Below are 255,621 nucleotides of genomic sequence, written 5' to 3' on the forward strand. Positions count from 1 at the left end.
GTGCTTAGCGTGTATGAGGTCCTGGGTTCAATCCTCAGTACCTCTATTTTAAAAATCAAATAAATAAATAACCTAATTACCTCCATCCAAAAAATTTTAAGTATTACAATAAAAATATACAAATATAGAAAAAAACACAAGTCTTTTATTGGTGTTATACTTGAGTAGAAAATGACTTTCCAAGTATGCAAAAATCCCAAAAGTCCAAGGAAAATTACTGATTTTCTTGAGTATGTATAAATATTTTTTGAAAGACATGTATATGCAGGAAAACATTCAATAAATAAATCCACAGGAAAATAATAAAGTGGGACCATATTTTCAACACAAATGACAAAGAATTTCTTTTAAAAAATAGTTCACAGAAAACAAAATACAAAAAAAAAAACTAATAAACATCTGATGTTTGGCATCACTAGTACTTAAAAATGCAAATTGAAACAGCACAGTATTTTTTAACACATTATATTGGCAAAGATGAAAACATTTGATAACATCTAGTCTAGTATGAGTGTGGAAAAACAGGCATTTTTTTTAAACAAGGTTCTTGTAAACTGAAATAACATTTTGGGATGGAAAATTCACAGTATTTATGACATTTTAAATTAACATATATCTTTTACTCAGCAAATCCATTACTAGGTGTTTATCCTATAAATAGATTCACTCAAATATATGTGATAACGTCAAGAATTGTCACCTTGCATTATTTATTACAGCAAAGAACTGGAAATAACTTAGATGCTTGTCAGTAGAGTTCTGGTTAAATAATGTGACAATTGCTTAATATGATACAATGCAGCTATTAATAGAATGAAGCAGATTTGTATTAACAGAAATGGATAGTTGCTGTAAGTAAGAAAATAAAGAATAGCATATTTAGAATGAGTTATTTGTGTAAAAATGTATATATAAAAAGACGTATTCTAATTGTAATGAGGTATCACCTCACACCAGTCAGAATGGCCATCATTAAAAATCCACAAATGATAAATGCTGGAAAGGGTATGGAGAAAAGGAAACTCTCCTACACTGTTGGTGGGAATGTAGGTTGGTGCAGCCATTTAGGAAAACAGTATGGAAATTCCTTAAAAAACTAAAAATAGACTTACCATATGATCCAGCAATCCCACTGCTGGGCATATATCCAGAGGGAACCCTTAATTCGAAAAGATACATGCACCCCAATGTTCACAGCAGCACTATTTACAATAGCCAAGATGTGGAAACAACCCAAATGTCCATAGACAGATGACTGGATAAAGAAGCTGTGGTTTATTTATACAATGTGATATCACTCAGCCATAAAAAAAGAATAAAATAATGCCTTTGCAGCAGCAATATGGATGGACCTGAAGATTGTCATTCTAAGTGAAGTAAGTCAAAAAAGAAAGAAAAATACCATATGATATCACTTCTATGTGGAATCTAAAAAGAAAAGAAAAGAAAAGAAACAAATGAACTTATTTACAAAACAGAAACAGACTCAGAGACATAGAAAACAAACTTAATGATTACTAGGGGGGAAAGAGGATGGGAATGGATAAAATGGGAGTTTGAGATTTGCAAATACTATCTACTGTATACAAAATAGATAAACAACAAGTTTCTACTGTATAGCACAGGGAACTCTATTCAGTATCTTATAGTAACCTATAATGAAAAAGAATATGAAAGGGAACATATGTGTATATATGTATGACTGAAACATTATGCTGTACACCAGAAATTGACACAACATCCTAAACTGACTATATTCAATTTAAAAAAGAAGATATACATGAAACTGTTAATTTTTTACTTCTGGCAGGTAGAAATGGAGGCTAGAGGTTGGCCTGGAAACTTTCATCTTTTATACTCATTTGGATCATTTTGTTTTGGCCACAAGCATGGGTTTTTGTTAATAGAATATTTTTAGTAGATTTATTAAAGGATGTTCCAATCTGTTCTTTCACTTGTTTGCCTTTTTTCAAGATATCTTCCTAATAGGAGTGGATAGTTCTTGAATGGCTTCATTCAGACTGATCAAAGTGGAACATCAGGGAGAGGAGGAAGTACATCGGCCTCTTACTGGGTATGATATTCATTCTGTTTCCCTGCTTCCATGATTTTCTCTAAATTACGTGATTACAGAGGCCCTGCGTATATCCCCTAGCCTTAGTTCTGGATCGTGCTTCTTAAACTCATAAAAAACATGACTCTTCCAACCCCCACCACCTCTCCCTTCTCTTTGCTTTTTACTCGTCAGTAATCAAGTCACTGACAAGTGACCCTGGATCAGTGGGTGGTGCCATCTGTTGGTCAGAAACAGGAACTCAGTTAGACTACCTTAGGTTGTGTAAGTTTAATAAAAGGATGTGTATGGAAATTAGGGAGGCAAGAACCCCACAGGAACTCAGGAACAGCTGAATGGTTGAGAGGCAGTGAAACTGAACACCATCAGTTAGAATTATCCACAGAGTATTAGGGCTTATTTATTTGGTCATCTCATTAACTGAGCACATCCTTCTGGGGCGATTATGGAGTCTTATCTCAGCTGGTACCAGCCCCCAACCAGCTTGTTCGTCTCATTTGGAGCTTTTTCTTCATGTCTTCACCTCACTCGTGGCTCTCATGTCCCTGCCTCCATGCGGCCTCCTGGATATCTTCTCAGCTTTTGTTCCCACATGTTCTGCTCCTGCAGATTCTGTTTCCTAGGATAAGTTCAGGAGAAGGGATCTCACTGCCCTCATGAGTTACCCATGCTTGGAGATTTCCTAAGCCACTTTGGTTGGTTGCTTTTGAGACAGAAACCCACCTTGTGCACATAAAGGATTGGAGAATACAGAAATAACTTACCATAGGTTGGGGCCAATGTGTTAAAGGCATTTTAAGTTAAAGTAAGAGAATTATGCTGGATTCTTTGCCTAAATAACTTTAAAAGATCTCTGCAAGAAACTGTGGAATTTATATAACAATAAGAAAATGATACTTTCACTATTATTATTTAGACCTCTCTTTCAGCTGTATAATTAAGTAAAAGCAATGAAAAACTTATCTGATAAGAATATTGTATCTGATAAGAAGTTGGCCAAAAAACATTAGAAATTATCAAGTCTGGAAGAAATATTATGTAACTTATTCTTCTGATTTTCTGGTTTACATATATATTTTATAATGTATACAATATACTAATACTAATATATTATTAGATTGGTAATTATTAAGTAGACATTTAACTAGGGATATGTTTTAAAATCAACTGATAGTGTTTATATTCAAAAAGATTATAAGCTACTCACCTGACTGTTAACTTTATGAGGTCAGGCTGTTGAGAGCCTCAGGGACCAAAGCTGCCAGTGTCCCCCCATAGGACAGGCCACGGGGATCTAGATGGTACCCACTATGTGGCTGGTGCCAGTACTGACTCTGATGGCCCTGACCTTCTTCATTCCCAGCTTTCTCCAGATGTCTCAGCCAAGCCAGTCTCCCCAGCAATCCATTCTGTGTGGTTACTCTCCATTTCTTTTTTCTCCACTGTGTTGCTGTAGACTCTTAATTTAGCTCTTAAGCCCTCCCGGGGCTCTTTTTGTTCATGAATAGCAGTCTGTTTTGTACGGGAGGGTGAAAACTGGCATTTCCTACTCTGCCTTCTTGCTGAAGTCCTAGATCTGTCTTTTACTTATCACACAGAATATTTAAAAGACACGTACTTAAGGATCAGTATTTAATAAAATTAATTTTTACTGCTTCATGAGGAACATTCTGAAGTGAAACTGGCTTTTTCTTTCTTTCTCCTGCAAGTTTGTGGCAATAAAAATAAAATTACTAAAAATGGAGAACAGCAGGATGCCACTGAAGGTATTTTTGCTAAAGCACCAGCAGTTTTACCCATTAGTGCTTCTGCATCATCTATGCAAATGTCAACAAAGTAAGGAAAAAGCAAACAATGTCTAAGTGTTATTATGAAAAGCATTTTGACCTCATGGACCCCTGAAAGAGTATTGGGGAACCCAAGGCTCCACAGCACACTCTGTAGAACTGCTAATCAAATAGCAGTCCTTGTTGCTTAGTGGTGCTTCCACTAAAATATAAGCTTCCTAGAATCAGGTTTATTCTTGTCTTGTTTGTCCTTTTAACTTTTTAAAATTTTTTAGGGGGGTGAGTAATTAGGTTTAATTATTTATTTTTAGATGAGGTACTGGGGATTGAACCCCAGACCTTGTGCATGCTAAGCTCATGCTCTACCACTGAGCTATACCCTTCCCTTATTTGTCATTTTAGTTTTATAGCACAGAAAAGTGCTCGGCATAAAATAGTACAAAATAAATATACATACAAATATACATTTGTTAATGAATGAATTTAATATTAGTTGTATCTGAAGCCGGCAATTCACTGTTTTGCTTTCAGTGTTCCCCTAATAAATGTCTATCAGTTATTCCCCTGATAAATGTCTATCAGTTATTTTGGCTGATAAGGTAAAACAAACAAACAAACAAATAAACAAAAACCAGACTCTATAAAGCTGGTCTTTTAAAAGGCTTTCCCTGCATGTGACTATAGCCTAAAAATTACATAGTCAGAAGAGATTTTCTCTAATTCCTTAGAGCAACTTAGTCTTGTGCCTGAAAGCTAGAGAAGTCACCTCTGATGCATGCTCTGGTAACTTCCCATCACTGAGCCCTGCAATGGAAGGTCAGCTTTTCCATGGCAACCTCTGTAACAAATGGTGCAAAACACATTCTTTCCTTTTTTTTTTTTTTTTTCCTTCTCTTTCTTTTACAAAAGCTTCCTTTAAAAGGCAGTGGGGAGGGTAATTATAAAACATTTAATGTCCAATTGCCTTTTCAAGTACTTTTTTTTTAAAGCTGAAGTACCTGCTTCTTATTTCAATTACTAGTGGCTGTGAACAATAGAGTATTTCTCACCACAGCAACTCTAACTGTATTTGGTCTGTAGTGAACTTGTCTGATGGAGAGCATAACATCCCCATCAAAAGCCACGCTTGCAAGGGCAAGTGTCTCCCCACCTTTGCACCTGCTGTTTTCTCTGAAGAGAATGTTCTCTCCCCCTTTCCTGACAGGTAAAACATTACCCGTCATTCAAGCCTTAACTCCAGTCTCACCTCTTCTCTTTGTCTTCTCCATATGCAAGTTATTGATACATACCATACTGTAGCACTTATCACAATGAACTTTAGATCTTTACCAGCAGGGATGATGTAATTGTCAACTTGGGGTCCACAGGACCTGGTACAGTGCCTGGAACAGAACAGATGTTTAACAAATGGCCTTTGGGACTGTTGTTGTTGCTGTTGTTTTAAGTCAACATCATTATCCTGTTGAGAGAATCACAGCAAAGTTGTTTTATCATCTAATTATGATGCAGATACATCGGGATACACTCCAGTACAGCATTATCACCTAAGAGAAACTACATTTCACAAATGCACACAAAATCACTAGATTTCATAAATTTTACAAAATCACAGGATTTTTTTTATATAAATCCTGGCAATCCATGGCCCAGTCTTGCCATGAGTAAGTGCAAAGAAATAGTAAAGTAGCAAGAAAAATGAAAAAGGCAGTTCAGTTCTTCAGGGTTTCCCAGAAACTTCAAGGAAAGAATACATTCATAAAGAGAACAGTTCATCTCCTTGTCCTGCCGGCAAAGAGTGGTCCACAGGCCAGCAGCACTAGTTTCACTGGGAGTTTATTAGAAATGCCAAATCTCAGTTGTTAGCCCCCAAATATATATTTTAACAAAGTTCTCATGAGATTTGTATGCTTGTTAATGATTGAAAAGCACTGATCTAACTTCTCAAAAATCACCCTTATCCATTCCTCTCATTTTCTTTAGAGCAGCTACAATCCCAGATCTCTGATCTGGGACTGTTTTGTGATTCTAATTTCTGCCAGTGGGTAATAGAGATCTTTCTGGAAAGGAAAACAACCCCCCACGTCATCTCCATCCTTCCTCAGAGGAAGGAAGGACTGTGAAGGTAAGAAGAGAAGACTCCTGGGAAGGATGAGGAAGAGGTAAAGCAACACAGCAGAGGGAAGATGCTTGCAGTTGTGAGTGGTTTATTCCAAGACATCTAAGGTTTGTTGTATTGTCATGAAAAATAGAACAAATTTTATTTTTAGCTTTTTAAAAAGTGTATGCTCTTGAAGAAAACTGCTTGCCTATTAGAATTCAGATTACTCTGCTCAGATTCACTGATTTACTCTAATTGTTTTATTTCAGCTTATCTGTCTGTGATCTGTGATTTAGCAACTCAGAAGTGTATTCCAAAAACAAAAAAGTGTTTTTCCCTATGCTTATTGAACTGTTGACTTGCAGTTCTAACTCACTACACTTAGCAAAAATATGAACTTCAGTAAGAATCTGATACAGATGATCTAAGGAGCCTTAGATGTTGACTTTTCACAATGGAAGCTGTCTTTTTTTTTTTCATATATTCATAGCTTGTTACTTTATATTAAAGGAATTCAGAATAAACCACTGTGGCATAAAAATGATTTTGAGCTGAAGACATCTGAGTTCCTGAAATCCCTTATTTGCCTAAGAGTAGGGACTCCCCAAAGAACCCAATTATCACAAATCACATCCCCAGGAGCAACGCTAATCTCTTCTTGGAGACCAGAAGTCAGTAACACACCCAGACATTGCTACAAAACCATCCCAACTCCCATCTATTCTCCTAATGCCCATTTATCTTTCAAAAAGTTATTTGTTCTTCCATAAGTGGCCTTTTTAATTCCCTTCTAAGGGGTCATTTGTTCTCCCAAATGTGCCACTCTGCCCCTCCCCACCCCCTCTTAAGAGGGTATATAAGCCCCAAATTCAACTGCCTCCTTGAGTCACATTCCTTTGTGAACTCCCATGTGTACATATGTAATTAAATCTGTTTTTTTTTTTCTTGCTAATTTTTCACTTATCAAATTTGAGGCAATCTAAATTGGTATTAAAATGGTGGACATACTCAAACCAGACTTAGTATGATTTAACCATTATACACTTATTTATTGAATAAAAATTTTGGCAAATGTGAGGTGAATTCACTCTGCATAATCAGTAAAACCACAAGAAGCCTGAACTAGCATCAGGGACACTAGTTGTGCATTTACTTGACGCTGATTCTTTAACCATTCAGGGGTCACATGTTGGTGTTTTTCCTCAGCCCCATGGTATTATTAAAAGAAACAGTGAATTTGAATACGTTTAGGAGAGGCATTTTCTCTGGTTTCATATCATTCCCACTATGCTTCAGTGTCCTACGTGTTTACATCTTACCTCTTATTTTTAATAACTTTCCAGCCCATTGAAGACAGTTAAGCAAGAGTCTTCTGATTTTAATTAGATTGCTCAAGATAACTGTAAGATACCTGCTAAAGTCTGAGTAATATCATCCTAAACAGAGAGCTAGGTCTAAATCCATATCATTAAATTTCATTTCAGCAGATTTTTGTTATGACAACATTATACAAAACAGCACAATAGTACTCAAATTGATTTTCTATATTAATAATTCTAAAATTTTTGAGGGTAACACACTAATAAGTATGTGATAAAGGCCATATACCTTCTCTCTAGCAAAATGTGTTTGCTTCCCTTGTCCCCCAAATATTCCAAAGCAATTTCAAGTTGTTTACGGGCTTCCTAAAGCCCATTTGTAGATTCCTTTTTTATTAGGTACTTAATATGGTTAAAAACTAAGCAACTTGTAGTTAAAAAATTGAGCTTTTGAATAAGCTACTACATTAAATGTGTGTTAGTGTAATACTGAAATTATCATGGATCTTAGCACTTTTCCTTTTTGTGTGTTTTCTCAAATTGAATGTTTTAGACTATAAATTCTTAAGGAAAAGACTATATCTATTACATTTCTCTCCCAGTGCAAAGCATAATTCCACATCTGGTATTATTACTAATAATACTGCATTACTAATCTTCATTATTGATCAAGTATATCCAAAAGATGCAGACAGGTTGGAAAGCTGATGTATCAACATATTTGGAATGGCCAAAGCATAGATAAAGAAAATGTTAAGGAAAAAAACATAACAGAACAAAGGAACAAAATGGGCTAAAACACAAATATGAGGAAGCAAAAAGCATATATGGAAAATGGTAAGAATCAAGAAAGATCCTACAGGACAGCTGTTGTCCAACTGTGTTCCAGGAAGCCCTAAGGTTGAGTAGAAGTAAATTAAGTATCATGATAAAGGGGAGGGACGCTAAGTAATCGGATCTTCAGAGGGCCCTTCAACACCTGGAAAACTAGAGCACTATTATTTTTGTTTCTATACATTTTGGGTTCCATATGTAATTTATTTTGAAAGAAAAAGTTTCCCACTGTTGAAGCAAACAAAAAATAGTCAGTGTTTTAGGGTTGTTGTTGAAAAGTAAATTTATCCAGCTTAAGGAAGATAAAGATGATTTATTATAAAGAAATTAGGCATTTCTCAGAAATGAAGGACAAAACTGTGGGCAAGAATTGAGCCTGCTACTCCAAGGGTGAGAATTAATAAAGCCTCAGAGAGAAACCTGGAAATGGAAATTCAGGAAATGGAAAAAAATCAGTTCGGAAAGCATGCTTTCTCTGCTTCTCAGAGCTATTTTTCTCAGTGAACAGACTTCATTATTCTTTTTTTCTGCAAAGAAGTTTTATTTGCTTCTTTGTTAACATGGTTGGCAGAAGCAGCCAGATCAAAAAGCTACCAGGCATTTCCACGGTGGGCTGGCTGATGGAGCCATGATCACAGGTAAAAAGGTCATAAAGATTAAAGAGAAAAAAGATAAACAGAGAATCTGTGACTTGTGAGATGATACCAATTGGCAAAATTTATGTGATTGGTCTCCACTTCCACTGCCTCCTGGTGTATACACCCTGCATAATCCCCTCCCCTTGAGTGTGGATAGGACTGGTGCATGTGATGGGTTGGCACTCCAGCAATTACATTATGAATCAGTTGACTTTGAGTTAATAAACAATGGAGATTATCATTCCTAAATCTGATCTAAGGAAGATGAACTCTAAAAAGAGGTGGAGTCTAAGAGAGCCATTCTGCTGACCTTGAAGAATGAACCACCATGAGTTTTACAAGGAAATGAATTCCACCAACAGCCATATAAGCCTGAAAGAGAAGATTCCTGGACCTCAGATGAGACTCCAGCTCTGGCTGACACCTTGATTGCAGCTTTGCCGGCCTTGAGCAGAGAATACAGTAAGTGGTGACTGGACTTTGGACCTATAGAAACTGAGATAATAAATGGACGTTGTTCTAAGCCACTAAGTCTGTGGTAATATTACACAACAATAGAAAACTAATAAGCCTGTCTAGAGGAGGTGCTGGAGTTCCATTCTGGTAATTATGACATAAACTTTCTGAAAGCATTTATTTGATGCCAGTGCTACTGTTCCCTCTGAAGTGGTGAGAACTTCCCTCTCTACCCACAGTGCACACCTTGCACTAGTACAAACGAAACTGTCAAAAACCTAGTTGTGTGATAGCTTTTCCCTTCAGGTAAAAAGATATATGGGGTACATTTCTATGTGTTCTCTCTCCAACTAGATTATACATCCCATTTGATTCTGTTTAGGGGGAGCATGTGTTGTATAATTTTTGTAACTATTTAAAAAGTATGCTGCATATTGTTTAAAGTCTATTCAAGTGCATAATGGAAAAGCAAATGACATTTTGTTCATTGGTGAGTCTTTCACCAATTTCCCAAAGACGGTTAATATAATTTAGTTTAAAATATTCATTTTATTTCTAGGACTTTCAATTTCAAGATCCTGATTAATAGCCACTCAACTATAATGCCATTATCTTTTTTGACACTAAACACTATTTACTCACAAAAAGAATAATAAATGTCAATTACTTTTAGTCCAAGAATTATTTAGTATTTATAAAAGTTTTTAACAGCTACAACAGGTAGCATTAATACAATGCTTATAACACCCAGATAATTAATATTCACTTTATTATCATCAATTGATATATATACTTCATAGGAAAGAAAAGAATTTCTAACTTGACTAGATTTCTAAGGGAAAATATTTTCTCAAATCCAATTTTTCAAAAGTCAGATCTGCAAATTTTTTAACCTACATATTCAAATCAGTAAGATATTTTCAAACAAATATCCTCAGTACATGTAAATTTATTTATGTTATAAATAAAAATATTTCCATATCCTTACATTACAAAGGATGCAATAGAATTTTTTAAAAAATGAACTGAGGAAAAAAATGTTATTTTAATAATAAATTTAAAGAGAACAAAATACTTTTTCCTTAAAAATAAATAATATATTTATGTTATAGGGACAAAATTAATATTTCATATGTCTCATTATTTATAAAAATATTCTGGCCTAACACTTTATAGTATAGTGCAAGTATGAGTTTAAATTCAGTTTACTTAGATACTTGGGCTTCCTAGTCCATCTTAGCTGACAAAAAATGTTGCAGATCCAAATGGAAAAAACATGTCTGTTTTTTCTTTGCTTACTAAATCATCCCACTCATTTCCCTATGTAGTCCACTAAAAATTTTTGTTGAAATTCAAGCACATTTAATCTTCCCTTAAGTCCATTAGTTTTTCTTGTAAACTAATCAAGTGTTAATTATACCTTTAAATAATGGTTCAAAACCCACTGAAACTCTTTTGAAGATTTTTAATCAGGGTAGAAAATTTGTTTTCCATGTTCTTAAGTGTGCAGATTTTTAGCAACAAAATTATGTAATGATGGAAACATCCGTTTTCAAAATGCTCTTTCTGCAGCCTGCATTTATTTCAGAAAAGAGTTATTTTCTTTTTATTGAGCAACTTCTTGGATCTTAGTAAATTATTCCTCTTAATTAGGTTGGGAAACAGCTTGCATTAAGAATAGGAAATGTGTCAGCTAGGCCATTTTCAAGTGGCTCACTTGTGGTTGCATTATTTGCAATGTCTTCAATCAATCGCAATTCTTTTTAAGCCACTAGTCCATTTTCTGAAGGGTTAGGTCAGTGAAAACTAGAGGAAAAAATCCATATGTCCACCTAAATGAGTCCCAATGAATTGCTTTGTTGTAATAATACTTGAATGAAAATGTTGCCGTTGACCCTTCCTCCAGGTTAAAGATCCACCTTGCCTCCTACAGTAGGTGGCCCTTGACTGCCCCTAATGATGCGCTTATTCTGGGGGCCAGAGTATGAGTAAAGCCTAATGCCTTTCTTAGTTTTCAAATGAAATAAAATAATTCTGGTTTTTCTTCCCCTATTTTCAATAGATATCTTGAACAACTCACTTCGAAGACTGAAGTTTGTCTTCACCTTCACCAAAACCTAATGGTTCTTGATAAAATTTCAACTCCTGAGTCCCATCCAGACCTACAGAGATCATTTCGGGACAATGATCAGAGTTTTAAAACAAGCTTTACAGGTGATTACTATACACCGTAAAGCGACAACTTGTCTTGAATCAGTGATTCCCAAGCAAAGTAGAAAAACAGGCTTACATCAGAATTAACTTGGGATGCTTGTTAAAAATATCCAGACACTGGATTCCATCCAAGACCAACTAAAACCAAATCTCTATGGGGAGGACCTGGAATTTTAAAGTGATTTCTCATGCAGGACCCAGTATAGATAGAAACCACTGCAGTCTGTATCAGTGAAGTGAGCTTGTAATAAGAACTGATATTTTTCTTACTCCTCTGAATATTCTATTGCTAGCAAGCTTTTAGAGTTCTTTGAGGTTCTTGCTTTAGATCTGTGATTCTCAAAATGAGGGTCCTGGACCAGCAGCAACAGCATCACTTGGAAACTTTAAAAATATGAATTATCAGACCCCATCCTAACCCACTGAATCAAAAACTTTGGGTGAGGACCCAGCAACCTGTGTTTAAGGAGCCATAAATGTAATTCTGATGCACACTTAAGTTTGAGACTGCTGTTTGAGGTAAAATAATGAATATTACCTGTCCCATTTTTTAGGGGGAGAACTTTATAATAATTTTGTATATAAGAACTAATTTAATTTCTTAAAAGTTGCATTATTGACAATGATTAAAATCTCACGTTTTCTCTCTGTGTTTCCCTTTATGTTGTGTGCTGCAGATTTTGGCAAAAAGAGTACCATTTTAAATATTTGCATTGGGGGAGTCGGAGATCAGAATTGAGGAAATCTCTTAAGGTTAAATTCTCACAAATACTTCCTCCCAAAGACCTCACACCAGTCCGTGATTTCCCAGCAGATGTTTTCCATTATACTGTTACTGGGTCATGACAGCCTCTGCACGGTTTGCAATTGCTATGACAACCACATTTTTTGGTCTGCAGAGAATAGTACAGCTCAGAGGTGTACTTTTTTTTCTTAGTAATGGAAATGTTGATCCATCAAAGGGATTGATTCAGTTGACAACTGTACAGTTGATAAATCAGCAGTAAATTTGCAGGATTACATTTATTATACATGCTTTATCCAGGGAACAGTGTGCTGTTTCCACTAAATTTTCTAGACAAATAAAGATCCTGTGGTAAGCATATCAGTCTTTAAAAACTATAAAAAGCTGGGGGAAATGTTTTATTATTATTATAAACCATGTTTTTCATGTAGGAGAAAATGATTCTAGGGAAAAAAGCCACAAATTTTGGTGATTCATAGTTACTGTTTTACACTCATTTTGAACCTATTTTCCCCTTGGTCACTTTACAAAACGAAAGCAAGTATTAATTTGCAAAGCAATGATAATTTAATAATATTGTAGACTTGAAAGCAATACATGTAGCATCTAATTGTTGGTAATTTCATTTGGGAACTTGTTATTTAGGGTATCATTAGGTTTTACATACACAAAAATGCTATGGCAAAACATTTTCAGAATTAAGGTCCTTTGAAAAATGAACCAATTATCATTTTTAAATTAAATCAGGAGAAAGTTTTGTGGGTTTTTTCCCTCTAAAAGTGTATGTCTGGACATGATCATTTTTCTCTCAAGAATTATTCATAACGTACTGAAATCATCTTCTGGTGGGTTTATGACCTATATGAGAATGAAAATCTTTCAGAGGTATTTTAAATTATGGTAATTACTTTCAGTTGTAGGTCCCACGAAGTCAGGGTCAAAGTATGATGTTCTTCCAGTAAGCTGTGAAATCTAAGTGCATTTCTACTATAAACGTGATTGAGGATGGGCTCCATTTTCTGCTTGTTTTTGCAGTGTTTTAGTATTTTTTGCTTTGGAATAATTTTGATTAAAACAATCATATCTATGCATCACTTTGATAGGCAATTGTTCTGTTTTAATCAATTATTTTTTGAATTTGCATTCTTTGTTATAACTCAGTGAAAATTTGAAAATGTTTTCTCTTCTCTTTGTACTGGAAATTATAAAATTCTTTATATTGTTTCATTGGCAACTTTCTCTGAATTATAGACCTTGAAATGACTGTGTTTCGTATTTTTCTTTTACCAGTTGTACCTTATTGCCCTGTATCAATGGTGTATGTACTTGTATTATTTCCTCCTCGTACATTATGTGTTTCCTAAAGTTCAAATCTTTGGTTTGTCTTTGTATCCCTTGTAGTAACTAACACATACATAGGTGCTCAACAAATGCTTGTTATAATAAACTGAGATAAAATATTTTATGCCCCTGGAGATTTGAATTGAATTGTGTTAATTTGATATGGCTTTCTACATTTCTGAATTTTCCAGATTCTGAAAATCATGATTTTCAGAATCTAAAGGGAAACTAACCTACGTTTTAAAACAACAACAAAAATTAAATTCAGTAGCTACCTTTCTGCCTTGTTGTTTCTTTCAGTTCCACATCACCTGGTAAACAAGACAGTGGTGTTTGGATGTTTTTCTCACTCTCCACCCGCTCTGAAATTATGGAGAAAATTTTTGAAGTGATTGTTTATCCAAGGGAAATTATACACCCACACTCAATCAGAACGTGGAAGAAAAGAGTGCCCTTCTCTCCTCATCCTGTTCTTCTGCTTTCCACCCACTTCTTATCCTCTCCTGCTCTATGTCTTGGTGTTTTAGGAAAAGGAGACTCAGGATTTCAGAACTGGAAGGGACCTAAGAGACTATGAGACCACAGGTTGCAACCTCCGGGGCTCTGGGAGCCTGGCAACACTGCAGTGAGCGCAGTGGGCTTGCTGAGGACTGCGGTGTCCCCACGAACACGAGCTGCGTCTAAAGGTGACAAGGCGACGTGCAGGTTCGGCTCCAGGCAATTATTGCCAAGAAAGAATGCAGGCTGGTTCTGCCAGTTTCTTCAAGAAAATTCAAAAATTGATTTTTATGCAAACATCTCAATTTTAATATTTATTTTTAAACTTAAAAAATTAAAGTATAGTTGACTTACAATATTACATTAATTTCAGGTGTACAACATTCAATTTTTCTAGATTACATGTCATACAAAGTTATGAAATATTGACTATATTCCCTATACTGCACATTATGTCCCTTTCACTTATTTGTTTTATAACTGGCAGTTTGTACCTATTAATCCTGTTCACCTATTCCGTCCCTTCCCCCACACCTCTCCCCTGTGATAACCACCTCTTCTCTGTATCTGTGAGTCTGTTTCTGTTTTGTTATATTTGTTCTTTGTTTTTTTTTCAGATTCCACATATATGTGAAAACATACAGTATTTATCTTTCTCTGTCTGACTTATTTCACTCAGCATAATACCCTCCAGGTTCACCCCTGTTGTCACAAATGGCAAGATTTCATTTTTTTAAGGCTGAGCAATATTCCATTGTGTGTGTGCGTGTGTGTGTGTGTGTGTGTATTCCACATCTTCTTTATCCATTCATCTATTGATAGACACTTACGTTGCTTCCATATCTTAACTATTGTAAATAATGTTGCTATGAACATAGAGGTACTTATATCTTTTCAAGTTAGTGTCTTCATTTTCTTTGGAAAAATACCCAGGAGTGGAATTCTTTGATCCTATGGTAGGGCTATTTTTAGTTTTTTGAGGAACCTTCATATTGTTTTCCATGGTGGCTGCAACAATTTACATTCCCACTAACAGTATACTCAGGTTCCCTTTTCTCCACATCCTCACCAAGGCTTGTTATTTCTTGTCCTTTTGATGATAGCCTTTCTGACAGGTGTGAGGTAATAACTCATTGTGGTTTTGATTTGCATTTCCCTGATGATTAGTGATGTTAAGCATCTCTTCATGTCCCTGTTGGCCCTCGGATGTCTTCTTTGGAAAAATGCCTGTGCAGATCCTCTGCCCATTTTATAACTAGGTTCTTTGTTTTCCTGGTATTGAGTTGTATAAGAGTTTTTTTTTTTTAATATACCCCCTAGTTATCAGGCATATCATTTGTAAATAACTTCTCCCATTCAATAGGTTGCTTTTCCATTTTTTTGATGATTTCCTTCACTGTGCAAAAGCTTTGAAGTTTAATTAGGTCCCATTTGTTTATTTTTGATTTTCTTGCCCTTGCCTGAGGAGAAGATCCAAAAAAATATTGCTAAGATTGATGTCAAACAGTGTACTACTTATGTTTTCTTATAGGAGATTTATGTTTTCCGGTCTTACATTTAAGTGTTTAATCCATTTTCAGTTAATATTTGTATATAGTGTGAGAAAATTTCTAGTTTCATTCTTTTACATGTTGCTATTCAGTAGCATCACAATTTTCAAATGTTGGCAACTGATGGACATAAAAAAAAGCACTGTTTGTCAAATAAAACATATCCTCAGGCCAAAATTAGTCCATGAGCTACCAGTTCTCAAAATGTGGTTAGACCAAACTTTCATATCACAGCTGAGGAAACTCAAGTTCAGACTAATGTAAAAACTTGCCTAAGACCATCCTGGATCTTAGACAAAACTCCAGCTCTTCAACCATAGGTGCTGGTGACTTGATGTAGATATTTTCCTAAGACGTCAGGAATGAGGTTTACAAGCATGTTCTCTGTGGAGTTGGGGTGTCTGGAAACTGTTTTATATCTTTGATCATGGAAGCAGGAAGGCATCTGTTTTGTGGATTAGAAAGTGGCAACAAGGCTTTATTTGAGTAGGTGATGTGGTCCAACATCTGACAGGCAAGGTAGAGGAATAATGTTTTATTTATGTTCATTGCATTTCTTAATAACCCCAAGATCTTTTGTGCAGAATAACATAGCCACCTTTGAATTTCAGTTAAAATTTTGTTAATGCTAGGGAATTGATAAATATTATACTACTTCTATTAGATTATTATTTTGATGAATGCTTTAGGGATTATTTATAATTTAGAGAAAGAGAAAATTATCTACTAAAATTGCAAGAATAATCTCTCTCCTGCATTTATAATATTACATTGCATTTTGTTTTCTGCATTTAAAGTGTTTTTTCTCTAAAGGCTCAAGAAACTTCCAATAGATCACTGGTGAAATCAAGTAGAACTTTCTCATAAAAAGTAAGGTTTCTATTTCCTTAGATAAAATTTCCTGAGATAAAATCCACTGTAGGGATTTTATATCCAAATGGTCCAGCATGCTCTGTCCTTGTTTCACAAACTACCCAAGACTGGAAAAAGGATCAACCAAACCAGAAAGGGCTAAAATCTGAAGATGAGAGTATGACTCATACAAAGATTAAGGAAGGCCTAAATCACAAAACACATCCCAAGGCACTCTTCAAATGTTTAATAAAGATGACTATCAGTGGTCCTCAGCTCAGATTATCCAAGAAACTTAAAAACAAACAAACAAACAAAAAACAGTGCTCAACAAAGAATTCTGATTAAATTGATCTGGGAGGTGGGCACAAAGATATCTTATCCCAGTCCATCTCCACACAGTGGTGTTGGCACCTGGGGGAAACTGCAGTGGTTCCAGATGTAAGGTAAATTCTCTTCTAATGCTCACATCAATCCTTGTCATACACCCCAGGATGTTCAGTATCAGTAACTAAAGAGAAGTGAAAACCCATCTCAGTCCCATAGTGATGTGCTGGCTACAGAAGAGGAAACCTAGAGCCTTAGTTAATTGTATCCTAAGTACCAAAGCTGATTTCTGTTCAGGTGTCAATTTCCCTGGCCAGCCCAAGGGTTTCCAGACAAAGTGGCTTGTGTCTCTAAGACTAAAGTCCCTTCAATTCTGGGGACTCAGAGGTAAGCAGTAGAGGAGATTAGGATATTGACAGAACGAAGCACCACTTGCTGGACATGCTTAGGGACATGGTCACAGTAGGGTCCACCTAAGAGAAAAATATTAGAGCATTCCAGAGACAGCACCAGAATTCTAACATGGGAGGCTGAATTCTCATTCCTGGCTGGCAGGGATGAGAATAGCCCTTTGGCACCGGTCTTAAACTTATATTTGCATAACAAATCACTAATTTTCCCTAGAGGAGATGTTTATTTACCATACAAGAAGTTCTAGAGCCATGAAAGGCTGATGGCGATTATGGAATTAACCAAATACCTCAGCCAGCCATCTATGGATGGCTCTTGTGATGGTTAGTTTAAGGGCTGGCTGGGCTGCTCTAGCCCGCGGGGCTCCCCTCCCGTCCCCTCCCCTCCCCTCCCTTCCCTTCTTCACCCCTCCCCGCCCTTCCCTTCTTCACCCCTCCCCTCCCCTCCCTTCCCTTCCCTTCCCTTCCCTTCTTCTCCCCTCTCCTCCGCCCGCGCTAGGTGCGTCGCTCCGCGCTCTGTGTACGCCTTCTGTGCGCGTGCGCGCGCTGGCCAGCGGGCCCAGGAGCCTGGGCTTCCTGCGGTGAAAGGGGCCGCCCATAGAGAACCTGGCCTCGTCGCCGAGGCACAACGGTCCGGACTACACCTAGAATGAGCTGCAGCGGCGACTCGGCCTGGGCCCTGTTCATGCTCGGCTTCTGGTGCAACCAGTTTGTGCATCAGGAGAACGCCAAGAACAAGGAGATCCCGAAGGGCTTCAAGTCCGTCCCACTGATGGCAGGTTCGTGCCCAACTTCAAGCTCTTTGAGAAGTGCGACGTGAATGGCACCAAGGCGCACCCACTCTTCACCTTCCTTCGCGAGGCTCTGCTCACGCCCAGTGATGTCGCCACTACCCTCATGACCGAGCCCAAGTTCGTCTCCTGGTATCCGCAAGGACGTCGCTTGGAACTTCGAGAAGTTCCCGGGAGGCCTGGACGGCGTGCCCATGCGCAGGTACAGCTGAAGCTTTCTGACCATGGACCTTAAGCCTGACCTGGAAGCTTTCCTGGGGGCCCAGCTGGGCCTAGGGCGCCCCTCCTACCCTTGCTCATTAGCAGTGAAAGCGCTGCGTTCTGGGGATTTCATCCATGCAGGTGTTTCCTCTAAACCTGCAGGGAAGGAATGCCTGATGTCCGGGAATATCCCCCAGATATTCCTGTCCACCCCTGTCCTGTCCATCCTGCCTCCCCTTTCCCAGACCACAGCTCCTCACTTACACAGTGCTGAGTGTCAGCAGGAAAAAAAAAAAAAAGAAGGAAGGAAGGAAGAAAGGGAGGGAGGGTGGGTGGGAGAGACAGAAAGAAAGAGAGAGAAGAGAGCTGGCTGGTTGTCAAAGCAATTCTTGAACACAAAGTTCAGGCCCAGAGATGGAGGCTGAATGCTCTAGTATGGCCATTGTCACAGGCCTTAAAGTGATGGGTTTGGGGAAGAACATCAGTCCTCTGAATCACAGTCAGTAGTGAGAACTTGCTTCCTGACTGGACTTGACACCAGCTCTTAGTTTTCATTTAGTTAAATCCATCAGCACAGTCACCTCCTTGCATGCTGGGTCAGTGTTTCCGGTATGTGCCACTTTATGGACTCAGAATCTTCATCTTCTTCTTCCTCAGTGTCCACTCTGACAGCTAGTATTTGGGCCCTCAGAACATCAAAATTTTTATTATCCTTATCTATAGGAGAACTAGGACAAATTGCCATGAACTTGCTTCTTTAAGGGAGGGAGACCAACGTAAGGGATTCCTTGGTGTTTTTCTGTGCCAATATTTAAACAGTTGCCTTATCACCTTAAGGAAGAGAGAAAATATGTATATATACATTTATTTCCCTTTAAGCTCCGAGTAATTCTCTAATTTACATTTAATTCTCTGAGAGCCTACAGATAGAGGTTTATACAGTAGTGATAACCAACTTTCATAAATTTTAATATTTTAAATGTTAATACTTAACCTCAAAAGAATGTGTCTAGTGAACACAAAAGTTTAAATCACTTATTTTCCAGACTGTGTTCTGCAGACCTAGAGTTGTATGGTTTGTTAGCTGTTGCCCCATACACTCATGTGCTGGTGTAAACACACACAGAATGTACTGGATTGGGAAATGCTGTCTTAAGTAAATGTAAACTGGCATAATTACTCTAAAACTTCAAAAGTTTATGCCAGTTAACATTATAAAGATATATTTTAGCACATTTTAAGAATTACTCAACCAATCAATCCACCTTGGAGGATCATGTGATGAGACTGGTTTTTTTAAAAAGAATTTCAGAAAATGTGTTCAACATCATGTACTGAAGAGCCATGGATTTTGGACTCACAGACAGGATTCAAATTCCAGCTTTGTCACTTGTCCAGAAATGTGACCAAGGACAAGCAACTTGATTGATTTCTTGAGTTGAAATTGGATAAATAATATCTGTCTCCACGAGATTGATCAGAGATTAAATTAGTTAACATAGTCCACACAACTTACCAGGCCAGCTAGTATTCCGTGATATTAAACACGATTTCCTTAGACTATTACTTATTGTTGGACATTTGAATTATCTTCAGATTTTCCTTTTCAAAAAAAGCTTTGTATGAACAACTTGGAACAAATTACTTGTTTGCATTTAGATTATTTTCTAGGACTCTATTCCCCAAAGTGAAATTACTAGATCGAAGGAAAGAAATCATTGTATAGCTTTTGTCACAAATGGCTCTGCAGAAAATTTGAACCAGTTTATGTCACTTAAAATATATAAGCGGACCTTTTTACCCTAACCTGTCACCAGTGGATCTTTATTGTTTTGCTTGTTTAATGGGGATATACCTTAAATTTGCTCCAAGGCAATTTTGTTTCATCTCCAGAATACTGTGGATTTTTGAGTATGCTGGTTTACTGTCTTTATTTTTATGCAAGTGGGCAAGCTGTTTTTCTATTCCTTTGACGTTTATTGAGTAGGATCTGAATTTCCATGTTATAGGATCTTCAGCCAACCTTGTGTTTTAGAGCAGATATTGATAACACATGATAATGCTGCTTTAGGATGACTAACTAGAAAGCTTTGTCATGTGACTCCTACCCTTTGCTCTTCCACCACTTCCCATCCTCATCCTACTCTCTGAATTTTGTAGAATTTAGTGGATCTCAGGTTTTTTGGTTTTGTTTGTTTTTTTTTTTTTTTAGACAAGAGTGATACCACAGAATATCCAGTGTGCAGGTCCTGCTAGTCCAGTCTTGAACTTCAGTACTGTTAACTAACTTGTCTTGAACCCAGGGATTAAGGTACTTCCTTGTTTTGCCTCATGTCACTCCATGGGGATAGTTGTCTGTTCTTCAAAAATCAAGCTTTTTAGTTGGGGGGAGAGTTGGTCTGTGACCTGTTGATTGTAGGAGACACCTACTTCCTACCTGCAAATAAGGAGTCATCTTATTAAACTACTAACAGATGAAAAGCGAGATGAGTCATGATCCAAACTCTGAAGCTCTACCATTGTTTCCCACAGAAAGGAGTGTGTGTTATTTACGTAGCAAACGGAACAGCTCCCTCTTGCCAAGGTCCACAAAATGAGGCATCTCTGATACATATGTACATGACTCAGATATTTCCTTCTCTGTATTGGGGAAACACGCATGCTTTGTAAAAGAACAGATATTGAGGACTGTGTGCTGAAAAGAGGCAGGAGAGGGAGCCCTAGAGGAGGGAACCCAGCAATTGTCTGCAGAAATGGTTCACTAGATGTCACCCCACACTTGAGTCAGGATTAATGTCTTTTTTTAACAGAGCACACTTCACCTTCCTGGCCAAAAACTTTTATTTCTCCTCCAAACTAAATTGATGGAATAGCTCTGTGTTGAAAATGATTCCAAGTCATAAAGGAATTTTTGGCTTTAACCAAAGGATTTTTAATGTCCATGAAGTATTGACATTTGAGCAATGATGTACTATGCTAACCTATTATGTAATTGTATATAGTGTATTTAGTATATAGAAATTTTAAAACAGAAATAAGCAAAAGAAAGTGGGAAAAAACCCTACATGACATGATCTTGCCTCCAGAAATAAAATTATAAACATTTTGATGTATCTTTCTAAAGTTCTTTCTACACACACACTAAAAATTTGGCTTGTAAAGTACATATTATGAATTCTTTTCATGTCAATAAATAACTTTTTGCTGTGGATGTGTAATCACTTAAATGTCATAATAGTGTTCTATTATTTATTAACAAGTTTCATATAATTAAACATTGGTACTATATGCTTGAGATCCTAATACGTTGAGAAAAGATACGAGCTTTACTGTATTTTTCTCATGTTGTATATTAATGTGGATGACAGTACCAAATCATATCTTCCTTAAACCATTTTAACATTTCCCTTTGAAATAATTGTTCAAACATTAAAAAAATCTTAGAGCAAGCCACTTTTGTCTAAGTACTTGATATATATATGTTTACCATTAAGTTTTCAATTCTAAGGAAGAAAAATCATGACGACCTGGCTTGATATGAGTATTCACTCTAGGGAACCCCGAAATGGCACAGGTTTCTTATTACTCTGTGGGTGGGGCTGGAGGGATCTGTAGACACATTTTATGTTCAAAATATTGTGTGTATGTCATTTACTGGCAAGAGACTCTATAGATTTCAAGGTTTTCAAAGATGTTAGAGACATATTCTTGAGACCAGATGTTTCTGTGTTCTAATTCCTTACTAGGTTAGTGCATGCAATTTATTAACGTCTCTGATCTCATTTTTCCACCTGTAAATGGGAGGTCAGGATATCTACCTTACTGTGTCATTGGAATCAAATGAGATCATGCTTTTAAAACTCCTGGTTCATAAAAGCACCAGGAGTTTATTTTCTGTTTTATAAATGCAACTTTCTCATTTTCAGAAATATAATCCATGATTCTTCACATCAGTTGAGTGCACAAGTAAATAATATGTGTTTAACTCTGTAAAATGCTTTAACATATTTTATTGAACTGCACAATTATAAGTAAACCATGCTTACTGCTGTTATTTCCGTATGGCTTTTATCAATATGCTTTTGATCTGTTTATTTTTAGCATTATACATTTTTACAATTTTTGTCTTCCTCTGATTTTTTTCTCTCTCTTTTAATCCTTTCCTGCCTGAAAAACTACTGAAGTCGTTAAAGCCATCATGAAATAAGTCCTGTTGGCTTAGGAATATATGATTTCAGTTTCTGTTGATACTCACCATGTGCTTATGGAATACACTGTTCGGGTTTTGAAAGAGAATAATGATGTGATACTCTGACAGCTCATTCTCCACACCCTTTCCGTAATAGCTCAAGTAATAATTGGAAAGAGGCTGCTTTTCTTTGACAAAGCTGTTTAGAAAGTCTGGTCAAGTCTCACAGTTTTGTTTGCACCTACCCAGCAAGTGATGGAATAAAGCAAGAAAACTTCTGTCCCTCCTCACTGGTACACACACAACACACAACACACAACACACGCACACACGTGCACACACAAACACACACCCCCATTTAACAGTTTCCACAGGAGGATATTGTGTTTAAGGAATGCTATGTTGATCCGTTGCATTACCTTTATCAGAAATGGTTTCTTTCTCAGGATAGAAAACACCACTGATCTTGACTTAGCACTGAAACAGGTATGTGTGCTTGGTGTATTTGTGTACACAGACGTGATTTTGTACACATAAAATTCAGTTCTGTATTTCTTAAAATTTCTCCATCCTATAACAATAATAAAATACCCCCAGCTAGGTGGGAATTGGTTAATCTTTATTTGCAAGCCTTGCACTTCTAATGCCAGACATTCTCTTCTTTTTTCTTTTTTTTCCCTTTCTTTTTTTCCCTAGGTGGGCTTGTCTGAATATTTCCAGAAGAAGTTAGTAGGTGGCGACTTTTATCTACACTTTCTGTGGTAAACGTGTCTGCTCTTACCTTTGGTACTGTGCAAATTGTGTGCTCACGCTGTTTTACTATTTATGGTTGTACTTGCTCAAGCTGTGTTACTGTTCACTACTGCTGTAACATCAAGGCCCGAAAGAGAGGTCAAAATAAACACATCTGTTCCTTTCCTCCATGGGTATTTTTAGAGTGCTTACTGTGCACCAGATACTACTTGTGTTATTAAGTGTTCACTTCTGATATTAAATTCTTCCTACTAGGTGTATTTATTCTCAGTTCTAGAAAAAGAAAAATCTGTATTCAGACTACAGTATTACATTCAATATATACCTTACATTCAATTTGCTGCCCACTGTATCTGGTTCATGAGATTTACTGGTTTCTGCCTTTCTGTGAACTTTGACAGAAAAGAGTGTAAGCATTTAGACTCTGTTTCATCATTTCAGATTTTAGGAAGGATTTAAGTTCATTGAAGTAGTCAATGTAATAACCACTTTCACTGACCTACTCTTACTGAACAAATCCCCATTTCCTATAAATTGAGATAAACTGATAGAAAAAAACCTATACATTTGGTCTTGGACCCACATGTAAATTGACATGAAGTCATGTTATTTATTCAGTTACATTTTGGAACACCTTTTTACACATCTGGCACAGAACTTAATAGTGAAGACCTGATGATGAATAAAAATCTCAGCCCTCAAGAAGCTTTCAGGGCTAAGCTATAGGCTAACCTGTTTCTTTCCAACTGATGGAAGAACTATGGAAACTTCCATGGGCTCCCCTTTTATATACACCCAAGGGTTGGATTTCAGACTCAAAACTGAGTTACTAAGGGTTCCTGAAATTAAGTATTCCTAAACTAAAATCAGGACACTGATGATATGTACTGTGATATATGACTCTATCAATTTTTATTACCTATCCTTTCAGCGAATATTTATTTTTAAAATACTTGGCATATATTTACTATTATTAATATGCATTATACTAAATATACATCTGTATATATATTATAAGTATAAATATTATTTCTTTAACACAAAAAAACACAATTCTACAAAGAAGATATTGTTACTAATCCCATTATACAGAAGAAGAAACTAAGGCTTAGAGAGGTTTACATGATAGAAACAGAACTGGAATCAGGGTCCTGGTCTGGAGTCCACACTTTAATTACATTGTACCAGATTTTGGGGTCTGAGTGATGCATAAATCAGACACTTCCCCTGAACTCGTGGAGCTTAGGGAGACAGATATTAACTAAATCACACAAGTACATAAACACAGATAGTAATATGTACTTGGAGGTGCAGATACAGGATATTAGAACAAAACTACCATGGGCAACACGATACAATCTGACAGGGTAGGAAAAAATACCCCTGAAAAAGTTAGTTGCGCTGCTTTCTGAAGGATAAGCAAGCTTTAAATTAGTAAATGTAACAGAAAAGGACTTGGAGGTCAAATAAATAAAGCATCCGTAGACAGGACGAGGCTGTGAGGCAGGGAGTATGGTGGAATTTGAGGAAATGCAAAATGGCCGAGACACCTCTAGCAAGGAGAAACTGGCATGAAACCTGGGAAGTATTGGAGGCCAGATTGCGCCAGACCACAGGCAATGCTGGGAATGCTTGTCCTCTTCCTGGGCACTTTGAGAATCCATTCAGTGGTTTTATGTTTCTAAAGTTCTATTTACCTCAAAACCCTTGGCAAATTTTTCAAACCTACTGCACATAAACACAAGAACATAGTTGAAATGTCTTCAATTTTTGTGAAGAACATTTTGTTATAAGTATGTCTTCAGTTGTCTGGGGTTTTTATTTGAAGTTATTTATTGCTTTTAAATTTTAATTATTTTTAGCTTATCTTCATTGCATACTTAGTGGGTTGTAAAATTTTGGGTTAACCTCGTCCATCTGGAATGTCCAGTGTTTGCATCAGTAACATTTTTGGTCTATAATTTTTAAAATATTACCTCAAGATTAATACATGTTGTAGTATAAATTCTGTCTTAGTCCATTCAGGGTGGTATAACAGAATACTACAGACCAGGTGGCATAAACAAAAGAAATGTATTTCTCACGATTCTGCAGGCTTGGAAAGTCCAAGGTCAAGGTGTAAGCACACTCAGTGTCTGCTGAGAGCCTGCTTCCTGGTGGAAGCAATAGGAGAACTCGCTGGGGTCCCTTTGGTAAGGGCATGAATCCTATTCACGAGGGCTCCACCCTCATGACCGAATCACCTTCCAAATGCTACACTGGGGGTTAAAATTTCAACATATGAGTTTAGGGGAGACACAAAGTTTCTGTCCATAACAAATATGAGGATGCTATCCATATTTCTATAGAAAAAGTGTACATAATTCCACTCCCCAGGCTTTCTGAAGAGGAGACACTTTGTTGTTTATCTTCCACATTGGAATGTGGCCATAGCAGAATGTATGTTTTACTGAAAGTCTTTTTTTTCCCCCAGTGGGTCAAATTCAAAAAATATTTCAGAGCCATTGCATGAGTCAGACATGAAACAAACCATTACCACGCAACACATTTGTATGATGGAGATGAGGATGGGTAAAGAGACTGCCCACGTGCCACTGAAGGAAACAGAAAAGGCTGCAGACAAGGCAGGGTCTGGTCTGAGGCTGTGGCTGAGTAGAATTCTGCCAGGTTTTTCAGTGGAAGAGAGCAGAGCAAATAAAATGTATGAATGCATGGAGATGAGAGAATTTTGCATAATTACAAAGTTACGATGAACTTAGAATTCCAGAAAATAAGCAAAAGCCACAGCAAGTGATCAGCCAGGACAGGTATGTAGCTTGTGAGACATGGAGGGGGGAGTGTCTTGTTTGCCAACTTTTGAAAAGAAATCTCCTTTTCACAGAGGCTGATTTTAGGACCTATTACAACAAAGGACCCAAGACCAGCAGAGGAACTAGAGTCTGTGTTGAATCCAGAGACTATTTCTTGAGAATGGTGAGTTATTTGACTTTCATGTGAGAAATTACATAAAAATGTTGTGATGGATATTGCTAAAAGGGAATAAACATTGTTGAGACTCCTCAAACTTTCTATTTTTATGGAAATTAGTAGTTAGGAAAAACACACAGAAAGGAGATGATCAATATGTATGTTCATAGATTTGGCTCCTGACAAAACACCCATATGATAATGTCGGGTCGACTCAGCACATTAATGAAATTTGGCAAGAGTTATGAATTGTCTTAGCAACCTCCCCAGGAAGTGAAGTTTGGCTGATGCAATGCTATCTGAGGAAAGGCCAGATCTGCATATCATTAACATTTGTGTTGGTGGCTTCCCAAAAATGGAGGTAGTTTGACCCAAAATGAGTGTTATAATAAACGCCCCTGCTTGCTACAGGAGTGTGAAACCATCTGAGGGAAGCAAAAAACCCAGACATTTCTTCAAGCACAAATGGCTGGTGTCAAAGCTAGTTGCAGTCATGCTATGTTCAGCAGCTGCACCTGCGTGGTAACTGGGGAGCTATCTGGCCATGGATGTTTGTTTCACACATCAGAACTGAAAGTAGAGCATGGAATACACTGGGCAATGTCTCATGAAAATGGAGGTTTTTCCTCCCTCCATAATTTGGGCCTGAAGCCTTAAAACAGGAGTAAACCATGACATAACAGTGTTTTCAGCTGTAAAAAAATACATATTTTTCTACACTCGTAATGGCATTTAAAAGGGAAATGTGCCTATTTGGTCACTGGCCACTCTCACATTATAACTCTCTTGGAATTTCCTTTATAGGCAATCTTTCCTAGAGACCCAGGATTGGCCTGAGACCAATTTATTCGTTGCCAAAAGTTATTTCTCAGGCCCAATTATCTAGGAAGCCCATAAAATGTTAGCCTTGGCAGGCTGAAGAAAAAGATTGTTTTAATCGGGTTTTCCAGAGGAACTCTCAGCATTTCCAATCCAAGATCCTGTTTTGGTTGGAAGAAGGTGCACAGAAAGAAACATTAATGAAGAAAAATGAGAAGTATTATCTCTTATACAACTATAGGCAGATTTCTTGCATCAGGACCCTCCTGATGGAAGTGAAAGAAATAATAAACAGAAGGAGTCTAGAACTAAGGGTCTCCTAAAATGCCCATATTTAGCATGCACAGTCATTTAAGTAACCTTAAAGAAAGCCCTAGAAGTTAGAGACAGGATAAAGATCTCTTTTGGTAGTTATGTGAACCAGATGAGTATGCTAAATGCAAAGAGGACCAACAGGTTAGTGGGGATTCATTTCAGGTGGAGGGCTAGGAGACTGATAATGAGCTAGGACTTTACTTATTTATACCCTGTTGCCCAGTTGCAACACCAGCCGCATGGCTGGATCCAAAGAGGCTCCCAACACGCCTTCAGCTGTTCAGAAACTACCCTGAATCCCTTCACTTCTGCTCCCTTATTCCTATAGCCTAGGAAAAATTCCCTTCCACCCCAAACCCAAGATCTACTCTCTTCCATTTCTTCTCCCTCCTTCTTTAAGGAGAAAAACCCCAGTTTATGTAGAGGAGAATGGATTTTGATCTTTACATTTTTCCAAACGTATCTCCTGTCATTTCTTACAGTTAGCTTCTTCCAATTGCTGCCTTTGAACATACCTCCCAACCTCATCACAGAAACCAAAGGTATCCTCCATCACATTCTAGTTAAAATTCTAGCAGGTAGCTATTTTTTTTTCAGAAAAATATCCACGAAATACTAGATCTCATCATATATTATAAATTCTATATTAAAAAATCCTACATTTCATTTATCACTTGATTGACAAAAATTCAAAAGTTTGACAAAAACCTCTGTTGGCAAGGCTGTGGCAAAGCAAACACTCTAAACATGGCTTCTGGTGGTCACACAAGATGGCAGAACCTCCTAAAAACAGGAATTTGTTAATTCTGGCAAAATTGCCTTTTTATATCTTATTATTAACCTTTTATATCTTATTATTCTGAAAAGTGGTAAATAAAGGGAAAATAAGATTTATCCTGCCTTTCCTATATTCTCTTGACTAGAATAAAAGTTGAAGAAAGTTTTTCAATTCTAGTTAACAAATGTACAAGGATTAGATTTTCACCAATTTTCAGCTTCAAATAAAACAATGAACTTAAGTTATGGTTATGAACACTTAGTATCACCAAAAAGAGTCCACCTAACCTTATACTGATACAAGTACATAACCAACCTAGGAAGTAAAAGTCTGAAGGTGATCAGACCTCTAGGTCTGAATACCAGAGGCACATGTTAAATCACACCACGTAGATTGCAATCAGCAAAATTGGAAACTCTTACTGAGTATTCTCATTTTCACGGCAATATAGTTATTTGCATAAGTTTAATAAGAATCTATTTGCTTTGTAACAGGACACAATTGAAAATATTGGTTATGTTATCAAGGTTTTGACTGGAATGTCATATTTGAGAATGATGTACATAAAATCAGATATGACCAGACACCCTATAGGACTACGGTTGACATAGTAAAGCCCCTGTCGGCAGCCTTAAGTGAGTAGGCCGTGGGGCCCAGGCCAATGTTCACAATAGCTCACACCTGGTAAGAGGTAAATGTACGCGTGCGCTGGTAGCGTGAGTCCTCATTATGAACAATACGTATGCACCAGCTGAGTGAGTCCGCATTATGAATACTACGCATGCGCCACTAGCTTTCGAAAAGGACGAGCGCACCAGCTGGCGGCGCGCGGTCTTCTTGTACTAGGGTGAAGTGCAGTTTCGCTCCACGTGGGCCTCTTGCGCAATCTGTTTGGCGGCATGTCGGCTCCTCCTGCATTTTTCCAGTTGGGCAGCTCACCTCCTCTTATCCCTCTCCAGCCTCCCTCGGCTGACAACCCCCTTCAGGGTTTCTGACATCCTTTGAGGTGAGTGAGAAAGGTTAATTACTGGCAGGCCAGCAACCTCAGGATATTTTGGGGACTTCAGAATGATTGAGAAATTCACCCAAATCTCTATGTACTATAGGTGAAGTCTAATTGTGAGTTCTGGGCTTGGCATCTTACTTTGAAAGGCTTTTAAAAGCCCAATCTGAGATTTCTCATGAGAAGTTCCAGCAAAGCCAACTTAAAAAGGGCCTGTATGGTCATTGCTACCCTTGCTACACTTGTATAAACAATCAGGACACATTCAGTGAGACTGGAGTTGATTTGAAGCAAATTCGTCTCACTGTGATAGAAATGGCTGTGACTGCAGATAGAAAAATTGTTTTAATGGAAAACTATTGCACATCTTTGTGGGTATCAGGTTCTAGTCCTGCATATTGTCTTTGAGGTTTTGTTACCTACCTATAAGCTGGACTGGACCCTGAATTCTTTTAGTTTCCTCAAATACCTGGCAGTGACTCTCCAAACTAACATTTCCAGTTTTCTTCCACCCTTCTGACTTGGGATAACTAAGAACAAAAATTGCCCCTTTTTTTTTCAGTGCTCTGCAAGCTAAAGTTGGACAACTTGATATAAACTTAGGAGAAATCGCCACAACGGCGCATGTATGGACAACCCTCATGCCTCTTGCAGTAGGGGCCGATCAAAGTTCACGAGAATACCCCATGACATTGCCAGAGACATTCAAACTGCAAAACATGCTTTGAGCCCAGCATCTAGACATTTTCTCACCTGGCTGACCCCACTACCCCAGACTCACACTGGGTTTATAATCAGTTCCAATCACTAACTCTTATTTTTCTTTTGTTTCCATAGAAATGCTTCCTATTAAATACCTGATTGTACCATATAAGCCTAAATTTGGGAGTCCACTTGCTTCACCACCTCCTGACATGAAACACACATGCTTAACTGAACTGACCTATTCTCAAGACTAGGAGACTGGTTCATTGAGATGCAAAGCAATCTACCAACTCAACTTCTAAACTGAGAAACTTTTTGAGGTCAAAGGCAGAGAATGAGGGTAGCAGAGTATACCACCACAAAATATGCCTTCTTTGGGATAAAGACTTTTGGGCTGGTTATTTTGAGAAAAAACATACACTTCACAGAGAAGCTCTGAAAACAGTAGAAGTTACCCTTTTGTAAAGGAAATTTATACTTAAAAAGGCAATCTCCATTTGTAAGGGACTTCCTGCACCGAGGAGATGACTGAGTTACAAAAACCTCTTGTAAAGGGAAAACACATAGACTTTTTAAAATTTTTTTTGAGGGGGGAGGTAATTAGGTTTATTTATATATTTGTTTGTTTGTTTAAGTGGAGGTACTGGGGAACGTCGTGTTTGGGAAATACCCACTCTACCACTGAGCTATACCTTTCCTGCCCTCCAAAGGCATGGACTTAAGTTTGCAAAACAAACCTTACTTTTTCCTGGTAATCTCTCCATCACTGGTGTCCCTACACCTTACTTTCTTTTGTCTATAGCTAAAGAGGGTATTTGAGTCAGTGGCTTATGCCACTTGGGGTGTTATTCATTTTCCCTGGGTATCTCTCATGTATACATGAGGTATGCATGTTAATAAACTTGTTTTGTTTCTCTCTTGCTAATCTGTCTTTTGTTGCAAGGGTCTCAGCCAAAAACTCAGCCAAAACTTTCTCCAGTATTGTACTGTGAAAGGATTTCAATCTAAAAAGGAACCAGAGGATATGAAATGGAGATCTCACACATGAGTCCTCAGAAGAACAGAACTTAAGGGCTGAGAGACTAATTTCCTATAAATGCCTGATTTACAGAAAATGGAGAAAATGGAGACCCCTGATCAATGAACTCCTGACCAATGAACACCCTCCAAGAATCTCTGCCATCCTCAGGCCAATAAACATATTGCATACACTATAGTTAGACTCCCCCTCTTTGTACTTCTTGCCCATAAATACAGCTTACTCCAACCCCTCAGCTTTCTCTGTCTCTCTGTCTGTGTCTCTCTTTCTCCCTTTCCTTAAATCTCAAATTGCAATTCCTCTGCTATTCCTGAATAAAGTTAATTTTTGGTAATCCAAGCTTGCCTCAGTTTACTTCCTTACTTAGATTGACATTTTGCTTTAATATAATTAAGAAGTGGATAGTGTGAATGAAACAGTAATAGTCATGGGTTGTTTATTGTTGAAGCTGGGTAATGGATACATTGGAGTTACTTTATTCTTTCTAAAATTGTTTGAAATTATCTTTTAATAAGTTAAAGACTATAATGTACCTTACCTTATAAAAATACAGACTTCTTGGGCTGAAGACCCATGATTTTGATTCTGAAAATCTGAAATGAGAAATAGGAATTTGTTTTCTAGTTTGGGTCCCAAAAATTTCTCTTACAGGTTATGAAAAATATACACTTTTTTGTCTCCCTAGCACTTGAATTATAAGAGTATTTGGCACATAGATTTGCCATGATGTTAAGATGTCTTTTTATCATCACAACTAGACAACAGTTAATGTTATTCCTATTCCTATTTTGTCTATTTCTCTGGTATATTTAGTTCCTTTGTCTAAGAGACCTTCAAACATTTTAACTTCGGTTATTCCTCTTGATGAGAGTGTATGTGTTTTACTCCATAAGAATTTTTCCTGAAATCCACAAAAGTAGGATGATGAGACATTTTAAAGTTAATTATATATGCCTCTCAATGATCAACTGCTATTTGCTTTCAAACACTTAGGTGAGAAAAATATCCTAAAATTTACCCTATTCATTTTTGTCCTTTCATAAGCTTAAGTTTATTCTTAATCCTTTGCTTTAAATAAGATCACAACTGCAGACTGATTTTTATCAAAATAAGAACAACAATGATATGAATCCTGTTATAGGAGAAGAGGGCACGAGAGAATGGTCGTGCTCCAGATCTCGGGCCAGACGGGTGCCACGAGAAGGTCCCTGGCTTTGCGCAAGTGTACGCAAGTGTACTTAAAGAGATACACACTCCATAGGTAGAGTGTGGTCCCTTTCAGGTGAGAGCGGCCCGGCCCCGAGGTATGGGATGGTTAATTTTTATGGGGCTGCGTACTTTCATACGCTAAGGATGGGAGGGATATTCTAATTACTTTGGAGAACGGGCGGGGATTTCCGAGGATGGGCCAGCGCCCACTTTCCTGCCTTTCCGGGTCAGCGGGGGGACTGCCAGGGCGCCTGTGGGCGTGCCGCCCGGCATGCTAATGTATTACAATGAGCGCATAATGAGGCGCGAAGTCCACAGGAATGCAAGGCCCACGGGACGCGACCGCCGCCATCTTGGGCCTAGTCAGCTCGAAGCCGTTTTGGTTGTATCCTGTTTTTCTCAAGGACTGTGTCATTCTTTTAAAGACTGCCCTGCCCTCTTCTCTCCTGTCTCAAGGCTACAGCATCCTCTTTGGTAAGGTCAGAACTTAAAATCTTACTGTTGTTTTTGTTCTCAAAAGGGAGATAGGAAAAAACCTGGGAGGGTAAAAACACCTCAGAGTTCGGTTGTGTGTGTTTGTGTGAGTGGTAACAGAATGCGGTGATTTCAGCTGGACTGGTTTAAACTGGTTGAAAAAATTTTAAGTGGATGAAAAACATTGGCCCCGGCATTCCATTGCCCTACGGAGACGGTTTGGGGTCTACTGAGTGTCCGAGCTGCACGGTGAACCAGCTGCTGCTTTTCTTCACTTCAGGAGAGAGGAAAACCAAAAGTTATTCTTTGAGATTTAAGGAAACATAGAACTACCTTTGAACCAATCAAGAACACTTAAAAACAGTATTCGGATTTTAAGGCCATTTTGAGGAACAGAAAAGCCGCCTGAAAACTTGGACAGTTTAACTGTCTAAGTCTTCTCAGGGTACCTGCTGCCACCTCAGATATTTGAATTCCATGGGAAACTTCAGCCAAACCCCACATTGTCATATAACCATGGCAAGAGTTTTCTTGTTCTTTTTGCTATTTTGCAAATAAAACTGTTTGCAATGTGCAGCTGTAAGTACTATTTCTTTTCTTCCTGCCTGAGTAGGACAAAACAAAGTCTAAATCTTTCATTTAAAAAACATTATTATTTTGCTACTTGTTTTCTTTTGCTTCCCAGAAATTCATATTTAAATAATATTAAATTTTAAAGAAATCTTTAGAAGCAACGTGTTGGCCCTCATTTTTGTCTTTTATATAAATAACCCGGAATTGCTATGATTTCTTGCTATGCTCATGCCAGATTTGTAATAAATATATATGTACTGATAAGGAAAGAGTGCCTACCCACAGCACTATCTGGAAGAAATGCCTCCCTGGGGACTATGGCTGAGATGAACTTGGAGGTGATAAAATGACAAAGTATCTTTCATTTTCATCATTCCCTCTGCGATGACTTTAGAATAGGATGTATAGTCCTGTAGTACCCATCACTGAGATTTACAGCAATTGTTCCTTTCTTTCAGATTGCTGTTACTTTCCTCAGTGTTACATACTGTCATTAAATTCTCCACCCTCACTATTACAGCTTCCATTACCACCCACATGGCACTACGGCTTTATCCATGGGTGGCAGATGTTATCACCATATGTCATCCGATCAATTTTCCATTCAAGGGTAATGTAATGTTTGGGGGAAAGCCAACTCACTCTGTAGTAAAGGCTTTCTCCGTAGTCTTCACCAGCCGTAAATGCAAGCATCCTTTCAACTTCTTGGCTTTGATACCTAACCAAAAAATCAGCAGGGATCTTAGAGATGCATTGCATATTTCCATGTTAGTTGGGTGCTCTCTCACTATCACCTGCCAAGTTGTTTCCTATTAAGGAGTTTGGCACTATTTTGCTTTCCTCTACTTTTATTCTTATCAGAATATTCTGGACAGGGAATCATTAGCTAGATGAATACCAAAGGAGATAGTGGTATCAGATCTGGTTCAGGAGGATGTTACTTCTTGTTTATTTCTAGGATCTAGATCTCACCACCATGTTCCAGAGTTGGCATTGCTCAGAGAGCAATGCTTATTCCATGTAATTCTGAAGGGTAGCCAACATTAAGACAAGATCAGTTTATCATTATTCAGTGTGATTTGCACGTGCTCTCTCTTTCTCTCATTCCTTTTTGTTTTTTCTTTATTCTTCACTTTTTCTCCCAACTCCACTTCCTTTCCTTGTGACTTCATATCTCTCCATATTTATTGATACTTACCATTTTTTTTGCCAATCACTGTGCTATGCTCTGTATATTTAAATATTAAATAAAATATACTTCTTTCAAGTTTTTCAAGTCTAAAAGATCTCAGATTATTTTGAAACCAGTCCAATCTAAATCACTGAATTTCCCATGCATTTTGGGTAATAAAATGTGGATTGTCTGGGAGGAGAGGAAGCTTGTTTTTATTGATCATGAAATGATCTCCCTTTAGTGTGCTCAGACTGCCTTACAGTTTGGTGAAGGAATTTCTCTTTACATTATCCACAATCATCAATATTTTAAAGACTTGGGTTATATCCTTTTTCTATTTTTGTCTTATAGGTTGCAAGTTACCAAATCTCATGGTCAGACTCATTTGACACCTATTAATTCCAGTGATCCCTTGACTTGCCTTTCTCTAGACATTTTCTATTTATTTTCTGTCTTTCTTAATATGTGATAACTAGTAATGTGGCATTCAAGTGTAGAAAAACTGAAATTTTATATAAAATAAAAACATTTCTTTTAAAAATTTCTCATTTACTGTGCTTCTAGGAGACACGCAGTTTTGTGGGCACTTTTGGCAACATGAAATAATGTCTTTAGGAACCACAATGGTATCAGTCTCTTCCTGAGTTATAGCTGATGTTCAGACATTATCCAATTTTAAAGTTTAAATTACTTTTTCTTAAATTATAACTTTGTATCTACCCCAATGAAAACCACCTACTACTTTATTGTTCATTAATGCTGACCTGTAAAGTTCTTATAGTTTTATTTATTATGGAACTCTCTGGGAAATGTGTGTGGAATCAGAACACAACTTATTTTACTGTCCTTCAAGAACATTATATTAATATCACTTAGTTGTTGTAAAACTAACAACCCTATTTGGAATGGTTTTCAGTGTGTATCCCTGAGGAAAGCATGTTATCAATTTAATTTTTTTCCAGAGCATCTTAACACTAAGCAAATTCTTTATTTTTGATACATCACTTTCCACAACCTTCTCCTATATTTTGTGATAGTTTTGGAAACAATTTTTAAAAATTACCACTTACCCATATAAAAATTTAGGCTCTTGAAGCTCTTTAACAAAGAGATCACATGGCACATTTTTCCCTCACAAAAATATGTTGTCAGCTTTGCTCCCATAACTATTCCAGTTGTTGCTACAGTCCACAACCCTCCTCTCTGTTAGTGTCCTGCTGGGATGCTCTCAGGGCAGGGGATACATCTGCTGTTCAGTTTGGGTCTCTGCACGTTGCTAACTCAGCTCCAGTCCTCTGGTGCAGACCATGCATGTCTGTACATATAAGACATAGTTTGCCTCCACTGAGGGGGGCTCCACAGAGTCGGAAGCTTGGTCTTGTTTCCTGTAGTATTTTAATACCAAGAACAGTATTTTTCAGGCAGAACTGCTCAATAGATATTTGTGAATTCATGCTTTTAGAAGTACATTGTTAATTTTCCACAAGCAGCTAATGAATAGATTCTTATTAAGTTGTATTGGTCCTTATGATTTTATTAAATACCTTCGATCATCTCTTACTGTCCAATGATTATCGTGCTGTTCTCACAAGAGTAGAGGCCCCACTGATGGTCTCCTGGTCTTCTGGCACCTGGGTGATTTATAGCAACAGGCAAAATACTTGCCAGTTGCACCAAATTTTACCCTCGAGTTCTTACAAACATTTGGGTGATTGCCAGCAAGTTTTGCTGATCCATTCATTCCTGTGGACCAGCTAGCCCGAGAGTAGTCTTAGTACTCTTTATTACCTTTTGATTTGATGCTTCTGAATCTCAATTTCAAAAGGCAATTTAGGAATCCTTTAACGACTTCCTCGGTGAGGATCGGAATGAAGAAATGATTTTCTATATTTTTTTAAATCCCTTGTTCCGTTCATGAGAACAGAGACATGAAATAGCCCCACTGATCCTTCAGCTTACGTTAGGATATCTGGAAGTCTTTTATTTTGGACAGTCTGGCTCCTTGTATGGGGCTTCTTGCTTCTGAACTACATACTTGGATGCATCTGGACTACCACTCCTCCCAATTCACAGTCGTCCCTATTCCATTCACCTGGAAAGTCCTTGACTTGCAAAAATACAAGTTTTATAAAGATAGTCTCTAGCTAGCTAAGCAGACCTAATTTTCATTTAATCGTTTGGTCTGTGCTAAGCCTGTTTCCTTAGTGGTCATTTGTATTATCCTAAAACCTTATCCCTACAGCTCAAATGGGGGAACCTCTACTTAGTTAATACATAAATTATTGGAGTCCCTTCCTATTACAATCTGCTCTAATTTTGAGACTTCCACAAAGGTTGGCGATTCTCTTACTCTTTTGAGTTATCTTCATTTTCCAGCTCTCTAAGAATTCCTTAATTATTGAATAATGGTATTTAAATCTTTAGAGATTTTGTAATATTTCCTTGTCAGGAAAGATTTTTAAAGTCACTCAGACTACCCTCAGGTCTGTTATCTTTGCTTCTGGCAGCATGCAGCTGAGTTCCCATGGTGATCAAGGGTCCAGCAGTCACATTGCTTAGGAGAACATCTCCTCTGTCCCTACCAGCCTCTGCTGTTCCCATCACTTCTGTCAGAGGAGTGGTCTAGGTAGAGACCTGCAGTGCTGAGCAAGGAGCAAGGCCACCCAATGCCTCTGCTCATATTCAGCTCCTTTGAAATGAAGAGATAGCCTGGCAATCAGTGTGCTAGTAGATCCTTGTCCTGGTTGTATGTATATAACGCACAGAACTTGTTTCCATTTCTTTATCTCCCATTCATTCTTAGTCTGCCTCCTGCCACAACCACTCCACTGAAACTGCTTACTGTCAGTTCACCAAGAACTAAACATCAAATTCAATGGGCAACAGTGCTTCCAAAACTTAAGTCAGATAGAGAAAGACAAGTGCTGTATGATGTCACTTATAGGTAGAACTGTAAAAAGCCAAGCTGGTAAAAACAGAGACTGAAATTGTGGTTACCAGGGGATGGGGAGTGGAGGGACAGGACAGATGTCATTTAAGGTCCAAATCTATGAGTAAATAAGCCCTAGAGATAGATGCAATGCACAGTATGGTGAATATAAACAACAATATTGTATTATAAACATCAAACTTGCTAAAAGATTAGAACTTAATTCTTTCAACTCCTAAAAAGAAAGGATAATTATGTAACATGATAGAGGTGCTAATTACTATAATAGCAATCATATTATGATATATAAATGTAGCAAATTAACATGTTATACACCTTAAATTTACACAGTGTTATATGTCAAAAATATTTTCATGAAAGAAGTAAATAAACAAATAAGACTTAGGGGGAAGCTGTAGCTCAAGTGGTAGAGCTAATGCTTAGCATGCATGAGGTCCTGGGTTCAATCCTCAGTACCTCCTCTAAAAATAAATAAACCGAGTCACAACCCCCTACCCCTGCCAAAATAAAATAAATGATACAATAATAAATAAATAAAATACTAAAAAAAAATAAGACTTGAATGTGCATATGACTCACCTGGAGATCTTGTTAAAATGCAGACTGTGATTCACTTTACTGGGATGGAGTTGAGATTCTGCATCATGACGCTGTTCAGGGGCTGCCTGTTCTGCCCTCAGTGGACAGCACTATGTACAGTAAGACACCAGACTTGTCACAGCCTTTGATAGGACATCTTCTCAAGATTCTTTACGCCTTTGCCACAGAAGCTTTGCAAGCATCTTCCACATGAGAGGACCTGAAATGGGAATCAGGGATAGTTTAACCTTCTCCTTATCTCTGGCAGAGCCTCCCAGAGCTACCCGAATAACTGCACACACGCAGTAAAATCAGTGTACGTCTACGTAAAGTCAATTTCAGTTGACAGCCACACCCCTCAGCCAGATTGACCCCCCCTAAAACCTTTCCATAGTTATTCCTACACTACCAATAATTTGCCCTCACTCCAGTTATTCTTGGAGATAAAGAATACTTTCTTGCCACTTCTCTTTTTTCTCCATTTGGTCTTATTTCCATAAGGACACATTACTGATTTAAGAAACTGAATAGCAAAGCCTGTAAATATCTCATGTAGGCAGTATGTACCTCTAAGGTGGAGATAACATTCATTAATTTATATCTCCCCACAGAAACTTTTTCAGACTCTCACTAGTGAAAGCTCAGTTAATAGCACTTTTTATCATAGTGAGCCATAATTTGTATTATATTTTGTAAGAATTCAATCTGTATATAGTTTAAATTCTTTGTCAGTCTCAGATTAACTTCCTTTAAGCTGTGGACAAATGTGCTTTGTTCCTTTAAAGAAGTCTAATGATATTTTCCTCAATTGTTCTTTTATACATATTATGCCTGTTAGTTCAGAAGTGAAATGATTTTTGCCCAAGGTTATTAGAATAATATTGAAATTCAATTAGTCACTTTGAGACATGGCAACCAAATGGCTGATTCCTTTTTAATCTTTAACAAGTTCCATTATTCACCTAGAGAAATTGATGCCAGCATTTAAGGACTATGAAGTAATACAAACCACATAACTTTGAAATATTTAAATAGCCTAATTCTCTGGATGAATTATCTTTTTCATACTGACTAGGCTTGAACCTGGTTTTAACTGAAAACAGTGGCAAACAGTAGTTGAAATGCAAATAGTATTATATGTCAATGTAAAGGGTCTTGATTCATTTAATTTTATCTCTTTGCAAACTGAATGTGAATAATGTTATCTTGACATTCAGTCTCAACCTCCTCTATCTACATACCAAAATGTACAATGAGAAGATCATTTTTTTTCACTGAACAAAATCAGTGGGAACTGAAAAACAGGCAGAATAGACAGTGTACCTAAGTTTTACCACGAGTGTTTTGCTTTGATTTCATCTGGGTGAGGCATTGATTAACCCTGTTTCCCTAAATCCAAAGCAAGACACTTCAATTCAGCTGAGTTCACCTGCAGATATTTTCCATAGCTTGGATCTGTTCTTTGAAATATCTTTTCTCTCTTCATTCCTTTCCTCTCCATATTCCTTTTCTCCACTCCCTGCCCCTCTGCCAGCTGCAAGGATTTGTCCTCTAAAAGGGTGGGGGTGGGAGGGAACGAGGGATGAAAGCAGACAGGGAGCATGAGCCGGAGAATGCCAGGATCTGGCTTTTGTTATTGGTTGGCTGCTGCCTGATGGATAGACGAGGGAGGAGTGAACTCTTCAGTCTGTTCTGACGGAGCCGAAGTGCAGAAACCATATTTACAGGTAAGAGCAAAAGAGAAAGAAAAAATTATTTTCTTTAAAAGAGAATGCTTCTCAATTCCTATTAAGACAGTTTTAGGATACTGAAATTATTCCGAAGACACTTCCTGAAAGTGGATCCTTTTCATTACTTGAGGAAGCTTTGCTATGAGTTATTCTTTTCCCCTGCAGAATCCTTGACTGATAAAAACACCAGAGGCATGTCTTATCCTGGATAACTTTCTAGCAAGTGTTAGAGGAAAAATTAATAGATAAAATGAGCCATTGTGTCTTTTTTGTTTGTTTTTATTCAAGCTTATTTTATTGGAAATCAAAGGAAGGCTTAGGAAAGATTGGTAAATTCCACAGGTCCTGAGAAAATGGAGTTTTCTCTGAATATACAGTGTAAAATTTCATGTGGTGTTTTTAAAATATTTACAACACAGTAAATGATTTAGGAAAATAATTTTTGCAGGCTGTAGACTCTTAGCACTAAGTTAGCATGAATGATTTATACGCATTTACACCCTTTTAACTTACTTCTCTTGACAAAGCTTATGCTGTTGGGTAGTTGTATCATTTTATGTAGTAAATTGTAAGCTTATATGATAATTAAACAACTGTCTATCAACATGCATGGGGCCATTTTCCATTTTCAAAGCTCAGAAGCTTGTTTGTGAAGAATTAAACATTGCTATAAAAAATAGCATCTTATTAGGCAAGTTTTACTGGTAGTTTCATTTAACAATCAAATATACCTAGATAAGAATTCCATCACAGCATTTATATTGTGGTTATATCCCTAGGGCAATATTTTTTTAACAGCTCAAAAGTAAAGATTCTACTTTATTAGTTGTTTCTCTATCTTAATTTTTTCTTTTATTTACCCTTAGGGAAAACAGGGGAGAGTTCTAAATATATAGACTCAATGACACACAGTAAAGACATATGAAAAATAATTTTACTCTAAGTCCATTTAATTTCATAGTGATTTTAATTCATAAATATAGGTCAATTAAGGATGGGGAACCCACTAAAATAGAGATTCTTTTAAAAAAGGTTATTACTGACTTGAACACATTGGCCGTCAATTAATACTTGTTGACTATAATAATAAAAGTCTTTCAAAGATATAAATGATTCGTTCATCTATTTTAAAAATTCATCTTTTGAATGAGTCACAAACTAATAAGAATGAATATGCATAATTTCTAAGGATTGTTTTGATCTTGTGTTTACATTTTGTTTTTGTTTGAGAGATGGATTTTGTCTTTGAAGAGCAGACAAAAACACAACAGTTCTTGCAAAATTGAAAAAAGAACGGGAAAAAAACTACTGAATATTGGGTAAAGATTATCTAAATGAATGGAGAACTATCTTTAATTTCCTAAATGTACTAAACATAAATTAATAATATGTTTATACACGTAAAGTGTCACAGTGACCCAATCAAATATTCTTGCATGATTTATTTTGAACTGTTTCTGGATTTCAAAAATATTGTGATACCAAAAAATTGTCATGTTTCTGATTATTGATGGAGTCTTCTGATCTTGGTTTTTGAAACAAAATGATGGTAGAAATTAACTGACCCCTTAGACTGGAATTTAAGGTGGTATGTAAGAACAGACATTCACCTCCTGAAATGTGGTAGAGAAAATAAGTCAAGGCAGTTATATTTTTTGGAAATTATAAATTCCAAGTAAATCTACCTCCAGGAATGAAGGGGAATTGATGAAAATTAGAGAGCAGAGTTCCACATGGTTTTAAATTATTCTGTTTCCTTGGAAACCAGCTGCTGCAGATGCATTTTGCTTTCTTTGGCTAAAAATATCATCCTTTTAATAATTGCTAAGGGAAAGGTTTTGAATAAAACCAAAGTATATTGTTGCTGCTTTTTATAATTTCCTTAATAGCTCACATATTTTGGATGAAAAGTAGATAAACTCTTTCTCAATCAGCATTTCCTATCATCCACGGGCAGACGTCTGCATGAGATAACCATGGTAGCTTTTACTGCAGAGACTACAGGAAAAAGAGAGAGAGAGTGTGTGTGTGCGTGCAAGAGAGAGAGAAAAAAAAAGCATGAAAGAAAACAGTTAAGAGGTTCCCGTCCAAGTGAAGAATGAAAAAAGGCAAATGAAAACCATGTAAGGCTGCTCTGTGAGAGACACCAAAGCAAGACCATTTGTTTTTCCTTTAGTGCAAACATTAAGTTTCAAATACAGGTTTTTAATAGAGGCCACTACATCCAGCTTGTCTCCTGCTGCTGCACAATACTGTCTTTCCTTTTCCTCTTTATGTTTGTAGTGGTTAGCAGTATACTAAGACAATAAATCAAGAAACTTTATTTTAATATATTAGTCATTTTAATCATAAGAAAACCTTGACATTTATGTTCAAGCTATGGGTAATGAGGAAGATTAAATACATATTTTGACATATTAGATCAAAAATGTTTTTTAAGTTAATGTCCAGACCATGTTTTGTTAATGCAGTCATTTCCTTACCTTTGTAATCTAATATATAAAAATTGCATGTTGCAACAACCTAAAAACTGTTTTTTAAAATATTATTAATGTAATACATTTGAAATTTAATAGGAATTATTGTAAATACACATATATACTCTGTTTTATTTGAAAATTTTCACTTTTTTGGACAAAATTCATTTTATGTGGCTTTTCTTTTTAAGAAATAAAAATCACAATTATCATTGTATTTTGCCATAGGCAATTTCTTAAAGCATTTTCACTATTAACTTTTTTCTCTCAGCTATTTGGCAAGAGAGAAAATCAGCATAAAGCTGTTACATCTTTCCTATTTTATCATTCAAATGAGATTCCTACCTCTGTCTTCTCTTTTACCATTTGTTTAAACGCTTTTGACATGTAATACTTTGTTTTCATAATGTTAACCTTAGTCTATTAGATTTATTGTTGGCAATGTAGTAAATAAAGTACTACATGCTTAAGCCATGTTTTAATATATTTAATATCTGGGCAATACATTATTTAGAGTTAAATTAATTTGTTCTGTCTGTGTTATTTTTCAAGAGTTAAGATAATGGGAAATATTTAGCTTTTATCAATTAACAAGCACTTCAGTGGCAGTACTTTCAGCATAAACATGGATGGCATTGAAGAGCATGCTGACAACAAATCAGACTAGTATGTGGATTATGCAACCTGTGTGAATAACTCATTTCAGGCACAATCAGAATTATCAGGAATATTTCAATTTTCTGAAAATTCCATATTGCATGGAATTACTCTCTACTACAGGTAATTTTTAAATACATTTTGTTAGTAGCGTCTCTGCTGCTTCAGGCTTCTTTATTTGCTACAAGTAGCTTTCCAGATTCATTGATGAGTCTATGTGGGTCTCTTAAGTCTTACAACATGTGTTCTGGAAGAGGAAGTATTAATAGCTTCCCCTATAATACAGGTAGACAGCTCCGTATCTATAATGGAAATACGTTAGTTTGGCAAATTACCCTACAATGCTAGAAATGGAAGGATGGGATTTAAAAAAAATGGAAATCACACCAGGGTAAGAAAGCTCGGGTCAGATTTCACAGTGTTCAAACTGTGAAATGTACTTAGGGTGATTCAAGCAAATGGAAACTCTTGTTACTATTTGTACTATGGTAGACCATAACAAAAATTTTATTGATCAGAATTTATTTTTGACTTAGTATGTATCTAATACTTGATAGTATGACATAGGGCTTATATAGGTATAGGAAGGGAGTTGGTCCAAAGCAGCATTATTACTCTTTAATTGCCATTTTGTAAATCAAGGAGTAAGGAATGAACTTGCTTATCAAGCTGATAACCACATTTGGAAGTTTCACGTATCTCAGTGAATCAGTTGGGCAAATCGTTTGATTTCTCAGTCAACTGTTCAGCTCTCAGTTGTTGTAATAGACTAAATAATTTGACGTGAAAATTGTTGAATGTGCAAACGCAGAGAATACAGACTCGATGTAACTTTTCAAGCATTTAATTAAAGATTATGATTACCTCGATACATGTCAATGGTAATTCCAAGGATCACACATTAGCAAGAAAACTACTTGACACAAGGTCAACTTTGCTAACCATTCATTTTAGTCTAATGGCCCAAAAGGTAAATAGTAGCCATCTGATTTATTTCCAAAAAGTCTTTGTTCTTTAGTTAGATCAAGAACTTAACACATTATCTTCCAATACAACAAAGGGTGAGGCACACAGCACGTTTCTATCTCTCCTGACTCACATGCGCATTTGTAACTATTATTTTAAACAAAAACCACCAATCACCAGGTAAAAGTAGTTCTTATGTAAATTTTATATCTTTAAACAATATTGATTCTGAAGTTCTTTGGAAAATACTCATTTGGTTTTTATTATGCTCTTTGTGTGGGACTGACCTATAGAGAGAATTCTTTCCTGGAATGCTCATTTTGCCTCTGAAAAAAGTAAGGCACAAAGAAGAATTCCCACAGTGATTTTTTTAGTGGGAAATTGAACATCATGCAAAAAAACAATAGCCAAATACTATGAATTTGTATTAAATATTGTATATAGTGCATTAAATACTAGATGAAAGAAAAGCAGAGTTTAGGAGGACTTTGGAAGAAGGTGAAAAAGCACGTGGGGCCAGATGGTCCCCTATGGGTAACAACACAAGAATTTTAGAGTTTCACGGAACTCTCCATCTCAGACCTGCTTTCGGTTTCCCGTCAGCATGATCATTTTGACTTACGTCGTAATCTCCTTGACTTTAAATAAATTAGCTGTCAGGGTCAAAAATGCATTTCAGTTTTGTTTTCTAGTAAGTGTTGATACAGTTAGGTGCTGTCATGTTGTGGGTATATCACAATATATTTAATAGATGAAACAAGTAATTTCCTAAACAGGACTCCTGAATGTATTTACAAAGATTTTCACTTCCTTTTCTATCTCAGGGTTAGGCTAGCCATGGAAAATCAATATTTGTCATCAGTCATTACCCAAGTAATACTGGTTTTGATGCTGTCAGCATATTAAGGCAGAAAGATTCTGGGAAAGGTTTTCCGAAGTTATTTTAAAAATTCTTGCTTTGCTTTCTCAAATTCCTTTCGTGCAGCTCATAAAACTCATACATAAAACTTTAGATTGTTTGGCCATTGTGACATCTGAAACAGTAAGGGGCCCCAAGTGGACTCTCCCATCCTGCCCACTGAAATCCCCAGGGCTGAGGGTCAAATGGGAAACTGCGTTTGGGGTCTCTATTCCAAGCTTCCATATTCAGAGATCTTCACATACTATGTGAGCAGGGCCAAAGGGCACAGCCTCAGGGCCTCCACAGGCCTGTCCTGTGCTCCCTGCCATGGCTTCTTAGTGTGGTCCTTCCGGTCACTTCCTTGACTTCTCTCTAGTCTTTCATCAACCATCTCAATTATAATTCTGTGGCAAGGGGTTTCTTTGTCTTATATTGTCATCTACCATAATGCCTGATACCTTTTATGTGCCCCCAAATTGTTCTGCTAACTGCATAAATACATGAATAATCTCTTCAGGTAGTCACCTTATTTTTTTCTTGTACCTTCCCAGTGACAGCCGCTCGTCACATGCTAAGATAGTCCCTTTCTTTCATGTGCTTCTTTGTTAACACTTCAACGTGACAGTGTTTGTTTCACATAAATGTCATTAAGCCATGGAAAATTTGGATTGCAGACCTTTTTTTCCTTTTCTTTTATGAGGGAGAGGTAATTGGGTTTATTTATTTATATTTGGAGGTGGTTCATGGGGATTGAACCCAGGACCTCATGCAAAGCATGCACTCTACCGCTTGAGCTATACCCTCCACCTGGATTGCAGACTTTTTATCATATAAACTCCTTTCAAGCTCTCTGACTTTAACAGGGGATTTCATCTGTATGCAGTCCCCGTTTCATGACCCCCTGCTCTGTGCTGTTCCATTATACTACTCTTCTGTTCCTGATCTCACACACGTGCACACACACACACACCACCATCATCATCATCACATATTAAATCAATGGATTAATTGTAAATTAATGTAATTATGTTTATATTAACATGTAATATACATGATAAATACTGTTTCTGTAAGAAAATAGAGTAATATGTATTTTACCAATCTTTAAGTGCTCTTATACATATGCTCTTATTCAATGAACCCCCACTGTCTTGAGTCAAAGATGTTCAGCAATATTAGATTAAAGTTTAAATTGTTCAGCAATATTTCTCTTCTACTCTGAACCCACTTTCTCCCATTTATCCTGTGTTCTGGGGGAACAGTTTTAATTCATGCTTGGCAAGTGACAATGCTGAATCAGCTACAAAGAAACCAAGGGTGTGTGCTGAGAGTTAATATACCCATTTTACTGACGTTTAATATGTCTCAAGGTAAAGATAAGCAAATAATATGGGATGGGTGGAAGTCTCAGTCTATCATAGCAAGTAGAACTTACCAACACACACAAAAAAGAATGTCATGCCCTCATGTCTAGGGAGTCTGTAGAGGAAGAGTGACTGCTAATATACCTTTAAATATGCTGATGTATATGGGGACTGTACTGTGGTGTACATATATACCCCTTAAATGGATGATGCAGTCAGCCAGTCAGTACATCTGCTTCTAGAAATGCATACTCTGGTGCAAATTATGTATTGGTGGTAACTGGCTAACCTATTAGTTCTTTAGATAGTACAGCATAATGATTGATGGAATGCCTACTCTGCCATCTTACTGCCTGTGTAAATTTGGACAAGTTACTTCAGCTGAGCCTTGGCTTCCCTTTCTGTGAAATTCAGTTATCTACCTATGTGATATTGTAAAGATTGATAAATCCACGTAGAATGTTTTTTACCACAGAATTTGAGACATAGTCAGGAATTGTGTGCAATTTTAGTTGTTATTTCTAGTCATCCTTTTCTGTTAATAAACCGAGAATGGAAGGAGGAAAATAATCCCCAGGGTTTTTAATGGTGTCCTAAATGTTATTCCTCATTAGGGAGCTTAAAAATTCCTTTTCCCCTCAATTTTTCCATGTTAACTACAGTTAACTCATTGGATATCAGCTGGCTAAATTAGTATTGTATGAGATAATGAACTTGTGAAAACAATTGAAGCAGTGAGATACCATCAAGAGTCAAGGAAGTGTGTGATGATTAAAAGTATGATTTCAAGTGCCAAAATGCCTGGGTTGGAATGCTGCCTGTAAGATTAATTAGCTTTATGACCTTGGTAGATCGAACCTCTCTGTACTTCAGTTTTTAATCTGAAAATGGTATTAATAATAATGCCTACCTCATATGGGTACAGTGAATATTAAATAAGTTGATATATGTTTTACTTTCCTGTTTCTTTGCAACAATTATCACAAACTTAGCAATTTTTTCTGCCTTTATCTATTTATTTTTATAAATAATATTTATTAATAACATTTATAGAATGAAGAAGCTGGTGATTAGGGAGATTCCATGATTGTGCAGTTAGTTTGAGTTCGAGTCATTAACAGTATCTGGGTCTTTTTTAAACCTTTTTTTATTTAATTGAAGTATAGTTGATGTATTATAAACTTAGCAATTTAAAGCATACCCACTTATTAGCCTATGGTACTGTAGGTCAGAAGTCCTGCAGAGCATGGCTAAATTCTTAGCTTAGAGTCTCACAAGGCTGAAAACCGGGTCTGCTCAGCTGAATTCTTGTCTGGTCACTCTGGGGGAAAAATCTACTACTACTCACTCAGTTCCATGTGGTTCTGGGACTGCGGTCCTGTTTCCTCCTTGCTGAAGCCAGAGCCACTCTCAGCTCCTAGAGTCTGCATACTTCCTGGTCATCTTCAAAGTCAGCTACAGAGAATCTCTTGTGTTGAATCCTTCTCACCCTTAATTTCTGTCCTCTAGTTTAAAGTTTTTATGTGATTGGGTCAGGCCCATGGATAATCTACCAGGTCACTGACTTGGGACTTTAATTACATATACAAATTCCCTTTGCCATGTAATATGAACATACAAAGTGATATTTCACTGTATAATCCTGGGGTTATACAAAGAATGCACACAAGAGGATGGAGAATCCTGTATTCTACCTTAGAATCCAGCAGAATACCCATGTAAAATACCAGAACAGTGCCTGGTGCATAGTAAGCACGATTTATGTGTGTTAGCTCTGATTCTTACTGAGTATATGAAAAATTCACAGAACTAAAAAAAATAGCAATGTCACAGTAGTGACCAGACTATAGTGAAATGACATCCTAATGCACCCATTAAAGACATAACTTTCCACTAGGTGACTTGGCAGCGTGTACTGAGAACCTTGTAATTCCACTTCTAGGAATTCGTCCTAAAGATACAGTCAGAGATGTACACAAAAATATATGAAAGAAAATGTTAATTATATGGTGATTTATAAAAATTTAAAAAGAAACCAAGCATCTCCCTTTGAGCTTTAGTTAAATATTACTGTATGGCCATTCAATGAAATGTTATGTAGCCTAAAACACAAAGATAAAAATCAAATAAAAACAAGTGGTGTAGAGAATTATTTAATGAGAAGGGAACATGCTTATGTTAGTAAGTGGACAGATTATAGGTGGCAAAATTAAATGTATAGTGTTAATCAATCCACACTCCTTTCTGAAGTGTGAAATAGCCTTTTGGCAAGATGGTCCCTTGACAATGGAGGGAACTTACCCTGACACTATCTGTCTGGTCATGCTCATCCATCCAAAGAACAAGAGCACCTTCAAAAGGAGACTTTGTAGCATCTCCCCTAGTTTTCTGTTCTGTTGCCATCCATTTCATACCCCAGAGTGTAAATGGCATGCCCTGATCTCTCACTTCCAATTTATAGCACCCCTTCATACTGAACTGGCTAAACTATATTCTCAGCCAAGATTTTAGAGTATTGTTTTTGTTTCTTTTTAGTTCTAATGCAAAGCATCTGGAATTCATAATACGTACCAGTGGAGGGTGTAGAAGTTAACAGTTATTAGGAAAGTACCTGCAGTGCACATTCTAACACTATAAAACAGCTACCATTAACCCCATTTAATAGATGAGAAAATTTTGGCTCAGACAAATTGAGTAACTCGCTGAAGAACTTGCATTTAGGAAATAGTAAAACCAGGTTTTCAAGCAAGTGGCTTCACCCTTTTCACCATACCAGTGATTCCAGGTAGTTCCTGGGACTCTTTTATATTTTTTTAAATTTCTCCAGAAAATTTTAATGACTAGCCTGGTCTAGGACACATCACCACTTCCCTATACCTAGAGGCAAATTCATGGTAACAGCGCAGACTGCTTTTTACTCCTAAGCTTTTTCCAGCTCCGGGCTCTCAGATCCTGAATTTCAGATTAAAATGTGTTTTTAAATGGGGGATCCAGATACCACCATGAGTTCAGATTAAAGCAATTCTTCCCATTTCTCTCTCAACCCAAAAGGAGATGTACCAAACTCTGTAATCTTTGGAACTAGCATTTCTCCATAGACACTACAACCCAGGCTGATTTCTTCTACATCTTGCTCTTCTGCTACTAAATTCTTGATAACTATCAATGCCCAGATCTCTCAACTCACCAATTTTCCATTTCTTCTTTGGGGATTTTCCTCCATTCTTTACAAAGTCTTTCCTACTTTCCCTCCATATTCCCAGGACCATTCAACCTACTTTGACTTTTATTCACCTTTATTCTGCATCCATCTCTGAATCCAACAGTCTGTCCCCACTCTTGTTCTAGTCTTTGCCAGTTAACCTTGGTAACCAACCCAAGCCCATGATTGTACCCTAGTTTCACAGAAGTGTCCTTGTCATGGGGGAATAAAAGGAACTTAAAAATATATACATGGTGTTAGAGGTTTACTATTTAATATATTGGGCTTTCTGGTGTCATAGTTTCATAATAATAAAATCAACCATTGGGTATTTTATTCTGTAAAAATTGCCTAATGACAACAAATATTTAAGTTCTTGAGAGAGATGCATATAAGCTCTAAACTATTATTTTTAGAAAAATAATATTCATCTGTAAGAAGGGCAATGTATCCATCATTCATAGTAGTTCTGACCTCAAAATAGCAAATTATATTTTTAACTTTAGATTCACTTAGTGACCTGTCTTAATTCAGTTTTTTCTCATTGTGTCATAAATTGAACATAAAATAATTTATTTTCTTCCCCTACTCTTAAAATTTCTTCTGTCTTTTGAATGAATTTGTATAAAAGCACTCAACTATTATTTTGAATATTTTAATTCAAAATCTGACTCATCTATTTGGCTGATACAATTTATAATTTATAAAAGTTTTCATATTAGGAACAGCATTTAAAAATTATATTATTTTGTATCCTTATCAAAAAGAATTACTAGATATAGGATCAGTAAGAATATAGTATTCCTGTTAGATAGACTAAGAAAATCTAAGTAGATTCCATTTTTTTGGACGTAGGAAACACAGGACCTTTAGGAGGTCCATTAAGAGACCCTGAATTAGAATTCTAAAACTTTTGACTTTTAACAAATATCATACATTTTTAGGTGCTAAAAAAATATAAATCAAGTTATCCATACTTGCCTCTGTTTCCTAACAGTTTCTTCCAGCCATATACTCTCAAAACAGCATTCTGTGTTACAGGGTGACTGAATATTGTTTAGGATTGCTCTCACTGGACTATGTAGAGGGCGCAAACTCAGTCAAGGACATTCATAATAACTGTTCTCCCTTCCCACCTATTACTGCAGACATCTGAATGGGGGCAGTGTCTTAGTCTCTCTCACAATTTAACTTCTCCTGCAAGATCTCTCTGTCTGTTGTCATGGAAATAATTGTAACATTGCAATTTTAGCACTACAACCAGAGCACACCACAGTAGAATCAAATTGGCAAACACAAAGTAGGATGAATCTATTTCTCCTCTCTTTCTCTCTCTGTCTGTCTGTCTCCAAGCATTTCTTATGCTTTGGGACCTTTTTTCCCATCCTTTCTTTGTGTTTATTCAGAATCTAATTACACAGTTCAGTCTCTCTTTAAATGGCTGTGCAAGTTTCTTCGAGGCTACCAGAACTAAAAGTATAGATGTGAGCAAATCCACACAAATTATTTATTTGATTTCATACCTGTTAAGGAAAAATTTCCAAATAGTTTCCTATAAATAATAAAAAAGCTACATCAACATTTTAAAAAATCTATCAACAGCTCTCTTTTTTTAGGAGATTTTCTGCAATTTTTTAAAAACCTCCATAAGTCACTTGAAGATAAGAAAGATTCTTCAATGGATTTCAAGCAAGGTCAACTCTGAGAGCCAGAGTCCTATAATTCTTGCAGTAATAAGTTGCGGTTATGGATTTTACTTCTTAAAAATCTTGAATAAGTAACTTTTAGGGAGAGTGGTGGATAAAATAGTTATTAACTCTTAACCTCCATTTTCCCACTAATAAGTAAATCTTTGATAGTGATCACCATCCATATAATGCCTCTTCTCTACCAAATTAAAAGAAATATTCCTTTAGAATAATAAAGGAAAGCTTACTTTGTCATTGTTAATTTGCAAAAGCTGTACCAGAAAGTGGTACGATGTATCAGAATTGGTCCTATTTGAAATCTAGCAGGTAAGGTGGTCCCACCATCATCAAATATTTGGTAAATTTAGAGACCAGAGACGGTTGTAGGTAAAATTAAGGAACCACATTGCTTTGGGAAGCATTTTGACCCTCCCTCCCCTTCTAACATCTTTCTGAATTCTTTCCCCTCAAAAGGAACCTACCTCTTCAGCCTGGTCAGGTTCTGATTTTAACTGTTCATCTGAGCTGCAAGTTCCTCCTTAATTTCCTTTCTTCTGTCAAATCTACCTTCACCATAGGCCCTCTGGTTTTCGCTTTTTTTTTTTTTTAAATGAAATAACAGGCAAATGAGTAGTCCTTTGAAAGTATAAGTCAGATCTCATCACTCCACTACTTAAGCCCTGCAGAAACCTCCATCTCACATAGAGTAGTCTCCAAAGTCCTTACAGGTTCTACACAATGTAGCCCCAGATACCTGTTTAACCTCGTTGCCTACTGTGCCCAGCCCAGGACCTGGGCACATGCCATTCCTTCTGCCTGGCCTGCTCTTCCCCAGGTGTCAAAACTGCTGGCTCCCTTACCTTCCCCTCTGTGACATTAGCTTACCAACTAATTCAAAATGCAATGTTCTCTGTCAGCGAACCTAGTAGTCACTGTATCACTGGGCTACTTATCTTTCTTCATAGCATTTATCTCCGCATGACATACTATCTATTTAATCTACTTATCTGTTTATTATTCGTCTACCCCTTCCCTTCAACAACACCCAGTAAGTGAGCACCATTAGAGGAAGGAATTTTTTTCTGTGTTGTTACTTTATCATTCTCCAGCATCTAAAATAGTCACTGGGTCATGATAGATGCTCAGTAGATGTTTACTGAGTAAATAATAAATGGCCCTTTAACAAAGTACAGAAGACAAACAGATCTCTTTTCTACAGGATGGCATAAATATCTGAATGAGGACACACAGATTCCCTTACTCAACAATTTGAACTGAGATGTACTAAAAGAATGAGACAACTGGTGTTTACTGTTGAGGCTTTCAGGATACAATGAAGTAGAAGATGTTCTGTCAGAAGCCAAGCCATATGCCAGCTGGGGAGACTAAGAAGCAGAAAATACAGAAACCAAGGAAGCCAGTCAGCAGAAAGACTTGGAGCAGATATGCCTCATGGAAGTATAGCTACCAAAATTGAGAAAGACCATGAGGTCACTGAGAGGTACAAAGAAAGTGGCCAGTCTTTTTAAGAAAGTTAAAGTGACTTTAACTTTTTAAAGTGAGATTTGTTCCTTATTATGAGATAGGATTGCCATGCTGAGGTTTGATGGCTTAAGATGTCACCTCTCCTTGGTAACATGTATTGTGCAAACAGTCTTTTGTAAAATAAGTTTGTTCCCCCAACTTATGTATCTCTAGCAAAGGCATTTTAGATGTTGTGTTGGGCTAATAGCGGGAAGAATGTTTTGATTCCTTAGTCTGTTAACTCTTCCAAGTGTCAGATCTGAGCCATTCTTCATCTGTCTCGTAGAGTCAACCCAAATGGGGCTTTAAATTACAATGTAATTTAAAAACCACTCCTTTAATTTTATAAACAATATTAATAAGGAAAAGGAGAATGAGGAATGTGAAAGCTAACAGTGTCAAGGAGTGCTTATGAATGTGAGTGGGACATTGACCAGATTTTAGAGTGGATTAAATTGGGAAAGCATGAGCTGAATGAAAAGCTCTGAACCTGGGTAGTGGCTTCTACCTTTGACCTGGGTGTGCATCTCCAGTTTGCCACAGTTCCCACTGCTTACCACCCACTATCTCCTTGATTGTAAGACCACTTGTTATTGTTCCTAGGCTATCATTTTCCTTAGGGTAGAGAAGTATTTCTTGATATATTTGGTACAAATAACAGTAGGCAAAAGAGAAGACTGAGATGACTACATGATTTTATTTTATCTGACCCTCTTTATCCATTGAGGGTAACTGCCATTGCAAGAACTTGTTTTCGCAACTGCAGATCACCTTAAGAGTGACTTTATGGCTATGAAGAAATTATTACTCTCAGAGGTCTAATGACTCATCTAAATTGACATTAACAAATTTTAAAAAATGCATCAGGCTACCTCTGCTGGCTTTCATTACCTTGTTGATACAAGGAATGAAGAGACCTAAATTAATATTTTATCCAATCTAAAAAAAAAAGACACAAATGAACTTTTTTTACAAAACAGAACCAGACTCACAGACATAGAATACAAACTTATAGTTACTGTGGGGGAAGAGGGTGGGAAGGGATAAATTGGGAGTTTGAGATTTGCGAATACTAACTACTATATGTAAAATAGATAAATAATGTCCTACTGTATAGCACAGGGAACTATACTCAATATCTTGTAGTAACCTATAATGGATAAGAATATGAAAAGGAATGTATGTATGTATATGTATGACTGAAATACTATGCTGTACACAAGAAATTGACACAACATTGTAAACTGACTATATTTCAGCAAAAAAAAAGAAAAAGAAAAAATTTTATCCAGCAAAAGGCGTAGGGACTGGTTTACCCTGTATAAAATCTTTTCAGCAAACCTCCGTGACATAGGACTCAAGTATTCCCTGTAGCTTTGCTGAACTGACTGGAAACATGATAAGATAGCTAAATTCTGTAGGTATAGCCATTCTTAGCAACCAATTTGATTTTTGACGGACAAAGAGCCCCAGGAAAGTAGATGCCTTTGTACCTGAGAAAAAAGAAACCCCAGGCAGGATAGACATGCCCTAATCAGTATGCCCTGGATATGACAGCATGCAAGTGAGTGATCTGTTTCGTTCTGAACCCTGGCTCTGGCAATGACAGCACATGATTTACTAGAACAAATCAAATAAATGCATTTGACTCCTGTTTTGACGTTTCAGAACCCTGAAGTGTATTTCCTTATGCAGCCCTCTGATTTCATTCTTAATTTTGACTTTTTTTCTTATAAAATACTGCTGTCAGAATGAGAATGCAAATAGCAATGAATCAGGGTAGAACTGTTTTCAGTGCTTTCAAACGTGATGGAAAGAATGATTTCTGCATGGATATGATAATCTGGTAGAGATGGGTCAAAAAATTACAACCCCCCCAAATGATGTGGAGACCTTGACTATGCAGTCAGTGGTGAAATGTTTCAATGCTCTGTTGCTCCCACTCCTGTTACAGGTGCATGTGACAGTGCTGCAGCGATGAGTGGAATTTTAAAGGGGAAGTTGGAAGAAATTGACGACTCCTCACCCTGCTCCTCTTTGCGGGAATCCGATGATGAAGTTTTTAGCTGTGACAGTGCTGCCAGTGTTGATAGTGTCAGTCCGTCCACTTCTTATCATTTCACTGGTGAGTATCTGAGGCTGTATTTCAGGTTGTACTCTAAATTGTGTTGTATGGTCAATTCTTGGAGTTTTTATCTTTATCCACTGGCTTATATCTGCATCCAAGCTTTTTATCATAGCAGACTTAATTTGCAAAACATGATACGAATAACCATTCTGCTTATTTAAGTCTCAGTAGTGTACTTCTGTTTTTCTGTAAAGAGAGTATCGGATCGGAAATGAGTCCAGTTGCAGGTAAGCAAACAGCAATTGAAGAAAATTTTGTATGTGTCTTCAGCTTTCTGAAATAGATCCATCTTTTCGAAATCCAATCATTTGAGCTCTTCTGAAAGTCTAATACTGGTCAGTGAATCGTGGAATATGTGCAGTGCTGAGCACAACGCATTCACTTCCTACGTGAGAAAATGTTTGTTTTTAAAAAATGCCCTTCTAAAATAAAAGCCTTGAAAGCTTTGAGATTCTATAGTTGTTTGGACACCAGTAAACTGCAGACCCAAGGCCAGGTTCATGCACTACAGAAAATACAGCTTTCTACATGTATTTACTTCTCCTAAGCAGTTAATGTGAAGAACATTATTTAACTTAGTGTAATATGTTTAAACTTAAAATTGTAGCCATTTCAAATTGTGTTCCTTGTAACAGATGCACATATGAAGATTTTGAAATAGGTGAATCTTTTCCAACGTCTCCATGTCCATTCAACCCCAATCATTAGGGGAAGAGAGATTTTCAAATTATTTTTTTAGATGATTTAACATCATGCAAAGCAAAACCAAAGTCAATAAAAGCACTATAAATTCACCCTCCCCTCATAGGATGATGGGTATAAACTTCCTTTTAAAGGTGCATTCATTAAGTAAACATAAAAATTTTCCAATACAAAAAAGGTTGTGTTTTTTTTTTCCACAATAGTATTTCCTAGCATTATTTTTCTAGGGCGTTTGTGTTTGGGAATTTTTTAACTCACCAAAACAGCCTTTTAAAATTCACACTAAAGTTTATATAATGTGATGTGACCCCCTCTAATTCCATTTTTAACCCTCCTCTCTCCCACCTCCGAGAATTCAGAAGTTTGTTTAGTATTCATAAATTCTCCCTCGTCTTTTTCAGAAGCGTTTAGAAAATAAAAGTAGGTATGATTTTATAAGTTTTTAGCATCTGCATTATTTATCTCTTGACTAAAGTAAAATTTATTGTTTATGAACTTGTACAAAGTATAAAAAAGTAAGAAGGAAAAAAGGAGCATTGGGAGAAGGGAAAAAACAATAGCTGTTTTGAGAATAAGATTAGTTACATAGGAAGGTTGTTGTCAGTCAATCAGTGGATTGGGGGGATAAGTTTTGTTGAAAATTTTTTGCCTCTGCCTCTAAGTGACTGTAGCCTTGTGGCAGGCACAAGCCTTGCTGTCACCCATGGTGCCTGGAAAAGCACTGGTGACAGTGAGAGTGAATGACGCTTAGACTTCTTTATTGAGTGAACAGATGAATTTTTAGACAATTTTTACACTATTTTGACAAGTAAAAGTTGTATACATTTAAGGCACATGTGATGTTTTGATATACATGTGCATTGTGAAATGATTACCACATTCAAGCTAATTAACATTTCCATCATCTCAAAGTTGCCTTTTATTCTTTTCTCTTTTTTTCAAGTATGCAGTACTTTATTTTTAAAATTTCAGGAAATTTTTTTTAAAACTGGAGAGAATGAGTCTATTGGATGTGCTTATCCTTAGAAAAGCAACAGTACACATTTAAATTCAAGACCCCCAGGAACACTCTATTAAATACCTTTTCTGCATACCTTGAGAGTTCTTCTTCCCTAATCCCCCAGCACAGAAGGAGCTGCCTAGTATTTCTCAACTTGTTTCTTTTTTGCCACTCCTGAAAAACACCATCAATCTAGACCCTGTTTCTTTGTGATCCACCTCCTCTAGTGCAGGGCAGCATTTTCCACACACCTGTGATTCTTTTTTTTCAAACCTCTGGCATGCTTACAACCTCCCTGGTGTCTGTGCTTCTCCTAAAGTTATAAATTGACTCTCCTAAAAAAATCAATTGCAGGACTTCTCTATGCAAGATGCCTATTGATTTCTATAGCTTGTGAGTTCACGAAGTACCTATAATGGCCATTTAAACACCATCAGGTCTTGCAATTGTGGCTCAAGATACTTTGCAGCTGAAAGTTATGTTCTGGTGGTTTAGAGGGGTTTGAAAAATTATAGATCAGGCACTTTTTGTGAGTACCTGATCAGTTCCCTGGATGGGTAAAAGTTTGAGTGGAGAGTGGTTTTATTTTGATAAAATGAGCTATCTGATAACTTTTGCTATCTGGTTATAACTTTTCTGTTTCATCACCATGGCAAGAGTCTGTGAAGGTGGAGATATCTGCTGTGCACAGAGGGGTCAGGCCAGTGAAGAAAGCAGCAGCAAAGCTTGATTAACTTTTTCAGCACTTTTCATTGTGAGTTTTCAAGGGTTTTGAGGAAAACATTTACTGATACTCCTCTATAAGGAAATGGTGATATGCATCATTGAACAACTTGTAACAGAATGTGTGATCAAAACTATGATTTGGGATAAACAGTGGGGAGGAGGGGTAAAAAAGAACAGAAGGAAAATGTGACCTCTGGGGTATTCCGGTTACTGTGGGCTATTCTCAGCCTGATCTCCAGTACAAAACATTACTATTTTGTAACGTTGAACAAATTGAGGAAGAAAATATTTTTAGTTTTTTTGAGAGGATCTAACGATCTTATACTTCAGAGTAAGACCAAAAAACTATAGTAAAGAATCAACCCTCATTTTGAATTCAAAGAATGTTAGAACTAGCATGGCCTTTGAAAACATCTAGACTGCCTCCCTTATTTTACGGATATGGAGACCACAGCCTAGGGAGAGTGCCTTAACAACAATCCAGATGTGAGCTAGTGGCAGAGGACTTTATTGTAGATCCCTAGAGGACTGACCTTTACTCGACTGTGCTGCTCTCTGATGGGTCTGTTACATCACTGACTACCAAGCAGAGGGAACCAAATCATTAAGCGAAAGACATGGCTGTATCTTTTGTGCCAGCTTCTCTTAGAAACAGAATGAGTATTTTTTGGTGAAGGTAATTGGCATCTCATCTCCTGTTTGCCACCCCCCCCCCCTTTTCTTCGTTGGTTTCCAATGAAAGTTCAAATATCTCCTGGTATTATAATGCCAGTGATGAATTTATAAATAAATTCAATGAGCCTAGAGAAATAGTGGACCAAGAATTCAATTGAGTGTGAATGAACAATTTCTCCTTCTCTTTCTGTAAGTAAGTGACAGGGCAGACTGTTGAGTCTTTGCTTGTATGTCCCTGACATTGATGGAAATATCTTAACTGCAAACATGTTGTTTTACATTTACATGAAGGAAATTGGTTTGTCTTGGTGACATAATGCTTCTTGTGACTTAATGCTTCTTGTGATAATGTGAAAATGTTACGATGAAAAGTAGGTGAGATGCAGTATACACTGTGCATCACCAACGGCAGCTAACAAATAGAGAATTATTTCATTTACTTTAGAAGCAAAACCTTTGTACGTTCCACTTTTGCCAGAAGGGTGAAAGGGCATCCTGGATCCCCTGGAAAAAGAAAATGATAATGATATCTTTCCAACCCTTGAACTCCAGGACCCTACGTTACTTATTCAATAATTCAAGACTTCAGGAAACCCTCTTAACTTGTATTTCAATGAGACTCAGTCACAGCTTCTGACTGAATGCAGTAATTATATTCCATTTCACTGGCTAGGTACAGAATTAGCTTTTATGTTTGCTTGTTTGTTTTAAGCCCTGGAAAGCTTAACTTAAATTTTGACTTTAAATGTAAGAGCACAATCAGAATGAATTTCAAATAAAATTTTATATATTGGTATCATAATGAACCTAGAAAAACAGCACATCGCCTGTGGTTTAAACTCTTACTTAGCTACCACAAAAAATTATATACAAAGGTAGTTCTGGTGGTGTTCACGTTACTATTCCTTACATCATTCAAGGCCTAAGTCCCTATTAGCATGAGATCCAAAATACATCATAGGAAATCTTCCAGTTTCCCACATCTCTTATTAATTCAGAATGTCTATAGCTGGAGTTGTTATTGTAGTTATATTTCATAAAGTACAAGAATGAAAGTTTCTATTAGATATTAAAGATACCATCTTTATATCAGTGATCAGAATATTATCATCTGACAATGTAATTTTTTACAAACATTTCTTCTAGTCTCTGCATTTTATAAATTTCTTGGTAAGAATCATATCCGTACTTTGGGGTCATCTAGAAGTGTTCATGGACAATAAAGAGATGATTACCCAACTGCAAAATACTGTGACTCGAAAAACGGATCCAAATGAATTTAGGTGATTAAAATTCTGCTAACCCTTTTCAAAGTGCCATAACTTTTTGGCTTTGGTTTGAATACCAGAGGTTGACTGGCTTTATACTCGTTGTTTATGATGGTGATGATAAAATCATAGTGCCTGAAGCAAATGTCCTTGTGTTTCTCAGAAGATTTTAAAATTCATCATGCAAATAAGGCAATCTGATGCTCTCTGACAGCTCGAGGGAAGTATATTTGTGTGCATGTGAATGTAAAAAAAAATTAAACCTGGTTCGGCTGAAGAAAAAAAAAAAAGCCAGTTGGTGCTGTTTCTGAATTGGCTGCAATATTTAACCATTTCACTTTGGAAGGTATGTGTTTGTACTCTGAAAATGTTACTTCTTTTTTGTCTGAAGCATTTGGGAATAAACTGGGAATGTTTTAGGGCCACAGAATTGTACCATATGTTTTATACGTTCAGCTACAGTGATCTGGCATGAACTGGAATAGTTAAATGTCTCAAATTTACTGAATTCCACTGATAGTCAGATTAAGGTTTAAAGTACGCTTTTTAAATGTAATGAAGAAAGAGCAATTGTAATAAATATAACAAAACATAAATATTTGATTTTTAACCAAAGATCAACACATAAAAACTAGAAAGGTGTTTTCTTTTAATGATATTTAATTTTTAGGTAGGAAAGTATTTGTAGTGAGTTAAAATTAAAGTGGACACTCAATTTGTTGCATTTGGTTTTATCTTATCTCATAAATATAATAATGGAGCAGTAATAAAGATTGATTTATATAAATTATAGCTCTAGGAATTTGAATGAAGTATTATGAAACTTGATTTATATAATAAATTATTAAATCACTTGAAGATCCTAATGGATATGTGCAGTAATCTTAGCATGGCAAAAAACAAAAACAAAAAACTCAAACCAAATTCTATTAAAATGATTTCCAAAGCACTGTGAAAGCTGGTGAAGATTGCTGCACCAAGTGCTAAAAGCACTAGATATTTCTGGCTGAAATACATTAGTGTGTCCCATTAATTGTGCTGTTGTGGAGACTGAAATGCAATCAATGCTATATATTTTTACGCCATGATTGGATGATAGTGGTAATAAAAATATACATATTTTGGTTTTAAATCATATTAATGAAATTACTTTTAAATATTCACAATTAAGGATACTTTATATGTTTCATCTTTAAATGTGCTCTGATGCCTATAATTTCTACATTTAAAAAAGCGTGTATATTTTGAATCTTAACAATGCCAGAGTTTGGGGTATTTAATTCTGCCTTTGAGAAACCTGGCTTGGAAGAAATAAGGATTATTAATTTTAAACGTAGTTAATTTTTTTAACTTAGCCTGTTCTATTTCATAATTTCCCCAGAGGTGTTGTCCATTATCTTCTTGCTATGTCAGATCTGACTTTCTGCTGTTTGCTGTTTCTATGACAACCATCACCTTGGCTTGGAGAGAGTAGTACAAATTTCAGATATATATATATATACACATACAATTTCAGATATGCGTGCACACACACACACAAACACACACGCACTTTAATAACTTTTCATTTACCAAAAGAATTGATGATTAGGCTGACAGTTGTGGTGGTTATTAACCAGTACTAAAATTAAATGCTAAGCTAAGATCATGGCTACATAAGACATATATAATGTATGATATATACATTTGGCCTAGATTTCTTAAAAGAATCTGCATAAGCTAGAGGAGCCGCAAAAGAAAACCGAGGGAATAAACTTGACAAAATTTATGGACACTAATAAAGAAGCATATATTTTTAAAAAGACACCTCAACATGAGATAAACAAATGTTTTGATGAAAAATTAAAGAATGAATGAAATCCAGGAAATCTAGGTTAAAGAGCCTAAATAAGCACTGCTATTTTCAACAGAACAGCTCTTACTTTTTTAGCATTCACTAGGTTTGCAGCTAGAATATGAAAATGGCTAAAATTTATAATTACAATTATTTTAGTCTCCTTAATGGTAGGGAATGGGTCCTATATTTCCCTCACATTACTTAATGTTAATAATTGTAACAGCAAGCTTTTATTAAACATTTTATCATTTTTCAGGCATTGTGCTAGATGTTTTAAACAAATCATTTTATTTGATTCTTGTAACACTAAGTCCTAAATAAGTTTATTTTTGATTGGTGTGTTCATTACTTTTTTATGAAAAAGATATGTCTTAATTGATCAGATGATTTTTGTTATCTTAAACATGACATGAGTGAACTGAAATAGGCTAATTGTATAGAAATTAATTAAGATTGTTGGATACAATTAGGGTCTCCTTCAATAGGTACAGACCCATAAGAAAAATGTTTTCATGTCAGATGTTCATGAAATTTCCAACTTAAGCATATAATATTGCCAGTACAAATGAAATAACTTCCAGACTCCTAACATAGTTTTAAATTTATTAGTAAGTTAGAATTCGATGATCTAAAATTAGAACATTGAAATATTTTGAATCAATATATTTAACATTCATTTATTACTTTAAAAAAGCTTAAAAATTTAGCTTTAAAGATTATTTTGCAGCATTTTTTTCTTATGGTGAAAAGTTATACAGAACCTATATACTACGCAATTGGTTAAATAATCTATGGAAAGCCCGTACAATAGATTATCATGTAGCCATTAAAAACAGTTGAACAAATGTATCTATTGACATGAAAATATATTCGTATTAATAAATAATTCACATTAATTGTACAAGTTTGTATTAGTTTCATGCCATTTGTGAAATCTTACACATGAGGTATTAATGTAATAATATCCAGAAGCAAAAAGAGAAACACATATTTTTTATACAAACATAGAAATCCTTAAGAAAAGCTTTCTCTGAAAGTGGAATTATGGGTAAGTTTTATTATCTATAAATTTCTTAGTATTTCACAATATCTATATAGTCTCTATTTTCATATATTTCAGCCTAAGAAGACTTATTGTGTTCATTCATTTCAATAGTGTTCTAGAATTTTTCACTAGTATAATTGCTGCTGTTATAACACGCTTGTAGATCAATTTTTCCCTAAAGATGGAAATTATAGTTCGAACGGTATCATTTTAATTGCCCTCCAGAAAGCTTTACCGATTTATATTCTAGTAATTGAAGTAGTTGAGTGCCTATTTCCCCAGTGTCTTGCCAAACTAACTAGGTATTCTCTCTCTCTCTCTCTCTCTGTGTATGTGTGTGCATACCTGTATACATACATACATACATACGAATAGGCCTGGCCAATTTTGTAGGTAAAAACTGATACCCCTTTAGTGCTTTAACTTGAATTTCTCTGAATACTAGGAAGCTAATTATTTATGTATTTATTTATTTACCCTTTTTTTGTGTGTATAAACTGTCTATTGTGGTTCTTTTTTATTGTGATTTTCTCTTTCACTGTTTTATAATATTAAGGATTATTTAATTAACATGTATGCAATAATATTCTAACTTTTTTGTCATTTGTTTTTTAACTGTGTTTATGTTTGCCATAGAAATATGTTTATGTGGTCAAATATATCATGGAATTGGCCTTTAGAAAATGTTTAGGCAGACCTCTGCTCCCAAGATTAATTGCATACAAATAATCTCTTCTAGAACTTTCATAAATTTCTAATATATATTTAAATCTTGAGACCATTTGAAAATTACATTGGGATATTGTGTGAAAAAGGAAGATAATTGTCCAGTTTTCCTAAAATCATGTACTGAATAATACAATATTTGCTATTGATTTGAAATTCTTTTCTTATCTTGAACCAAATTCTCGTATACAATAAGATCAGCATCTGTGGTTTTCTTTCTATTTCATCATCTGGATGATTATTCCTAACCTAACAACGGTGTTATGTTATGACTTTCAAGTAAGTTTTATTATCTTACATAGGTGTTCTCAATTTGCCCTAACGCACTACTATAAACAGAAACACAATACACTACCATATTGTTTAAAGACTCTGTAAGTTATTCTCACATGATTGTTATTTGAATTTTAGAGGAGTATTGTCAAGCTACCAAACAAACCATTGCTATGCCATTGGAATTACATTAAATTTATGAGTTAATTTGGTCCATAAGGCAAACTGACATCTTTACAATTCCGTTCCAGGAATGCCAGATATCTTTCCACATTTAACTTTTATATTACCCACAGTAGAGTTTTGTGCTTTTCTTCTTGGCAGTGCATTTTTTCTTGCTGAGTCTCTAAGTTTTTAAAATACTTTTGTGCCTCTGACGAGTGAGACTTTTCTATATATGTTCTAATAGATTATTTCTAGTATTAGGAAAGGCATAGGCTTTTTTTTTCTTTAAATGAAAAAGCTTCCAGGGTTTCACCTTTAATTGACCATTGGATATCCTTTATACTAAGGAGGTACCCTTCTATTAAGAATTTTTAATTAATAATGAACATAAAGTAACATCCAATTCCTCACTGATATATATATATCAAGATAATCATATTTTTTCTTCAGATTCTTAATATGATGAACTGAAAAATATTTTTCCTAATATAAAACTATTATAGCCTTTGACTCTATTTTATCATTAAATAATTTCTTTAATCTCACATGAGGATCTAATTTAGTCTGGAAATTTGGTGCATTAAAAGATCCTTAAAAATGTTTAAAGTTATTTTAAAATCCACTTCAAAATATGTTTCATTGAGAGAGAACAAAACTGATGGCATCATTCTTCTGGATTTCAAATCATATTACAAAACTATGGTAATTAAAACAGTATTATAATGCATGAAAACAGACACATAGATCAATGGAACAGAATAAAGACCCCCAAAATAAACCCATGCATGTTTGGTCAACTAATATTTTATAAGAAAGCCAAAAACACTTGATGTAGAAAGGATAGTCTCTTCAACAAATGGTATTTGAAAAACTGTATATTCACATAAAAAATAGTTGAAACTGGACCCCATCTTAACACCATTCACAAAATTAACTTGAAATGGATTAAGGACTTAAATGTAAGGCCTAAAACCACAAAACTTCTTATGGAAAATATATGGGAAAACTCCTTGACATTGGTCTTGGCAAAGAGTTTTTGGGTACGACACCAGAAGTACAAGTAACAAAAGCAAAAATCATCAAACTAAAAAACTTCTGCACAGCAAATAAATAATCAACAAAATGAAAAAGCAGCCTATGGAATGGAGGAAGTATTTGCAAATAATATATAAAGGGTTAATATCCAAAATATATAAGGAACTCATGCAACTCAGTAATAAATAATCCATTAAAAAATGGGCAGAGCATCTGGGTAGAGTTCTTCCAAAGTAGACATACAAATGACCGACAAGTTCATGAAAAAGTGCTCAACATCACTAACCATCAGGGAAATGCAAATCAAAACAACAATGAGAAATCACCTCATGCTTGTTAGAATGGCTATTATCAAAAAGACAAGAGATAGAAAATGTTGGCAAGGATGTGGAGAAAAGGGAAGCCTTGTGCATCATTGGTGGGAATGTAAACTGGTACTGCCACTTTGGAGAAGATTACAGAGGTTCCTCAGAAATTTAAAACCAGCAACCCAGTGGAATCCAGCAATCCCATTTCTGGGAAATACCCAAAGGAAATAAAATCACTATCTCAAAGAAATATATGCACCTCCTATGTTCATTGCAACATTATTTACAATAGCCAACCTGTACCCATGGATGGATGAATGAATAAATTGTGGTATACATATGATGGAATATTATTCAGCCACAAAAAGAAGAAAATCCTGCCATTTGTGACAAAGTGGATGAAATTTGAGGACATTAATGCTAAATGAAATAAGTCAGGAAGAGAAAGACAAATACTGTGTGATCTCACATATATGTGAAATTAAAAAACATACAAACTCATAGAAACAGAATAGACTGATGGTTACCAGAGGTTGGAGAGTGGGAGAAATACGGAAACATTGGTCAAAGGCTACAAAAAAATAAATAAAATATAATATTTCAAAATACATTTCAAATTCATGTACACACACACACAAACAAACACAAATGACAAGAAAAAAATGGTGCAAAAAGCACTATACTGTTTCCACTTAATTGAGGAGTAGTAAAAAGATAAAGTGTAGATACTGCTTAATGTGAAAAAAGGAAAAGCTAGAAACAGTGTTAAATACAAATAAATAGATATAGTGGTTCATTGGGTCTCCTTTATTTTTCAGATGAGCTAAAGGATAAATCATCTACTTTATTAAAAAAAATTCTCTCTTCAGTGTTGAAGTAGGATAAAAGAGAATGAAACTGCTGTGTTTAGCATCCCACATCTTGTAACTCCAGATTAAATTTAAATACATTTTTGTTTCTTTGTGGCCAATTTTTGTTGTGATAGCCTCCATCTGGTGTTGATCTGCCTTCGTTTTGTAGTCTGATTACCAGGCATGAATCAAAGAAATCAACTGGTTTCTCTATCTTAAAAGACTGGGAGAAATTACCTTTTAAGATTTCTTTCCCTTTTTTTGCATTTAAATTCTCTATTTAAGATGAGAGAGAGAATTCATTCAGTATGATGGTCAACCAAGACCTGTCAACATAACCACCTTCACTAATTTCTCTTACTGGTAATAAGTAACTATATCCAGTTCTTTAATTGCATTTGTCCTTGCAGTTCTTTAAAATATTCAGACCAAATTTAACGGTCATGGTTATGTGAATCAAGACTTTTTATTGCAAGTGGAAATAACACACAATCCAGCTGGAACATAAAAAAAGATAACTTAGTTCATGTAACTGAGAAAGACATAGATGAAATCATATCAGGCAAAAAGTGGATCTGGGGCTCAGATGACAAACTCAGTGCTCCTCCACCCATGACTTGGCTCTGTTCTCACTTGGCCTCGTTTTCTCCCACTGCATATGGGATTGTGGGTTTCCCTTCAGATCTGTGGAAGGTATCTGCCACCAGCAATGTAGGAGGGTTCTCTTTTCTCCACACCCTCTCCATACATGTTTATTGTTTATGGACTTTTTAGTGATGGCCATTCTGAGTGGTGTGAGATGTTACCTCATTGTAGTTTTGATTTGCATTTCTCTGATAATTAGCAATATTGAGCATTTTTTCATGAACCTATTGGCCATTTGTACACGTAGACGTACACCTCTTCCTAGCGCTACATTCTTGAAGACAAGGAACAGTATCTTCCACCCTTGGCTCCAACATAGACGGTGAAATAACTCATGTCTCATTTCATGAGGAGTGTCTTAGTATGTCAACTGTATGCCCATTTGTATTCAGATCCAGTCTCTGCCCTTCCTCTGAAAATTGCTTTTCCTGACTGCCTTGCCTGTTGGCTTCCCTACAAAATGCAAAGTTGGCATTCATATGCCCACTTAACAGATGAAGAAACTGATGTTAAGTAATTTGCCCAAAGTCACAGAAGAAAGATGAAAACATCAGAAAGATGCCAACCTCTGTTTTTCAGTATTCCAGAGCCTAAACACTTTTTTATTGCATTATCATGCTACTAGTATTTTTCTCTTGAACTGCACTGAATCTTCATTTCTCTACTCATAGATTGAAAAATCTTCCCTTAGCGTTCATTTTTCACTTTATGGTAAAATCACTTTACTATTAAGTCATCTATTATGAAGTCTATCAACAGATAGACTTATGCAACAAAATTTCCTCATATAGTATCTAGAATAAATCCCTCTTTTTCTTTATCCACATGCTGTACTTGATACTAGCACAATGTGCTCCGTGGTGTAACGAGCAGACAGATTTGGGACCAGATTAATTGCATGAATATATAAACCCTATTTCTGACTGCCACTACATGCAATGTTTCTGAAATCTGGGGAAAATACATAAACACATTAGTTACTTACTAAGTGCTGGGCACTTTCTACAGAGAATATTGGTGAAACTTCTCAGATCTTACTGTGGCAGAGAAGATAAGGACATACTTTTATAAAACAGACTTAAGATTTGTTTCTCATTTTTTGAAGAGAATGAAAGTCGTCAGGGCAGCCCTAGCGACCCTTTAAGACTTTATTTGGCCATTCCTACCCTGCAGGATGATAACTGTGTGGTTTCCATGAGGGAGAATGCCTATGAAAACATTTTAGGTAGATACCGTAGGCTGCTTCATTAACTAAAAGTTGAGGGAACAAATGCTGTAAAGATCTTCCTCTTATTCCTGTCAGTGGATTTTGCTTTTTCTTTTTTTAGGTTTAATTTCTATTTTCTGCAGCTGAGCATGAAAGTACACTAACATAGTCTGTAATTTAGCTGTGTTCCTAGGACCATCTGTAAGAATTTATGCACTTCCTGGGAATCTGATCAATTCTAGCAGCGATTCTCTATTTTCTCTGTGAAATTAAGGAGCCCTGCAATCAATTTTATATTTAAAAGTTGCTTTCTGCTTGAAAAAAATGTGGGCCTAATGTCCAAAAACCACTCTGTGCTTCAAAATTGGTTTCCCTGAATAATTCTCTTTATGCAGACACACATGCATTTTTATGTGATGTCATAAATCTCATGTCATGGAATTTGTTTAATGCAAGGAAGATTTGTTCCTTATCTCCTATTTATTTATTCAGTCACTTATTTTTATCAGTATAGACTCGTACATATTCATTTTATTCTTTGGGTTATAATGTAATACTGTCATTATTTTTATTGCTTAAAGTATTCCAACTTTGACCATTGAGAATTCTTTTGGGTCAGTTCTTGTGTCCTTCTGACATGACTGTGCCTATTGTTTTTCTTTCCCTTCCTTATTTTTTGTCACTATACAATGCTTTTGGTTCATACTGCCCTAATCCTGGAATCACCCATTTCTCAAAGAGCTACGCTTTTTTCCCCCCCAGTTCATTGGCTCAGTGGAAAATAAACTTCATTTATTTTTGCATTTTCTTTATTTTACTTGAATTATAGTCAGTTACAATGTGTCAATTTTTCATATACAGCATAATATCTCAGTCATGCATTTATATATACATATATTTATTTTCATTATACATGTATTCTTTTTCATTAAAGATTATTACAAGATATTGAATATAGTTCCTTGTGCTATACAGAAGAATTTGTTTTATCTATTTTTATATATAGTGGCTAACATTTGCAAATTTTAAACTCCCAAATTTATCACTTCCCATCCCCTTTCCCCCAGTAATCATAAGATTGTTTACTGTGTCTGCAAGTCTGTTTCTGTTTTGTAGATGAGTTCATTAGTGTCCTCTTTTTCCTTTTTTCTTTTTTTAGATTCCACATATGAGTGATATCATGTGGTATTTTTCTTCCTCTTTCTGAATTACTTCTCTTAGAATGATGATCTCCAGGTCCATCCATGTTGCTGTAAATGGCTAAGTAGCATTCCATTGTATAAATATACCACAACTTCTTTATCCAGTCGTCAGTTGATGGGCATTTAGGTTGTTTCCATGTCTTGGCTATTGTAAATGTGCTGCTATGAACATTGGGGTGCATGTATCTTTTTGAATTATAGTTCCTTCTGGATATATGACCAGGAGTGGGATTGTTGGATCATATATTAAGTCTGTTTTTAGTTTTTTAGGGAATCTCCATACTGTTTTCCATAATGGTTGCTCCAAACTACATTCCCACCAGCAATGTAGGAGGATTCTCTTTTCTCCACACCCTCTCCATACATGTTTATCGTTTATGGACTTTTTAGTGATGGCCATTCTGAATGGTGTGAGATGATACCTCATTGTAGTTTTGATTTGCATTTCTCTGATAATTAGCAATATTGAGCATTTTTTCATGTACCTATTGGCCATTTGTATGTCTTCATTGGAGAATTGCTTGTTTAGGTCTTTTGCCAATTTTTGTATTGGGTTGTTTGGTTTTTTGTTATTAAGTTGTATGAGATGTTTATATATTCTGGAAATTAAACCTTTGTCAATTGCATCATTTGCAAATATTTTCTCCCATTCTGTAGGCTGTCATATTGTTTTGCTTATGATTGGTTTCCTTTGCTGTGCAAAAGAAGCTTAGAAGTTTAATTAGGTCCCAATTGTTTATTTTTACTTTTATTTCTATTGCCTGGGTAGACTGCCCCAGGAGAACATTGCTAAGATTTATGTCAGAGAATGTTTTGCCTATATTTTCTTCTAGGAGATTTATAGTGTCTTGTCTTATATTTGTCTTTAAGCCATTTTTAGTTTATTTTTGCATATGGTGTGAGAAAAGTGTTCTAACTTCATTGATTTACATGTGGCTGTCAAAGAGCTAGGCTCTTAACTTGAGTCATTGGGCAAACAGTGATGCCATTTAAATGGGAAAGACTGGAGTAAGAGAAGGAAGCCTGGAATATGTTATTTTCTTTCTTTCTTCTTTTCTCCCTTCCCTCCTCCTTCTTTCCTTCCTTTTATTTTATCATTATTATTTTTGGACATGTTAAGTTTGAAAAGCCTATTAGCCAATTATGCAAAGCTGTAGAGTAGAGTGGGCAGTGTGTATAAGACTCTAAATCTCAGAGAAGAGGCTCAGGCTACAGATCTAAATTTGAAATTCACAAATAAATGGTGGTATTTAAAAACATAGGACTGGGTCTGCTTTCCTAGGAAAGAGTCAGATAGAGAAGTCTCAGACTTCAAACCACAAATGGATTTAGAGGTTAGAGAAAATGGAAGAAATCAGGCAGGAGAAAAGCCTAAGCTGTGCATGGTATCTTACAAGCCAAGTAAAGAAATACTTCAGAACAGGAAGTGTGGCTATCTGAGTCAGACTGTCTTGAATTTTTAAGGAAGGGCTGAAAAGTTACCATTGGATTTGGTAATATTCAAGTTCACTAAGGACATTGATAAGTGCTATTTCAGTGGAGCTCTGAAAATGAAGCCTAATTTGGGGGAGTTCAATATAGAATTACTTTTGAGGAATGGAGAATATCTTATTTTGGGTAGTGGCTATAAAATGGAGTGAAGAAATATGGTGGTAGTGAGATTGGGAATTGCTGTAAGGGATTTTTTTAAAGTTGGGAGACACTACAATGTATTTGCCGGCAAGTGGGAATAATTGAGTAAAATGAAGGAGAAATGATGATGCAGGAGACAGAAGGAATCACTGAAGCAGCAAAGACTGAGAATTAGTGAGAGGACATAGATTCCAAAGCTTAAGAGAAGGAGTTGACCCTAGGTGGGAGAAAGAACAGTTTTTCCATTATAACAGGATTGAATGCTGACTATATGGGTGCAAATATCGAGAGTATACAGAATATAATGTTAAGAAGATGAAATTAAATCAGGATCCTTTCAATTTTCTTAGAAGCACTATCATAAAGTGAGAAGGAAAATATGGGAAGAAATGTTGGACAGTTGAAAAGAAGTAAAGGTGCCCCCTTTTTGTGGCATCATAGAACTGAAGGATGAATTAATAAGGGAAATGTGGTAAGACTGTCAGGCACTACTGGGGACCCATTTGAAGTTTGCAGTTATATAGAAATAATTATGCCAGTAATGTAATAACCTACATTTTTTCTAGCCATTATCTGTTCAGCTATTAAGGGCAGGTTCAAAGTGGGAAGAGAGCTGAATTTAACCAGGTGATTTTGTTTTGGTCACATTGACTTGGAAAAGAGAGAAAAAGTCATTCAAGGTGAGTGTTGTGCAAAGGAGAGACAACAATGGTGAATAATGACCCTAAATTCAGTCAGTGGGGAAGGGTGAACATGAGTGGGATGAGAGAAAATTGTGTAGAAGTCAAGAAGCTTTTTTGTTGGCAAAGTGTATGATCTATACAACTTGGAGACTTTTGTTGTAAAGGTTCATTAAGGCTTCCCTTTGCCATATTGATGCTGTTTGCTTTTGTGATGGTAGAACAAGAAACACCTTTTAAATCTCTTTTATGATAATTTGTCAAGTTTGCACCTCTTCTTGGGTCAGTTTTGCTAATTTACAATTTTTCTTGGAAATTAGCTACTTCTTTGGGTTTTTTAATTTTCACCTAAATTTCCACCTAGATTTTCTTATATTTCTTGCAAAATTCCCAATAGTTTTAATTATGTCTTTTCCCATGCCTTTAAATAGAGATTTATCTGAACCATTTTGAGAATTGTTTGCACACTTTAGAGCGCAGCTGATTGAGTGGAAGAATCCCATGGTGACGACTTGATATGTAAATAGCCTAACTAGGACTGATTTAATTTGTTTTGATAACTCTTGTCCACTCTACTGAAATAGAATGACTAAGTGGTACTATTATTTTAGAAACTTTTTGGTCATGTGATACTGTTTATTATAGTTCAACACATTTCAGGGAAAAAAAGGAAAATTCATTTTTTGTTTGTTAGAGTGAATTAAGGGCTGTATATATTTTGATAACTGCCCTTCAGCAGGTATGTGAAGTAAAAAAAAATTGGAATAGTATTGCTACTTAAGAAATAATTCTAAGTAGAATCAGTGTGACTGTCAGTGGTGTTTTATTCTCTTAAAAAAATAAGGGTAAACTTTCTATGGCAGATTTGTCTTCCCTGCTAGATTCCTTTGCCCTAGCCCTTTGCTTCTGTCAAGAAGCTGTCCTTCATAGTGAATGATGCTTTTGTGGGTTACAGGCATATTAATCATGCAATACTGTATTTTGAGATGCAATTGCAAATGCAATTAAACTATTGCACTGAACTTACAAGTCATATTATTACCTTAGAAACATGGAACAGCAATTTCACGTTTCTTCACTTGTGTTCATAGACTTTCCTTTTGACATCTGGGAACTGTGATATGAGCCAAGCTTCCAGACATGCAGAAGTTATCAGCTTGGGGGTCTCAAATTCTGTGATTCTTGGAGAAGCAAGTTTATCCTCAAAACCCCCACATTTGCAAGAAAGATTTTTTTTTAAAGATAGGAGCAAGTTAAGAGTTTTTTAAACAAGTTATATCTCATTATAGCTAATCATTGAATTGTCCATTAAAAATGGCACAAGCTGATCTTACAGCTCAGTCAAGGCTACCAGTGAAATGTGACCTTCAGTGACATCAGTGAAGTCTAGCACGGCTATTGATTAAAACATGCCAATGAGAGCTTTGTGCCTCACTGACCTGCTGAAGGAGCCCTTTGGAGAAAATGTTGACAAACATGGGAGAGTACTTTGACCCTCGCTTGCCACTCCGAATGGCTGCTAGGGTTTGTAGGGTGGTTTGCAGTAATGTGCATGGGCAACCAGGAAGCCATGGGGCCTGGAGCAAGAGAGGTAATTCCACCTTTCCCTCTAGCCCTGCAATTTTGCAAGAATTTCTAAAAGTGAAAACTAGTTCTCAGGGCATTTCTCAGTTGAACCCCAGATATCAGAAAAGACTAGATATAAGCTGCAAGTGCACATTTTAAAATGATAATATAGGTTTATGTCAATTTTGTTTTTTACTTTAGATGAGCACAGGGTATGTAAGAACAAAAGACGTTATGTTTATATTAGTATACATGTCCCAAGTCTTCTATAAATTTCACCCTCCTTAAATATTTTTCATAGTACCTGAGATAGTTATATTTATCCACAAATCAGTCCCAGGTGTCATTTGTCACTGCTAAGGCTACCCATGGGACTGCAATTCCACTCAAGTAGTGATGTAGCAGGCTATGCTGAGGGTAGCTTACTCAGGTCATGATTACCTCATAGACGTAAGATTCCAGGAAAATGGTAGTTCCCACCCATCTTGTGTAGACCACCACTGATGTGCCAGGGGGCTTGCAGAGGAAAACTAGCAGCCCCTAGATCTTCCTGAGGCACATTATCTAGGCATCATTTCTCTACACAGTTGCCTGGGTCTCAGAGTGAGTGCTATTGATCAACAGATCTTAGATCCACAACTCTCTCACATGTGCACACACACTTCCTTGCAGAGTCTCATACAGCCAGTGAGACCAAGTCACATCCACAGAGCCAAGGTGCTGAACCAGACTGGTGTCCAGCAATGCCCAGAACTGACATTGATCCTCACTCTTCAGTACTTGGAACTTTGCACTGAATGTGACTTGTTCTTCTAGGAATTATTCTTCCTTTGTGATGGACTCCCTCCCAAGGACTTAACAGACCTTAGCTAGGGCAAATCCTGTCCATCAAATATATTTTTATATCCTTGATCTTCAAACAGGTCAGAATTTGAGTCCTATTTTTTTCCCTTACTAAGGGTCCTTGGCCTTTGTCCAAATTACAGGTTAACTACAGGTATGTAAATTTTCATCACTACATTTCTCAATGCTTTTGCTTTTCTCAGTAGACTATCTTAAATGCCTAAAGAAAGTCTTTAATTTATTTGGTTGTAAAATGCAATTATGTTTTAAATTTCAGTGTTAACAGTTGGTAGTCAAAAGATAGTCTCTTCCTTTAGAGATAGCTACATGTCACAAATATATAGTAGTCAGTTTTCTTATTTGTAAAATAGAACGGAACTAGACAGCAGTTTCCCCACTTTATAAAAAGTGCTATAAAGCAGCAAAAACTTATTTTATTTTTAGGATAAAATCTTAAACGCTACCTCAATAGATAAAAATGACATTTAAATAATATGGGATTAATTTTCATTAACAAGAAAATTAGAGTTGAGATTATGAATGACATTTATAGACAGATTCAACTCAGCATCTAATTTATTTTTAGTATTTGGTTTTAATTGCAAAGAAGTTTTGAGTCTGTATTCACTGGATGCATTACAGGCAGATAGAGATCTGTTAGCATGTTTGTTGGTTTTTGCTTGCTTCACTTGCAGCCTCAGGATATGTATCATTAACAGAGAAGACAAAATATTTCTGAAATATTCCTTAAATTGAGAGTAATAGGTGATACAAGTTACTGCTTTAGCAGTCTTTAGTATGTCGTCATTTGAGTGCCCAATGTTCTCAACAGAATTTTAAGACATTTTAAATTATACTTAAAATTGAATTTTGAATCAAACTTTCCAAAATTTCTCAAGTTCTTCTGCTGAATCTGGGCTTCCCCGGAACCAAACTGGACCCAGTAACTTCTATTAGCTCTTTATTTCTAACCACAGTTTGATAACACTGCTACTGTTGTGAGTACTGCAGATATTCTAGTTTCTTCTAAGTCCATGTCCCCATGCACATTCATGCAGCTACCCATAAAGATTAAATGGAGAAAGAGGCTGGAGACACAGTTGTTCTAAGACAATTTTTTCTTAAAGATTTTTGATGTTTTAAGCTTATTTGAATGACAACATAAGTTGCTTGCTCAGTCTATTTCTTCATTCAAGTAACTCATTTGTAGTACTTCTACATTAGCTATTATTATTGGCTACAATCAGTGATAGTTCATTTCTGGCTATTGTGGAAACACAATAATGAACCACACTTCACAAGTTTCTCTACCTCCTTTTTAAGAAAAAATTTTATTTTTTTATATGGACATAAAGATTTATCTTAACTTTAGAATGGAAAGCTGATTAATTCTTTAGAAAAAGTGATTATATATATTTTAGTCTGGGAAAATAAAAGCATATAATTACTCCCAGGATTTTTATCTCTATAAATTATTGCACTAATCATTTTGAATTTTGGCACTGTAATTTTAAAAACAAGATTTTCCTTAAAGCATGTTTACTTTAGAGAATGTTTTGCTTAAATTAGTTTCTTAAAGCTTAGGTCATCTTAAAACCTGAATATATAAGTGTTTGTGTTAATTTTATAACCAGTTTCCTTTAAGCAAATCAAAAAACACAAAAATATTCATTGTGATTTTCAGCAACTATCTAGCTATGAGATTTTGGTTGATTTTCCTGGTTTTTTTGGGTGACTTGAAAATACGAATCTCCTGGAGACTAGAAAATTATTTAAATCTAGCATAATGCTGATTAATAAGATAAAATGTCTTTAACTTCTTGTCCATAGTAACAGTTGTTGATTGAATAACAGGTAAATAAATGAATGAAAGTGTATGAATAATTAGAAATTTACTACATTCTTCTAAGATAGATATTCTTTTTATATTAATTCATATACAGTACAATCATTCAGTTCTAAATTTAATGCCTTGTTTATATTCCAAGATTCCTATTGATTTTCCTCTGTGTCACATTATATTTACATCTTGTAGTCAGCTTTACAATTTGAAAATATAACCTTGTGTGACATATTGAAACATTTTCTTTTTTAAGGAAAAAATAAGGAGATATCAACAAACTGAAAAAATGTTTTCAGAGGCATAGTCTTCAGGAAGATACTGGAGTTCATGAGATCTCAAGGTTAGCATACTTTATTATTTTCATGCTTTTACACATCTGAGATATAACTGTGTCACTGTTCTGTGTTGGTATTGTTAGTGTTTAATTGGTTAATAAAGAAGATTGCTTTTATACAAAACACATATTTTTTACAATATCTTTCAAGATTTTTAGAAATTTGAGGGGGGAGGGTATAGCTCAGTGGTAGAGCGCATGCTTAGCATAAACGAAGTCCTGGGTTCAATCCCCAGTACCTCCTCATTTAAAAATAAATGAGTAAACCACAAAAAAAATGATTTTTACAAATTCATTTATTTATTTTGTTCAATTGGGTATGGTTACAAGAAAATATGGTTTCAGTAGAGAATCCATTGGTTATAACATTTTCTTCACTTTTTTAAGTTTAGTGCTGTTAGCATAAAATATATACATTAGGCAGTCTTATAAAATTTTATTTTTGATTTGTTAAGAAATGTACATCAGTTTAGCAAATCTTTAAATTTCTTTTGTATCTTTGGCTATAACATACATACATACATACATATATACACATAGTTTAGAGGGATAGCTGAGCAGCAATCCTGAAATTCTTTGATATCCATTCCCTGACTTTCTCTAGGTACAGTCAAAGAAATTGTATTTTTCCTGGAAAATGTGACCTCAGTAGAATGACAGTTGCTATGAATGAGCAAAAGGATATTTGAGAAACTTTTCTAAGTTGTTTAGGGTCATAAGTCTGGAAAAGAAAAGCAGAATAAGCCTATTATAATAAAGAGTTTAATACTACTCTTATTAAACTGTTTATTATAATATTGAACAAATGTAAAATACTCATTTGGAAGTCTGAGTTACAATGCGGGTTAACATGGTTCATTCTAATGGGATAGCTTGAGAAAGTGGATGATTTCAGACTACTTTATATTGTGGGACCCAATACCAAGTATTCATAGTTTCAAATGAAATTTATTAATGATCTGTTATTTATTTTTGTGTTTGTGTTTATTTATTTATTTATCTTTATTGAGGTAACATTGGTTTATAGTATTATACAAGTTGCATGTATACAACATTATATTTCTACTTCTGTATACACTATAGTGTGCTCACCATTAAAACTTTAGTTTCCATCTGTCACCATACAGTTGACCCTCCTTCACATCCCCCACCGCCACACTGCGTCCCAATCCCTTCCTCTCTGATAACCACTACTCTGTAATGATCTTTTATTTTGATTACCTTGGTCAGGCTTGTCTTCAGTGTCTACTTTTCCTCACTCATCATATCATATCAAGGATACAGTCATTCAAAATTTATTTATGACTTACCATACGCAAGACAATGGGCTGAGTGCTGCTTTGGTTGTTTCAAAATGAGTAAGATCTGGTTCCTGTTCTCAAGAATTGCCCAACCAATATGTTACTCAGAAATTACTTTTATTATTAATGCAAGCAACACATAATTAAAAAGACAGGCTAGGTTTAAAAGGGCATGTAATGAATTCTAAAGTGCAATGGGAATTATTTGGGGATTGTTTGTATTTTCACATTATGGCTTTTATTAGCCTACAATACTGAGAGTTTATACCAATGGGAGTGATGCTCCATTACAACCCACACCCAAATGACCTTTTATTAAAGTAGCACTTCAAGTACGACATAAGTAAGTAATATGAGATTCTAAGAAAGAAAAATCTCTTTTCTGCCACAACTGCAAATTTAATGTTGTAGAAATAGTTAGGCAAACACCTATGAAAAGAACAAAGGTGAGCATTGCCTACTTGGTATTTTTTTATTTCTGTACATGCAATTTCTTTATTAAGCTCACCAGAGAATTAAGTCATTTCCTCAATGACCTGGAAAGGCATGTAGGTTTGCAATGCTTGTAAGGTAGGTTTGAGTGCTATAAACCCCTAAGGAATCCATATGCAAATTGAAGCTGGATGAGTAAAGAGATTTGTAATGGAGTGGGAGTACAAACTCCACTTGAAATGGAATTGCACAGTGCTGTGCTTCTCAGATAAAGCTTTTAAAAAGGTGGTATCTTAAGACGTTAAAGCAAGTCAAGTAAATAAAAATAGTAAACATCTTTTTGAAAAGTCAGTGAAGACACCCCTTGCTTAATTGTTCCATGAGACAAGTGGTTAAATTAATTTATATAACAACCACTATCATTCAGCAAATATTAAGTGCATACTATGTGCATCGGGGCAATAGCAGTGAATAAAATACACCAATAGCCTTGCCTTAGTGGAAATTACATTTTAAAGGGTAGAAATATATAATCAATAAAAAGCGAAGTAATTTTTATGTTACATTGGATGGTGTTAGTAGTGCTATGAAGAAAAAGAAAACAGGTAAAGGAATACAGAATGTAAGGAGGGGTGGAATTTTTTAAAAGCCTAATGACCTAGTACTGTATAATTTATTCAAAAGAAGTAAGTATCACTTTTGCCCACATAGTGCCAACTAAAAACAGGTATAGTGAAATATAACATCTGATGGTAAATTTTCTATTCATCATTAGTTAAGGTAAATGTCATTAATGTATGTAAAATAACTAGTATGTATCTCAGTTTTACCAGAAAGGCGTTTTTAAATAATACATTTACTACATGTACATGAAATATTGTCAAAATGTTTTCAATAAAGAAATACACAATTGAACATGGATTAGTCCATTCACTTCCTAAAGAGTAAAGACTGTAGGTATTCATCGGTGTGTGGGATAAAAGTAGTCCATTTTCAGGAATTAAATAAATTTCATAAACCTAATAGTGAAAGCTCTCTATAACCACACATATAGATGATACATGGTGATAGAAGGGCTGTATATAATTTTCACCTTGTTGTTTTGTCGTCAGTCTTATTATCATTTTAGGAGAGTACTGAGTACTAGAATTGAAGACAAAGGGAATTATTTTAACAGTATCTCATTCACATAGTAGACTAATTTTTTAAAGGACATATGTCTTTCTTTGTACATTTATGAGAAGCAATATGGACATTTGGCTATATCGCTATTTGTGATTATCAACAAATGAGTCATCAGGTTTCTTTTGAAGGTAATTTGGTTAAATTTTTTTCTGTGAAATACTAGGTTCTGAGCACAAGATTCTGAAGTTGTTTACAGCCTAGATAATCCTGCCTGTTTTTTGCAATCTGCACTATAGATGAACCCATCACATAAATTGACATTATCTAAATGTCATTTAGTCTTGACTTACTGGATAAAACTGAAAATTTCAGCTAATGTGGTATGAGAAAAGTAGTTAAATCAATTTTTTCATTGTTAATAAGTTAATGTGAGAGGAATATTTAGCCATCCAAATAAAATTTAGATTAAAAGGTTTCAAAACCTATTAAACATTGCAAGCCTTTCAACCTTCCAAAAGATAAGTATTATAGATAGTGTATCATCTGAAGGAAATAAATTTCCGGTATTGAAGTAGCAAAAGAAGTACAAAGTTAAGGTCACAATTGTTTAGAGGGTATATCTTAATTAACCCCAAACAAAGAGTATATATTACATGTTGTATTGTAGACAGAAGAGATGGTCAGCTCTGTGAGACTGACCAAAATGAGGCAATCAGTACAACATTGTTGCCTGTTTTGGGAAAACTGAAAGAAAAAGAAAAACAGAGGCAGAGGGCTAGTGGAAGATTATGGGGGAAAACAAAGAGTTCTCTTGTAATGTCACTGTGTCAGAGATGGATTCCTTCCAAACCAACATTAACCTTTGTTTCATTCATCTGGAAACTTTGAAGGGAAGACTAGAAACTTTTGTTTCATCTCCCATATATTTATAAAATCTAAGCCCAGTAATATTTTGCAGATTTGTACCACAAATCCAGTACCCCAGGGACTCTTCCAAATAATGACTCTTCCATCCTCTCACAAACCACCATATACAAATATACATCTTTGAATCTCACATCACCTGGCATGCCCATGCTCTAGGTGACTCCTCCTTCTTCACTTGTCCCCAATGGTTCTCTAGATGATCATCTACTATTCTTGTTTTTCCATCCTCCTTATAAATAGTTGATCTAATACAGGTTTCTCAACCTCAGCACTACTGATACTTTGATAGGATAATTTTTTGTTGTGGGGGCTGTTCTGTGCATTGGGGGATGTTTAGCAGCATCCCTGGCACTAGTCATTGGTAATATTCCACCTGCCAAGTTTTGAAAACCAGAAGTGTCTCCAGACATTGCCCAATGTCCCTTTGGGATAAAATTATCCCAAGATGAGAAGCACTGATCCTCCAAAACCTCAGTAAATATCCACTGCTTGTCAACCACAAAACCTCCCAACCACCTCTTGTTCTCAGTTAAAATTCAACTAGGGCACTTTAAATTCCAGCTTCTCTTGTTATTGTGAAACTCACTTCTGACCATTTGTATGTTTTAAGCTTCTTTTTATTGGCTTACACCTGACCTTGGATCTAAAATGTCTAACAAAATAATGAGTGAATATAAAATAAATGAAAGAATTAGGGAAAAGGAAAAGGAAGGTAAAAACATAAGATTAAGTCAGGAGTTATGTTAGGTTTTAGGTTACAGATGAATAAACCCTTTACCCCTCACTTTTTTTTTCTTTGAATTCATGAATCTATCCATGTTCTTCAGGCCTGGCTTGAAATTTGGCTTGGACACCAGCAGTTCACCCTCCATATTTCTACAGCCTGTCCTTTTAATACCGTACATGCAAACCTGAATCTGTATAGGAAACCTCTTTTCTTATATGCAGGCATATGAGTGCCACAGGAGAAAATTATACCACTCTGCAGATGGATGGTTTTCTAATCTGAGTTAGCTTTCAGTAGCATTTACTAATCCTTTCACTCTGACCATGGTCAGCCACCATTTCAAAAGTTTGTCACCCCACTCAAGCCATACAGTCTCTCCCCTCACTATCCATGCACCTGCTATTTTGACAAGAAAATTGAGGTCATTGTGTGGAAACTACTTGTGCATCCTTGCAATTCCCTCCAGCATCAAAGAGCAACATCTATCAACATTCTTTCTTTCCTCCAGTCTTAAGGGATCAGGAGTCCTTCCTGCTGCCCAAGGCAAAGCCTGTGTTTGATTTTATTCCCTAACATTGAGGCCAAGGCTTTTGACATTAGTTATTCCCTTTATGTCCTTTATCTTCAACTTTTTCTTCTCTGCTGGCCACTTTTCTTCAAGCTGTACATGCTTTTCAAACTTCTATCCAAAAAGAGGAAACCAACAAACAAAAGCAAACTGACCTCTCTCTCCACTGGATTTCACCACCACCACCATCCAATTTCTCTGCTCCCCAATTCATTCAGACTCTCCAAAGCAGCCGTCTACATTCATTATCTCCAACTTCCAAGATCCAGTCATGCCTCAGCACAGTGTGATCTGATTTCTAACCCCATTTAACAGAGCATGCTCTCTCTAAAGGCTCCAATGACCTGCAGTCCTTATCTTGACTGGCTCTCTCAGGAGTATTTGATACTGTTAACTTCATTTTTCTTTTCTTCACTCCCTGGGCTGTGTGACACCCCTCCCTCTTGGTTCGCCTCATACCTTGTATACCTCTTCTGTCTCTTCTTTCACAGATTCAGGAATCAAAACTCAAATACTGATGGGTGGCAATAGGTAATACAAATGAGTGAAATTAGCTAATTGAAAACAATGAACACTGCAGAGGCCAAACAACATGCCCACAAAAGTTCTTGATAGTTTACTCTTGCTTAGATGATAGCACTCCCTAGAGACCCACACTCAGCTGACTGCTCAGCTCTCCTCTGCTTTCCCTGATCAGACAAAGCCACTTTTGTGACTTTCTTAATGACATAGATGGCAGTGACTCCAATCCTGTCCTTTGATTAAACTGCATAATTGCATATTATACACACATGTGTACAGGATATCAATGCCTAGTAGGGACAGACACAAAAACAAATCAAAGAAATGGACCACAAAGTCCAAAAATAGACATATGTAAATGTGATCATGTAATGCAACAAAGAAATAATCATACGTTAGTGGGGAGGCCTTCTAGTGAAAGGCTATTAACAACCCCAAGTACACACAATCAGTGTCTGATAAAGAAGATATTTTAAATTAGGAGAAAAAGGGAAGGACAATGGCTCACTATGTAGAAGGTACTAGAACAATTCTTTAACTACTTGGAGAAAAACAAGATGTGAGCTATACATCATACTATATTGAAGTAAATTGCAGATAAAGATTTATAATATATTTTAAAAGATTTAAAATTACTTTAAATATTTTTTTAAAATTTTAATTATTATTGAACATTTAGTAAATTCAGTAACTTAATAGGTATTTATGTGCCTTTGGTTTAGGTAAGACTTTAAGCAATGCAGGAAAGGAAAGAAAAATGAAAAATCATTTATTCCTTTTTATATTTGTGAAAAGTAAAACTCTCTCTTCTTAGTATACAGTTTGGTGAGATTTGACAATTGCATAGAATCATGTAACCTTCACTACAATCAAGATACAGAACAGTTCCAACACCCTCAAAATTCCCCTGAGATGCCCCTTTGTCAGTTTCCCCAACTCCAGTCCCTGGCAGCTGATCTGCTCTGGATCACTAAAGTTTTGCCTTGTTCAGAATTGCATATCAATGGAAACATATTTTGGAATATGGAAGAATTTTGCATCTGGCCTTTAATTATAATGTATTTGAGATAGGTTTAAGCTGTTGCACATTTCAATAGTTTGTTCCTTATTACTAGGTACTATTCCATCGTGTAGATGTATCAGTTTGTTAATCCATTCACCCATTAAAGGATATTTGCGTTGTATAGTTCTTGATATTTTGAATAAAGCTGCTATAAGGATCCAAGTAGAAATTTTTTGTGAGAAACTAAGTTTTCATTTATAATGGGTAAATGCCTGGGTGGGATATTGTGTCACATGTTAAGTACATGTTTATAACTTTCTAAGATACTGTAAAAATATATTCCAAAATGGCTTATACCATCTTGCATTTCCATCAACAATGTATGAGCATTCACATTACTCCACACCTTCACCAGTATTTGGTATTGTCAGTTTTTATTTTATTTTATTTTAGCTATTCTAATTATCCTTGTGGTTTTTAATTTACATGTCCTTAATAAATAATAATATTGAGCATTTTTACTTGTGCTTATTCACCATCTACAAATATACTTTTGTGAAATGTTTGTTCAAATATTTTGTGCAATTTAAAAAAAAAAAGACTTATTTAGAGCAGTTTTAGGATCACAGCAAAACAGAGAGGAAAGTACGAGATTTCCCAAATATCCCCCACCGTTTACACATGCATAGCTTCCCCCATTATCAACATCCGTCACCAGAGTGCTATCTTTGTTATAACTGATAAACCTACATTGACACATCATTATCACCCAAAGTCTGTAGTTTTCATTATGTTTCATTCTTGGTGTCGTACGTTCTGTGGGTCTGGATAAATGTATAATGACATGTATCCATCATTATAGTATTAAGCAAAGTATTTTCACTACCCTAAAAATCCTTTGTGCTACACCTGTTCATCTTTCCCACCACTGATCTTTTTACTATCTCCGTAGTTTTGCCTTTTCCAGAATGTCATATAGTTGGAATCGTAGTATATAGTCTTCTCAGATAGGCTTCTTTCACTTAGTAATATGCATTTACATTTCCTCCATATCATTCTGTGACTTGAAAAGCCACATTTCTTTTTAGCACTAAAAAATATTCCATTGTCTGGATGTACCACACTTTATTTAATCCATTCACCTACTGAAGGACATCTTAGTTGCTTCTAAGTTTTGGTAATTATGAATAAAGCTTGTAGAAACATTCAGGTGCATATTTTTGCATGGACATAAGTTCCCAACTCTTTGAGTAAATATCAGAAAGTGTAATTTTTAAGTCATATGGTAAGAGTATATTTGATTTTTTAAGAAATCACCAAGTTGTCTTCCAAAATGCCTGTACCATTCTGCATTCCCAGCCACAATGAAGAGTTCTTGTTGCTCCACATCCTATCCAGCATTTGGTGTTGTCAGTGTTTTAGATTTTGGCCATTCTAATAGGTGTATAGTGGTATCTCATTTTTTAAATTTGCATTCCTCTGATGACATATGATGTGGAACACCTTTTCATATGCTGTTTGCCATCTGTATATCTTTGGTGAGGTGTCTGTTCAGGTCTTTGGCCCATTTTTTAATCTTTTTCTCATTGTTGAGTTTTAAGAATTCTTGTATATGTATAGAGATTTTTGCCTAATTTTTTATTGAGCTGTTTTCTGTTGTTTAGTTTTGTGAGTTCTTTATAAATATTCTGGATAAAAACCCTTTGGGAGATGTGCAGTTTACAAGCATTTTCCCTTTCTGTTGCTTGTTTTTTGTATTCTTAACTTTTTTCCCCCACAGCATATGAGTGGTTTTGATTTCGATGAAGTCATATTTATCAATTTTTAAAATGAATTACAGTTTTGGGTTGTATCTAAGAGCTCTTTGCCTATCCCAAGGTCACAAAGATTTTTACCTATTTTTCTTCTAAATGTTTTATAATGTTGTGTTTTACATTTAGGCATGTGATCAATTTTGAGTAAATTTTTGTACAAGGTAAGGAATTGGGTGAGGTTTCATATTTTGCATACAGCTATCCAACTGTTTCAACATTATTTTTTTTAAACACTCTTTTCTCCATTAAATTGCCTCTGCATCTTTGTTAAAAGTCAATCATATTTGTGTGGGTCTATTTCTGGCCTCTTTATTCTGTCCCACTGATACACGTATTTGTAATTTTTCCCATTATCACAGTCTTGATTTCTATAGCTCTGTAGTAAGTCTTGAGATCAGATAGTGTATGTCCTCTTCTTTCTCAATATTGCTCTTCTCTGTAGATTTTAGTCAGCTTGTTGATATGTATAAAAATTCCTGCTGGGATTTTGATTGGAAATTCATTGATATATATTTTAAAAATGCTAAATTCAACTTAAATAAGAAAAACTACTTGAAAAAATATTCACTGTGTATATAAGGTACAGTCAATATTATTAAAATATAGAGAGTTAATAAATATTTCTAAGAAAATATAAACCTTGTTAAGATAATTGGCAAGACCTTGTGGGAACTTTTTACAAAAGATGTTCTGGTGACCTCTAAACCTAAAAAAGAAATGTTTAACATAACTAAGTAATCAAAGACATTTGATGTGTGATTATCATATAAACATATACAACTCTGGGAAATAATGTAACATACTGACAGAGAGCATCATTTTTAAAGTCAGACTGAACTTTGAATTCATTCTCTACTTATCTGTGAGGATTTAGCAAATCTTAAATTTTCTAATGTTCAGATATTCTATCAATTAAGTAGATATAAAATCTGGCATATTGTAAACACAAATTGGATTATTACTGGTGAAAATGTGGAGAAATAAACTGTATCATCTACAAGGATGGACAAGTAAATTGGTTCAATTTTTCTAGAAGGCCATTTGTCACTGCGTATCAAATAATCGTACTGTGCATATTCTTCGGAATTCCAAATTTTTAAAAACTTTAATAAAATAATTATGAGCACAAAGCTGTGTATACAGATGTTTGTTGAGATAATACTTAAAATAATTAAAATGGGAAACATCTGTATGTCTGAAAGTAATGAAATAATTAAATAAATTATTAAATATCCATGCAAAGTAATATCCTGAGTTGGTAAAACTAAGTGTTTCCACAGCATATTTTATAATTGGAGACCTATCTGATATATACCAATAAATTAAAAAGTAGGCTATAAAAATGCTTTTACAGTATGATGTTCTTAAGTGATGTGTATGCATGGGAGAAAGGGTGATTATGTAAATGCATATGTGTATGGTTGTATCCACATAAACACACATACATATAATAAAAGTGATTATGTCTGGGTGATTGGGTGTAGATTTAATTTATTGCTTTTTTGGTGTTTTTCAGTACTTTGTAAGTTTCCTGAAAATACATTATTACAAAAAAATAATTTACAACATGGAAGGGATACAAAATCATAAACTACATAAAAACATAAATAGCCAACTACTTAAAACATTATTTCATAAATGACAGTGAAGAGTGATAAGCCTTATTATTTAAGGAAATTCACAAATTAATATGAATATCAGTAAGACTCCAGGAGAAAAATGGGCTAAAAAAATGGATAAACAACTTGTGGAAAAAATAAAATATGAACAGCTAACAAACATAAAAAACTTAATCTTTAACAGTAAAAGAAATGGGAATCTCAAAAGAAATGGGGATAAAATGTTGTAATTTTATGTCTATCAAATTAGCAAAGATATTTTATTGCATGTCTGTTTCACCATCATATACTGTTGATGGAAATATATTAGTAGTAAAATATGTTAAAAAAAAACTTTCATATGCTTATGCTTTCTTATCCTAAACAGACAATAGATTTCCAGACAGAAGCAAATGTATCACACATTATATATAATTGTTTGAAACACTGAAAAAAACATGTATATTCTATAATAGGAGAATTGTTTTTAAAATTGTGGTACATCTGGGAGATTTATCTCCCATCCACTGAAATTTCATTTACAAGAAATTTTAGTGATGTGAAAAATACTCAGAATATGTTAGATGAGAAAAATAGACATGAAAAAGTGGAAATAATATAAATTAAATATATAAAAGGAGCAGTAAAGTAAATCAGAGACTGGGAGAAATTAAACTAAAATATTCTTAAAATATTTTATAATAATGTAAATATTACAAATAGTATTTGAAATACAGATTTTTTTCAAAAGTAGAATACAAGTGATTTGTTTTTTCCTTTATTTCTAAGAGTTCATAGTTTTTTATTGAGCTATAGTTGATGTACAATATTTTGTAAGTTTCAGATGTACAGCATAATGATTCACAATTTTTAAAGGTTATTCCCTTTATAGTTACTATAAAATGTTGTCTCTATTCCCTGTGCTATACAATATATCTTTGTAGCTTATTTACTTTATGCATAGTAGTTTGTACCTCTAAGTCCCCTACACCTATTTTGTCCCTCCTCCCTTCCCTCTCCCCACTGGTAACCACTAGCTTGTTCTCCGTATCTGTGAGTCTGTTTCTTTTTTATTATATTAACTATTTTAATTTTTATTTTTTTAATTGAAGTATAGTCAGTTACAATGTGTAGTTTGACTTTTAGATTTCACATATAAGTGATATCATACAGTATTTGTGTCTCTCTGTCTGATTTATTTCACTTAGCATAATGCCCTCCAAGTCCATGTTGTTGCAGATGGCAAAATTTCACTTTTTTATGGTTGAGTAGTATTCCATTGTGTATATATATATACATATATACATGTAAACCACACCTTCTTTATCCATTCATCTGTTGATGAACACTAAATGTTCATAGTTTTCATGTAAATCTTAATTTTTTTAAATTTGCTTATCTCCTGTCTGACTCAAACCTTTTCCTGCTACCATGTTTATCATCTCATTTAAAAATAAAGTCATGTAAGTCAGGAAGCTTCTCACTCAGCATTCATTTCCAAAAACCATGACCAAATTTGATGGAGTCTTTTCTTCATACTACTTCTCATCCCCTCCTGAGAACTGCACTGTTAGTACCACCTCTTCAATTCTGCTGCTCTTCATCTCTCAGCTGGAAAAAGTGATGGTCTGTTGATGAGTTTCCCCAATTCCATTTGTGTCCCTTTAAATCCATTCTCAATACAGCTGCCCAGCTAAATCAATCAAATCAATCAAACTAAAACAAATGTCTGATCATGACCTTCATTCACCCTCCTACATTCCTTCAGAGATTTCCTGTACATTGACAAGATCCAAGTTACTTGTCTCGAATACCTGCTTCTGCATTCTTCTTCAATATCTTTGCTTATCATGCTCACCCTTAATTCTACATTTCATCATATACTTACATCTTTGGTTCCATAACTTTGTGCCTTGATGTAGAGGCTTATTTGGATTGAAATGCTTTTCTGTTCATCCCCTCCTCCCTTTTCTTGGCTTCGCTAACTCCTCTTTATACTGAAAGGCTTAGGTCTAGTCCTCATTCCTCATCTAGGAAGTTTTTTTCTGAGCATTTTTCATGTTCTAGCACCATATGTTTACTGTCTATCAGATAAGTGACAACTTTATTCAAATTATCTACTTACATGTTATCCTCCCCTCAAGGCCAACGAGCTCCAAAGTGTAATGCATATACCCTATGAGGTGAGCAGGAAGATCTTTTGAGATGCAAAGTAAAACTATTTGTATCTCTATTTATGTTTGTTCATCATTTCTAACTTCTGTGTTTAAGTATTTGTATAATTTAGGTAATATATTTGTACAGTAATAAATTATATCATATATAAATGCATATACATACATATATAGGAGTGAAGTACATGCAGAAAGTTTTTTTTGCTGGTGGGAATGTATGATTTACAATGCATGAAGACTATCACTCTGAAACTTCACAAGGGCAAGAAATATACCTTATTTATCCAGATCATATAGCAAAGTATTGGACACATAGGGGCTCTCTGTTGAACTTAACTGAAAGTAAAATTTTAGCAAACTCTTATTCATGTTTATGAAGTTAGTTGTGAAGTGATTAAAAATTTAAATTAAGGTACAAAATTCTCTTTCTCTTGTTTACTAAACTTACTATGTACGAGAGTTAGAGGGAATTTGAGAGAAAAATAGAAAGCAGTAGAGAAAAAAAGTCCATACGAAAGTAACTTTCATCATTGCAAATGGTTTTGAATTATGAGGAATGTGAAGTTTTAGTATATGTATGCTTATAGTTTCCCAAAGTTAGCTAAAATAGAATGCAACATTGTCAGAAGCAAGAAGGTCTGTGAGGATTTATAAAAGGGAACATGCCTTTCAAAGCAAATGAAATTTTGAGGATAGAGTGTGTTTGTGTACCCGATTCTACAAGTCCAGAACTCGCAGGTCCTTTAAAATTCCTTCACAAGGAGCTGCCCAGTTTATATATGCATTGGGATATCAGCCAGTCAGGTTTAATACTAATCTGATAGAAGAACCGAAAGTCTAAACCAGAGAGAAAAATTTCATCAGATAAGTTTGATTACCTTATAGGGAATGACTCTCCTAATTTTAATAAAATTGTAGTCATAGTTATCTGTAATTCCAGAGAAAGATTGTAAGGAAAGTCATCTTCATGGTTTGCATAAGGACAAATGGGTACACGAATGAATCAAATATTTATGAGCCGTGTTTTGGTGTTGTTTTCAGGGTAAATGTGAAGGTATATGTCTAAATATAACATCAGCTGTTGGAAAGGAATTTTTCTCTTTTAATTAGTTCAAAAATTTTTTTATGAAATTGATAAATAAAAAGGCCCTCTTGGAGTTTTTTTCTTAGAAAATATTATAGCTCTGTGTTTTTCTGTCCCTCCTTTATTTTAAGTAGAGCTGATTCTAACAGTTGTTTTTTTAGGTTTTTAACAGCAAGCCAAAAACAAGCATCTAAAAATTTGTGTTACTCTTGGACAATTCTGTCTTACTCTAAGGCATACATTTCCTGAAACAATGTTATTTTTATCTCACTCATGATTTCCTTTAAGAATCAAAGAAATGAATATATGGTATGCAGTATTTCTCATACAACCTCATATATTAAGAAAAATAAAAACTGACAGATGGAACCTATTTCAGAACACATAAAAAATCCCTTAGTTTTAAAGTTCTTATGATCTTTAAAATGGTTTTTCAAAACAGGATACTATGCTGTATTTTGGAGACAAAAGTTTAGGAAATTGTCTTCAACACAGGTTTGATTTCCAGTTGTCAACATCATGTAACTAATTTCTGTTACATCCATTAGACATGGTAGCTTCGGCCTTTCTGTTAAATATAGATGGGAGGTGTTGGAAAAAATGGCTGTAATCTTATGCTTTATTTTATCTCTAGGTATTCTGTTTTTTCAATTTCTAAAGAAAGAAACATGACATAAATAACAGTCGACAATACAAGAGTACAAGTATAATAACATGAATATTTCCAAACTCTCCTTCTAATCAGCATCACCCTCATGTGAGACTGACTGGGAAGCATTCTGCTTTGAAATCCACTTTTCGATGCATCCTGTAACAATGGGAACCCCTTATTTAGCCACCTCTACCTGACGATCTCATCAGGTTAAAGGCACAACGAAGTGCTTAAAGGAGGCCGAGCTGCCTCATGCTCACATGGGGGTGCTCTGTGTTGAAACTTTCAGAGCTTTATTGATGCAGTCAGACTAGAAAAATTAGGGCAGAACCAATTTTCTCCATGGCCTTCACCCTTTCCCACAGACCACAGATAACCACCATTATCAAAAAGAAAAGTAAAATTTCCCTCTTCTGTTTTCTGTCAAGCTAAAATAATGGGATTTCTTTATTCTTCTCAAAGATGTTTCACTAGGTCAAATATAAATCTTAGCAGAATATCACTTATGTTTCAGAACAAGTAGTTTATTTCCATTTCTTTCCCTCTATTACTGATTTATGAATAGTGAATATTAAAATAAACTTAAATTTGAAAGCTTTACACCAAGTTGATGAGATTTTTAGCTTGTATTTATTAATGGACAAAATATGACTATATTTTTATTGTTTTCAACATGTCAATTATAAAAATTTGTGTTGATGAAATTAATACAACATAAAATAAATCCTAGATCTAGGAGAGAACTAATTCTTCTCATAGATGTAAAATTTGAAAGAAAAAATATAAAGGAAATAAGGTAAAAATAAGATGTGTGTGGTGAAATCATCTTATCACAGATTGTATTGCTTTCTTTAGTAAAAAAACAAAACAAAAAAAAACTATGCTTTAAAATTAAGGAATCAAAACAAATTTACTTCATTAAGGCAAAGGCTAAAAACTGAAAGTCTGAAAACTGAAGACATATTTTGTTTGGCTGTCATAGTTGGCTTTTTTTTTAATTAAATTTGCTGAATTTCCACTACTTCTCATTTTCTTACTCTGTGCTATTTCACATATTTTGTTATCTGTCTGGCCCTGAAGTCATCTGGGTTTGTAACCCAAGTTTTAAAAAGTTCTTATTGCCTGATTTTTAGAAACATTAGCAAGTGTGTAGAACAGATTCTCTTATTTACAATTGGTAGACATGAAAATTCTTTACTATATTTTTTGAGGGTATTTGGCAATATTTACTAAAACATTAATTCCTTTGAATCTTCCATCTCTCTGAAGTTATTCTACAAAAACACTCATATAGGTGCATAAAAGATTTTCACTGACACATTGATGAAGAGTGAAAAATAGGAACCCTTTCAAGTACATGTCAATAATGTATTGGTATAGCAAATACATATAATGGGTTATTATATAGCTCTTTAATAAAATAATGAGCTAATTCTAATGCACATTAGTATGGGAAGATATTAAGTATTTTTAAGTGAAAAAAAGATGGTGGCAAAATATTTTCATGTTTCTGTGAATAATTATCTCATATTATTAAAATGATAGTACATGAGAATATTGCTAATGTATCCCAAACTAGTCGTTGTAGCTGCTATCTTTGGTGGGGTGGGATTCTGATGGGTTTCTTATATTTTAAACCCATATTCCTGTAACATTTAAATTATTAGAGCAAGCATAGATGACACATAATAAAAACTATAGACATCTAAAACACTGAAATTTTCTATAGAAACTATCAGTTAAGAAACCATGTTCCTATATTATTTATACCTTAGGCATAGCTTGGCTATTTATATAGTAAGAATAGCGATATATAATATCCAAATTGTAAACATTCATTGGATTATGTTTTACCAGCTTTTTACTTCTTTGTTTTCTTATTTAAGTGAATAAAATGCATGGTTAGAGACATAGATAAAGTTATTAAAATCTAACTCATTCTTAGGGAGAAGAAAATCACTTAAATATTTAGGTATTTATTTTTCATAGACTTAAGAAGAGAAATATGTTTGGAGCCTCATAAAAAGTTTTATGCTGGGTACGAGGTCTGTTCTCAATGATTTAGATATTTCTTCCTCTGACTCATATTTTAAAATTCTATAATAACCTGTTTCGGAAGGAAAGAAAAATCATATTCCTCCTGCTGTTGAGATGAAAAATTTGTCATCTCTGCCTTAATCATGAACTAGGCAGTGAGTTACAAAGTAAACTTAGCAAAATTTAGATGCTCTGTCCTTGTAGACTGTTTGGTTTACAAATGGACAGATGATGTATAAGATGACCTTCTTGTTATCAAGGATAGGATCAAGAATGAGGCAAGCTTGCCTGCAGGAGAAGGGATTTGTGTGCTAGCCTTGGAGAACTTTATGTCTGACCTGATCACAATGACAGCTTTATTACCACAAAGAGAGAGAATTAAAACCTGCTGGCCTAGAGAGGAACTTGAAATAAAGAGAGGATCATGCTCTGGAAAATGAGATCATGGCTTGGACTATTGTCATCATTGTCAATTGCAAACATATAGTGAGAACCCACTAGATGAAAATCATTGAATTAAGTGTGGTGAAGCTGATGTTATAAAACCCACCGGAGAGGCTGACAGAATGATATATATTTACACAGTTGATTTAATGGTATATTTAGTCATTCTTGACATCACCAGAATTGGTAACACTCAAAAGTTTCTGTTTCCTATGAAACTAAGACTCTTCTCATAAAAATGCACACAAAAGTTTGCATGTAAAATCAGAGGTTCATTCATCCATAGATCCCTGATTTTCCTGTGTAAGGATTTTCTTAGGTTAACACTAAAGGTGAAAAGGACAATCTGGTTTTGAACTTCACAGTATTTGCATGTTTGTGCACCAGAAATATGCTCCCAAAATTCATTTTAATTATGTCAACACACCCTACTGTGCATTTGTCAGTTTAAATATAAAATGTCAAATATTCCGGTTACTTTACAAACAATAGTAGTTTTTTTGGTTGTTATTGTTGTTTTAATGTTAGTTCACAACAGGCAGCCTCAGAGTTTTAAAATGCAGGTTCATTTGAACTCATTACTCTTGTTTATCTATTTATTATTAATCATGCTTTTTACTTCTTTCCTAAGAGTTAGTTGACTAAAATTTCCACAAAGTTTCCACAAATTTCAGCTGAATGTGCTTTCACTTATCAATGAACATGCCAATATCCAATGACCACGTGAAACCATACTTTATCATTTAACATATTGAATTCTGTCAGGTGTCGAATAGATAATAACTGTCTTTAAGACTATATTATTCTGGGTGTTCTTGACCTTACCTTTGTGAAATTACTCATAGACCTTCTAGAGTGTGTGATGTTAAGCATGTGTCAAGCCCTTCAGTTCAATGCAGTAAACAGACATGCATGTAAGATTGTACCCCATGTCTGTCCCAGAGACACTGGCACAGACACATGTCTGATAGAATCTGCTCATTCTTCCAAAAGTGATATTTAGACATGATCCACCATATGTAGTTCTTTCCTGTGTGTCAGTCATTGGACACATTAAATGTTACATCACATGAGACAAGATTTTAAATTGTTTTCAATTAAATAGATGAATAAATAATATGCATTAATATTAATTAATGTGTATTAATTAAGATCTGCAAAGAGACCATATGTTGCACTGGGTACAGCCATTGTTTCCATATTGTATCAGACGTATGGTAGTCCCCAAAGGGAAATTGAAAACAGGACATTGAAATCTATAAACAAACAAGCAGAAAACTCTGCCTTGCCTTTCCTCTCTCTATCTCAATAGATTCTCCAAAAGTACTATCCATAACGGTCCAGATTTCTGTTTTCAACACCGTTTTATTGTCTCTGCTGCCCAGGACAGAAGATAAAGCAACATTTTCAAATGTCAGGAGAGAAGGGTGGTGAATAACAAACTTAACTATTACTGATACATTGAACGCTGTGCTGCTTTTTCGTGTTTATGGCTAAGGGACAAAACAAGGGGGAGGGAAGCAGCTTACTGAGTGCCAGTAGGTTTACACATCCTGATGTCGTGAATGCTGAGCTCTAGGGATTTGTTGGCCACGTGGTAAAGATTTTCAGAGACTAAACAACAGGGGACCAAAGGCCCTTTACTGCAGAAACCTCACCTTAAATTTTCCAAATGACAAATATCCCTGGTTCCTAAGCATAGAGTGAATGATACTTATCTTTCACCTCAATGTTGTATGATGAGAAGCTGAAAGAGTTTTTATTTTCATCGATGAATATCATTTGTCAATATTACAATTGATGGGAGAATTGTATGAGACAATTTAAAATTTAAAACAATTTAAAACAATTTAAAATCTTGTCTCAAAAGATGGGGGTAAATGGGAGAAAAAATTTTACCACTAACTTCAAACTCATTTGTTATGAATTATTAGAAATTGTTCAGAATGTAACACCTCCTCTCAAAGAGCTCCTAAGTTTTTACATTTCACTTGTGGTACCTCAAAGAAATATCACTGTATTACTCACTCAGAACTCCCTTTTCTGTGTCCTCCTAATGTTTCCTCATGTCTTTCTCTTGCTTTTCTCCATCCTTCCCTCTCTATTTTCTTCTCTTCTTGTTGATTTTGGAGTTTCCTTCCCTCACCTTACTTAAATATATGACCTAGAACTGCTGTTTGCCTTCCATCTTTCTTTTTGATGTTTTTCAATTCAGAAAACATTTATTGTCTACCATGTGCACAATCCTAAGTGAGGAAAATATAGCTTCTGCCTTGGGGAAACTGGAGCTTTTTTTCCCTTTGGCTTCTGAGGAGGAGTAAGAAAAACAAAGCCAGAATGTTTGTGGATAAAGGAGGAGGACTGGTCTGGCCCTTACCTTGAGCATTATTAGCAAGGACCAGCAGGGTTCCCCCACAGTTCAGTAGTGACTACAATTCCTTAAAGGGGCAAAATCTTTCATTCTGTGCTATGGGAATGTCTGTAAATACAAATACTCCTGAGAGAAATCTAGTTAATTATGTTCTCCTTATTTGAGATTCCTATGGTGTGATTATTATTATCATTATCATCATCATCATCATCATCATCATACACTGTCCTGCTTCAAACTGTGCTATTTCCCAAAAACCAGTAGGAAATAAGTGGGACAGACCATTTTCAGGCTCTAGGATTCTGACTGCCTGTGATACCTTCATCCCTCTCTCTAGTGTTCTTACTTCTTTGAAGACTTTAGCTGCCTCTACTTTCACTTATCTCCGTTGTCAACTCCTTGTGCTACCCCACTTTTCCCATTGCCCCCACTTCTATCTCCTCCTCCATAACTCTTGGGAAAGTAGGGGGATATGTCTAGTCTGTTACTGTTTTCATATGGTCTTAAATTGCATTTGAAATGGGCATTGACATTTTCAATGACATCCTCCTTAGTATCTTGCCTTGACACTTCTCCTATTTTTTTTCACAATTATCTCCAGGGATAGAAATAGTCCCCTGCCTCAGTTGAAGTGTCCCCCACCCCTCAATTAAAGAAAATGAAATGGATTCTCTTTCATGGAATATTTTCTGGAATGTGACAATATATTGGTAAATACTATTTTAGGGACCCACACCTCATTCATGAAGGCTCTTACACCTGTTGCCATCACTAGGTACCTACCTTAGCAATTCTCAAGTAGCAAAAACTGTTATGTGTAACATTCCTATCACTACTTACTTCAACATCGCCTGAAATATATTTAGAATTTCCCCCACATTTGGTGAAGAAATATTCGTCTTTTTAAATCTTCATTTTTATTTATTTTTTAACATTTTTATTGATTTATAATCATTTTACAATGTTATGTCAAATTTCAGTGTAGAGCACAATTTTTCAGTTATACGTGAACATATATATAATTCATTGTCACGTTTTTTTCTCTCTGAGCTACCACAAGATCTTGTATATATTTCCCTGTACTGTACAGTATAATCTTGTTTATCTGTTCGACATTTTGAAATCTCAGTCTGTCCCTTCCCACCCCCCGCCCCCTTGGCAACCACAAGTTTGTATTCTGTGAGTCTGTTTCTGTTTTGTATTTATGTTTTGTTTGTTTGTTTGTTTTAAGATTACACATATGAACAATCTCATGTGGTATTTTTCTTTCTCCTTCTGGCTTCCTTCACTTAGAATGACATTCTCTAGGAATATCAATGTTGCTGCAAATGGCGTTATGCTGTCGGTTTTTATGGCTGAATAGTATTCCATTGTATAAATATACCACCTCTTCTTTATGTAGTCATCTGTTGATGGACATTTAGGCTGTTTCCATGTCTTGGCTATTGTAAATAGTGCTGCCATGAACATTGGGGTGCAGGTGTCATTTTGAAGTAGGGTTCCTTCTGGATATATGCCCAGGAGCGGGATTCCTGGGTCATATGGTAAGTCTATTCCTAGTCTTTTGAGGAATCTCCATACTGTTTTCCACAGTGGCTGCACCAAACTGCATTCCCACCAGCAGTGAAGGAGGGTTCCCTTTTCTCCACAGCCTCTCCAGCATTTGTCATTTGTAGACTTTGAATGATGGCCATTCTGACTGGTGTGAGGTGATACCTCATTGCAGTTTTGATTTGCATTTCTCTGATAATTAGTGATATTGAACATATTTTTTTCATGTGCCTATTGATCATTTGTATTTCTTCCTTGGTGAAGAAACATTCTTAATGATTTTAAGAAATAACTATCATGGGGTAGCAGGTTGGAAAGGTGAAGTGATACTCAAAAAACCAAGACAGGCTTAAATTTTCTTTGAGTCTTGTCCTTTATCTTTAAAATTCATGCAAATCTTTGCATACAACTCCACGATATGTTTATGTTTATTATAATACAACAGAGTGTTTTGATTATTACAGCATTTTCTCTAAGTATTTTCAGTAAAACTGACAGGTCAATATGCATTTCCTTTGCTCTGTGGTTTCATGTTGTCTACCATGCCTCCCCTGATAGAGAGGCTAGAATAGACAAGAATTTGCTTTTTACTTTATCTTGACCAACTAGGACACTAAATTTTTTGGTTAATCAACTTGATTTTCTTTCCAGTCATGTACACACTCAACTTTTCCCCTCACTCCTGTATGACATTTCACCTGACATGATATAAAAGCCTGAGCTGTCTGTCCAGTATTTGGTTAGTTTTCCCTCATGCTTGTGTATTTTTAACATTTTGATATAGATCATTCTAGATGTCTTTGATTGTAAACTCCAGGAAGACAAAAATTTTGTTTCTTAGTATAATTTATAGTGTGACTTGTACAGCTAATGTGTAACAGGATGTTTGATAAATGCATTTTGGTGATGATTTTAAAATTTCTTTTCCACAGCTTTCTTTACATAACCTTCTTGCTTGAATGACTGTGGATTTATGTTTGCATTCCAGATGGTCACTTGCTAGAGATATGGTTAACAATAGAAAGAAATCGGCAATAACCATAGTGATATAAAAATGGCATAAATTTAAAAAATTAATTTAATACATACCTGGGCTTTTTTATTTTTATATGAGACTGATTCTTGGTTGAGGGTGTCTGTTAGTAACTATGCTGGAGCAAATTGTAAGAAACTTTCTAAACTTAAAACTGGAGATAGTGGAAATCAGAATAAATCCACAGGTGATGCCTAATCCTTGAACTTGAGAGATCTCCAAAGTTGCTGGTAATATGCCAATAAACCCAAAGGATGAAATGCCAGAAGTAATTGACCTGTAGTCCATCCCTAATAAAACAACATGAAATTACAATACTCTCCAGCCCAAACCTCTAACCTATTACTATTCCTGGAGAGCAGAGTGCATTGTCTCACTGAGGCAAGGTGTTGGCAGGCAACCAGTTTTCTCTCTCTTTTTGCTCTAAACTGCGTTGAATAGGCTGTTGAACTTGTTTATATTATTTGCTTCAGTGGCTTGCTTTGGCAAATTACTCCCTGTCTTTATTGTTAAATTCAGTGTACTGATGGTGTTTTAATTTTAGTTTGTAGGCCGGTGTTTAACGTTTCCAGTAGTGTAAACAATATTGGATAAGTTGATATTCTCTCTGAGAAAGAAGCTTATAAATTTTATCTCATCCTCTATTTGAAATTCTTTTACCCAACACCTAGAAAGTCTTTGTTTTTGCATTTGAAATTACGTTAATTCTATGGGAAACGTAATTAATGCCTGTGAAGTTGTCCTTTGCTCTACTGCTGGGCAAAGCATTCTCTTCTTTATCTCCTTAGAATGTTTAACTGTGAAGGCAGCTTCTCCGCCCCCCTCTCTGCTCACCAAGCCCCCAGACACACGCAGACTTTCCCCTCCTATTCCACAAGACACCTCATTGATCTTTCCAGTTTTATTGCACCAGTTCTTTGTTTTCCACAGGAATCCCTGCTGGCTTGTCCCTACAGGGTTCTGGCTGCATTCTGAATTACCTATTTAGTTTAAATCTCCAAAGCCTGAACTCTGAATTCTAGTAATTTAGAGGGAGAACTTAGCTACCAGGCCAGCCTGGAAGGATGAGCCATTTTCTGTGGTTGGTAGTTTGGTAGTCATTCTGTATTTATCTTTAACATAGTTTCTGGATAATTTGTATAATTTATGCATCTAGAAATAACATCAGAGGAACATTTTGCACACATTTTTGAAAATCAAATATTTCTGTATGGCAAGGTTTTCTCTGAAAAGCATGCCTTTCCAAAAAAAAAGTTACATTATAACATCTTGTATTGCTCCAACTGCTTGAATTTGGAGTCAGTATTTTATATTCCATCAAATAAGCAACCTCTTTTACTTGAATATCCATCTAAAGGATCAATTAGTGTTCAGAGTTCAAATTTCAGCTCAATCCTGTCTAGAGCTTCTGGCCCCTCTCTAACTGATTACCTGCTGGGGAATCAATCACATCCTCTTCACCAAATGAATTTTTTTAGCCAGTGAGAAAGGGCTGTCAGTTTCTTTTACTTACTGTATAACTGGCATATTGGAGATTATAGACATTTATAAACGAAAAGCCCTTTTGTCTTATTCTCTACCTGATGACTTTTCACATAGCTTCTAGAATTCGGGGTTTCTGATGTGAGCATGAATAGAGGCCATCCTGTAGGACACTGATTATCCTAAGGCCTCTCTCCTCTGTCTTTAGCCACTTCAGGATGACCTGAAATTGGAGGTCTGCCTACCATGCAGTGGGCAGTACGTCCTGCCAGTGTGTTCTGCCCACTTTATCATACAGAGTCTTGCCCCAACACAGCTGGAGCACCGTGGGGCATCCGCCTAGGAGGCACACACCATGGAGTCCAGAGACGAGCTAGACCATATCTGCCTGTAGAGACTGCGATCCACACGCAGACTCGTCTGAAACAGATCAGATAGCCAGTCAGCTCTTACAGGCATTGGAATATGTGTTGTGCCTGTGTCCTCTCCTGCACAGGCTGAGAGTTACCTGGCTCCCTGGATTGTCTGGAACATCAACTGACTCACATTTAACTTGAGGCCTTGGGATTGTCCTCTTTTGTTGGACCGGATTGTTTCATCCATCTTCCTTAACTGTGCCGATAACTACCTGGAGACTGCAGCGCTATAGCTGCCCTTGTCTCTAAGGTCTTCCTGGATTCTCATATTTGTTAGCATTTTTATTATTGGAATTTTTTATCTAATTGTTCTACTTTTTTATTAATAAAGGAAAATACTTGTAGCAAAGATCATGCAATGTAAAAGTACATTTAGTCAGTGAAGATAGAAATAAAAGTTAGTTGCTATGACTTAACTAAGATCTTGAGAACATTTAAATTATTTTTTAATCAGAATTTGAAACTAGATATGTGATTATTACCACATCTCCAGTATCATTTAGCTATAGCTTTAAAAGGTCAAATATGTTATTTTCTACCTATTTTAAAAACGCTGTTTTACCAGGGGGAGAGGGGACTATTTCTCAGTCATCACACTCAATTACTTTTTTCTTATTCAGGGTTGTGTTGATGTTCCGATGAAGGCAGAATTTGATTAAAATAGTAGGATTTAGCTTATTTTGAAGTTGCAATAAAATCAGTGGTTTTAAATCATTCATTCAATAAATACGATTAAACTTCTATTTTATGTACAAGACACTAATTATTCTAGGGCCTTGAACACATCAACAAACAAAAGAGATGGTTATCTTCCCTCCAGGAACCTGCTTTCTAGCAGGAGAAGGTAGACTAGCAATAGTAATTAATGTAATATTAGGTTATGTCTATCTATTATATATATCGTATATGCTTTTATATAAAATAATACACATTCTATATATGTAAACTATCCAGAATATAATATAATAGGTTAGAAAGTGATAAGGGAAAAAGAAAAATAGAACTGGGGAAGGGAGATCTGAAGTGCAGAATAGGGGGCGGTTGTCGTGTTAAATAAGGAGAACAGTTTGCTGACAGGAGGAAAGAATTAAAAGAAATTGAGGAGGTAATCAAGTGTTACCTGACAGTGCTCCAGGCAGAGGGTTCAACCAGAACAGAGGCCCTCAGGTGGGAGGGAACCCCATTTAAAAGACAGCAATGAGGACATGTGTGGCTGGAATGATTAAGAAGAATGACTAACAAAAGACATGTAGGTGATACAGTCAAAGAAATAAAGGGGTCCTGGTTATATAGAGCCTTTTGATTAATGAAGAACTCCACTACTCTGAGTAAATGGAAGAGCCCTTGAAGGGTTTTGAGAAGATGGTGACATGATCTGACATAGATATTCTAAAGGATCTGCCAGGCTGCTGTGTTAAAAACTGACAATAAAAAAGAAAAAAAGGCAGACGAAGGAGACCTCTTAGGAGGGTTGGACTGGAGTGATAGTAGTGGAGGTGTAAGAAGTGGTCTAATTTTGGATGTTTTAAAGGTAGTTCCAATGGGATTTATTGACTGGTTGTGAGGTGCTAGAAAATGAGAGAAGACAAAGATAAGACAGCAGCTGGGATCAAAATATAACCAGTAGGGATGGAGAAGGCCCACGTATAACAGGACTGAGTGGGGCAATCAAAAGTTCAGGTGAGGACAGTAAGTTTAAAATATCTATTATACATTCAAGTGGAGATACTGAAGATGCAGTTAGATATTGGGGCATGGAGTTAGAACAGCCTGGACCAGATATACAGATTTGAAAGTGTTCAGCATGGAGATGATGTATAAAACCATGAGAAAACATGAGATCACAAAGGCGGCAAATGTATTTTTTTAATTGAAGTGTAGTTGATTTACAATGTTGTGTTAATTTTTGGTGTACAGCATAGTGATTCAGTTATACATATACACATATGTATTCCTTTTCATATTCTTTTTCATTATAGGCTATTGCAAGGTATTCAGTATAGTTCCCCATGATATACAGTGGGACCTTGCTGTTTATCTATTTTATATATAATAGTATCTGAAAATCCCAAACTCCCAATTTATCTCTCCACTTCCCCTTAACCCACTGGTAACCACAAGTTTGTTTTCTATGTCTGTGAGTCTCTTTCTAGTTTGTAAATAAGTTCATTTGTCTCATTTTTTTTAGATTCCACATACAAGTGATATCATATGGTATTTTTCTTCCTCTTTCTGACTTACTTCATTTAGAATGACAATCTCCAGGTCCATCCATGTTGCTGCACATGGCATTATTGTATTCTTTTTATGGCTGAGTAGTATTCCATTGTATAAATATACCACATCTTCTTTATTTAGTCATCATCGGTAGACATTTAGGTTGTTTCCATGTCTTGGCTATTGTAATCAGTGCTGCTGTGAACACTGGGGTGCAGTTATCTTTTCAAATTACAGTTTCCTCTGCATATATGCCCAGAGTGGGACTGCTGGGTCATATGGGTCAAACTATTTTTAGTTTTTTAAAGAATCTCCATATAGTTTTCCATAATGGCTGCACCAAACTACATTCCCACCAACAAAGGGTTCCCTTTTCTCCACACCCTCTCCAGCATTTATCATTTTTGGACTTTTTAATGATGGGCATTCTGAGTGGTGTGAGGTGATACCTCATTGTAGTTTTGATTTGCATTTCTGTGATAGTTAGCAATAGTAGCATCTTTTCTTGTGCCTATTAGAAAGGTGGTAAATGTAAATAGAGAAAATATCCAAAAATAGAGACCTAACCCTCTCCAATTTAATCAAGAGGTGGAGGAGAAGAGAAGTACCAGCAAAAGACACTGAGAAGGACCAGTGAAATAGGAGAAAACACAAAAGATGTGGCATCATGTGTCACATGAATGTACATCAAAGGGAAGGAAGTGTTAAGGTTAAGTTGTGTCAGTTGCTTCTGATGGCCAAGTAGAGGCAGATGGTGACTTGGCCATTGCATTTAACATGGAGACCACTGATGGTCTTGATGAGAGCTGCATTAGCGGGCTGGTGGAATTAAAGCTCGATTTGAGTGGGCTTAATAGAGAGTGGATGGAGAAGATTTAGTGTATATGTAGATAATTATTTCAAGGAGTTATGCCACAAAAGGGAGCAATGAAGGGGACCAGTAACTGGAGGGGACATGGTGCTGGGCGAAGGTTGTCATTTTCTTAACTGGGAGAGATAACAGCATATTTATATGAGAATGATCCAGCGGAGAGTGGAAAATTAATGACATAGAAGAAGGAAAGAATTACTGGCTCAATGTCCTTGAGTAAGCAAGAGGGGGTGGGATCTAGTGCATAAGGAAGGTGAGCACATTGGGAAGTTTTTAATATACTGCTTTGACACCAGATGACAAGGTCATTATAAATAGTTCAAAGAGTCCAAGATTCAGAGATGGGGGGGTGGGCATGTGGATAGGTACCTGGGCTTATTGTCACTTATTTCTAGGCTATTAATCCTTAACCAGGGGCTATGAAGATAGCGACCATATCTATCTTATTTATCCTGTGTGCCTAGTGCCTGGGATAGGTCCTGGCACATTAAAGAGGTGCTTAATAAACATCTTCCAGCTGACTGATTAGGTGAAGGAGATATTTTATTTTCTTCTCTTTTATCTGTACTTCTTATATTTAGCATAATTTACCCTTATTACTTTTTTCTTCCAGTTTTATTGAGATATAATTGATATATAGCACTATATAAGTTTAAGGTATATACCCTTATTACTTTTTAAATTAGAGAATAAACTTTATTAATCTTAAAGAAATAAATGGATCCAGGAATCTATAATTGGTGATTTCAAGGGAAATGCAGTATTTGAAAAACAGTCTACCTTAGTTGATTTGCTAAATACTGTGTAATTCTGAACCAAAACAAAAATAATATGTATTAGATGCTAATGACGTGGTAGGGTTTTATGTTTATGTAGTAAGATATTACAGTTAACCCCATTTTATAGATGAGGAAACGGAGGCTCAGAGATGTTCAGTATCTTGTCTGAAATCATAATGTGAAGTGAAAGACATGGACTCAACTTGGGTCTGTCTGACTTCCTGCTCTAATGCTGGTACCCTGCATAAAAATATTATGCAAAAACCTAATGCAACATTTTCTTTGAATCAGATTCTTTCTAAGTAGTTTCTTCACTACATAAATTCAAAATTGTTTTCTAGCAGTTTTATCTTGGCTTAAAAAAGTATTTTTAATTAGGAGCCTTTTAAGAAATGTAAAAGCACACTTGAATGAGTTCAAAGAATTTCTTTTAAATAACATAATGTGTTGCCAGATTGCTTTTTGTGATAAGTACCTATCTTTACTACCTAGGGAAGGTGGAGGAAGAGAAAGAGCTTACAATATGGAAACCCATTCATAGTTTAGGAACCTGAAAAACATTACAAAGCAGAATCCTTATTTCAAAAGTGGAATTTTTACTGACTTAGAGAAAAGTACAGAATTTAAGTCAATTCATTGGATAGGTATCTGGGATTATTTTAGCTATATTCTGATTTTTTTAAATTTGAAATACATTATTAAGCATTGTAAACATCTTTTGAAATACTATTAAATATATTAAGTAAAAAGTGAAAGTTTCTTCTTCATCTCCCCTCTCCTAATTGGTAAGCACAATCAAAGCTGACCGTGTCTTCTTTCAAGCCCTTCTCTGTGTACGGTAAAAAAAAAGAAACAAGTTGTCTTGGTGTTCTCTGCTTTGGAATACACCTAGGAACTGCACTCGTTTTTACATCAGCAGAGCATCCCATGTTATACATGTGTCGTTACTCATTTAACTATTTCCATATGGAAGGACATTTAAAACTTTTTTCAGTTTTTCACTGTTACAAAAAGTGCTACAATAAGCACCTATGTATTTCCAGAGAATATGTTCCTAGATGTAGAATTACTGGCCAAAAATACTGGGTATTCAAAAGTTTTGACAGATAGTGCCAAATTACTGAGCAAAAAAAAGGTGTCTCCTCAGCAATGTAGGCAAAAGTCTGCTATCACAGCCCTTTGCCAACACTGGATATCATCAGTCTTCAAATCTGACAGTGTGGGTGTGTGTGTGTGTGTGTGTGTGTGTGTGTGCGTGCGCACACATGCTTTATTGATATCTCTGGGTTTTAATTTGCATTTCTCTGATTATTAGAGAAGTTGAGTATCTCTTCATATGTATATTGGCAGTTGGTATTTCTTTTTTCTATTAAGTACCAAATGCTATTTCTATCAAAATATGCCCAGTTTCTCAATGATTTCTCCTTCTAGGTTTGACTGAAATATTCCAGAGGGTACCCAAATTTTACCTAGGAAATAGGAGTACATGTGCAGGTCAAATGTATTTTCAAAATGGAAAATGTATTTCTTTTTGTGGATCTTTTTCTTGACTATTAAAGTAAATCATGATAAAGATAAGGAAAAAAGATCCAGGTGTGCAAAAAAACCAAACTATTTTTAAAAAACTGTTAAGAACACTTTTAAGAAAAATGTTAAAATCACTTATAATAACAACCCAGAGGTACCCACTATCAACATTTGGCTACATACATATACTTTATATTATTTTGTAGCATACCATTTTATAAAAGTGATAAAAGATGATAGTACATGTTGTTTTGAAACCTGAAGTATATTAAAATTTAATTTATTTTGTTTTTAATGTGAAAATAATGCACACTCATGGTAAATCACACAAATACCTAGAAAAGTGTGATGTGGAACTCAGAAGTTTCTGTTCATTCCAACCCTTGCACAAGATAATTTTTTGGTTTGTTGAATTATTTCCTCAAAAATTGCCTTGTTATTTTGGTACTCAGACCTATGGAGAAAGCCTACTTAAGCAATAGTGAAGTGGAAATTCCCTCAGAATATGCACTGGTAATAATTAATCACGAATTTTGCTTTTCCTGAAGTATCATGGATAAAACAGAGCCTTTGGGTTTGAAGACGTGATTGGAGTTCCATTTTTGCCATTTATTAATAGTCCAACATTAAAAATGACTTCACACCTCCTTAGATGTACACTGGGATTAGTAATACATCCCTCTCCAAGAGACTCTGAGGATTAAGTGACATTATTGCCTGACACATGGCAAAGTGCCCAATAAATATGTTTGAATTTGAATTATCCAAACTACTCCCTATAACTATATTTATCTTATAACTAGATTTATACAGGAAATAATGTTATTTTCACATCATTTATTTATAACCAAGAGTTTTTGGCTTATAACATAGATGGAAACAAGACTTTTTTTAAAATGTTGTGACATAAAACATAAGAGCTTCACTAGGTCATAACATTTATTACTTTCAAGCAAAGGGAGTCTCAGTTGTTTGGAAATCATTATGTCCTAAAAATTGAGAGGCATAAATATGAGCATGCACATAAAACCTATTGGTAGCATCTTTTTTTGTAAAGCGACATTAGAATAGCATATTTATTTAATCATGGTATCTCAGTATTCCTGTGAAGAATCTGTTGTGGACAGGATAGTCTTTAAATAGAAGGTTTAGCCAGAATTATGTCAAAAATTAATACAATCCATATTTGTGGCATTTTTCAAAACTACCCCTTTAGGAATTTCTATTCCAGTCCAAATAAAAAGGGAATTAGCTTTTAAAACTATTTTTCCACTACTTACTTTCCTATCCTTTCAGCTTTTTTTTAGTAATTGTTTAACTGAGGTAATGTCTCTTTCCCTCTCTCTCTCTCTATATTTATGTATATATGTATTTATATATATATGTATATATTTTAAGTAGTAAAGAGTTTTATGGCTTACTTATTTTGAATTCTTTGAATCTGGCTATTTAATCTATTCTTAGTTATATAGAGATTTTCTGAAAATAATTTTGAGCTAGTGTTTCATATTGTGAAGATGATTCTATTTATAATCTGAGCTAATAGAGGCTACATTTTTGTGAAGTCTACATCTCAGAGCCCTATTAAATCTGGGAAGTACCAGAAATGGTTCTCAGTTTTTCAGTGTGAAAATATCAAAGCTTCTCCAAGATTCACAACTAAATTCTATATATTTATTTGGGAGAGTTGAAAGTTGGAGTAATGTGTATTTAAATTCAAGAGACCAATTTGAAAGTTTACACCTATAGTCAATTAATCCAAGTTAATAGTAACTGTCTGCTAATGAAACTATGCTGATACAGAACTTGGCCTCTCTGGTATAGAAAGTTCGGGGCTTTCCATGCCAGAGAGTCAATTTTTTGCTTTGCTTAAGAAACATACCCTAGTTACTCAACTTTAATTTAAGCTTAAATGTGGTAGCTCTCAATTACATATAGCATTGTTGTTCTCAATGAGCTGTTTCACTTTTCTTCTATGTTATTCTACTTAAATCTTCACAAAATTGCTGAAAGATACATCTCCTTACTAGCACTCAAATTGGGAAGAATTGAAGGGGTGGGGAACATGACACAATCTAGCATGACAAGATGACAGAGACTGTGTATTCTCTACCCATTAAAACCCCCTACAAGGCCACACAGGCTCTAGAGTACAATGAAGGTTCATTGTTATGGCAGCCTAAAGGAGCTTTTGGTCTTTCTCAAGTCCACATTGTGTCCTCTCACATTTGTATTGATGTCTAGAGATCATCATCAAAATGACCTTGGAAATGTGCAGAGGAAAAGAAATGATCAGCCCAGCCCACAGGTTTTCCTGCAGTCTGTTGCTCCTTACTGAAGAATCATAACATTTTAAAGTGGGAGGCTTATCAAGTCTTTAGCAATTCAATTACCATTATATGTGTAGGACCTTGAATATTCTAAGATCTGGCTTAATAACCCAAACTTTAGCCAGGATTGAAAGATGTAGTAAAACGATAAACATTCTTCCCAGACCATAATAATCATTATTAATGATTTGAGGATGAAAACAAAGACATTAATTTAAAAACCCACAAAATTTTCAAATGTCACTGGCCATGGCATGAACAAAAAAAGAAAAGAAAGAAATGAATGCCAACTGAGAAGGCAAAAATGTGACTTTGATATTGTAGAATATTATTGTAAATAAAGCCTTATTTTAGAGAGCAGTGCAATACATCAGTGAGCCTGTGCATGAATTATGATGTGATCCTATGGGAAAAAGAAAAATCAAGGAACAGAGTGGACAATTTATTTTGAATAGAGTAGGAATGGTATTAACAGCTCAATTAAGTGCCAGCAGTTTAGAATTAGCTAAGAGTCATTGTCTTCCTGGGACAAATAAATTCTAGCTGTTCTAAATAACTTGCTTTATGTTTCACATAAATGTGAACAAAAATGTGCTTACATCTTTCCTGCTGACAACAGAGCAAGCCAAAAAAGGCTTAATTTGCTGAGTGGAAATGAAGATTGATCCATCTTTGTTTTCTAGAACACTGTCAGGGCACAAATTCTTTTATTTCTATATTTAGGCTAACATAGATAAATTTTCACTGGAGACATCTGGACCAACTCTTCCAAATCTTCCCCATTCCTTGCTGTCCTACTTTCTCCCTCTGTCCCAAGCACACATTCACTGGCTGTGTCTTAGGAGGCCACTGTCACTCTGTAGGTGAGTCGTGCTCGCTCATCAGTTGCTCTGCACTGGATTCAGGGCTCTGACAGGAACAGCTATTTGATAAAGTGACAGCGGTCCACTTTTCCTCGAACAGAGTGTCTCTGCATTTTTGTTTTATCACACAGTCTCACCTTCTCCACCTCACCTTCTGAAGAAGACTTATTTTCTTTTACCTCTGCAGTTACTCTTTCAGATCCACCTTCTCTTACCTTTTTCTGTCATCTGCTTCCAGAGCTAGACAGCTTTCACTGTCCCTTTCTGTGCTCTCATTCTTTGATTCCAAATCTGCCTGAGCTTTAAATGTAATTCCAAGGTCATCCCCCATGGAGTGTGGAAGCTCCTAGTTTCGCACTTGCCAGATCAGGCTAATCCCCTCATCATTTCATCTCCACTCAGAGCCCTAGGGGAGGCACGCTGTTATGTGTGCTCCCCACCCCAATGTGAATTCTGTAAAAGAGGGTTGAAACAGAAAATTTTAAAAGTTCTCACTAAGAGAAAATGAAGTAGCCTCCACACCTTATTTCCATAGTGCTTTATCTATTTCTCCCCAAATCATTGTCTCCCCCAACACCCAAGGGAACAGTGGGGGCTCCTGCTGTTTGACTCTCTACCACTCATCTTTCTCCTCTGTTGTCCCTAAGTGCCACATCACAAGTGGAGACGGAGAAATTACACATTAAAAACTCCCATGTAGAGTCAAAAGGCCCTGAAGATCTTGATAACTATATCTTTCTAATTCTAGTTGTTCATTGCTAAAATAGAAAGCTGAGAGCAGAATAAAATTGTATTCCCAGAGGAATCTAAATGGTAGCACTTCATAGCAAACAAAAAATTACGTTCACTGATTTACAAACCCTATGGCTATATCATGAAATACTGGGTTGCCACTCTGGATCTGGGAGCAAAACAGGAATATATAGATTATTCCAGAAAGAACACCTCAGAACTCCATACAAGTTTAGGCTGTAATGTCATCCTGTTCTCAAATGAGCCAGATACATGAAAGGAAATCTTCAGAGAGCATTTAAAGAGTTGCCAAAGAAATACAGAAATTCAATAAATAGGAAAAGTGTGAAAAGTGTTCACATTTATTTTTAATGAGGAGTCCAGCCTATTAATTCTCATGACATGATTAGAAACAACAAGAGGGTCTACATCCTTGCTTTATGAAGACTTTATGAAAAACACTCTCCTCCAAAATATTGAGAACTCACATTGCTGGGAAGGCTAGTGTTCTGACAAAAATCTCTGATCAATTCTCTTGCCCTACATTTTTCATCTATTAGCATGCTGGACAGACTGGCTCAAATGGAAACTTAATTAAAAGAAAAAAATTATTACTTTTTCTGCAAATAGGTAAATCATGATTTTTATGGACTTCCTCATTAATGGAAGTGTATAATATACTAAAATCATCTCATCACAGAATTCTACTTCCTGGAGCTCACAGGCTCACCCTCTTCAGGCTCCTGCAGGTGTCTCCATCAGTAATCTGGGTAGCAGGCCGGCCATTTATCCTAGCGTAATGCTCATCCTCCATCAGCCAGTACAAAGGGGAGATGTGTTGGCAACATAGTTGTCAGCTATGGACTGGTTAGGATAATAGAAGTGAATATTTATTGAGCACTCTGGAAATCAGTTTATATTCGTGTCTCCTTGAATCTAAAAGGTACAAACTATCATTCTCTCCCTATACAGCCATCTACAGACTCCATATCTTCCCCTCCTTCCCTGAAAATTTTAGTTCTTGTCTCACTGTTACACTTCCTAACATCATCCTTTCATAATTCTTGGTTATATCAATGTCCACGTAGATAAGCCTTCCAGTGGTAGTTTTGTGACTGCCTTCTCTAAGAGCATTATTGTTACTTTCCTCCTGTGTCAATATCATACAATTTTTCATAACCAATAATTACAACTCTTCTGTGATTTCAATCTCAACCACCCCATTTCTCTAACTTCCTCCTATCTTTCTAGCCCCTTCTGTCTGGTTATCTGATTCTTATAATTCTCCAACCCTACTAGGAACTACCATGCAGGGATCCCACCACCCTTCCACTAATGTCTTTTTTCTTTCTGACATAAACTAGATTCCATGGCTTATCATTGTAATCACTTCCTTAAATTGACCCTCAATGCCCTTTGCCCATCTCTCTTGCTTCATAGTACGTTCCTGGCATGAACTCAGTCTAGGTTCAATCTAATGCTGCCTGTTTCAGACCTGTTTCCTGCTGAACAGGACTGGAGAAAAATGTACAACTATGCTGATTTATTTCTATTTAAATTCAAAACCACTAATTTCAACTGAACCTTGGTAGTAGCCACTAATCCTATCTTATTTTCTAGGTCAAGTAAGTCCCTTCCTATTCAGAAGACATTCTTTCATTTCTTATTAAAAAAAAAACCCCAACACCTCCCTCTGCCATCTTTATGATCAGTTTATCATCTTGCTTCCTATTTCACTGAGAAAATAGAAGCAGAAGAGAAATTTCATAGGTTCTCCTCCAAATCTCTACCTTCTGTTTGTCACTATGGATGAACTGTTTATGTTTCTATCCAAGGCCAGACACTCAACTTATATACTTGATCTCTTTCCTTGTTGCCTACATAAAAATACTGCTCAGGTAAGATAACTCTTTTCTCCTGTATCATCACTATTTCCCTCTCCTATATCATTTCTATCAGCATGTAAGTATGCTTTTATTTTCCCTTTAAAAGTGAAGTCTCTTTTCTGCCACTTCACCTTCCATCTGTGCCTCATTTTTCTCTACCCACTTAGTGAGACTCCTTGAAAGAGGTATTTACACTTTCTTGTCAGGTGTTGCCCTACCACTTCATCAAAACTGCTCATCAAGGTCACAGTGTCCTTCGTGTTTCTAAATATAATTGTAAATTCTCAGTCTTCCACTTACCTGACCCATCAGTAGCTTTGGAGAGAGTTGATCACTTCCTCCTGTGTGAGATAGATAGATAGATAGATAGATAGATAGATAGATAGATAGATAGATAGATAGATAGATTTAACTTTCTTTACTTTGCTACCAAGAAAGCACACTTCTGGTTTTCCTCTTGCCATGTTTGCTGGTTCTTCTCAGTTTCCTTTGCTGGTTATTTCTCATTTCCCCAGTCACTAAACATTGGGGTAAACAGGACACAGTCCACAGACTGCCTTTCTTCTCTATCCACAATCTAGAGGCTTCACATTTTATTTATTCACTGGAAAAGGTTTATCTTTAGCTTAAAGTCCTTCCATAAACTTTAACTCATACATATAGGTATATAGGTAGAACTACCTGTTTGACATCTCCACTTAAATATGTAATAGACATCTCAAAGTTTGACCTAACCTAAATTCCTATTCTTACTCATCCTTTGGAAAGCTTTTGCAGTCTTTCCCAGCATGAAGCACTAACACCTTTCTTGTAATTGCACAGGTGAGACTCCTTGGAGTCAAGGTTGTCTCCTGTCTTTTCCCTCACCCAACATCTAAGAAGTCTTTGATGCTACTTGAAAATATATTCAGAATAAACCATGTCTTACCACCTTCACCTGATTCAAGCTTCCATCATTTTTCATCTGTATTATTGTAACAGCCTCCTAACTAGCCCCTCTTTCTACCCTTACTCTCCTACAGTGTCTTTTCAACACAGCAGCCAGAGTCATCTGTAACATTCAGATCATTCACTTTTCTGCTCCAGACCTTCCAGTGAATCTCAGAGTCCTTACAGTGAGAGCACTGTCTGCTGCTTCTCTCCCGCCCTGACCACTTCACCCATGTGCCTGACCTAGTCTCCTCCTCACTCCCTCGCTCACGCATCTCCAACATTCTCGCCTCCTTGTGATTTCTGAGACAAGCCAGATCCTTTGTATTTGCTATTTCTTTTTTTCTGGAATTCTCTTCACTGCAGATATCCTCATGGCTCACTTCCTCCCCTTCCTCAGGTCTTTGCTCAAATACCACTTCTCGGTGAGGCTTTCCCTAATCACTCTATCTGAAATTTGACAACTGCCTCCTCCATCCCAACACTTCATCCCTATCCACTGTGCACTTACCACTGAATGATATGCTGCATATTTTATTTAGTTATTTTCTTGTTACCTATTTATTCTTTTTCCCCTTCTTCTCCTACATCCACTAGAATGAAAGTTCCTTGAAAGCAAGACATTTTTGTGCCTAGAAAAATGCCTGAAACATAGTCTATGTCTTATAAGTATTTTTTCATGAATGAATTGACTTTCCATTTTAAATATGAGGCTTAGAAAGCATAAACCCAAACCCATAGAGCAAGTGAGCTGTGCTGCTGGGAATGGAACCCAGGCACGCTGAATCCCATGCCTTGTCCACACTCCGCATGGCTTACCAAGTACTCTTCACCTACACCTGTTCACCAGATAGTGGAGTAAGAGCTAGAGTGGCAGTGACCAACCATACCTTGCTTACTAATTCATGGCGAAGCTGGGACAGTTACAGAAGAGAGAATTTGGACTTTCAACACAATTGGAAAATAAAAAGGAAACAATGAGGAAAGGCTCTTAGAACAGTTTTATGCATTTAGAGGCTGAATTTTATTATATGAGTAGGAATAGCCAGAGAAAAAAGAGGAGATATTTTAGGTGATAGGAATAGCAATGTGAAAAGACGTGGAGGTATACATAGTTGCATTTTATGTTCAGTGCCCTATTAGTAGGAGGTGGGAAAGCATACAGGGCTTGATAGAAGGTAAGACTGAGGCAGAAAGCAGAGTCCATATGGTGGAAGGTCTTGGGGCCATGCTAAGTATCCTGATAGTAAGTCACTCAGGAATTTAGCGGCAGAGAGGAGAGTCCTTTGATTACGTTTGTTTTGAGATTGCCCACCCGGTGGCAGATGTGAAGAGGGAGACTAGGGACTAGACCAGCATGATGGTCTAGCTCAGTGAAAAGGCTGGGGAAAGACAGCAGTGGTAGGGATGCCTCTAGGAGTAAAACTAAGGAAGATTTGGTGAAGAAGTCAGTGCCTAATTAAACAGAATTAGCAGTGAAGGCAGGAAAGCATTGAGAATGATTCTGAGTTTCTTGGCTTCAGCAACAGGGGTGGTGTTGCTGGACTAAGATATGAAACAAAAGAGAAGCGTGTCAGATGAGAATGACTACAGGTTCATTGTCTGACATGGTGACTTTGAGATACCTCAGGGAAATCCAAGTGGTAAAATGACTCTGAAGTCTAAAGAGAGGTCAAGACTCGAGATGGAGACATAGAGGCGGTCTGCATAAAAGGGAAAGTCATATCCTGGGAATGAATCAGACTGCCAAGGACAGGAGAACAGGGAACAGGAAGCAGTGGGTGGAAAACGCTGGGGAATACCTGGTGGTCATGGTTGCCGGAAAGATGGCTGGATGAAGAGGAGCCTGCCATGGCAACCAAGAGTCACAAGTTGGGAAAGTGTAAGATGGCTGGGGGAATATAATACAAGTGACAGAAATAGAACACTTTTAAAAAGGTTGAAAAAATAAAGGGAAAGTTTCTTCTGGAAAAGTCAATTTTAAAGGAATGGTGGAAGCAGATGCCTTATTGAAGAATAGATGGGAGATGAAAATTAGAGTAATTTACGAAGATACTGGGTATGAAGAGAGAAGTGGAGCAGTACCAAGATGGCAGTGTACAAAAGCTTTGGCTTTTTTTTTCAAATGAGATGAGGAGGTGTGTGCTGGGCTGGTATTTATCCTATACTCAACAAAATTATTCACTAGTTGCTTATGGCTCCTACTAGATCTGATTGGCGAATTTATCTATTCTGATTGGTCAGAATCCAGAATCACAGTCAGCACACAGAGTTATTGCTAAATATTTTCAATATTCTCCTTAGTGTGATTTTGGCTAAGGGGAAGAAAGTAGAAAAGGAGTGGTTGAAGTTATGGAAGAGCAGCAAAGGTTAGCAAACTAAATCTGAAAGCCAAATTTGATCCACTACTTCTTTTCATATGACCCTCAAAGAATGGTTTTACATTTTTTAATGATTGAAAAAATGAAAATTAGCAGAACACTTCATGACCCATAACCATTTTATGAATTCAAATTTCAGTTTCCATGTGTAAAGTTGTATTGGAACATAGACACATCGATTTGTTTACATCCTGTCTACAGTTGCTTTTGCATTGCAACCACAGAGTTGAGTGGTTGTGACAGCAACCATATGTCTCACAAAAGCCTAAAATATTTACTGTCTGGTCTATTACAGAAAAAAACTTGTTGACCACTAATTTATAGTACAATTTGTGCAAAGAGAGAGGGAGAAGATGGGATAGGGGCATATGCAGAGGTATTGGCCTTGAACAGGAAAAAGGCTACTTCATCCTAGGAGACGAAGAAAGGCTGATGCGATTGTGCCAATGTAAACAGTTTTCTAGGTGCTGGAGGAGGAGAGGGGAGCTCCGCCCCACCGCACACACCCCACACTCTAAGTGAAATGTGTTAGCTGCCTTCGATCATGACATTCTAGAGGACAAAAACGGTGTCGTATTCATCTCTGTCTCCCCCACAGCTTTTCAGCACAGCGCCTTTCTTTCAGTCAGTCTCACTAAATATTTAATTGAATCCCAGGTGAAACTCTATTATAAGCACATTCCTAGAAACCTCTGCCCTTAGGGCCTTGCATTTAATTCTCTTACTATCTGAGCCCGCATTTATTAAAGTTTGATGTTATGTTTAGAGGTGTAAGGAAAATGGAAGCTGGCTTCTTATTCAGTCAATTTCCAGTTTGCTAAATGGAGTCAGTATAGTCAGAGAGAGTTAATATGCTTATTAAAATTGGCCTGTTGTTCCCCTTTTTCAGCCTGAATAGCTCTGTAAATCACTAAGGGGTTTTAAGAATAAATACTATACAAATATAAGGTATTAATACAGGTATTTTTAAGCTACTAACAATGTAAAAAGAAAATAGGAAACAAAGAAGAGTTGAAAAGTTAAGGAGGAAAAATTATTACAGAGTAGGATATATAGCAGCCCTTAGTTATTTTATTTAGCCAGCATCATGAGTTTTAAGAGTTTGAATTTTAACACCCTTGGGTATATACTACTTCTTCACTGCCATTGTCACAGTTTCTACTGTCTTATACCTGCTCATACAAATACATTGCCAGCCTGGACCTAAAAAATATTTAAATTTGTAATTGCTAATGAACAGTTATCTGAAAGCATAAGAACAGTACCAGTTTGAGGTTTATTTTTGTCATGACTTAAATATCCATGCATACACATAAATACAAGATTATTTATTTGAATATACATAAGTTAACCCCAATCACCCAAATCATCAGATCTCTCTTGTTTACTTAAAAAGTAGCAGCTTGACAGTGGTAATCATATTGCAATACATAACTATATCAAACTAACACATTGTATACCTTAAACCTACACAATGTTATATGCCAATTATAACTTAATAAATAAATAAATAAGCACCAACATTTAAAAAAAAATAACAGCATGTATGTGAAAGTGTCAGTGATATTACCTATTAATCTATTGTAAATGTGACAATTAATTTTGCAAGCTCAGTTATCTAATGTTCTTTAGCCCCCCAATAAATCTTTGCATCTCCAAAGGGGGCATATATATATATATATATGTGATGACCTACAATGATATTCATCTTGGCGTGATCATCCTTATCATTAATATTGCTGAAAAGAATACTCTGAAGTGACGATAGCATAATAAAGCCCAACCACAGAGAATGTATCTACATATACAACATAATAGCAACTAGGCACATTTTCATATGCCCATGCTGTAGCCTCTCATCTAGAAACTTGTCGAACTCATCTAAAGTACCGCACAAACTTACAATAAAGTGATGTGTCAGGAGCTGTTGAGAGAGAAGGAGAGAAACATGTGCAAAGGGAAAAAAAGCAAAATATTTTGCCTGTTAATCAGTTCACATGGGATATAGGGATTGAAATACAGGAGTTTTTGTTTCTTCTTTCTGATTGCATTACTTTCAACAAATAAAAAGTTTAGGATCCTTGCCACTTTCTTCAGTAAATCACTCTGGTACCAGAAAGCAAAACAAAACAAAACAGTGCTTGGTCTGTGAAGGTGAGCGAAACAGCAATAAAAGCAGTCTATCGACTGTTGATCTCTACTGACAGAGGTGCAGCTTTAAGATCACTTGTTCTAAATGGTATCAAACACCTCATAGGTAAAGGCTAGGAGAAATAGGATATGGTTGTCAGGTGAACAGGCTTTTTATTAAGTATCTTATTTTTGGCTTTCTGACTAAATAGCGTTCAAATGCATTAGACCAAGATGAATGCTGGGAAGCTAACATTTTAAAAAATGAACAGAACATAATTTATTAGCAGACTATTCTTTAGAAAGAGTTCCAGTTATTCACAAGTAAAGAAAAAGGATGCACAATAGAACTAATAGTTGTACTAATGAGCAAAATCAGGTTCTACTGACACCATTTAGTTTTGACACATTGGAATTTAAGGGACTGTAACTAAATTAAGATGTCTATGAGAACAAATAGGGAAAATATTAAGGTTGCATTTTAAGCCATCTTCCTAGTCTCCTATTTGTCCCATATTAGGGAATTACTCTGCACGTAATACTTCTTCAAAACTAACATCATTTTTGAAGATGACCCATGGAACTGGTCTTTGTAGTAAGAGAAATGGGTAGTTTGGGCCCATGGTTAGCACTCACCTCAGCCATACTTTTCATAACACCTGTGAACAATCCTTTTCTCTCCATCTCTCTTCCTGTGTCCTCGTCTATTGTGTTACTCTATAGCCAACCCAAGCCGTATGCTATCTCTTCTCTCTACCTTCAAGCCATGTAGTTCTAAGTGGTTCCACCCATGCCCCACGCCTTCCCATCTCCTGTGACAGTGTCCACCAAACCACCAGAAGTCAGGCTGCCATGCTGAGCTCGAGCTATTCAAATCGTTCTGTTTTTGACAGGAAGGCAGGCAACACAGTGATCAGGTGCTAAAGTACTGTCAAAAAGCAAAGCTCAGAATATCTATGTATAGTTTGGTTAACTATTCAATCAGATATGAAATGCAGGTCTGTATGGTGAATCAGACTTTTTCTCGCTATGTACTTGGCTTGCAGATCTGCATTGTTAGTGATTTGTCTTTAATCTCTAAACTGTTTGGTTCACTGGTGTTTATGATGTGATTTGGCTCACTGAAGCTTAAACCTTTCAGAGGCAAAAAATGCTATTATTTTCAGATTTAGATATGGCTGTCTACTTTCATACAGTGTATTTAGGATCAGGAAACATCCCTTTAAACACTACCCTTTTATCTAACATATAAAAGGAAAGGCTTTAAATCCTTATATTAGTTACTAAGGACTACCACTTGTCAAATACATTTCTGTAGAAGAAATGGCTGTAAAAGGCCAGAGTGCCTGAGTGAAAAGAGCATTAGTCTAAGCTAAGAAAGTGGCCACTTGAAATATTTATGCCTTACTTTTCCCACCAGTAAAATGGGATAAAGTTACAAGTGGTCCTTCTTCCTTGCATGGCTACTTAAGGATGAAAGAAATGTTTAAAACATCTCAGGAGAAAATTCAAGTCCATCAAAAAGTTGAATAAATTCAAGTTACACAGCACAACCTCCCTAAAACGCCATATGAAATTGGACTTATAAAGGGAGAATGATGGAAATATTTTTCTTCTCCAAGAATGATTTCTTTCTTTTCCAATTCAGTAATGATTCTTCTGTTTATTCTGTGTTCTTGATATTCTATGAAAAGTCATTTCAATTTTGGCAACCTACACACTGAATCCAAAAATGGATTGTTCATTTGGGTTTATTCTCTCTGTAAATATTATAAAACTACATTTATTCTCTCTTGTATGAATTTAATGACAATGTTTATAAAATTGTTGCAATAGAGGCCATGTTATTATCTCTTTTGTTATATGAAATTCTCCACAGCTGAACTGAAATCTTAATATTTTCCACAGCACAGTATGTCCCTTGCCTCAAGAGGAAAGAATAGACAGTTGTGATAGACAAAAACTGAGGAAGAAATTTCTACTTTGTAAACCCCTTTTCTTTCTGGTCCATCTGCTGTAGGTTTGATGGGGGAGGGGATTCTCATTATCAGTCAATGTTTCAGTAAGTATTTCTTATGTTAATGACCATTAAAGTGTAGTGAACTTAATGCTGAGTGAATATAAATACAAAGCTCTCCTATATGTAATATTAGCATGTAGACATTTTAGTCTAGCTAATATACTTTTATTTAACACATGCCATGCATTGACAGAAAGCTTCTGTTGACAGAAATAGTATTCTTAAAGTGGCTTACATGTTGGCAGATGTGTTGATCCAAAATGTGAAATGTTTGTGAAGGCCCATTAGCAAAGCCCGAATACCCCTTGACATGCAAGTGTCTGCACTCTAACAGAAATCTACCTCTGCCTCCAAAGAGACCATGATAGACAAGTAAGTGTGTGCAAAATCAGAGGTGCTGCTCTTGGACATGGGAACAGTTGAAGCACATCTTTTCTGTATTTGGAAGAAAAGGAGGGAAGGGAGAATTATTGTTGGCAAAGGGGTTAGTAAGGGTGATTGGTACTTAAGGAAAAGGCCCAAGAAGTTTTATCAGTTGGAGAAATTTTTAACAAGGCTGAAAATGTGTTATCAGCTGTGGAACAGCTACTAGAGGAGAAAAATTGCAAGATATCCTGTTTGATCCAATTCTCATAACCCTGTTGTGAGGGGTGGGAGGAGGAAGTGTTTGCAGTGTTTCCAACTTTTCATCTGTTTTTTTATTGAGACAAGCTAAAAAACAGAAACTGGAAGCTGGTGTCAAACAATAATTCTGTCCTCTGAATTACAACCTGCATGTTAGGACCAGCATTATCAAACATTCTAAAGACAGCTATCTAAAAGCTTGTGTACACTTTATGTCTATAATCTAAAAACACTTTTGCAAGAACTCGTTCAGCAGCATTGAGCATCTCCAGTGTGAAAGGCTTGTGGTCGGCACTAAAGATATAAATATGAATAACGCAGAACCTTTATCTTTGAGATCCCAGTTTATTGGTATCCTTCTAGAAATGCAAACACATTAATACAATATGATGTTACAAAATGGATAGTGAAGTAATAAAGACACATGAAAGAGAGAGAAAGGAATAGTCTTCTCTCCCTGTGCAAAGGATATGGAGATGGGCTTTAAGAGAGGACAATTTTGAGCTGAGTCTTGAAGAAGGAGCAGAGTTGACCTGATGGGGAAGAAGAGAGTATAAGAAACTAGAGGACCATCTCACAGTTAATACTATGCTGTCACTTGGATGGACCTAGAGATTATCGTTCTAAATTAATTAAGTCAGAGAAAGACAAATACTGTATATCACTTCTATGTAGAATCTAAAAAAATGACACAAATGAACTTAATTACAAAACAGAAACAGACTCACAGACGTAGAAAACAAACTATGGTAACCAAAGGGGAAAGGAGGGGGAAGGATAAATTAAGAGTTTGGGATTTGCAGATACTAACTATATATAAAATAGATAAACAAAGTCCTACTGTATGGCATAGGGAAATACAGTCAGTATCTTGTAATAGCCTATAATGAAAAAGAATATGAAAAGGAATATACATATGCATAACTGAATCACTATGCTGTACACCGCAAATTAACACAATATTGTAAAGCGACTGTACTATAATTAAGTGCTGTGGACTGAGAATGGGCTTCTGTTTCAGACTCTCCTGTTGATAGCTAAGATTTATGGTTCATTACAGATTAAAAGTTGCCTCTCAAATTGTTGCCTGGGAAACACTGTCCAGCTATGTTATGATTGGTTCTTTTCCAGTATACAATTAATAACTATAACAAAACCTACCAATAATATATTTAGATTCGGAAGTTTCAGCATCATGTCTCTCTGGGGTAGTAAGAAAGCAAGAGTTCAACTGCTGGACTTCTGCTTTGCAGGCACCCTCCCAGCATAAAAACAATGCAGTGTGAAGACATTAATATTTTCCCAATGAGATGCTTTCACCCCAGGCTTTCCAATTTTTCTGCTGTTAAATTTCAACTGGAGCTACATAATGCCCAACTACAATTTTTTTTTTTTGATTCTCAAGATCTTCCTTCAATTTAAACATGTATCTCTTCCCTCTAGTGCCCATACCATTTTTTGTGAAAATACAGTCTCTCCTCCAGGCAAGTGAAAGAATTTATCGTAACGTAGGGCTTAGCAGCTGGGTCAGAAGGAGGGTTATTCACCGAGACCTTACTGTGCCACCTCCAATCACCCCTTCTGGTCCATTGTCACCTACAGAAGGCGTGGGAGTAGATATGTGAACCTCCTTGCAGTACCTCAAAGGCGAATTTACAAAAACAGCCCAGTGTGTGGTTGCTTGTTGAAAACGTTGAAAAGAAATCTGTTCATCAATCAAAAGAAATCATGTCTTTAAAAAACCTAGTAGACAGGATGGCATCAAGTGTCAAATCCAGCCTAAGGATAAAGTGTGGAAGCAGAGTTTGATTTCCCTGATATCTAAAGGCTTAAACTTACAGCAGCTGAAATTGTTTGAACAATATTCTTATTTTTAAATACCATTTCTTACTATTAAGTTTTATCATAATTGATCTTAATATAAAAATCCTAATATTTTAAATTTATATTGTATCAGTAACAGGAAGCAAAACAGCTGTAAAATATTAAAAAAGCCAAAGTCAAAAATGAAAATCACTTGCTATCTAAGGCCCAAGAGATAACTATTTTTTATGATTTTGATTCTACTTTTCCAATTATCTTATGCTTATATATATTTAAAATATTGAGCTCATAGTGTGTATATTGCTTTAAACTCACACATAATCCCTTAGTTCCTTTAATTCCTCTCTAGTCTTCTTCTATACATATTAGTTTTAATTATGTTTGTTTATATTTCTGGTAAATTTTTTTCATTAATTATTATTTTGACATTTTTATTATTTTTATATAGTCATAATGATTCTGATTTTAATGGCTGATTTTCTGCTACATTGATGAATATATATTAAGTATATTTAGGTAATTTAAAGTTTTACTTATTGTAAGTGTGGTTTCTTGAAATATCTTTTTGGGGGTAGATAAATTCAGTTTATTTTAATGAAGGTACTAGGGATTGAACCCACAACCTTGTGCATGCTAAGCATGCATTCTACCACTGGACTATACCCTCCCTCCAAAATATCTTTGTATTTAAAACCTTTATTTTTCCTGTAGTCCATTAAACCATAAATTTATTTCTGCCACCTGGTTCCACAGTGGCCATAGAATATAGTAAATTAGAGAAATGGGGAAATGGAATAATGTAGCCATAGGCTTCCTAGGTCAAAGAAATATTGTATAAATACCACATAATAAGCATATGTAGACAACGTTAAAAGCACCTCACAGTGAGTGGCTGGGAAACAGTAGCAATGTAATGTTCAATGTTGTCTCAGCCATCATAGTGGCATGTTCCATAGATAACTATCAGTAATTAAAGGCAAAGTTCCAAATCTTGCCATGACTTTGAGAGAGTAGCAATAGCTGTGGTATCCATGGTTGTAAGCTAAAGTTATCAGAAGTCATAATATTCAGATAAAATATATTTACCGTTCTCTGTATTCTTAATCCCACATAAGAATTTCTTAGAATATATAGATAGTTTAATTGAGACTGTGATCAAAACTTGTTTTTACTGCTTATAAGGCTAATGGCTTTTCTTCAGTGGCATGTTGATGCTCTAAACTAAGACAGGTGTGAAAATGTTCTTTAGCCTGTGGGCCTGAATTAAGTAGCTCACCTTCTAATACGAAGGAACACATATGCATTATGATCCCATGTGTGTATAACAGTTCATAGTCATATACCAGTATCATAAGGGTGTATAATTTCCTTCCCTCCAGAGATGAAAATTAGAGGCAAACATGCTTGGATCATGGTTTCATGTAAAAGTGCTCTTTGATAAAAATAGACATGAATAATGAATACTAAATAGGAAGCTGACTGTATGAACAAGAAAGAAAACACATGCCTCATTTCAAAGAAGTCACTAGCATTAATAGCAAGCTACGGGATTAAGCTCATTAAAACATTTGCCTAAAGGAGAAATCTAATTTATTACTTGTATTTCTTCATGTCATATGATTAATATAAAGCATGGAGGTGGATTTTGTGATCTGGATCATGATTTTAATCTGCATAGAACAATTTTACATAGTTTTCTTTATGAGTACCACAATTAAGTTCAACTGATGGTATTCCAGATTTGAAGTTTGATTGTGAAGTTGATTGTTCTTTCTTTACCTTTAATCAGGCTACTGAGAGGAATTCTATACTCTTAAAAATTAGCTGTGACGGAGGAAATTGTGTATCTGGGAAATAGGTTTTGTGTATGAGCGCCTCTCCCCAGGCATTGAGCACTCAGAGGTCAAGATGGAATCTTTGCATCCTTAGAACCTTGTACTTTTGCCTGGTCCATGGTAATTATTAAGTATTTACCACTGAATGGCTCTATGTCTAATCTTCCTCTTGTAATTCTAACCTTGTTTACTGGTATCATCATCCATGCTGTCTTCCAAATTAAAAATCCTGGATTCAGGGTTCCTCTTCACTTCCAGCCTAAGTGTCTGTTGATTTACTTCCTTAATATCTTTCCTCACCATCCCCAGGGCTGCCACTGTCTTCATTCAGAGCTTTTTAACTTTTTTCTAGGGCCTTTCAACAGTCTCATTTGGTCTCCTTTCTTCCAGACCCTCTCTCCAATTCATTCTTCTGAGTTACTTAAATAAAACACAGTTGTAGTGAAGCCACTTAAATACAAACTGACTCCAAGATTAATTCCAAACATCCCAGAACTAAAAATGCACAATCCCACCAAGATCAAATAATCTTAGCATTTTCACAGTGAAATTTTTAGTTTCTTTCACACATACATTAGTCATGCCTCAGAATCTATCTATTCTAGCCCTTCTGCCCAGGATACTCTTCTTTCCCACAAAAGAATTCCTACGTCCCTTAAGATTTATCTCCCGTGTCTCTTCTTCTGTGAAGCCCATCATGACCACCTTAAATAATATGCTTCTGTAGAGCCACACTGCATTAAAACCATACTACCTGGGTTTGGTTACTGACTTTTGGTAAATCGCTTAACCAGTCTATGCCTTAGTTGTCTCATCAATGACATGGAGGCAGTACAAGTAGCTACCTCATAGGCTTGTTGCAGTGGTTATATGAGTCGATGAATACATATGAAATAAAACACTTCAGTCTTAAGTGATTGATAACTATTAGCTACTTTTATATAGTATTGTTCACTCCTGTCTTTATGTTCTTATATATTCTTCAATTAGAGAAGGTATCCTGTTATGTTATATCCATCTCTTTGTATCTGTCCCTACCGCTAGATGGAAAGCCACTTAGCTTGCAGAGACTTTTCATCTCTTTAACCTGTCAGAGCACTGAGCCAGGTTCTGAGCATATAGTATTCAGTAGATGTAAAAATGACTAAAAGTACGAGTGAATGAATGAACTCAGGTAAAGAGTACGCGAAACTGTTTCTGTATGTCTCTGTTGCACAAATCAAAGTAGATTCAATCTATTAGCCAAGAATCTGTAGACTTGTGTTGATGAAATAAAATATAGGAAACTCTTTTTCTTGTGCCTTGAACCCAAAAGCAGTGTCAGAGCCCTTTTGTTTATGGTGTAACCTTCCCATTGACATGGAAAAGCCACTGATCCTATTAAATGATTATTTTTTTCCTTATTCTGCCTGCTCAGTTCATATTTGCTTTTGTATATGCTGCTTGATTCCATATATTTTTGTCCCAGGTTAGACATCTAATTCACATAAGAAAAAATCATTGTAATCAACTTTGATGGTCACTAGGAAATAAAGATATCCTTTGTGTTCTCAGAGAGGAGGTTTGTTTCACTTACTCTTTTCTCTTGATAAATGCTGTTTTCTAATACCTTTGTGGTGATAGAGACTGAAGGAGGCGGGAACCTGGATACTTTCTTCTCTGGGTCATTTTGCATAAAACTTTCTTTACAGCCATGTTCAGATGATTTGTGTACATATTGTATATGCAGTGGCAGCAATTATAGAGCTATTCCTACCATTTAACCTGTATCATTCTGAGTGCCCGTTCACTGGCCGCTTAACATCTGCTGCTTTGGTAGTCTAGTAACCAGACAGAATGAGAACTCAAAAGAATTAAACTCCAGTAGGCTTGTTTACTATGACAGGTAATGGTGTGTGGTTTTGGGGGATGGGAAGGGGTATTTAAGTCTTGGTTTGCATTATCCAAAATTATCTATTTCTTTAATCTTTGCAGAACTAAGACATATTTGTCTTTTCCCAATTTAGGAATTAGATAGCAGAAAAATATAAATAGTCTCCTCTTTGTACTCTAAGGAAGGTCCTATTGTTTCATAATTTTTGCAGCCTCTCAAACACAACATTAACAATATTTGATATTAACAATTTCTCAATGTATTTGAAAGTGGACAAACTGAGGCCAATGCAAATCAAAATACCCATGAAATTACTAAATCTGTCTAACAAAACTAGTTTAGTGATTTCTACTTGTCATATTTGCTTTTTCCACCACCCTCCTAAGATATATTTTCTTTTAATGCACTCATTAGATTCATCCATTTCACTGAATATGTAGATGAGACTGTCCTTTCATGTACTTTTAAGTTTATTTTGGTATCTGTGTCATACACATGTGAATATGTTCCAGTTATCAGTTGTTGAGTAACTACCACAACACTTAGCAGCTTAAAACAGCAACCATTTTATTATATCTTATAAATTCTGTAGGACAAGAATTTGAGAAAAGCTTAGCTCAGCAGTTCTTCTCCACATAGTGACAACTAGAATCACTTCATTGTATTCATTTGGTGGGTGGGTAGGTTTGGAGTGTCCAAAATGACTTTACATACATGTTAGGCATCAGGAATGGCTAGAGCCCTGGGCTTAGGTTGGGCTGTTTGCCCAGAGTGCCTATATGTGGCTCTACATGGCAGCCTTAGGGTAGTTAATCCTCTCTCATGGCAGCTCAGGGCTCCTGGAAGACTGAAGAGGCCCCAAGAGGCTCAAGTGGAAGCTGCAAAGTTTCTTAGGATCTAACTGTGGAATTTCTGAAACATTACTTCTGCAGTCTCTGTTGGTTAAGCAAATCATTAAGACTACCTTAGAATAAAGGCAAGGGAAAGGAGATTCAACCTCTTGATGAGAAGGGTAACATAGGAGTATGTAGCTATTATATGCATATTATATGTATGACATTTGATAAATGATTTTTAATTGCAGTAATGATTTTCAGGTTTTAGGAAATAATACTGAAAATAAAGAAATTGTATTGATTATACATAAAATGCATGTTAAGTCAATAAAATATTCAGACTTTACAAAAACATATCCCTACTTTACTACCTCTCCCATAACTTGCACAGCAATTTGTTTTTAGCTAGACTATAATCTTTTTGGGTACAGTATATATTTCATTTTTATATTTGTAGCACCTGTCTCAGAGCTTGGTACATGGTAAACTTTCAATAAATGTTTGTTGAATTGAATTGAATTAGTCCTGGATTTTGAGACTGACTTGGCCAACTTATTGACTTCTCTGAACATGTTTGTAAAGAAGGATGAAATGTAGCAAGAAAATCCAGCCTTATCAAGGGTAAATCCAACAGGAAGTACTGGTATATATATGCCAGTTAATACGGTTCCAGGGAACACGAGTGATGGTGTCAGTATATCTTCTCCATCTTCCTTCGTGCAGTAGAATTTTCAAAGGATCAACTATTCAGTATGTCTATGCTCACATTATTGCATGAGCTGAATAGCAAACATTCTGAATTACTTATGACAAACTTCAGTTATTTTGTAGAAAGGCGGGTCAAACACGATTATTCTGTGATGGTCTCTTTGTGATTAGAGAAAAGCCAAGCTATGGAGTCAATAGTAAGAGTCAAAATATCATTTTTCAATTCACAGCTTTTAGTATAACAAAATAAAACGTCCTTTTATCTTGGATGGATTTGCTTCTTTAAACTGTGATTGTATGTTTTTCAGTTAATTTCAAATTTAAAGAACTCTTGGCTGATGAAATTATTATATAAGCAGAGGCACTGTTGTTCATTGTGTAATGTGAGACTCAGAAACTCTGCTGCAATACTCTTGTCGTATTGCTGATAGAATTCCAGAATTTTGAACGGAAGGATGGGTATATTTTGTTATTTATTTTAATCCTGAGGCAATTTTATGAGATTTGTTTCAAATCACTTGCTAAATTCATTTCTTTTTTCTGCATGTATTAGGGAAAAAATCACCTCTTTCTTCCAAAAGTCCTATCTGTTATTATAACTGTTTGTCTCTACTATTAGGATAATGCATTTAAAAATTATTTTAAATAATCATTAGAACTTTACATCGTTTCTTCTCTCTTTACTAATATTAGATGATAATTCTTGGTTAAAGCCAACTTAGGAAATTGAAGTGTAAAAATATTGCTGTATATTTCCATGACATGCTTTCCGAAGATTTTTCTGTTCCTGTTTTGCAGACTTGCCAAGTGAGGCATAAGATGAGAGAGTAACTCACCAAGGTCATTTAAGACAATAGTAGACCTAGAAAGCTTATTACTGTTTCGTGATTGTCTTTCTAGGTCTTTCCAGTTGTCCACCTTTAACTACCTTTTTCAACATGAATGAATTTGATAGGCTTTTATATTTAATACATTAACTTGATAAACTATAGTCTTTCCATTGGAGACTCATTATTTTACTGATAATTTTTTAAAATTGCTATCTCTATATCCCTTGTGTTTATTTATAGTTCTTTCTTTTTGTAAATTATTTCTTTACATGCATTCATACAAAATTCACATACATGGATTTTTATTTCTAATTTCACACCCTTTGCCCCTCCCTCTTCCAAGAATTTGGAAATAACTTAGTTTTTTGCTGATTCTTTCCTTCCATTTGGCAACCATTTTATTTCACTGTTTTTGAAGTGATGCAGTAAGAGAAAAATGGCTGCCTTTTGTTTATTTCCTTGTACATTAACAAGATGACATCATCAAAGATATTAGCTAGAATGTACATATCTTCAAGAACCCAGAGGTACACTATCAACCAGAAACACTCTGTTTTCCTTTTTCTTTTAATGCCCCAAGGTTTTGTAGCTTTAGCATAGCTCTTGTGTGCAGGGGGAAAATGAACATGAGCGTTTTGGAACAAATGCATTAAAATGGTGGCATTTAAAACATCTGAATATTTTTTTCAATGTTAAGGAAAAAAACCGTGAAAAGCCATTTATTTAAGTCAAGAAACATTCTAAATCAGTGCTAACACTACAAAAGAAATAATATAAAGAACGATGTGAAATCGTATTTAGAGACTGGGTACTTAGCCACAAGTTCCTATTCTGGCTTTAAATTAGTTTTAAAAATTTCAATTGACACAAAAAATTTTTAAGTTATAATTATTTGCAAAAATAACTTTTCACTAATGGAATATAAATTTACTATTTTTAAGATTTATAGATTTACTATTTTTAAGATTACTATATTATTTATGAACACTATTACAATGTACCATATATCTAACTGTACAAAAATTTTATTTTCTGATCTTCACTATGATGCTTCTGACTTTTTCTTCTGTGCTCTTTGTTGCATGTTGCATCTATTTGTCACAAGATTTCCATTGAGATCAATAAGCAATAAGCTTTCAATTACCAATTTCAATTTAGATTATTAAAGAGATAAGTTTATTTTTTTCATCAAATTCCAGTTATTAAATAGCTTTTTCATTTGGAAATCCACAGTCCATTTTCAAATTCTGAGAAGTGATTTTAGGTAATTATTTTCAAAAATATTTTAGAAAGACAACCTGACTATACATACGTGTATATGTGTATGTATTAATTCAGTATCTATGTAGCAGAAAATTCCTATAAATATTGAGTAATCAGTTCTGAAACTACTTGTTAACACTGAAATCAGATAAGGTAAACCATATGCTTTATTGAGGTAAGCTGTCTAAAATAAGTTACTGCAATTTTAAGAATTAATATGAACCACATGTCCTTTAGATCTTTAAATTGAAATCTTCATTGTTCTTTTAAGTCAGCTGTTCTAGGAATGTGTCATCTTTTGAGAAGATAAATTAATCATCTACCTCACTTATATACATCAATAAAAGAGACTCACCCTCTCATTTACTTTATCAAAAGTAATTAGAACATCTCTTTTTATGCATATATAGTATCTATTAGTGACTGAGATTTTCATTGAGGAGATTTTGAGGAAAACAGCCACTTATCCTTTTAGAATACAACCTCCTCCAAGAAAAAGAAACACCAGCAATCTAAAGGTTAAAACCTACTGTCAAATCATTCAGTTGAGCAAGGCTCTTTAATAACATTTGTGCAAAAGTACTTTCAGAAAGCAGAAGGTAGGAAACAGCTCTTTGCTAGTTCCCCTTCTTTAAATTATTATTCAGCCTCTTATTAAAATAAAACCTAGTGAACTTCTTTTGAATGCCTGCTCGAAGCTTTTTATAATAATAAAAAAAAATCTTGTGAAGGGATTTCCATAAGTTGTTCTGCATTAATGACTTGGAGCAGCTTCCTAATCTGTTATTCCTTCCTCCTAGCAGACCTCAGCTGATAAAAATATCCATAGACACAGTGAAGTCAGTGGCATGCCTGGCTTTCTCAGACAAAACTCCCATGTGATCACATATAGGCAGCCTCAGTGAGGCTGATGCCGTGCAGCAAGCAGTAGGTAATGAGTCTTTGTGCAGAGTGAAGCTCTTGTCGCTGAACAATAAAGCATACGGTACCAGCAATAAAACACAGGGCTGGCAAATTTCAGAAGATTCCGCTGAACCAGGAAGAACCGTGCCTTCGGTAATGCTGACACACATTATAAAATGATAATCAATTTCTTTTGGATTCTAATGAATAAAGAGTGCAAGGACTAAGACTCCAGCTATTTGAACAGGTCAGTGATTTTATAAATTACTCCAACACTTCCTTGTGTTTGATTGGATTTAAATTAAGATGGGCTGATGTGTGTTTTGCCTTAAATAAAAACTTTGCAAGATATTTACAGCGTGTAATATGAAGGATGCACTTGAATTGACCCAATTAGATTACATTGTTGATGTTGTCAGATGTGATAGAGAAACATTTACATGATTATAGTAAACTGAAGTTATTTATCCTATTTAAAAATTTATGGGTTAAAAAATCATTCAATAATTTTTAATATTCTATAATGCAGAAATAATATAAAGCAGAACACTACCAATAAATAGCTCACATAAAAAACTTAACATTTACTTTTCCAGTACTAAAAAATCCTGTATTGCAATAGTTTATGTATCTTATAAATTGGATGATATATCATTCAAAATTTACCGATGTCTTTCAGTGTACTGCAAGAGGAAGCTTTGGCACATTTAATTATTTCAATAAAAATTTTGAAAACAAGAAAAATTTTAAATTGCTCATAATGCTATCTTTTAGAACAATGCATTTTATATTTAACTATAATATGTTATATCTCTGTATGAATAGGCTATGTGCCTTTTATTTTTTATGTTATTTTTCTTTTGATAGAAAATATTACTGCATTAAACCTTTTATTTCATAAATATTATTCATTCACTAATGGAGAAAATAAATCAGCTTAATTTAAAAAAGAAGGGTGGATTAATTATGTGATGATGCATATTTCCATTGACTCACCATTTAGAAAAGAATATGTGCCTTCATGGGTATTTATAAAAATACGTACACACATGACCTTCTGTATCTAGAAAATAACCACTTATGAGCAAGAGAATTTATGTTTTAAATAGAGAAACTGCTGTGTGTAGGAAGACAAGGGAAGAAATAACTCTAGCAAATAATAGCACAACACTGAACATCTCTGCCAAAGACAGACGAGCATTTCTGCTGCATGAATCTTTAGATTTAAACACATAGTTTAACTTTGCTCTACATTTTTACTGCCATATTATTTTAAAGGCATCCTGGGACCTAAATTCTTTACAATTAATTTTTTGGACACCATTTAGAATGATCTTCTCTAAGGCACTAGGGCACATTTAACATTTTACAGAATTACCAGTAACTTCATGCATTTGTGTAGTGACTCAAATAAATGTATGCTTGTGAGATGCTGTTTAAACCACAACAAAAAGAAATACCCTATGTCCCTGATTATGCGTGCACTATGTATTCCAAGAGGAAAAAAATAGCTATGTTTCAAAAACAAGAGAAGTTAATGAAAATTTTAAATTGGCCTTCCACATGTATTTAAATGAAGGATTTGACTATTTGGGTTTCCTTGGTTACCGTAGTCGCTGCTGACAGATTCTTTTGGTGGGGAGGGGGGAAAGCAGGACTCTAAAACAAAGAGTTAAAAAAACGGATCCATTAATAGACACGGGGGGCGGGGGTTGAGGGGGAGCGCTGATGCCGACAGCCCAGCGGCAGTCCGCGCCCACTCCCGATTGCGTATTCCAGCTCTCCGGTGATTCAGGTATTCTGGCAGAGCTGCAGTTCCACAATCCCTTACCCAGCATTCCGTTTCAGCTGCTGGAGGGCTGCCCGAGTCTTATGCAAATGAGACCAGCTCTGAGGCTTTGCCTGCAGAAGCGAGAGGAGGGGGCAGAAGGGAGTTCAGAGGTCACGGGTCTGGTGGAAAGCTGGATCAGTTCGCTGAAAAAAATGCACTGGGCTCCTATGCAGCAGTGTTTTGCAGCAGTTACATGAAGTGTGGTTTATTTCTCAGAGTGAAGATTTTACAGCGTGTGTGCCGTAGTCGTTTAAAGTGCACGTAGGTACGATGGCAGATTTCATGATGCGCCTGATTTTATTTCTGTAAAAGACATTGATGAGGATTGGCTATTTTAATTCATTGTGGAATTTGGCAGGGTGCTCTCTGTTTTCAGCGTCCCTTAACTAGTTTATTAAGCCTTCTGAATGTTTTCTCAATTTTAAACATGGGTGTTTTGTTCCAATGGAATAATGTCATGAGAGAAAAAATTGGATTGGGAGAGAAAAAAATTCCATTTTTTGGAAAGTTTTTTAATTGAAGAGATATCTGGGTTGAAACATCAAGATAAATATCAAGACTTTCAACTTTTTAGAGGATTTTCACATTTTAAGAAATGTATTTTAAATAAGAACTGGGTTCCTAGCCTAAGATTTTAGTGAGGTATCTGGAATTAAATAATGGAGTTCTTTTGTTCATATCCCACACAATATCATAAGGACAGTTTTAATAAGTTATATTTTCATTTCATTTGAAGAGAGGGTTTCAGTTTTGAGAATCTTCATTCTATATTTTATTGGTAAACACCTTATCAAAGAAATAAATTCTTATTTGGAGGTTATATCCTTTAAATACTTTAGTTTCCATTAATTGTTACTAATTTTTCTTTGGGACTTTTTAGACAATGCTATTTTGAGCTCAACATGTTCAACTTCCTATGACTTTTCCTTGTAGTCAAGTCTGGACTGTAAAGTGATCCTCATAAATGTCACAAGCAGGACAAAAGTCTTTTTCCATGCACTAAATATCACACTTATGTAAAATGTGCAATTACATCATAGTAAAGTCTGACCTGAACCAAACAAATGTATACTCACTTTTATTGTTCATGTTGCTTTTTTTATTTCCAAAGCATATTTTAAAATAAACTTAATTAGAAAAGCGTGATCAGACGGTTCATCCATATTAAAAATTTTAAGTATATCAATTCAGCAGTTACAATGCTGATGGGAAAAAAATGTTATTTCAATTTTCATCAAGTGTGCATCTATCTACATTATAGGTTGTATGTATCTGAAAATAAGTTGGAAAGATGAAGAGGCAAAATAGTGTTTTGTCATGAAATAACTGCTTTATGCTTTCATATTTGCATAAGGTCTTTTAAAATGAATTATATGAAGCTTACATACAAAGAGCTAGGACATGTTTAGATAAACTTAATTACTTTCTTCTGCACTGAAAAGGGGGTGTTAGTTTTATTATAATGATTAAGACTTGGTCGTTTGGCAATAGTATCTTTTATTTTAAAATGGGGGGGAGATGGGGGGTGGGGAGCATGAAAGGCAGACCAAAACAGGAGGAGGGCCATTTAAAATGATGAAGGACAATTATTTTAAATATTTATGAAATCACTTCATGGTAGTCATTCAGGGTCAGATTCTCATCCTTTATCACTCTGTGGGGACATTGTGACATTTATCCAGGAACCCGAGATTAATTTAGGAAAAGAAATTCATGTTTTGTGTGAGTTTTTTAAACAACGAAAGAACTGCTATTTTCTTCTAAAGTCTTTTTGGAAACTTTCAATAATGACTAAAACTAAAGGTATATTTTAAATAAATAATTTCCTTTTTATATTGAATGGAAAATACTGCCCTCTGGTCCAAACAACGTATTTGTAGACTTTTGTAGACATAAATTATATGTATATAATTTATTATGAAATATATATGTATACATATATGTTCTATATGTGTATATTATATATAACATAAATAAATTATGTATGAATACATACATACATGTATTTTAAACAGCCAAATAAAATCTGGTCAACCTTATTTAATCCAACAATTTTGAAAAACAAATATTCTTTATTTTATTTTTAACTCAGGTTGTGACTATAGTTTATACCTACCAACCTCTGTGTGTTCTAGGCAGGGCACATGAAAGAGGAAAGAATTGGGTTTAAAATTTATTTAGCTGTCCAGTACTATTAACTTTATAAATACAACCATTACCAGTTAGCACATTCTGAATACAGAAGTAAAAACAATGCAGGCAAAGAAGGAGATCCTGTGAAGATTCTTGGAGAAAACGTGGTAATAGACAAATGTGAAATAAAGAGAATTGTTGTGCTTCCGTGAGCCACAAGAGAGCTATATATGTCCTGCAGCAAATTTACGGCTTTGAATATCCTGGATAATTTATGTCTCTATGCAAATTAACTCAAAACTTTGAAGTTTTTTTTGCATTCACTTGAGCCATACTGCTTCCATACAAATCTCAGTAGCATGTACCTAGTAAGTTCATGGTCTGGATATGTCAGTGTATATAGAAAAATGCATTTGTGTAAATGCAATTCAAATCAAGTTTAGATAGTTAAAGTGTAAATAGAGTAACGTAAAAACAAATCATTGAAGGACATGCGGTTGGTGTACTTGAAGAGATGGTGTTAGACTTCAAAGGAATCTTTAAGGATTTTTCAAAAATTAATTTCCTGCTTTTTGATTACGAGTCTGTCTTTGTCATCACTTGAAACTAGAGACCATATTGTAAGCTTGGAAAAGATTTTAGGGCAAACATGTTGTACTCAGTCTAGCAATATGGAACATAATCTAAAATCTACAAATAACTGTTGTCATCTCAAAATCATATGTGTGGGTTTTAAGTGGTGTTATCACTATGCATGTCTTTCTCCTGAACTTCTAGTGTCTGAAATAGAAAGAAAAAGAAAATTACCTAAACATATAGAAGGAAAATATTGAAAATAATTGAGTATTCAAAACAATCATGTTTCTTTCTTTATTTTAACCTGGCATTTCTTAAGAAACAATCAGAACAAATGATTAAATTTTTATCACCTATTCTGTAATTTAAATAGAATTGTATTAATTTTATTGAAAAGTATAAGGATGTTAAAATTGTAAAATTGTAAAATTGTAAAATCGTGAATTTAAGGTCTTATTTCTATTCCATATTGTTAGACACATGGCAATGTTATAGTAATACTTTGTCCAGAACAGTTGGAAAATAATCTGTACTAAATTAACCAATTTTCTAAGTAAGTAAAGTTTATAACTGAAACGGCCAGTTTTTTTTTTTTTTTTAATGTTAATTGCTTTCACAGAAGCAAAATATAGTACATATCATTCTGCCTTGTTGAGCAAAGTGGAAATCAGTTTAGGCTTTTCTTCTTGGCATAAAAATCATTATTTCCACCATTACATTGACTTACTGCAAAAGATAAGACTGTTCCCCAACTGTGCCCCAACACTGAATGGTGTTACTATTTATGTTTTTTCATATAATTTTATATGCTTTTTTATATACTTGATAGCCTATTTTAAAATTTACTTTCTTTTCTCATGTTAATATTTATTATTTTAATACAGTTAATAATTGCTTCTTACCTGAGAGCAGTTCAAAAATCAAATTTTTGCACTTTGTTTTACATTAAATTCTAAATCATATAGACTTTGGTGGGCAAAGGGAGAGAGATAAATATCCCTCTATGCTTCTCCTATGTACTGAACTTGTGACAATGCATATATGTAGTATACTGAGCATAGAAACATAGAAAATCAACAAAATTTGTCTTTGTTTTTTTATGTTCAGGATATTGAAAATCATGTTTGAACTCCAGGTAAATGAGAAGTTGGTTCTTGTTGCTATAATGAGAATCTGTCATATTAAACCATAGATAGAAATTTGAAAATACTTTGTCTAATATGGAAATGAGGAGTCTATAGCAGGTATACCAAGGAAAATACACAGAGCAATTGTTTTGATGACATTTGACTAATCTTTTGGTGTCATATAGCTATTCTTGCCAATTTCAGGAGTTCCAGTCTATTTCATTTCTAAATCCTGAGGCTTTGAGATACATCACCTTCCACTACCACGCTAGCTAGGAAGAGTTGTTACTCGGGCAATCCCTTGTCTCCATGCAAGTTTATGAATCCACATATTCATTTAGAAATGCATTTAGTCATGTGTGTGTGTGTGCGTGCACGTGTGCGCACGTGTATGCATGTGTGCACACCTTACGTTCTCCCCAATCACATACAAGTAAGTAAGACAAGGGAGCCATCAATCCTCACTTCTTTGAAAATTCATTAGTATAATGCACATGTTAAGATACACAAAGTGACTAATACCACACCGGCTAATAATACGTTCTCATACCTTCTGAAGCTCTTTGAGAGTGAAGGAATGTCGGTTCTCATTTCGTAAGAATTAGAATAGTCCAAAGTACTGAAAAAATAGTCCAAATAGTCCATATTGTTTTCTCTTGCCCATTAGCATTTTAAAAGGCCAGAAAACTACTTTAACAAACCAGAGTAACTTTGTTTAATACAATAAAACCTTGTAAATTTAGGGAAATTCATGAGCAACTGAAAAACCAGGAAAATATTGTGTATCATTTTCTTGATAGGTAAATGCTTTTATTACGTAGTTTATTGAGTGTGTGAGTTCAAGCTATATCATGGAGTATGGAAAGGCTGAATAGGACAGTGGTTTGGAGCTTACACTCAAGTTCCAACCCTGGTGTCACTTTAAGACATAGTCTGCCACTTATAATCCATGTGGCCTTGGTCATTGTACTTGAAAACTCTAAGCCTCATCTTTATCTATACAGTGGGATAACTGTTCCTATATAAAGGGTTTCTATGAAAATGAAATGGCATGTTGCATGACTGGCATAAAATAAGAGCATTAAAAGTGGTAACTAATATTACTGTTTTTCAACCCACAAGAGTTGATTCCCTGGTACTGGTAAGACAAGTTCAGCTTAAGCTTAGAGTTATAGATAATCACAATCTTAAATTTCAATGGATGAGGAAGAGATATGTTTTCCAAAAATAGAAACCCAGTAGGAGTTTATTGGAGGTCATCCCTAGGAAGTACAGAGCAGCTGATATCTTACATTCAAATGGTACAAGTAGAGAAGGCAGTCACCATAGTCATTAAGGTTCAAACTCTATGTGTCTTCATAGATACCTTAAACCTTTCTAACTAGAAGCACAATCCTCACATATGATGTGGTAATATGCATTTTTCTGGGCTGTCTTATTTTATACCCTTTGTTGCTTCAAAATTTTTCAGCTTTGGGCTTTTGCCCATAAGATAGTAGATATCTTTTCATTTCCATGTTGACTTTGTACAGTGATGGCATTAGTTATTCATCTTTGCTCCGTCCAGAGTTCTGGTCTCATTTACAGACTACGGACTTGTCAATAACAGAGGGAGCCTGGCACATGTTAGGTGCCCAAGAAATGTCTGCTGAGCCAGTGCTGTCATTGGAGCATGAGAGCCCAATTCTATCCAATGACTTAAAAGTGCTAATTTGAATCATGAAACAATCTCTATTCACACACTTTTCTATTTGAAGCTTCATCTGATCAGAATAATGTTTAGCTATATTGCATCAAATGATTGTCTTTAGATTTAAATTTCAGAAGAAATTTAGAAAATATATCTCCTTTCTTTTTTTTTACTTAAACATTACTTTAATAGTAGCATGCCTAGAAGTGCTTTGTGATGAATATACATTGGTAACAATTGTTGATGGGGAGGAATATTATGACTCTCTGCTTTTGTGAAACTTGTTTGAATGATGAAGCTCTTCTAAGTAGTGGGTTTCCATATTTTAAACGATTGTATGAGTTTGGTGTGATGTATTTCTATTGTGAATCAGTTTTAATTTATGCCAGTATAACCTTCACTGAGACTTGAAAACCCAGGTATTTAATCTTACTCTCTAAATTATTTTTACTAATTGCTGCTTAATGCATTGTCAGCTGCAGTTTGAGTAACTATTGTTCTCTGCCTTAGATAGTAAAAATCTATATCTTGTCTAAGGTAGTGATTCATTTTAAAGAACGTCCAAAGTACTTTTTTATACTTATTCTAATTTTTTAAATCTTCTTTATTTTTTGCACACTGTCTTTGTCAGAATCCCAGTGCTTGTATGAGTTTGGTCCTGAAACTTGGCCATATTTTATTCTGATGTCCACTTTAGGGTACTTTCTGAGGGAAGTATTTTTAAAAGATCCTTTCCCTTCAGACTATTCTGATGATACTTCTGAAGGAAAAAGATGTCATATCTCTTAAATATCCTTTGATCTGCACTGGCTAGTCTACTTTATTATTTAATCAGAAACTTTCTAAAAGACTGAAACTTCTTAAGTGCTAAGGAGAAAAAAAAAATGTTCTCTTTCAGTGCTGCAGTAATAATTCTAAATTCTTCCACGTCTACGTGATCTTTTTTTTTCCCTTAATGTGGTTAAGTGTTGCCAGTCGTCCAAGAAATTAGGCTAAGTACTGCTCTTCAGTCTTAACAGCAAGCATATAAAATAAATTTTTCATTGGTACTTTTGTTGTTGGGGTAGGAAAATAGGCTTACAACAGGCACTTGATCAATTTTCAACAGTTTAAAAAGCCTCGTCATGTTCTTGGTTGGTTTTCCCTGCTCTTGCTAACTGAAAAGAAAGCGTCCTGAAAGTTAACTTTAGAGAAGGGCTTTTGAATTCAGCCCATATGTGTTCTATTATATCATGTTGCCAAATAACAGGTAATGAACAATGTTTAGGGTTAAGAGGCATTAAAAACCAGGTTCTGACTATCTTATATGGATGCTAATCCCAATGGCAGGTATTACAGAAAGCTCCTTGGGGTCTCTCCAGCCAGACATTGTCATAAAGAACCCCTTCACCATTAGTAAGTAGAGTAGCCTTCCATCCCTTTATCAGCAAGGCATAAATCAATTTAGCCACTGCAGGCAGTTTGCACACAGTGAGGAAAGAAGGTATGGACAGTCAGAGACACCTGCCTTTGATGGATGCCAGGATTTTTATCATTTACTCCCTGGTAGTGGGGACTGCATTGCATTAGAGTCTTTTCTTACTAGTTATGCCCTGTGCCTTATTTTGATAGAGGTGGAAACTGAGACCCAGGGAGTTAATCCTCTTACTCAGAATTAGACCACTTGTTAGTAGCTGATCCAGGAATAGGCTCCAAAGTGATGACCATTCATTTACTGAGCAGGCACTGGAGTCCATATTCATTCAGTCCAGGAAGAACCTTACAGTCAAGTGTGAGAACTGTCAGGAAAACCAGTAACTCTGATGTACTGTAGTAAGTACTGCTAAATGCATCTTCTGGGTGCTGTGAATGCAGAGAGGTCACTGGACCCAATGGGCTGCTGGTCAGGGGATAGTTCTCAGAGAAAGTTTGGCTCCAGCCTCTTGGGCAAATGATCTAGATTTCTGAAACCTCAGTTTCCTTTATTAAAACTACTTTGCAAGATTTGGGAAAAGATTACAGAGAATAAGTACAAAGTATCTGGCCCATAGTAGGTGCTCACCAAGTGGTATTATTATAAAAGGAGCAAGGCAATCTTAACTACATTTTAGGAAGGACAGACACTGTTTTGGGAATGTGTATCTCAACTTAGAACTGTTCTAGTCAAGTATTCTACCAACCCATAAAGTTAAAGACAAAGCCGGTTTTGAGTAGTTGTTGTAGAGTAGTGTGTCGCAGCCAAGAGAATACTGAAGAAAGGAACCCTTAAAATCAATAAGGAATGTCCACGGGAGATGCACTAGGCCCTGTGGCACACGTGGGAGAAGAACCTAGGGGAGCCAGGAAGCACCCTGCCCTAGGAAGTTCATGACCCTGGTATAAGGGAACAGGAGGCAACGGATGTACAAACTTCTTTGATACTTTGAACTGATGTGTTCACAGTGAATCATTTCTTCAAGTTCTGGATATCCACCAAAGCTGAGGAAATGGTGTGTCACCAGAGCAGAAGTTCTTTACCAGGGAGTCCATGGATAAACGGCATGCATTTGTACTTACGCACAATTTTTTTCAGGGGAAAGTTTTCATCTTTTTCATCAAATTCTCAAACTGCAAATCATCAAGCTGTAATGTGAAATCCAAGGCAAATAAAGCAGCTCAGACCTTTAACTCAAGGTCACAGGCAATTCTGGCACAGGGAATTCATACATAATAGGAGAACCCTACAATCATTTCTCCAACAAAAATATTCATTTGACAGGAGTGCTCCCAGCGTTTTTGGCTTAAGCAGACACCTGGACAAGAGAAGTACATTTGGCCAACTTGTGCTTCTTGAATTGGCAAGCCACCAGCAGCATTTTTCACACTGGTGGTACCCCATGGAAACACCTTGCAGAATTTTACTTTGTGAATTCATTGCCAAATCCCTATCTTCTTGGCAGCCGATATGTTAATTTCTTGCCAAATGGATTAAGGCAGAAATGGTCCTCCTCGTGTTGTGGAAGAAGATATCCCCCTTCCTTTTTTTTTTTTTTTTTTTTTTTTTTTTTTTTTGGAGAAATGCATAAGCATTCTGAGAATGTGGGCATGGTAAGTGTTCAGTGCATTAAACTCTGATGCCAGCTCCTTCAGACAATAGCTGTCTCATTTAGCAGAGACTTTAGCCTGTGGTCAGTGTTTGGTTAACATAATAGTGTACACGCAGGAGCGGTGTGAGTGTTAGGGCAGAACATCCCAGATTGCTCAAATTCATGCTGTGAAAAAATTGAGAATGAAGAGGATTTGATACTAACTCATTTAAAATTGTATCCTGATAGAAATGCTTCTGGATAACTAAAGATATACTACCAAAAGAACATCACAGTATGATGTTTTAGCTAAGCCCTCTTTTCTTAAATATTGGAATAAAACCTACACACCATCAATTGAGCAACTGTCCTCTTCATCCTCTATCTGGCCCTGTAGACAATCTGGTTGATGTAGTGTGACATTGTGAATAATCTTGCTTTTGCCAGCTAAGCTTTTCCCACCTGCTATCACAGATGAGCCACACGCCAGTGTTTTCATCAACCTATTTGCAATGCTTCTCATCTCATCATTTGAATTTGGTGAAGCAACCAGAAGAAACATCAGAATTGCTTTCCATTCTGCATGATAGTAAAGAAGAATAAGCTTCTTTTTCTGTGCAACTTAATCTTGACACTGGTGTTTCCTGGGCTCGGAGCCCGTTGCTGACTGCAGCAAGCAGCCTGAGCTTATCATTTCGTTGGGAGAGAAGTTTATCATAGTTTCTTAGCTTTTTGTACTTGCTGGAAGAATTTGATGAGGACACAAAATAAATGATTTTGTTCCTTGACAAGTAATGAAGAACTGTCCTTCATGTCAGGTCGTAATGCAAGTTAACATGCACCTTTGATGTATGCCACATCACCAAGGCAGAAGAGTCTTTGTTAATGACCTTTGCAGTTGAAGGTTACTTTCATTTTGATTAACTACAAAACTAGCAAGCAAGCAATCCAAAGAATATACCCAGACTCCCAGGTAAAAGTGAATAGAGGGGCTCTAGATACTCACCTTTGTTCTAGAGAGAGGACCATGGAAATCCCTTGGTGCAGGCAGCCTCCATGGAATAAGCCTGCCAGGTCAAATGAACCAGGAACTCGCAGCTCACCACCTGCTCTTTCATCAGGCCAGAGAAGAGACAGTATCTCACCAAAAAGACCTCCGCATTACCATATAAGGAAATTCTTGCCATGCCAGAATTACTTCCTTTTAAATTCATTTCTTCCTGCATCAGTGATAGACCACGCCAGTCCTTAACTGATTAACCATCTCCCATCCCTTCACCTTTTTCCCAATTGTTGGATAAACTCATGAGTCACCCTAATGACCTTACATATTTTATTTACTGGGTTTCATCTGAATGATAAAGCACAGGAATATTCATGTATGGTAGTTCTGGTTGGTAGGTGGCATTTTTGTGTGTGTATAGATGTTTTTGTTGATTTCATCCTCATTTTGCTTTCTCACCAAGGGCCAAGAGCACCAGTTAGGTGTATCAGAAGAAATGCAGAATGCCCAGTTAAATTTACATTTCAGATAAGTAACAAATAATAAGTAAAATTATATCCCAAATGTTATTTTTTAAGCTAAACTTTGAATGTAACTGGGTGCCCTCTGTTTTGATTGGCTAAATCTGACAACCCTAAAATGATTCTTCTGCAAATCAGACAACTTGCTCCTTAGAAGGAGATTGATGATATTCTTAAGGAATATTTTTCTGTGGTCATTTCCTTACAATACATAGCAAAACTTTAGGAAATAGGGACCAGAGTGTAAGAAGAAATAGGGATTAAATGTTAGATGAATATAAATGGGATAGTAGGTATAAATGAGTTACCTAGGAAAGCTGTGAAATTTTTAAGTTGTCATAAGAGGGTGATATGAACAAGATTCCAACAAATAACCAAAGTTTAGCTTCAGTTGTTCTTCCAAGGGCATTAAAATGTATGTTTTTATCAACCTCCTGATTTGGCATTCTTAGCCAAGCTTTCCCACTTGTCTTCACCCTATATCCTCTGGCTCCCGATACTTTTTCTAGCAATATATTAAATAAAATAATTTTAAGTATAACCACAGAAAATCTAATGTAGTTTTATCAGTATCTTTTTTGAGGACAAAGATGGAAACATTTATACTTTTCTACTACTTTTTTATTAAATGTGCTCAGAGGCTTCTGAGCAATGGTTACATCTGACACAAATATGAAATAAATAGTGTATGTTAATTAAAAATAACATATCCAGGATCACAAGATATTTATTAGAGTTTTAAAATAAAGTAGTTCTTAATTGAATTGGGCAATATAAAGGGCACTTGGGTATAGAGACAGAGGAATCCCAAGCTGAGAAGCTGGCCAAAGGGTGAGTTCACAGACTATGTTAATAAATGAGAAAATTAGATTAATCAGTGTAGACAGGGAGAGAATATTGGCTTTGGAATGCAGGTGAACTTACTGAAGCCTCTGAGTGACATTCTCTGCAATGATACCTAATTAGGTGGCTCCTTGCCTAGTGGCCATGTAGTCGAATGGTCTAGGGGTGACACCTGACCCAAGATGGACTGAAAGGTTACAAACCCCTTGGAACATTAAACTTGAACTGAGAGACGTAGAAGTTGCTAGACTTAAAACTAGTAACAGTGGTGCTCTAAAAATATAAAAATAAAAAAATAAAAGAGCAAGAAATTTCCACAGCCATAATCCTAGAAGCTATCCTTATTCCTGCAGTTCTTCAATTTTGCATTTCAGCTCTGTCTTAGATTGCATGAACTAGTTCAGGATTTTTCCAACAGATGTCTTTGTGCTTAAGTTAGCTAGAATTGGCTTCTGGGTTTCTTGCAAACCAAAAAAATTGTATGACGTTTTGAGGTCAATTTCATCTCATTTTGATTCTCATTCAATCAAATATGCCAGATATTTTGTTAGGAGAAATAGAGTGATGAATGAGATGAACATGATTTCTGCTTTTTGGAGCGTTTAGTCTGTCAGAGAAAACAGACACTGACAAAGCAATTAAAGTATGGAAATGTAAGGGTTTCATTCATTCTTCAAACAAATACTTATTGAGCACTTAGATATAAAGCATTGTTCTAGACCCTTGGAACATCAGTAAAGAAAACAAAGATCCCTGCCCTTGTATCTTTCAGCAGGGGATGAAAAAATAAATAGTAAACCTAAAAATACATAAATAAATAATAAAGATTTAGAATGTGGTAAGTCCTATGGGAAAAGAAATTTAAAAGTAGAAGGAACAGTATGTATATCAAAAGGCTTAGACGCCAGAGAGGAAATGGGTTGGAGAAACTGAAGGATTGTTAGAGCTGAAATATTGGTTAACAAGGCCAGTGGCTCAAAATGAAGATGAAGAAGTTAGCCAGAATAGATTGTTAGGGACTTTATAAGCCATTTGGAGAATTTTGAACTGAATCCTAAGGCCATCCAAAGTCACTTAAGAGTTTTAAGCTATAGACTGACATGATCACATTTGCATTTTAAATTTATCATTCTCCTTCCAACCTGGAAAACACATAGAAAGCAAGCAGTAGTGGTTGAGAGATAATAATTAGGAGGTGGTTGTCCTAGTCCAAGTGAGAAATGGTGATGCTCTTGCCTAGCATGTGTTTCATGAGTGGGAAAATGGTAGCTGGGTTAAGATGGCTCTGTTAATGAGACTTAGATTTTCTGCTTCTCATATTTAGAGTAAATTAATGCCTGTCCAGATTTATCTTCTGTTCTTTGAGATTTGATGCTGTATGAAGCCAGTTTGAAATGTTGACCACTTTTTCATTGGCTTAGGATCTACCAAGTTTAATTATGCCTCATCTTTAGGAACAAAAATATATTAAGTGGCTATTTAAGGAACTCTAGCAGCCATAGGACAAATGTTAATTCTACTCACTTGCATCTGTAACTAGCTAGTCAAATATTGTTGCCCTCAGATTCAAAAAGAAGCAATACTGGGTACAAGCAAACCAAGTATATACAACCCCTTATATAACAGGGTCTTCTCCCTAAATTCTTGCATTCTTTTCTTCCCTCGTGAGCTAGTATAGATGATATAGGAGAAAACCACATGCTCCCTTTACAACTTTACTATTGGGTCCCGATCACAGTTTATATACTGGCAAGCAATGGGTCATTTGGCCCTCATAATCTGTTATGATATCTTGTTATGTTTACATAATATTTTTTAAAGGCAGTGAAACTAGACAAGTGTTATGCTTGGTTGCTGCACAAGCAAGTTAGCATTTAACTAGTTTCATGGCTATATGTTAAGGTTATGCCCCCTGTAATTATTTGAATTTTTAATTTTCAGCATACAAACTAATACCACCTTGAACAGTCAGTTCTTTCCTTCTTTTGACCTGGGTCTAGCTCAGGCTCTTTCAGCCCTAAAGATGTAGATGGAAATTACAGCCAACCTTCAGCTCCATGGCTTCCAGTCTTGCCAGTACGAATGTAGTAACAAAAGGAAAAAGAGACTACTGAATTCCCTTATCATCCCTCCAAAAGTTTCCCCCCCTCATTCCTGAGGCAGTGAGAGAGGAAGAGAAGAGAACCAAGTACCACCTTTCACCATGTTGGAACATAATTACCTTTAGTCCAATTGAGTGTCCTTGATTCTTGAGGAATCTGCCTTTCCTAAGGAAGCTGGAGAAGATCAGATAAGAAAGTGGAGCTCAAGGACATGGTTTTGAACTGTTCCCATTGCAATATCTTGTTATAAAAACATACTTTTTAAACATGGGTTTCCATCTTGTATTACTTTGTGTCTTGGAGTCTCTCTCTCATGAATTATTTTGCATCTTGTTTGAAGTGAACCATTTTAAAATTTATATCCTGTCCTACTTTTATTTCAGGAACTTTACTTAAAATATCTTTTTTTTCTCTCCATCCTACTCAGATATGCATGAACATTTTATGCATTTCACACTCTTTAAGATGGAGAAAAATAATGTGCTAATCTGAATAGTGGTAAAATCAGTGTCAGAGTAGAGATTTGATTCTCAAAAGAGTGGACAGCATAGTATCTTATTGCTATCAGTTATCTCCATTGTTAATAAAAGTCATGAAAAAGACATGAATTAGTAAAACAAAGCAGAACAAGAATCTGGGGCTATTATCATTTTCATGGAGCCCAGCATAGTGGATGTTAGCTCCTTGAGGGCAAGTAACACATTCTACTCCCTTTTGTATCCCTTACTCCAAATTGAAATTAATGATACTTAAGAGACATCTATTATGATACTTAATTTTACAAAAAATCACACCAGAGATGGACAAAGAAGATTTTGACTGGGAATTGAGTGTTGGGTTATATAACTCTTCAGGGCTGGTGTATGGACACACCCAAGGAAGGAAAAGTCCAAGGAGGGAGCTGCTGGAGAACAGAATAGAAATTAGACAAGTGGTCCTCCAATTTGAGTATGCATCAGAAGCACCTGGAGGGCTTTGTAAAGCCCAGAGTGCTAGGTCCTACCCCCTGGGAGTTTCTGACTCAGTAGATCTGGAATGGGGCCTGAGACTTTGCATTTCTAACCATTTCCCTCCCAGCTGATACTGATGCTGCTAACCCAAGTAGCTGACTGAAAACTACTGAATTAGATTTGGAAAGCTGGCCCCACTGAGGGGATCTGGTCAGACTGCCAGCCCTGTGATCTGCACAGAGAAGGGGTGATTTCAGAGATTTCTGAGGATAGTACCTAGATAATGTAACTAAGAACTCAAATGGGAGTTAAAATCAGCTGATGTAAATGAGGTGGAAGATAGAATGCATGGAATCAACTTAGTAATACTTTCAGCTAAGTTAATTTAACAATGTAAGACCATGTGCATATATCCAGGCTAGTTTATATGTAAGCTATTCCTAAAAATACCCTTACACTGCAAGGAAAGTTTATGCCCATCAGCTGACTGTGCACATGTCAGGGTAAATGGGGAAGGTGGAGAAGGGCAGCTCAAGCAGAGGGGAAAGCCCATTTATCTTAGAGACTGGATTTAGGAGAAACCATGCCCACTCCTCACACTAGTCTTCCCACCCAATTAGTGCTACATTCCAGTTAAATAGCCTTAGGAGGTTTCTGAAACAGCAACCGCTTCAGCAACCAGGAATCATGGGGATATTGTAATATTTAAATGGAAACTATCTCAAATTTAGACCTGATTTCATATGCTTCATTGTGCTCAACTAATTAGGTTTCTTGCATTTTAAAATTTGAGTATGAAATTTTTGCATACTTATCTGTGTTCCTTCCACTAATCATTTAGGCCTTTGGGGAACATTGGCATTTGTTTTTGTTAAAGAATTTTATGGACTCAGGTGGATTTTCTCAATCTGCCAACAAAAAGGAATAGAGGTATTACATTAAAATGAATAATTTTTTAAAAATGATACATTTTGGTAAGCAAATTGTCAAATGCTCATATCTCATTTAATTTCATTTTTGTTAATTTGAAATTAAAAAAAAAAAAACTAGTGATCCTTTCAAGGGAAAGCTCAGCTCGTGTAAAAAAAGCCACAAAAAATGACTCCGGCGACCTTGGCTGCACATCCAGCGGTCAAATGTTTCAATGCTCTGTTGCTCCCATTCCTGTTACAGGTACATGTGACAGTGCTGCAGCAATGAGTGGAATTTTAAAGAGGAAGTTTGAAGAAGTTGACGGCTCCTCACCCTGCTCCTCTGTGCGGGAATCTGATGATGAAGTTTCCAGCAGTGAAAGTGCTGACAGCGGGGACAGTGTCAATCCGTCCACTTCTAATCATTTTCCCCGTGAGTAAGGAAACCATACCTGAAGCTGATTGTCTGGTTCTACAGGGAAAGCAATTGTATCACCTAGGTCATTTTTTAACTTCTATTACTGGTTTTGTTTTGCTTTTTATAATTGAGCTGGAAAAAAAAACATGATTAAGTGAAAATGAAATATTTTTGAGGCATCTGTGAATTCCTTTATTTAGACTGCTTTTGGCAGTGGCCCAAAGTGAAAGTAAAATAATCTATATTGGAAAAAAATATTTGTAGTTAATATGGTAAAGCATTATTGTCTAAATAGCATATAAAAATGTCCCCAAAGATAATCCACATGATAGGAAATATGATTAGCAAATATTTTAAAGCATTTAATAGTGTTAACCAATGGATTCAATGAAAAAATAATATTGTTATACTTTTCGAAGGAAGCATCCTACTATGGCAGAAATGATACTCTAGGAGAAAATAAGGGGAAAGAATGTATTTGGGAGTGGGAGGTCGAGGTAACAATGAGAATGAGCATGGCCAACCATGCATTTAAAGGTGGAAAAGCAGCAAAACTCTCACAAGTGTGCGAGTGAGTGCAATTTTTACCTCTTTTCTACTCTTCTCTTTCTTCTCTTATTTCTAAGAATAATATTTAAAGCCCACAAAGAAAAAAAAAGATGTATGCTTTCTCTTTTTCCTTTTTCTGCCACACTGTAACATCATCCCTTCCTGTCAGGCAAGGTACTGTGAAGTTTGAAGGACTGATGAGAAAATGTCATAAGGTAATACAATCTACAGACTAGAGGAAACTGACTAGTAATAGCTAAATAATCTTGAATTTATGTTTTCAACAGGAAGATTTTAATATATCATGATATCATGATAGGTAAGTAGTCTTAGTTTTTCTGTTTTTCAATTTAGTAGCTGATTTTATTAATATATGATTCCATAACATAGAACAGAAATGTGACAACCCAGAAAACCAAAAGAATTAACCATATTTTTAAGAGTTAATAAGGAACTCAATAAAACTGCTGAACATGAAACAAACATACTAAAATCAACGGCATTCCTTTAAGCAAATGAAAGTAAGAGAAAATGTAATAAAAGGACAATTACAGTTATAACAGGAAAAAATTGTAAAATATTCAGGAACAAGGTTTTTGTGTGATGTAGGTGATCTACAAATACTATGTCATGATGATATGAAATGGGCTTGTGTTTTGATTCAAAAGAAGATACATGTTTACCTATTTAGTTTTAATATTAACAGTGATAATAGCAACAACATGATCATCTAATGGGGTTTTGTAAATATTGAAGAGCAAGTGAGAGAATACACATGAAAGAACTTTGTAAAATGTCAAGTACTAAGCACATGTTATATTAAAAATTATTCTCATAGTTAACATTTATTGGGTACATGCTATGTTGCAGTAGTTTTATATACATAATCCCTACACTTTACAGCAACCTTGGAAGTACCACTACCTTCAATTTACAGAGGAAATAACTGAGGCTCAGAGAGGCTAAGCACCTAGCCCAAGATCACACAGGATTTAAGCCAAGACTTACATATATATATGTGTATCATAAATATATGTGTATATATTTATGTGTCCCACTCTACAGTCTTCACCTTTTCCATTATCTCATTCTGCCCCTTAATTATATAATATTGGGCTTTTAAATGTTATTTATTGTGAGTTAGAAACTTGAATTAATGAAGAGACAGGTTATGTTTGTGGATATAAAGGTAAATCCATTGAAGCTTCCTAAATTAATTTATAAATATAAAAGTATAATCTCAATAAAACCCTCAGCTGGATTTTCTCAGAAGGTGATGGAATGATAAAAATTTATTTGGAAACATAAGCTAATGAGAATAAAGGGGTATTTTCTAAAAGAAGCTATAAATGTTGAAAAGCCATTTCAGATAGCAAACTATAGTAGAAAATTATATAATGTAACTTTTTTGGTACTGTGCTAGATCTAGGGAAATAGAGAAAATCTCAATGTGCTATAGATAAGAATTTTATATATACATGTATATATAAAGAGCATTATAAAACAATGGGAAAGAGGAATATTTAATAAATGGTTGAGATATTAGAGTTTGAAAAAGAAGAAATTCAGGTACACATCTCACAACGTATGCCAAAATACATTCCAGATGGATTAAATAGCTAAATATTTTTAATCAAATTTTGGGGGAAGTTGCTGTTTGTTAGACATTTGGTAGGATTGTTGTCTGAGCTTTGAAGTAACAGAAAAAAGTCACATTGCAAAATGCTTAACATATTTAATAATATAAAAATATTAAATATACCTACTCCCCAAAAAAGCCCAAAGTGAAAGTAAAACCGTCTATATTGGGAAAAAATATTTGCAGCTAATGCAGTGAAGCACTATTGTCTAAACAGCATTTAAAAAACACCCCCGAAGATAATCCACATGATAGGAAATATGATTAGCAAATATTTTAAAGCAATTAACAGCAATAGCAATAACAGCAAAGATTAAAATAATACTAATAAGATTTCATTAGTATAAAATCATGGAAATTTCATCTCCATAGAAATTAGCACTCCTTCCTCCAGTAAAAAATAATAATACTTAAGTGCTGGTGAAGGTCACAGTACAAATTTTACGATCATACATATTGATGTTGATGGCACTGAAATTTAGAAAGCACTTTGGAAGTGGTAAGAGCCGTAGTAATGTTCATCTCTCTGTACTTCAGAGAATTTATCTGCAGGGGGAAACACCAAAAACACAGGGGAAAATGCATAATTGAAAATGTTGGTTGCTGAAATGGATAGTACCAAAAAATGGGAGTTGGGGCAGGGAAGAGGAAGGTGACATGTCCAAGAGTGGGGAAATCAGCCATTAAGTTATGGTAGCTTATAAAATTATTTTCATGAGAGTTATGAAGACTTAAGAGATAATGTTCAGAAAAGCACAACACAAAATTTTACTTACACCGTCAGGGGAAGTCTGTGTATCATGGGCAGTAAATGGTCAGGTACTCTAAAAACTGAAAGTGATTTGATTTGTTGACATGTTAGAATAATAGATGAATTTTCATATTTATTAATTTTTCCCTATTGAAGAAAACAGACATATTTCATGATGTCCAAGAGGTAATTGAAATGTTTCAACTCATCATCTATTATCAGTGGTAGTTGGCAGTGATTAGTTTACTAATTGCTGATTTAACTTTGTATTAAATGAAATCTAGCAGAGATTTTTCATGATTTTTAAAGATAATTAAAGGAGGAAAAAGCAATAAAAAGACAAATTCTCTCCAGAATATTTGCTGTGTAAAAGATCTGAGCATATTAACCAATGTGAGAGGAATGGCTAAAAGGATTTCTTGTTTCTGGAAATGTATTTCAGATTATTTGATAGTCTAAAAATTGATGCACGAACTTTTATAAGATACTTCATTTATTTTTTCAGCTAAATTAAAGTATGTACTTACCTGCAGTCTTATTTACATGTGAATCTGTGGACATAAATTTTTAGAAATGTTGTTATTGATGAATCTTATTTCTTTAATATATTTTCCTACTTTCAAAAATAAGAATTACCCTAGAGTAAAGAAGGATTTTTGATGACAATCAAATTTGTGTAGTATTAGGAAACCAAATTTAGTTTCACATTGAGCTCTTTTAAAATACGGTTATTTAAATCACACTTTTCATGAGCTCCTCTATCAAATTTAAAATGTCACATGCAATCAGTGCTTTATAAGCACTAATATATTGTGTAATATAGCATTTTGCTATCATTGCAAATGTAAGACTTGATAAGAGTGTGTGGTACATGTTAGCAGCTATGGTAGAAAATTCCATGCTAGTCTAAGCCTTCTGGAAAGATATTCAAATTGCAGCACATCACATTATGAAAACAAAAGCTTCAAAATTAAATTCAGGAAAGGCATTATGCCTTTTTCCTTGGACTTTTGAGTTTCGCTAGGCAACTAGCATACTTACTAGCAATCAACCAAGGTTATATCTTGTACTTCCCTTGAGATAGAAGCAGCTGGATTCTGTATTGCTGTGGAACGCTTTGTTTCATCAAATCCCTGTGGCTCTACAGCCAATCAGCCTGTGCTTGAGGGCTGTCAAAAGGAGAGCTACAGAGAAGCTGGAGAGAATGATTTTTTCTGCCCTCCAAGGTTCTTGGCACTTCACGCAAGTAATGAGAAGCTGTATGATGAAACAGCCTCCAAAACAAAGTCATATTTTTTCCTGAAATGGAGTGTTTCTACAAGTAAATGTAAAGTATTTAGGAAATAGGACTATCAAAAGGTAAAATGATGGGTAGTGTAAATTGCACGTGAAACCAGGTAGTAGATGTCTTACATAGGAATAAGATTTTCTGATTTACAAGATGCTTTCACATTCTTGACCTATTTGGTATCCAAAGACTGTTGTGTGATTAGGAGCCATTGTGCTCATCTTATAAAAGTAGAAATTAACATTCAGAGAGGTATTATTAATTTATCCAAGAGCTGAGATTATAACCCATGTTTCCTTTCCTCCCTCCTTCCTTCCTTTCTTACTTCCTTCCCTTTCTCTCTGAGTACATAGGGCATAAATATGCTGCCATGTGCATGCAAGTCACAGTCTTTCTCCAATGTCATTTCCCTCCCACTGACTGCACTTTTCATAGTGGTATTAGAGATAAAGCATCAATAGAAATCAGATCTTGACATGAAAGTTTGTGCTGGAATTATGACCAGAACATACCTACTCTCTTTACCAAGCAGTTAAAATGCATTGAAAATTTAGATCCATTTTCAACAAATATAGCTTATCTTACATTACATGCTCCATGGTAGCTGCTTTCAGACATGTCAAAAGGATAGACTGCAAGTAATAAATATAACTCGGAGATTTGGTGACAGATCATGTCTACTCAGCATTGTGGCAGTAATTTGACAACTTACTATAGCAAAGACAAATAGCAGTCTACCCCTGAATCAATGATTTTTCAAACAATGGAGGAGTGTTTAGGCAGAAACTGAACACAAAAATTTTAGGGAAGCCTTTGGACAGGACATAGGACCACACAACCCTCAAAAGTTCCTTTCTACCCTGTGGTAATATGGTTCTAAGAACAAGGATCAAAAAAGTATCTTAAGTTACATCAGAGACAAGTAGGAAAAGATAAGCAGCATAGATCAAGGCACCTCTGAAAAGCTACTGTTAAACTGAGATCCTCAGCCTCTCTGCATCTCCTTATATTGGAAAAGAAACAGTTTACCTGGCCTTGTGAGATCAGACCTTCAACCAGTTGCAGGTCTGTTATACCAGCTAATGTCCTTATCTGAACACCAGACATGGATGAGTTGAATCATTAAATGTTAAGTTTAGTTTAGTGGAAATATGAGAGTTAAGTAGTTGGGACAATTATGAGTAGAGGAAGATAGATACGAGTTAGTGATCCTCTTGGAAAGTACTCACTTGAATATGCGATAAAGGCTATTGACTGATACAGTGGAGTTGTTTTCAGATCATTTCATCTGAGAGATCTGAGAGATTCAGGATGATGAATCAGAAATAGTCAGTCATTGCTGCCTCCTGTGATCTTACTTAGACCATCCTTCAGGCTGAAATGTCTTCTCTTTTGCCTCTCAATCTCTTGACAGTGAAGTTCTGTACCTGCTACAAGGTTCATATCAAATATTTTTCCATGAAAGCTTTAAGTCTCTCATTCTACTCATCTCTTTTGCCTAAATATCCTGGTATTTCACCAGTATTCAAGAACTTGAGCAGTGGTTTTCTATCTTCTTTCCATCCCAGCATTTCCCACCAAACCATGATGTCAGTAGCATTGTGCTGGCTCATTGAACCATTAGCCTCGTATTTCTTTGAGCACCTCTGTCCTAAAGTCTTCTGTTCCATTCACATCCTTACCTCCATTTCATTTAGCTGCTTGTGTACACAGCTTCACCCAGAAGAGTTTTATAAACTAATGCAGCTCTACTACTGAAATATCAAGTTTCCCCTTTTCCTTTTACTTCCTTCTTCCCCCTACCCACTTTTTTTAACCGCATCCTCTGGTTTTCCCCAACACAGCACTCACTTCTTGTCTTTACTTAAGTTTCCATCCTTTACATTTGCTCCATTATTTCAGCTTTTTTTTTTTTGGTGGCCTGGACTGTTAACCATTTTCCTCCCATATCCTTTACTTCATATTCCATTTTTTTTCAAAACACCTGAACACTTTTAAAGAAGTTTTGGAGAAAATGACAAACCTGTGTGTTCTCAAACCTGGCTACCCATAATTGCCACACAACCATCCTCCTAAGGTGCCCACAGTCAGTTTCTCTTACATCTCAAAGCACTGAGTATTTATTAGACTCATCATGTCCCTCCACCTCCTACCTCATAGTCAGCAGATCAGCTTGCCTTCCTACTTGTCCTTATCTGCATGTCCTTAACTTCCACCTTTGATCAGGGCGCTCAAAATGCGTTTTAAAGGAGTGAGTGTAAGCATCAAAAGCAGGAACTAGGTCCTTGTATGTCTAGCGTATAGTAAACACTTACTAAGTATTTGTATGAATGGATGAATGAACACTAATTAAGCCTTTACCATTTGTCATTCAGTGCACTAGTACTCGGAGATGAAAATATAAAAGTAAACGACACATGATCCAGTATCTGTAGAAACTTATAGTCTAATAGCTCTTCAGCCCTTCTCCAAAATTTATCACATTCTGTTTTTACATTAGTGTTATTTGTGCACATACTTTATCATTTTGGAGATTTATAGAGCTTAAGCACATAGTCTTCTCAGCACTGAGACTGGTGATGGTTCAGCTACTATTTAATACTTGATAAATAGCACTTAGCTTTGTAAAGAGTTTTCTTTTTTCAATACAACTAAGTCGCATAAAGAAAAAAAAAGATGCATTTGTTGTAGGACTTCATAGTGACATGGACATTAGTGGAAATAAATACCAATTTACAAGCTAACTCTGTAATTTATGATTTTGATGGGTCATTGTGATATATCAGGATCCTGATTTCTCGGTTATCATATCTGAATGTGTGTAATGGTGAACTGTATTTTAAATAGGATCTCATAGTAATTGTGTATTCCTAACATGCACGTGTACCTGTCTGGTTTCGTTTGCTTTTATACAGCTTTCCTAGGCAGACACACCACTGTTCAATTGGACGCTGTGTGGCTGTTTAGGCAGTAGCTGTATAACACACTAGAGAGAATCCATGTTGCTTTCACCTTCACTATCCTTTGAATCGGGTAGAAAGAAAAGGCATTACCCAGTCAAATCACTGACATAAGTATAGTTCCTTTAGTTGTCATTTGGTTTGGCTTAAATTTAAAATCAAGACCTCACATTTAGCCTTAATAAGTGTAACTTATTAGATTGAGCTCTTTATTTCAGCCTATTGAGATTTGGCAAAAATTCTGCTTTTGTCTTATTTTCTTTCCCCCCACAATCACATGTTATATAGCATATCTCTAATCTGTCCACTTACCTCCATCTGTGTTGCACCCTCCCCACCTCCCCTCCCTGTACCTATGACTGCCATCTCTCTCCTGGACTGCTGCAGGAGCCTTCCAGCTGCTCTGTGCTTCCTCTTCTGTTAGAAACTCAGCCTCTTCTCGATGCAGGCGTGTATTGGATCACATTACTTTCCTATTAAGTCCTTAGGTTGCTTTCAGTTGTATTCATTACCTCGGCCTCCAAAACTCCATGGCTGAGCCTGTGCTCTCCTCCTCAGCTTCCCCTCCTACCTTCCTTCTGTCTCCAAACTCCACCCACACTGACCTTGACTCAGTTCTCTGAATGTAGGAAACCTTTCTTGCCCTAAGATCCTTCCTGGAACAGTCCTCCCATGACTGACTCTTTATATTTCAGGTTCCAGCTTAAGTATCTGCTCTTTAATGTCGCTGTCTCTGATCACCCCATCCAAGGCATGCAGGTTCAGAGTTTTCATTGCTTAGTGATATGTATGGAAGTTTTTACAGGAAAAATGATAGCTATCTTGTAGTTACTTTCCAATAACCCAGCAAAAAAAAAAAAAAAAAGAAAAGAAAAAAGAAAGAGATCGATGAAATTTAAAAAAGAGATTTAAAAAAAGTACACTCTACTTGTTTATTTAATTAAAATTTTACGTATTAAGAAATATGTAGATACAACTTATCCTAAAATTTCTGTGAAAGGATCAAGGGCTAAAAAAAATGACCAAGTAAAATTTTGAAAAAGATTAAGAAAAGGGGAAGGTGTGCTTACCCTAACATATCTCAATACTTAAAATGCTATAATAGTTAAAACACATGACTGCACATGGAACAAATAGCTTAGAAACAGACCAACATTTAAATGGCAACTTAGTTTGTGTCAGAGGAGACTTGCAAATGAGTTGGGAAAGGAGAGACTGTTCCAGTGAATGTCCTTTTAACAGCTGGCCTGCCACATTGAAAAAGATAGAATTACATCCCTACCTCATACCATATATGAAAATAAATTTTCAATGAACTAAATACCTAAATGTAAAAAAAGGATAAAAAAACTGTAAAACTTGTATAAAAAATTTAGGAGAATGTCTTTATGTCAGGTATGATACAAATAACACAAAGCATAAGAAAATATGATATATTTGAGTATATTGAATTAGGCTTGTGTATGACCAAATAGGCCATCAGAAAAGTGAAAAGATAGGCCACAGACTGGAAGAAAATATCTGCAATTCATTAGCTGACAAGGACTTACTATTTCAACAGGAAAGGAACTCCTGAAAAATAAGAAAGAGTCAATCTAGTAAAAAAAAAAAAAAAAAAAAAAATAGCCATAGACTGTAGACATACAATACACAGAAAAAAAGGCTAATACAATTATGAACAGATGTTCAATTCTGTTAGTAATTAGGGAAATTATAATAGAAAGAAAGCACTATTTTACACATATTATCAGGTTGGCAGAATTTTAAAGTTTGACAATATCATGTATCGACAAGAATGCATTGAAACGGAGCTCTTACAATGCGAGTGTGTCAGATGGTTCAGCCATCTAGGAAATCCAGTAGTGAAAAATCAGAAGAAAGATTAATCGTCCCTCAGAATAGGATTGGATAAGCTGTAGTTTGTTCCTATAATGATGAATTGGGTAACAGATTGAACTGCACAGTCAGGTTTACGTGTGTGTGTGTGTGTGTGTATGTATATACACAGTTGAGTGAAATACAGTTGAGTGAAATACAGAAGTTGCAGATAAGACAGTACTTACATAATTAAAATACAGACCAACGCTCTATTTTACAGAAGTAAAAACATATGTAAGAAGCGACAGACAACAATGTGAGGATCATTGCCTCTGGAGATGAAGGGTGTAAGAATGGGTGGTGGGTGCGTTAGCTGTACTTTCTCACTTTTATTTATATTTTTTTTAACATTTTTTATTGATTTATAATCATTTTACAATGTTGTGTCAAATTCCAGTGTTCAGCACAATTTTTCAGTCATTCATCGACATACACGCACTCATTGTCACATTTTTTTCTCTGTGAGTTATCATAACATTTTGTGTATATTTCCCTGTGCTATACAGTGTAATCTTGTTTATCTATTCTACAATTTTGAAATCCCAGTCTATCCCTTCCCACCCTCCACCCCCCTTTTACTTATATTTTAAAAGGAGCAATCTAAAGAAAATATGTCAAATATTAACATCCATTAAATATGGATAGTGAGTACATGTTACATCTGGAAGTTTGAAATATTTTATAATTTTTAACAAGTTGTACATATCTTGCTCTCGGGATGAAAGTCTATGGATCACCCTACTCTCTCCATTTCTATTATTTTCTTTCTCAGCACCTTTTTTTTCTCCTTCATAGTGCATGCCACAATTTGCGACTCTTTTATAGTGTATTTGTTTACTTTTGTGTATCAGTTTTCTTTACCATTGTATTCCTAATAGGGAAAGGCAGAAGAGCCCTGTGGCACATTAGAAACTTCCAGGCCAAATTTAGTCATTAAGTAGAACTAAATTGAATATATTTCTTCAGAGCCTTCCTCTTGTCCACGTGATAGCCAAGTGACATTGTCAAATGTTTTCCTAAAATCCTTTCACAGACATTCATTGCCTGTGTCCTAAAATGTAGGGCGCCATTTCTTTCCCAGGTGTCAGGCTGTAGGCTGCACAGTGATATCTAGAAAAACCACCATTGGAATTTGCTTCTCGTGCTTATAAAATACACTACACTCTTATACTCTATATGCAGTAAGTCCCACATAACCCTTTTCCCCTCTATGGTGTTAAAATCAAATATTGTTTCTTTTAGTTGATTATTGGCAAAGTAGCTGCTTGTGTTTGGAAGCTGTTGTAGAAGAAAAATATTTAGGTTTGCTATGATTTTTCTTTTCCCTATGCATCAGTTTAATTTGTGAGAGTGAAACTCTACTGCAAATTTCTTCAGTTTCTTATGATTGAAAAAAGTCACGACTGAGGATCTAGAAGATCCTCAGTCTAGTTTTGGTTCTGTTACTGGTAACTCTGACCATGATTATATCCTGTTTTTTCATTTGAAAAATGTGCAATTAGATTGATTTTCAAGGTAGTTTAAATTGCATAGGATTCCTTTTCTCTCCAAACATAATATGCCTCTGATAGTCTTTAGTTTTAGTTGTTTATAGTATCATATTTGAAAGCATCTGTGTTTTCAGTGTTTATTTTTATGCTTGTGTACCATTAGCGTACCTATATATAAGTCCAATAGAATATTCCATTTAGTGCTTTTAGTTTGTAGGTTCCACACCAGGAAGAAAAAGAAAATCATGTGAATTTTGTTATATTGGTTACATTTTGGGATGCCTTAATTAAAGAGATAATGCACTCCAAGTATCATACACTAGATCTGTAAAAAAGACAGTTTAATAAAGACTGAGTAAAAATAAGTGATGATGTTGGAATAAGGTTGTTCCATTGACAGTGAAATATTGGAGAAATAAATAGAATATTCATGTACATAGACAATTTTAAAAAATTATCTTCAAAGCTGTCTTTAGCTGAAATGTATGAGTGAACACTGGAATATCTCATTACCACACAGGAATATTCTAACTGAAAATTTCTAATGAAAACGACAAAAGAGTGAAGAGTTGGAGGGAATGATTTATCTGGAATATGTCTAAAATGCATTGTCATTTGATTTCATAGAATGTTACTTATGAAACTAAATATCTACATTTGTCTCATTTATGTGCTAATTGTGTTTTAATATTGGTGAGGTCAACCCTGCTTGTCAACAGAATGTACAGGCATTTAGGCAATATATTTTAAGAGGCTTTACTGCCCTAAAATATCTCCTACCACATGACTGAAATTCCCACCATCAATGTCATCACTTTGGGTTAATTCTTTTGGGATGGCTATTAAAATCCACATGTCAGTGGCCTGTCTAGTCTCTAGTACTTAAAAATGTAATGTCTAGACTCAAATTGCCTACATTCTCATCAAAGATTTTTCTACTCAGAAGAAAGTAATGTAATATCTCTGACATTTGGTTTCTTCATCTATACATAGGAATAAAAATAATATCTACATTATAAATTTGATGGTGGCTTAAATGAGCAAATACAGGCAAAATACTTCAGATTGTACTTGATATTTAGTAAGTGCTCAAGAAGTGTTAGCTATGATGATGATGGTTCCAATGAGGGACAACACCAATTTTATTAATGGTTATTCTGGAGCACAACCTACGTGGAGAATTGTTCTCCAGAGGAAAGAGACGTATGATAGCTGTGTTTTTGGTAGAGTAGAAGAGAAGTCTAGAAAAGGTCTAGATGAGAGAGGCAAATCCAAATATCTTCAGATCCAGGCAAGTCATAGAACTGTGAGAAAGTAGCCAGATGTATGATGTGAAGGCATGGCAGATCTAGAATAGACCTTCCTGAAAGGCTTTATATTTAATGATAACAATATACCTCTCAGCCAATGAAATTCTTCTTGAGGCTGTATTCAGTTTACTCACTGCCTGTTTGCTACTTCTGGTCTAGGCATTGGAACGTTGTTCAGGGGACATCGTGAGATTCAACACAACAGCCATAGAAGTAAGAATTTCCAGAGTATACTCTCCATTCTTGCTGGCAGTAGTCCTAAAATGTCATAAGGGTTCAGAATAATAATCATAGCAGTATAGCTGGCATTTATTGAATTTTTATTAAACATTCAGTGCTGGGTACTGCGCTTGCATTTTTCCTGTGTTATCTGACTTAATTAGCATAACCTATGAAGTATCTGATGCTCATTTCAAGTAGCTGCCCAGAATCACAAAACTAATATGTAGTAGGGCCAGCTTTTGATCTTTATGTCAGTGTGACTCTAGATCCTATACTTCTATATTATTATATTATATTGTTTTCCCATAATTATTGTTGGAAACAGCATTATGAATCCTTCTCATCCTTCTCATCACTTCTCAGACTTCTGAAAACATCTAACAGTTTGCAATTAATGATTTTATTTTATACTTAGAAAATTAAATCATACCCACATGGATTTCTGCAAAGGTTAAAATCAAGCCTAGATTAAGAACTGAATATCAGAGAAGAAGGTTTCATTGAGCAGGTCCTTTGAGGCTTCCATAGAAAGGTAAAGGTGCATGGTTAAGAGTTCCAACTGAGTATCCAATTCAGAAAAATATAGTCAAGTCCACTGCTAATTAATGAAATAGAACATAGATTCCATTTCAAATGAAAGAAGCTCAATAAATATTACATGGGTCGAGTTCAAAGTGAATAAGCTGTATTTGCTTACTACCTCTTTCTTTTGTATACAAATTCCAGGGTTGATAGAATCTTGTCCTCTTAGATTTTTCTGAAGCTGAACCACTTAGTCTTTTTCTGAGTGATATTTCCTTTTTAGAGTAAAGGGAGCAGGGAGGAAGAGTTGCTGACATTGTTATGATTGAAGGCGTAAGACTGGGCATTGTGGCACCTCCCAGCCAGGCCCACTTCCCTGCAGGAAGTACTTCAGAGCTGCAGAGAAGAGGGTGTCTTGGCAGCTGCCTCTAGTTTGATTGACCACATCAGGCTTTAAAAATATCTGTGGGCTCATTAGCAACAGCCATTTGCAGAGCTCTCTTGTAGAACATCTTAATGGAAACGTGAGAGCTTTCACGAGTGCACTCCAAGAGAGGATTTGTGGGAAATAGTCACAGCAGGTGTTTGATGTCTTTTGGACTTACTCTCCTGAATTCTAGGCACCATCAGAACATCAATAAAGTGTGACTTTTGTGTAAATACCAGGACAGAGAAATAAGTGTTGGCATAGGTATTTCTGGAAATTTTTCTGTAACATTTATCAAGGACAATTTACTAGAAGAAATGGATAAGTAACTTGAGGCTTAAAAGAAAGAGAGGGAGAGAAGGCAGGGGAGGAAGAGAGGGAGAAAGAAGATAATGCAGTTGATTGGACTGAAAATGTATACTTACGTACTCAGAATGTGGGATTAGGAATGGAAGAAAGGTAGCAAGCAGGAAAAGCATTGCAGTGTGGCAGCCTGTACTTGGCTCAGGTCCACAGCACAGATAGCAAGCAAGTAATAATATTCGTATTTAATGCATATGAGTATGCATTAAAAAAAACCAGAGGCTGCTATTCCAGTTAGCATTTCTTGAAGTTTCCAGTTAAGAGACAGAATCTATTGCAACCTCATAAGGGTGGGTTTCCTTTTGAATGGTAAAAGAGATGTGAGATTTTTAAAAAATGATGTTTACAACTATACTTTACATGCATTAATACGTTTAATTATCACAGCAATCCTAGGAAATGGCTATTACTTTTAATCCTAATTTTGCATATGAAGGAACTGGAATTCAGAGGTTAGTGACTTTTCCAGGGTCCTCCTGTTAGTACGTGGTGGAACCATGTTCAAACCTTGTGCCTGAGCTCTCGACCATACATCTTTACTTTTCTATGGAAGCTTCAAAGGACCTGCTCAATGAAAGCCCTTTTCTTCTCTGATTTACAGTTCTTAATCTAGGCTTGATTTTAACCTTTGCAGAAATCTATGTGGGTGTGATTTAATTTTCTAAGTATAAAATAACATCATTATTCCCAAAGTCTTCATTGTACAGCTTTTATTTGTATTGCCTAAAACATAAAGACATTTATACTTTACCGTATTTGCTCTTGCCTTTAACTCTTTTTTAAAAATAAAGACTACCTTATATTGTCTCCATAATAGTTACAAAACCACAAGGTGCTTGCCAAAGTATTACATGCATATTTGCCATATGCAAAGTTTTCTAACATTATTTTTGTGGTTATTCTTGGTAATCAGTTCTCCAACTTGCGAAATTGTATTTTGTATAGAGTAGCAAAATCGATCACCTTAGAATTCCTGGATAATAGAACTGTGCATGTTGAAGGAGTCTGTGTCAGAGTACTATATGACTTGCATTCATTTTTCCAAAGGTTTGAGGACATGTGGGTGAAAATATTGGCTGACCAAAATTTCAGAAGTGGAGACTAGATTGAAATAAAGAGGCATTTATTTGAGGTTTGTTAAGACTGCAGCCTGGGATACACAGATTTTAGAAGCACTTGAATTGTGTGCTCCAGGACTACAGAATGAGAGAGGCTTATAAAGGCAAAAAACTGCAAGGGTATATAAATTGTCGATAATTTTGGAGCTGGCAAGAAGTAAGGGTGCTTGTTAAGCAAGCATTTGTGGGTGTCTGAAATGACATAGTTGCAAAGGTTGGGGTGGGGCTTTGAAACTACAGGGTTGCAGCTAGCACCTGCTAGCAGATACTGTTTTGAAAATGGCTGGTGGTGTCCTCGAGTCTGACACAGTTTAGAGAAAATTTAAGTTCTTAGTGATGCAGAAATATGTCTGAAACCACATTCACAATAATAATCTGGCTCCATTTTGGATGCTGAATTATAGTTAACTCCATTTTCATTTTTAAATGATCTTACATATATCATCATAACCATTAAAATGGTGAAATTCTAAAAATATTGTTTTGCACTGTTTTGATGGTTATCATAATAGCTCTTTTGCTTTTATGTTTATTTTGTACTTTGAGTTATTCCCATAAATATTACATTGACATAAAATTGTATTAACTCACCAGCCATGGTGGGGTTATTTACACCACAGAAACTGGCAAACACCACACATCAGGGCTATCAATTTATTGTTTTGTAGATTGTGTAGACTTAAGAAAACAATGGAAAAAATTTGAATAATGCAAATTAAACTTAAAGTTATGTCATTTCTGTAGCTTTTACATTGTGCATACCACAAAAAGCTGAATAAATATTTTTCTAGTCAAAAATTATTATCCTACTTAGCAGAGAAGTCATTCGCATCACTGATGAATGAGTGGAGTTTCAACATGTTTTGATGTTTCATTTTCCTTTTACTCATTTACTTTGATGAAAATGGCAACCAATATCTTGGCTACATTCATTTATCAGCTGCAACCAGAGTTGACAATGGATATAAAATTAGGCAAAATCAATTGATTAAATGGAATTACAATAGAGTATTTATATTTTATTATTTGCAAATAGTGTACTATGCATTCTTTTTTTAAGCCGGTACCTTTTGAATTCTCTTTCTTTTTTATTGAAGTATAGTTGATTTACAACATTGCAGGTGTACAGCAAAGTGACTCAGTTATACATATGTATATTTCTTTTTCAGATTTCATTTCTATTATAGGTTATTACAAGATATTGAATATAGTTCCCTGTGCTATAAGTAGGTCCTTGTTGTTTATCTATTTTATATATAGTAGTATGTGCCTATTAATTCCCAATTCCTAATTTATCCCACCCACTATCTTTTCCTTTCGGTAACCATATGTTTGTTTTCCAAGTCTGTGAGTCTATTTCTGTTTTGTAAATAAGTTCATTTGTAACATTGTTTTAGCTTCCACATGTAAGTGATATATCATGTGATATGCATTCTTCATATAAATAAAATTTATAATTTTATGCATTTTTCTGGGGAGCCAATTGTTAACTAATCAATTAGCTCTATGATTATTGTTAAACCCACTAGTTTTTTGTGTGTTTTTTAAATTTTTTGCACCTTTCCTTTATTCTTTTGAATGCCCTGGGCATAAAATTTTAGTGTTTCTTAACTGATAACATGATATTTCGTTAATTTTCATAAATATTGACTCATTACAAATTGTTAAAACTCTAAGAATTGGGAGGAAAAGCCATTCATTACAATAAAATGAAAACAGAATTTGGGTACTAATTTGTAGATATTTAAGTATTTAAGAAAAATAATCCATCCTTTCTCTTAAATTTCTCAACCCATTTCCAGTCCTTTTATGCTGTAACCTTTTGTCTGACTTGTGATCAGTTAGCTCAGTTAGAATTTGAGTGTGGATATCAGGCACAATTCCAGACTGCCCACTGCATCAACTTCTCTCTCTTCCATGGACACAGGCTAGCCCCAGTTTAGATCAGATAGCTACACTGTCTATTCTTTGATTCTGCAGTAACTAGCTAGAAGATAAATAAGCAATTGAAAATGTACCACAGATATAGACAAACAGTTCAGAATGTGTGGTGCTCTATGATCTTTGTACACAGATTGTAGTCATATATTATACACCAACAAAAATATTCCATCTGCGACTTTTCAACACAGTGGTAGCAGTTCTTTTTGCTGTGTTGTCTTTAAGCAGATGCTTGAAAAACTGAGTGTCTTTTTTCCCCTCTTGGAAATGGAAGTGTATTATCTTAGTAATATAGCCCTTGTTCGTCATCAACGTTAGCTATTACTTACTAACACTAGCACGCTACTGTTAATGAACTGGACTCTGAAATTCACAAAGTTAGGCACCCTTGTTGTGGAGAAGCAATAGCAACAGGAAGACATTGTGAACCAAGAGCTAAACATATTGACATTTACACATGTTACACCACTTCATATAATTGCGAAGCCAGCATTAGGACATTTTTGCTATCCATTCATCTCTTCACGCTGTCTGCAGCCCACACAGAGCAAATTATATATGTGGAAGGATTATGGAGTGCTAGAAATAATAGCCTTTGTAGGGATAGGAAATGCTCTCAGGTTAATTGTAAAGGGTTTATTAGAAGAACTAAATTTGAGTTGGGCTGAAAGAATGATTTGGTAACGTGCTAGAGGTTGGAAAAAGAAGTATATAGCAGGATTTTGCTGGATTATCCTTATGAATGTTGTTATTTATGTGGTGTGAGGTTGGGAGGCTGTTCAGAAGTGTTGTAACATGTTAGGAACACATTCCTTTTCATTTAGACCCACCCTCTGCATTCTTTCTTTGGGAATGGTTAATATTAGGGCTTTCAAGCCATAAAGCCCTAAGTTACAGCCAATGTCGTGTGAGTGACTTGGTTTCTAATAGAAGGTGCATGGAGTCCCAGTAGTGTTCTGCATCACAGAACTACAATAAAATCAGGGAAAAGAGCAAATCTCTTCTAATTTATAATTTTATCTAAAATTGTGTCTTCTGTGTCCTAATTTTCCACTTACGGAGTTGTGAAATGAAAACTGACAAGGTATTTTTTCTTCTTACTAAAACTTTTTGACTCAGATTCACACAATCTGAATACTATGGAATCATACTGACTCTTTTTGCGACCACAGAATATTTTATTACATTAGGAGTGAGGTTAGTGAGCAAATAGTGCTTCTTGTTGAGTTAGGTGGTTGGGGGCCACATGTGATTCCCACCCTCACCCTCCGTATTGGACCTCGTGGATGCTGACAAAATCAAGAAAGTGGCAAAAATGTTGAAAGAATATGTCTTTTTAAAATCAGTTATAAAGTTACACACACACAATGTAAAGCATTATCAAAAAGAGAAGAGTTGGAGCCTTAGACAGTCTTGCCTTGTATCCTGTAGCTTATTCACTGGCAGATATCCTATTATAGGTAATTTTGACCAGTGGTATTTCCCTACTGGCTCAATCCAATAACAGAGGGACTAAGAAATTACAGGGATAAAGAGTTTAGAGAGTTCTTTCAAACTTTTAGTGAAGTTATGCATTTGATTATTAATAAGGCTAAACTTGCTACTCTGATTGGAAGAATAGACTTAGTAGGAGCAAGGCTTAAAAATCAAATACAAATTCTCAGATGAAGAGCATATATCTCTCTGCAGTGGGCACTCCAAGGAAATGTAACCTTTTTTTTCCCTTATTTTTAGAAGATTTTATGTATCACATAAGCAAAAATATTTAATTGCACATTTTTTAAAAAGTAGAATTAAAAGAGCCTTGTAATTAATAATTACTTATTACATGGTTTTCTATAAGTGTTATTGATAAAGCATATAAACACTTTAACTTTTTACAGTTTTTCTTTTTGATCAATTTGATTCAGCCAGAGTTATGCCATATAAACCTTCTAAAAATGATCTAAGTTATCTGGTCCTCTACTGTTCAAAAAAAGAGAAAAAAAGAATGAAATATTGTTAAGTGAATATTTTTAATTTTCTTTTTTTTTGTCAAATCTATGCAGATGCTGCTACAGTTAAATAAAACATATTCACTTAAAATAAAAAAAAATAAAATAAATAAAACATATTCACTTAAAGTAATTACAAATCTAAAGTGGCTTTTTGTGTGTGTATTTCCCAGTTAACAGATAATGTGAGGAATGGTAATTTTGATATTAAAAGGGATATTACATTATAATCCCTTTTCTACAACCAAAATGTCAATGTTGCCTATGGGTTAAATGGCCTCAAGCTTTGTTTACCATCCCTCAATTTTATCTTCTCTTTCATATACGTGTGTGTGATCATTATATATATAAAATGATTTATGTATTAGGTAGGTAGGTAGGTAGGTAGATCTGTTCTTTAGCTGACCTCTCTCTAGTTTGCTTTTTTTCAAATTTACACATTAGGAGAGCAATGACCACTATATAATTACTTCACGTTCCTTACCTTATTTTCATGTATTTCCCCATTGTAAAAGAACATAAGGCTGTGGTCACATGCTGATACATCTTAAGCTGGGATTCAGAAACCGAACCAAACCAGTACCCGGCCTTGGTGGATAGTCTTGGATGACTGTAGTCCTGGCTGTTGTGCTGAGTCCTGTCCAACCACAGCTGTTCCTGGCAGCTTTTCCTGCAGGCGTCCTACCAAAATATTATTATTTGTGCTCTGCTTGCCTCCTTCAATCCCTTTTTTGTAATACTGTCGATGCCAGCTCCCGCTTTCTTTTCTGGCTTTTCATCTCACTTTTCTCCCAGCAGGCAAAATTGTCCTCAAGTATTCTTTCATTTGATATGCAGAGAATGGAAGACACAAAAAAATAAAACATAGCTTGGCCCTCAAGGAACTCCTAGTTTTAGTGATGGAAAAAGAAGATGCAGGCAGTATTCAGTAGAGCATAAAAATAGTCAGTAGGAATAAGGAAACTCTGTGATGCAGCACAGAAGCAGAATATTACTGTGTAAAAGGGTATGGACCCAGAATGAGGGCATATTTGAGCTGTTTTGTTTTTATTTAATTGCAGATAATAGCATTTTTTTAGCTTTTTTTTTTTTATTTTATTTTACCATTTTTAGGTGGAGGTACTGGGGCTTGACCTCAGGACCTCATGCATGCTAATAAACATGTGCTTTACCACGGAGCTATTACCAGCCCCCTACCTTTCTTTGTTAAGGATAACTTAGTATTCATTCTCATCAAATTCTCTATCTTTTCTTGTTCTTAATACAGTTTGTACCATTGAAAAAACTTAATCTCACCACATTTTAGTCTTTATACCTGTATGTACTGTGTGCACATACACACAACACAAACATGATTTGTCTTGCTTCCCCTGTTGCCTTGGCCTCATTTTCTCCTTGACTCTTGTTATTTTGACTTCCCACTTGATATTTCTACCTATGAGTGCTACTAAATGTTTCCACAGACAATTCAAATGTTTGTTTTGCTCTTTGGAGCCATCAGCTTTACCACATGGAGAATTTTCTTCGGATCATTTAACAGGTTCCCCTACTCTTAACAAATCTTGAAATGCAGAGAATTTCTCTTTGTGGTTGTCTTTCTATTCTATTTTGAAATGTCTCCTTTCTATAGTAAGGCATCTTACTATATTTCTGCAGTATTTTCCACACTGAAAAATAATTTCTGAAATTTCTGTGGCAGTCAGAAAAGATAGTATGTCTCAAATTGAATTCAAAAAGTTCTTCCTTGCAAATAAATATTTGTGATTCTAGCGGCCCATTTCCTTCTTTTATACATGTATTTTCCACCATGTTATTATCTAGCTAAGCCTCCTTAATTCTCATCTGGCTTTATAGATCTTTTGATGGGTTAGTTCTGGGCCTGTATATTTTTGTAAGAGTCAACATATATACTTATTATAATATATAATTATATATAGTATATATTATAATAAATATTAATGTATTATAGTTAATATATTAAAGACAGGCATATATTTAAATAGCTTTTCTTTAGTATCTATGTATGTGTTTGGCTGATGTAACAAAATAATAGCCACTTTAGCTACATTATAGATTATAGTTTATGGTTAAGGTTATTCTTTTTTACCCTGAAGAAATTGTTTTAACTACTTTAGATTGCTGAAATAAAATTTAAGGCAATGTATCATTCATTTAGTCAGGAAATAAATAATAATCTCACATTCATCAATTCCTGCCATAGTACCAATTATGGTTAAGGTTATTCTGTAGTTTAAAGAAAGTAGAATTTGTTTCTCCCTAAAATAAGGGTCACTCACTGCTGATATGACAGCTCCCTGGTTGTGGGAACTCAGGTTATGTACAATTTCCAGGTTGACTATTTGGTCTCCTGTCGCGGTGTTCACATTCCCTCTAGTGGGTAAGGGGTAAGGGAAGAATGGAGGGCAGAAAGATACCTCTTTTAAAAGCAAGACCCAGAAATCGCACGTGGGATTTTTACTCATACCCATTGGTCAGAAGCTAGTCACTTCATGACCCAGGTAACTGCTGGGGAGGCTGGGTGACTGCTTACAGTTATATCAGCAGAGAAGTCAAGATATTGATGAAAGAACTACCAGTCTGTATGCTAATCTACACTCCTGTATCACACTTTCTTCTCCTCCCACCCAGACCCTGGTCTTTAAATCCACTTGTCCTCCACCCCTCTGAAGAGTGTCCATGCAGACGCCTTTTGACATGACCAGGCTTTTGTACATCTGCACGTACTGTTTTGTTGACGCCCCTGTGCAGCAGTCTTCAGCAGGCAGATACTGAGATGCTGTGCGGTCACTGGTGGTCTCCCGCCCCTCTTCCGAGTTCCACTGTGGAGCCTCAGAGTCATCTTACAGGTGGCTGTGGTCTGGCCTTTCTCCCTCTCCCCTTCCACATAGAGCAATCTCAGGTGAAGTGACTGCCTGTCTCCTCTCCACAGAAGCCATGGTCTCCTTGTTGGGCTCATTTTTCCATTCTTCTCTGGAGCTTCTTGCCCCCCGCCCCCAACCCCGACAAACAGTAACAAGAGTCCCAGCTACCCTGTGCCGTGACACCAGCTCAGTTACCTTGTTTATTCTTTCCTCCTGTGCCCTAAAGATGATTCAGGAAAGCCATCTAGGAATTTGGGGGGGGGGGGGGAAGAAAACAGTCCTTATTTTATATAACTTTGGCTTTTTAATAAAGAAGTTTTATTAACTATTTTATTTATCTTGAGCTCTTCCATATATATTCAGAAGCTAAAGGATAAAATAATCATTATCAAATCACAGGGCCAGGCTGGGATTTGGAATATAGACACCGCATCCTGGTTCCATGGGCCTCCGAAGGGAGCGAACAAAGGCCCCGGTCCCTGCTCGGCAGCATCACACAGAGGGCTTCCGTCCCGCCGTCCTTTCTTCTTCCTGAAACATCCGCCAAAGACAGTCTTTTTTTTTTTTAACTTTGATGTAAGCCGACCATTTCCTCTCTTTCAGGGACTTAAATGTCTACAAATTTTCTGTGGATTCGCTCGATTTTTTTCTCCCTGTATTTTTTCATTGAGTTGAAATTCACATAAAATAAAGACATTTTAAAATATACCATATTCAAGGTAGGATGTATTTTTAAAATTTTACTTTGATTTTCTTCATTTTATCATGAAGGGTCAAGATACATCTTTCATTTTTGCTTTTCTTATTTTTAAATTTTTAAATTAAAAAATGTGTATATATAAGATATACATGTTTTAATATACATATATAGTGAAATGATCACTGTAAATCTAATTAATACATCCATTTTCTCACATAGTTACCAACTCTGTGTGTGTGTGTGTGTGTGTGTGTGTGTGTTTGTGTGTGTGTGGTTAAAGCCCCTGAAATCTACTCTCTTAATAAATTTTGGTCTGCAAAACAATATTATTAACTAAAGTCATCAAGCTGTACGTAGCTCTCTAGGCTCATTCATCCTTTCTCAGTGCAGCTTTGTAAAGGTTCATCCATTCTGAGGCATCGTGGTTCCTACGGAGTTCCTGGCTGGCCAGCTGCTCTCATCCATTGTTAAACTGGTACCTCATAAATTTCCCCTTAGAGGTCCTCCCCTCTTCACAAAAACTGCCTGGTTTCCTCTTCTTAACTAAGTAGCCTTCTTTCCGTCCTTCAGCCCTCAAGGAAAGCCAAATACACTGAGGTTCTCACGTTTCCTTCCTCAGCCTCTCCCTATTTTCTCCTCCTTCCTAACACCTCATTCCTTTATTTATTCTGTCCACTCCAGTAGTCTCACCCACCACTCACTAGAAATTGCTTAGGTGCCAGATGTTATACTTGTTAATCTCCATAACCCAGTGAGGTAGATATTCTCATTTTACAAAGAGGAAACAGGCATAGGGAGGTTACAAAGCCTCAGAACAGTGGGAAACGAAATAGTGGCTGAGCCAGGATTGAAATTCCAGTCCTACTCTGAAGCCAACACTCTGTCACACTGCCCTTCAGTTGTATTTGTCACGTTATGTTTTTAAAGTCGTGCAAAGTAATTGAAACAACATGACAGTCCAAAAGATCCAGTTTCAAATCCTGACTCCATCATTTGGTCTGTGTTCTAGCCAAGTCAATAAACTTCTGAGTTCATTTTCTCACCTGTAACACGGAGCCAATTATCCGTTCTTTCTTTCAATAAATAATTTACCAAGCATCTCCTATGTGCTGGCCACAATTCTAGGCACTGAGGGCACATCCATGAGTAAGATAGACATTACCCTGAACTCAAGGAACCAACATTTTAGTGGGAAGACAGATAATGAATATATATATATATATCATGTGGTTGTAAGCACGCTAAAGAAAAATAAAACGGGGAAGGAGAGTGTGAAAGAGGGGAAGAAAAGACCTTTACAAAAATGTGAACGTAAGCAGAGACCCAAAGTAGAAGAGGGAGCAACATGGAAATCTGGGATAAGAATATTCCAGGCAAAAGGAAATTGCAAAGGGCCAAAGGCTGGATTTAGTAATAACTAACTCAAAAGCTTGTAACGGTTATCTTACAAGTGTATATGGACTGGTATATTTCAGGTACATAAATGTCTTCTTTTCCCCTTCAAAGTTTTCATATATTGCCAACACTTAGTATTTTCTTGTCCTAAGCATGTCTGAGAGCTGAACGCATCTAAAAACTTCCTATTTTGCTCCACCACTATGATGTGCATTTTCTTCATGACCCTCCAAACAGGTCAGCCCGGAGCGCCTGCTGCCACCACCTCCCATTCTGCCACCTTTCACTGCCCTGCTCTCTCCTCATTGCACCCAGGGGCCAAGTGGCTTCACCCCAGCATGGACCGATCTCTCCCCTGAGTGAAAGCTCTTGATTCTGCCAGGCTTTTGAACATAGGATAAAGTTACTTCTGTTTGTCTCCAAACCAGAGAAAATCCCCACTCCTGCCTCTAGTTTTCCATACCTTCCATCACAACCCATTTACCCATGAACACAATGAGCAGATTGTTTTTCTTTCTCCAGTAGCATTTTCTTGACCATCATGTAGTATGCATCTCTGGTCTCCTTGTTTCTGGTGTGATACATGTTGCTTATTTGGCTTTATGCTTTCATGCACTTTACTTTTTTTTTTAAATTGAAGTGTAGCTAATTTATCATGTGTTAGTTCTTGGTGTACAGCACAGTGATTCAGTTATACATATATTTTCTTTTTCACTGTAAGTTACTACAAGATATTGACTATAGTTCCTTGTGCTATGCAGTAAGACCTTGTTGTTTATCTGTTTTATATATAGTAGTTTGTATATGCTAATCCCAAGCCCCCAGTTTATCCCTCTCCCACTTTCCCCTTTGGTAACCATAAATTTGTTTTGTATGTCTATGAGTCTGTTTCTCTTTTGTAAGTAAGTTCATTTGTATCATTTTTTTAGATTCCACGTATAAGTGACAATATATGATCTTTGTCTTTGATTTACTTAGTATGATAATCTCTAGGTCCATCCATGTTGCTACAAATGGTATTATTTCATTTTTTATGGCTGAGTAGTATCCCACCATATATCTATACCACAGCTTCTTTATTCAGTCGTCTGTCAATGGACATTTAGGTTGCTTCCATGTCTTAGCTATTGTAAATAGTGCTGCTGCAAACACTGGGGTGCATTATCTTTTTGAATTAAAGTTTTCTCCAGATACATGCCAAGGAGTGGGATTGCTGGATCATATAGTAACTCTATTTGTAGTTTTTAAGGATCTCCATATTGTTTTCCATAGTGGCTGCACCCGCCGTGCACTTTAGAGAAGTAGTTCTTCACGGCATCCTTTGAACCTCCTCACCTCCTGGTTTTTCTCTTTTAATCCCTGCTGGTTATCTCAGATATTCTCTTAAAGACTCTTCTTCTTCTCACTTAGTAGTTGACAATGCTGAGACCTTGGGAGACACTTGACTGGCTGGATATTCCACCCCTACATTTTCCTTCTCCTTCTTACCTGAGAAGACCTCTCCCTCTGACACAAGCCCACCCATCTCTTCTCTTTAGCAGGTGTGATCATTTTTCCTCCATTTTCTTGATTTCTCTGTCATCTGTGCTGGGCTGGTTTGTTTTTCTTTCCATCACCTGAAATCCTCTGTCATTTCCCCTGCAAGCCATTTTGCACTCGTTGCTTTGTCTGTGATGGCCACAGGTAGCTTCCCTGAGTTCTCTTCTCTTTCATTCTGGACCCTTAAAGTAGGCATAGCCTACCTTTATGGAGAAATGATGTGTGGCAATCTGCTAGAAGTAGCCCTTTCTCCCTCCTTTAAAAGAACACACTGATATTCTCTCCTTTTTGAAACCCATCTTCTTCCTTCACATCATACCAATATCTTGAACCACATGCAAACCATGTTTTTGGCACTTTTCTCTATTAGTTATAGCCATTTTCTACCTAAAAGAAGACTGTCCAGTAAATAACACTTTCTTCCACTTGCCGCACAACCTACACCTTACTTTTCACAAATACTGCCCACCCAGTAGTAAATTTGACTGAACAAATTCCTTTATTTGATCCTCAGCACCCAGAGACATGGTCAGGGCATGACTTTCGTTTTTTCGTAGATGAAAAACTAGGACCAGAGAGGTTTTGCAACTTGCTTCCCAGCATACAGCCGGCAAGCAGAGAGCTGCCACTTGGACCCTTTCTTCTGTAGACCCTTACCTCTCTAGTACCCTTCAACACTTGGCCCAGCACATTGTCCTGATGCTTTTCATGCCTCACAATGCTTGCCCAAATAAACAAACAAAACACTCTTTTGGAGCCATTGTGGAATTCTTGAAGAGAATTCAGCCTCAGCCTATTCACTTTATGAATACACATCAGAGCTTAATACACGTTAAGAGTTGAGAACACTTTGTAGATCACGTGTGACTCTGCTCAGGAGGCTTCGTCTGCTTCTTCAGGTGCTTGCCAGGTGGTTCTTCTGATGGTCCTCCCTCCTTCCTCGTCCCAGGGACAGAGAGAGGACTACTGTGTGTACTCACTATTTGCCCCCTCCTGACTTATTCAGTAATATGCAACACTGCAGGTTCTGTGGCCCTGGAATTCTCCCACATCCTTTTAATTCGGAGGAGCCATGCTTTCTCATTCCCTGGTTCATGCATCTCATTCTCACCTCATTCTCACCTCATTCTCACAGGTAGAGCGCCCATGATTTTTCCCCAAAATGCTGTACATTCAGGAATGTGCTTATGATCTCTCTATCCATATGAAGTGGTGAAGCATCATAAGGTTGTTTGGTTTCTTGTCAAGTTAGGAGAGAGGGCAGAGTTGGAGACAGAGTGTAATCCTCTCCCATAATAGAGTCTACTCAGTGAGAAATGAAGATATCTCTAGACATGCTTGATTCAGAAATGGAATTAGTACACATTGAACTCCAGAACCATCAACTTAATGATGTTTGTGAAAACCTGAAGCAGCAGCTGAGTGTTAATCCTATGCGATCACCCTCTCTTTCTTCCCTTTAAAAGTTTTCACCTTTATTTATCTTCAGATTGCACTCTACCTTTCACTGAGTCCCTCTTAATCCCGGATGTCCTGCCTGCTGCATTCAGCACACTTTCTTCTCTAAGATCTAGAAGACGCCAAGCTGATTTCCTATGGTTTGGTTCTAAACCACTTAAAAGAAAGGTTGCAGCTTTTTCTTTTGTAGTCAGATGGGCTTGATTGTTTAAAACAATCTTTCTTTCAAAGAATCTCAACAGACTATACAAAAGCTTAATCATCGTGTCTGTATGTAGGCTGAAGTAAGACCAGGGTGCACCATCCGAGGGTGCCTGTTCTTAGATTTTTGAAGAAGTGAAAAAGCTCCTTTTGGTCTCCTTTTCTGCCTGAAAAATTAAAATCTAGTGTTCTTAGTGAACAGTGTATTAATCTTAATCATGCATGTGTATTTTGGATTGGTCTTCTTGTTTTCTACTAAGATAGTATTTAGAATTGCAATTTTTACTTCTTCTATCCCTAAATCTGACTCCCTTTCCTCCACTGTTTATTCACCTTGCTTTGTTTCCTTTCTTGCTTTACCCATTTGTAATGCCTTCTCCTCAATCACTTTGAAATCTACCACATTATCTCCTGTTTTTTAGCCCACGGCCTCCCTGGGGCATTAACTGTGGTGAACAATGGGCACATTTGGGCACCAACGAGAGCCTGCTGTGGGGCTTTGTCCCTTCAGCTGAACACCTACGACTTCTCCAGCCTGGGTCCCCAGGATCCTCTCCAAAACTGCTCTCACACTGCATCTCTTTCTCTCCCAGATATCAGATGAAAGACAAAGTAGACACTTTATACTTCCCCGTGCATGGATCTCTCTCTCCCTCATTGTGAATTTGAGCACCATTTTAGGAGACATTGACCTTGGATAGCTATTCTCTAGTGGGCATTTTATCAGGAATTCCTTTATTTCTCATTTCATAAAATTGCTAATATTCAACATGTTCAAAGTCAGCTCTTTCAGTTCTTCAAAGCTGGAGGAGCAAAGGCATGTTGCCCTCATTCATTCAACAAACATTTATTAAAAGCCTACCCGGGGACATCCGGGGACATGTGGATGCCCCAAGAAGGCTAATCGTTTGTTCAGCATTCTCTTACTAGGGCCAGGGTTTTCAATTATTTGTAGACCTTTTTTATTATGTTCAAAATGAGAGATTTATTACCTGCACTAAACATTATGTAACATTATAACTTAAACATAGTTGTCTTGCTGTTGAAACTTGCTGAACCAGATAACTTCTAAGGAGGCATGTAAGAGGGTTTTAAATTTAAATGATAAAATAAATCACATGTTCCTGGTAAACAGCAGGTATGCCAGGCAGGCATCAGGCACTTTCAGAATTTCAGCTCCCAGTGACTGCTACTTTAGGCCACTGACGAGGGGCTGGGGGCAGCGCACGTGCAGGAAAGTGGCTCTCCCTGTCCCTGCAAAGATCAGCTTAGTGTTCCTGCTGCACATATCCTCAGCAAAAATGAGTGGTGACAGTGAAGGCTTTGGTATATTCTCACTCATGAGAGCTGTCTACTTTGTTGGTAACAAGACCATTTCCAAGTTACCAGTCTCCTTTGGAAATCTGGCTTTACTGGCACATGTATTTTATTTACTCCAGTGATATTCTAATACCCTGTTATGGATAGGAACCCTTGGCAACTACCCAGCTGTCCTGTCCTTAATGTAGTAGGAATATTAAGGAAAAGCTATACATGCGCTCCATGCCCCCAAAAGACCTCAATCCAGCAGAAGAAGCAGAAGTGGAAACAGATAAGTCACACAAATCAGTAATTAGGCAATCAGAATGTGTCTTGTGTTTCAATGATACTTATATAGCAATAACCTATTTTATAAATCAGAGTTCAACAAACTACAGTCATTGCAAGACAAACCTCTCCTGTCATCAGCTTTTATAAGTAAAGTTTTACTAGAACACAGCCAATCCTCATCCATTTCCATACTGCACATTGTCTGCAACCGCCTTTGTCCTCTGATGGCGGAGTTGAAGAGTTGCAGAATATAGAATGGCCTGCAAACCAAAGTGTTTATTATGTGGCCCTGGACAGGAAAGGTTTGCAATAAAATGTGTATGAACTTATTTCAAAGGGGTGGGGTTCAAATACCATTGGCATTTAAAGCATTTGACTCAAGACATGCTTGGAGTATTTTCAATATTTGTGCTGTGAGGCCAAGCCTAGAAAGGATAATGATATATGACCATTCCCACAATAGTAGAAAACCATTAAGCATTGTATGAGTGTTTAGAATACTGCCTAGCTAATTCAGAATTTAGTGAGAAAATGTTCTTTTTTATTTTCTTATCAACACTACAAGCCCATCATCCTGCTGAGAAAAAAAAAGTGAAATAAGAAAAACCAAATGTTGTTTTCTCTTTTTTCAACAGTCTCTCCCTGCAATGGGACTTCAAAATCTTGCATTTATATTTTTAAAAATCTAACTCTAGAAGTCAACAATTCTAAACCATTTATGTTTTAATAAATTCTCCAGCAGAATACTTCATTGTGATTCATTTAAAAAAAAAACTTGTATTAAATGAATATCTCTTCATGGGATAGTTCGAATAAATATAATTGTGGCATACTCCGTGATTCACCCACATTTTAATTTTGCTGCTGTTTTTAGCCGAGTTTGCACTCCCCAGTCTAGTTGAACAACATGGACTAAGTGACTTAGCAGCTGTCAGTTTCCATTGCCTATCTGCAGGGTAGACACTCTTTATCTTATTTGTAGGGCTGTGCCAAGAATTAATGAGAGAAAACCTGAAAAACACTTAGCACTGTGGTAGGCATATGAGAAATGTTACTTTCCTTCCCTTTTTTTTTTTTTTGATACATTCTGTAATATTTGACCATTATTTCATGTCACACTTAATGTAAATGTTCCTGTCACCTTAAACGTAGCAAAAGGACCACCCAAGTGAACCAGACTCTGACTGTGTGGTTAAGCTTGTTTCATGTCTCTAAAAGCCTTCATCTCTGTTATTACCTGATAATTCCATTTCAAGTGATTTAAACCTGGGGATGCCCTACTCCAGAGGACTGATAATGCAATACTGTTGTTCAAAGGAAGGCAGCCAGGACTGTCTCTTATTGTTTCTTTCTATCACTTAAATCACCTGTAACTATGTTGGAATAGAGATCATTAACCTCCCAGAGTCAGCAGGTTTTGAATTTCTATCTTTAAGAAAGAATGTAATGGTCTGTCATGAAGCCTTAGATTCTGGCATCGATAATATTTCGATCTTGTTATTTTTCTAGGATTTGTTATGAACCTGCCCAGGAATTATCTACTTTTTAATTACTAAAAGACAAAAATCTCTTCTGAGAATTGCAGCTTCTTTAGTCTTGCTTTTTTCAACAGTCTAATGCCTTTCTCTGTTTTTCCACATAATAACTTCAGTCCCCTCAGCTCACAGGCTTTCCAAGACTCCCCACTGAGAACAGAATAAAATCCAGTCTCCTGATCACAAGATTAGAGTTTAAGACCAAACTGATCTGTTCTCCTGTTACATGTTGGATACTAGGCCTTGTGTCTAATTCCTCTGTTCATTTCCTCAGTGCTGAGAATAGTGCCTGGCACTTAGTAGGTGCTCAATGAATATCTGTTAAATTAACGGGTTACCAAAGTATAAACAGAACTTTGTCTGCAACCACCCACTCTTTGTGGCTCCCTGAATGTGTTCTGCCCTGGCCACCTTGGGGTTCTTTTCAGAACCATTAAAATCCTACCCACACTTTCAGGTTCCCTGAAACCTTTCCTGATCCTTCACCCAAGATTAATTTCTCCTTGGAGTTTTCATAGCATCCCCTACATCTGTTACAGTAGTAAAGCAATTCACTCATTATACAAGTCTTTATTTGTTTTAAAATATTACTTACGAGATATGTATTGAATACCTATTCTGCAGTGTTCCGGGCATTGAAGATATAGTGGTGGAAAAGACTGATCAGGGCCCTGTTCTGAAAAAGTTTATATTCTGATGGTCATAATGCTAACAAACATACGAATGCTTGACATCAGGCACTGATATGGACTCTGACAAAAAATAAAGGACGGAAAGGAAATGGAGAATGATGGATGGGTGGCTCTTCCATACAGGGAGGAAGTGTTAGGAAGTAGGAGGCCTGTGTTAGGGACTGAGAAGGTAAGGACCAGTGAAGCGTGCTCCTTGTTCTCCACATCATGAAGAAACTCACCTGTTAGGTGACAATACTTGCACTCTAGTGTCTGGAAAATACACTAAGACAACCTGTAGAGGAAGGCCATCCTAGCGCCAGTGAGGCTGCCTTGCTATTTCAGGTGTATTCCTTATTACATGGTCACCTTGTCCAGGAAGGCATTGTGGGGTGTTGATCTTGGAGCCCCCAGCGTGCTCACAGTCCCTGGTGCGTCCCAGGCCCATCACCAGTTCAGCCAGTGCCATCCGAGCGGGGCCATCTCAGCCCTGAGGCTGGAGCTCTGGGAGGAACCTCCTGGAGCTCCCATCTGGTGTTCTCTGCTGAGGGAGCTGGTGGCTCTCCCCTGTGAATCCCTGTCCACACTGAGGAGCCCCCGGCAGCGGATCTGATGCTGGGAGAGCTGCCAAAGCAGTGCAGCCAGCCCTGTCCCCTGGGGCGCCTGTGAAGTCATCCTCCTCCTTTCTGTTTGAAAAGGTAACTGTGATCACAGGGGAGGTGTGTGGGCAGAATCTAGAGAAACTCTTACTCTTTTCTCTACATATATATCAAAAATGTACCTCAGAACCACAGGGGACAGTTTGATTCCTCTTGGTTGACAAAAGCCTGCCTCTGTTTTCCTTTAGGAAAAGAAGGCATTTTAAATGGCAACTTTAGATTCCAAAGTCTTCAGAAACCTCTACCCTTATTCTCAGAGGCACATCTGAAACTACTCTCTGGGATAATCAGCTGCTTGAATAAGGAGGCTGGCGTTTGGTAAGACAGAAAGGAAGAGAGCAAGTGAGAAAGAGCTAAGGAATAATTCGTACAGGTAGAAACTTGACATCCTAGAATGCTGGTACACACAGGACAAGCACCCATTTTAGATCCCTAACCTTATTTATTATGTCATATACATATGAGACAGTATTGTCTTATCTACACACAGTATCTCACCTAATGGTACGATGAGTCTAGACTGGTCTAGATCTTGTGTGACATGACAGTAGTTATCTAGATGAGGTGGCCACGGTCCAGTGCAGCTCTCCAGCATTGCAGATGAGAATCGCTGAACTCTGTAGAATTGAAAATCTGTTTCAGACTCACAGGTAATCACTGCATGACAAAATGCGCAGCCTTGCTCCCCTCCCTGGCTCTGCTCTTCCTCACTCCATACCCATTACTTTTCCCTCCGAATTGCTCCCCTGAGCCCAGCAAGCGACATCCTTTTATTATACAAATCCCTTTAGCTCCCTCCAGCTTCTGCTCCCAAATTTATTCAAAGGCAGCTTAGGAGTAGCAGACTAAAGGGTCAAGAAACCTGGTTTTTGTTGTAACCCAGTTTCCTGAATCTATGTAAACACGTGACAGTCTTTTAAGAGCATTCCTATAAACATTGAGAGAAACAATGTCTTCCATTGGCTCAAGTGAACTTCCTTGTTCTTATTAGTTGTGGCCAGTGGCGAACTCATATGTAAGCAGATTGACTATGCAGAAACCACTGAGAAATTGCCTGGGTTATAGGTGCTTAGTATATGTTTATTCAGGGAATGAATAAATATGAATGCATGCCTGTGTAATTGGGTGCAAAGATTATGAGTGTATAAGTGAAGAACTCTTTGAAGAGTGAATAACATAGGAAGATGATCTGTGTGTGTTTAGAAATCTGTGTGTGAGGAAAACCGTTCTAATTCCAACGATACGACATGTGTCTTGAGATGTTTTCCCAGTAATGTTCATGTCTTTGCCTTATTCAAGTCTGTCTCTCTCATTTAGTTCTCATAACTAACAGCATTGATGTACAAGACAGGACCAGTGATTACCAGTGATTACTATTATCATGTATGACCAAATTAGCAGATCAACCAGATTCTTATCATAAATGGGCATATGACTATAAAAATATCCATCTATGTTATTTGTATATGTAAGTACATGTATATTTGAATTCTAGCAAAACTTAGACTCTGGATATTTTCCCACCCATTCCATCATGCTAATTCTGCTACATTTTTATCATTTTTTAAATAACTGGAGAATTAAGCACTAGTTGACTCATCACCTAAAAATTCTTTTGGTTTTTACCAGTACTGGAGCAGAGCACACAGAGATTTGGTTTATGGCTGATGGATTGGGACAGAGGGCTGTGACTGGGCAGTAGGGTTGACCCCTGTGTAAGACAATCAGCAGTCCTATTCACAATAGCATAGATATCATGGCATACTGTTCTGAAACAACTTTTTGTTTCTTGTTTTTAGCTAAATATCTGACATGGTGAAAAGAAATGTGGCAGAAAATATTGTGTGGAATCAAGGAAATAGGCAGGCCACAGAGCTACGATTCTAGGTTGATTCAACAAGGCTATATAGCAGGAACTCATAAAATAGCTTGGAATTAAAGGAATAAAACTAAGCCCCAAGTAGGAGGAAAGAGCTAAATGAAATGAGAGCTGTCGATAGGAAAGCTGCCGTTCTAAGTGGAATGCAAATTCAGAACCAAGAGTGAGGCTGTCTGGGTCTTTATATAGAGGTTTGGCAGAAATGCTGCTATCCAGTGGATGTGACTATGCCCTGCGAGGAAGAACAGACTAATTGTATACCTGGCAGGCTAATGGAGATGAAGCTATTAATATATTTCCAGGCTCATTCTCATTGGCTCTGAATTAGTACTCACAACTGGCTGTGATGGGACAGGCATGGAATGACACATAACCATTATGGAGTAGTTTATGCGCTTAAAGATACTACATGTAATTCTGTGTATACATACTTGTGCTTATGTTTAATGGAATTTTCAAAATGTGAAACATATAGTCGTAAGTGCTAGTGTATAAGATGACTCATTTATAGTAATGCCACTTCATGAATGCATTAAACAGTTTTATGGTCTTGTGTTCAAAAAGCTATAGAAGTGTTCTTAAAGTACAAGATGGAGAATTTACAGGCTTTTTGTGATGTTCATTGTATAAAAGTTGAAAAATTCAAAACAGGATAAAGAAATTGATTTTTTTAAAAACAATAATCCTGTACTCCAGATGATCAATATTAGTATTATCATACATTTTCCCAATATTTCTTTCATGTATTATTTATAGTTGCTACATATTATTAAACATTTTTTCCTAATCTGCTACTTTTTTTTATTGAATACTATATCAGGCATTTTCTAGTACTGCTAAAACAGCTGCAAAATATTATTAATTTTATTGGCTACAGAAATCTCCTTTCATATAGATAAAGCCCTGTTTTAGCTCAGCCACTTCTACAGTGTCAAGAATTTAGGTGGTCTTCAATTTTTCATTATTATACATAACTTAATGAACATGTTTGGACATAAGCAGTTTTTTAAATTTCTGATTACTATATCCTTAAGGTCAATTCCTAGATTCAGAATTATTTTTATTCAAAAAAGATGAAGATGTTCTAAGGTTCTTGGTTTACATTGAGAAATTGCTTCCTGAAAGTTGTAATCATTTATGTACCCATCAGTAGTAAGGAAAAGTACACATCTCTTTTTATTATTACCACAATTTAAGGTAGGTATAATTTTGTATTATTTCCAAATTAAATGGGAGAAGACTATTTTGTTATTGTTTTGATTTTTTATTTACTTGATTATTAGTGAGTTTGAACGCTTTTTATATATTTTAATCATTTGAATATCATTTTTGTCACCTTTCTATTTATTAACTTTGCTTATCCAATCGTTAGAAAAATGGCCCATGAACAGAGAAAAAGGACATCTGATTCTTGTTATTCATGGTAGTTATGTTCTATAAATTTGCAACAAACACTAAATTAGCAAATACTGAACCTCAGCTCCTGGGCAATAAAGGGTTAGGTTTCTGGGAGCCTCTGGTCATAACATTTTCATCCACCAATCAGTACATACCTTGTTTAGTGTGTTTCTGTTTTGACACCTTATTTAATATTTATTATTGATTAACTAACATTAAACTCATGGCCTATAGCACTGTGACTGGTACTCAAATAATTATCTAACGTGTGTATTTTCTCTGTAAGGCATATCACAGCCTTGTGCTTAGGAACACTAGACAGTATTTCAGCACTATACTTCAGGACCAGTTTAAACAGCAAAATGACCAACAAAAAGCCCAAAGGTGCATACCACGTGGAGGATGCTGGTTTACACTAGGAGAGTTGAATGGGGAAACAGACAGTCACCTTGTTGAGCCAGAGCTCTGGGCATGTCTTTCAATGACCATGAAAGTGTCCTAAGTATTGATTGGAGTTACAAATAAGTTTCAGTGAGTAGGTGAATTCACAAATCCACTATCAGTGAATAATGATGATTGACTGGGTTTTCGTGTCTTAGTTATCTGGCCACAGGTGAATGGTGGTAAATCTGAGTGCTTAAAGAAATGAATGGACGAATAAGTACAAATTGATTCATGTTACAGGGAACAAATAGAAAGAAAAGTGTCCTTTAAATCCTATAATTTTGAAATATAGACAGGAATCGCCATACCCACAGCAAGAAAAGAGCAAAACTGAGAATGGTGAAGCCAGCGTGCTGACACCTGAGAAGGAGCAAACTGGGGAGTGTGGAGGGCATGGAGCCAGCATGGAGCCAGACAGAGTTGAATGTGAGTCTCATTTACCAGCCTGTGACCTTGGATGAGAACCACTCTGAGCCTCCATTTTTCTCCTCCACAAAATCAAGATTAAAATATCCTCTTTAGACTAAATGTCCCTTAGGGGTCCCTTTTGTCTCTTATTCATAGTTACAACACTAGGACTTTGCATACTTCCCAAAATATACATGTCAGTTATCCGATATATATCTGTCAGATACTTGATGGCCAAAATGTGCCAAAAATGAACAAAAAATGTATTTGGAGTCCAGAATACTGTACATTTAAGTCCAGAATAAAGCATTTTCATTGTAAAACCTTTGTGATATGGGACTAGTCCCTGCCAGTGAATAGTTAACACATATTGATCATCCCCTTCAGACACTCTGCTGCTCTATATAAATGATTTACATGAATTCAGATTATATGAATGATTTATTGATCTCTTTATTTTTATTTAACAAACACTTACATAGTACTTACTATGCACTACACATTGTTTAATGCTTTACAAATATTAATTTATTTAATCCCTGTAATGACACTATACAGTATTATTATTGGAACCACTTTATACATGAGACACAGAGTAAGTAGCTTGTCCAAGGTCACACAGCAAGTGAATGGCAGACCCAGGATTTGAACTAAGTGCTTTGACTCCAGAGTTCATGTTTATAACCTCTATTTCATCACAACAGCCCTGGGATATTCGTGATAAGGAAACGGGGGTTAAGTAACCGACCTAAGTTGGCAATGAACCTACTTGGTGTGTCTGACTCCAAAGCCTGTGTCATTGGGATTTATAGCTCCAGGCCGCTAGCATTCTGGTAATAAAACAGCAGGGGCTTTCAATGGTTTACTACTTAGGTTGTTTCTGACTGCTTCTAAAACACAAGCATGCGTTTTCTCTCTTCCTGTTTTCTTAATAATGCAGCTAGATTATCATTGACATAATTCTAGATTTTTTTTCTGAGCCCAGGGAGCAGATGTTCATGGAGTACAAGAAAGATGAAGAAAGTATTAGTCCATCCCAGAACTAAGAAAGAGAGGCCGTGTATTGTCAAGATTAACAGCTTGAGCTCTGGACTGATGCTGTCTGCATTCAGATAAGGCTGCTCTGGTCCCAACTGTGAGGTTTTGGTAAACTGTTTCACCTCACTGGACCTCAGTTTCATTTATAAAATGAACAGTTCTACCTACTGAAACCATGCTTGTGTTGTGTGAGGATTCAATAAATTAATACTTATAAAACACCAAGAAAGGTCCTTGGCACACAGTAAACATTCGAATAAAACTTCACTGATAGAAGCAACACTTTAAAATTATCCAATTCTGTCTTTTGCAGTTTCATCTCTTTTGCAATTATACACCTCTATCATTAAAATTGGCATATGTAGAAATATCCCTACTTTATATATAGATTATCTAAATGTGTAGCAATAGATTGCTTGAAATTTTAAACTAGATTACAGCAGTGGTCCACCAAGTCCTGGTTTATCTTTCCCTAATGCCCCTAAGCTGCCCTGGGGCACCCTGGAGCATTGTGTCCAGACCTCTCCTCCCCAAAGAGTTCTTCACTCAAAGCTACCTATGGTCTCCTCCAGTCTTTCTCAATTTCAATGACTTACTAAAGGGAAAGGGGTAACTTCTGTTGAAGGAAAGTAATTATATCCATTACCATCTGGGAACAATAATAGTCCCTTAACTCTCCTAAGATTATTCACATACTCAAAAAACATCCTCTATTATCCCTGCTGAATCCTTGATCAAAGGCTAGAAGTTGGGGTCAAGGCAGGGTCTACTTCAAATTGATTCCGCTTTTCATTTTTTTTCCTTTTTCCAACTCTAAAATCTAGGAGCCCCTTTGGGGAATGAATTGGTCTCTGGCAAGGGTCAGAGATGAATATTTTGCTTGTGAAAGTCACTTTAAAATTGGCCTTAGAGACATTGAAGACTGTATGTACATGATGTGGGGGCTGGTCAGAGGAACTGGTTAATGGAGAATGCTGAGAACCAAGGTTTGTAATTTGAGTTTGCTCTGGATGAAAAAGGAAACAAATCATTGAGAAGTGGTGCTCTTTAAGATAGAAGAGGTTGAATTCCACTTTTATAAAATGAAGTATGCTCAATCTGTTCACTTTTTTTTCTCTTCCATCTCAAGAGATACAAAATCCTAAAATGTAGAAGGAAAAGAAACCTTTTTACACCTTTGCTTCTCCCTTACATAGTCCAAACCTGAGGTCGCATTTAGCTTTGGGAAAAATATTTCTTGTAACAGACCTTATATTGTAAAAGTAGCATAGAATAAGGAAAACAGAGATCCCTGGGGACTGTTTCTGTACATCCAGAGGTACCTGAGAATACACGTGCGTGTGCACGCGCGCACACACACACACACACACAGTCAGCTCTCCATCTCCACGGATTCTGCATCTGTGGATTCAACCAGCCAAAGATCAAAACTATTCAAATAAAATTCCATAAAGTTTCGAAAAGAGAAACATGAAGTAGCCATGCTCTGGCAATTATGTACAGAATATTTACCTTGTATGTATAATAATTTACATAGCATTTATATTATATTAGGTACTATAAGTAGTCTGGAGATGATTTAAAGTATACAAGAGGATGTGCAGAGGTTATGTGCAAATATTATGCCATTTTATATAAGGGACTTGAGTATCCATGGATTTTGGTATCTGTGGGGGTCCTGGAACCAATTCCCCATAGATACTGAGGGACACCTGTATTCGCCTACATACCCAATAGGTGTGATAGCAAATTGTAGCCGGTACCACTCCTGGGAGCTGCCAAAATCATTCTCAAGATCTTTCAACTGATTCTCTCCTACAGCATGATGTTTGCAAAGGGAAGTATCTGTGAGCTATGAAGAGACCTAGAGAAACAATGCTATACTTCATAGGAATAAAAATACTTCATTAAGCATTCTTCCGGAAATTCTTTAGTTCATAGATTCTTTATAGGGAAAGATTGCTTCTTTTTGTGTTTTGAATATTGCTTTCACATACTAAGCAATAGTTATGGCATAGGTTCTTGTGAAATTATCATTTTATAAGAATTACAGAATTTAATAAAAGTAGGAACCTATCAATAAATTCCATTCATCCATTAAACAGCTATGTATTGAATATCTACTGTATGCCACACTATTCTAGATGCTTAGGATATATGGATAAAAGGGCTAAATAAAAATTGTTGGGAGACATTAGCTGTGGGTTTTGGCATTCCTACATGTCTTTCTGAGGATTCCAAGAAGGCACTGCCCTGTCTCTTATTTACCTGGGCCATTTCTCAGTGTTGTGTTTGTAGCAAGCAACCCTGAAGAATGAGGTAATGTCTCCTTCTGTGACAAAGAACAGGCTTACTTACTGTTTGCTAAAAAAAAAAAGTGGATTCCCAAGTTCTTTATGCTTTTGGTACAATGCAGACCTACTGTGTGTGCGGCACTTATCTGGCCCCTCCACATTGCCCCTGTAGAATTCGGGGGGCAAGGAGTACCCACAGGAACAAGATGCTCATGCTCCCTGCTGTACTGTGAACAATGAAGTATTTGCTTCTGACCCAGGGTCTCATGTCTTTTGCCCCATCTGTGAAACAGTAACAGGATAACTCTTCAGTTTCAAGGTAAAAATCATCCCAGAAAAGACAAATCTCTGCCTTCATTCAACTGACATTCTAGCCCGTATTGTATCAGTTCTATCTTATTTTGAGATTCAATGAAAATTTAAAATCCTCCTTGCTGACTTCTACTCCTTGTCTCAAGAGCTCATCAACTGGGGCTTTTCGTTATGTTACATCACTACTACCAGTAAAAAGACAAAAATCTGATGTCTCAGAACATGGCTGTATATTACAAAATTTCATAGGAAATTAATATTGTACCATATGATTTTATTTTTACAGATTAATCACTGCTCTAAAGCAAAGATAACACTTTACACACTAAGAGACAGAATCATGTGTAGATGTATCACTAATGGACTGCTAAAGGCAGGAATTGCAGTCATGTTTTTACTAGAGGTCAATACCAATTAGTGATATTTTATCAGCAGGATTTCTCTCTCACATCATGTTGTAATAGTCAGGTAACTCTTTCCCCTACCAGCTACTTACTTTTTAGAGATGGGTTTACAAGCCCATTATTAATGGATTATTTAGAGGTTTATTATGGTGTCAGAGTTTGTTTGTTATGTTAGATCTTCTGAAATGTAAAGTAGAGTGTATTTCAAATGGTTTGTAACACAAAAGTTATGTGCACCCTCAAGCCATGAGGGTGGCATGTCCTCTCTGCAATATATAATGTTTTTCATTGAAAGGTACTTCAGGAAAATAAAGTGACTAGAAATTGGTGAGGAAGGAAGACATGTTGACCACGAGGCTTTGGGGGGAAACTGTCAAAATATCATCTTATCATTTAAAATTAAGGACAAAATATTGAGGAAATGTAAATATTTACTTATTTAGCCCATAGTTGTTATTCATTCATCTGATTTAGTTACACACACACTTATCAAGTGAGTCTTCAGTGCCAGGCTGTGTGCTGTTCGCTGAGGGTTCCCCAGGGAGCACAATGCAGCCCACATCCCCTGGTCCTCACGAGGCAGTGGTGGAGACACACACACACTCATGTTATCAGTACCAAGGCAGCGATGTCCTGGAAATGTGTGCATAGAGCACTTACCTCATCTTAGGGATTCTATGAAAGGCCTCCTAAAATCGACATTTGAGCTGAGTCTCTATGTTTCTGGTAGATACTGGGTGATAATTCTATGCCAGACATGGTGCTTAAGCAATTTCTTTATTCATAGTTTTTAAAAGTGTTAAAACAGACAACAAGGGGCTTATGAGAACTTGAAGCATATGCTCAATCAAAAAATATGTATGTTTGTAGAAAATATCATAAAGTGTTTCTTTTTCTTTCCTCTCTCTCTCCCTTTCCCTCCTTTCTTTCTTGTTTACAACCCTCCCACACCACTCATGACAGCCAGGAAGCAGAAGGTAGCTCAGTAACCCCAGCTGCCCCTGTCCCAGCTGCCTTCCCAGCCTCTGTTTTAATCCCAGCTCTGCAGCCCTGACTCTCTTTTTTAAATTTAGAATTTCTGACATATGGAGCCAGGAATACAGCATTGATGAATTTCTTCCTTTTGTGTTTTTCAATGATTTGGGGTTTTATTCGCAGTAAATATAGTAAAGGCTTTTTAGGATTAAGGATTGAAAAAAAAAACAATCTGTGCTTTCAGATTTCATCCTTGCTGGCAGGGTTCAAAGTTCAAGTGTATTATGTTTGACCAGTGTTGTTCTCCAGGATGACTTGATCTTAGAAGAGTTTTGTTGCTCTTGTTGTTTTTGAAGATTTTGTTTTGTTTTGTTGTTATTGTTGTTCCGTGATGTTCTGACCTGGATTATCATGATATATTAGGCTTGATGAGACTATATTGTTGCGCCAGATGAAATACTGTGTGAGAAAGTCATTGAGCAGGTGGAAAGTGCTGTTTAATCCTTCAAACAGGAGAGGCTCATGGTGGTACTGAGAAAATGTAAAAAGCAGCAAAACAGGTTGGTAGAGCCCAAGAATAGCAAATGTCTCCTTCTGTCATTGTGTGAGCATTTTAATCAAATGGCCTGCTGCATGCAGCTTTATTTTGCATTGAGATATTCCATGTCCCCAAAATATTTCTCCGATGGTGGTAATGAATTGCATTGCCCTCTCAGTTGTAAAAGCGCGGGTATTCTGCTGTGGAGCCATATGGTTCCCATTTATTTTAATGTGTCTTTGACATCAGGAGAATCGCTGAGACAGCAGAGGAAAGTGCTTACAACTTGGACTGCAGCCAGAACTGCGAATATTTATGTTTAGGAACGACTACCTTTTTTCCCAATAAGAAACAATATGGTCTTGAGATGGTATCCATGTTGAGATTTTAATAAAATGAGAGCTTAAATTTATATATTTTGGAAACGGCTGTTACTTTAGTAGCAGTGAAATGTATTTCTCAAGCATGAAGTTGTAGGGTTTAATTGCCCATATGAGAGATTAAGGAAACAAGCTGGGAAGTAGGTGGTACTTATTTTCTCACTGATAATAAAGAAACACACTTTTTCTTTGGTTTAACAGCAACACCAAGATAGTACTCTGCATATGTATGTAATGCTTCCCATCTGTGATTCTTAAGGCTTTTTACAAAGGTAATTATTTCTGATAATATTCCTGTGAGGTAGATAAACATAATTCTGAAAATACTAATGAGGAGACTGAGAAATGCAGATTCCATTAATGTCATCTGTATAATGGATCTCAAGTTTAGAATTCAGATTTTGAATTGATTGCATTATCTGATAATTTATTATTTTCCAGGTATCAGGATAGGATAATATTTCCTCTAATTCGTTAGTAATATGATAAGCTCACAATAAAGAAGCATCCTTTGAAAGTGAGAAGACAAATAAATATCTCAGTAAGAATGTATGTTCCATATGTAAATATTAATATTAGTTCTGCAGAAATCTTAGATTCTTCAGAAAATTTTAATGTTATCTAAAGGAATATACATAGTGTAAAAAGAGAAAAGAGCTGATAACATTGATCAAAATTCTGAGAAATTGTTCTTACCAGTAATAATATCAGATGGCTAGTTGAATATGTGGATCAGGAAAAAAAATTCCCAGCTTTCAGGCCATTTTGGGTAAAACTGAACAGAATGCAGGGCCTAGATTTAGCAAAACATTTTAATATTACATTGTGTTTCAAATATTTTACTTAAGAATTTCAATGTATAAACTTTAAGTGATATATCATGTAAAGACACAATTTATCATATAAAGACCAGAAGGAAGACTTCATCTCCAATGTAGAATTGAAACGCTGAGATTCATGATGCTAGTACTGTAAATTTGATGGATGAATTAATGAAAAAGGAAAATTACAGTGAAACTTGGTAGATCACTCAGTTAGTGGCACTATTTTAATCTATGGTTTAATCTAAATTTGTTTTAGTTTAACAAGTGACCATCCCCAGTGTTAATTGCATTTGATACTGATGGCTAAGATGTTCTGTCACATCACATTTTCAGTGGGACATGAGTTCAATGTAAGCAGAAGAGGGTCTGTGCTAAGTCAGTTATACATGAAGATTACATATAAAAGAGAGCATGATTTCTTTGTTAAATTTTTGCTCTTTCAATTTTTTTATTTCAAGTTTATGACTTTAAAATATAGTATTTATTCCCTTTGTCCTAACAAGTATGAGAACCAAATGGCCCCCTCCTTATTTGTTTAGATTACTCACAAGAATTAGGGAGAAAGTGCAGGGGGCATCTTAAATAAATAAAAATGTGTGGATGGAAAATAGCTACTTCTGAAAAATGACCACTCTTTGTGAGCTAATCCTCTTAATTATTTATGACATCAAAGCTGGAAGGTCAGAGTTTGCACTCAGTTTTTATAAGCAGCTTTCTGAATCCACATCAAAATCCTGGCTAGGAAACCTGATTTTTTTTTTTCCCCAAGCGGAGAGTGGCAAGTAGATGATTGCACTCTTAAACCACCCCTATCGTGTTAAATTCAGCTTGCGGTGTGCTGAGCGGCTGGGCTGTCACTGTCAGGAGGAGCTCCGGAGAGAGCGGGTTCCCTCCACGCAGCTCTCTCACTTGCTGGTGTGGACGTAGCTGACAGACTGGATGTGGACGTGACAGGCATGTTCATGACCCAAAACAAAGCTTTAGTCGTCCAGCCTCAAGGGTCGTATTTTTATATTATTTCTCTTCTTGTTAATTTTTTTTGCTTAAATGCAAATGCAGTATTTACACATATCTTGATAGAAAACTTATTATTTCACATAACTCTATGTGAGAGGGTTTTGTTTTGTTTTGTTTTTGTAAACTAATGATTTAAACAAAGGGTCTCATCTTAAATTATTTCACTCAGAAGCTGCAAGACGTTGTTAGTCTTGAGAGCCATCCATTGTGAATATTTTCACTTATTATTAGAATGAAAAACACTTACAGCTAAATGGTTAAACTACCTAATCTTGTCTATGAATTATATATGAATTATGTGAATTATAAACCTGTTCCTCCTCTACAGAAAGACATCAGAGTGATGACTGTTCTTAGGTATGTTTATCATATTTTATATTCTCCAGTCTGTTTGCCACTTTACTAGTACATGGATTGGTTGGTTGGTTTGAAATGGGGAAGAATGGCATTTAGGAGCTGGGGAGAGAGATGTGCTACATCTAAAGGAAACCAAATACAAACTTGAACTTGATATCTCAAACATCACTTCACACGGGAGCTACTTTTTCTTGATGTTTGTTTTTGAATGCTGCTTTCATAGTAATAAGGGCAGTAGTGAAAGAAAAAAAAAAAAGCCCCTGATTTGGATTCTGACATTTTCTTACATTTACTGACTCTCAGTTCTGATAACCTTTTTGGAAACACAAAGCACTTTTAATTCCAATATATTGGGAATACACCATAGTGTCTCTAACATGTCCACTGTTCGGGAGAGTCTCTTCCTTTTGCTTGTTACTGTTTTTGCATGTGTTATATCCTTCATAACTGAGTATAAAATAATGGAACATTCATTTGGCCATTGGCAGTAGGCCACTTTACACTACATACTTAAGGTACTTTGGATTTTGTTCGTGGTTGGAAAGAAAATATTCCCAATCACTCTTTACTTTCAATTGGCTGCCTCTCTTTCACCCAGGCTCTAAGATATTTCCTTATTATCAATGTTTTGGAATTGATCCCACTTGAATGGTTTACTACTGCCCTAAATACCTTACTTGAACAAAATGACAAAAAGACAAAACAAAACAAAACCCACAGCTGGGGAAAGTGTATTTGAGAAACTTAAGAATGTGAGTGAAAGGAATAAAAGGGGACAATTAGAACAAGAAGGATTGCTTTTGATAGCAAACTTGGCTTCATTTTCAAAAGGACTGCTCTGATGTTTCTTGGTTGCTAGATCCCCATTTTCACTCCTTACTTGTGGTTGACATTGGAAACCATGTGGTTGACACCATGATCAAGAGGGGCCAACCTTGACAATCATGTCAAGCTGGAGAAGATTTAAGAATATGATCACAGGAAATTTGCAGAAGTCACTTGTAAAAATTGAGGACATTTTTTTTTAATCTTAATAACGTTAACCATTGGAAATTGATTTACTATCCAAGCTGTTATGATAATTTCTATGCAAAATATTTTCTGATGAAACTAGATTTTCTGTTTGAAAGCTAGGCTTCATGACTTCATATCTGATTTGATCTTGATTTGTGCTTCAAAAGGTAAGAAACAACATGCACACTTTCCAAGCCCCTGATTAATTTGATCTGTATGATTTTAAAACACAAATTTTTATCACCCAGAATTTACCAAGATAAACTAATTTCAGCTCTCTCACTTTGCTTCTACTAAATTTCCCCCAAAGAAATGAAAAATAAACTCAAAATACTGACTTACAAATCATCTGGATTTCCCTGTTGAGCAAAGTGCATAAGAGAATAAGTATACTATTAAACTCATGCCCAAATGATAGAATTAATATTTTCTCCTTTGTTTAACATCAGACTGGACCATGAACTCTCAACTTCCACATGCCAAGTTTAGTGCCAAAATACATAGCTCTGTTAACTGATTTCTGCCTTTCCAGCTATCACAGGGATTTGCTTATGGTTGTTGACACTAAAAAAAAAAACAAAAAACAAAACCAAGTGTGCCTTAAGTGGGTAACTGGATTGCTGCTGAAACATTAGCGCTAGAGTGGCTGCACTATGGTGGAATCAATGGTCCAGAATCTGGTCTTTGTGCAAGCAGAGAAGGCAGACTCAGGTGTAATGACACACACTGACCACATTCACAAATGGCTGATGTATAAATCTGAAAGCAAATTTGATTATTTTCAATAAGAAATAAAATTGACGAGTCAACCAGATGGTCTTGTCGACATGAAGGTATATTCCAGTGTGAACGAACAGGATGGTTTATGAGTGTGGAAATGGAGTAAAATCATTTGAATTTTCTTGGAACTTGATGAATTCAGCTTTGATACTTTGATATACTCACCCCCTCTGTGGGATCAGAACATTGAGAATATTTGTCTCCTCAGAGCACTGGCTCTTCTGGATGGTTCTGAAAACACAGTCTTAATTCTTAGTCTTGGCTTTCATTTTTAATCCACTCTGGTCTTGAACTCTTTATGTGATGTATGACACAGCTTATTTTATTTTATCTCCTGCATTCTTACCCTGGCATTGTGAGTAAGTCAATTTCTCACTTCTCTTCTCCATTCATTTTTAAAAGCATTTTTAAGGGTGGGTAGCTTCTGCAGATAGCTAATATCAGTTACCCTGTGCTGTTTATTACTTAAATTTACAACGATCAATATTATCTTCATAACATGTGGTCATTTTACAGCAACGCCAGTATGCCCCGATGTGTGGTCCCCAGGCCTATGTCCTGGGCAGGATATACAGCCCTGTTGCATTTAGGCACTTCTGCTTCAGGACGGTAACTGTGAACAGGAGAAAAGAAAAGATGCCGAGAGACAGCAAGAAATTAGTATGAGAACAGACTAGTTATTTTTCAAAGCAGTGATGAAAGCCACCCTCTCCTTCCTCTTCTCTTCTTGCTCTTGACCTCACAGTAGTAAAGTGAACATTGAACTCTGCAGAGACACAAAGCTGAGTTCAGTCATTCTGCAACGGGCACAATTACTAGATAGGTGGATGAGGGAGGTTTCAGATTCCCTAAGGCAGATGTGCTAAGTGAATTCAGTCTGTTTCTCCCAGGTTTGAAGAACATAGACTCTTTCTTGGTAACTTCATTCTGTGATGTTAGTCAAACTGGGGCCTGGAGACAGGTGATAGCCCACAAGGGCCCATTCTAGGGCTCCAATTCAATCATCACAAAAGAGACCTGGGTGGCTCCTAAGTTTAGGAAAGCCACACTTGAAATATCCTTCGTAAGGCTAATCTTATAGCATTTCAAAGCCTTCCTTTTAAATATATTCCATAGGCTTTTTGATCATTGTTGCTACAGTGCCACTTAACAATATGCAAATACTAAAACAAGTATAAGCACATGTTTGAATCATAAACCTCAGTGGGTAGCAGGAGCATTGAGCCTAGCACACCTTGACCGTGTTAGAAATGCCAAGAGCCCAGGTAAAAGGCTCCTGCTCTCTGTGACTCCTGTCTTCCTCAAAGCCTTAGAAAATCATCTCTAAACTGTCTTTTTGGGAAGGTGTAATCTGGCTTTTGGAGAAAAGATGGTATAATAAATTCATCCAAAAAGTTGAAGAACTCTTCTTATCTAAAAATACAGGTACAAAACCTACATGGGGTGGGTATAGCTAAGAAGTAGAGCGCATACTTAGCATGGTGTGAGGTTGTGGGTTCAATCCCCAGTACCTCCATTTAAAACAAACAAACAAAAAAACCTAAATAAGTTTTTAAAAAGGAAATGTGTCTAAAGTACTAAGAATTGTCTAAAAAATAAATAATACAATTGTCAGAGCTGTTTATAATAATAATCTTAAATGAGTACATTAAAATATTTTAATTGTATTTGTAAATTGTGGCCTTGAAAGATAATGTCTTCAGGGCATAATTTTTGTGATGTCAATAGTGAAAAAGGTTGAATGTTATCACCCCAAAACCAGAGGCTCTAGCCTGCTGTAAGGCGGTGACGGATGAGGTCAGATACAAGAGCAGATTACTGGGCAGACAGTTGAATTTTGCTTTCTACGGTGATCTTTTACATTTTGACAAATTCTTCTCTGTTTTGAGATGATGTAAACATACAGTTATGAAGCAGATCAGAGCTTTTAAATCTAAGTTGAAAGTTGCCTCTGCTGCCAGGTGTACAAGTATGTTGCCGTGAGTGTGTACATAAATAAATGGGAAAACTACACATACGTTTGAAAGCATTTGCTTGCTGGCAGTCTCTTCTGGAGAAGTAAGACAGTAGAGGAAGGAAAGTAGGGAGGGCTAAATTCTTGCCCAAATGTCACACTTCTCTTGCTCTGTTATCTTTTGAGTCTGTTTATTGTCTGAGTTTCTCATCACTGGAAATGAAAGTTCCATGCGGGCAGGGATCACCATCTGGGTTTTTTTCGCCAATATATCCAGTCATTTAGAAAATATCTGGCATACAATAGGTCCTTGGTTTATATTTATTGAATAAATAAACCCTCGAAATGAGTTGTATCATAGCAGCCTCTCTGTATTTGGCTTGAATGTTTTATGGGGGAAAATGAGACAAATGAATGTGAACTCCCTTGGAAGAATATTCTTATATAAATCCAAAGTGATACTATGGTCACTTTTCTTTCCAGATAAAAATCATCTTGGGAGTCTGCAGCAGTTCACATCTGCCTGAGGCAGTGTGACACCAAATCTCTGCCTTGTTCAACTCCCTTAGCGTGAGCTCAGCTCTCTACTGGGACATAATGGTTAAAGACTGGGCTCTTGAATAAAGAATCCCAGTTTCACCACTAGTTATATGACTTTGGCCATGTTATTTAAACTTTGGTGAATTGGTTTCCTCAAAATGGAGACAGGTAATTTCAACACAAGAAGTTGTAAGGATAAAATGAGATAATTCATGTAAAGTTCTTTTCATAGTTTGTAAATGTTATCTTATATATATATATATATATATATATATATATATATATATATATATATATATGTTTATGTCCAAGGAGTTCAATGATTCTTTCTGTCTGTTTCATTGAAAGAAATCACTCAAATTCTGCAAGACTGAGTTACTTTACTATAAAATAAAAAGACTGGGCTAGATGATGTCTATATGTCTTCCAACTCCAAAAGGTTATGATTATAATTTGTCGCTCTCTGTCTCTCAACTACAGTGTGTGTCTCAACCTTCTGTGGTGCGCTGTGCATCTCGATGTCCTTGTAACCAATAATAAAGGTTCTGATGTATCTCATGACATTTTCAATTTTCTCAGTGTATGCTTGGATTAAAATTGCACTGTCCATAGTGCTATGAATTGGAGTTTTCAACAAATGAAAGCTTGATTAGATTTAGATTATAAAAAATACCTAAAAAGTGTCATTGCACATTTTTGTGTGAATTTTTATTGCTTTTTGGACTTTTCTGAAATTCAGAAATAGGCTTTTTTTTTTTCATGCCAAGTGCCTTCCCTATCAAAGTAAGAGCCAAAGTATGAGGGTTTGTAGTATGTCTTTTCTAATTATAGTATGACATGACTCATGTGAAAACCATAAAACCAAAACTTAAAAGGTTAGGAGAAATGAGAAATTAAATTCTGCCACTGATTTACAGACTATTGGCAACTCTTCTAAAAGTTTGCCCAGACTACCATTAGAGAAGGACTTAAAAGTGTACTCTATCACAGCTAGAAGAAAATTTAAGACAGGAAATAAAGATCTGTGCCAACTCTGATACAACATTTTTAGTGTCTCCCAGCCAGAAAGATCGACCGTAGATTCAAGATCGTCGAGTGGTATTTTCTAATTCTTTGCTTCATCTCAAAACTGCTGCCTTGGCTCATTGAATTGTCGCTTTCTCTTTCAGCTTCCTCCATCCTCAAAAGGGAGAAGCGGCTGAGGACAAAGAATGTGCACTTCAGCTGTGTCACCGTGTACTACTTCACCAGGAGGCAGGGCTTCACAAGCGTGCCCAGTCAGGGCGGCAGCACCCTGGGCATGTCCAGCCGCCACAACAGCGTGCGCCAGTACACCCTGGGCGAGTTTGCCAGAGAGCAGGAGAGGCTCCACCGGGAGATGTTGAGAGAACACCTCAGGGAGGAAAAACTGAATTCTTTAAAACTAAAGGTATAAAAAAATTAGAAACTCACTTTTTGCCAAATCCCCTATCTTTACCTTGATTTGGTTGAATTCGCCATTTTCATACTTAAATCCACAGATGAAACTAGGCGTTTTCCACAACAAACTGTCTGTGGTGGCTTTTTAAAGTGAAATCGGTATAGTCTCTTCACTGAAAGCAGTGTGGGAAACTTAACGTGACATCATTTATTTATTCATTTGATAAATATTTATCACTGAGTATTGCTAAATCATAGACACTGTGCTTAGGCGGGGGCTAACTGGTATGAAAAATAGATGTGGTCCCTTTTCTCCTGGAACTTAACATAATCAGTAGGAAACAAAAATATTAATCATGTAGACAAAATCACAGCTTCATTAAATGTTATGAAGGACAGTTGCAAGGTACTATGAAAGTATGTAACAGAGAATCGATGTGGTCTGGAGGTCAAGGAATGTTTCCTCAAGGAAGTGACAATTGAAATGAAGTCTGAACAGATGACTCGGCAGGAAAGGTTGGCAAGAGTGGTTTAGGCAGCAGGGGGAGCTGGAGCTGCCTTGTGGGCAGCTTGTGAGCGCACAAAGGCTTGTGTGGCGGGAGCAGAGATGAAGAAAAGAGTAGAATGGCCTGGGGGGTGGGGGGGTGCGGGCTTTGTAGATCCTGTTAAGGCATTTTTGTTTTGTTTGTTTTTTCCCTCTTCATCCTAACACTATCAGAAGTCATCCAGGAGTTTTAAGTACGGGGCTCGGGGTGGCAGGATAATATGATCTGATTCATGCTATGGTGTGAGAACAATTTCGGGGTAGGGGCAGCCATGTTGAGGGAGCATATGGAGTCAGACCAGTTAAGAGGCTATTACAATAGTCCAGGAGAGAGATGATAGTGGGTTAGATTAGACTGATGATAGGGGAGATGAAGAGAGATGGACAGAAGGAGTAATTTAGGATATGAAATCAACAGTCCTTGATGGTGGGTTAGATTTGGAAGAAGTGGGGGACTGTCAAGAATGACTCCTAAATTTCTGGCTTGCAAAACTGAACAGGTTGTGGGTGATAGTACCTTTCTCTATGATGAGGTTGTGACAAGGAATCCAGGAAGAGAAGCGGGTTCAGGCTGGTGGGGGAGGGGGAGGTGATGAGATCATTTTTAGACATGCTGATTTTAAGAGGCTTTTGAGTTACTGAAGAGATGTCAGGGAGGTGTCCAGGTGGAGGTACCTTTGTTGTGCCACCTTAGAGATTAAGTGGAGAGAAGCCTGGCTTAGAAAATCTTTTCATCAACCAGAGAGACTCTTTATATTTGCCTTGACCCATCCGCCTGTCAATAGATAGAAAACACTCTCCTATCATTATCTAATGACAAAGGAAATCTTTCTTAGGTAATCCAGGCTATTTAACATAAAGGGTCACTGGTTAAATAGCAGAAGCACCATAAGCACACCTGTGTTACCTGTATCTTTAGGATCCAGTATAAAGTCGGTTGGCAGAGGTATGATGTGTGTTTCAAACAGCTTGTTTTTATGTGTTTTGCAATTTATGTATGTGCTTTGTTTCCATTTGCACATCAAGGCAGTTGCTGAAACTAAGCTGGACGCCACCTAGCCTAGAGCATGTCTCAGATTTCCTTTGGTGGTATTTTTGACAGATTTCATTGAAAGTCCCTTAAGATTTGTTGGTAGCAAGCCACTATTATTGTTGTTGTTTTTCATGATTGCTTTGCAGGTAGCTTAATTTAATAATAATTCTCAGATTTATTTCTGAAATGCACCTTCTGCCTTTCTGACCCACTGCAAACCAACTCTACCCCCATCCAAAAAGTGAAGTCATTCTCAAACTCAGATATTGGCAGAACAGTACTGATGGCAATAGTTAATAGCATTCATTAAGTGATTTTTATTTGCCAGACATTTTATAAACATTATTTAATTTAGTTCTTACAAAAACCCAGTGGGATAGGTAAATTATGAGACCATGTGTACAACCGAAGATAAAGAAGCACATGGTTCTAAATAACTGGCTCACTCAACAGAAAAGTGGTTTTATTATCTTGTTAACTTCCTATTCTAAAATTAATTAATTATCCCCTATAGATGTTGAGAAAGACAATCTCTGTACCTACAGGGAGTCGTCCCTTTCTGGGGTTTGGTACTGTGTGTAATGGTTGTTAACAGCTGGGAAACTGTAATTCTATCTGAGAACTAAAAGATTTCTTGTGGTGAACTTTAAAGCACATTGTACATGTGATGACTGTTGGGGGGTGGGGGTACACACCTCCTGGAACCTTCCTCCATGTCAGGCAGTGATATATTCTGGTACTATAATTTGGAGTCAGTTACGTCTCCCTTTTATTTTTTTAACAAGCTAAAGAAGAAGCAAAAAGAGGCTTCTATTATTAATTCACTTTTTCCATTGTACTTAGTGGTAGATGCTGGAGTGACAGTCATCTGAGTGGGTGTCATGTCTTGGTGTGTCATTGACAACTGAAAACGTGCCGCTTTCCCTTTTGGTGAAGATATAAATGAAAGGCATTTGGATATCATCAAGCAAAAAGATAATGGGATTTTTAAGGTGAACTGATCTAAGCCACACTGTACTGAAAGTACTCTGAAACTCAGAAACACGTGTCACATAAAACTAATAAAAGACCACAGCAGTGTGGACCTGTTGGGTAAAAAATCTGAGGGGAATTAATGGAGGAAAACTTGTATATTTTAATTGTGACTCTTCTAGAAAATCAACTGTTAAGATTTTTTAAGGGACATGACTTTTTTTTTTTTTTTTTTGAAGAATAGTCAGTTACAGTGTGTCGATTTCTGGTGTACAGCATAACACTTTTATGATTTTTAAAATATCATTGACTATACTTGTATAAGGTTTAGCCATCCAAAATCTAAAGTTAGCTATTCAAAACCATTATCTATCCCAAAATTTCACTCTGATACTTGAAATTTCACTTTTAATACGACATTTGTTCTGAAATATTCCTCCAGGATAAGCGGCAAAACGTGACTAAATTGATTCCATTCTTTGGCTGGGGCAGCAGGAGAGGGTCACTGGCAGGAGAGGAGGATTGTTAAAGACAAACTTTCCACGTTGGTTTTACCTGGAGGTGGTCCTCTGAGTGACAGTGAACTTCCTATTGAGTAAGGAAAGAGAAGCAGCATCTGATGAAACACTTTCCAAAGCCCTCACTATGGAGTCTGGATAAAACACCCCTGGAAACTCATTGGACGTGGAACTGGGTGGTTTCCTTCCTACTTATTTGAGAGCCAACAGCCTTGGATCCGTTAGGAGAAGCTTCTCTTTCCACTGTACCTGTGTGGCTTCCCAGGGTGACTCTGTCTGTAGGTTCCAAGTGGTGAACCCATTTATACACTGACACCTCCTTCAGTGGGGCCTTAATAGTGAAAGATTAGTAAAAAGAACACAGACATAGCGTCTTGATATTTCTTTATAATAAATATTTTAGAAAAATAAAATAGAAATGTAGTTTTTCATTGGAAAATGTCTTCTTATTTAGTGAATCATCTTAATCAAAAATCAAATTATGAGTTGATAGATTAAGAAAAAATACAGACAATTAGGTTTGTAGAACAAACCCAATCTTATCCCGGTGGAGGGGAGTTCAAGTGTGTCTTTATTGTTGGTGGTGTGGTGTTGGTGTTCCAAACACGGTCTAAAAACAATTAATAGAGAAAGCTTATTGAATAAAGTGCATGTTTCTAGAAGAAATAACCAGCTTCAGATTTCTAAATTACAGAGCACAGTTCTTTTTCCCTGTCAAGCCCATTCAGATGTGTCATACTCTTCACAGTAATCAGTGCAGTCATCTTAATACTATACTTTTTTCCAAATTAAGTGCTTAGATTTCATCTTCTGCATCACATTGTTGAATAATTACATTAGCCTTTATTCGCATTTCACATGTATCTGTAAAATGCATTAGGCAGCTATTTATATGTTTCAAAAGAACCTTGGCATTCAGATTGCCGCTGGGGTTATATCCTACTGGATTCTACCCCTTGTAGGAAATTTAACTTGGCTTTTGCAGCTCTGACTGGACTCCCTTCCTCAGTGTTTTTTTCAGCCTTGATTATTCTTCCTCTCCTTTCTAAGCTAAGATCTAGACTCTTTCTACTCTGGTACCATTTCCAGAGGCTTTCCAGGGTTATATACTTTTCTCAACTTCTCGGTCATGTGTTTCCTGAGTTGGTTGTTCTCTTTCTGCATAAAGAAAGAGTTGCTGAGAGTTTCTCCTAGTTCAGGAGAAATCCATCGAACTGATTCTTCTGATTCAAACATGTGCTGGAGCCAGCTTGTAAAAACTCCTCACTATAGTGCATTGTGCTCATCTCTTCCCCAGGGTAGCTCGAAATCACCCGTGATGGGAGTGCTCACACCGCGAGACTTGACAAGCACAAAACACACACAACACAATTAGACAAACACAACAAACTAGCCAACAAATTAAAAATTCCCCCCACCTTGTTTTTTTCAGAGACCCAGTTAAATATTTACCAGCACACTCTTGGATTCATTTAGCATATTAGCTGCTGCTAGAAGAGGCAATATTTGTCTAAACCAGAAAGGAGGATAAAGGAATGTTTGAAAAATTTATGTCTTATATGTTGATATTACCATCCTTTCTGGTGACTTTTTGTGGTGATATGTAAACCAGGGACTCTTATTGTAAATTCAGATGGTTGAAATTCTTATCGGCTGGCAAAACAGCCAAACGTTTCTGGTTCTTCAAGGGCATACTTAATCCAGTTCCAATTTGCCACCTGCAATTAACAACTAATGAATCGAAGAATTATACTGTAAGATTTGATTGAATATCAAAATGATATGAATATTTTACTTTGGTTTGCCAGAGACCTCAGTGACCCGGTGATCCACCTGGCTCATACCATGACACCAGGAATTCCTTTCCTCAAACACATATCCTGTGGGTATTTGGATATACAAATACAGATTTGTCTATTCAGCCTCTTCTTGCATATCTCTGGCAACCCAGAGCACACTGCTTTTTGAGAAAGCCCATTCCATTTATGCAGCTTAATTGTTAGAAAACTCTTCTTTATATTGATCAACCTTCTATCATCTAATTATACCTTTTCTGGGCTCTAGGCACATAGAATAAATCTTGTCTCTGCTCTCCAAACCCCAAATGTTTGAAAGCAGTGTTGATAGGCATGTAAATATTTGGCAATAGTTCACATGGGCCCCATGTGTCTCTGCTCTCTATAGGATTAAATGTCCCTAGTTGTTTTCACTAATCCCTCAGGGCATGGTCTTCAGAAACTGTCTAGCCCTGGTTTCCTTCTTCTGGATATAATGCTGTTTATTAATATCTACCTCAAAATATGCACATTGTACTCCAGATGGGATTTGTTCAATGTATAGGAAAATGTTACATTACCCCCTCCCAAGTTATGGATACTCTATCCATGTGTACGTTGAAGGTACAATAGCTTTTTTGACCTTGATCAATTTGTTTGTTCCAATTACACTGGCAGTAAATAAAACAACAAAAAGCAAGCAAGCCAACACACAAAACCCAGGTAAATCAGGTCTGCGTCATCATGTAAATTAAAACTTTTTAACGTCTCCTGGGCAAGAATCCTCTGTCATGCTAGACCTGGGGTGCAGAGGGCAAGCAATAAAGTTTTGTTTTTTATTTGAAGAACTCGAACTTGTTGTCTGACAATGGGATAAGCCTGCCTTTTAAGCATTCATCTGAGGTATGATTTAAAAACTATATTTAACAAGACTGGACCAAGTATCCTCTCAGAGTAGTGACCCTCAAGAGGAAAAGAGGGAGCCTCCTGTGTCACCACCCCACCATGACCCCTGTGCAGACTCCTTGCTAGGGCAGGCCACTGCTGCTGCTGGGATGTATGTGAGCCACATTCCACATTGGTGGTGCAAAGGAGCTGAGCATCACTGCTCTTTCAACATTTCAGCTAACTAAAAATTCATGCATTCAACCATACCCTTATTAATCAGCTCATATTCCATCCTTCCATGTGCACAACATAAGAAATGTTGCTAGGGAATCTCAGGACTAGATCTCTGGTTTTCCAGTTGTGTTCCATGGGGTCTGTGTACCTGACTCTCACTTTTGTTTTATATGTTAAGATTCTACATGGACTTTAACTTGACAAATGGACATTCTCTCCCTAGTGAGCCCAAGTAATAGTCTGATAGTCACTGCTCCCAGTTTTCACATGTTCAGAGACCATCTGTTTAAATCATCTCTTCTGGAATTTTATCTAGAATTAGCACTTTTTTAAAACAGTTCACTCCCATTTTGGTTATCTTTTAATTCCTTTCCCCATGACTTCACAGATGTTAGACTGAGCAATCATGACTACGCTTTTGCATCGTCTAGGCCTGGGGATTCGTACACAAAACAGCTCTTTCACTGTCTCCCACCTCTTTTTTTTACATGAACTCCTTGTTAACATATCTGTTCTCCCATTTCTGGTTTAAAGGCTCTTCTTTTTGATAGAGACAATGGAATCAGAATTAATAAATAGTTTGCTTTGTGTCCTTGTGTCTACCTCAGATTTTGTCTGTCAGTTATTTCCTCCTCCCTGCTGCTTCTGTACTTGCACATGTATTTTGTTGCACTTACCACATATGTCATATTTATTACATGGTCATCTCCCCAGCAGACTGTAAGCTCCTTACATGGCAGAACTGTCATATACCGGTAAACCCTGATCCCTAGCATAGCTGCTGGCATTATAGCATAATGGTTAAGGATATTCATTCGTTTAAAAAGTACTTATTAATCAATTACTGGGAGGCTGCAGTTTAACAAGGTGCTGGAGATACAGTGGTGAGCAGGACAGATGTGGTCTCTGTTCTCAGTGTATTCACATTATAATGGGGGAGATATACATAAAACCAATCACCAGAACAAATATATTACTACAAAATTAGATAGCTAGTAAGCTATGCTGATTAAATGCAGGCCAGAGAAAGTGAATTAAAAGCCAGCTGAGAAAATTAAGAGGAACACATTGGTTCAACAGCAGCAGCTATCACTTGGGCCACCTTCTTCTGCTGGCATATCTATTAGAAAGGCCACCTCCGCAGGCCCACAAAATAGATACTCAAAGGAAATGATAAGTGGTGAGAAAGTCTTATCTTCAACTGGCTTCCTGTTTTCTTTTCTAAGTGCTTGTTCTCTGTATGAAATATATATATTATATATATATATTTATATATATATATAAAATTTCTGAATGAGATATATCTAAGGAAGCTTGTCTGCTGTCTTGCCTCCTGCCCCTCAGTGCTGAGATCAGTTCTTGGAGCATGGCTGCAGCCATATCTTTTTCTTTCCTTCAATACAGGTTTTCTATTCCTCTAAGAATTTTCACTCCAAACTGGTCTTGTGAGCCTGGCTCAAGCTTTGGGGTCAAATAGACCTGAGTTTGATTCTCAGTACAATCACTAATTATCTATATAGCTAGACTTTGGCAAATTATCTCCTCAAGGCTTCAATTTTCTCAACTATAAAAAAAAAATAACTTCCTAAGATTGTTTGTTGTGAAATTAGGTGAGATAATCAATGTAAAGTATTTAGTTCAGTACCTGGTTTTCAGTATATGATAACTTGGGTCATTCTTAACATCATTATCATTTTAATAGGCAGTAATCCATGTTTGTGAAATTCTTTTCTTCACACTTATTTCTGCTGTAATTTTTACATGTGTTAGTAACTTTGTAGTAACCAGTAGATTTTATTGCCAAGAATGCCTTTCAACCATTGAAAGGCAGTGTTTTTATTTTTGTGGGGTTTTGTTTTGTTTTTAACATTTTAGTCAATCCACATTTTTTATATTGTTTCCCTCTCCACGATCATTTTGCATTGAATTAGGTTTTTTCTAGCACTTAATTCACCAAAAAGTTAATCTCGTTGGAATTTGTAGTGGAATACATCCACTACACGATACAGCAGAAAAAAAAAAAAAGATTGAACGCTGGTTTGACAACCCCCACCCCGCACCCCCTCGCGGTACCTGACCCAGGGCAATCTGAGAATCACTGCACTGATTCTAACAGTCCTGTGTAAGGTGTTCATCCCTCGAGTGTGTTTAGATGGACAAAGGTTTTACTCTGTTGAGGTTTGGGAACTGTTTACTCAAACTTACTGATACATATTGGACAGATTTGCAAAAGTAAAATGTTTCAGTTCTATTGAAGAAAAGCTATAGTCCTTTCATTTGTAGAGTAAGTCTGGATAAGTTTACACAGTGGCTCAAGAACTAAGTCTCATCTAAGTATCACCATTAGAGCAGAGCAGGCACACACACATACACACCCCTTGAAATACTTCCAATACAGTATAAATAAATGCACATATATATGGGATAAACATAAAGATCATTAAATTGAATTATGAGTTAAGTCATTACTTATCACCTGTAAGATGGCCGAGGCAGGGGAATGGAGGAGCTACTTTGTAAAAACCTGCTTATTACCTTTTTGTTCTTTGCTTATGGACCAAGACAGGAAGGGATCCCACACAAGTTCAGCCAATCTAGATAAATTGCAGGCCAGTAAAATCATCATGCTCTGTCCCATCTCAGGCCTTTGAAACTACTGTTGCTCAGTGTGGAATTCCTTCTGCCTCCCCCTGTTCCTCTAGCTGCCACTCCATCTTTAGATTTAAGCTTAGATGTGAAAGTCTACCCTCCTCACCCACGACAGCCCCACCTCTAGGAGCCCCTTCTACACAGTCTCCAATGCCCTGTGTCACCCCTCAGCTGGGAAATCCTTATAAACTGGATTAAAATGACTAGATTCCTCTTCTCTTTACTCTAGTCCTTTGAGATCAAGACTCATGTCTTTTGCACCTGTACACCTAGAGCCTAATACAAAATAAGCACAAAAGACTATTAAATGTACATTAAATAGATAAAAACAGTGTATCTATGTAATTACCAAGGCAGCTAACAGCACAGGCTGTAGAGTTAAATGTCTAGGATTGTGATGGGCCACACACCTCACTGCTTGTGATCTTGGACAAGTTATTTAGCATTCCTGTGCCTCAGTTTCCCCACCAGTTAAATGGATATAGTGCTAATGTCTAGTTGATGAGATTTTCGTGATGCTCAATGAGTTAATGCAGGTAAAGTGCTTGGAGTAGTGCCTGACACAGATTCAAAACTCTTGTTATTAATATTACGATTATCATCTCGTATCTGTTTCTTTCACCTCCCTTGCACCCCCACCTCCAGTCTCTCTCTTTTTCACACACTTATACACACACAGTCACACACACACACACACACACACACACACACACACACACAACAAAAGCAGGTTTGAGGGGGAGAATTGTTTGGTGGTCTCCTTAAACCACATTTTTGGCAAGTTTTCTTTGAGCTCTTGGAAAGGCAACATTTTTTGGGAAAAGAACACTGAGCTAGAAATGCTCCAAGTCCAAGATTGTCTTCTGAAGAGTCTACTTCAAAGGAGAGCATTCCTTTGAATGTGCTGGTTACCCTATATGCATTTGTTTTATAAACAAAATAGCTTTTTAGACACATTGCACTTAATCCACATTATAGTCCAAGTACTGCATTAGGCACCATCAGAAACTTGGAATCTTATGTGTTTGATAAAGGGAAATGCATGCTAGAATAGGGATCATGAAATTAGATTCTATAAGCATGTCTTGGAGAGGTCACAGTTAATCTGAGCTTCATTAATGCATAAAATAAGGAGGTTGCATTTGATGAACTAACATCTGAAAATTCAATGATTTTATTTTGAGTTAGTAAAAAGACATATAAGAGTATCACTCCTGTCAAAGAGAAAAAAATGTACAAAATAAATATTCTTGTAAAGATGGGTCATAGGGTAAAGGAGTCAGCAAAAACAAATGAGGAGATCTTGGAAGACTCCCTAGGTTTTACTGCACGAGATCTTGAGAGCATGACAAAACACGAGTTGTGGACAGAAATAGGGAGTTCTTGGACTTATTTCCCTATTGCTCTAATATAGAAAAGGGCATTTGAAAATAATGTATGTGATACTCTGATTTAAAAGAGCATTTAAGCTCAGTAGGCTTGGCCTGACTTTTAAAGGAACAAATGGGCATAGACTGGAGGAGAAGACTGGGGAGGACTTCTGAGGGGACAGCAGAGAATAGTATCTGTCAGTGGCTACATGCCAAACCAGAAACTGAGGAGGAGGAGATAAGCCAGTTGACCAGGATGAACTAGAATATTGCCAGTCTTCATTAGAAATGGCGGACGATATTGGGGGAGGTGAGGAGAAAACCTTTCTAGGTCACTTCAATGATAGTGTGAGATTTTGAAAATCTAGATTAGGGCCCCTGGGGGGTTTTGAACAAGAGCGAAACAGTATGCAGCTCTATGTCAAGGACTTTAAGATTCTTAAGTGAATTTTTATTTTAAAATGAAATTGTTTCTTATACTTTAAGTATATGGGAATAAGAGGTGCAGATTTTATTTCTAAGGGCACTTATATTTGGAATAAGCATCATCTGTAGTTTATTCGAGATAGAGTTTTTCCTTATTAATTCTTAGATGCCAGTTGGTTATTCATGTTGCCCTAAAATTGTCATGTTTTTAAATGTTTGCTGAAATCTAGTTTTTTGTTGACTTTTAGATTTCATGTATTATATGACAGCAGCCATTTTTTTTTTTAAATCAAACCTTGTGGATATGAAATGAAGTTTTTTTGTTCTTCTTGTGACGTTACCAGTTACACAAGGGAGCATAAATATCCTAGAGCACAGAGATTAAGTAGGAAGGAAGTATTGAAATAAATCGTGCTAAGTCCTGGGTGTTCTACATAGGCTGTGGAGTCAGAAGCTTCATGAGGTTCACATAGACAAGCCAAGAATTAGTGAAAACATAATTTAAATGCCACAGAGGTGACAAGATGGGAAAGGTAGCTCTTCCTGTTTGTTAATGAAGCTTTCCCTATCACAGAGGATTGAGTATATGTTAAATAATTACACACTTGAATTCCTTAGAAAATCAAATCTTTTCAAATAGAAAGATGCTTCTGCTGGCAAATAAGAATTAACAAAAATGATAACGGCAACCAATCACAATAACATCCCATTAGTAGACATCGCAGAAAAATGAAAACAGATTAACAAATACATTTATAAAAAATTGCAAGGGAGGAAATGAATTGCAGATCACACCAAGAAACGAAACCCAATAAAAGGAAATGACCATCTTTGCGAGAACACAGATTTGAGCTATGAAATATAAACAATTTATAAATCAGTAGCCTTTGAAAATATACTTCAGGGATCCTTTGCAATATATTTTAATATACACTTGCTACTATGTTGTTTCCTCTACTTGAACGCAAAGACCAATCTTCTATTTGTTTTTCAGTATGTTCAGAGTTGTCCAGATTGGGATTTTGGGTCAGTAATAAATATTCTTATCTAAAAGTCAGACTTTTTCCTATGAAGATGAGAGAATGATGTCTGATATCACCAGAGTAATTTAACAGTTTGATAACTGAATTGTCGTTAAGATCAGAAAGCATTGTAATAATTAAAATTAATGAAATTTATGAAGTAATACATTTAAAAGTTAAAGAATCAAAATAGTTTCCCTATTTAGAACTTCCTTGAATATCCCTTACTGAATTTCTGCATTTATTCCTGTGCTGCTTCTCAAAATATATTTCTTGCTCATATTCAGAGAAAATGTCTCTTTCTAAATGCTTTTTATGAAGAAAACATACTATGTGGTGGTATAGCAGTTAAGAAGTGAAATACTGACTCAGAGTTTCCTGATGGATAAAATTAATTTAGAAAAGAAATATAAATAGAAGCAGCGTAGTCACGGGTATGAGACAGTTGTCCACATGCGCTGTTATGCAGAAGGTATTGCTTTAGGTGGTTTCCTGTGAACTCCTTTGAGGGCCGGTTCATTGTTGAGGTTGCCCATTGGTGAGAGCCTGCCGGGCTGCCCTCTGCTCCTTGTCTTACTGAGAGCACACTGACCTGACTGATGGCTTCATATCCAGCCCTCATGGAACTTACTGTAGGGAAACCATGTTTGTAAGCCCAACAGCACAGTGCAGCACAACTTTATTTCCTAGTACATGGTTTTTCTAGAACCCAAAAGACAGGGTTGTTATTTCAAGGACATGTTTGCTGATTTAGGTGGCAGTGGCTTCCACTAAGATGCAGTCACCTCTGAACAAGGACACATTTATTCCAGCATCAGATCTGCCCGTCACGAACTGAGTCTAAAGATAGCTTTCACTGATGGGTATCTGTAACCCTTGGCCTTTTTCACATCAGGCTGGCTAAAAGCTCCAACAACTATAGCTCCTAACATTAGGAGGTTAAGAGTTCCAATTAACAAGTCTTCTGTTACCAGTCAGTCCATTTAAGAGCCCATCATTTTGATGCCTTCACTTTCCTTCCTGTGACTTCTCAAAAGAAAACGACTTGCCTCACACACACATTTTCTTCATCCCCATGAATCATTTATTTTTGTAACTAGAAATTTTCTTCTCTTAATCTCCCTCAGCTTTCCACAAACCCTTACTGATTATGGGGACATGATGTTATGTAATAGCTTCATCCTTACCCCGTGCAAAAGTAGGGATTTCAGACCCTGCCCAGTTAAGTCTCTTGTTTGCTTTTCTGCATTTCTAGATGACAAAGAACGGCACCGTGGAATCGGAAGAAGCTAGCACTCTTACAGTGGACGACATTTCTGATGATGATATTGATTTAGACAACACAGAAGTAGATGAGTACTTCTTTTTACAACCCCTGCCAACAAAAAAACGGAGAGCCCTGCTGCGGGCCTCTGGAGTGAAAAAGATTGATGTGGAGGAAAAGCACGAGCTGCGAGCCATCCGCCTGTCTCGAGAGGACTGTGGCTGTGACTGCCGGGTGTTCTGTGATCCAGAAACGTGTACCTGCAGCCTGGCAGGCATTAAGTGTCAGGTAAGGACCAGGATTTCGGGGAATCCAAAGACGAGACATTATACACCATCCCCTAAAGAGGTGGTTGTGTTACATATAATGAAGTTTCTCACCCATAGAAGAAAACTATGGGGTATGTGATTCAAGAAGAGAGAAATGCCAACTCAAGGGCATTTATGGATATTCATAATATGCTTATTATATAAGATATAGTGTGAAAGGCAATCCAAGCTGCAGTTGTCAGTTGAAATTTTTTCCTCTTCAATTCATTTATTATATTACCTTATTTTGGCTTTTTACAAGCATTCAGAGAGATCATGACATCCCTAACATTTGAGTTTGTACTTTCTGATCCATCCATGGGGTATAAGATGATGGCTGGCTAGAGGTAGTGTAGACTAGAGGGAAAACTACTAGCCCGGGACATAAGAAAACTGAGTTCTCCTCCTGACTCTGCTTTTTACCGCTCTGTGAAGTTGACAAGTCAGGTAAATTTTCTGGGTTCAGTTTTCCAATCTTTAAAATGAACGGGCTGGACTGCATCAGGGGTTGGCAAATTAAAACTCACAGGTCAAATCTGGCCTGCCACCTTTTTTGTAAGTGAAGTTTTACAGAAGCACAGCCATGTTTTTGTTTGTTTGTTCTGTTTGTTTGCGTGTTGCCTGCGACTGCTTTCACACTTCTGCGGCTGAGTTGAGCCGTTGCCACAGAGGCTGTATGGCCCACAAAGCCCCAAATATTTACTCTCTGGCCCTTAAAAAAAAAAAAAAAAAAGAGTTTACCAACCCCTGGACTAGATGATTCCTAGGTCCTTGCCCATCTGTGATATCATTGGTGCTCCATGATTATTTAGGTGTTGTTATTTATGCAGAAACAACCTTTTCAATAAGAGCCCCTTAGGCAGACAAAAAGAGAGGACAGTTCTTATCAGTTGAGCAGTTGCTTGAGGTGGATTCACAGAAAAGGGCTTCATGAGTAAGAAGCACCTATGGATTCTGGCTCTGACCCTAGTTTTTGTTGGGACCAGGATAACTGTGGAATCTGCCTTCTCCTCTGTAGCATGGGAAGTTCCCTGCGCTGGGGTGATGTGGCAGGAAGGGCAAGTTCTCTATGGTTGCCTGTGCTCTGGTCGCATTCAGGTCAGTTTGTGGCATCTGAGGCAATTAGCAAATGTCGTAGGAGTTCGTCGGATTGCCCAGAATTCCACTCTCCACCTGTGTGAAGAGCTCAGCACTTGCTGAGCCCAGTCACTCTATCTACAGAGTCCAGTCCCTCAAACAGTCGTAGGCTATAGACTAGATGAACATCCCTCGAGAAGCTTGTAGTCTAAGGGAGGGGGCGGGGGGAGAGCCGGCAGCTAAACACACGAGGCCACCGGTCACAGTCACCAGTGTGCGTACCCACCACGGCCCTGCAGTACACATACGTGCATCAGGTACCAAGGATCCAAAGGAATGAGAGGGGAACCAATGGGAGTGGATTATCAGGCTGCCTGACACCAAGTGGTATCCATTTGGACTCCTCTGGCAGAGAAGTTCATTTTATAATAAGCGAAGAGAAAGATTCATATCTAGTATGAGGAATGTCATGTAATTTAGATTAAAATTAGCAGGTGGAGATGAGGGCAGTAAGTTTTTTAAAATTAGGCATGTGAGCTGGTATGCAGCAGGGTTTTAAAGGGAGCTTTGGGGAAAAGACAGAAGCATTGGAAAAAACGGGAGCAAAATTAATGGGATGGAGAGGAGCGGGCAAAAGTGGAAATGGAGATAAGTGAAGAAAGCACAGGAGGGATGAGTGGAAATGGAGATAAGTGAAGAAAGCACAGGAGGGATGAATGAACTAAAACTACATACCGTAACTCATTTTTATTTTGAATATAGGTGAACTCTTACGTTTTAAGCCTTCCCTTACCCTTTTTGTTCCTGTTTGCAGTTTGATTGTCATTTGTTCTGGCCTAAGTGGGTTGCAGTCCTCCCAGATTCAAAGGGGTTGCCATGAGGTCCTGGATTTTAATTTGGTGTGTGAGAGTTCCCGGGGGCTAATCTGTGTTCTCCTCCCAAGGTGGATCGAATGTCTTTCCCGTGTGGGTGCACGAAAGAAGGATGTAGTAACACAGCAGGTAGAATTGAATTTAATCCTATCCGTGTCCGGACTCACTTTTTGCACACAATCATGAAGCTTGAACTGGAGAAAAACCGAGAGCAGCAGATCCCCACGCTGAACGGCTGTCACGGTGAGATAAGGGCCCACAGCAGCTCCATGGGCCCAGTCGCTCACTCCGTGGAATATTCTATCGCTGACAATTTTGAGATTGAAACTGAGCCCCAGGCTGCCGTGCTGCACCTGCAGTCGGCTGAGGAGCTAGACTGCCAAGGGGAGGAGGAGGAGGAAGAGGAGGAGGAGGAGGACGGCAGCAGCTTCTGCAGCGGGGTCACCGATTCCAGCACGCAGAGCTTGGCCCCGAGCGAGTCAGATGAGGAAGAGGAAGAGGAGGAGGAGGAGGACGATGAGAAAGGGGACAGCTTCGTGGAAGGTTTGGGGCCCCACGCTGAAGTTGTCCCTCTTCCTTCCGTCCTTTGTTACTCAGATGGCACTGCCGTCCACGAAAGCCACGCGAAAAATGCGTCCTTTTATGCCAACTCTTCCACCCTGTATTACCAAATAGATAGCCACATTCCTGGAGCACCTAGCCCAATCTCCGAGAACTACTCGGAACGAGACACTGTCAAGAATGGTACCCTCTCGCTGGTGCCTTACACCATGACCCCGGAGCAATTCGCCGACTATGCCCGCCAAGCCGAAGAAGCCTACAGCACCGCCCACTACCCAGCCACCAACCCCTCGGTCATCGTCTGCTGCTCCTCGGCGGAGAATGACAGCGGTGTGCCCTGCAATAGCTTATATCCCGAACACAGGTCCAGTCACCCCCAAGTGGAATTTCACTCCTACTTGAAAGGCCCCTCCCCGGAAGGGTTTGTCTCGACGTTAAACGGTGACAGTCACATTTCAGAGCATCCTGCTGAAAATTCTTTGAGCCTTGCAGAAAAGAGCAGATTGCACGAAGAGTGCATCAAATCACCCGTGGTGGAGACTGTCCCTGTTTAGTAGCTCAACTTACTCCAGTACCGACTGGTCTCCTATTTAAAGCACTGTATTTAATTGGATTTCCTGGGCTCATCATTGTGTAAACTGAGGACCAAGAGAACTTGGACTGTGGTGAATCTTCCAGACTGTATTTTGTTTCCTCCTTTCTAGCTGTGTGACTGTGCCATTGCACAAATCAGTCTCTATGAGGATTTTAAACGATTTCAGACTGTTTTGATAGAAAAATGCTAATTTTAAAAAAGCATATCTCACAGTTGCCTACCTGTCAAACTGTGTGAAACCTGCCAAGCTGTGTCGATCAGAGCTCCAAGTTTTGGATTATCGGGCCTGTGCAAGATTGTTAACTAAGACTGGGAAATGATAAGATTTAGAGTCCTAATTTTCAATATATCTGAAGATGATGGTGACTTTTTAATGTAAAAGTAACTATTGTAAGAAAAAGATTTAATCGTTCCATGTGTATTTTATTTATGGTAGTTAGAAGTCATGTTTTGATGAAAATGAACAGCAGCATGTTCTTTTAAGCTGAAGATGCCTAGTTAGCACCACCGAGCATGCCCACATGGACTGCCTCTGGAATCCATTCACGTTTTTATGATCATGACTGATCAGATTTGCAAATAGTTTCTTAAGGGTGAAATAGGCCTATTTTTGCTATTTTGGACAAATAAATGAGTCTATATGAGCAGGTCCTTACACAGTTTTCTCTAAAGTTAAGAGTTAGGACAATCCTCTGGTGAGGGTCGAGTTCACTGCCCTCCCTCAGCTGACTGCAGAGATGGAGGTAAAAGGAATTGCCTTTCTTTTGTAAACAGCATCCTCTTGGTTCTTAGCTGGGACAGCACCTTCAAACTCTACTCCCCTACGTCAAAATGCACTTTAGTGCCCCTTCATGGTACCTTTTGAGGGGTGGGGACTGAGAACTCTTTGAAATGAAAAATTAAAAAAAGTTTTTTTTAAATCTGTAACTATTATAAGATTTATAGAATTAAATAGAGGAATCATCCAATGATACTTTATGAAGGAAAAATGACCTGTTTTCCTTCGCCACTCTGAAGACCTAACTTGGTAACAGCAGAGGAGGCTGAGGAAACGTGGAAGAGACACAGCCTCAGCAACCAGCCTTTTCTACAGCTTGATCAATCCATCTCTACAAAGTGAGTGTGTAACGAAATTTCCCCTTAGGCACTAGCTGATTGAAAGGGGGCCTCTACCCAGATACTCAACTAGGCCTTACTTTTCTGAAGCATTTCGATTTCCCTTGCCTGGGACAATTAGCAGAACAGTCCAGAATGCATTGAATACTTCCTAATTACCTCACGTTCTCTTATTAAAGGGGACAGACAGAAATAAAACATGCACTCCCCACCCTTAGATTATCTGCACTTGGTTTGTCAGAGGACTTCTAAGATCCCGTTTCCCTGTAAATCAATTTAGGTAACTAAATAGTGTGTTCTACCTTTTTTTTTCCCCCAATGCAATATGACCATGCTAAATCTGTTTCATTATTTTTGACCTTCTATTGTTATATCATTTCACATTTTATGCCTCTTTGAAATGTGGACATGCCTTGCTATTTGGTGACTGCATCACTACGTATTTTTATGTCTTTTAGACTTGGATGTTTAGAAATGTGGATACAAATATATTGTAGATCTCAAGTTCTTAAAAAAAACACTATTTTATTTAATTGAACTTAAAGATGTTTGATCTAGAGAATGTCCTCCAATGGAAAAGTTTCTACTAAAACTTGATTTGGGGAAAACATGTTTACTTGGCAGCTCTTCCACTGTGCAGTCGGTTCCTGCCCCTGCCCGACCCCACACTTGGGCCAAATTTATAACCGTTTAGTATTAAGGTTAAAGCAGCTTTGGGTTTGTCCTTCTAGAGGGAGCAGTAATGAGGGCAGGGATGTTCCTTTTGAATGACAAGTCCTTTGGGCTAATCAGATTGAGGTTTTGCTCCAATCTCAGTAGTATATCGCTTGTTGTCTACAAAGTTACAGTTTTTAGTGTTTGATCTCCAAATTTTCTTCCCCTGGCATTACAACCTAAATAGCACAGGCCCAAAGAGAAAACGACAAGAGGCCATTGTTACTTCATTCAAGCACGTGAGAGAGCAGTGCATGCCGTACTGGCTGGGCTGTTACAAGTCCTTGGGGCAGTTCCTGTGGAGCACTCAGCTTGCTCCTGGAGCGCAGTGTGGCAGAGTAGGGCAGAGGTGGCTCTGGCTGGGCAGAGTTGAAGGGTAGAATGCCAGTCTGGATTCTGAAAGGATAGATACTTAATTTAGTTCAGATTTGTTTTCACAAGAAAGTTGATGCCTACTTGTTTATGTTTGGCTGGTGGGGTCTCTGTTTTGAGGCTTTATTTCCTAAAGGATGCTTAACCTAGAAACAGGCAAACAAACAAAAACAGAACTTTTTTCCCCTAACTGTTCAACTGGGGTTGAAAGGCACTGCTATACAGTTGATTAACCTTGCAGCCACGACAGCTTCCATTCCAATGTTCTTATACATAACTTAGCCCCTAAATATCTCTCACAAACTACATATACAGATTACCTATTAAAACACCCCCACCAATCACACATGCGCACACAACAGATGTATAACACACACCGAAGAATGAGAGATTTGAGGCAATGGCCAATAACGGGTACTGAATTTTTCCCAGCCTAGAATCTGGTTGTGTTTTATGATCTAAAAATGTGGTCTAGAAATGAAGATCATTTTTAAAGACGTAGTTTTAAAATATTAGGTCAAAGTTGCAAATAATACTACTGGTAGAATCACTTCATTGTTACTTCCTTTCCCAGAAAAGCTGAGACAGCACAGTGTGCCATTTGACTTTTTTTTTCCATTAATAGGCCTTCTATTCAACAAAAAAATGCCCACATGCCAGGAAAGCATTACAGTTTTTCTAAGCTTTTTAAAATGGGGATCAAGCTAGATGCAGCCTATGGACACTTAGGATCTTTATACCAACACACAATAGCCTGACCTGCAGCTGTTATATTGCCCCATAGTATAGCTAGCCAAATTATAGTCTTTTTGGCACACAGCTTTTTAGTCATTCACCGTCAGTGGCAAAGCTTCCTGCTTTGGTCCCTGTTGTTTTAGCACCAGCCCCTCTACCTTTTATTAGGGCTTAATTCCCAGTTATAATCCAGGCCAAATTGATTTGCAAGTCAAGTGGCTGGAGCAGCTTGCATATCCTTTGTCATTCTAGGTTTCTTTTGGGAGAAAGAAGTCAATGAAAGAGATTTACTTAAAGTTTTTTTCCCCCCATCTCTTGATCATTAAGACATTAGTAAAAATCCCTTTGTCTCCTGTCTTTTGGTTAATTGAATAATATGCTTACTTCTCAAAAGCCAGTCTATTCTGTGTGATGAAAATATATTTTTCCCAGAGTGCCAATCACATATAAATGTGAAATGAACACTTATCAATTAATTTTATTATTAAAAATCTTCACAATCATATATGGCCTAGTAATACCTCCCCCAATAAAAAACTATGAATTACAGAAAACTGGCCACAAATTAATCAAGAAACAAGGAGATTACAAGTGATTATGTTCTTGAAAATTTTATACCCTAAAAGATTACTTCTAGGAAAAATTCTGGTTTGGTTATTAAACAGGAAAATGTATCGTGATTAATTTCAAATAAATTGCTGTATCACTGATTTTTTGGTTAAACTTAGGAGATTGTTGTACAAGTTAAAGTCCTTTGGTCTTGATAGTTAGGATTTATTAAATATCACTTCTTTCTTCTAGCAAATATTTATTAAATACTTACAATGATAGGGGAACTGTCCTAGGTGGTTAAAAAGAGGAGGAAAACACTACTTATTCTAAGGGATTATGATGACGATGAAGAGTAACATGAAATAATCAAGCCTCATTATAATCCATTTAATTTGTGATGTTATAACATGATATTAGAAAAAGTGACGTCAATTCTTGTCTAATTATATGTAAACTACAACTAAAAAGACACTTCCTTTGCCTAAAGTAATGGAACTCACTGGATCCTCCTTCTGGCCTCTCTCTCTGTATCTGAAATTTATGAATTAAATCTGGACTCAGCTAGAAGAACTGAATCCAATGAAAAAGAGATTGTCCAGATAATTGCTTCTTCAGTGTTAGGCCTATGTAAGTGATGCTAAATTTATACCAGCAAACTCCTACCAGACAGTTTCAGAGACAGGTTGACTCACATATAACCCAGGAAACATTCCAGGAAACCTTTGAAGCTATAATGTGGAACACCATCACTCTTGCTTCTGTTTATAAACAGCCTATCAAAATAGCAAAGCCTGAGTTCCAGGTTCCAAAGACATTGCCTTGCAGCTTGTAGCAAACAGAGAGGTCATTCGGCACCCTCACTTTTACCTGGCATGACAAACCATTGATTAGCAGGTGGAAAATTGACATCCTCAAACGTCGAAAGACTGCCTTTTTCAGAGGTGCCATGAGCCTTCGTTTCTCCAAATCTGACTTGCTCTTTCTCTTTAAAATGGCACCTGCTCCTGATCTGGAAGAGAGTATAGAGTATCACTATTGTAGTCAGTGGATAAAATACCAACCTGAAATGGGAAGTACCTTTGTGCTTTCAAAGGCAAGACTTAAGTATAATTTGAAGCTGAAACTATCTGTGTATCCTTACCACAACCACCACCAAAAGCTTAAAGCCTTAACTCTTAATTTTAACACAGATTTGCAACTACTGATGACATTATTCTTCCTGAGATCTGCTAACTTGTGCTGGGGTAACTTAAATGCCTAAGCCAAATGCCACAGCTTTGCACCAATAGCGCAGCTTATCAGATGTTTTCTGTAGTATTAAAGAATTTAATTGACTTAATTTAACTGAATATCAGCGATTTGAAAAATTCACTAGAATTTTAGAAGTGTCAGGGTTGGGCAAGGATGTAATATAAGCTTAATAAGTTGTGGTGTCTCCTGGGACCCATAAAGTTTCACGAAAGCTGAAAAACTAGAATTTTATAATGCTGGAAGAACTAAATTCACAAATGGCAGCCCAAAACCCGCAAGGGTCAGTTACAGTGTGCATACCTTCACAGCCCTGTTGTTCACATCTGCAGTGCACCATCCCCATCAGTTATCCCTTACCATCTAAAAATCATTTGATGCTTTTAAAAACACAGGGCTACAGCATGCTAAAGAAACTATTTTAAAGATTTAAACACATTTTGTATTAAAAAGACAGATAGACTTGTCAAAAGTAATGAATATGGAAATGAAAGACTATTTTGCCTGCCAAATCTGAACATTCAATGTGACTGTTTAAAAAATCACTTCTAAGTTTTATTTCAACTCCTCTCATAGAAAGGGGAACATGAGACTCCCCCTTTCTAACCAATGCAGGTGTTTTTTTTTTCTCCTTTCTTATCAGAAGTCCAAACTCAAAAGCTTGATATGACTTGGGTTGTACTTGGTGAGTAGCCCTGGCGTTAGTTTAATTTGTGCTGTCTGGATAGTAAGTGTAATAATGCCTTGAGTTATGTGTCTTGACAGTGGGGATTCAGACAGAATGATGGGAAGCAGGAAGATACAACCAGATTCAAAGCCTAAACCAGTGTGGTTTTTTTATATGCAATTTTTGTAATCTAATTAACGTATATCCCAGGATTTTAGTACAATACAGGTATTTGTTACATTCATGGAAAATGCATTTCAAAGAATTTAAGTCAGATTGTTGACTACTTTCTTTCACTTATGATAAATATACCACTAGACAGGGTAATTGTTTGTACTTGGTACTTTACACTTGGTTATAATTCAAGAAAAGCTAACTCTAGTGTGTCATTTGATTTCATCTCATAAAAGTTCCTGGCAGAACTAAAGTTTCAAAAGAATATGATAGAATTTATTTGGGACACTATTTGTATTCAACATGCTAGTGGTGCCAAGCATTACTCATAACCATGGTGATGGTCAAGTCAGCTCAGTGACTCTTATTTTTAGTGACATGTGTGAGACCATTTAAGTATTTTTAAGATAATGTATATTGATTAGGAGGGTTTAGGAGAAAACAAATTTATGGTAGAAATTAGCTTTGCCTTTGTCTACCTTAATTTATGTGACCTGTTTGAATGGTTTTAGTTGTAACTATGGAATTCTTTGTGAGGTATTCCTCTACTTTCTCTTGTGGCTTTCTCACAGTTCCTTTTATCTGGCCTAGCAGTATCCTGCAAGTTATTTATTAATGAGTATTTGGAAGGAAACTGATTTGGAAAATATCTCTTTATAAATTACCTAATAGCTTCATTCACCAGAGATCTTCGTCAAGTCCTAACACCACTCTTAGGTAAGACCTGAACCCCCTTGTCAGGGGTGTGGACTCCTCACATGCTTTTACTGTTGTCTCTAAGTAGGGAACCTATAAAAAATGAGATCGAAATTTCTAAATCTGTAGCATATTTATACTATTTTGTTTTGCTCCTCCTTTTTATATTAGCCACCAAGCTTTCCTCCTTAGCTATAAGTAAAGCCCCGTCCTTAAAGAAAATCCAAAGATCTATATACCATTTTGAAATGACACTTAAATATGAAAGAGAATGAAGAAATGAAATAAAATCCAAATCTGAATCCTCCTAAAGAGGAAAAACCTAAATACCTAAACCTAGAAAATAAATTGCTTGCAGTTAGTATTGTTTTTTTTTTTTTTAATTTAGTGTTGATCCTTGGATGGCTTAATAATACCTAAGTGATATCTAAACTTGATGGATTTTACATTTTAGTAGTTGGCAAAGTCATTTCCTTTGTACCATAATCAAATAGGGTCCACTGTCAAAGGTTACTGTCTGAATCTTGATTCATTAGGCACTAGTCATGCCAAACAGGTATCTCAGAATTGCTTAATCTTTTCAAAGATACTCATAATGGCCAACTGTGTGTGAATAATGGAAAGTTTGAGATTCTTCTGTATTCTTCAAATTTTATAGCCCTGAGACTAGAAAAGATCTCCAGAGGTCATCTGGTTCATCCATCTACCTCCAGGGAGGACTGTCACTCAGGCATGCTCTACAGAATAGATACTCATCTGTTCTTAACATCTCTAGGGAAGGCGGTTTCCTTGGCAACACAGTCCAGTTCTCTTAGTTTTTTTCTCACAATAAGAAAATATCTTGGCTAGTCTTTGTGAGCTAGGCACCTGGCAACAGTTGTGGTGATTTGGGTCATTGTATTGGGGGGCTCAAAGAAAGTTGGGTTTCCCCTGTCTTTGATGTTTGTTACATTTGATAATTCCTTAAGTCTCCTAAGATATGAGAGTTTAAAAAATAAAGATATGGGTATTGAGACAATACTCAGTAACTTGACCTCCTCTCAACAAATATGACTGTAGTTTTTTGTTTGGTTGGTGTTGGTTTGGTTTTTTTTTTTTGTTTTGTTTTGTTTTTGCTTTTTTTACCATTGCTATGATGTCAGGAAAAGTGACTGTTTCAGATTCCCAGGGACAAACATCAGCATGAGGATCAAGTGAATCAACTTTCAAACTGTCCAATTTTCTGAGAAGTTACAGTTATAAGAAGTGAGCATCTTCTAACTTCTTGCTTCTAAATAAGTACCTTCTCATTAATCTTACTCTACCCTTAAATGACAAATGAGAATCTCAAGTTTTTCCACTTTTTCTGGGGAAGACGTGAACTGTTGTGGAGAGTCTGGTGTGGAATAGAAAGACTCCAGAGAATTACTCAGCCACCATGTGACCCCAGCCTTTGCTCCATGTTATCCAAACAGTGGCTGCTTGTCTTCTCAGGGATCAGCAAAATGATTTAAGACTTTGTCACCTTGAAAACGGAAGGAGGAGTTCGGGAGGGTGGTGATTTTTCTCTGATGACATCACTTGGCCCCAACACCCTCTGCAGAGAGCCTTTTCTGTTCGCTCAGAGTTGCCTCCAACTCAGAGTCAGAACTCACCGAAGATGAGGAGCACCCCTCAAAACCAGTGTTTCCTTTATCCATGGGATTTTTTTCAATCTAGGTACAACTGCTTATCTCCCCCAACTTCACATGCGCTTGTGAATTGACGGCCACATCAGTGTGGTTGCTCCCTACAAACAACCATTAGGGGAAATAACCCTTTTTGCTTTAAAAAAAAAAAAAAAAAAAGGCTATAGAATGCTTGTGTAAAGAATGTTGAATCATTTGGCCCATGTTTTAATTGACTCTAGACACTTCTATGGAAATAAGTCTGAGGCGTAGTTTGTGAAACATGTTTCCAAAGTGTGTGATGTAAAATAAACGCTAGACCTTTACAGTACAGAAATAGATTAAAAAAAACCTGTAGATTACAACTCTGTTCCTAAGAACCTCAGCCTTTATTGTGTCTTAGTAAAGTTGATCTGCTTTTGTTTTAGTTAATTGCATTTCTGGTGTAATAGCCTCTTAAGCTAGAACTATTAATACATATGTGCTGGTTAATGCCTGTTAATGCAGAAAATGGCACTTTGTTATTTCAATGTGTTTCCCTTAATGTCACAGGGTATAAAAATTAGATAGGAAAAGGTCATTTGACATTGGTCAAAACTGCATTTTCCCCATTTAAAATATACATGTATAATTGGTTACATAGACACATATCACCTTTTGCAGTATCTTTATCTTGGTCATAGTCCTAGACATCAACTGTGTCTCCACTTTCCTGCTGCCATAGAAATTTGGCATATTTGCAAATTCTGGTGAAATGTAGTGAGCTGAATTTAATGGCTGATCAAATGATCCAAAGCACTTGGGTGTTATTCTTCAGTCTCAGTTGAACCATTCAGACATTGAGAATGGTCTTTACACAAGGGAAGTCTTTTGCGGGTTTTTTGTTTTGTTGTTTTGTCTTTTGGATTTCGCTGGCAAGACAAAAAAAGTAATTTAAAAACAGTGAGATCAATTCACTGTAATGTTTTTGTAACATTGTGATTGGTTTTATCTTTTAGTTGATTTCTGTTATTACTTTGACTCAATTTCAACAGTATTTCCATATTTTATTACTGATATGTTCAATCTTACTACTTAGAGAGGTTGAAAGGGAAGAAAATCAAACTGCAATTCATACATAAGTTCACTTTACACTAAGATGTCATGTTGTTTGTCACATAGTTTCCAGATTGATTTCTCTTGTGTATAAGTTATAACATCAAAGATGCCAAAGGGTATATAAAATAAGCTACAATAATATTCAACAGAACTTAACCTGGACCTTATGTTGTAATAATTTATTCATATTAGCTGTAGTCTTCTGTATTTATATTTTCAGTATTTATTATAATTGACATGGAAATTTGTGTATTTATTGTGGCTTTTTATTGCAGTCTGTATATATATATATATATAAAACAAATAAGCATTTTTAAGTCTTATCCTTAAGTTTCTTTTATTAGTGGCACTTGTATTATGCTGTACTTTTTATTATATATTGTACAATACCTTGTCCATTTGTTTGCAGCAGAGTAAAACCGGTTTCTAAGTTGTTTCTGCTGTTGCATTTTTGTTGCATTTTGTGTAAATCCTTTGTTCTCAACATCCTGAGCTGTCACATACACACAGGAATACCTCCCTCCTTCTGTGTAACAGATACTTCCCTGAAAAGCTGTGAAGCCAGTTCCTGTGAAATAGCTCATTATGTAATCATCTCAAAGATGTGCTAACTTTATTATGATTGATCTCTAAGTGGAGATTTTTAATAACATTATCTTCCTCTAGTCACCCCTTTCATCAAGTTAATACATGTAAACAACTACTCCCTTTATGGGATGCCGAGAACAGAAAATGTGTCTTGTTACTTTCTGTTTTCTCAGCATCCAGCTTAGTGCCTAGAACATATTAGATGCTTAAAATATGTTTACTGATGTATGTGCAGTACAGAAATCAGTGTGCATTTGCAGGGGTTCAGATGAGGGAAGGCTGGCTGGTGAAAGGGTGAAGATGGTGTCAGATTCAGGGCGAGAGAGAAAGTCAGTTGGTAGGGGACATTCCGTATTCCACATGTGCAACAGCTTCAGGAAAAGTTGAGTCAGGACAAATCATCCCCTTCTGTGTGAGGCAGAAGGACGTTTCTAAAAGCAAATGACTTACCTTCCAGAACAAATGAGCAATCAGAGGAGGAGAATCGATTCAGAGATTGCAAAGCTCGGAAGATCAGTTTAGAGAGTGGGACGTGTTTTCTTGGGGAAATGGAGAAATCCTGAAGGTGTTGGAAGAGAAAGTTCAACCTAATAAGAGTGATGTTCAGTGGTGTGGAATCAGAGTGGTTGCAGGACACAGACAGTTTGGAAGATGAGAATGCCAAGGTAAAAGTCTTCCTTCCTCATGGCTACTGCCATCACTCCTTCAGGAAATCATTTTCAAGAACCTACTTTGTGTAGGACACTGTGCCAGAGAACCATGGATGCAGCAATGAGCAAGACAGGCAGGTCCCCTCCAGACAAACAAGGATGAGGTCGAGATGATTATGGCAAAGAAAAGGTTGGTCATTTGAAGGCCTACTTAGGTGTGAGGCACTGAGTAGCAAAAAGATGATGAGCTTAAAATACTGCAGGTGGAGTATGGGGAAGGATTTAAGAAAAAAAGATGTATCTTTAGCAGAAATTAGGATGATTCAGGAGGAAGAGATGTGTTCATTTTGGACATTGAATTGTTGCTGGAATACGCAGATGCGGACAAGGGAGAAATCAAGCTACAATGCAACAAAGCCCTGGCCGGCCGGCCCCACTAGGGTGCTCAGGAGCATAAGGGGTTCCTCTGAGCCTGGGGGCTGAAAATGGCTAGGCCTTTATAGCCACTCCACAATCAGTCACTAGATGTGGTCCTGCCCCCAGGAAGGGGCTGCTCTGAGGCAAGCTGGTGCTCTGTCGTAGAAGAAATACCTGAGAAGGGCCCAAAGCTGGAGGCTGTGTGCTGAGAGCATGCTCAGAAGCTGGGAAACTCCTTCCTTGAAGGAGAACCCTTGAAGGCTACCACTTGGTTGAATTTGCAGTAATCCACCCTCATTCTCCAGGATCCATCTGCATTCTGCCGGGACTAAGGTGACTTAAATGGAGATATGATGGGTCCTCCACCCCTGCATCCTTTAAGTCCTTAAGGGTGCAGTAACTGAGCAGGACCCTATGGGGCCTTCCCAGGACAGACCCCTCCCCCATTTCCTCTGCTGTAGCTCCCCTGTGCAGTGCCCAGGTAATAATATCTCACGCATATTTCTTGAGTTTTTCAGGTGCTAAAAACCGCCACCAAATGGAATAAATTAACTAATGATCATGAGCACGTAGCCCCCAGACCCTCTGGCACCTAAGGCTTGATCACCATCAACCAATCAGAGAATTGTGCACAGCTGAGCAAATACCGTTGTTTACCCCTCCCTCCGCTGATCTTTAAAATGGCTCAGCTGAAACCATTTGAAGGCGTTTGTGGTTTGGGGGTCACGTGACACTCATTCTCCTTGCTCAGCCCAGCAGTAAACCTTTGCTCTAAACTCTGATATTTAGGTATTTTGATGAGCCTCATTCTGTGGCGGGCACATGGTAACAATTTTGGCAAAGCCAGTCTAGCCAACCCCACCCAGGGGCAGCCACTTCCCTGGGTCCCAGCAGCTGCCTGAGCTCACTTCACTCAGGGGAAGTGGGAGGGACTCGTCCGGACCAGCGCTGGCTGCCCCAGGGCATGAAGCCTTTTGGAGCTGAGAAACGTCCTTGGGAGCTGCAGTCCCACTTTCGGAATTGCCTGGGGGTGAGTCACTCGGCTTGTGCAGGCTGGAAATTCTCTCCACTCCATCTGGGCTCGTTCCCTTGCTCATTTTGTGCCATTCTGGATCTGTGCTCTTTCGAGAGCTAGGTTAGTCTGTTTAGAGGCCCTCTGTCAGGGAGTGGAAGTGGAAGTTTTAGACTCTACCTCCTCTGATTGTCTGTTAATGCAACCATAGCTTACTTGTTGTCTGTGTTTTTGTGTGTATCATTTTGGAGTGAGCCATTCCTGCTTGCACAGGATGGAGAAGTTCTACCCATTCCACCTGGGTTCATTCCCTTTCAGGAAGTAAGCCATTCTGGGCTCACTGGGAGCGACTCTGGGCATGTTCTCTTTCGGAAGCTGAAGGCCCTTTTGGGGGGGTGGAAGTGGAATTTTGGGACTACACCTCCTCTGACATTTTGTTGTTTGTGTGTGTGTATCAATACTTGCATTGGCCTGTTGAGAGGTCTTTGGTGAGTAACTGGGCTCACATGTGAAGACACTCCTATTGCGTTGCCTCATGGCTTTGGTTGGGATTTTCCCTTTTAGGACTAGCCTTGGTCGTTCATTCAGCTTCATCTCTGGTGGGGCATTGGTTGGGGTTCTCCCCTTTTGGGTTGACGGGGCATTGGTTGGGAGTCTCCTTTTTGGGACTAGGGAGCTGGGACCCTGGGAGACCTTTTTGAATTGTTTGCTTGATAATTTGATAACATCAGCTGTGAATAATTAAGTATGGATGATCAGAGCTCTGTTCCGTCTTCCCCTAGCGTACATTTTGCAAACTGGGGGATCTTCAGCTATGCTCCCATAAATGAAAGAAAATAATTTTTTTTATTGTAACACTTTGTAGGCTCAGTACTCCCTGAGAGCTGGAGAACAATGGCCCCTAATAGCTCTGCCATTATGTCAAAGTGGGACATTTGCAATTGCTCCAGCTTTTACCTTTTGGGGGTGGGGGGTGTCTTGGTACCTGAGCCCAAATCCTGTTCTCTGTCCCTGGTTTTGCTGAAAGTGAGGCATGTGAATATGTGCAAATGATACATATATATATAATTATCTATTACTGTTGTTTCTTTAAACTTAAGTGGATATTTGGGAGCTGGAAAAAGTAAACCCTGAAAATAGCCAAGATGGTTGGGTTTTGTAAAAGCAGTTAGAAGAAGAATTTGCATCTCTTTTCCTGAGCCTTTTAGATGTAGATGATCTACCTGGACTCTCAATGAAAAAAAATAATTGTTGTTTTTTTTTTTTTAAACTCAGAAAAACTCTGAGATCTCTGGTTCTGTTTGTCTTTACATAAAAAACTAACTTGTGGATGAGCGCTGTTTAATTGACTTAAAGTTAAATGCTTACAAATTAAACACTTCTAAGTATAAAAGTAGCCATATAGAATAAAGCTCAGGTTTATGTAATATAGGAAATATTCAATGTTGAACTGATAACAGATATTAAAACTAGCTGAAGCTTGTTGTAATCAATACAGACACGTTTTTATTGTACCTAGGTTTACTGAAGGTCGGTAAGTTCATGTTTCTTTTGCAGAGTTTGTCAGCAGAAAGAAAAAGATTAACTGGGTGTGATGAAATTCTTATATGTGAATTGAATGCAAATGAGATAAGAGCTTTAGGAATGTCTACTTAAAAATGATCTCTCCAGTTATTTGGTGGCTTAAATTTTGGAGTTGTATTACATTAAGTTAAGTGATGGAAGTTTATTGAATAGTCGAGTAGCTAGTTAATTCCCAAACAAAACTGAAATATTCACTAGAAATTAAAATTTTTTAAGCAATGAGAATTCTAACTTAAATATATAATTGGAGTCACTAAAAATAATGGGGGAAACACTTCAGTATACAGTGGGAAAGTAGGGTATATGTTTTGCATATAAAAGGTATGAGAGTGGACAGCCGCATGTAAATCAGTGAAGTTAGAACACCCCCTCACACCATATGCAAAAATAAACTCAAAATGGCTTAAAGACTTAAACATAAGGCAAGACACTATAAGCCTCTTAAAAGAAAACAGGCAAAACATTCTTTTTCATAAATCTTAGCAATGTTCTCCTAGGGCAGTCTACCCAGGCAATAGAAATAAAAGCAAAAATAAACAAATAGGACCTAATTAAACTTATAAGCTTTTGCACAGCAAAGGAAACTATAAACAAAATGAAAAAACCTATGGAATGGGAGAAGATATTTGGAAATGATGCAACTGACAAGGGCTTAATTTCTAGGCTATACAAACAGCTCATAGAACTCAATAAGAAAAAAGAAAATCCAAAAATGGGCAGAAAACCTAAACAAGCAATTCTCTAATGAAGACATACAGATGGCCAATAGGCACATGAAAAAAATGCTCAGAGAAATAAAAATCAAAACTACAATGAAGTATCACCTCACACCAGTCAGAATTGCTATCATTAAAAAGTCCACAAACAAATGCTGGAGAGGATGTGGAGAAAAACTCTCCTATGCTGCTGGTGGGAATGTAGTTTGGTGCAGCCAGTGTGGAAAACAATGTGGAGATTCCTTTAAAAATTAAAACTAGACTTACTATATGGTCCACTCTTGGGCATGTATCTGGAGGAAACTCAAATTTGAAAATATACATGCACCCCAGTGTTCATAGCAGCACTATTTACAATAGCCAAGACATGGAAGCAACCTGAATGTCCATCAACAGATGACTAGATGAAGAAGATGTGGTATATTTATACAATGGAATACTATTCAGCCATAAAAAAGAATAAAATAATGCCATTTGCAGCAACATGGATGGACCTGGAGATTGTCATACTAAGTGAAGTAAGTCAGATAGAGAAAGACAAGTACCATATGATGTCACTTATATGTGGAATCTAAAAAAAAAAAAAAAGACAAAAATAAACTTATTTACAAAACAGAAGCAGACTCATAGAAAACACACTTTTGGTTACCCGGGGGAAAGGAGGGGTGAAAGAGTAAATTGGGAGTTCAGGATTTGCAGATACCAACTACTATATACAGAACAGATAAACAAGGTCTCACTGTATAGCACAGGGAACTATATTAAATACTTTGTACTAGCCTATAATAAAGAATATGAAAAGTAATATATATATAGTATAACTGATTCACTATGCTAAAATTAACACAACATTGTGAACTGACTATACTTCAACAACAACAAAAGTTATGAGGAATAGAATTGCATTTTGTTAAGAAAAAAGAAAATGATTTGGTCCTAGAGCTTGTTGTTTTTAAATGGGAAAATAAAGCACAAGTTAATATGGCTAGAGAAAGTTGTGGAAAGTTTGTAGAAAAGGAGAGCTAAAAAGGAGTTCTGCGCATGGTCGGGTTGAGATTGGATTGAACTTGATTGGGGAAGTGGATTTTGTTATTAAAAGTGAGCTGGTACAGGACTGGGTTTGGTTCCTCTGTTCAGAGAACAAGTTTACTTAGAATGCTTCTGATAACAGATGATGTGAAACTTTTTGATGTTTTTTGACAAAATTTCTATCAAATTCTAATTAAAGTTCTTTTGACTTCAGCTAACTTTGGGATGCTGTAGAGGGCCCCTGAGACATCTCAGAGAAAAAAATACCAAACCAACTAGGATTGTTGGAGTGCTGAATGACACCGGATGCACTGTCAAATGGGCGATAAGTCTCAGATTACATGGTATGGGTGAATGTTGTTGGTATGGACGTTCTAGAAGTTATATAAAGTTTCTGAAATTTAGGCATGTCCTGGTATAATGCTATCAGTCAATTCTGGTTGTTATCTTGGAATGCTGTTTATCACAGCAACTTAAGCTTCTTTGTTTAAAAAAAAACATTGTGATCGGGTCTTTTGCCTTGCCTTTTTGGGTTTTTGCCATTCATGGACAGTTCAGCTAATGCTTTGGGGAGCTGCTTCATCTTCAGGAGGACTCATAAAAAGGGCTTTTTGACAGGTGCAAGTTTCTTTTCGATTATACTGCTGAGCTGGGTAAGGCATTCAAGAAGTCTAATGAAAATTCTTATTTCATAAGACTTAGCAAAAGGGATTGACTGCATAGGATTGAGTGAACTGGTGAATATTATAATTTGGGGGGTTATCTGAAGTGTAACTGGCTATTAATCTGTATTCTAATTGAACTGTTTACCAAATATTTGTCTCCCTTTAAGTATTGCCCCCAATGTTTAGAAAAGAAAGCGAATTCCCTAATGGAGCTGTCACAGAGTGCAACTACTCATAATGTATAAACAATGCTTGCTGCAAGCCTGTTGCTAAAACCCATGTACGATGCTTGTGTAGCACCTGGATATCAGTGATAAAATGTATGGCCTCTAAAGTATTTCCCCATTAACATCTCCCTGAGGCTGCTGTCTAATCTAGTTTCCCCCCAACTTCAATAATTAGGCAAATATAAAGGAGGCCTAGCACCAGGGACATGGTCTGATCCTGGTGCAAGAGCCACCACCCTACCATCGAGGGACAGAGATTTTGATCATCAATGCTTTCTAGTAGTTAGTAATCAAAAGGGGAAATCAGGGGGAAATCTGCACATATTGAGGTATGAGGAAGTCATTCTGGCTCATGCCTGGTTTGACTAAACTTCACTGACCAAAGTGGCCTGTTTTAAGACCTTTTCGACATGCATTGTTCATCTGCTTTGGCCTTGTGGAGGGGAATGCATCTGAAAGTCACAATGGAGCAGCTGTGGTTCAGACATCCAAGCTAAAACTTGGTGGTCATTGTGGACACAATTTCAGACACGTTCCTGTGTTGTTGAGGACTCTTAATTTTCTGGGCTGTGTCATACTTGGGATGCAACCAGCCATTTTCAAAGCAGTGTCTGCTGACAGATGGGCACTGCTATCTCAAGATCTCTTCTTGTAACTATTGAATTTGTAGACAATAAAATTGCTTTAGATCCAATGTTAGCAGAAAAAAGGACAGATGTGTAGTGGCCAATAACTTTGTCATGTGTATAACTTCTGTCATATCACATCAGAAGTTAAAACCTACTGAGATAAAAGTAGATAACTGGCCACCTGTCTACAAGTGTCCCCGGAAGTGTCAGATCCAGACTGGTTTTCAGGCTTATTCTCCCAAATTCCTCAGGGAATGAGATCTTAATCATACAAGACTCAGATCTAGGATTTGAAACTCAGGAGTATTTCCAACTCAGTGTCCATTCCCCTGATCAAGGTAGGACTGTGCCATGGTTCAGCAGGCATTAGCCAGAGTGGTCATTGCCCCATTCCCTGAAAGACTGGTTGAGGGATGAAATGGGATTGGAGATTGAAATCGAGTTCCTCTGCTGAGTTTGATTAACCTCTCTATCCAAAATATCATTCTTATTCTTGTCCAACACCTGTTCTCCTCAAGATTGAGGAGTATCACAGAAAAGGGGGGAATTGTAACTGAGCAGGACCCTGTGGGGCCTTCCCAGGACAGACCCCTCCCCCCATCCTCTGCTGTAGCTCCTCTGCAGTACCCAGGTAACAGTATCTCATGCATATTTCCTGAGTTTTTCAAATGCTAAGGACCACCACCAAATGGAAGAAATTAACTACTTGATGATTATGAGCATGTAGCCCCCAAAGCTTCTGGTGCCTAAGGACTGATCACCATCAACCAATCAGAATTGTGCACAGCCGATCACATACCCTGGGCTGCCCCTCCCTCAGCCGGCCTTTAAAAAAACTCAGCTGAAACCCTTTGGGGAAGTTTGGGATTTTGGGGGACACATGCCGTCTGTACCCCCTTGCTCGGCCCAGTAATAAACCGCTGCTCCAAACCCTGACCTTTTGGTATTTTGTGGCCTCACTGTGCGTCGGGAACACAAGCTTGTATTTGGGAACAGTACCACTAATTTCCACTATCCTCCCCGGAATGCAAACTTGTTCTTTGTTTTACCTTGATTGGGGGCAGGAGACAGGAACAGTTTCAGAGACTCCTCTTGTCTTTCCTCAGTCTTAGAGCCTTTATTCTATGAGCCAAAGGTCCTATGTGGGGATTGCATGGATACCAAATATGCAGATCTCAATTATGTAATCAGAGACAGGGGAAATGGCCGCTGCGTGGGTCTACAGACCTAGTGGACTTAAGCCAGCCCTTGACCACGACTCTGTTTATTTCCTGGTGCTTACATGTCTCCTCTTGAACAGGAAGCTTCAGTTCTCCAGGTCATTGTCAAGTCTAATCCAGTGTCAGACAGTCCTTAAATGTTGGGGTATTTCCCTTCTCCTGGTGCCAATAATTGAAGTAAATGGTTGTAGGTCACTTTTCAGAAGGACTGGGGATATTATGATCTTGTATTGGGGTGATTACCTTCTGGCTCCTGGTTATCCATCCTCATTTCTTATAATGGTATAAAGTGAGAAGTACCCATGTTGGCTGCCCATCTGTTTTTTCTCTAGTTACACCAGTTTCTATTAACCATTTCCATGACTCTCTGTGGGTCAGGACCCCTTCACTGCCACTCTGACTTTGCTGCTTATTATGATAATTGCATCCTCTTGGCTTTTAGTAGTCATGTTAGCAGATGAAGGAACCCCTAAATTACAAAGCCCACCAAAGTGTGGGTCCTTGCTGCTAGCTGTGAAAGAATTTACACAGCAGAGGCAGAGGGAGAAAGTGAACAGCTCCTCTATTGCTCAGAAGGGAAAATGGAAGGAAAGCACTCAAGCAAGGAAGCAGGGGTGCTCAAGCGGGAAGCCATCAGGCAAGATGAGCGGTAGGGACGGCTCCGGCCTGGGTCGGGCCACGTGGACTTTCATTGGAGGTTTTGGCCATCATGTCCTCCTTCCGGGTGTGATGGGGCCAACTGGTTCTTGTTCCAGTTTTTCAGTCCTTGTATGGGCTTTTCTGGTTGTTGTCATGGCAATCATCAGCTGTCATGGTGCTGGTGGGTGTGTCATTTAACACGTTGATACATTACAATGATACATTACAATGTATCATACATGTATTGTATGTATGATACAATACATACGTATAATGAGGCTCAAAGTCCACTGGAAGTCAGATCCTCCACCATCTTGGACTGGGTTCTAACCAGTTCTTGTTTCTTCTCTGCAGTTGCCTCCTGGGACTTAGATAAGAGTAATGGTTTCTATTTGAGGGAGAACCAGGGGTATGATCCAGGGGGTAACAGCCTTGGTAACAAAAAGGAAAGTTGCTTTTAACCAGAATGCCTGCAATCTGGTGGACCCAGCATCCCCCCAAAAAACCATCTCCAAAGATTCTGTTCAGCCATGAAAGTTTTAAAGGGAAGTGAAGAATAATCTCAGTTAATGGTGAGACAGGTGGTCAGAGTCGTTGCCTCCCCCAGTGCCTGCAGGCTTGTCCTAATCAGCTGCTGGGGCCTGTTCTTCTATGAGTCAGGGAGGCCTGGGAGTTCAGCTTTTCTATAAACGAGAGGCAGGGGTGGGGGATGTCCCACAGGGTCCAGCTCCCTTTCAGTTACATGCCACCAGTTCTCCTCCATCATTTTAGAGTTCTACCAGCCCCACTGGACTGCCACCTTGGACCAAGAAATATCTGCTCCACACACCATCAGGGATGGGGTACACATTACCAGCCAAGTGGCAAGTGCAGCTCCAAAATTCTGTCATATTGACTGCTTTTTTGGCCCATTCTTGGTACCAAATATCAGGTTGTGTTTTCTAGAAACAGACTCTAAAATGGAGATTGGCATGCAGGGTATTTACTAGGTGTCAACACCTGTGGGAGCAAAGAGGCGGAAACAATTAAATGGAAGAATAAGTCAAACTGTGATGCAGCTTCAGCACTACCCACAGGGGGCTCCAAGGCCAACGTGGCCCATTGGAGTTGTCACCTAGTGAGCCAAGAATGTCAGGTAGTTAAGCCTGCCATGCTCAGTCCTTGGAGGTGAGTGCCCCAGGTTGGTCACACTTCTGAGCAAGGCATCTCTCTGTAGCTAAGGCCATCCTTGAAAGAGAGATAACAGGTCAGCCCTGGAAAGAACTGGGGTGGTACATCTCCATGTCCATCAGATTTAGGATTCTAAAGAAGGAATTGAAGACATGTAACAGTTAAGAGATATAGGTAAATTCTTGAATTTAGGCTTAACAAATGTACACATATTGACCTGTACAAGATTTGTCCTTCATGATAGACTCTCCCGCTGTATCTCCACCCCTGTGGAGTGCTGAGTGCAATTCTGGTTACTGCAGTTCATGAAGACTCTCCACTTCTGGAACGCAATGCGTTCAGAGGAGAGGAATCAGGTGTAAAGGGGGTAACATCTATCACAGGAGAGACCTAGTGAAAGAACTGATGTTTACACTGAAGAGAGGTTTTCTTCAGATACCTAAAGAGGCTTGAAATTATTCCCGGCAGAGTTAATAGCTAAAAGTCGAAGAAGGTAGAAGTTTCATAATATGGAGAGAATAATTTTAATAATTAAAACCAAGTAAAAAAGCAATGTTGCTTTAAGTTAGCCCCTTGAAGGAGGGAAGGGGCATTTCTGATCAAAGCAGCTATCTCAGACAACTGCGTAAAGTTCAGATTCGCCAAATGTAAGACCTCAACAGTGGCAAAAAGGGAGAATAAACATGAAGTCAATGTCAGATCATCAAGGTCTTTGTATGTCACACTTAAGTCTTTGACTATTAGGCAGTCGTGAGCTTATGCCACTTGGAGTTTTAAAAGAGTAAGTCCAAAAGCAAAATAGAATGAATTAGGGAAGGTGTACAAGACAGCAAGCAGAGAAGACAATTAAGGGTGGCCACGATCGATGGAACCAGGTCTATCTTGCTCATCATTGTATTTACAGTGCCTGGCACTGCAGCTGTACATGGAAAGGCCTCAGTAAGTAACTATTGAGTGAATGCTCGAGCCAGGTACCAACAGTAGCCTGCACCAAGATGATGGCTGAGGGAACAGAGATGGGGGCAGTCTGTTCAAAACATATGTCAAAATGCTGAAAGAAGGTGAAGGGAGAGGAAGGAGTGAAGGATAATACACTGATTCCCTGATTTGCACCACACGTACTGTAGACTGGAAACACTAAAAGAGGAGTAACTGGTGGACAAGGGAAGGGAAAGGGAGGGAAAGAAAGACTGAATTCTAAGGCTCACCTAATAAGCTGCGATTAGGAGCTACCTTTGTTGAAATTTCTCAACAAAGTCTCTGCTAATGCGCTTTCTCACAGATGCTTGCTATGCACGAGTTCCCTGTGATTAGCACCACCCTGTTGGTATGGAACAGCCTAGCCTCCACTGCTTTGTGGAGTTTTCACTGGTAAAGCAGTGCAGCAAGCCAATTACTGAGATCATTCAGATGAAAATTTTACTTTTGCCTGAATTAGCCAGAGAATTGAAGCATAAATGGACCTTTTCACTTGACTGATTGAGATAATTGCCTCACTTTTCTAGGGGAGACCGATAGCTGGGAGGCTGTGTTTGGTCACCAAAACATTTTTGTAAGATGCATTATTGACTTTTCTTGAAACATCCACGCTTGGCTGGGTGCCATACTCGAGAGCTACACCTTGTCTCTCTAGGTATGGGAAACAATGCAGAGAAACTCCATACCTGGGAAAACTCAAAGCTTGAATTCTTTCACTTGGGCCAACCTGAAAACACATGAGCTCAGGCCTTCAGAAGAGGTAAAATGGCATCGAGGGGAGTCTGGGAGGAGGCGGCAGGGCAGGAAGTCGGCTCAGTGGATAAGATGCAAGAAGTGAGAATTAGCTCCAGGTGCAGGGAAACAAATGGCTTTTCCTGAAAGAAGTGGGTAGGTGGACCTGAAAGAAATGTGTAATTTACATTTATGATTGCAGAAGTGAGAGGAGTTAATAAAGAGACCTGAGTAGGGGCAGACATTAAAGCAGCAGCAGGACTCAGATTAGAGCCTTTGGCCTGGATCCTGTGTAATAGATTTCTATTTCTCCCCATGTAACAGCGTGGGACATGGGGAGAAAAGGACTCTAAAGAAACAGCACAGCACCTGAGCTTTTCCACAGCATTTACTCTCTAAGGGCCTGCTGCTTCGACAGCCTGGGAGTGAAAAGACAAAACGTGGTTAGTGATGACCTAGAAAATTCACAGAACAGCAAGATGCACGTTAGAGAAACCCTCACAAGCTTTCATTCTAAGAGGAAAGGTTGTCATGTGTATGCGTTCATAATTACTTTGTGATGACTCCCCCTACTGGCCAATAGGCAGAAGTTCTAGATTCTGAAGAGAAGTGGGAGGGCATACAGGCCAGGGAGGCATCCTATTTAACTTTGAAGTTTCTTGCATTAACAAAAGAAATGTTGCTAAATAGATTTTATTTTCTGAGTATCAAAGTAAAAGAAGGGAAATTTCAGCCATGGCATTTATAAAACCCACCAGAATTACTCTTTGATTCTTATATTCATTATCATAAGGGGATGTTTCAAGTCTGGTGTTAGGATTTGTGATTAGACAATAATGTGACTGCTTTAAATGTTTTAATTTTTTAAACTTCTGTATTACATCTAATTTCAAAAACTACTTGAGGTGATGGATGACACATACACAGACACACACGTCAGGATAGATACATCTCAACAAGCTGAATTTTGAGAAGGACCTTCCGCCTGCAAAAGGGAGGCTGTCACTGTCCAAAGAAATCTTGAATTTTGTTTTGTTTTGTTTTGCTGTCTAGAATAGCTTTAATAGTGGCAAATATTAATACTTTGAAATCTATTTAGCATTTTGTAACACCCATAAATCATTCAGAATCAACTGCATTGAATCATGAATGAACTAGTGAAGTTGAACAATTGTATGTAGAATAATAAAATGTCTTCCACATTGTTCCCCAGTATTTTCCCCCCAAAAATCTTAAAACTGTCAAATAATTTACCAACTATTTATCACCCACCTTTCCCACAGGCTGTGTATATGTTTTTTAAAATTTAAACATAAGGACTTATACTTTAAAATTTTATTAAGAAAGTGTTCTTTAATATCTATATATAGTATCATCAAATATCTTTATGTGCATTTGTTGTCAAGAAGTCTGAGTAGAGCAATTCAGGTGCTACTACAAAACTAATTTCTTTACTTTCATCTAAACCAAGACTAATAAATTTTGCTTGCAAGACAAATGATATTGGCATGGAAATAATCACACTATTAAACTGTATTTCTTATTTAAGCTGATTCTGCAGTACATAGGCTACTCTTAAGATAGATAGTTTACATTGAAATTATTCATTCTCATTAGATTTTTCACTCTCTAATTTTTATTTTAGTATATCCACTCTGTTAGTCAAGAGATTCTAAATGATCCTATATTTAGAGGCAAATAAGCCTCTAAATCTCAGTGGTTTAAAACCTAGTCTCACTTCAGGTCCTTTTTTTTTCAGTAGACAAAGTTATTCTTTTTTTTTTTTTAACACCTTTATTGTGATATGATTCCTGCAGTAAACTACACATGTTTCAGATGTACAATTTGATGAATTTTGATAGATGTGTGCACCAATGAAGCCACCACCACAGTCAAGATAGCTGACATTTCCATCACTCCCCAAAAGGTACAAATTTTTGAATTCCCAATTTATCCCTTCCCACCTCGCTTTACCCTCTGGTAAACGTAAGTTTGTTCTCTATGTGAGTTTCTGTTCTGTAGATAAGTTGGACCTGGAGATTATCATTCTAAGTGAAGTAAGTCAGGAAGAGTAAGAAAAATACCATATGATATTGCTTATATGTGGAACCAAAAAAAAAAAAAGAGAGAGAACTTATCTACAAATGAACTTCACGTCCATCTTAAATAGGCGGGGCACTCTGCTCCAAGGTGTCCTCCTGCAAGTATTGAACTGATGGGGTCTTCCAGCATCTGAAACATTGCAGGCAGCGGGAGGAAGGCAGTTGATCATGCATTGTTTAAGGATTTCCGGCTGGTGCTCTATACTGGAATTTGACACAACATTGTAAAATGACTATAACTCAATAAAAAAATGCTAAAAAAAAAAAAAAATGACAAGAAGGGACAACTCTAAAAGAAAAAACAGATTTCTGGCTGGACGTAATACATCACTTCCACCATCACTGCATTGACGAAAATAAATCGCATGGGCAGAAATAGAATTGCATTTTACTTCTTATTGTCTTAATTGATTCCCAACAAAGAGACTTTAATTTTTAATGGAAAAAGGGGGCTTGGGTAATGCCGTCCTACTGTGTGCTTGGAAAGAGAACCAACCCTGGTGAGCAGCACCAATAGCTACCATACTTGCACTGAATGAGGGACTTTATCTGAATGTAAGGAAAAGGAGACAGTGCTTCCCACCTGAGAATCAAATACAGCAACAAGATACAGTGAAATTTATGTTTTGATTTTTTAACAGAAAGAGGTTTAACATTTGCTGATTAGATTTAATGCCTGAAATTCTTTCCAAGTCTTACTTTTTACTGCAATAAATTGTACTTAAATTGAGCTCTCCAGGGATTTCACAGTGATTGATTGATAAGAGTGTGATTTGGGCCACTCAGGATAAGTGTGAGGGTAGGGGCAACGACGGGAGAGCAGCTGCTTTCAGAGCTCCGGCCTTAATCTTGAGCGTTGCCATGGTGACTGCTGGCAGCGGGAACCCACTGGGAGTCCAGTAGGTGCGCTGGCTGCCAGACCTTAGTATCAGACGGTGTACCATCCCCAGCCTTTCATAATGAACTCTTTAGCCAGGGTGTTTCTGCTTTCTATCCTAGGGGACGGTTTATTCTTGCTTGAACTGTCAATTTCCAGACATCCATTCAGACAAACTATTTTCTCTTCTTACCTGTACTCTTCCTCTCAGCTCACTTGCATATCACAGCCCATCTGTTTCCCCATTTTCTAGTTATGTAATTAACAGTTATTAACAGAGCAACCTCAACACACAGGTCGTCTAATACAACGCTGACTGATACAGCTTACAGTGATGACAAGAATGTTCTATGTGTGTGTTGTTCAACACCGTAGCCACTGGCCATACGTGGCTAGTCAGCACTTGAGATGTGACCAGTATAACTGGATAACTAAATATTGAAAGTTTGTTTAATTTTTAGTTCATTTTAATTTTGTTTTAAATAGCTACACGTGGCTAGGATGATTGTATAGAACAGCATGGTTCTAGAATCACACTGAAGCCCAGCAAGGTGTAATCACCTACAGCTGGCCAGAGAGGAACCATCCTCAGTGGCTTCCTCTCGTTTGAAGCAGCGAATTACCTGCTCTAAAGCATATTATCGTTATTGCTGTGTAAGGTAACCTTTGCCCTGCAGTAACGTCCTTGCCTCTTGTAAATTTAATTATGCAGTCAAAGAAAGAAGATAAAAGGAAATATGATAATTTGGGCCATTACAGGTAATAGTCATCTAGAAGAAAACCTTAATAAAGGGGAAAGATGTTACTGTTTCTAAATAATATATTAGCCACATTACTGTGATTCTGCAAAAGAACCACATCCTAACTAGAAGTCATTAGTTCTAGTTCCGGAGTTTATGCTAGTTAACTGTATTACTTAAGGAAGACAGGAAGACACACAACAGAAGTTTTTGCCTAAAATTTATCCTCTCTATGAAAAGGGGGATAATAATTTTTACTGTGTGTTTACTAACATGACTAGGCTTTATTTAAATCTCATTTATTCCTTTTAACAAGTTCATAAATTAGGGTTTATTATGCACATTGTACAGATGAGGAAACTGAAGCTTAGTAGGGTTAAGTGGTTAAGATTTCTCAGCCAAGAATTGGAAGAACCAAACTTCATTCCACCTCAAGTCTGTCTCCAAAGCCCAAGTTCTTTCTAGTAAGTATCATTAGAATGTTTCCAAAATCCCTTCCAACCCTTAATTATCACTAAAATGAGTGCCATGTATTTAAACCACTATTGAATGAGCTTTACATACAAGCAAAAACAGAATTCTTAACTGTACTGCATGTTGAAAAACATGATAATGACCAGTAACTATTAGATACTACCCAGGCTGGACCCATCTAAGATACCCTAATTCAGTGGCTTTCAATTCTGGCTTCACTTTAGAATAATTTGAAGAGTCTTTTTAAAAAATACTAATGCCGGGGACCCTTCTCAAACCTGTTAAATTAGAATCTCTAGGAAATGGGCCCAGGGGTAGTTTGTTTTAAGACATAGAAAACAAATTTATGGTTACCAAAGGGGAGAGGTGGGAAGGGATAAATTGGGAGTTTGGGATTAGCAGATACAAACTACTCTGTATAAAATAAACAACAAGGTCGTACTGTATGGCACAAGGAACTATGTTCAATAGCTTGTAATAAACTACAATGAAAAAGAATATATACATGTATAACTGAATCACTAGGCTGTACACCAGAAACTAATACAACATTGTAAATCAACTATACTTCAATTTTTAAAAATACTTCCCATTATAGAAAAAATGACTTTCAGCACAAAGAGTGAAGTAATTTATCCAACTTCACTCATGGACTTACGAAAAGTCCAGGACAAAAGCGGAATTCTCTTAGTTTGGTTCTCTCTCTTTAACCTGGCATTCAGTGTGTAACTCCTTAGTCTAACCAACCTTTTCCACATCATCCCAGTACTCCTGTATCCTTATTCCTATGCACGAACAAACTAGTAGACTTGTTTTTCCCTCTGAATAACCTCCATGATTTCTGTTTCACGACCTTAGCACATATACTTCCCTCTTCCTTAAGTCCTCACATTCTTGATTGTTAAAGTCCATTAGGGTCAAGTCTTGCCTTTTCCTGAGCTAACTAGCTTCAGATGTGCATTGACCTCTGAACTCTTGTGGTGTCAGTACAGCTGCTCTGTAGAGATCAGGATGAAGACTCCCCAGCCAGTCTATTTATTCCTCAGTGTGATGATCTGATTAGCTCTTGGGCTTGTAGATAATCTAGAAAGTAATACTGAGTGGGGAGAGTATAGCTTAATGGTGGAATGTGTGCTTAACATGCACTAGGTCCTAGGTTTAATCCCTGGTACTTCCATTAAAAAATAAATAAAATAAAAATAAATAAACCTAATTACTTCTCCCCACAAAAAAAAAAAAAAAACATTAAAAAAAAAAAGTAGTACTGAGACAGGAATGGATAACTAAAGATGTTTAATCCAATTTGAGCACCTGGATTTTCAAGTTCTACCTCTATGAATTATGTTTAACTTATTTCAGCAACTTGTTAATAATAAATTACTAATGAGCTTGAATTACTTGTTTTGTCAGTCTAGATAAATATTTTCCTTCTTCAATAATTAAAATCTCAATTCCTTGACTTACAGATGGCAACTTCAGTATTTACATCTAAGTGGAGTAATTGCCTTTTTAAACATATTTCTTGAAAATATACTTCATATACCATAACATTCACCATTGTAAAGTTGTTTTTAGTATATTCATAGTTGTACCACAATCACCACTATCCAATTCCAGAACATTTTCATTACTCCCAAAAGAAACCCTGTAAACACTAATAGACACTCCCCATTCTCCCTCCACTTTCTCAGCCCCTGACAAACACTAATCAATTTTTTCTCTATCAATATGTGTATTTCATGTAAATTAAATAATCTAATAAGTGATCTTTTGTGGCTGGCTTCTTAAGTTTAATGTTTTTAAGATTCACCTATGTTGTAGAATGTATTAGGATCTCATTTCTTTTTATGGTTGAATAATACTCCATTATATGAATATATCACATTTTTTTTTACCTATTCATCGGTAAAGAGATATTTGGGTTATTTCCACTTTTTAGCTAATATTAATAATGTTGCTATGAATGTTTGTGTACCATTTTTGTGTGTGTGTGAAATAGGTTTTTGATTCTTTTTGCTAGAAGTAGAATTGTTGCATCATATGATAACCTATGTATAACTTTTTGAGTTACTGCCAAAGACAGATACTGTCTGATATCATTTATATGTGGAATCTGAAAAATAAATGAATAATGTAACAAAACAGAAACCAACTCATAGAGAACAAACTAGTGGTTACCAGATGAAGTGGGGGCAAGATAAGAATAAGGGATTAAGAGGTACAAACTACTGTGTATAAAATAAATAAGATAAAAAGATATATGTACAGCACAGGGAATTCAGCCAATATTTTATAATAACTTTAAGTGGAGTATGATCTAGAAAAAATACTGAATCACTATGCTGTACATTTTCTAGTTTCACTATGTTGAAACTAGCATAATATTGTAAATCAACAATACTTCAGTAAAAATAAATAAAGCTCTTTCACTGCATGAGTGACTTGGGGATCTGGTACCACTTGGAGACTTTCCAATTTCCTTTTTCTTTTGGTGCTGTTTCCCAAACTTAGCCAGAGAAGGAGATATTATTGGAGAATGCAGATTCTGGAATCAGCTCTAGTCTTCCAGGTAGGAACTTGGAGATCTGTGTCTTAACAAGCTCTTCAAGGATCCTAGTGATTGACCAAGTATACAGAATTGATGCTGGATCTTTTATTTCTTTTGCCTAAAGACTGAACAGCTCAAAGTTGAACCTTAAAGATAGCCTGAAGACAGTTGGCTTAACTGCTGGGATAGAAATGATGCTAAATAATTTAATAGGAACTTTCATCAGGACTGTAAGAATGAGCTGCTAAAGACCAATTGTATGAAGCACGGGGAAGGCAAAGATTTTCTGGGGACACACTTCATCAAATGCTGTTGTATGTAGAACATGAAACCTAGGAGTCTAATTTCCCGGTCAGGTCACATTTCCTCTTCCATAGTGTACCTAACTGAGTATGTGCAAAACTGAAGAGTTGTTTTGATTCAGAAGTAAAAATGCACAATGTATTTCTTAGTTTACAGTCTTTGTTCCGAAAGTTTCCTCTGAATTAGTTGCTTAGAATCACATAAATATCTTTTAGGAGATGTAGTAAATAGTGAAAATGGTTAACACTTTTAGATATTTGCAGCATATAAAATGTCTGTTTAAAATAACATTGCCGAAGAACAGGTCAGTAGACCTATCTGAAGTTCTAAAAATAGGTCATGGAGAGAAGGAAGGAAAAAGACACCAGAGGCAAGAAAAGAGGAAACAAAGGGGCAGTGTGTTTCCTCTTATTTTCTGAATGCAGGGTTCACCATAAGGAAAGTGGTTTTGCATCTTTCTTTGCTTTTTCTGGACCCCTCCTCTTTGGTCTGTGTGGACTTCTAGCTACACCACAGGTCGGCTGGCCCTCTCCCAGGCAAAGCTCTCCTCTACTTAGAGTACAGACCCTTGTTCCTTCAGCACAGCACAAAAATCTCTGCTAAGTTTAGCTGGAAAACCTTAAATTCATTTATAACCCTTTTACCATTTCACTGGCACCTACCTTGTCTTACAAAGGCTGTCACCCAACATATATATACACAAACACACACATTTATATGATTGAGGGCATATAAAACAGAGAAGAACAATGATGACAATGAAATCAAAACACAGGCAGGAATGCTAGGACCTCTAACTTTATCCCACTTTTCAAAAAAACTTAAGGGGTACCACTCCTTGTAGTAGTTATGTGTGGTCTGAAAGGTGAAATTCTCTGTCATTCACATATAATTCCAATTCTCTCAAATGGATAGCATTTAAAATTTAAATCACCAAAAACTCAGTAATGCCCAGCTTCCTGTAATATACCCCACAGAGATGGGCCCAGTCCTTTATTTAAATTGTTTGTGTCAGTGTTTTCTTTATACTAAGGGGAAAAAATCGGGTTGAAACAGAGATCCACGGTTACTTTGTTCCTGTTTTGTTCTGTTTTAGTTTGTTGTAGTTGTTTTATATTTTTTATTTTTACATAATTTCAGATTTATAGAAAAATTTCAAGAGTGGTACAGAAAATGTCCACATACCACTCACCCAGATCTCTCAAGTGTGAAATTTTACCATCTTTGCTTTCTCTAACAGATATTTTTCCTCCTGAATCATTTGAGTAAAGTTGCAGAAATGATGCCTCTTCACTACTAAATCCTTCAGTGGTGGATTCCCTGGGATTTGGATCCTCTCTAGGGGTGCCCCTACACCCTCTGAAGCACACAGGCTGGAGAGTTTTAATGCCTCCCTCCCTGGGTTTTCAGATCAGCATTAGACCCAAACTTCTATTGACTGAAATATCTCCTCGGGAGTTGGGAGCAGCTCCCGGAGTCCCCTGAAGAGAAAAAGAGGTCAATAACTATTGTCCACCCTGTCACAGCCTTTGTTTTCTAATGCTTTTCGACATCCAAAGAGGCTCCAGTGTTTTAAAAAAAAAAACAAAAACAGTTTCCCTCCCACCTTAGCTGCTGACCTAATTTAGCTGAACACACCCTATTAAATATTTATTAAACATCACTTTGTGGAAGCACTCTATCAAATGGGTACACAAGGGCAATGCCCACTGGGCAGGCTCCCAGTAAATGGAAATGCACAGTTCAGATTTCGGAGGGTAGCTGATGCTCTGAGAAAAGTAAGTGTAACATGAACTTGACAATTTGGAAAAATGGTTCTACGCAATAGCAGAAATCCTTTTTTTCTAATGGTTTAAAAAGCAGAATCAGAACCATCATAAATACAATGTAAGAGAAGCTAGATTTCATGTTCCTACTGGACATGGAAATCAGTCTCCATCTATTGTTTGTGTTTCGCATTTGCAACCTTTCATTTTCTTGAGCACCAAGGGCAGATCCCAGTGTTTTACAATTTGGGGCTGCTTCTTATGAAGATGAAACAGAATCCTGAACATAGAGTGCATACACCTAGGTACAAATACCGATAAAAATGAGAATTGAAATCTCAACAAATAAATTTTTAAAAGCTGACATAGTCATGTCATCAAATCAATAAAAATAAATTTGGTTAATTAACTAACATGCTTCTATAATACATTTTCCTGAAGTTTTTAGCTGCATGCTCTCTCCATATGATGATTTTTAATGTCATTTTCTACAAAGAGAATATAAAAATAATTCCTTCATACTCTACCATGATTAGATCAAATTTCTATCAAAAATAAATTGACTCTAATTTTATTAGAGTCAGTTTTAAGCAATGGTTTAAACTTCCCTTTATAAGTATGTTCTTAACCCTCTGTGATGGACAACAGGGTAGGGGTGATAGATTATATTCAGTCATCTCTCGGAGGAACTTGGATCAGGCTTGGATCTCCTTTTGCTAGAGTGAAGGTAGAAGAACCAGAGGATACTGAGACACAGGAGGAGGAGGAAGGACAAGTAAAAGGGAAGCATTTAAAACAGTGAGAGGATGCTGAAATCTTTCTGAACACAGACTCATAAGGCTTTTGGTAACATTTTCTCTTCTCCCATCACAAAGTGAATTTGAATGCCAACGGGCGGGCTCACTTCCATCGTGGGGAGAAACGTATATAAACCTAAGTACCAAGCAGCCCAAAATGAGTGATAAACAGGATGAGCAGCACTTTTCAGCTGACTCCAGAGAGACAGGAGCACCCGTGGAGGAGGAGGACAGCTTATCGTCGCTGCTACACTTGAAAAATAAACACCAGCAATATAAATGCCATCAAAATGTTGACTCTCCTCGAACCAAAAATTTTGGTTTCATATTCAAAGCCATGCCCATTTAGAAGAAAAGCACATTCATTGGGGTTTTGTGGTTTGGGGAAAGGACTGCCAGAGAGACGTGGAAGCCACAGTGGAGCATTCCTGGACAACCCACGGCAGGCCCGGGGAGATCACCATGCAGGCAGCTCCTGCTCCCGAAGAGTCAAAATAGCAACAGGACCACAAATAATTCAAAGCCTGAAACCATTTCCCCTTCTCCAACTCAAACTCTCCTGCTTCTATTAAATGGCTCCAGCCATCCTGCTCCTCCACAGAGCCCTTCCTAACGGAAATGGTGGCAACTCCCTTTGAACTCTACTTCAGATAAACACGCAATTCCCATGGTTCCCTTAGAACTCCATCAAATGCACTTGCTCTGTGGTTGGAACATAATGCAAATCCTTTTATCCTGCTTTTGTTCAGCGCTCGTTTCTTTGGCTCCACAGCCTTCACATCCGGTAGGCCCTTCTGAAGTATTATGTTCCCCATCTAATTCACCGAGCATTTTGCTTAGCAAAGCCTTTTACACAGATAAATAAATCTTTCTCATGAATGCTTTAGGACATGTTAGAGACAACAGGGCCATTTTAGAGAAAATGAAAAAATAATGGTAAGAAAAGCAAACCATTGTGATGTGTTGCCCACCTCCACCAGCCCCCCACCGTCATCATCCTCACTGTCCTGCCTTCTTCACCGAACCATTTTTTCTTTTTAATTATGAAATGCTTCATACATACAGAAGACTGTATGAAATATAAGTCTTCATTTTCAGGAAGAATAAAATGAACACCTGAGCCCCCACCTTAAGAAATAGACTGTACCTTAGACGGTCCTTGTGTTCCCTCCCAATCACGGCCCCATCCTTCCACATTTTGAAGTAAACACTATCCTGAATTTCTTGTTAATCACTGAAATTTGGGGGAGGGTATAGCTCAGTGGAAGAGTGCCTGCCTAGCATGCACAAGGTCCTGGGTTCAATCCCCAGTACCTCCATCAAAAATAAGTAAATAAACCTAATTACAACCCCCCCCAAAAAAAAACCAAAAGAGTGAGAAATCACTGACTTCTGCTGCTCTTTAGAGTTTTTCTACCTATGGTTTATCTCTATAACAATACATAGTTTTGCTTTTAAAAACTCAGTGGCCATCACAAGCCTCTCTGAGTAGAAGAAAGGTCAATATTGCTCCTGATGGAGAACAGCTCCCAGAAGATAAGCCGGCAGAGGCTCCCTGTCACAGCGTGGCTCCAGTTTCCCCGGGAGTTTACAAAAGTCACTAATAGGGAAGCAGAGGACACAGACCAGGACAGAGGGACTGCCCAAGCTGGGGCATCTGGGTGGAGAGTCTGGAGCTGGAGGTCTGTCAGAATAGAGTCAGAAGAGGGGCCAAATCTGCCTTCTCTGCCTCTAAGTTCAATGTGGCCCACCTCCTGCTTTTAAAAGTAGGTGAAAGAGCGCCCTCTTTGGCCTGATCCAAGGAATAATCTCCAGATGCCTGGGGGGAGCTGACGGCAGTCAACCTGGCTAACTCTAGGTTGTCCTTTAGAGTAGAGCTCACGGTCCTGTCTTTCAGGAAAGCTTCCCTGACACGCGCCCACTGTTGTGTGCAGGCTCACCCCCTTAACTCCCTTTGCACTCTGTGCTAACCTCCACCCCCGACTCTCACTCCAGCTGCAATCATCTGCTTAGTCACCCAGGGAACTGGACGCTCCTTGAGGGAGCAGACGGTATCTTACTCATTTAGCCATCTAGTGTTTGTCTAACTTCCTGACGCATACACATTTCACTGAAATTAAACAGCAAGACTTACTAAGCATGAGGCAGAATGTGTGGTGTGTGGTCTTGCTACCCTGTCCTTATTAGGGATGGGGGCTTGAGGGGCGGGTATCTCTTCTGTTAAAGTTCTTCTGTGAATTCTCCTTGCCTTCTCCTGGCTTTGGGCATATCACATCTTCTGCAGATATTTCAGTTACTGTCTTTTGCACAGGTAAGGAGAACTTTCCACAGTGATGTACACGAAATCAAGATGTTACAGATACATTTTCGCCTTCAATTGTGCCTAGAATCAAACACGAGTGTATAAATATATACACTACTTACGCATATGATTTAATCACCTCCTCCTATTTTTTCTAGCAAAATTAGAAGTTGTTTTTACTTTATAATTAGAAGGTGAATCTTTTCTAACTATAGTTTTCTATGATGGTAAGCACCTTTACTGATTTACTAATCAAAAAAAATAAAAATTAGTAAAAATAAGATCTCTAGATTATATTACCTCACCACCCAGAATTAACCATGTTACACTGCTGTGTGTCCTCTCAGATTTAACTTTTTTCCCACAAAAAAATGGGATCATCCTGAATATACTGTTTTTTAACTAGATTTTTTTCAACAGTATGTCCTGGATGTTCTCCCCTCTCAATAAATACAGTTCTTTTTTGTTGTTGTTGTTAGATGTTTTTGGTATTTTGTTAAGTAAATAGTTAACATGATATGAAAACCTCCATTGTAGTCCAAATAGCTTTTATCTTTAAGAGCACACACAATATAACAGCTTTCAATAAACACACTTAAAAAGAAAGAATGTTTATTGTCTGTATACAAATCTACACGTGTAGTAAAATTATAATAAAAAACAAAGTAAAATAAACAAACAAATCAGAAAAGTGGGTGTTTTTACAGGGCAGGGAAAATTGGATTTGTGAAGGGTCTAGCCATAACTTTAAAGACATGAATATTTTTTCACTATTTGTTATACCATAGGTATCTTATAAAATTTATATACAATATACTATTTTATAATATAGATATATGAAAATTTATTCAAGCAATCTTTTTCCAATAAGCATTTATATTTTTCCAATCTGTCACTGAATAAAATTCTGATGAATATTCTCATTCTAAAATGTTACAAATACCTTTCTTTTCATCCTAGGATAAATTTCTAGAAATAGAATTGCAGAGTCAAATGGTTTGCACAATTTTAAGGCCGTTAATACATACTGTTGAACCACCATTCAGAAAAATTATGCCAATTTCAGTTCCCACCAGCATCATGTGAGTGTCTGTGCTCAGTCCTCACCGACACTGAGTGTAATTATGGAGGGGAAAAAACCCTTTCTTCCAATTTGATTAGTGAAAACTTGTCTTCTATATTTTTTCTAATTTACATTTCTTAAATTACTAGCATAACTAAACCTTTTAAAAATTTTTACTTTTTCTTTTATTATTTGTGAATATTCTTTGCTTATTTTTGTTAGAACACTATTCTTATTGATCTGTAAGAGCTTTTTCTATAATTAAAGATGCCAAATTTTGTCTGTGTTATACTGTGTGAGGCAGAATAATGGCCCCCCCAAAACATTCATTGCCTAGTCCCTAGGACCTCTAAATATGCTATGTTACATGTCAAAGGAGTTAAGGGTCCAAATGGAAACAAAGGTTGCTCATCAACTGACCTTAAACTAGGGAGATTATCAAGGATTATCCAATGGACTGAAAGTAATCATAGAGGTTCTTATAAAAAAAAAAAAAGTGGGAGAGTGGGACAGAAAAAGGATCAGACTCAGAGAGATTTGAAGATGCTACACTGCTGGCTTGGTGATGGAGGAATGAGGCCACAAACCAAAGAATGTGGGTGGCCTCTTGAGGATGGAAAAGGCAAGGAAACATGTTCTCCCCTAGAGCTTCCAGGAGGAACACAGCCCTGCCAACAGCTTGATTTTGGTCCAGGGAGACCCATTTCAGACTTCTGATCTCCAAAACTGTGAGGTACTAAATTTGTTGTTTCAAGCCACCAAGATTGTGGTAATTTGTGATAGCAGCAATAGGAAACTGACACACATGTTGCAAATGTTTTCCCAATTTTTAATATACAGAATTTTTTTTATTACTGAAGTATATATAGTTCAGGTTAACAATGTTGTGTTAGTTTCCAGTGTACAGCAAAGTGATTCAGTTATACATATACATGTATATATTCTTTTTCAGATTCTTTTCCATTATAGGTTATTACAAGATATTAAATATAGTTCCCTTTGCTATACAGTAGGTCCTTGTTGTTTATTTTATATATAGTAGTGTGTATCTGTTAATCCCAAACTCCTAATTTATCCCTCCCCCAGCTCTCCCCTTTGATAACCATAACTTCTTTTCTATGTCTGTGAGTCTATTTATGGTTTATAAATAAATTCATTTGTATCACTTTTTAGATTCCACATATAAGTGATATCATACGATATTTATCTTTCTCTGACTTCACTAGCATGATTATCTGTAGGTCCATTCATGTTGCTGCAAATGGCATTATTTCATTGTTTTTTTATGGCTGAGCTGTTGTAATATACAGAATCTTTGCAAAGCTACCAGAGTGGCCTTTATAACTTGTGCTTTTTAAAATGCATTCTCTATGTTTCTTCTATTCTCAACTACAGTGAAACAGAAAAAAACTGATAAAACACAAGTGGTCTAGTTTGGCTTCAAACACTTTATTCTCTGTTTTAAGAAGTGCTTATAAAAAACAGGAGGCTGTTTTCTCTTATTCTTCACCTTTTTTTTCCTTTTCTCCTTTTCCTTCCCCTTTTCTTGGAGGTGGGCTGGGGGCTGAGGAGGTCAGAAGAACAAGAAGGAAATGGCATTTTCAGGGAATAATGAAGTCAGTACATTGGATCTGTGTGACTAGGAGAAAGATAGTGAGGAAAAGAACTGCCTGAAAATAGAATTTGGGGCCAAATCTTTCCACACTGGGTCTTCAGACATTATCTAAGAGTGAAAAACCATTACAGGCTTTTAGGTAGGCAAATAATGTGTTCAAGCCTGCAAGTTAGTAATTAAAAAATATTTTAAGCATAGAAAATACAATGCAACTAAATTCAACTAAAATACAGTTCAAAAAATACAGTGCATGAAAACAAGATATTTCTCAGACATTTTTATTTATTATCTCCAATGGAAATAGATGAAAATGTGTTCAATTAAGGAATCTGTTACGAAAATAGGTTATGAAAGGAAAATGTACAAATTCTTCATACTTAGCATCTAAAAGTGCCCAAAGAGCACAGAATCATAGCACTTTAAAACTGATGTGATTGTTTTTAAACTAGAAGTTGCCTAGTATGTACAACACAAGTGTAAAAATATTAATTTGTGCTTTTTAAGATGACAGAGAACACCTATTTTTTCAAACAGAAGTCCTTGCCGTCTTCCGGAAGACACTGGTAGAAATAACTGGCAAGGATAGAAAGTAAAGAATTAGTGGTTTTCAGTTAAATAATGTATTAAGACAAAGTCAGTCCTTCAGTCCTAGAATTTGCTGCTGAGGGCGTAGTGAAGGCCGGGGCGGGGCGGAGAGCTGAGCAGGGCACCCCCCGCCCCCCGCGGGCAAGGTGTTTCCCCAAGTGCTTGGCAGCAGTACATCAAGACTGGAAGTGGAGTTGAGTGGGACAGCCTGCAGCCGGCTCAAATATGAGTGTGGGGGCGGGACAGGTGTGCTGAGCGAAGTCCCTCTGAGCGCACTAGGCTTCAGCAGCTGCCCTTTGAAAACTGGGCGCAGGCCAAAGACAGATATCCCAAGTTGCAGAAAAGGGGGGCCATGCTAGAGAGAAAATGTAACTCCCTGTGACCCAAACTGTTGGCAGTCAGGCTATAAAGTAGGGAGAGCGCTTTCATGATTTGAAAAACAGGTGCCTGCACGGTAAAGGGTGAAGAGATCTCTGAAGTCTCGCTGATGTGAAACATCAAGCCCTGCTAAAAGGAAGACCCTAATCCTGCCCTCAGGGTACCTTTAGGCAGTATTGAATTGAATCCTGTTAAAGTTGTAACAAAATTCAGGTGCAATTTAACAAATCAGATTGACCAAGTCTCCCACTCCAGCAATTAGAAAGAAGGAGCATGCCCTTTTCTTCAGGTAAATATTAATCACTTCAGGCTTCATTTTTCTTTCATATACAGTGCTTAGCATAAAATATAGAAATAACAAGCAAGACAAAGAAGCAGAAACATGTCACCCATAGTCAGTAGAAGCAGACACAGAGAGTGGATGGGTATTGAACATAACAGGCACACTGAAACAGCTACAGTAAATATGTGAAGAGAGTGGAAAGCATGCATCAGAAGTTGGGAAATTCAGGAGAAGAATGCAAGCTTTCAAGATCCAAATGGAAATACGAAAAATGAAAAATTCAATATCCAAAATAATTAATTTCATTAACAGTAGAATGGACACGGGAAAACAGTGGACCAAAAACCCCACACCAAACCAGCAATGCTATATTGGATTTGAACATCATTAACCAACTTGACCTAATCAATATTATAGAACTCTATGTTATTTTCAGAAGCACATGGAACACTGACCAAGATAGATCATATGCTAAGCCATAAAATGTCTCAATGAATTTCAAAGGGCTGAAGTCATACAGAGTATGGTATCTTGTCACAAAAGACAAACTAGAATTCAATAGTAATAAGATATTTAGAATATCCCAAAACATTTGGAAATTAAACAATACACTTAGAAAGAACCCACGGGTCAAAAATGTCACAAGACAAATTGGAAAATAATTTGAACTGAGTAAAAACACAACACATCATAATTTGTAGAATTCAGATAAAGTATTAAAGGAAAATTTATAGCTTTTAAACAAGAATGGTTTAAAATCAATTATTTAAGCTTTCACCTTGAAAAACTAAAAAAAGTGAACACATTAAAGCCAAATTAAACAGAAGAAAGGAAATAATAAGAAGAAGAATTGGAATACATGAAAAAGAAAATAGAAAAAATAGTCAAAACTTGGTTCTTTGATACAAATTAATAAAATTGATAAACATATAACAAGACTAATCAAAAAAAAAGAGAAAGAAAAAAACAGTACAAATTACCAGTATCAGGAAGGAAAGAGGCACATCACTAACAATTCTTCACATATTAAAAGGATGATAAAGGAGATGTTTTAGACAAATGTATACCAATAAATTTGCAATTTAGAGAAAATAAATTCCTTGAAAAAATATACAGCAAAATTGATATAAGAAAAGTTGGAACACCTAAAGAATACTAAATTAACCCTTCATTAAAAACAGGTTAAATTCCAAAATATATAAAAGAACTCATACAATTCAACAGCAAAGCAAACAAAAACCAAAAAACCTGATTTAAAAATAGGCAGGGGACATTTTCCAAAGAAATATACAAATGGCCAACAGGTACATGGAAAATGTGCTCAGCATCAGTAATCATTAAGGAAATGCAAATCAAAACCACAATGAGCCATCAGCTTGCTCCTGTTAGAATGACTATCATCAAAATATGAGAGATAACAAGTTTCGGTGAGGCTGAGAAGAGAACCCTTGTACGCTGTTGGTGGGAATGTAAATTGGTGCAGCCACTATGGAAAACAGTATGGAGGTTCCTCAAAAAATTAAAACTACCATGTGTTCTAGCAATCTCATCTCTTGATATATATCCAAAAGAAACAAAATCATTATCTCAAAAAATATCTGTATCCCTATGTTCATTGCAGCAGTATTTACAATAGCCAAGATGTGGAAACAACCTCAGTGTCCACCAACAGATGAATGGATAAAGAAAGTGTACACACACAAGAATTTTATTCAGCCATAAAAAAGAAGGAAATCTTGCCACTTACAACAATTTGGATGAAATTTGAGGGCATTATGCTAACATAATTAACTAAGTCTGACAAAGAGAGCGAAATACTGTACAATTTCACTTACATGTAGAATCCAAAAAAAACAAATTCCAAGATACAGAAAGCAAATTGGGGTTGCCAGAAGTGGAGCATTGGGATGGTAAAATAGGAAAAAAAAAGAAGCCCAGACCAAGATGGCTTCTCTGATAAATCCTATCATTTAAGGAAGAAATAATATTTCTATCACACATTGTCTTTCAGAAAATAAAGGAGGAAACATTCCCAATAGTTTTATGAATCCAGCATAACCTTGATTAGAAAACCTAATGAAACCATTACAAGAAAATTCTAAACCAATATCTTTGATGAACACAGATACAAAATTCCCTAACAAAATATTGGCAAATTAAATCTTTCAAAGCATAGAAAGGACATTGTAATGGAGGTTTTAGCCAGGGCAACTAGATGAGAAACAAAGAAGTAAAACTATTTCTATTCAGAGAAGACACAATCTTATGTACAGAAAATCCCAAGTATTCCACAAACTATTAGAGCTAGTTAACAAGTGCAGCAAGCTTGCAGGATGCCAGATAAATGTAAAGGCAAATATAGGACACAAGATCAAATGCAAAGAATCAAGAATCACCAAAACAATTTTGCAGAAGAATAATAAAGTTGGGCAGCTTGTTCTACAGGATTTCAAAACCTACTCTAGAACTATAGTAATCAAGATAGGGTAGTATTGCCATAAGGAAAGACATGTAGTTCAAAAAAATAGACTAGAGAGCCCAGAAATAGACACACACACACAGTCCACTGATTTTTAACAAGGGCACCAGTGCAATTCTTTGGGGAGAGAAAGTTCAAAAATGGTATTGAAACAACTAGATATCCTTATGAAAATTAAATAAGTAAATTGCAAATTCCTTCATCACTCCATATATAAAAGTACTTCAAAATAAATTATTCACCTAAAATAAAAGCAACAAAAATTAAGTGTCTAGAAGAAACAAATATATCTTCAAACCCTTGGAACAGGCAAAGATTTCCTAGAGTATACGAAGCACTAAACATAAAAGATGTGATAAATTACATTTCATTAAAAAGTTCTGTGGATCAAAACATATCATTAAGAGAATAATCAAGCTTCAGGCTGAGAGAAAATAATGTCTTAAATAAATAAAAAAGACTTGTATTCATAATATGTGAAGATCTCTACAGATCAATAAAAAAACACTGTAAACTGACTATACTTCAATAAAAATATATATACAGAAAAAATAATAAATCTACCCAATAAACCTGCATGAAAGACTTAAACACCTTACAAAAAAGAAATATGACTGTCCAACATGAACATGAAAAGGTGTTCAAAAATAATTTCTCTTCAGAAAAATAAAAATTAAAACCACCATAAGAATCCCTTCCACACTCACTAGAATGTCTAAAATCAAGAAGGTTGAAAATACCAAATGTTAGTGAGGATGTGGAGCCACTGGAAGCTCTCACATACTGCTGGTGGGAATATAAAATATTACAACCATTAAAAAAAAATACCCAGCTATTTGACAGTATCTTTTAAAGTCAAACATACATCAAATCTATGAATCCATTCCTAGGAGTCTATCTAAAAGAAGTAAAACCATACATTCACAGAAGGACTTGTATGTGAATGTTTATAGCATTCTTGTTCGAAATAGCCAAAAACTCGAAACAAGAGAAATATCCATCAATGGAAGATGGATAAACAAATCGTGGTGCATCCACACCTGGGATATTACTCAACAATTAAAAGGCAAATCTACGGATAACATAAAACTTCATGGATGAATCTCAAAAACATTATGATGAACAACAAAAGCTCTGTGCATTTTATTGTAAATAAATTGTATCTCAATAAAAATTAACTTTCTAAAACAAACTAAAAATTGCTGCTGGGAGAAAACAAATTGTCTAGCTGTACACAGTACAGAAATAAAATATATTTGACCTAATTGAGAGGCAAGAAAAGGACAGTGAAGCAGTGCCCGCAATATGATTAAGTGGAAGCATTTTTATACATATTATATGCACAGTCATTTAAATATGTATGCCTTACATTTTAAAGGAAAAGGTAATGAGGAAAGAATGCAAGTCACGATATAGTTTACAAGTCCTAGGATTTGTACTAAAGTCATTTGTCTTTTTATTTTTTATATCGCTGGCATCTGAACTCCCTTCCTATGCCTTTAAAATTTCTGCCTTCTGCTGCAGAACCCCCAAAGCCAGATGCCCACGTTCATAGGCTCCATTGCCCGGAGGGCGGGGCACACGAACAGGCGCAGTCAGTCTGCAGGCCCCCTGGATGCTGACCTGGGAGCTGGTGAGAAAGTGGGAATGCGTCCTGGCATCCGCAGCGGCAGTAACTTTGAGCGTTGAGTCACAACTACAGCAGGAGGGTCATGGAGTAGCCAGTGTCAGCAGTGCGCGGTGCCAATGCCAGGCAAACGAGAGGGACAAACCGTTGGTTTGGCGTTTGGTGGCAGTGGAAACGGTATCCTCACCAGATGGCTCTGCAGCATAATTTTCGTTTCAAAGCTTCGCTTTATCCTGCCCATTTTTCTAGCCTTTTCTCCAGTGTTCCAAATGATTCTGTCAACTACTCAGTATCCTTTCAACAAATTCCTTTTCCATCGAAATCATCCAGAGTTAATTTCTGTTGCTGGAAATAAGAACTCTGATGGAAAAATGAAATAATGAAAGCACTAATATAGAACAGCAAAATAATACTCCTTCTAGCTAACAGAAGTTTTACAAATAAGTAGTTATTTGGTCGTTTTTTTTTAAGCCTTTGAAAGCAACTTTTAAAAACACCCTAGATTTCACTCATGCTTTCAAAGAAGTGTTTTTCACAATCAATGTCATGTTTTAAAAGGGGAGACATTTTCAAAATATCCACTGGAAAAAATTAGACTTCTCCTGTAATAATTTACACAGTGGGTCACTGAGATTCTAAAGGAATACTGTAAAATTAAGAAATTGTTCAATAGAAACAAATAGTCTCAAGGCTAACATTCCAGGAAGTATGTGTCTGCCTGTGACTGATCTAGTGCTCAGAGGATAGGTTTGGGGAGATGCTGTCATTTTTTGTGTCACTCTGAAAGCTTGGGGACATGCTAAACATCTTACCTTTCCTTATCAATTATGAATTTATCAGCCATCAATTTTGTTGAGTCTATTTTGTACCTACTCAGAATTTCCACCTATATGAACTCTTTAGGTAATGAGTTTTAGAGACTTAACTGTTTGCTATGTGAACTAGTGCTTTTATTTTTTGGTTCTATTATTTTTGTACTAGAGGATTTTATAAATAAGTCTATGTTCTCTGTAAAGTATCTTTTGAAGAAGACTCATAATTTTTCTTATCAAGATTTTTTAAAGTTTGTATTTTCTTCATCAGTCCAAGCAAAATCCTTTTTGTTGTTGCTCTTTTTTTTTTTTTTTTTTTTTGCCCGTTGTTCCTTTTCATCCTCCATGCCTATACATGGAGCCCTTCCCCATTGGCACCCATTCTGTGTTTAGAATAAATATTCTTTAAAAAATACAGAGTTGTTTTATGTAGAAGATGTTCACATTACCTAAACTGTAACGTGACATGAATTTCATGGTTTCCTTCCTTGCCCCCATGAAGCTGACATTTTAGTGGAGAAAAAAGACAAGTTTATACATAAAATCAGACAATAATTTCAGGTAGTGGTAAATGTAATAGAGGAAAAAGAGTGATGCCGTGTGATTGAGTTACTTTATATAGGTAATTTCTTCTGAGATTATTTGATCTGAGACCTGAAACATGTAAAAGATACTGTTAAGAAGAGCATCCAGACAAAGAAAGCATAGGCTCTGAAACAAGAGCGAGCTTGAGGTGAGACAAATGGAAGAGACAACTTCTATGTCAGGAGCACAGTGAGCCAGAGAACAAGTGGTCATAGATGAGGCTGGAGAAAGAGGCGAGGGCTGGGTCACCCAGGATCTTGGAGGCTGTAGCCAAGGGCATGGATTTTATTCTGAGAACAACCAGAAACCCTTGGAAGATTACAAAAGCAAGGAAGCAATGTGCTTTTTATTTAAAAAGCTAACTTTAGTTGCCGTGAAAAAAATTCAGCTGGAGGAATGACCAAAAAAGCAGGGAAATTTAGTTAAGAGATCATCTTAGTCCATGTGAGATATATATGGTGAGATGGTTTGGAGAAGGGCAGTGGGACTGGAGATAGAAGCATCTGGTACCAGAAAAGCTCCGAGATAAGAGAGTTTCAGGAATGAGGTTGTAGTAAATCATATCAAATTTTGTGGAACTTAGAAGTACGAGAACAGGAAAAGGGATATTGGCTTTGGCAACTTGGAAGTTGTTAGTGACAAAAGATAGATTGGAGGTCATTGAAGAATGAATGAAAGTTTTTTGTTAAGAAAACCAGATTTGACCCTCATTCTCTTCTGGTCCCTTCCCAAATCCCATGAAAATGACAGTAAAGATACAGAGAAAATCCATAAACTCATAGGAAAGAGAAGAGGTTTGTTGACAAATTTTCGGAGTTTGGAAAGCAGGCCAATTAGCAGTGAGTGTTAACAGAATGGAGGAAGGTTAATTCAAAGCTGGGAGTGGAGAAAGAGAAGTAATCCGTTCTGCACTGCAAGGCCCCTGAGAGGACCAAGACCTGGTGGTCCCACCTGCCTCTGGAAATGAGGGAGCAAATGGAGTTGGGAGACGAGGACTGGCTAAAAGTCTATTTGCCCGGCAGTTAGACCACTGGATCATCTCTTACACTCAAGCAGAAGCCTAGAAATTCACTCACGGAAGAGGATAAAACAGAGAGGGTCTCCAGAACAGGAAACACCAAGCACAGCTGAGGATAAGAACCTTCAGTGTCCAGTTTTGTAGATTCTGTGTCTCCCTATTTCTTGGTTTACTTGTTTATTGTGGAGGAGTATACCACTCAGTAACTTCCTGTGGAAGGGTTCAGGATGCACACATTTTTTGAGACCTTTATATCTGAAAATATCTTTATTCCATCCTCACAATAGGTTGGCTGAGTATAGATTTCTTGGTTGGAAATCACTTTTAATTAGTATTTTGAAGGTGTGGTTCCATTTCCTTCTAAATTCCAGTATTAAACAGTCAATGCCTTTTTCATTTTTGATCCTTGGTAGTGATGTTATTTTTTTCTCTCTGAAAACTTATAAATCTCCTATTTGCCCCAGCACTGAAACTTCACAGTGAGCGTCATATTACTGTACATTTTGTTGTGCTCTTTACTCATGTCTTTCAATTCCGGGAAAATTTCCAAACATTGATTTTTTTAATCTCTTTTGTATTATTAGTTTCTTCCTGGAAATCTTATTATGTAAGTCCCCTAATATATTGATCTTCTAATGTTTATATGTATATTAATTCCTTAGAAAATATTCCACTGTAAGGCCAACGCCTTTTGAGTATGAGTTGGTTTATGAGAATTAGGTAACATCTTTCCTGCACAAACCACACTAAAAATGCATCATCTGAGGATACTTCGTTTTGCTTTCTTTAAGGTGAATTGTGAAGCAATTTGATTTTTGTTTTCTCTTTTATAGATCTCAACCATATATCACTTAGCATCAATTAAAAAAAAATTAGATTTTCTCCTAGTTTCCCCCAAACATTCAAACTTGTTCTCTCAGAAATAGTAGCTCCTACCTTTTTGAACTTATATTTTGATGGCTTACCTAATATTTAATTAAATTGTCTGTCAACAGTAAGACCAATTCTCTGTCTATCTAGGGACTTCAAAGTTCACCATCATCAGTTGCAGTAACAGGCAGTTCTAGTGTACTGCTGATTTTCTGCCACAGTTAATTGTGTGGTCACCTCTTGGCTTTCAGTGAGCCCACCCGTCAGGTTGACCCGAGCAGGTTTGGTCCTGGGGAGTGAAAACAACAGGCCAGGTCTTCTGCAGCAACGAGACCATGTCCACGGTAGCTTCCAGTTCAACAAGAGTTCCACAGTTTCACACTTGAGTGCATTCAGATCTCTCAGGTAGATGACAACCAGGCTCCATAAATAACTAACTTCCTGCTAGCATTGTTTTGAAACTCAGATTTGAAAAGATACTACCCTCTCCCCAAAGGGCAAATTTCTAATGAAATGAGTTACATGACATTTGAGCAACCCCTTCAGGCTCCCAAATCAGTTAAGAAGGACTTTCCCTTTGAACGCATTTAATGAAATCATAATAAAATCAACCTAATCTAAATAGATTTTGGTTGGATCTTAACATGATGATACATGACTAGTACACAAAGGGCACTCAGATTTGTTTTTTTTTTTAATGCTTTACTTAAGCTCATTTATAAAATATCTTTGAGGATTTGTTTTGTTTTGTGAGTTACAACAAACTCTGAGAGCAATATTTGCTCCTGGATGTTCACTCTAAAGTAACAAATTGAGACAAAAATTGTACCTGTAATTGGGCTCTAGTGTATATTTCATAATACATATTAGTATTAGAAATAGTAATAAAGAAATATCTTTACTTATTAAAGAAATATCAAATATGAATAGTGAGCTATCATCTGCATCATAAAATATAACATCATAATGTCACTAATGAGTACTATTTAAAAATTGTCTTTCTGCTCCATAAGACCCAAGCTAAAAGGCAATATAAGTCTTCCTCTGCCTACCACAATTTCTGGCACAAAGTCAGACACACAATAAATATCAGTTGAATTAAAATAAAAGTTGGCGTTGTAATAAATGAGAGAATGCAGGGGTTTTTTAAAATATAAGCTCAAAGTACAAACAATGAGAAGATGGGGCCAATAATTTTAAAATATTTTCTTTTGTACGATTGAAGCTCTGCCAGGTTTAATACATGAAGCCAATCATACTTTACTTCTTAAATGAGAATAGAAGAGATCTACATACGATCAAAAAGAAAAATTGTTAAATCTTC

General features: G+C 36.7%; 1 protein-coding gene across 2 annotated transcripts; it reads left to right on the forward strand.

The window, feature by feature from the left end:
• The first annotated feature begins 39,258 nt into the window (after positions 1–39,258).
• On the forward strand, positions 39,259–219,225 carry CSRNP3 (cysteine and serine rich nuclear protein 3). Of its 2 annotated transcripts, XM_031451575.2 has the most exons (7): positions 39,259–39,389; positions 54,126–54,296; positions 74,782–74,868; positions 144,479–144,649; positions 193,442–193,701; positions 206,378–206,674; positions 208,715–219,225. In XM_031451575.2, the coding sequence occupies exons 3-7, from the start codon at positions 74,856–74,858 to the stop codon at positions 209,756–209,758; spliced, it is 1,785 nt and encodes a 594-aa protein (XP_031307435.1). In that variant the 5' UTR covers positions 39,259–39,389; positions 54,126–54,296; positions 74,782–74,855; the 3' UTR covers positions 209,759–219,225. The 2 variants fall into 2 exon arrangements, with proteins under 2 accessions (XP_031307435.1, XP_010980841.2); XM_010982539.3 differs by lacking the exons at positions 39,259–39,389; positions 54,126–54,296; positions 74,782–74,868 and adding an exon at positions 126,807–127,732.
• The last annotated feature ends 36,396 nt before the right edge of the window (positions 219,226–255,621 follow it).

The sequence above is a fragment of the Camelus dromedarius genome, chromosome 4, assembly GCF_036321535.1.
Source record: "Camelus dromedarius isolate mCamDro1 chromosome 4, mCamDro1.pat, whole genome shotgun sequence".
Taxonomy (NCBI): Eukaryota; Metazoa; Chordata; class Mammalia; order Artiodactyla; family Camelidae; genus Camelus; species Camelus dromedarius.

Coding starts and splice junctions, on each gene's coding strand:
- CSRNP3 (XM_031451575.2), top strand. Junction 193,702..206,377: donor TGAATTCTTTAAAACTAAAG/GTATAAAAAAAT, acceptor CTGCATTTCTAG/ATGACAAAGAACGGCACCGT. Junction 206,675..208,714: donor TGGCAGGCATTAAGTGTCAG/GTAAGGACCAGG, acceptor TCTCCTCCCAAG/GTGGATCGAATGTCTTTCCC.